This window comes from Pan paniscus, chromosome 11 (assembly GCF_029289425.2).
Source record: "Pan paniscus chromosome 11, NHGRI_mPanPan1-v2.0_pri, whole genome shotgun sequence".
NCBI lineage: Eukaryota > Metazoa > Chordata > Mammalia > Primates > Hominidae > Pan > Pan paniscus.
The window spans coordinates 11,015,842-11,291,455 of record NC_073260.2 but is presented as its reverse complement, the minus strand read 5'-3'; the positions used below and the strand labels follow the sequence as shown (position 1 = coordinate 11,291,455).

The 275,614-nt window shown below is 53.0% G+C and overlaps 11 protein-coding genes, 1 long non-coding RNA gene and 1 other non-coding gene across 81 annotated transcripts; 7 read left to right on the top strand and 6 right to left on the bottom strand.

Annotated features, from left to right (window-relative positions):
* Positions 1 to 99: 99 nt before the first annotated feature.
* On the bottom strand, positions 100 to 5,962 carry NAIF1 (nuclear apoptosis inducing factor 1). Of its 3 annotated transcripts, none has more exons than XR_010109004.1 (3): positions 5,198 to 5,962; positions 2,247 to 2,773; positions 100 to 689 (listed from the first exon to the last, which is right to left on the bottom strand). XR_010109004.1 is itself a non-coding variant. In XM_063593920.1 (2 exons), the coding sequence occupies exons 1-2, from the start codon at positions 5,706 to 5,708 to the stop codon at positions 2,301 to 2,303; spliced, it is 984 nt and encodes a 327-aa protein (XP_063449990.1). In that variant the 5' UTR covers positions 5,709 to 5,876; the 3' UTR covers positions 100 to 2,300. The 3 variants fall into 3 exon arrangements, 1 of the variants encoding a protein (XP_063449990.1); XR_010109005.1 differs by having other exon boundaries at positions 779 to 2,773; positions 5,198 to 5,876; XM_063593920.1 differs by having other exon boundaries at positions 100 to 2,773; positions 5,198 to 5,876.
* An 820-nt stretch (positions 5,963 to 6,782) lies between these two features.
* SLC25A25 (solute carrier family 25 member 25) lies at positions 6,783 to 47,657 on the top strand. 6 transcript variants are annotated; one of them, XM_008975834.3, is made up of 11 exons: positions 6,798 to 7,209; positions 39,540 to 39,666; positions 39,753 to 39,840; positions 40,524 to 40,559; positions 40,814 to 40,925; positions 42,118 to 42,276; positions 44,150 to 44,302; positions 44,572 to 44,679; positions 44,775 to 44,942; positions 45,450 to 45,600; positions 45,681 to 47,657. In XM_008975834.3, the coding sequence occupies exons 1-11, from the start codon at positions 6,949 to 6,951 to the stop codon at positions 45,863 to 45,865; spliced, it is 1,548 nt and encodes a 515-aa protein (XP_008974082.1). In that variant the 5' UTR covers positions 6,798 to 6,948; the 3' UTR covers positions 45,866 to 47,657. The 6 variants fall into 6 exon arrangements, with proteins under 6 accessions (XP_003822360.1, XP_008974082.1, XP_003822362.1 ...); XM_003822314.6 differs by lacking the exon at positions 6,798 to 7,209 and adding an exon at positions 29,785 to 30,544; XM_008975835.6 differs by lacking the exon at positions 6,798 to 7,209 and adding an exon at positions 36,281 to 37,169.
* An 11,485-nt stretch (positions 47,658 to 59,142) lies between these two features.
* PTGES2 (prostaglandin E synthase 2) lies at positions 59,143 to 66,879 on the bottom strand. Of its 3 annotated transcripts, none has more exons than XM_034929142.3 (7): positions 65,879 to 66,879; positions 63,692 to 63,889; positions 62,938 to 62,996; positions 62,147 to 62,296; positions 61,387 to 61,587; positions 60,815 to 60,932; positions 59,143 to 59,723 (listed from the first exon to the last, which is right to left on the bottom strand). In XM_034929142.3, exons 1-7 carry the CDS (start codon positions 66,155 to 66,157, stop codon positions 59,595 to 59,597), a joined length of 1,134 nt encoding a protein of 377 aa, XP_034785033.1. In that variant the 5' UTR covers positions 66,158 to 66,879; the 3' UTR covers positions 59,143 to 59,594. The 3 variants fall into 3 exon arrangements, with proteins under 3 accessions (XP_034785033.1, XP_054973184.1, XP_063450255.1); XM_055117209.2 differs by having other exon boundaries at positions 63,692 to 63,986; positions 65,879 to 66,185; XM_063594185.1 differs by lacking the exons at positions 59,143 to 59,723; positions 60,815 to 60,932 and adding an exon at positions 60,956 to 61,099 and having other exon boundaries at positions 65,879 to 66,492.
* A 10,267-nt stretch (positions 66,880 to 77,146) lies between these two features.
* Positions 77,147 to 92,383, top strand: LCN2 (lipocalin 2). Of its 4 annotated transcripts, none has more exons than XM_034929146.3 (8): positions 77,147 to 77,397; positions 88,436 to 88,616; positions 89,172 to 89,308; positions 90,568 to 90,647; positions 90,836 to 90,955; positions 91,113 to 91,214; positions 92,030 to 92,056; positions 92,241 to 92,383. In XM_034929146.3, exons 2-7 carry the CDS (start codon positions 88,479 to 88,481, stop codon positions 92,047 to 92,049), a joined length of 597 nt encoding a protein of 198 aa, XP_034785037.1. In that variant the 5' UTR covers positions 77,147 to 77,397; positions 88,436 to 88,478; the 3' UTR covers positions 92,050 to 92,056; positions 92,241 to 92,383. The 4 variants fall into 4 exon arrangements, with proteins under 4 accessions (XP_034785037.1, XP_034785035.2, XP_054973183.1 ...); XM_034929144.2 differs by lacking the exon at positions 77,147 to 77,397 and adding an exon at positions 78,246 to 78,395; XM_055117208.2 differs by lacking the exon at positions 77,147 to 77,397 and adding an exon at positions 79,460 to 80,547.
* A 6,683-nt stretch (positions 92,384 to 99,066) lies between these two features.
* On the top strand, positions 99,067 to 102,809 carry BBLN (bublin coiled coil protein). Its single transcript, XM_003822319.5, has 2 exons — positions 99,067 to 99,358; positions 102,328 to 102,809. The coding sequence occupies exons 1-2, from the start codon at positions 99,280 to 99,282 to the stop codon at positions 102,498 to 102,500; spliced, it is 252 nt and encodes an 83-aa protein (XP_003822367.1). The 5' UTR covers positions 99,067 to 99,279; the 3' UTR covers positions 102,501 to 102,809.
* CIZ1 (CDKN1A interacting zinc finger protein 1) lies at positions 100,513 to 143,235 on the bottom strand. Of its 48 annotated transcripts, none has more exons than XM_055117192.2 (19): positions 131,494 to 131,862; positions 130,730 to 131,205; positions 129,563 to 129,737; positions 129,204 to 129,319; positions 126,736 to 126,807; positions 124,404 to 124,633; positions 119,587 to 119,680; positions 119,281 to 119,389; positions 117,939 to 118,281; positions 117,575 to 117,770; positions 117,235 to 117,356; positions 116,432 to 116,629; positions 115,212 to 115,336; positions 108,898 to 108,985; positions 108,284 to 108,397; positions 107,930 to 108,079; positions 105,981 to 106,050; positions 105,645 to 105,766; positions 104,951 to 105,292 (listed from the first exon to the last, which is right to left on the bottom strand). In XM_055117192.2, exons 2-19 carry the CDS (start codon positions 130,812 to 130,814, stop codon positions 105,083 to 105,085), a joined length of 2,619 nt encoding a protein of 872 aa, XP_054973167.1. In that variant the 5' UTR covers positions 130,815 to 131,205; positions 131,494 to 131,862; the 3' UTR covers positions 104,951 to 105,082. The 48 variants fall into 48 exon arrangements, with proteins under 48 accessions (XP_054973163.1, XP_034785059.2, XP_054973167.1 ...); XM_055117196.2 differs by having other exon boundaries at positions 107,954 to 108,079; XM_055117194.2 differs by having other exon boundaries at positions 119,587 to 119,665.
* Positions 142,227 to 194,111, top strand: DNM1 (dynamin 1). 5 transcript variants are annotated; one of them, XM_034929153.3, is made up of 22 exons: positions 142,227 to 142,547; positions 157,161 to 157,234; positions 157,512 to 157,661; positions 157,978 to 158,181; positions 158,917 to 159,015; positions 159,110 to 159,270; positions 161,034 to 161,176; positions 161,304 to 161,439; positions 161,636 to 161,703; positions 164,878 to 165,016; positions 172,824 to 172,910; positions 178,257 to 178,327; positions 178,548 to 178,599; positions 178,805 to 178,816; positions 181,052 to 181,165; positions 185,217 to 185,326; positions 186,236 to 186,347; positions 186,785 to 186,796; positions 187,444 to 187,614; positions 188,983 to 189,224; positions 189,593 to 189,808; positions 193,521 to 194,111. In XM_034929153.3, the coding sequence occupies exons 1-22, from the start codon at positions 142,387 to 142,389 to the stop codon at positions 193,579 to 193,581; spliced, it is 2,595 nt and encodes an 864-aa protein (XP_034785044.1). In that variant the 5' UTR covers positions 142,227 to 142,386; the 3' UTR covers positions 193,582 to 194,111. The 5 variants fall into 5 exon arrangements, with proteins under 5 accessions (XP_034785044.1, XP_034785045.1, XP_034785043.1 ...); XM_034929154.3 differs by lacking the exon at positions 164,878 to 165,016 and adding an exon at positions 163,093 to 163,231; XM_034929152.3 differs by lacking the exon at positions 164,878 to 165,016 and adding an exon at positions 163,093 to 163,231 and having other exon boundaries at positions 192,876 to 194,111.
* On the bottom strand, positions 183,569 to 183,628 carry MIR199B (microRNA mir-199b). Its single transcript, NR_163083.1, has one exon. It is a non-coding gene; the product is annotated as a microRNA mir-199b (primary transcript).
* Positions 194,112 to 194,695: 584 nt separating the features above from the next.
* Positions 194,696 to 214,145, bottom strand: GOLGA2 (golgin A2). Of its 4 annotated transcripts, XM_008975839.4 has the most exons (27): positions 213,990 to 214,145; positions 211,950 to 212,072; positions 210,885 to 210,965; positions 206,499 to 206,603; positions 206,198 to 206,241; positions 206,015 to 206,078; positions 205,535 to 205,594; positions 205,271 to 205,351; positions 204,364 to 204,402; positions 204,047 to 204,097; positions 203,865 to 203,958; positions 203,662 to 203,768; positions 201,936 to 201,994; positions 201,467 to 201,608; positions 200,567 to 200,656; positions 200,353 to 200,460; positions 200,071 to 200,158; positions 199,364 to 199,701; positions 198,975 to 199,088; positions 198,044 to 198,289; positions 197,885 to 197,960; positions 197,339 to 197,448; positions 196,864 to 197,082; positions 196,674 to 196,776; positions 196,485 to 196,591; positions 196,253 to 196,409; positions 194,696 to 196,165 (listed from the first exon to the last, which is right to left on the bottom strand). In XM_008975839.4, the coding sequence occupies exons 1-27, from the start codon at positions 214,071 to 214,073 to the stop codon at positions 195,951 to 195,953; spliced, it is 3,105 nt and encodes a 1,034-aa protein (XP_008974087.3). In that variant the 5' UTR covers positions 214,074 to 214,145; the 3' UTR covers positions 194,696 to 195,950. The 4 variants fall into 4 exon arrangements, with proteins under 4 accessions (XP_008974087.3, XP_008974088.3, XP_003822368.3 ...); XM_008975840.4 differs by lacking the exon at positions 205,271 to 205,351; XM_003822320.6 differs by lacking the exon at positions 210,885 to 210,965.
* On the top strand, positions 213,452 to 227,053 carry SWI5 (SWI5 homologous recombination repair protein). The gene is made up of 5 exons (XM_063594182.1): positions 213,452 to 213,593; positions 214,684 to 214,852; positions 222,619 to 222,740; positions 223,994 to 224,088; positions 226,722 to 227,053. Exons 1-5 carry the CDS (start codon positions 213,505 to 213,507, stop codon positions 226,784 to 226,786), a joined length of 540 nt encoding a protein of 179 aa, XP_063450252.1. The 5' UTR covers positions 213,452 to 213,504; the 3' UTR covers positions 226,787 to 227,053.
* An 18,326-nt stretch (positions 227,054 to 245,379) lies between these two features.
* On the bottom strand, positions 245,380 to 261,401 carry TRUB2 (TruB pseudouridine synthase family member 2). Its single transcript, XM_003822323.6, has 8 exons — positions 261,254 to 261,401; positions 260,553 to 260,684; positions 256,106 to 256,180; positions 254,513 to 254,574; positions 252,752 to 252,833; positions 250,495 to 250,567; positions 249,853 to 249,989; positions 245,380 to 248,841 (listed from the first exon to the last, which is right to left on the bottom strand). Exons 1-8 carry the CDS (start codon positions 261,360 to 261,362, stop codon positions 248,516 to 248,518), a joined length of 996 nt encoding a protein of 331 aa, XP_003822371.1. The 5' UTR covers positions 261,363 to 261,401; the 3' UTR covers positions 245,380 to 248,515.
* LOC103786746 (uncharacterized) lies at positions 250,574 to 256,749 on the top strand. The gene is made up of 3 exons (XR_612480.4): positions 250,574 to 252,849; positions 254,370 to 254,516; positions 256,088 to 256,749. It is a non-coding gene; the product is annotated as an uncharacterized LOC103786746 (long non-coding RNA).
* Positions 261,402 to 261,748: 347 nt separating the features above from the next.
* On the top strand, positions 261,749 to 274,347 carry COQ4 (coenzyme Q4). 3 transcript variants are annotated; one of them, XM_003822322.5, is made up of 7 exons: positions 261,749 to 261,882; positions 261,970 to 262,101; positions 265,400 to 265,496; positions 266,038 to 266,140; positions 272,426 to 272,555; positions 273,124 to 273,217; positions 273,749 to 274,347. In XM_003822322.5, exons 1-7 carry the CDS (start codon positions 261,813 to 261,815, stop codon positions 273,918 to 273,920), a joined length of 798 nt encoding a protein of 265 aa, XP_003822370.1. In that variant the 5' UTR covers positions 261,749 to 261,812; the 3' UTR covers positions 273,921 to 274,347. The 3 variants fall into 3 exon arrangements, 2 of the variants coding, with proteins under 2 accessions (XP_003822370.1, XP_034785073.1); XR_001338501.4 differs by lacking the exons at positions 265,400 to 265,496; positions 272,426 to 272,555 and having other exon boundaries at positions 273,749 to 273,794; XM_034929182.2 differs by lacking the exons at positions 265,400 to 265,496; positions 273,124 to 273,217; positions 273,749 to 274,347 and having other exon boundaries at positions 272,426 to 272,564.
* Positions 274,348 to 275,614: the final 1,267 nt, after the last annotated feature.

The following is a 275,614-nucleotide window of genomic DNA, read 5'->3' as shown; positions in this document are numbered from 1 at the left end:
ATAAAAATAGGTGGTGAGCCCGATTTGAGTTTGTGGGCCATGGTCTGCCAGTCCCTGGTTCTCTTCTATATATAAGCAATAAAGACACAGAGATGTGTGTATAAAAAAGTGATATGTCTTTAATTTAAAACTATGACCCGGAAATAACTAGTCAGTTTAAGTGATCCAGACTTCCTCTTCATACCCAAATGGAACAGACACAATATTGGCTCAGATTTCCAACCCCAGAAAAAAACCAAACCAAGTCCTCAGGAAGTCCCTGCAGCGACCTTGCTGGGGCCATCAGACCGCACAGAGTGGAGGTGCCCAAGCTGCTGGGCTGCTCTTAATCCAGCCACACTGAGAAGAGCTTTCCTTCTACCAGCAACTCCCTCGCTGGGTCCGATATCCCCCTTCACCTCCCTTTTAGCTGGCACTGCACGAATGCCTCCACAGAGAGGCTGACAGTACAGCAGTCACCTCCCAGCTGTCTTCAGTGCATCTTCAGGGCCACCTTCCTGTGGTCACAATAGAGGAGCTGAGCATTCTAAACGTTCGTGCCCAGGAGGGCGGCATCTTCTCTTTTTAGCTGAGGTCTGGAGCCCTGAGTTGTAACCATTGGTCATATGTGGCTGAGGCACCGGCAGCAAATCGCCAAACTTGGGAAACGATCTGGGGAGATGCAAGGGCCTTGGTAATTGATGGTGAGTCTGAAAATGAAACAGACAAATGGCATCTGGGTAAAATCCTTACAGACATCTCAGAAGAGAAAGTGTAAAGATGGAACAGGGAAAAGCACCTCCTTCAGCACTCCAAGGCTCTGCCTGCTCTTCCCTGAGCATAGAATCCAAAGGGTCCCATTTGTTTTTTTGTTTTTTTCTTTGTTTTTTTTTTTTTGAGACAGAGTCTCGCTCTGTCGCCAGGCTGGAGTGCAGCGGTGCAATCTCGGCTCACTGCAACCTCCGCCTCCTGGGTTCAAGCGATTCTCCTGCCTCAGCCTCCCGGGTAGCTGGGACTACAGGTGTGCGCCACCACGCCCAGCTAATTTTTGTGTTTTTAGTAGAGACGGGGTTTCATCATGTTGGCCAGGATGGTCTTGATCTCTTGACCTCATGATCCACCCGCCTCGGCCTCCCAAAGCGCTGGGATTACAGACTTGAGCCACCTCGCCCGGCCAGGGTCCCACTTCTTAGGTCAGCTTTGCCTTTTCCTCCTCCTACATTCAGGGTCAATTATGGCTTTGGATTCACTCAGCCACTCAGAGGGAGTCTCAAGAGAACAGAAGGCACTGAGCGGTGTGGCAGGGGAAGAGTCCAGCATGTGATGCTCAGCAGGGCTTTTTTTGCACTGAATTTTGGAAATGTGGAGTCAGCAGAGAGGAAAGGAGGATGGGTGTGGCCACAGGGCAGCCCTCCTGGAGGCCTTCCTAGGAGGGGTTCACACACAGAATAAATACAACTGGCTGGATGCAAGCCTCCGCACAAAGCCAACAGGTCACTCAGACCCACTGCAGTGGGGCAGCAAGCTTCCACACTAGTTGGCTTTCTCGAAAATTTACAGCATCCAAAGCTTGACCTGAGTCAAAAGCTCTAGGGACAAACCACCAAAGGGCTGCCCAGAGATGCTGTTGAAAACCAGAGAGTGGCCAAACCGTCCCCACCATACACAGCATTCCTGAGCCAGACTGGCTGCACACTGCATGTATTACGGAGGCGTCCCAGCGCACTACCTAACAAGGGCCTGCGCTGTGCCTGGGGTGGGGTCGGGGGACAGCACAACAGTCATTGGAGTCCCCTGAGAACCGAGGCACAGTGAGGAGAAAAGGGTGGGGTTTCCTCCTCAGGCTCAGTCACACTACCTCCCAAAGGAGGAAGATATTATTGCTCAACTGCCAGCATCAGTGACATTACCCTACTCGAAAGGATGGCACCTGGGGTTGGGCAGCTCAGTAGAGACCCAGGCTGGGTGACGGCCCCCAGTGACAGCCCGTTGTGTTGTTCCTTACAGTTGTCCAAGACCAAGGCTGGGTCATGTCACAAGCCGGGGGTCATGACAACACATGTCCCATCACATGCACACATGACCCCCCTGCTAACCAATCTTCTGGATCTTAGCAAGGCAGCTCAAGTAGGGGGAGTACGAGTTTGGGTCCCAGGAGCCCAACAAATTCCTCTTCTCAAAAACAGTGCAACCCCTAAGCGTTTATTAAAGAGGGAGCTGTGCACGCGGCCGGTCTAAGGCCAAGGCCAATCACAGGACCCACTTACGAGTCCATGGAGTTTTCATCCCATCATGGCAGAAGGCTGGCCTGACCCCTGCCCTCACTGGATGATGCTGTCTGGCTGCCCATTCTGGGCCACCTGCCCAGGGTCAGAGGCGGGGGCCGGGTTAGCTGTGTTGCTCTGCAGGTAGCGGCGGAAATCTTTGATCATAGGCCGGAGGACCTGGATGAGGACGCTCAGGGCAGCCTGTGTGCCCTCCATGGCCTGGGCCTGGCGCTCCTGGGCACAGGCCTGCACTTCCTGGGAGCGGCGGATCATCTGCAGTAGGTCGTTCTGCTGTTCCAGGTGCTGTGCGATCTCCTTCACATGCAGGTTGGTGACCCGTTGCTCCTGTATCAGCTTGGCGGAGTTGAGAGCAATGCGGCTCTTGAGCGCTTGCGGCTTGACCGACGTGTCTGCATGCTGGGCCATCATGTCCACAGGGGCCTCCGGTGGCAGAGGTGGGGGCGCCTCAGCCGTGCAGTACTCCACCACGCCCTCCTCCAGCGTGTGATAGGTGGTCTCTGTGGGGACTGCAGGGTAGAAAGAACAGAGGCCAAGGGAGGTCACTTTCTGGAAGGAATAAAGCTGGCTGTATGGGGTGGGGAGGAGGCCATAAAGTCCTGTCCTGGAGGGACATAAAGGGGAATCCAGGCCTCCCCTGGCTGCATAGCTATTCACATATAAATCTAGAATCTAAGGGGTTCAGAATCTTAATCTACTTGGTAATCAAAGGGCCAGCCCTGGATCTGGCAAAAGCAAAGATGTTGATCATAATACTAGCAAAACTTTTAGAGCAACTACTACATGTCAGGCACTTTGTACTCATTAGCTCAACAAATCCTCAAAATGACACCAAGAGGTTGGTGCTGTCATCTTCATTTTTCAGAGATGAGGAAACAGACTGAGAAATGTAGAATGACTTGCTAAGGTCACAGAGCTCATTCAGCAGAGCCAAGAGGCAAACCCAGGTCTCCCCAACAGCTGAGCCCGATGTGCTCCTGACCTCCACACTGGGCTGCTCCTAGCTAAGAAAGGCACCCCCGGCCGGGCGCGGTGGCTCACGCTTGTAATCCCAGCACTTTGGGAGGCCGAGGTGGGTGGATTACCTGAGGTCAGGAGTTCGAGACCAGCCTGACCAACATGGAGAAACCCCGTCTCTATTAAAAATACAAAATTAGCCGGGCATGGTGGCGCATGCCTGTAATCCCAGCTACTTGGGAGGCTGAGGCAGGAGAATCACTTGAACCTGGGAGGCAGAGGTTGCAGTGAGCCGAGATCATGCCATTGCACTCCAGCCTGGGCAACAAGAGCAAAACTCCATCTCATAAAAGAAAGAAAGAAAGAAAAAGAAAGGCACCCCAGAGGCTGGGTCACATGCTCTCTGTGGTACCATGCAGCAGGCATCTTGGGTGGGACTCTACACACGCTCTTTGCAGCCACATTAGTCCTACCTCCTTTGATGCTTTCTGCTTTTTTTTTTTTTTTTTGAGACAGAGTTTTGCTCTTTTGCCCTGTTACCCAGGTTGGAGTTCAGTGGCACGATCTCGGCTCACTGCAACTTCTGCCTCCCAGGTTCAAGTGATTCTTGTGCCTCAGATCCCGAGTAGCTGGGACTACAGTCGCCCACCTCCAAGCCTGGGTAATTTTTGTATTTTTAGTAGAGACAGGGTTTCACCATATTGGCCAGGCTTGTCTCGAACTCCTGACCTCCAGTGATCTGCCCACCTCAGCCTCCCAAAGTGCTGGGATTACAGGAGTGAGCCACCATGCCGGCCCTTTGATGCTTTCTTGACTTGACTTCCTAGGCCCCTATGGCAAAGCAGAAAAGGAGGTGGGAATGGGGCAGCAGTAGCTAAAGTACCCAGTCAATGTCTCCCTGTCTGTCATCATCTGGGTCAATCCGATACTTAAACATCCTTCCTGTTCCAGAACAGCATCTGACTTAGACCCGTGTTTGTCCCCCTTACCCCACCCCAGTGTATTCTTGAGAAATACGCATTGTGAGGGGATGGCACTCGCACATCCACCCAACTCCCCCAACCCCCACTGAGAATCACTGAATGATCCAGCTCACAGTCATCACAAACGAGCAGAGGTAACAGGGCACAAACTCTTCTTTGAACTAAAAAATCCAACCAAAGTTAGTTCTGTTGTCATTCCTGAGAACCACGGAAAGGATCCTGGCTGGGCTGTTTGGGCCTCCGCGCATGTGGGAGAGGTCAAGCTCCTCCACCCTTCAACACCAATGTCAGCTATGTGTCCTTATGCCACCAAGAAGCCCCCTTCCTCTTCCGGGGCCTTAGGTTTTCCCAACTGATGGTGAAGCTATTCCTATATGTGTCATCTCTGTCCTACTAGAACATAACTGGCCTGTATTTTAGACAACTTGGTAATCCCAGTGCCCAGCACAGGGTTTGGTACAGAGTAAGTGCTAATGTTTGATGAATGAATGAATGAATGAATGAATGGAGTAGATTAACACCAGGAACCATGAGGCTCCTGAGCAGCACCTGATGAAAGATCCCCCACACTGAAAACAGAATCCAGAATCGTTGTCTCACTTGGGCAGTATTATTCCCATCAATTTTTTCAACAAATATGGCCTGGCTGTCTACTACAAGCCGGGCCCTGTGAAAAGTCCTGTGGGGATACAGACACGGTCTCTTGTTTTCAAGGACCACCCAGTTCGGCAAGTGGAGGTAAGTCATGGACAAACATGGTGGCAATGCTCAGTGGCGAGCTATCCAGCACGTCAGAAGTCCAGCCCACGTGCTGAGGAAGTCCCAAAGAGAGCAAGATCACTTCTGTCTGGGTGCTGCTCTTGGAAGGCCTCATGGTCTTCCAAGACCCCCATCTGACCTCTGACCCTTGGCAGCCAACCTTCCCCAGGCCACCCCAGAGCTTGCTGGCCCTTCCCACTTATGCACGCCGCCTGGGCAGGAGAGGTCACTCACTCTGTGTCAGGGTGACCGTGGCTGCGGCTGCGGTGGCCGAGGGTCCGAGGGCCACAGGGTGGATCTCTGTGGTGCTGGGCAGGCTGATGATGGTGGCCTCGCCCAGCAGGTTGCAGATACGTTGTTGCATGGGGGTCAGCAGCACTGGGGCTACAGGTGGGCCACCGCCGCCACTGCCACCGCCTGTCCCAGGCCCCCCAGCTCCGTCCTCCTCAGTGGGCCCCGGCGCCTCACCACCCTCCACGGCGGCCCGGACCTGGGCAACCTTGCGACGGACCTCGGTCTTGAGGTCAGACCACTTCTTCTTGACCTCAGGCAGCTCTCTGCGGCAGGTGGCCACGGCGTTGACCCTTCTCAGGATGCCGTGCCAGGCCGCGCTCTTGGCGGCCAGGGGGACCCCGGCGTTGAAGTGGTTCACCAGCAGGTGCTTCTTCAGCTCCAGCTCCTCCACGATGATCTCCACCTCCCGCTCCGAGAAGTTCATCTTCCTTTTCTTGGCTGGGACGGCCATGGCCTCTCCCCTCCCCTCTTTTTAAAGAAATTATAATCCCCTCAAGCGCCCCAATTCCCCTTCTCTTCTTCCTCAGCCTCGCCCCTCACCCACCCCCTACAGGGGATAGGCCAGGCTTGCTCGAGGCCAAGCACTAGGCCTTTGGTAACCCCCCTCGCTACGCAAAGTGCGTAGAGCCCAGCCCCGACCCGCCCGGCCGCTGCCAGCCAGCAGCGTAATGGCTTCCTGAATCTGCCTCTTCCGCCGAGGTGTGCGGAGATCCGCCCACTTCCCCTCTTCCCGCCTCCCAGCGCTTCTCCGGGAAAACCGGCCTTCCCGGTTGGTAGCTGCTCAAATATCACGTCGATCACTGGTTCTTTCGATCTGTCGCTCAGCTAAAGAGCACGCCTGCTTACTGTAATTCGCCTGATCATTGGTCTAAAATTGTGTCCGTCGCCCAGATCGCCCCGCCTACCTAACCTTTATTCACTTCCATTGGAAAATCGTTCTGTCGTTCAATTGTCAGTATTATGACTATTAAGCCGTTAAATTCAGCTATTTTATTGGTGGTTTAGGGAGTTAGATTACCAAAACCCTGCTTCCTGAGGATACTTAGTGCTTTCGGCCGTGAGCCATGGGTCAATTAATTTTTAATTCCTCCCACCGGCACAAACTCTGCCTCGCAACTGCAGTTCACAAATGCTCTCACACAAATCCTATTTCCCACCGGAGGCTACGATCTCTCCGTACACTACCGCTCCTCCCATCCTTAAGATCCCGCAGTCTAAACAGAGTTAGTTCATCAATGGAAACTGGACACGGGGCCTTCCGCCTGCCAATCACATTACTCATGCCCATCGCTGCGTGATTTTCTCTCTCTTGGCCCCCGGCTCAGCCAATCCCCGCCTCCCTCAGTTTGAATCGGCCCCAGGCGGAGCCGGGTGACCCCGCCCACCCCATTGATCCGGGTAGTCCGTGGCGCGTGGGCTGTCCTTAGACAGGCTCCGCCCCTCCCGGCTCCCCATCCGAGCCTGTGACTGGCCTTCGGTGCGCCCGGGGGAGTGGCCGGCGAGGCGGGGCGAGGCGGGGCGAGGCGGGGCGCGGAGGGGCGGGGCTCCCGGAAGCCGCCCCTCCCGCCAGCTTGCCGGCGTCTCCGAGCCCGCGCTCCCAGCTGCAGAGCGCCTGGCTTGCCTCCCGCGCGGTCACCGCCGGCCCGCCGCCCCCGCTCCCGCCCGCGCCCGGAGCCCCTGCCTCGCGCCCGATGGTGAGCAGTGTGTTGTGCCGCTGTGTGGCCTCCCCGCCGCCGGACGCCGCCGCCACCGCCGCCTCTTCGTCTGCCTCATCGCCGGCGTCCGTGGGGGACCCCTGCGGCGGCGCTATCTGCGGGGGCCCGGACCACCGGCTGCGCCTGTGGAGACTCTTTCAGACGCTCGACGTCAACCGGGACGGCGGCCTGTGTGTCAACGACCTGGCGGTGGGGCTGCGGCGCCTGGGACTGCACCGCACCGAGGGCGAGCTCCAGGTAGGCTGCGCGCGTCCTCAGCACTGGCGGGGAGGGAGCCCCTCGAGGGCCGGGTGACAGGTCTCGGGGGACGGCCCCTTGGGCTGGGCGGAACCCCCACTGTCCAGAGGAAGGGTGCCCCCTGACTCACTGAGGGACACCCCACTTATGCCCTGGTGGGAGCAGGGCTCCTTCCTGACTTCTTTGGGTGCTTGAACCGGGTTCTTCGTGGACACAGGTGGGCATCCTATGGGCTTTCTGATGGGCGAAAAGCCCTTTCTTGCCCAGAGTAGAACGCTAGGTCTCAGGAGTGTGCCTTTGTCACCTCCTGACCTCAAGGCCAAGCTGGACGCTCCCTTCACCCAAGGATGGGTTCATCCATCAGTCCCCAGCAGCACCCCCTACTTTCCCTCTCGTTTCCATGCCAGCCGTGGGCCCTGATCTGGTTCCTCTCAGGAACATGTGGGAGTTGAAAAAAAAAGTGGTATTGGGGTTTCAGGCTGATCCGTGTGGACGTTGGCGGCGAAGACTGACAGTTCTCATGGTTTAGGCTCATCTCCATTGCCCTGTTTATCCAGAAAATGGGATCGTGATCCCCGCGGGGTTGGAGTGTGGACGGAGTGAAAGAAGCTGGGGGAAATTTTTTTTCTAAAAGTCAAAGCGAGATTGTTACTATTGTGGGCTCTTGGCCGAGGTGTGGGCATAGGGGCGCAGAGAAATGGTCATCCCTGGGCCTGCCAGGAAGAGAAGTGCTGGCCTTTCTGTATGAGAACCTCAGAGCAGAGGCTGTTTCTTTCCCTTCTCTCTCTTCCCCCTTCAGTCTGACTTGGCAGGTGTAGCTGCCATTTTCCCAAGTATTTCATTTACTGTAGCTTAGCCTGATTTACAGCCTGGAATAGGACTCCTGAGTACTTTACCTAAGAACCTGTTTCACTGCTGAGTTAGTATGGTCCATTTGTACACATGACAATTAGAGAATCTCATAGCCAAGTATGAAAAGAATCTGGTAAACCGCCAATGAATTAAACCAATTTGTTGGGTGGGTGTACATAGGTGTTGTTAACTCATGTTCAAGATTCTTGGATCAACATCCAAGGTATTTAGCGCTAAGTATTAGGATCAGCCTAGGAGGACCAAGAGTAACACTACGCAAGATAGAATGGCTGAGTTAAGTCCAGGAGATTTAGAGACAAGTTTTTTTTGTTTGTTTGTTTTGAGACGGAGTCTGGTTCTGTCTCCCAGGCTGGAGTGCATTGGTGCAATCTTGGCTCACTGCAGCCTCCGCCTCCTGGGTTCAAGAGATTCTCCCGCCTCAGCCTCCCCAGTAGCTGGGATTACAGGCATGTGCCACCACACCCAGCTATTTTTTTTTTTTTTTTTTTGAGACAGTCTCACTCTGTCACCCAGGCTCAAGTGCAGTGGTGCGATCTTGGCTCACTGCAAGCTCCACCTCCCGGGTTCACGCCATTCTCCTGCCTCAGCCTCCCTAGTAGCTGGGACTACAGGTGCCCGCCACCATGCCCAGCTAATTTTTTTTTTTTGTTTGAATTTTTAAGAGAGATGGGGTTTCACCATGTTAGCCAGGATGGTCTTGATCTCCTGACCTTGTGATCCGCCCGCCTCAGCCTCCCAAAGTGCTGGGATCAACAGGCGTGAGCCACCGCGCCCAGCCACCCAGCTAATTTTTGTATTTTTAGTAGAGATAGGCTTCCACCATGTTGGCCAGGTTGGTCTCGGGCTCCTGACCTCAGGTGATCCACCTGCCTCGGCCTCCCAAAGTGTTGGGATTACAGGCGTGAGCCACCGCACCCGGCTAGAGACAAGTTTTTTTTGTTTTGTTTTGTTTTGTAATGTTTCCAGTCAGTTTTACACAAAATAGTGTTGTGAACTGGAGATTTTCCTGTATGTATCTGATGAATACTCACTTGAAAAGGTAGAATGGCTGGCCGGGCACAGTGGCTCACGCCTGTAATCCCAGCACTTTGGGAGGCCAAGCCGGGTGGATCACCTGAGGTCAGAAGTTTGAGACCAGCCTGACCAATTTGGAGAAAACCCGTCTCTACTAAAAATACAAAATTATCGGGGAGTGGTGGCGCATGCCTGTAATTCCAGTACTCGGGAGGCTGAGGCAGGAGAATCGCTTGAACCCGGGAGGCGGAGATTGCGGTGAGCTGAGATTGCACCATTGCACTCCAGCCTGGGCAACAAGAGTGAAACTCCATCTCAAAAAAAAAAAAAAAGAAAAAAGAAAGAAAAGAAAAAATAGGAAGGCTAAACCCAGAGGGTTTCTGTTTCTGCTTTTGTGAACCTACCCACTTGGCATTGCTGCCAGGCACATTGAGAACGTCTGGCTGCGGGAGCATGTTAAATGTCTGCCCCATGCTTTGTGCATCAACTAGAGGCACAATGTTCTCGAGATTCAAGGCACATCTGATATTGATCCTAATCTGTTTTTTTAGTGGTGAATTTCTCGGGGCAAATAAGGAGAAAGTGATCATTTTTCTTTCTGGTTTTGAAAGAAAACTTTTATTAACCAAAGAGAGCCTAGCCCCTTGGGGTCACTTTGACTCTAAAATCTTTGACTCCGTGACAGATCTAAGTTCTATGATAGGAAGCATTTCTTTATTCTTTTGGTGTGTGGGTTTAGTATAGAATGTATTTCATTTATTTATCTATTATTATTATTACTTTTCTGAGATGGAGTTTCACTTTTGTTGCCCAAGCAGGAGTGCAATGGCATGATCTCAGCTCACTGCAACCTTTGCCTCCTGGGTTCAAGTGATTCTCGTGCCTCAGCCTCCCTGGGACTACAGGCACACTGGGACTACAGGCATGCACCACCACGCCCTGCTAATTTTTTTTTTTTTTTTTTTTTGTATTTTTAGTAGAAATGGGGTTTCACCATGTTGGCCAGGCTGGTCTCAAACTCCTGACCTCAGATGATCTGCCCGCCTCGGCCCCCCAAAGCACTGGGATTACAGGCGTGAGCTACCGCGCCTGGCCTATTTATCTATTTTATTTTTTTTTTTTGAGAAGCAGTCCGCTCTGTCGCCCAGGCTGGAGTGCGATGGTGTGATTTCACTGAAACCTCTGCCTCCTGGGTTCAAGCAGTTCTCCTGCCTCAGCTTCCTGAGTAGCTGGGATTACAGGCGCCCGCCACCATGGCCCGGCTAATTTTTGTACTATTAGGAGACAAGGGATTTCACCATGTTGGCCAGGCTGGTCTCGAACTCTTGACCTCAAGTGATCTACCCACCTCGGCCTCCCAAAGTTCAGGGATTACAGGCGCGAGCAACTGCACCAGGCAGTATAGACTGTATTTCTACTACTTTTTTGGCTTTTGAACAAATTCAGTTGTTATACAGCTTTGAGATCGGAAATAATTTATTAGCTCATTACCTGTAAAGGAGCACAAGTTAGTCCTGTGGGGAACGTTTGAAGTCTTGGAGAGAAGATCTGCCTTTTTGTAAATAACTGGGCAACAGGAAGACACCCTGCCTCTTGTACCCCCATACCACTTCCTGTTGAATTAGCATTAGTATTAACTGCCTACAGAAAAAGCAGTGCTGAGGCTTTGCAGAACTAGCAGGAGCCGAAAGAGAAATGTGGGGCCCTTTGGGTCAAAATGGGTCATCTGCCATGGGAATAGATGTTGAAGAACACATCAGACTTTGGAAGGTGCTTCCTATGGCCCATATGAAACCAGTGTGAGATGCTGGGGTTTGCACGGGAATCAGCTGTGAGTGCTTATCAGGGGGTGATGGGTAAACCCAGGCCATGTGACTTCACAAAGCCTCTTCTTAGCTTATAACAGTCTGGGTCAAGTTTTCTTTAAAAGTAAACCAGCAAGTTTTGCCATCTGCCTTTGTTTGAGAAGAGATGGGACACTCATAAAAATTGCTTAAAATGGAAGTGGGCAGAGAAACCGATGGCAGCCAGCCAGGGAAATTTTCTTTGTAAAGGGCATGTAAGCGAGAAGCTTGTTCTGGGACAAAAAAAGGGAAGAGTTCATTAAAGAAGAAAGAAAAAAGATGACGACAACAGTAGTGACTTTGGGAGATGAGACTCAGCCAGAGCTAATTATAGATTGCCTATTTAAGGCATTTTCATGTGACCAAATACAATCTGTGTCTTAAAACAAATTTAAAACATAGGTTAGAACTCAGGCAGCCAGTTAGAGGAAGAAAGCAAGCTGTGTTGTGTGTAAACAGTTGTCTCTTCAGCTGAGGCTTTGGGGCTCTTGTAAGGGGCTGGTGTTTATTGCAGGTGAGGTTCTAGATGAGCTGCAGTTTGCTCATTTAGAGACTGGCATCCACACCATCTCTTTTGAGCCCCACAAAAATTTGTTAAGTAAGCAAGTCAGTAAAATGATTTTCACTCCATTTTACTAGGGAAGGAACAATGGTTCAAAAAGACAGTGGAACAACCTCAAAGATCATTTGATCGCTAGGAAATTGGACCAGAGAAGGAATTGGAACCGTCTTCTGATTCCTGCTCCTCTCCTCCTTAACACAGTTTTTTTCAGGAACATGAAGAGAATTCTCAAGTTCTTTTGGGGAAACTTGAGAAAGAGGAGGAGAGATAATTTAGAACCACATATTTTGCTCCCAAAGTATAGGTTTCAAGATTATCCAGTTTACCCTGTCAAAGAACAAGAATCCGCCCTCCCCCATTTCTCTCCCTGACCCAAGCAATGCACATGAGGCAATCCCTATTGACTTGAAATTATTGAATGGAGATCAGTAATGTCAAGTTGGTATTGCTTAATCAGACAGACTGTTGAACTCTATACTTTTGAAATGTTTGGCCATTTGTGGATGTTTATCAAAAGAGCCAGACTTAGATAAGACAGTCTACAGAAGAAAGCTCCTTTCCAAGAGATAGACGTTATTTGCTATAATATAATAGCCCTTTAGGAAAAGAAAAATGCTTTTCACAGATTGGATTAAATTCATATATTAAACTAATTGTGTTATATTGTTGCATAATCGGTCCCTGGCTCAAAGTCATAATTATCAAGTCAACTAGAATACTTTTTTTTTTTTTCGAGACAGAGTCTTCCTCTGTCACCCAGGCTGGAGTGCAGTGGCGTGATCTCAGCTCACTGAAACCTCCACCTCCCCGGTTCAAGCAATTCTTTGCCTCAGCATCTGGTGTAGCTGGGATTACAGGCCTGCACCACCATGCCCTGCTAATTTTTGTATTTTCAGTAGAGACTGGGTTGCGCCATTTTGGCCAGGCTGGTATCCAACTCCTGGCCTCAAGTGATCCACCTGCCTCAGCCTCCCAAAGTGCTGGGATTACAGGTGTGAGCCACCATGCCTGTCCTTGAGAAGATTTTTTTTTTTTTTTTGTGACGGATTCTCACTCTGTCACCCAGGCTGGAGTGCGGTGGTGCAATCTCGGCTCACTGCAACCTCCACCTCCCTGGTTTAAGCAATTCCCCTGCCTTAGCCTCCCAAGTAGTTGAGATTACTGGTGCACACCACCACGTCAGGCTAACTTTTTTGTATTTTTAGTAGAGACAGAGTTTCACCATGTTGGCCAGACTGGTCTCGAACTCCTTACCTCAGGCAATCCGCCCACCTCAGCCTCCCAAAGTGCTGAAATTACAGACGTGAGCCACCATGTCCAGCTGAGAAGATTTTTTTTTTTAATAAGTTGATATTTGGAAAGATGCAGTCCCATACCCTGATCCTAAAACCAAGTAACAAATAAGAATAGGGCTGGGTGTGGTGGCTCACCCCTGTAATCCCAGCACTTTGGGAGGTCGAGGCGGGTGGATTACCTGAGGTCAGGAGTTCAAGACCTGCCTGGCCAACATGGTGAAACCCCATCTGTATTAAAAATACAAAAATTAGCCGGGCGTGGTGGCACACGCCTGTAATCCCAGCTACTCGGAAGGCTGAGGCAGGAGAATTGCTTGAGCCCGGGAGACGGAGGTTGCAGTGAGCCGAGATCGTGCCAACACGGGCCTGGCCGACAGAGCCAGACTCTGTCTCAAAAAACAAAACAAAACAAAAAAGAACATATGAGGCTGGCCACGATGGCACTTTATGAGGCTGAGGTGGACAGATGGCTTGAACCTAGGAGTTCGAGACCAGCCTGGGCAACTTGGTGAAACCCTGTCTCTACAAAAAATACAAAAATTGGCTGGGCACAGTGGGTCACGCCTGTAATCTCAGCACTTTGGGAGGCTGAGGTGGGCAGATCACTTGAAGTCAGGAGTTCGAGACCAGCCTGGCCAACATAGTGAAACCCCGTCTCTACTAAAAATACAAAACTTAGCCAGGCATGGTGGCGTATGCCTTTCTGTAGTCCCAGCTACTTAGGAGGCTGAGGGAAAATTGCTTGAACCCGGGCAGTGGAGGTTGCAGTGAGCCAAGATCACGCCACTGCACTCCAGCCTTGGAGACAGAGTGAGATTCCATCTCAACAACAACAACAACAACAAAATTAGCTGGGCATGGTGGCCCATGCCTGTAGTCTAGCTACTCGGGAGGCTGGGGCAGGAGGATCGCTTGAGTCTGGGAGGCTGAGGTTGCAGTGAGCAGAGACTGTGCCATTGCACTTCAGCCTGGGCAACAGAACAAGACCCTGTCTCAAAATAGATATAAATAGAGAATGAGAGAGCACGAGCCTGTCTGATCTGGAGCTTCAACTAGATGAATTTTTTTGATGTTCAAAGAGTTATTACTGGCCAGATGCAGTGGTTCACACCTGTAATCCTAGTACTTTGGGAGGCCAAGATGGGTGGATCGCTTGAGCTCAGGAGTTCAAGACCAGCCTGGGCAACATAGCGAGACCCCATCTCTGTTTTTTATAAAATAAAAAAAAGAAAAGAAAAGAAAATGGGGGCCAAGTGTGGTGACTCACTCCTATAATCTCAGCACTTTGGGAGGCTGAGGCAGGCAGATTGCCTGAGGTCAGGAGTTCGAGACTAGCCTGGCCAACATGGTGAAACCTCATCTCTACTAAAAATACAAAAACACTAGCCAGGCGTTGTGGTGTGCACCAGTAATCCCAGCTACTTGGGAGGCTGAGGCAGGAGAATCACTTGAATCCAGGAGGCGGAGGTTGCAGTGAGCCGAGATCGCGCCACTGCACTCCAGCCTGGGTGACAGTGCGAGACTCTGTCTCAAAAAGAAAAAAAACAAAAAAGAGTTATTACTTGTTGAAGTCTCACATCCCCACAAGGGAATGATAGAAACAAATATTTTGCTGGTATTCATTTCTTCATTTCTATTCCAGCTGAGTCTTGAATTCCTGGGCTCAAGCGATCCTCTTATCTCGGCTTCCCAAAGTGCTGGGATTACAGACCTAAGCCACTGTACCCAGCCAACTTTTTATTTTATTTTATTTTATTTTATTATGCCTGTGACACAGCCTCAGGGGTCTTGATGACATGTGCCTGGCAGCCAACTTTTTATTATTTATTTATTATTTGAAACAGGATCTTGTTCTGTCACCCAGGCTGGCGTTCAGTGGTTCAATCACAGCTCACCGCAGCTTTGACCTCCCAGGCTCAATCTGTCCTCCCACTCAGCCTCCCAGGTAGCTGGGATTACAGGTGTGCACCACCATGCCCAGCTAATTTTTGTATTTTTTGTAGAGACGGGGTTTTCCTATGTTGCTCAGGCTGGTCTCGAACTCCTGAACGCATGTGATCCTCTCGCCTTGGCCTCCCAAAGTGTTAGGATTACAGGCATGAGCCACCACGCCCAGCCTAACTTTTTTTTAATTTTTATTTTTATTTATTTATTTTTTTGAGACAGAGTCTCTCTCTCTCGCCCAGGCTGGAGTGCAGTGGCGTGATCTCAGCTCACTACAAGCTCTGCCTCCTGGGTTCACGCCATTCTCCTACCTCAGCCTCCCCAGTAGTTGGGACTACAGGCGCCCACCACCACGCCCAGCTAATTTTTGTTGTATTTTTTAGTAGAGACAGGTTTTCACCATGTTAGCCAGGATGGTCTCGATCTCCTGACCTCGTGATCCACCCTCCTCAGCCTCCCGAAGTGCTGGGATTACAGGCGTGAGCCACCACACCCGGCCCTAACTTTTTATTTTTAACCATTAATTATACTAATGCGAATTTGGCAGAACCATAGAATTTAGTCTTGGATGGGTGACGGGCCATCATGGTCACTAGCCAGCCTTCCACCCAACATGGAGATAAGCTCTCCTGGAGCATCCTTCGCAGATGGTCATCCACCCTTTCTATTGTGAACCTAATTGGAGTCACTGTGAGTTCTCTGTCATGTTAGACTGAAATCTTGTATCTGCTGCTGCCCATTGCCCCATGTGTACCTTCAGGAGCAAGACAGAAAAGTGATCCAAGGGCCCTTTATCTGAAATCTGTGGTCTTATCTTCCTATAATCTCTGCTGCTGCTAAAAACAGGTATCATCATGCACTTCTCAGGTGACGTGCTGTCCATACCTTACAGTTCCCTTAGCTGAGACAATAACCCATGGGGTTTATAGTACAGACTTTCCTCGGAAATGTTAAGCTGATTGAAAGAAGCCAGTCGCGGCCGGGCGCGGTGGCTCACGCCTGTAATCCCAGCACTTTGGGAGGCCAAGTCGGGTGGATCACGAGGTCAGGGGATCGATACCACGGTGAAACCCCGTCTCTACTAAAAATACAAAAAAAATTAGCCGGGCGCGGTGGCGGGCGCCTGTGGTCCCAGCAACTCGGGAGGCTGAGGCAGGAGAATGGCGTGAACCGGGGAGGCGGAGCTTGCAGTGAGCCGAGATCGCGCCACTGCACTCCAGCCTGGGCGACAGAGCAAGACTCCGTCTTAAAAAAAAAAAAAAAAAAAAAAAAGAAGCCAGTCGCAAAGATCATGCACTGTATGATCCATTTAGGTGAAAGTCCAGAATGGAGAAGTCTACAGAGACAGAAAATTGAGTAGTGCTTGCCTACCTGGGAGTGGGGTACTGGCGGGTAGAGAGATAGGAAGGTGAGATGAGGTTTCTTTTTGAGGTGTTGGAAATATTCTCAAGTTGACTGGAGTGATGGTTGCACATATCCGTGAAGATACTGAGAACCACTGAACTGTATACTTTAAATGGGTGGCTCATGCCTGTAATCCCAGCGCTTTGGGAGGCTGGTCAGGAGTTCGAGACCAGCCTGGCCAACATGTAGAAACCCCAGCTCTACTAAAAATACAAAAATTAGCCGAGCATGGTGGCACACATCTGTAATCCCAGCTACTCGGGAGGCTGAGGCAGGAAAATTGCTTGAACCTGGGAGTTGGAGGTTGCAGTGAACCGAGACTGCGCCACCGCACTCCAGTCTGGGCAACAGAGTGAGACTCTGTCTCAAAAAAAAAAAAAAAAAAAGAGTGATTTGTATGGTATGAGACCTGGGTTCAAATGTTCCTTCTGCTGCTTGCTAGCTGAGTGACCTTGAACAAATGACTCACCCTCTCCAAGTCTGTTTCCTTATCAGAAACTTGTTGGCATGAGGACCTACTGCATAAGGGGGGTGTGTGGGTTAAATTAGATAAAGCATAGAAAGAGCCCAGGACTGGGTCTGGCACATATTCACCAAGTGACTTCCCCATTGGTTCTTTGAAAATAAGGTGCCCAGAATTGGTCAGAATCACCTATATTTTGCCCCTAGTTTGCTTAGGTGAAAAGCGAAAGGCAAGGGAGGGCAAAGCCTGGGGACATCAGCATTAAAGGGTGTGTGGCACCCAGGGAGACAGCCCCACCCCAGCAACCTGGAGAGGGAGAAGCTTCCGTGGTGTGGAAGGGGATGTCCGCTGTGGAAAACCTGGGCTCTGTGGACATCAAAATGAGCAAAGAAACAATAAAAAGTTGTAGTAGACTCACTCACTCTATCTACACAAAAAGACGTCTTTGGGGCCCGCATGCTTTCCCTGGACAGAAATGGGACCTCGTCATCTTGCAAGCCTGTTGCCCTCTCAGAAGCCGTGGATCGTCTTTCCTAAGTACAGAGTTGACCTTGAAGTTGTGAAAGTGGAAGCTCAAGTGGAGCTTACTTCAAAGCTTTGGAGATCATCTCACTAACCAGCATTACTTTGCAGAAGTGGGACTAAGGCTCGGAGGCTGGGTTGCTTGGAGGCCAAGCCAGTTCCAGAACCCAGGATTTTGACTCTGCCCCATTTAGCTCAATGCAGTGCCGCCTTCCTTCTTTGACTGTGGACACTTAACTTGCCTTTAAAACTTGGCCACATTTATTTTCATAGTTTATGAAATTAACAGACATTGACATACCTGTGCATAACTCTGTCTCAGCATTTTAAGGCCTTGGTGGTGCACAGGAAGCCGTGACTAAAATGATAGGTACACTGTTCCTAATACGGGATATAAAAGACTCAACACCACACCTGACAAAAGAAGCTGTTGTCTTAAAGATGCATCTTCCTTTAAAGTAAATGAATAACAAAGGTAGGCCATAAGGAGCTTCTTATCTACTTTAAGCTCTTGGCTGGCTTTTCCAGGAAGTTTGAGGAGATAAATCATGACTCATTTTCTGCAGGATCAGTGGGGAAACTGGAGAGGTGGCTGTCCCTGTTCCTGCCGGTGCCTGAAGCTTTCAGTGTTGTTCCATCACACTGTGGCTCCATACCTTTCCTCCTGTCCTCCCTCCCTGTTGGCTGGAGTCTAATGTGACACTTCTTCCAAAACACAGAACCGCCTACATTGTGTAAGAAGACTCTCAAAAACCATTGATTGAAATGCTGCTGATGCCAAAAAAAAAAAAAAAAAAAAAAAGGTGGAGAGAGGGTAGTTTAGATCACCAAGAATAAGAACCAACTGGCTGGGCGTTGTGGCTCACGCCTGTAATCCCAGCACTTTGTGAGGCCAAGGCAGGTGGATCACTTGAGGTCAGGAGTTCGAGACCAGCCTGGCCAACTGGCAAAACCTTGTCTCTACTAAAAATACAAAAAAAAAAAAAAAAAAAAATTAGCCAGGCCTGGTAGCGCATGCCTGTAATCCCAGCTACTGGGGAGGCTGAGGCAGGAGAATTGCTTAAAAAACCCAGGAGGGGCCAGGCGCGGTGGCTCATGCCTGTAATCCCAGCACTTTGGGAGGCCGAGGCGGGCGGACCACGAGGTCAAGAGATTGAGACCATCCTGGCCAACATGGTGAAACCCCGTCTCTATTAAAAATACAGAAATTAGCCGGTTATGGTGGTGCACGCCTGTAGTCCCAGCTACTCGGGAGGCTGAGGCAGGAGAATCGCTCGAACCTGGGAAACAGAGGTTGCAGGCAGCCCAGATCGTGCCACTGCTCTCCAGCCTGGTGACAGAGCGAGACTCCCTCTCAAAAAAAAAATTAGCTGGTCCTGGTGGTGCGTGCTTGTAATCCCAGCTACTGGGGAGGCTGAGGCGGGAGAATTGCTTAAAAAAACTCAGGAGGGGCCGGGCATGGTGGCTTATGCCTGTAATCCCAGCACTTTGGGAAGCTGAGGCAGGTGAATCACTTGAACCTGGGAGGTGGAGGTTGCAGTGAGCCGAGATCACGCCACTGCACTCCAGTTGGGGCAACAGAGTGATACCCCATCTAAAAAAAAAAACAAAGAAACAAAAAAAAAACCACAAAAAACCCAGGAGGTGGAGGTTGCAGTGAGCTGAGATCGTGCCACTGCACTTCTGCCTGGGTGACAGAGCAAGACTCCATCGCCCCCCCCAAAAAAAAGAACCAACTGTCTGTTAAGTCCTTATCTGTAGAGTAGATAGGACACAGTGGAATGGTCCTGTTGGTTAAAACCAGCTATGGTGCACACCTTCATCAACCTTGTTGGGCTTTTTTTTTTTGAGACGGAGTTTTGCTCTCATTGCCCAGGCTGGAGTGCGTGGAGGCATGGAGTAGCTGGGATTACAGGCATGCGCCACCATGCCCGGCTAATTTTTTTTTTGTATTTTTAATAGAGATGAGGTTTCACCATGCTGGCCAGGCTGGTCTCGAACTCCCAACCTCAGGTGATCCACCCACCTCGGCCTCCCAAAGTGCTGGGATTACAGGCGTGAGCCACCACCCCCAGCCATTGTTGGCCTTTTCTATCCCACTTGCCCAAAACCCTGTTGTTGCTTTTGGTTAAGGCCTTTAGATTGAGTTGGAATCCATATAATGTTAGAACTGGAGCGTTTTCAAGGTTGTTCAGTTCACTCCCCACATTTTACAGGCTGGAGAAGTTAAGCAATTTGTCCAGTGTCCTATAAAGGCATTGTAGGGGGATTTTAGGGAGAAAGACAAGGTTCCTCAGCACCCCTTAGTGATGCATTTATGGACACAGTTAACTTTTTTCCTTTTTTCATTCACATCTTGGGTGTGTTTTTTGTTTGCCAGAGTCTCTTCCTCTCTAACCTACAGAAGAAGGAAAAATAGGATCTAAACGTAGATAGTTCTATAGCTAAAGAATTCCTTTTCTGAATTGTTTAGGAGAGCTGGCTTGGTTTAAACCAGCTATTAGCCGGCATTCATCCAGTTGCCCTCCCACCCCGAACAGCTGTGCTGCGTGTAAGGCAGCCCAGGGAGGGTTTCACCCCCTTGACCTCTCTCCTGCCTGCAGTCCTTGTGCAAAGCAGAGCAAGCAGCTGGTGAGAGTTAAGTTTGTGTTGAGTCAGATCATCTCAGTGTGAGTGCAATCCTGAGATCTGTTTTCAGAAACTAAAAACATTTTATGTTGCTTTAGTAATAAATTTGTTGGTTTGCTTTTTCACGTGGGAGAAGGAAAGGAGAGGATAAGGACAGGGTGGGTACAACAAGTAGGCTCACATGGACGAATTGTGCGGCTCCCACTGGCCAGTGTTGGGTTGCTTCAAAATTTTTTGAACATTTTAGGTGATTGGGTTGTCACATGCTGGCCTCCATACCATATTCACCCCCTGCTCCTTACTCTTGGTGCACATGTCTAATCTAAAGGAGAATCATGCTCTTATAAGAGCAGAAAAAGAAGAGAAATTAGGCCGGGCACGGTGGCTCATGCCTGTACTCCCAGCACTTTGGGAGGCTGAGGTGGGAGGATTGCTTGAGGCCAGGAGTTCGAGACCAGTCTGGGCAACATAGGGAGACCCAGTCTCTACAAAAAATTTTAAAAAATTAGCCAGGCATGCCTGTGGTCCCAGCTACTTGGGAGGTTAAGGTGGGAAGATCCCTTGAGCCTGGGAGGTTGAGGCTGCAGTGAGCCATGATCATACCTGCACTCCAGTCTGGGCAGCAGAGCCAGACCCTGTCTCAAAAAAAATAAAATAAAGTAGAAATCCCATATTTCCACGCAGACCCTTGCTTCTGTAGAACTTGACTTGTTACATCTTAAAATCTTACACTTAAGAGTTGGGTAAATTTTGTATGCCTCTAACTTTCTTGTAGAGAAAAGAAAAAGACATCTTTAATATGCATTCACCTTGAACTTGGGACCTCGAGGGGGACTGGCTTTTCACCAGGAGTAAACAGAAGCCATCCACAAGACTGAGGGTTTTCGTGCCGGACTTCTCTTTTCCTTCCACAGTTACAGGAGTTTTCTTTAGGGAGTTTTTGTCAAAGCTAGATTTTCCAGTTCTGTTTCCTAAAATGGAAATAGATCGTGGATTTCCTTTTTTCATTATTGCAGTTCTGTCATCTGCCATACCTTAGTTTCATTTGTGCCAAATGAGGTGAGTTGTGGCTCCTCTTCATTGTCCAATTGTTGCTGAGTCACACCAGGTGGGCGTTTAAGAGTCCTGCCTTACAGCCTGAAACTCCAGCCGCCCAGCGCAGGCAGCACATAGGAGCTGAGTTTTTCTGTTGGCTGATTGGTTCATTCCAGCGGAGACTGACATTCACCTGCTACAGTCCGGCCTCTGGAATAGCCTGGCACTGCCATATATCAGTATATAAAAGAGAGTCTTCAAACTCTTGCCTCCTGTACCACCCAAAAATAATTTTGAAAACAGCATATCCCCTTGCACATTTTGTATATCTGCTTTATTATTTTTATTTTATTTTATTTTAAGACAGTCTCGCTCTTTGCCCTGGCTAGAGTGCAGTGGCGCAATCTTGGCTCACTGCAACCTCCGCCTCCCGGATTCAAGGGATTCTCCTGCCTCAACCTCCCAAGTAGCTAGAATCACCACGCCTGGCTAATTTTTGTATTTTTAGTAGAGATGGGGTTTCACCATGTTGGCCAGGCTGGTCTCAGGTGATCCACCCACCTCGGCCTCCAAAGTGCTGGGATTACAGGTGTGAGACACCACGCCCGGCCTGTACATCTGCTTTACATGTTTTTGTTTGAGGCCGGGCGCAGTGGCTCAGCCTGTAATCCCAGCATTCTGGGAGGCTGAAGCGGGCAGATCACAAGATCAGGAGTTCAAGACCAGCCTGGCCAACATGGTGAAACTCCATCTCTACTAAAAAATACAAAAATTAGCCGGGCATGGTGGCGGGCGCCTGTAGTCCCAGCTACTCAGGAGGCTGAGGCAGAAGTATTGCTTGAACCCGGGAGGTGGAGGTTGCCGTGAGCCGAGATAGTACCATTGCACTCCAGCCTAGGTGACAGAGTGAGACTCCGTCTCAAAAAAAAAAAAAAAAAAAAATTGTTTTTTTTTTTTGGTTTTGGTTTGGGTTCTGGTTTTGGCCAAAATCTTAGAGCTGCATATATGACTCATTTAATTTATGGAAAAGGCCTTTTATATGACCATATTGGCTGTGCCAGTCCTCATCAAATCAATCAGCCTAATCATTCTGACTTTCTGTCAAATAAAATCTCGCTTCATCTGTTAACTTTCTAAAAAGTGTTACTACTCTTCCCTCTCATGGCTTCTGAGTGTTAATATTTCTTTTTTTTCTTTTTTCTTTTTTTTTTTTTTTTTTGAGATGAAGTCTTGCTCTGTCGCCTAGGCTGGAGTGCAGTGGCGCGATCTCCGCTCACTGCAAGCTCCGCCTCCCGGGCTTACGTCATTCTCCTGCCTCAGCATCCCGAGTCCAGCTAATTTTTTTTTTTTTTTTTTTTTTTTTTTTTTTTAGTAAAGATGGGGTTTCACCGTGTTAGCCAGGATGGCCTCTATCTCCTGACCTTGTGATCCGCCCGCCTCGGCCTCCCAAAGTGCTGGGATTACAGGCGTGAGCCACCGCTGAGTGTTAATATTTCTAAGATAGGTACTAGGCAGTTAAGCAAGGAGGTGATGAGACCTGGAGATTGCCGTGGAGTTGGTCAGTCCTGAGAACTCGCTTTCTGCGTTGTTCTTCTAAGACTCCCTTGGGCATCTCCAATTGTCTTTGTGTGTGGTGCTCCAGGCTCCTTTATACTCTGGGCATTTTATCAGGGTAATTTGGAATAAGTCAAGTGCCCATGATTCGACTCACTACTTCCCTCTAGAGGTGTATTCCATTACTGTTCTCTGAAAAGTACCCATTCTAAGCCCCACCAACCAACTGAATGGACCTCAGGGGGCTAAGGGCATTCCAAGTAAACGCGAAAAACTAATTCAGGCCATGATGGGAAGGGAGGGACATGCCTAATTATACCCTCCTCTCTGCAATTCAGGCACAACCGACCAGCATTAACATTAAAACAGATTTTTTTTTTTTTTTTTTTTGATACAGTCTCACTCTGTTGCCCAGGCTGGAGTGCACTGGCGCGATCTCGACTTACTGCAACCTCCGCCTCCTGGGTTCAAGCGATTCTCCTGCTTCAGCCTCCCGAGTAGCTGGGTTTCCAGGCGCCCACCTCGGCCTCCCAAAGTGCTGGGATTACAGGCGTGAGCCACCGCGCCTGGCCTGACACTCCTTTTTATTGATTCCAGGTTTTTAGATAATAACCCTTTCAACCCCAATTTCCAATCAGAAAATCTTTGAACCCACCTATGATCTGGAAGCCCCCGCCTTCAAGTTGTCCCACCTTACCAGGCTGAACCAATGTACACCTTACATGTATTGACTGATGTCTTCTTGTAACTTCTGTCCCCCTAAAATGTATAAATCAACCTGTCACCCAGCCACCTTGGGCTCATGTTCTCAGGACCTCCTGGGGCTGTATCATGGGCCTTGGTCACTTATATTTGGCTCACAATAAACCTCTTTAAATATTTTACAGAATTCGATTCTTTTCATTGACACCATCAGCCTCTATTGTCTAGATTCTTAGAACAGTGGTTATTTCTGCAGGTATTAACCTCCTCTTAACCAGATTCTATTGATGTTTATAAGCTACTTTTACAAGAGGGTTACACTTGGCAGTCTATCCCTGGATATGGGTGATTCATCCTACCCAAGAAAGCTACATGTGAAAGGAAAGAAATGTACTATATTAACCTACAAGGAAATCAAAGACGCAAGAAAAATGTTTTAAAAAATATATATTGGGCTGGGCACAGTGGCTCACACCTGTAATCCCAGCACTTTGGGAGGCCAAGGTGGGAGGATCACTTGAGGTCGAGAGCTCAAGACCATCCTGGCCAACATGGTGAAACCCCCGTCTCTACTAAAAATATAAAAATTAGCTGGGTGTGGTGGCGGGCGCCTGTAGTCCCAGCTACTCGGGAGGCTGAGGCAGGAGAATCACCTGAAGCCAGGAGGCGGAGGTTGTAGTGAACCAAGATCACACCACTGCACTCCAGCCTGGGCAACAGGAGCAAAACTCCGTCTCAAAAAAAAAAAAGAATTGGAACAGGTGTGGTGGCTCACATCTGTAATCCAAGGTGAGGAGGCCAGGATGGGAGGATCACTTGAGCCCAGGAGTTCAAGACCAGCCTGGGCAACATGGCAAGACCCTATCTTTGCATATATGCAATATATATATTTAAACACATATAGGCAAGGTATTCAATTGAACACATTTCCATCGATTCCTGTCTTAGGTGCTGGTCTAGGGAAGTTTAAGATAAATAAGGCATGATCGCTAACACCTAGTTTATTATTTTTTTCTTCTGCTTGCTTTGCATTTAATTTGTTCTTTTCTGATCTCTTAGGGTGGAAACTGAAGCCACTGATTTTGAGACCTTTCCTTTCTAATATAGGTATTTCCTTCTAAGTACTGCTGCAGCTGCATCCTACAAATTTTAATACATTGTGCTTTCTCACCATTCAAAATACTTTCTAATTTCCTTTTTGATTTCTTCTTTGACATATCACGTGAATCATTTACAGTTGTATTATTTAATTTCCAAATATTTAGGTATTTTCCAAATATCTTTTTTTTCTTAAGAGACTGGATTTTGCTATGTTGCCCAGGCTGGTCTTGAACTCCTGGCCTCAAGCGATCCTCCCACCTCAGCCTCCCTAGTAGCAGGAACTACAGGTGCGTACCTGTCATTTTTTTCCAATTTAATTCCACTGTGGTCAAAGTACATACTTTGTATGAGTTGACTTGTTTTATGGGTGGAATATGTTCTGAGTGCACTTGAAAAGAATGTGTATTCTGCTGTTGTTGGGTGGAGTATTTTGTAAATGTCAGTGTGGTCAAGTTGGGTGTTTGTTTTTGTTGTTGTTTTTTTTTAGACAAGATCTCACTCTGTTGCCCAGGCTAGAATGTGTGGTGTGATCATATCTCACTGCAACCTTGAACTTGTGGGCTCAAGCAATCCTCCTGCCTTACCCTCCCGAGTACCTAGGACTACAGGTGTGAGCCACTATACTCGGCTAATTTTTTTTTTTTTTTTTTTTGAGAAGAGTTTTGCCCTTGTTGCCCAGGCTGGAGTGCAATGGCGTGATCTCAGCGCACCGCAACCTCCACCTCCCAGGTTCAAGCAATTCTTCTGCCTCAGCCTCCAAAGTAGCTGGGATTATAGGCATGTGCCACCACACCCGGCTAATTTTGTATTTTTAGTAGAGACAGGTTTTCTCCATGTTGGTGAGGCTGGTCTCGAACTCCCGACCTCATGTGATCCACCCGCCTCAGCCTCCCAAAGTGCTGGGATTACAGGCGTGAACCACTGTGCCTGGCCACTTGGCTAATTTTTGTATATTTTCTAGAGACAGGGTCTTACTTTGTTTCCCAGGCTGGTCTGAAACTCCTGACTTCAAGCAATCCTCCCGCCTCAGCCTCCCAAAGTGCTGGGATTACAGGTGAGAGCCACCATACCTGGCCTAGTTTTAGAATCTTAAACAGTATACTTTGATTTCTATCCTCCCAGCCTTTGAGCTGTGGTCCTCATGCATTTTACTGTTACACACGTTATAAACCCACAGTGTATTGTTTTATTTTTGCTTTAAATAGTCACTTATCTTTTAAAGATACTTAAATAGGCTGGGAGCAGTGGCTCATGCCTGTAATCCCAACACTTTGGGAGGCCGAGGTGGGTGGATCATCTGAGGTCAGGAGTTCAAGACCAGCCTGGCCAACATGGTGAAACCCCATCTCTACTAAAAATACAAAAATTAGCTGGGTATGGCGGCGGGTGCCTGTAATCCCAGCTACTTGGGAGTCTGAGGCAGGAGAATTGCTTGAACCCGGAAGGCGGAGGTTACAGTGAGCTGGGATCGCACCATTGCAGCCAGCCTCAGCCTCCCAAAGTGCTGGGATTACAGGCGTGAGCCACCGCGCTCGGTCCCCAGTCATTCTTTTATTTTATTGTATTTTATTTTTTGAGACGGAGTCTCACTCTGTCGCCCAGTCTGGAGTGCAGTGCAGTGAGGCAATCTCAGCTTACTGCAACCTCCGCCTTCTGGGTTCAAGCGATTCTCCTGCCTCAGCCTCCTGAGTAGCTGGAACTACAAGCATGAGCCACCACGCCTGGCCAGAACCCAGTCATTCTTATCTGTATGTAATGGGTCTTGTTTTCTCTGTCTGCTTTTAAGATTTCCTCTTTATCACTGGTGTTCCGAAATTTAGTTGTGATGTGCCAGAGTTCATTTTTTCGATGTTTCTTGTGCTTAGGGTTTGTTGAGCATCTTAGATTTGTAGATCTGTAGCTTTTAATAAATTTGGAGAAATATTTGGCCATTATTTCTTTAAATTATTTTTTCAGCCCCCTCCTTCATGGACTCCAGCTATGGGTGTTAACCTGTTTGGGTCATCCCACCGCTCACCAATGCTCTGTTTGTTTTGTTTCCTCTGTGTTTTATTTTAGGAAGTTTCTATTGCTGTGTCTTCAAGTTTATTAATATTTTCTTCTGCAGTGTCTGATCTGTTAAAATCATTTTTCATCTGAGACATTGTAGTTTTTACCTAGAGTTTGAGGTGGAGCTTTTTAATCTGCGGAGTCTCTACTTGACACACTTGATCTTTCCTTACTTTCTTGTGCATAGGAAGTACAATTATGATAATTTTGAATGTCCCTGTGTACTAAGTCTATCATACATGTCATTTCTGCTCAGTCTCTATTGATTTCTGTCCTCATTATGGGTCACCTTTTCCTGCTTCTTTGTAGTTCCTATTCATTTTTTACTGGATTTTGCCCTCTTGGGTGCTGGTTATTAGTGTCTTCCTATGAATATTCTTGAGCTTTATCTTGGAGTAGTTTGACCCTTGCAGGGCTTGCTTTGTTGGGCGGAACAAGGACAGCATTTAGCCTAGGGCTGGCTTTGCCTCACTGTAGAGGCAAAACCCTCTGAGCACTCTTTCTGAACCTCCCTGTATTCTGAGGTTTTCCACTCTGGCTGACGGGAACGGGAACTATTCCTAGCCCTGTAATCCTTTGGGATGGTTCTTTCCCCATGCTCAGGTAGGTTCCTCCCACCCATGCGCTGTGACTCCCTGGGGACCCTTGGGGGAGCTCACTCCCTGTGCAGCTCTCTCCTCTCCGGCGCTCTGTCTGGCACACTCTAGCTGCCCTGGCCTGGCCTCCCCAGCCTCCCAGCCCCATCTCTTGAACATCAGGAGGCTGCTGGGTTCCACCTGGCTTCTCTGCTCTGCACCTAGACTGGAAGCTCCAGGCAGGAAGCTGGGGCAATGGGAGGCGCTCCTGGCTTCATTTGTATACATTGTATACATTTCTCAGGAATCAGTGTCCTTAGCCTGTTGTCCAGTGGCTGGGAAAGATTGTTTTCTATGTTTTGTTTGCACTTGTAGTTATAGGCAGGAAGGTGACTTAGTCCCTGTTACTCCTATCTTTGCCGGAAGCCCTTGAACTCATAACTCAGTTCTGTGGTAGGAGGAAGTGCATTAAATTAAAAAGCGGTAATCTACTAAATAAGGGATTTCTCTTATGTGTATAGATGGGAGGCCAAAACATCACTATCTCCTCCATCTGGCCAGACTTTCTGTGCCTAAAAACAGGGCTCACATTCATTAAAGGATTTATTTATTTATTTTTGAGACAGGGTCTCACTCTGTCAACCAGGCTGCAGCCTCCACTTCCCAGGCTCAGGTGATTCTCCCACCTCAGCCTCCCGTGTAGCTGGGACTACAAGGTGCGCACCACCATGCTCGGCTAATTTTTGATTTTTTTGTAGAGACAGAGTCACATTATGTTGGCCATGCTGGTCTCAAACTCTGGGCTCAAAAGACCTGCCTTGGCCTCCCAAAAGTGCTGGGATTGCAGACGTGAACCACCACTCCTGGCCAAAGGATTTTTATTTACTTAGGGTTTTTGGCTATGGACTGGCTCTTCTTTAGTATTAAAATGATCTAGTTGCATGAATCACAATCATTTTGTAGATAATAATAATAAAATAGCTAATAGCTCCATGTACTGTCCTAAGAACTTTTATATATTCTCTAATTTAGTCTTTAACCAATTCTATGAAGTACTAACTCCATTTTGCACATAAGGCTAGTGAAGCACAGAGAGCTGAAGTATCTTAGCCAAGATTACACAGCTAATAAGTGATGGCCAGGATTGGAATTTGGGGTCTGGCTCCAGAGACTGTGCATTTAATCAACATGCAAAACTGCTTCTGGACAAGTTCTGTTTATCTAGTGAGAGGGCAACTGATAAAGGCTCCTTCAGCTTTCAGAACAAGCCTTAGGACCCCATCTCAACCATCTTACTTTCTCTCCAGATTGTCTTTTTTTTTTTTTTTTTTTGAGACAGGATCTCACTGTCACTCAGGTTGGACTGCAGTGGCACGATGATGGCTCACTGCAGCCTTGACCACCCATGCTCAAGTGATCCTCCCACCTCTCAGCCTCCTGAGTAGCTGGGACTACAGCAGGCACCACGATGCCTGGCTATTTTTTTTTTACTTTTTGAAGAGGCAGGTTTCTCCACATTGTCCAGGCTGGTCTCAGACTCGTGGGCTCAGGCAGTCGGCCCACCTCCATCTCCCAAAGTACTGGAATTACAGGTGTAAGCCACTGCGCTCGGCCTTCTTTTTCAATGATTGTTTTATTTACATGTGTATGTGTGTATGCCTGGGTCATACATGCTTATGGTTCAGTTTCGCAAGATACAAGAGGATGTTCGGTGAAAACACGTCTCTCATCTGCCTTTCTCCTCTCAAAGCCCCAAGTGTCCTCCCCGCCCCACACCCTCTCTTCAATTTGATTGTCTTTCCAGAGGCCGTCTTCACAAATAAAAGCTAGGAATAAATGGCAGCACACAATCCCCTTTCTTCTATACTTTGTCATTTAACAAGTTGTTTTTTTTTGTTTTTTGTTTTTGAGATGAAATTTCGCTCTTGTCACCCAGGCTGGAGTGCAATGGTGCGATCTTGGCTCACTGCAACCTCCGCCTCCTGGGTTCAAGTGATTCTCCTGCCTCAGCCTCCCAAGTAGCTGGGATTACAGGCGCCTGCCACCATGCCCGGCTAATTTTTCTATTTTTAGTAGAGACGGGGTTTCACCATGTTGGCCAGGCTGGTCTTGAACTCCGCCTGCCTTGGCCTCCCAAAGTGCTGGGATTATAGGCATGAGCCACCACATCCGGCCTTGTGTTTGTATTTTTAAATAATGGTTGTGGGGCCATGCACGGTGGCTCGCTCCTGTAATCCCAGCACTTTGGGAGGCCAAGGTGGGTGGATCACTTGAGGTCAGGAGTTTGAGACCAGCCTGGCCAACATGGTGAAACCCCGTCTCTACTAAAAATACAAACATTAGCTAGGCATGGTGGCAGGTGCCTGTAATCCCAGGTACTTGGGAGGCTGAGGCAGGAGAATTCGCTTGAACCTGGGAGGTGGAGGTTGCGTTGAGCCAAGAGCGACCCACTGCGCTCCAGCCTGGATGACAGAGCGAGACTCCATCTCAATCAATCAATCAGTCAATAAAGGTTGTGAACACTATCAGAGGGTCACCTCAGTGAGGAATGACAGTAGCCAGTGCATTTATCTGTTAGTAAACTAAGAAACAAATGACCAAAGATTAATTCCTTTTTATTTATGACCTTTTACTCAGTTCAGTCTACAGACTTAATCTGTGCCTGGTCCTAGGGGTAGAAAGGTCTGTGACTTGGTCCCTGCCCCCAGGCAGCTCATCTTCTGGAGGGAGACGCAGCAGAAGTAGCTGCTGTGATGTGGCATGTGCTCTGCTGGAGAAAACTGGATCTTGAAACAAGGAAAAATGTTTCTAGAATGCTCTTAGGACATGCTGCCAAGGACTCTTGATGGTGTTGCACTTGATGGTGAATGCCTGCTGGAAGCAACCCGGGTGGAGGGCAGGGAGTTACTTTTGCTACGGAGCCAGCTCAGAGTGGATTCTGTAAGCTGAGCCTCATCTGGAGCTTGAGTCCGCACCTCCCTGCAGAATTGCCGGGCTTCATGCAGGCAATCAGCTGCCTGTGATTGGAGGGCTGGTGCTGGTAGGGATAATGAACTTGGTAGTGTCGGCAGAGGTGATTGGCCAGGCTCTGCTGCAGTGAGAATGCAGACTGGATGCTCGGGTCCTCGGCTTGGGTGATGAGCGAGGACAGCTGAATAACTGGGAGCTCGAAGTTGCTTGCTGCCTCCGGGAGTGGTCTGCTTGGCTGTCGCGTTTTCCTTTTCTTTTCTTTTTTTTTTTTAAAAAAAAAGCCAAACGTTTGCTCACCATCACCTGCAGAAGTGAGTTTTTATTGAAGAAGCTCCAGCTGCTTTCTCCTTATTGCCGGCAGCCTGGCAAGCCTCCCTTAGAGTGAGCTACTTCTCAGGCCGGGCACGACAGCAGTGCTAGCACACTTGAAAAAGCAGGAAACCACCCCTGCATGCAGAGCTTCCAGCCTGAGAACCCCAGGCCAGTCCTCCCAGCAGCTGTGTAGCCAGAGAGCCTTGGTACTGTGGTCACATCCCTCAAAAGTGAACAGTCACCATCGGAGGCGTTTGGAGGAGACCGTGATGTTGCAGATGCTGTGGCATTTCCTAGCTAGCTTTTTCCCCAGGGCTGGGTGCCAAGGCTCCAGAGAGGGGGACGATCATGAAGTCAGAGGCACCCCAGCCCCTGCCCGGAGAGACCAGATGGCAAGCTTTTTGGGGAAACAGGACGGAAGGGCTGAGGCCACGGAAAAAAGACCCACCATTTTGCTGGTGGTTGGACCTGCAGAGCAGTTTCCTAAGGTAATGTTGGCCTCAAGAGGACCTCCTAGTTTAGGGCCTGGTCTGGGATCATTTTCCTGGGGAAAAAACGAGTGTGGGGAGGAAGGGAGAACTCACAACGTTAGTTCGGGGTTCAGGGAGAAGTGGTAGGCAATGAGGAAACCCACAAATTCAATCTAAAATCTTTCTGTGGCCCCTGTGAAAGCTGCATTACCCACTGCGAGCACCCCAGTGTGGCTGTTGAGGGAAGGAAGGTTGCAATAGACTTGCCTTAGGATTTGTTAGTTTGGCTGAAGAAAGCCATTTGAAAGTGGGGGCAGCCTGTGAAAGTGTGCCTTAGCTTATCCGAACAGCTCAGGAAGGGTGAAGCTAAAGGGGCGAGAGAGTGTGCCTCGACCGTGGAACCCAGTTGCTTGGAGCTGTGGGGGTGGTCTTGGCATCCTGAAGGTCACAGTCCCCTTGCCTGGGTCCGACCCATCTCTCCTTTGGGTCTGGGAGGAAGAGTGAAGGCGTGAGACTGGGTCCGAGGAGAGGCTGGAGTCATGAGGCGCAGAGGCTGGTGCCCCTCTGGAAATGACTGCGGCCGCTGCGGGTCTGCCAACTGTGGGGTCTTTCATCCCTCCTGAGCCCAGAGCGTGAGTTACCATCCTCACAAGAGCCAAGGTAAGTAGTAGTATCCCCATTTCGTAGATGAAGAAACTGAGGTGCAGAATGGTTACATTATTTGCCCAGGGTTAAACAACTAAAGAGAGGTGGAGCTGAGATTTCACCCCCAAATCCTTGTCCTGTGCTGCCTCGTTTTCCCCTTAGGAAAGCAGTTTTTAAGGAGACTAATGGAGTGCTCAGTATTAGAAAGGAAATTGCCACTTGGCTCAGATTTCTCCTCCCTGCCGTAGGAGTGACCTCGTTCACCTCCTGAGCTTTGGTTATTTTCAATCTTTTTACTTAGGAGAAAAATCAGAGAAGAAAAGGAGATTCTGCCCGTTTGGCACATTGTAGATACCACAGAGATGTTAAGATGAATTGCTACATTTAAGAAATAAAAGCTCATTTTGCCTTTGCTACTAGGGACTTTTGATGTAATAACATTTGCAGTCATGTGGGCACTGGGGAGAAGTCTTCGTCTTTGATGGGTTCCTTCTGAGCAAAGCAGTGGGTCTCTCAGAGACTGTTACGCCTGAGATGTCTGTGCTTAATATGCAAAGAGAGGGTGTCACTTTGTAGCTTTTGATTGTTTTAGACAAGATTGGAATGGCTGTGGCACTAGCTTTGTGAGGAACTTTTATCTATAGACCTGCTTGCCTTATTACTACCTCGAATGGCCGGCTCCTTTTAAAATCACCTATTTTTGTCTTTAGCAGTTAACTGCTCTATTTTTCAGCATCATACAGTACCCCCTTGCCAGCTCTCCCCCCAGGGACTGCCTAGGATAGGACTGTCTGTTCTGAACAGCTTAGTTCCTGGCCTGCAGAATCAAGAGACCCACACCTTTTACTGGCTGATCCCCAAAAGAGAGACAGTTCAGCTGGCTGCAAACTGGGGGAGCCCCAAGTGGGATATGGGGCAGCTGGTTGGACTTGAAGCCAGAGAGAAAGCAAATCTGAGAAGCATAGACTCTCAAAGCAGATAGACCAAGAACTGGAGTAACAGGAACATGGATGCAGCCCGCATCCTTTTCCAGAACAGTGCTCTGAAGGTGTTTGGGGTTTGTGATCACTGGCTGATTGGGGCTGGCCTCACCAAATCACAAAAAGGACCTCCAGAATGTTTTGGAAACATTTTTGAAAAGTTCACTTTAGGCCAGGCGCAGTGGCTCATGCCTGTAATCCCAGCACTTTGGGAGTCTGAGGTGGACAGATCACGAGGTCAGGAGTTTGAGACCAGCCTGGCCAATATGGTGAAACCCCGTCTCTACTAAAAATACAAAAATTAGCTGGGCGTGGTGGTGCGTGCCTGTACTCCCAGCTACTCAGGAGGCTGAGACAGGAGAATCGCTTGAATCCAGGAGGCGGAGGTTGCAGTGAGCCAAGATTGTGCCGCTGTACTCCAGCCTGGGTGACAGAGCAAGAGTCTGTTTAAAAGAAAAAAAGAAAAGTTCACTTTGGTTCTCAGGCTTCTCAGTGTCCCAGAAGCACTACTTTGTTTTGCTCTCACTTCCCCTGTTTAAATATGTCTGCTAGTGAGTCAGGTTCCTGCAAGCTTTTATTCTAGGAACTGTTCCAGTTTTTCCCTTTATCTTTGTCTTACAGTTAATCTTCAGTTGGAGAAGAAAGCCATTACTCTGGAGTGGGAGGTGCCCTCAGCGGCATTCAAGCTTTCAAATCCTGAGGGGCTGTCTTCTCGGAAGCACAGAGAATTTTGCTCATTGTGTGTGTAACTGCCAAGTGTAGGCAGGTTTCATTGGAAACTGGCTACACTAGGCTGTCATGGCAACCTGATCATCAAATGACACTGTGGCCACAGCCGCCAATGAGGTTTGAGAGCCTTAAGGGTGGGTGGGGCTTGAGCGGCTGGATGCTGGCAAAGCTTCCTCATATTAATATTTCTGGCTCAGTCTGAGTCATTGCAGAGGAGGGGAGAGGAACTTTCTGACCTAATGCTACACTCCCAGAGGCACTGTACCTGCCCTGTTCTTATTCATGGTATTCCGGCCTTTACCTGAAGCACCTGCTTTCTTCTGGCATGTAACATAGTGGTAGAACAAGGAAAGCTTTTGGTGGCATTGGCAGATTTGCTGTGAGAAGATGCTCAGGAGAGGAACTGCTACTTTATAGATTAATTGCAATCTGATGCCACTGAATCCTAAGGGACCTAGTGTTGCTGTCACTGTTTCCGAATACTGGTCATAGGAATGGACATCGGAGGAGCTGAAACAGATGAGGGTCTGTGCCACAAAGTCAGAATAATAAAGAGCAGCGAGGCATCGCACACAATGCGCGTTGTGCCCAGATCTTGGAGTGTCAAGAAGGCCGGTGTGAAGCATCAGGGCTGAAACCCGAGGCCTGCTTTAGTTCCTCCATAATCTAGTTCTCACAGAGGCATTCAGAAGCTGTGACACAAACACCGTTTTTGGTTGTATTTAGCTAGGGCTCAACTTGCTCAAGTTACACCTTTCCCACACACCTGCCGCCTTCCAGTATGAGGTATCACCTACTGTCTGGCTTACCGGCATCCTTTGGGAATTGAATACTAAAATCTGTTTTGGGTGCTGTTTGAAGTGGATGTTGTAACAAGAACCCTGGGTGCAAGGCCCTGCCCTGCCCTTGACAGGCTTTGGGAATTGGGCAAATCAGGTCACCTCTCCCAGGCCTGTTTGCTCAACTCGGAGATTAAGGGATGATCCCAGAGCCCCTCTGGGCCCCCACAGTCTGCAGTTCCAGGAATAGAGCAGTTGTCCTGGACACTAGCACCTAGAGATGGGCTTATTTGGGTAGAACTCTCCATTTTTATTTGAACATGGAGTCCTGAGTTACCTGTGAAACTCAGTAGGATGGATGATTTAAAAAACCAAACGCCAATTGAAGTTTATCCAATGAAGACATTCCATGAGACTCAGTCACAGCAGCAAATAAGTTAGAACCCTTTTAAAAATTAGCTGGGTGTGCTCGTGGGCACCTGTAGTCCCAGCTACTCGGGAGGCTGAGGCAGGAGAATCGCTTGAACCCAGGAGGTGGAGGTTGTAGTGAGCCAAGATCACGCCACTGCACTCCAGCCTGGGTGACAGAGCAAGACTCCATCTTAGGAAAGACAAAGAAAAAAAAAGAAGAATACAGGTTTCACTTTTATTTAGTATCATTTTCAAATCTCAGATTTCTTTTGTTAAATACATTATAAAACTCAATGGTACAGTAATATGTGCCATAATTATTTTTAAAATATACTTTAATAGAAAGTGAAATCTCCAATTGAACTTATTCAGTCAAAATATTTGCTTTTTTATATTAGAATGACTGCAGTCATCACTAAAATGAGATATTCAACAGATCTGTATAATTTAGTTTCAGAAGCAAACAATAATTTAACAAAGGAAGACCAGCATTTTTTTAAATAGGGCAACATCTCATTTTATAAAGTAGAGTGAGCATTCCTAAAGACCAGCATTTTAGGGTTCAGCTTTTATTTATAAATGTGAACCTCCTTTAAAATAAAATAATAGAGGCTAGGCGCAGTGGCTCATACCTGTAATCCTAGCACTTTGGGAGGCCGAGGCAGGCAGATCACTTGAGGCCAGGAGTTGGAGACCAGCCTGGCCAACATGGTAAAACCTAGTCTCTACTAAAAATACAAAAATCAGCCAGGCGTGGTGGTGGGCACCTATAATCTCAACTACTCGGGAGGCTGAGGCACAAGAGTCGCTTGAACCTGGGAGGCAGAGGTTGCAGTAAGCCGAGATCGTGCCACTGCACTCCAGCCTGGGTGACAAGAGTGACAGTCTGTCTCAAAAATAATAATAATAATGATACATTATCTTGTCCATTTGAGTATAATGCCCTGACAACTCTATTTGCAGATGCTCAGAAAAATAGGCCTTCATCAAGCATGGTTATAAGTTTGTTTCTTGGGGTCTTAGAGCCCCCTGAGCTAATTCACTCATTTGGAAGCTGTTCATGAAGCACCTTATTTGATCAAGGCAGGAGGTTATTTCCAGACAAGGAGGTCCAAGGGTTTGAAGTAAGAGCCTTCTACCTTCAAGGACCCTGGTGGTAGAGATAAGAGGCGTGTTAAAATAGCCCAAGGCAGAACATTCTGGATTGGGCAGCTTAAGAAATAGCTGAGTGTCATGGATTTAGCGGAGGCTGAGCAGGAATCTGCCTGGATAATCCAGTGCGACCTCATAGGATCCGTCACTAGGGTAGCCCAAGACCTGTTCTCACAGACTCGTTATCAGATCTCTGTTAGAAGGCCCAAATGTCATATCACTTGTCATAATCTCTGTTTCATAATGTTGTGTGTAAGTATCAACATCTTGTAACACCCTCTTTACGAGTTAACAACAAGCGTTTTAGTGCATTAAAAAGTCCTTTTACTTCTGTGATCCCCAAGTAATAACTATCCATTTTTATCCATCCCGGTAGTGGGAAGATATAGTCTATATTAGGAAGTGGCGCGCTGTAGAAGGAACAAGGGTGAGACTGAGCCTGTTCTCATCTTGGTGACGTGGTCTCTTCCTCCGCAGCACGAATCTGTGGGGAAGGAATGAATGGAGAATTCAGGCCGGCCTGCAGAGAGGGTCGTCCTGCCCTGAAAGGGTCGTTCTCGAGCTGTGTTGCCCAGTGAAGTTTCCGCTGTGGCAGAAATGCCTAGTGACTATGCGTGGCTATCCTGGGGAACTGAGTTTGTAATTTCATGTCATTTTAATGAATTTACTTTTTTGCATGAGACACAGTTTCACTCTGTCACCCAGGCTGGAGTGCAGTGGCACAATCCCGGCTCAGTACAACCTCCGCCTCCTGGGTTCAGGCAATTCTCGTGCCTCAGCCTCCCCAGTAGCTGGGATTACAGGTGTGCGCCACCACGCCTGGCTATGACTTTACATTTAAAAACCTTCTGTATTGAACAGCAAAGTTCTAGCTGTGACTAAGACTGGGCTCCTACGTGTTCTGAGCGGACGTGGGCGTTGAAGACTGTGGGTCTCATGTGAGGCCTCGACTGACCCCAGATTGATGCTTCTGGGGAGTCCTTCGGCATGGTGTCCTCTTACCAACCCCATCATGTCAGCTCCTGGGCACTCTGGGGCCCCTAGGTGAAGGCTGGTGCTCACATTGCAGAATGGCCTGGAAGAGGTTTCAATGCAATGTGGGCTGTGGAGGGCTGCAGGTTCCCTGGAGCAGGAGCCAGCTAGAACTGTGCCTGGGGCCATGTGTGGCCAGGGCAGCTCCCCTGTGGGATACATGGGCCCATGGGGGAGGTCCACTTTCCAGGGTGGCTAGGCACCTGGCTCTCAGCCTCCTATCCTCACAGCTGAACTGGGCCCGTTTGCAGTGGCAATCAGCTCTGTCTCTCTCCAACTACTGATTTTTCGGTTGGGAATGATTTACTAAAAGGAGAAAAACTGTTGTGTGACACGTTTGGGGACCTTGTGTGAAAGCAGCCATAGGCTGTTTGTTCATCTGGAGGGGTTGGCAGCTAGAGGGTGAAGGTTTGTTTGGGCTTTGTACCTGGTACCCAGGCAGGCAGAACGCGCCACCCGGCCTCTTCTCCAAGAGTTAAGTGCAGGGAGGGAGCGGTGACGTCAGCCCTGATCTTTGTGCCTCTCACTTGAGCAACCTGATGCCACCTTCTCCCCCGGGCTCTGTGTTCATTGGCTGTTGGCAGGACTTGCCGTGGGAGGGCTTTTTTCTTTTTTCAATTAAGTAAAAGGGCAGGGCTTAAGCAGCCAATGACAGCTGAGGCCAGGCTTGTCTTATGCAAGTTTCCCGGGACCGGCAGCATTTAGGGAACTTGCTCCCGGTGGTGAGGGCAGCGGAGCACCCAGCAGGCCGCCAACATGCTCTGTCTGTGCCTGTACGTGCCGGTCATCGGGGAAGCCCAGACCGAGTTCCAGTACTTTGAGTCGAAGGGGCTCCCTGCCGAGCTGAAGTCCATTTTCAAGCTCAGTGTCTTCATCCCCTCCCAGGAATTCTCCACCTACCGCCAGTGGAAGCAGGTCTGTGGGGTGACCGCGCGGAAGGGAGAGGCGCGTTCAACCGGTATTTGTTGAGTGAATGGCTGAGCATGCATGAACCATCCCCCACTGAGAGGAAAGAATGTCTGAAATGTAGCAGTTTTTTCCCATTGCCATGCGGCTATGGCCGGCACGTGTACGTCACAGGAGTGACCGGTTTTCATGTGACTTCCCAGGAAGGCTGGAATTCCAGCGAAGGCTGTTGTGAGAAATGGACTTTCAGAAAGGAAATTCCTTTTGCTGGAATGAGGGGGGTGTTCCTGAGAAGTACAGAGCCAGAAAGGGACCTGGGGGGCAGGCCAGTAGTGCATGGGAGGAGAAGGCAGGGAGGCCCAGGAGTTGAGGGTGCTGCGTGGTGGAGCTGCCCGTCCCTGGTGTGGGGGTGAGGGAGCCTCCCGCCTTCTCGACTCTCAGACTTGGCTGTGGAACAGGGCCTGTGTCTGCCCTGAAAGTGAGGAAGCCGAGCTGCAGAGTCTGGAGGCCCCTTGCCACCTCAGCTTCTCGGTTAATCAGTTTCCCTGCTACCCCCAGTGCCCACTGTGCACCGAGGGGGATTTGCAGATCCAAGGAAGGAGACAGAAGGAGGCCCAGGCCCTGTGAGGCAGAAGCAAGCACTTTGAGAATGCGTTGAAGCCAGCTGCGGTGAGCACACCCTCTGCTCTGGGTGTCTGCGACAGCACCCACCCCAGGGAGGCATGTGGCTCACCCTGGCAGCAGGCGGCTGGGTCCCAGAGGGCTCCATGCCTGATGTTCGCCTCCTGCCTAAATGGCTTGTCCACTCTATTTCCATTCCTGTTAGAGATTTGGAGCAGTCACCCTATAGGTGATTTATGTCACTCTTGTCTGAGAGCATAGATGTCCACAGGAAGTTAAATGTAACCTCAGCAGATAAAATATGTACCAGCATCTGTCCTACATTCCAGCCACGCCCCTCACATTAGCCTTTTGATCGCGCCAGGTCATGGGGTATCTGTTCAGGCCTCCCTGCCCCTGACACCTTTGACAGCTGAGGAATCACAAGGCGCTGTCAGTAGTGTGTCTAAGAGAGAGGCGCAGTGGTGATCTTTTGAGGACGCGAGCTAGCCAGTGGGCCATCCATTTCCAAACCCCAGCTGGCTGTCAGTTGATTTCTCCCAGTGAGAAATCCGGAGGACACAGGAAGACTATACCATCTTCCTTGGGAGATTCTCGGTTCCAGTTTTGGGTTCCGGATTCAGGGCGTTGCTGAGTTGGGGTGACTCACTTTCATCCCCCATGTTCTGGAGGTTAGCCTTGAGGGTGGCGGCAGGATGTGCAGGGAGGCGGCTTGGGAGGACCACGGCCCAACTTGCATCCCGCCCACCACTTCCCTAGCTGTCTGACCTTGTGTAAATGTTTAGGCTCTCGGAACTCCTGTTTCCTTCTCTGTAAAATGGGGGAAATGACATTTCCTACCTCCTAGAGCTGTTTGCGAGGGGTAAGTGGGTTGCTAGAAGTAAAGCATTTAGCACGCCCTGCGGCCCGTTCTAGGTGCTGGGGAAATGTGTGCTCTCGTGGAGCTGTCCCAGTTGCCAACCATTAACAGCTGCTGAACAAAGCCCACCTCCTGGGAGGCGGGGACGGTGGGGGGGTTACTTTTGGAACCTCATTGCCAAGGAACAGTCTCTCAAAGCCTTCTTGGGACACTAAAGTGCTTTTCAGTGAGTGAGCGAGAGAGCCAGGGCAGCTCTATCACCTGGCTTCCCTGAGAGCAGGGACTGGCAGTACCATCATACACATGCCCTTGGCTCCTTACACTTCCCCGGCCTCGGGTGCTGTGGCAGAGTCTGGCTCTGCCCCCGATTTTCACCTGCCCACCAAATTATTCTCGGACCAATGCCAGTTTTAGGAGAGAAAGAGCGAGCTGCAGAGTTCCTGTCAGAAACTGGACTCCATGGCCATCCCCAAGTCTCAGCAGGGAGCATGTGTGGCTGAAGCCTGGGTCCAGGGACCCAGGGACGGCGCTGCAGCGAAGCCACCCTGCTCACCCTGGCTGTACGGCACGCAGGTCTTCAGACTGAGAAAGTGCCCAGCTGTCCCTGTCGGCCTCTGTCCGGAGGGCTCTTCCCAGGCTCCTTGTTTCCTCTCTGCTTGGGAGGGAGACAAGATTGGCCCTTGCCTGGGTTCTGGCCAGCACCTGGGGTTCTAGGTGGTGGCTCTGGCATGTGAGTCGATTGCCATGGTGGCTCTGAGAGTGGAGCAGAAGCATCTTGGGTCCTTGGGGCCAGCTCTGCTCGCAATTAGTGAAGTCATTGCCTGGGGATGGGGCCCCACAAGGGACAAGGAAAGGCTGGTCCAGGAGCCAAAAGACAAAATGTTACCTTTCTTTTCTAGAAAATTGTACAAGCTGGAGATAAGGACCTTGATGGGCAGCTAGACTTTGAAGAATTTGTCCATTATCTCCAAGATCATGAGAAGAAGCTGAGGCTGGTGTTTAAGAGTTTGGACAAAAAGAATGATGGTAAGTGTTGCCTTCAGAGCTGTGGCCGGTCCAGCCTCGGGCCTCCCCGTGCGCCTGGCTCCTGCTCACGGCCTCTGTTCTTGCAGGACGCATTGATGCGCAGGAGATCATGCAGTCCCTGCGGGACTTGGGAGTCAAGATATCTGAACAGCAGGCAGAAAAAATTCTCAAGAGGTGAGTGCTCAGCCAGCCTCTGTGTTTGGTTTAAGTGTGATGAAGGGAAGGCTCTGAGACTAACCCTGCGATGCCATTCCCTGGGCTGACCCTGAACTTGGCCTTCTCGTGGTTTGAAAGGATGAATAAGTAACCCCTGTGGGAGGCCAGCCCCTCCCCAGGGTTGCAGGCCTGCTTTCATTGGAAGAATCACAGATCACCTGGAATTTTGCCCATCGGCCAGTGGCCCATGAAGGGAAAACTAATTTGGGGGTGGTTCAAATAGGTAAAAGACCAGCAAGGAGCACCTGTGCGTGTGGTGGGGGCGGGGCGGGGCGGGGGGCTCACACTGCAGCCTCGATCCCAGGTGAATTTCTTCCCCATGCTGGTAACTTGCACTTAACGCTTTAGTCAGAGGCGCTGCCCCAAAAGATAGCTCCCTGGTGCGGGGCGGCTGCCAGGAAATCTCATGGAACAGCCCTGGGAGTTGCTGTCTGTCCTGGCTGGACCTTCCGGAAACCCTGCGGTCTGAACACTGGCTGGTCCTCGGGGACAGCAGCCCTGGGCTCAGCTGCTGTGGCGGGCTCGTCTCGTGCCGTGCTGTGCCCCTGTCTCTGGGTGTGTGCTTGCTTCACTAACATGGCTCCGAGCACTTATGCGTGTTGTTTCTGCTCTCTCCTCCGCATCCTTTGTCTGTCTGTCAGAATACGAACGGGCCATTTCTGGGGCCCTGTCACCTAGTAAGTATCCATGTCGCTCATGACTGCCTCCCTTGACTTCCATGCCTGATCAGAGCGGGATTCTTGTGGGCCATTATATTGCCATTGTTGTGCTAAGTGGGGTGTGGAGCCCCCTGCTCTTTCTCCTGGGGGCAGAGGCACCTCGTGTGGTTTCTGGGCATCCGAATGCCTGCCCTTGGCTCACTGGGAGGTGGGGGGATGCAGCTGGCGGATGGGCATGTGGGCACGTGGGCAGCCTCGCCTCTGTCTTGCAGCATGGATAAAAACGGCACGATGACCATCGACTGGAACGAGTGGAGAGACTACCACCTCCTCCACCCCGTGGAAAACATCCCCGAGATCATCCTCTACTGGAAGCATTCCACGGTGAGCCCCATGTGCCCAGGGCCCTCATCTGCTCCCAGGGACCCTTAGCCCAGAGTCACCCAGTCGTCCCCATCCCAGAGTGCAGCTGGGGCTTTCCAGCCACCTCCTCTTCCACAGGAGACTGTCCCCTCTTCTGCCAGCCCAGTAGAGCTGTCCGCATGTTCCCCATGTTCTGGCACTCCAGCCAACCTGAACAGCCCCATCGTTCACACACACAGGCTTCCTCTTCCAGGAACACCCTCCATCCCCACATGCTCCCTGCTCCTCATGGGCCACTTCAAATACCCCTTCCCATGATGCTGTCTGTTCTCCCAAAGCTGGTATGAGCCTTCCCCCCGGTGGGACGGGGCTGGGGCAGAAGCTACTCTACAGAGAACACCTAGGCAGAGCTGTGAGGTGTCCCCACGGTCACACATTTGCTGCCCTTTCGCCCCCGTCCACTGTGGTTTCATGTTCAGAAATGTGAGTCTGTGCTGGTCTCTGCCCCGAGCCCTTCACGCTTGGCGTGTCCCTCTCTGAGTCCTGGTGTGCAGTCCTGTCCCTCTGGACCATCCGCTCCAGGAGGGGAGGCCAGAGGTGCTCCTCATCTGCCTCTCGCAGTGCCAGGCCAGGGCTTGTTAGGTGAAATTAAATGGACAGCTCCAGGGGTGGGAGTAGCTGGCCCAGAGCTCTGGCCTTTAGCCCTGGGATCAGAGCAGAGGTGGCTCTGATCAGCCCGGATGCCACCCGGAGAAAGGTTACGCAGGCAGCGAGCCCTCGTGTTTGCTGAGGCGTTGCATAATGTTCTGCCAGCGTGATCTGGTTACACGTGAGATCTCAGACGGCTCTCACCCCGGCCTGATCCCTTCAGTGCAGCCAGCCTGGCAATCTCACACAGGCCTGTGAGCTGTTCTTGCAGGAGCTCCCTGGCAGCATTGGAAAGGGCCGGTGAATGGTTTTCTAACCGGCACCTCCCGGCTGTGTTCAGCTGAGGTTCTATACCTGTGCCTCTCCAGGACCCCAGCAGGGATGAGAGCTCTGCTACCTTCAGAGTGAAGGGAAAGACTCCAGCCCGCTTCCCACCCAGAGTCCTTGGCCTTCTCCCTGTCCTGTGGTCCCTGGCCTGGAGCCGTGCTAGAGGGTAGACGGCGACAGGTGCCAGCAGCCTTGCCCCAAGGGTCCTGAGTCAGGCTTGTGCCATCTTTCCTCACAGATCTTTGATGTGGGTGAGAATCTGACGGTCCCGGATGAGTTCACAGTGGAGGAGAGGCAGACGGGGATGTGGTGGAGACACCTGGTGGCAGGAGGTGGGGCAGGGGCCGTATCCAGAACCTGCACGGCCCCCCTGGACAGGCTCAAGGTGCTCATGCAGGTATGTAGGGAAAAGGCCCCAGACCCCTGGGGGGCCAGTTTCCACCTGGGGGATGCTGCTTGGATAGTTTTCCCTTTCTCTGGCTGGTACCTGCTTTGGGCCCAAACTTTTCTAACCCAATAAATTAGACTGGAATTATTGCTCAGACAGGGGGTACCAAAATGTCACTGTAGGTGACATTTTGTGCAGAGCGGATCTAATTTTATCTGAGGCATCACATTACAGGGGCATAATGTGGACAGGTGAAGCTAGCGAGACTGGGGTGAGGCAGGAACCAATTTCTGTAAGTACGTTTTGTGTACGTTACCCCACACTGGGGCCAGCAGAGCCTCACCTGACCCAGATGCCAATGGGAAGCCACGCCATTACCTTGGCCAGGTACGCAAATCCATGTCCACACAGCAGAGATAAGCTGGGCTGATGTCAAGGCAGAATTGTGAAACTGACCCACACGACAACACTGGTGGACTTTGATGTCTGAATGGTGACTGGCCACCACTTGTCCCCTTGCCCGTACCTAGTACTTCTTGTGCCAGGAGCCCGGCTTGGAAGAGCTGCCTCCTTTCTCTCCCCAGTCTGCCTTGCTGGGCCTCCCTGTGTCGCACAGAGACAAAGGAAGCAGGTGGTTCAGGGCAGAATGCCTCGGGCTTGGACTCTGCCCAGGGCACCACCACAGCTGCCTCCCTCCCTCTTGTGGCCTTGAGCAAACCCCTTTCCCTCCCAGGACTTCCCCTCCTCTGTGAAAATAGGGGCTTGAACAACTGCCTCATCCTTTTGTTTTTTTAGCAGAATTATCAGGAATGTTGTAGAGATTGAAAGCAGGCCTTGGGTGAAATCAAATGCCTGGGGTGTGCCTTTAAACCAGCATGGGTGGGGCAGCAGGAGAGAGAGGTTGGCTGTGGTTTGATCATTGTCTAAGCTGAGTGGGCATTCATTCTATTTTTTAATATGTCTTAAGTTTTTTTAATAATGAAAAACTTTGATTTTTAAAAATTATTATTATTATTATTATTATTATATATTTTTTGAGACAGTCTCGCTCTGTCACCCAGGCTAGAGTACAGTGGTATGATCTCAGCTCACTGCAACCTCCCTCACTGGGTTCAAGCAATTCTACAGCCTCAGCCTCCCTAGTAGGTGGGATTATTACAGGCATGCGCTACCATCCCAGGCTAATTTTTGTATTTTTAGTAGAGACGAGGTTTCACCATGTTGGCCAGGCTGGTCTCGAACTCCTCACCTCATGTGACCTGCCCACCTCAACCTCCTAAAGTGCTGGGATTACAGATGTGAGCCAACACTCCCGGCCTTTTTTTTTTTTTTTTTTTTTTTCTAAAATAGAGTCTCGCTCTGTCGCCCAGGCTGGAGTACAGGGGCGCGATCTCGGCTCACTGCAACCTCCACCTCCCGGATTCAAGCGATTCTCCTGCCTTAGCCTCCCAAGTAGCTGGGATTACTGGTGCCTGCCACCACGCCCGGCTAACTTTTGTATTTTTAGTAGAGACGGGGTTTCACCATGTTGGCTGGGCTGGTCTCGAACTCCTGACCTCAAGTGATCCACCTGCCTCAGCCTCCCAAAGTGCTGGGATTACAGGCATGAGCCACCGCGCCCAGCCTTGATTTTTTTTTAAGTCATCTTTATGGAGATGTTCAGGACAAGGCTGGCAACCAGCAGATACCCAGTACGATGGAGCTGAGCCTCACTTAGCCGTGTTGGGTTACTTTGGGCTCATGATTCCAAGCTTGTCTTCAAAATGCACGGAAGAAAGAGCCTTCCCTTTGGCCGCAGCCGGTTGGCCAGCAGAGGCTCTTGGCCGGGTGAGGCAGCCTGTGGCCCCCCGGGTCTGTCTGACTGCTCGGTCCTCCCTCCCAGGTCCATGCCTCCCGCAGCAACAACATGGGCATCGTTGGTGGCTTCACTCAGATGATTCGAGAAGGAGGGGCCAGGTCACTCTGGCGGGGCAATGGCATCAACGTCCTCAAAATTGCCCCCGAATCAGCCATCAAATTCATGGCCTATGAGCAGGTGAGGACCCAGCTCCTCAGGGAGGGTCACCGGCCAGTGGCTACTCACTGCCTGGACTTGCTGGCTTTCCCTGGGCTGAGCTCCCTGACACTTGGAGCCAGCCGTGGTACCCCAGGGACAGCAGGGCGAGGCAGGAGGCCCTGGCTCACCACCAGTTCCTTACATTTCTGGGTAGCATAAAATGTGCCAGGGACTCCTGGAAGGGAGGGGCAGCAGCAGGTGCCCCAACCTCTGGGTATATCGGGTGGTTTGTTTGTTCCTGGTTCTAGATCAAGCGCCTTGTTGGTAGTGACCAGGAGACTCTGAGGATTCACGAGAGGCTTGTGGCAGGGTCCTTGGCAGGGGCCATCGCCCAGAGCAGCATCTACCCAATGGAGGTGAGGGGCCGCCTGGGTCCTGGGACGGGCAGTGGGCACAGGACTGAGGAGAGGCACAGGCTGTGCTCACGCGTCCCGCTGCTCCTGTTGTGCAGGTCCTGAAGACCCGGATGGCGCTGCGGAAGACAGGCCAGTACTCAGGAATGCTGGACTGTGCCAGGAGGATCCTGGCCAGAGAGGGGGTGGCCGCCTTCTACAAAGGCTATGTCCCCAACATGCTGGGCATCATCCCCTATGCCGGCATCGACCTTGCAGTCTACGAGGTGAGGCCCAAGCTTGACAGATTTAGAAACCCCTCCCAGCACACCTCCACCTGCTGTCTCCCTCCTTGACGGACGCATGGTTAGTGCAGGAAACTGCATCAAAGACTGCGTCTCCTTCCTGCTCTTCTGTTTATTGCAGCTTTCCTTCACCCTGCCTGCCCCTGGCAGACCCCAGCAGCTCCTGTGAGCCCTGCACCCAGGCTCTGCATTCCCAGGGGCTCAGCAGGCAGATCCCCAGAGCAGGGTGGCCCCCAGGAGCTCACAGGCCCCAGCACACTCTAGACAGACCCCAGAAGTCAGCCCTTCTGTGTGGGGAAGGAGGTGTTCCCTCTACCTTGTCCCGGAATTCCCAGTGACAGCAGAAACAGGGCAGCCAGGCTAGGAGCCCAGCCAGGCCCCAGGCGCGGCAGTCGGGTTCCAGTGGCCTGAGGACCCAGTAACAGCCCCGTCTCTTGCTGCCTCACTAGCCCTTCCTAGGGCTTATCCCATGCTCCCTTCCCCTTCTAGACGCTCAAGAATGCCTGGCTGCAGCGCTATGCAGTGAACAGCGCGGACCCCGGCGTGTTTGTGCTCCTGGCCTGTGGCACCATGTCCAGTACCTGTGGCCAGCTGGCCAGCTACCCCCTGGCCCTAGTCAGGACCCGGATGCAGGCGCAAGGTAAGGCTGGCCCTGGACAGTCCCCTGGGAGGTCGGGGGATGTGGACAGAAGCATCTGACTGGTGGCCTCCATCCTGCAGCCTCTATTGAGGGCGCTCCGGAGGTGACCATGAGCAGCCTCTTCAAACATATCCTGCGGACCGAGGGGGCCTTCGGGCTGTACAGGGGGCTGGCCCCCAACTTCATGAAGGTCATCCCAGCTGTGAGCATCAGCTACGTGGTCTACGAGAACCTGAAGATCACCCTGGGCGTGCAGTCGCGGTGACGGGGGGAGGGCCGCCCGGCGGTGGACTCGCTGATCCTGGGCCACAGCCCGGGGTGTGCAGCCATCTCATTCTGTGAATGTGCCAACACTAAGCTGTCTCGAGCCAAGCTGTGAAAACCTAGACGCACCCGCAGGGAGGGTGGGGAGAGCTGGCAGGCCCAGGGCTTGTCCTGCTGACCCCAGCAGACCCTCCTGTTGGTTCCAGGGAAGACCACAGGCATTCCTTAGGGTCCAGGGTCAGCAGGCTCCGGGCTCACATGTGTAGGGACAGGACATTTTCTGCAGTGCCTGCCAATAGCGAGCTTGGAGCCTGGAGGCCGGCTTAGTTCTTCCATTTCATCCTTGCAGCCAGCTGTTGGCCACGGCCCCTGCCCTCTGGTCTGCCGTGCATCTCCCTGTGCCCTCTTGCTGCCTGCCTGTCTGCTGAGGTAAGGTGGGAGGAGGGCTACAGCCCACATCCCACCCCCTCGTCCAATCCCATAATCCATGATGAAAGGTGAGGTCACGTGGCCTCCCAGGCCTGACTTCCCAACCTACAGCATCGACGCCAACTTGGCTGTGAAGGAAGAGGAAAGGATCTGGCCTTGTGGTCACTGGCATCTGAGCCCTGCTGATGGCTGGGGCTCTTGGGCATGCTTGGGAGTGCAGGGGGCTCGGGCTGCCTGGCCTGGCTGCACAGAAGGCAAGTGCTGGGGCTTATGGTGCTCTGAGCTGGCCTGGACCCTGTCAGGATGGGCCCCACCTCAGAACCAAACTCACTGTCCCCACTGTGGCATGAGGGCGGTGGAGCACCATGTTTGAGGGCGAAGGGCAGAGCGTTTGTGTGTTCTGGGGAAGGAAGGAAAAGGTGTTGGAGGCCTTAATTATGCACTGTTGGGAAAAGGGTTTTGTCCAAAAGGACAAGCCGGACAAATGAGCGACTTCTGTGCTTCCAGAGGAAGACGAGGGAGCAGGAGCTTGGCTGACTGCTCAGAGTCTGTTCTGACGCCCTGGGGGTTCCTGTCCAACCCCAGCGGGGGCGCAGCGGGACCAGCCTCACATTCCACTTGTGTCACTGCTTGGAACCTATTTATTTTGTATTTATTTGAACAGAGTTATGTCCTAACTATTTTTATAGATTTGTTTAATTAATAGCTTGTCATTTTCAAGTTCATTTTTTATTCATATTTATGTTCATGGTTGATTGTACCTTCCCAAGCCCGCCCAGTGGGATGGGAGGAGGAGGAGAAGGGGGGCCTTGGGCCGCTGCAGAGAAATTCCTTTTGGGACTGGAGGCAGAAAAGCGGCCAGAAGGCAGCAGCCCTGGCTCCTTTCCTTTGGCAGGTTAGGGAAGGGCTTGCCCCCAGCCTTAGGATTTCAGGGTTTGACTGGGGGCGTGGAGAGAGAGGGAGGAACTTCAATAACCTTGAAGGTGGAATCCAGTTATTTCCTCCGCTGCGAGGGTTTCTTTATTTCACTCTTTTCTGAATGTCAAGGCAGTGAGGTGCCTCTCACTGTGAATTTGTGGTGGGCGGGGGCTGGAGGAGAGGGTGGGGGGCTGGCTCCCTCCCTCCCAGCCTTCTGCTGCCCTTGCTTAACAATGCCGGCCAACTGGCGACCTCACGGTTGCACTTCCATTCCACCAGAATGACCTGATGAGGAAATCTTCAATAGGATGCAAAGATCAATGCAAAAATTGTTATATATGAACATATAGTTATAACTGGAGTCGTCAAAAAGCAAATTAAGAAAGAATTGGACGTTAGAAGTTGTCATTTAAAGCAGCCTTCTAATAAAGTTGTTTCAAAGCTGATCATGGAGCCAGTATTTTTCTGACGGGGGCCTGGGTGGTCTGGGGGTGCTGACATGTTAGAAAATGAGCCCTTGTTTTCCCCTCTGGAGCCTGGGTGGCGCCCCCTTTCGGCTTCTTAGAGGCACTCCCTCTTTAATGGTTGTGTGTTCGATTTGGGGTGCCCTGAGTTGCTGTGTAGGGTCGTTCCTCAGCCTGTCTCAGGCAGGGTGTGGGGGGATCTCTCCCTCCGCCGGAAGTGCCATCTTCACAGACACCGAGGACATCGCTGGGCTTCTCTCCCCTCCCCCCAGCTGCCCCTCCCAGCCTCACCCCGCTCCTGCCTCCTCACACCCTCTCAGTAACCTCATCTGACTGAGGATTACCTTCAATATCTATATTTAGATGACACTCCTTTGATACTTGAACGAATTCCAGCTTCATCAGTACAACTGTGAAATCCACATCCACTTAAACAGCACCTCGAGTTCAGCATGTCAGAAGCCAAACTCTTCATTTTCCTCCCAAAATCTGCTTCTTCATTTTCCTCATGCCAGCAAATGGCAACTCCTTTCTTCTACGAACTTAAGCCAAACACCTTGTAGTCAACCTGACTCTGTACTTCCCTCTGGTTCCAGGGCAGTCCACCAGCAAATACCGTCAGCCCCACCTGCAAAATAGATCTGCTCTCTGGCCGCTTCTCCCGACCTCCACCCCTGCCACTGATCAAAGACAATATCATGTCTCACCTGGATGATTGCAAGACCTAAACTTCTTCCCCCTGCTTCCCTTCACTCTCCACCCCAAGACCAAGGGGCCCTTTGAAAACCTAAGTGGATAGCCAGGTGTGGTGACAGGTGCCTATAATCCCAGCTACTCCGGAGGCTGAGGCAGGAGAATGGCTTGAACCCAGGAGGCAGAGGTTGTGGTGAGCCGAGATCATGCCACTGCACTCCAGCCTGGGCGACAGAGTAAGACTCTGTCTCAAAAAAAGAAAACCTAAGTTTCTCATGTCACTCAGATCCTCCAATGAATAGATAAGCTGGGCGGGCGCGGTGGCTCACGCCTGTAATCCCAGCACTTTGGGAGACCGAGGTGGGCGGATCACCTGAGGTCAGGAGTTTAAGACCAGCCTGGCCAACATGGCAAAACCCCATCTCTACTAAAAATACAAAAATTAGCTGTGCTTGGTGGCGCATGCCTGTAATCCCAGCTACTCGGGAGGCTGAGACAGGACAATCACGTGAACCCGGGAGGCAGTGGTTTCAGTGAGCTGAAATCATGCCACTGCACTCCAGCCTGGGCGATAGAGTGAGACTCCATCTCAAAAAAAAAGAAAAGAAAAAAAAGAAAAAAAAAAAACAGAAACAAAAACGAAAAAGACAAGTCACCGGCTAGGAGAAAATCTTTGCAGTACATGTAATCTCCAGCATGTATTAATTGTGTAAGGCAAAAAGAAGAGGACAAGCCAGTTAACAATTGGCACTTCCAAAAGCAAGATGACTTAATGGCCAATAAACATGAAAACGAGCTTAACTCCATTAGTTGTCAGGGAGAAGCAAAACACTGAATGAGGCCCAGAGCAGTGGCTCACACCTGTAATCCCAGCACTTCGGGAGGGTGAGGCTGGAGATCACTTGAGGCCAGGTGTACAAGACCAGACTACGCAATACAGCAAGGCCCCATCTCTACCAAAACAGTTAAAAGCATTTAACAAGATACCAGTGCATCCACACTAGAAGGCCTAGAACTAAAGATGTCAGCACTGTAGTTTGATGAGAATCTGGGAGCAGCCACACTCCTAGACTCTGCTAGTACAAGGTAAAATGCCAATCATTTTGGAGAATTGTTTCTAATAAAGTCAAATGGACATTTGCCCTGTGACCCAGCACTTCCACTCCTATTTACCCCTTTCCCTAAATGAAAACATCCACAGAAGAACTTGTATGTGGCTCACAGAGGCTTCATTTGTAACAGCCAAAAACTGGAAACAGTCCAGACACCCATCAACAGGTGAAAAGATCCCCAAATAGCTGCCTGCATGTGTTGCAGTGCTACTCAGCAACGAATGGGAGGGAATTACTGAAATTCCAGGCATCAACGTGAACCTAAAAACCATACCAGGTAAGGCCGGCCTGCAATCCCAGCACCTTGGGAGGCTGAGGCAGGTGGATCACTTGAGGTCAGGAGTTCGAGACCAGCCTGGCCAACAAGGTGAAACCCCATCTCTACTAAAAATACAAAAATTAGCCAGGTGTGGTGGTGGGCACCTGTAGTCGCAGCTACTCGAGAGGCTGAGGCAGGAGAATCGCTTGAACCTGGGAGGTGAAGGTTGCAGTGAGCTGAGATTGTGCCACACTGCACTCCAGCCTGGGCTACAGAGCGAGACTATGTCTCAAAAAAAGAAAAAAAAAAAAAAGTGAGAGTGAAGCCAGGCACAGCAGTAACTAACTATACCTGGGTGCTGGGGCCAGCGGGACACGTGAGGCATACATCCAGGTATTGGGATATTTTTCCAGTCTTTGGTGAGAGAAATCAGAATGGTGGTTAGGGGAAGAGATGGTGGAGCCTGGGAAGAAGCAGGACACATTCATCAAAACTCATAGAACTGGCCGGGCACAGTGGCTCACGTCTGTAATCCCAGCACTTTGGGAGTCCAAGGCAGGCGGATCACCTGAGGTCAGGAGTTCCAGACCAGCCTGGCCAACATGGTGAAACCCCATCTCAGCCTGGCGCGGTGGCTCACGCCTGTAATCCCATCACTTTGGGAGACCAAAACGGGCAGATCACGAGGTCAAGAGATTGAGATCATCCTGGCTAACACGGTGAAACCCCATCTCTACTAAAAATACAAAAAATTAACTGAGTGTGGTGGCACGTGCCTATAGTCCCAGCTACCAGCTACTCAGGAGGCTGAGGCAGAAGAATTGCTTGAACCCGAGAGGCAGAGGTTGCAGTGAGCCAAGATTGTGACACTGCACTCCAGCCTGGGTGACAGAGTGAGACCCTGTCTCAAAAAAAAAAAAAAAAGAAAAAAAACCCCATCTCTATTAAAAATACAAAAATTAGTCAGGCATGGTGGCGTGCACTTGTAGTCCCAGCTACTTGGGAGGCTGAGGCAGAATTGCTTGAACCTGGAAGACAGAGGTTGCAGTGAGCCAAGATCGCGCCACTGAACTCCAGCCTGGGCGACAGAGCAAGAGTCCATCTTAAAAAAAAACAAAAACAAAAACAAAAAAAACACTGAACTGTGTACTTGAGTCACCATATATTTCACTGTATGTAATTATACCTGATTTTTTTTGTTGTTTGTTTTTTGTGATGGAGGTTCACTCTTGTTGCCCAGGCTGGAGTGCAATGATATGATCTCGGCTCACTGCAACCTCTGCCTCCCAGGTTCAAGCAATTCTCCTGCCTCAGCCTCCTGAGTAGCTGGGATTACAGGTGTCTGCCACCACGCCCAGCTAATTTTTGTATTTTTAGTACAGATGGGGTTTCACCATGTTGGCCAGGCTGGTCTTGAACTCTTCACCGCAGGTGATCAGCCTACCTTGGCCTCCCAAAGTGCTGGGATTACAGGTGTGAGCCACCGTGCCCGGCCATACCCGAATTTTTTAAAAAGGGAAGCAAAAACCTTCCAGTGTTTCCTTTCTCACCATTAGACAAACGTCCCCATTATGGCCTTCAAGCCCTGCGTCGCCGGCCTACTGCCTGGCCAGAGGTGGATTTGCCAGAAAGCAGTAAAGGAATCTGGGTCACCTTAGAAATAGAGAAGGGGGGCTGGGCACAGTGGCTCATACCTGTAATCCTAGCACTTTGGGAGGCCGATGCAGGTGGATCACCTGAGGTCACGAGTTTGAGACCAGCCTGGCCAACATGGTGAAACCCCGTCTCTACTAAAAAAAAAAAAAAAAAAAAAAAAAAAAAATGAGCTGGGCGTGCATGCCTGTAATCCAAGCTACTCGGGAGGCTGAGGCAGCAGAATCACTTGAAGCTGGGAGGCAGAGGTCGCAGTGAGCTGAGATTGCGCCATTGCACTCCAGCCTGGGCAACAAGAGTGAAACTAATAAAGAAATAGAGAAGGGGCCAGGTGTCATTCTCCATCCGTCTTCTCTTTCTCCCCGGCACTTTTCAAGTCAATTATGCTACTTACTTTCATTGCCGGGTTTCTCATCTGTTCCCTCGCCCATGAACGTGAACTCCTTGAGGGTGGCGGTGTCTGTTGGCTTTGTTCACTGCTGCTCCCAGCACCTGGAGCCTGAACAGTGTTCGGTGAATCCTTAACATCCAAGTGTTTCTTGGTGTCGTCGACAGAATTATGCCCCCGCCACAAGATGTCCATGTCCTAATCCCCAGAAGCTGTGAATCCCATTACATGGCCAGGGGGAATGAAGGAGGCAGATGGAATGAAGGTTGCTAATCAGCCGACCTTCAAACAGGGAGATGGATTATCCTGGGTCATCCGGTGGGGGGGCCAGTGTGATCACAGGGGTCCTTCAGTGTGGAGGAGGAGGCAGGAGAGAGAACAGAGAGACGGCATGAGAAGGACTCAGGCCTCCGCTGCTGGCTTGAAGGTGGAGGAAGGGGCCACGAGCCAAGGAACGCAGGCAGCCTCTAGAAGCTGGAAAGGCACAGAAGTGGATCCTCCCCTTCCTGCCCTGGAGCCTCCAGAAGGAACACAGCCCTGCAGCCACCTTGGTTTTAGCCCCATGAGGCCCATTTCAGACTCTTGACCTCCAGAACTGTGAGATTATAAACCTGCATTGTTTAAGCTACTTCCCAGCTACTGGCCCCCTGGTGGAGATAAAATCCCCTTAATCAGGGTTTGCAACCAGAGTCCTGGGCAGGGGAGGGCACAGTGGGGGCAGGGGGCACATCTCAAGGTCTGATTGGAGGCACGGTGCTCCTCCAGACCCACCTGAGTCCGGCTGGCATGGAAGCTCCAGGGGAGCCCTGGGGCGGGGGTGGTGGGGGTGGCTGGCAGACCCCTCCTTGTCCTCCAGGAAGCCCAAGCTCTGTGTGGCCCCCTCAGCCACTCAGGTCTTTGGGGACACAGTCACAGGTGCCTGCCCTCAGGAAGGGCCCAAGAGCCTGGAGCTGTGCCACCCTGGTCCAGGGAACGAGGGATCAGGGCAAGAGAAACAGCGGTGGGGCATGTGGTGGGTCAGGACAGTTGCAGAGCGGCTTCCCATAAACAGACTGGGACAGTGGACGTCCCTGTTCCACAGCATCCAAGCTGAGTGACCTTGGGCAAGTCACACCACCTCTCTGAGCCTGTTTGTTCGTCCATTAGAGGAGAGCAAGACGAGCCAGGGAGGTCTGTTGGAAAGTTGAACTGAAACAAGGCAGGAAATGGGATGCGGCCCGTCCTGACAGCTTCATCTCCCAGCTGCCCTTCTTCCTCCAGCATTCAGACACGCTCCAGGTAATCCTGCCTTCATCCTCTCGGGCCTGGGATCTCAGGTGTCTGCAAGGAAATCCGGAGCCACTTGAGCCGTGTGGTCCGGTGGGCCCCCCTCGCAGGGGCACTGCTCACGCACGACTTCACTTAGCAGGTGTAGGAGGTGCCACCACCGCCACGTCCCCATTTCACAGGGGAGGAAACTAAGGTTTCAGGAGGGGAGGGGACTTGCCCAGGACCTAGGATGCAGCGGACCCCCGACTGCCAGGTGGCACGCAGGGGAGTGAAGCTGCGGCGGGCTCTGCTGGGGCCGCCCACCAGGAACTTGGGGCAAGGCAGAGAGCTGCTGCCCACATCAGACCCGGCAAGCTGGAACCATGCCACAACCCACCCGTGGGACCTTCACCAAGTTAGATGTGCCCAAGGGACAGGCATTCCTTGCCTCACCTCAGAAGGGTGGCACCTGGTCCCTGGCTGCCTCCTCGCAGCCAGGAGGCCACAGAGAGCCTGGGCAGGCCTGTGCTTGAATCCTGGGTCCCGGTGGTGTGATCTTGGGCAAGTCTTCTGCCTCTCTGAGCCTCAGTTTCCCCACTAGCAAGACAGGCACGACGCCTTCTGACAGCTCACTGGGGAAGCGGCTGTTCTGGTTCACATAAAGGGTCACTGTGAAACAGATTCAAAGCAGCTCTGTTGACACGGAAGCCCTGTTCTCACCTGGGCCTCACCCTGTGCCGCCCTAGTCCAGATTTCACCGGTCTGAGTGCGTTGGAAAGTAGGGGAAGGGTGGGAACAGGTGGGGCGGGTGTGCTGGGCCCGGCCGCCCAGGTGTGGACCTTGCTCTCTGCAGCAGCAGCAGCAGCAGGCCACGTGACCTGGGCTGGCCAGGAGCGGGCAGCAGGGAGGGCATGGTATGATAGCACCTCCATCCTGCAGATGGGTAAACTGAGGCCAGGGAGGGCCCCAGGCCTGCCCCAGTTCCCCGAGGGGCAAGATAAACCTAGGCCTCCTGCTCTCAGCTCCTCTGAATGCACAGGCTGGCCAGGGAACAGCCGCAGGACATGGTTCTCTTGGTCATTTGCTATCACCCACCAGCACAGCCCCGTGGCCCAGGAGGAGCCGTTATCTCCCATGGCAGTTGTTGAGGCCAATGAGAGACGGAGCTGGCCCCACCCATGCTAGTCAGTACGGGGCACCCCTGGCTGAACTGAAGAGCCCAGCCTCCCATCCCCTCATCTTACAGATGAGGAACCTGGCACAGGCTGGAAACCCTGGGACTTCCCCAGGTCACCACATGCCCCATCGCTGTTTCTCTTCCCTGACTACACCGGGCTTAAATCTGTGTATGAGTGTCCTGGGGCAGCTGCGACCAATAACCACACACTTGGTGACTTCCAACACCACAAATGGCTGGGAGCCGTGGCTCACGCCTGTAATCCCAGCACTTTGGGAGGCTAAGGCAGGCAGATCGCTTGAACCCGGGAGTTGGAGACCAGCTTGGGCAACACAGTGAGACCCTATCTCTACAAAAAATACAAAAGTTAGCCAGGTGTGGTGGCACACACCTGTGGTCCTAGCTACTTGGGAGGCTGAGGCCGGAGGATCACTTGAGCCCATCAGTTGGAGACCAGCCTGGGCAACATAGTGAGACCCTATATCTACAAAACATTACAAAAAATTATCCAGGCATGGTGGCACGTGCCCATGGTCCCAGTTATTCAGGAGGCTGAGATGGGTGGACCACTTGAGCCTAGGAGTTCAAGGCTGCAGTGAGCCATGATCGTGCCCCTATACTCTAGCCTGGACAACAGAGCAAGACCCTGTCTCAAAAAAAAAAAAAAAATGAACAGACACACAAAAGCAAACCAGCACCCTCCCCATGAGCTCACTCTCCTCAGGGAGGACGGAGCTTGCTGTTCTCAGGACTCTTTCCATTCTTACTTCCTGGAGTCCTTGACCTGGAGCTCTTTCAGCCAGTGGGGAACACAGCAGGGCATGTGTTCTGAGAACAGACAGCAGACCCTACCAGCTTCATAAATACACCCCTCGAATATTGACTCTGTGTATCATCATCCAAAACACCTTCCCAGCCCTGGCCTTACCCGCCCACGGAGGTTTACTAATGCCATTTCCCAGTCAGTTAGGGGCTTGCCCAAGGGCACAGTGGGCAGTGGCCGGGTCCTGAACTCAGGCCTTCTGAAGCCATCAAGACCAGAGGGGACCGTGAATGGTGGCTCACACCTGCAATCCTAGCACTTTGGGAGGCCACGGCGGAAGGATTGCTTGAGGCCAGGAATTTCAGACCAACCTGGCCAACATAGCAAGAACCTGTCTCTATGTTTTATTATTTATTTGTTTAGAGATGAAGTCTCCCTCTGTCGCCCAGGCTGGAGTACAGTGGCACAATCTTGGCTCACTGCAGCCTCCATCTCCCAGATTCAAGCGATTCTCCTGCCTCATCCTCCTGAGTAGCTGGGATTACAGGCATCCACCACCAGACCCGGCTAATTTTTGTATTTTTAGTAGAAACAGGGTTTCGCCATGTTGGCAGGCTGCTCTCTCAAACTCCTGACCTCAAGTGATCCACCCGCCTCACCCTCCCAAAGTGCTGGGATTATAGGTGTGAGCCACTGCTCCTGGCCTCTTCTTTTTTTTTTGAGACGCAGTCTTGCTCTGTTGCCCAGGCTGGAGGGCAGTGGCGCAATCTCGGCTCGCTGCAACCTCCCCGGCCTCTATTTTTTAAACAAACAAAGAAAAAAAGACCACAGGGGCCATGCCGTGACCTGAGGATGGCACTAATGGGCCATGGAATCCTGGCTTGGGGCCCGTTCCTAAGAAGAGACATTTCTTCTTCTTTTTTTTTTTTTTTTTTTTGAGAGGGTCTCACTTTGTTACTCAGGCTGGGGTGCAGTGGGACAATCATAACCTCACTGCAGCCTCAAACTCCCGGGCTCAGGTGACCCTCCCACCTCAGCCTCCTGAAGTGCCGGGCTTACAGGGATGAGCCACTGTGCCCAACCTCAAGAGACATGTTTTCTCCTAGCCACTCATCTTTGGACCCTTACAGCTAAGCCCATTTTACTTATAGATGGGCAGAGTCGCTGGGTAATGAGCGTGCCGAGATTCATTCCTGGAATTGGCCGCTAGGTGGCAGCAGCAGGCCCTGTTGCCATCTCCTACGAGGCTTGGCGGGCTCTGGCGCCCTCTGGTGGCTGCGGGAAAACACGCCAAGAAGTCTGACGGAGAAACATTGGGGAAACTGAGGTAGAGTTGTTACCTCTTGGGAGAGAGATACTCACGGGGAGAAGCTGGGCCTAGGTGGTGTCCCGCGGTGGCCTCAGGCTGACTGGCCATTCTCCAGCCTGTCAGGTCTGGTTAGCACAGTCCTTTCATCAAGGTGAGCACTCGGGAGGCGGGTGTAGGCTCCTCCCCATCTGCAGCAGCCCCGGGGAAAGAGCCCCAGTCCAGGACTCAGGCCCCTGTTCCCAGCGCGGTTTAGCTGCCAACCGGATCTCCTTCTGCAAGAGGGGAAACAGAAGGAAACTTTATTCCCGAGTCTGTGAAGCCCGGAAAAGGGGCAATGCCTGGTGGGTGGGGCGGGATCTACACCCGGGGCCTCCTAAGGAAGACCAGGACCTCGAGGGGAGGCTGAAGGAGGAGCCACAGCCCGCAGTCACTGGGCTGAGCAGGAGGAACATTCAAAAGGCCTGGGAGCACAGGGTGGGGTGCTGGGCAGTGAGACCTTCCCCTGGCCTCCGTGTCATGGACAGAAGGTGGACGCCTTGTCACAAGCTGGCCACATCAGATGCTCTCTTTCGGGACTTTGGGACTGAGAAAGAGAGAGGTGAGTCAGTCCCCGTGTGCAGCTGGAAAGGCATCAGGTAACCCTGGGTGGGGTCTGAGGATGGCAGGAAAAGCCTGTCTGTGAAGGGAAGGGAAGTGAGAGTGGGGAGCAGGGATGGAGGGATGCTGGGATGGAGGATGGAGGGTACAGGGATACAGGAATGGAGGGATGGAAAAATAGAGGGATGCAGGAATGGAGGGATGAAGAGGTGCAGGGATACTGGGGTGGAGGGATGCAGAGAACGGAGGCATGCAGGGATGCTGCGATGGAGGAATGCAGGGATGGAGGATGTAAGGGTACAGGGATGGAGGATGGAGGGGTGCAGGGATGCAGAGATGGAGGATGGAGGGGTACAACGAAGGAGGGGTGCAGGGATGGAGGGATGGAGGGGTGCAGGGATGGAGGGATGCAGGGACAGAGGGATGCAGGGATGGAGTGATGGAAGGGTACAGGGATGGAGGGGTGCAGGGATAGAGGAATGGAGGGTACAGGGATGGAGGGGTGCAGGGATAGAGGGATGGAGGGTGCAGGGATGGAAGGATGGAGGGGTACAGGGATGGAGGGGTGCTGGGATGGGGGACGGAGGGGTACAGGGATGGGGTACAGGGATGGAGGGGTGCAGGGATGGAGAGATAGAAGGGCACAGGGACGGAGGGGTGCAGGGATGGAGGGATGGAGAGGTACAGGGATGGAGGGTTACAGGGATAGAGGGAGGGTCCTCCTTCAGTGCCCCATGGTATTCCTGGCCTAGTTCCTGCCCTGCTGAGGGAGGCACCCCGGGTCCCTGGAGCAAAGGCCCCTCAGGACTTTAGACCTGGCCAGTGAAGTGGAAATGCCGTTCTGGACACAGTGGTGGCTCTGGGTGCCCTGATACCTGTTGGCCTCTCAGAGGCGGCTGCTGTGACTCCTAAGGCCACAGAGGGGCACAGCCTCAGGCCTGGCTGCCTCCTCTACCCTGCAGCCCAAGTACCTGGAGTTAACACCCACAGAGGGCACACAGTGGGGGCTGGCTGAAGGACTGTGGTGAATCCAGGCGGCAGGGCACTATGCGCCATGAGAACAAGCCAATGTGACATACGCCGACAGGCAGACGCCCAGGATGGGGACGAGAACACAGCCGGTGGCAGACCAGCCCCGTGGGAAAAACGGAGGTCACCAACTGCACGGCCACCTGCTTCCAAACGTCACACTCCCTACCTCAAGCGCTCACTTCTACCTTACTCAAATGGTAGCTATTACAGGAACATGAGTTATTTTGTTTTAAAAATACTAATAAAGAAAATAAAACTTTAAAAGTTTCCTGGCTGGGCGTCGGGGCTCACTCCTGTAATCCCAGCACTTCGGGAGGCTGAGGCGGGCAGTTCCCTTGAGCCCTAGAGTGCGAGACCAGCCTGGGTAACACAGCAAAACCCAGGATCTACAAAATATAAAAAACAAAAAATTAGCTGGGCATGTTGGTGCGCACCTGTAGTTCCAGCTACTTGGAGGCTGAGGTGGGAGGATCACTTGAACCTGGGAGGTCGAGGTTGCAGTGAGCTATGATTGCACCACTGCATCCCAGCCTGGGTGACAGAGCGAAACCCTGTCTCAAAAAATAAAAAACAACAACAAAAAAGTTTCTCAAGAGGGTATGGGGGCGTTGCCCAGTCCCCCCCGTCGGAAGGGCCAGTGGGTGGAGTTGGGCTCACTGGCCTCTGGAGGGCCCCTAGCAGGCCACCCCACCTCAGTTAAGTCGGGACTGGGGAGCCCCATCCTGGGTACTCTGTGCAGGAAAGGGGGTCCCACCCACAACCCACACTCACCCTGGAAGGCAGAGCCTCTTCTCCCATAAAGCCTGGCCCAGCCTGGAGCTGAAGCCCGGGGCCGCCACCTGAGAGGGCTTGGTCCCGTCTGTAGAGCAGGGGTCTGAATAGCCTGGTGCCCTGGACCAGGTGACCCGGCTCTCTGCACTGCACCTGCTCCTATCACTGAACTCTCCCACAAGGTGGGGACAGACGAAGAAACTGAGGCTTGATGAGTGACCCCACTGCAGAGCCCCACCGTGGGTAGGGTGCCCCGACCTGCACTCTGGCTGCTGGGCTCCACGGCCCAGCTGTGTGCCCTGAGTGGTATCCTGGGGACGATGCCACACAAAGCCTGCGGAGCCGTACCGTGCCTGCCACCTGGGAAGCCCCAGGCCAGCGGTTAGTTACCACAAGGGCTGGCACAGCCCAAGCCTGATGCCTCCCTTGACCGCCAGCCCCACGCAGCACTCAGCCACACGGAGCTCCATGAGATGCCTGCCATGACAGGCGCCACAAACCTTTCCTTTATTGCAAACATGTCCCAGTCCCGGGAGGCTTGGGAAGAGTGGGAACCAGGGGAACCCAGGGATGGGATTCCACTGAAAACAAACCGTCCTGCTGTCCTGTCAAGGGCCCCCACCCACAGGATGTAGCCATGGGACAGCCACTGAGGGTCCAGGAAGAGGGGTGGCAGAGCAGGGAGGCAGGGAGAGGGAGGGGTCGCCCCAGGGCAGTGGCAGGGCTGGAACTCGTCCCTAACATCCCTGAGCCCCAGCAGGTGCCCTGTGTTAGAAGCGAGAGGGCTGGTGGGGGTGCGTGGACAAGGGGCAGAATGATCCTGCCCCCAACCAGTATCGCCAGGCGCTGGCCCAGTGGCCCCAGGCCCTGGCAGCTGGCGTCTTCCGCTGCCTTCCCTCTGCTCTGCGCGGGGACATTCAGTGCGCTGGGGAGGCCTCGGTGATGGCCCTCTCCACCCGCAGGTACCAGGGCTGGATGTGCGTGTGCTGCATCAGGTCATCGAATGCGTCCAGCCCCTCCATCACACGCAGCACGCCATACACCGCCTGGGGCATGAACAGAAACCTGTCACCATAGCTGGTTTGACAGGCATCCAGACCTCCTTCGTTCCCTGCCAGCTGTGTGGCCAGGTCCCGTCCCCTCCCCGCTGGGAGCTCGTGACCCACTCAAGGGCCAACAGCACAGGTGAGGGTTTGAACAAAGCGTGTGGGGTGGCTGCAGGTCTCGCCTGCTTCACATCTGTACCCCCTTTTCTGGGCCACAGACCCTGCCCCCCAGCAAGTTTCCTTGGGAGAAATGCCCTCCCCCCCATCTCCGGTCCTGAGATCGGGGAGAAGAGACCTCACCACCCAGTTTCAAGACCCAGGTCACCCAGGGGCAGGACAGTTTTAAAAATGAGCAGTGGGCCAGGCACGCTGGCTCACGCCTGTAGTCCCAGCACTTTGGGAGGCCGAAGTGGATGGATCACCTGAGGTCAGGAGTTCGAGACCAGCCTGACCAACATACTGAAACTCTGTCTCTACTAAAAATACAAAAATTAGCCAGGCATGGTGGCACAGGCCTGTAATCCCAGCTACTCAGGAGGCTGAGGCAGAAGAATTGCTTGAACCTGGGAGGCGGAGGTTGCAGCGAGCCGAGATTGCACCACTGCACTCCCGCCTGGGTGACAGCGTGAGACTTGGTCTCAAAAAAAAAAAAACAAAAACAACAACAAAAAAAAAAACAAAAGGAAAAAGGGCAGTGAAGCCAGGCCAGTGAGACGCCCTCCCAGGGGTTTTCTGGGAGAAGCCTGGAGCACCGGACCCAGCCCGCCTGAGGCTGAAGCCAACTCCAGGGAGGGCAGTGTTGATGGCGACAGGTAGAGCTTGGGCTCTGGTAACACCACCCGGGCCTCTGGATCCAGCAGGGCCCGAAGCCAACCCTTTCCCTGAACTTGTCAGTTATGTGAACCAAGGCGGTTCCTGGTCATCCATTTCTCTCCTGGAGCCACTTCGAGGCGAGTTTCTGTCCGTGATGGCAGAGAGAGGCAGGTTCCTCTGGCAAGATGCAAGCACCGTCCAGGCTTTCCCTTGCAAACCTCCCCCACTCTGAGGACAGAACCCTCGGTCCAGGCACCACCTGCCACCACCACACTCACCAAATCAGCGAGATTCGGCTTCTGGCCCCCCATGAAGGGCCGGTCCTTGCCCACAGCAGCCACCCACTTGTCGGCAGCCTCATAGAGGTCCTCGCGCACATTGTCCTGGAGGCGGTGCCTGGGCGGGGAAGGGAAAAGCCCCTCAGGGGAGCCCCCACTCCCAGCCCAGCAGGGAAGAGGGTCTCCTCTGGGGAGAGGGGGGAGGTGTGGAAGCCAGGACGGCACCCCAGGTGAGAGCATCACATCTGCAGACGCCTCAGGGAGCATCCGTCCCAGACGGGGAGGCTGTGGTAAGGGCAAGAGACCAGGCCAGGGAGAAAGCCACAGAGGAGGCGCCAGTCAGGGCCCAGGCTTCCGGCTTCAAGGCCAGCCCTGCTGTCCCCTGGGGAGGTGAGCATGAGCTCTGGGTCCAAGTCCCATCTTGGCCAAGGGACCCATAATCCATAATGCGTTTCCCATCTGCCCCAGGCCTTGGCCTCCCGCTGGTCTCCTGAGGGGTGTGATGGGATCACCACTGCTTGTGGCACCGGAGGCTCGGGGACAGCAGGCCCCGGATGTGCACACACACTTGCCTGCTCTTGAGTCGCTTGCTGATGAGGTACATGGCCGCTGCACCCATGTACTTGGCCACGGCACCCTCCACAGCTCCGAACTTGCCCTCGCGGACAATGTAGTCAAAGGACGCCAGAGCCTCGGTGGGCGTGCGGTACACATTGGGGGAGATCAGGTGCACCAGCCAGTCGTCCGCCCACTGCCGCCACTTCATCTCCTCCCTGCGGGCACGGGAGGGACTTCCTAAGCCAGGACCCGGGCTGTGTTGGGAGCAGGCTGCATTCTCTAGAACATACCCACTGCACGGGTGGGAAGCTGAAGCCTGAGCAGGAAGGTCTTTTTTTTTTTTTGAGACAAAGTCTCGCTCTGTCACCCAGGCTGGAGTGCAATGGCACCATCTCAGCTCACTCCGCCTCCTGGGTTCAAGCGATTCTCCTGCTTCAGCCTCCCTAGTAGCTGGGATTATAGGTGTGTGCCTCCACACCTAGCTAATTTTTGTATTTTTATAGAGATGGGGTTTTGCCATGTTGGCCAGGCTGGTCTTGAACTCCTGACCTCAGGTGATCTGCCTGCCTCGGCCTCCCAACAGGCTGGGATTACAGGAGTGAGCCACCACGCCCGGCTGCAGGAAGGTCTCTACTGAAATCCGGTATGGCCCGGCCCCAGCCCCGCTGGTTTCCCATGCTGCTCCCTGCTCACGCCATCTTGCTCAGCTTGGTCCTACTCTACAGAAGACCCCTGCCGTCACCACCTTCCCCCGCCAGCCCCAGCCCCACTCACGTCCTGGCCTCCTTCCCGCCATACACTTGCTGGGCCTCCTTCTCGTTGAGCATGAGCCAGTACTTATTGCCGAACTCGGTCACCTCCTTGCCCTGCTCGTTCACAGCCTTCATGGCTGGGTAGTAGGTGATGATCTCTTCCAGGGGCTGCCTTCGGAGAGAGCCACAATCTCACCCCAACTCCTTCCCCCTCCGTCCCCTGTGGCCGACCAACCCCGCTGCCCCAGCCTCAGAGTGGAGCCAGGACCAACAAAGGCTCTCCGGACTCTTGCAGTAAGAGGGATTTGGAGTAGATGCCAGGGCTACTTCCCCAAGAGAGGGAGGTGTCGGGAGGACAGAGTGGGGGGCTTGGAGGAGGACGGCCACGGGCTACTCTGGAAAATCATTTTTTTTTTTTTGAGACGGAGTCTCGCTCTGTCACCCAGGCTGGAGTGCAGTGGCACGATCTTGGCTCACTGCAACCCTCTGCCTCCCGGGTTCAAGCGATTCTCCTGCCTCAGCCTCCTGAGTAGCTGGGACTACAGGCACTCGCCACTATGCCTGGCTAATTTTTGTATTTTTAGTAGAGATGGAGCTTCGCCATGTTGGCCAGGCTGGTCTGGAACTCCTGACCTCAGGTGATCTGCCTGCCTCGGCCTCCCAAAGTGCTGGGATTACAGGTGCGAGCCACTCTGTACTCTGGAAATCTAAGCAGCAGCTCCACGTGCTCCCAGGAGGGAACTCAGGGGAGGCCTCCCTGGAGGAAGAAGCCACCAAAAGCAATGGCCACCTGGTCTCCGAGGGGCTCCTTACCCCGACACCAGGTAGGTCTTGAGGGCGCTGATGATGACAGAGGAGTCATTTAGTTGTTGCTGGAAGAGAAAAGGGTGGTTTAATCAGAGGTTGCAACCCAGCCGCTGGGAGTCACCAGGGGCTCTCTGACAACAAGACGCTCTGGGCATTGTTTCTCCATTCCTGGGGACATGCCCGGAGTCCTCCCGCCCTGCCCTCAGGGCACCCATCCTAAGTAGGGAGACGTGGTTGTGGCCAATGGGGAGGAAGGTGTGGGAAAGCCGTGGGGTCTAAGCCCCAGCCCACTCACCCATTTGGCCTCCCAGGTAGAGGGGCAGGGTGGGTTTTGGAAGCTACATACTAGACCCCAAGCACTGTGCCGGGCATTTCATATCTGCCGTCCCTGCAAGCCAGAATATGGCCCCTTGTTGACTCATGAAGCAAGCAAGCACAGAGAGGCTAAGTGACTTGCCCCAAGTCACACAGCTAGTGAGTGGGTGAATCACACCTCAAACCCAGATCGCTGATTTCAGAATCTATGTTGTTAAGCTGTGGTGTTCTGCCTCCCTGAGACCCAGCAGGTGTTTGGTTTTGGTACGAAAGGAGAGAGCCTACATTTATTGAGCATCTACCGTATGCAGCTACTTCCCCCGTAGTCCTTACAGGCACAAGGATCACAAGTTCCTTCCCAGGCTGCAGAGCCAGGCCAGGCTAGGGGGCGCTCCAGGACAACCCAGGAAAGGAGGAAGGATGCAGGGGGTTCCCTGGGGCTCACCGAGCTTTCTCCTTCCTGGGCCACCAGGATGGGCACCTTTCTGTAGGAGGAGAACTTGATCTCAGCCCTGCGCACAGGGTTCACCTCCACCACCTGGTAGGGCAGGGCGTGGAAGTCGAGGAAGGCTCGGACCTTGCTGCAGAAGGGACACGTCTTGTACTGGTACAGGGTCAGCTGCAGGCGGCTGGACAGGGAGAGCTGCGGGCAGCAGACGGAAAGGGCTTCTAGACCTGGCACCCCCAGGCCCAGGCCCGGCCGCCAAGCGTGTTTTCCAGAGGAGTCTTCTGAGATGACGCTAGAACATCGGGAAGAGGAACTAGAGATGGAAGGGGGTGGTAGGGGAAAGGGAGGCACTGGACAGCAGCCCAGGTTTAAGCCCCTGGCCAGCATGGTCCCCAAGCAGGAGTCCCACCCTTTGCTGTGAGGTTGTGTAGGAGGAATCTTCTAGTCTCTGTCCCATACTGGACAGACCCCTCTTTTCTCACTCCAGTCCCAAGGGGACACCAGACAGCCCCAGGGTATACACCCCACTCCCACAGACATGGAACAACTGTTTCAACTTGGCTTGTTCACTCCCACTCCTCTAACCCCAGGGACCTCTGGGGGCAGAGCTGGGCTACCACCCAGGCTCATGTTCACCAGTGGGGTCTACCTCCAATCTCTTTCTTGTTTTTTTCTCTGGAGACAGGGTCTCACTCTGCCATCCAAGCTGGAGTGCAGTAGCTTGATCACAGCTCACTGCAGCCTTGAACTCCGGGGTTCATGCGATCCTCCAGCCAAAGTCTATCTCAAATATCCGAGGGGGAGGGTGGTATCTGAGCCATGGCCTGCGTGTGGCAAGCTCCGCAGGAAAGCCCCCAGGGGAGCCTGCTGCACGTTCATGCCGGAAAGCCACAACTGTAGACCATCCCCCTGTGTTCAGAGGGGAAGCTGGACCGTGGAGGCAGGAAGGGAGACACAGGGTACTCCATGCTCTTTTTACCCACCTCTGTTCCCTCCAGTCCAGCAAATAAGCATCTGTGGGCGGGTGGTGGGAAGTCAAGTAATGAAGAGTTGCAAGGTGTGGGGTAGGTATAAAGTGTCTCAAGGCAGCTGGGCCACCACTTGGGGGGGTCACCACTTGGGGGGGTGGCACCTTTCTACCTCTTCCTGTTTCAGCCTGGAGTCTAAGTCATCAGTTCCATAAAGGTACCACCACTACTACTAAATAAATACACAGCCTTAGGATTTGGGGGCAGTGGGGAGAGAGGATGATGAACGTTTGGAAAGTGAAAAAGGCTTTCCCTTTCCTGTGATCTCCCATCTCTTAATCAAAAAAGTCTTAAAACATGGTAGAGGCTGGGCTCCGTGGCTCACGCCTGTAATCCCAGCACTTTGGGAGGCCGAGGCGGGTGGCTCATTTGAGGTCAGGAGTTCGAGACCAGCTTGGCCAACATGGTGAGACCCCCGTCTCTAGTAAAAATACAAAAATTAGCCGGGCTGGGTGGCAGGCGCCTGTAATCCCAGCTACTGGGGAGGCTGAGGCAGGAGAATTGCTTGAACCCAGGAGGCGGAGGTTGCAGTGAACCGAGATCGCGCCACTGCACTCCAGCCTGGGCAACAGAGCAAAGAAAACTCCGTCTCAAAAAAAAAAAAAGTCTCCTTAAAACATGGTAGAGGCTGGGCGCAGTGGCTCACGCCTGTGATCCCAGCACTTTCAGAGGCCAAGGTGGGCGGATCACTTGAGGCCAGGAGTTCGAGACCAGCCTGGGCGACATGGTGAAATCCTATCTCTACAAAAAATACAAAAATTAGCAGGGCGCAGTGGGGTGAGCCTATAGTCCCAGCTACTCGGGAGGCTGAGGCAGGAGGATCCCTTCAACCTGGGAGGCAGAGGCTGCAGTGAGCCGCGATCGCACTCCAGCCTGGGCGATAATGCGAGACCCTGTCTCGAAAACATAAACAAACCAAAAAAAAAAAAAACCACGGTAGAAGAACGATTTTATGAGAACTCGAACAATTCCAGGTAGTAGGCATCAGGAGTGCCCCTATTTTACACAAGAGAATACAGAGGGTTCGGAGACTTCAGACCAAGTCACTCGCCCAAGGTCACAAGCGGGCAGAGGCAACTCCTGACCCTGCGGGTTCCCAGGAGTCCCGAGTTCGGCGCTGATCAGCATCCCCATCCCCGGCCGGGCCAGGCCTTACCTGCGCGGCTGAGCGCTCTGCGTGGAGGTCCTGGGCGCGCAGGTGCCACCGCGCCGTGTGGTACAGCCCCAGGGCTCCCCCCAGGGCCAGCGCCGCTGCTCCCAGCAGCCGCGGGCTCCCCTTACGAGCTGCAGCCACGGGGCTCGGGCCGCCCGCCGCCCCCGCGAAGCCAGCCCGGCTCTGCGTGGGTAGCAGCGGCTGGGGGCGGCCTCCCAGCCTCCAGGCCAAGGCGCACCCACCAGGCCACAGCGCCCGCACCACCCGCGCAGCCGGGTCCATGTTCGCTCCGCCGGCGCCGCGGGCGGGCGCGCGAAACGAAGACGCCGAGGCACGCGCGGCGTTTAAAGGGCCAGGACTCTGGCGCCCCGCGGGTTGGCCGGGGTGACGGCGACGCTAAGGGAACCCTCAGCGCTCTCGGGACTGGGTGTGTGCCCGGCGCCCAAGTTCGAAACGCCCGCCAGAGCCGCAGAGGCCCGCTCGGGAACGTTTGCAGACCGTTCCATGCTTCCGCCTCCAAAGGCTCCTGGGTAGTGACCCGGCCGACTGCAGGGGGGCGAACGTCTGCTCGCCCCACCTTGACCGCCTAAAGGGCGGCGTGGCCGTCTGTAACACGTACTTGCCCACCTCTCTTACGAGCGCCCATTCAAAACAACTCCAGCCCTTCCTAGCGTCAGTACAGGCGCCGCGATTTCCGGCCACTGAAAGCCCCGGAAACGACCCGACCCGGCACCAGGTGCGCGGCGGTGTTGATGTTCTCTCTGCCCTCCCGCCTCGTTGTCCGCTTCCTACTGTGACCCGAACCATAAAATTTTCCCGAACCCGAAGGGGCCTTGGAAACCACGTGTCTCTGATTTCGCCCACGCGAAGCGGCCGGCCCGCCGACCCCGAGATTTCCAGGGAGAGGATGGCAAAGTGGGTTGCCAGGCTGCTCGGTCCTTCTGCTGGGCTCCCCCGCCCTAGCTGAAGCCCGGAGCCTCCACCGCATAGGCGTCTCCGCGGACAGCCCCGGGATGGCCCCGCCCGGCGCCCGAGAGCGGGCGGGACTCGTGGAGTGGGCGGGGCCCTGGGCGGGACTCGCAGAGTGGGCGGGGAGAGGGGCGGGGCGGGGGAGGAGCTCCGAGTCCCGGCTCTGCTGCTCCGCCGTGTCCCACTCTTCTCGCTCCGCTTTCGCCCCGCATCTTCCACCTTCCTTCCAGTCCTTGCGGCGACCGAACCCCCAGTGTCAGTCCCCAGCGGGGACCTGAGTATGCCGGTGAGGACGAGAGCGGAAGGCGAGGACGACGGCTTCGGGGAAGCGGGTGACCCGAGGAGACTGCTGGAGCGACCTTTGCGTTTCCGGGGGTGCCTTCCTGGGAAGGGGAATCGGGATGTTGGCTTCGAAGGGACCGAAGGGCCCACCTCGACCCGCCCCGAGTGGGTTTGGAGTTGTAGGTGCTGTCTCGGATGCAGGGCGAGCACCCGCGAGCGGGTAGCCAGTCCCGTGAGAGCTGCAGGTCCCCAGCCCCGTTTTACAGATAGGGAAACTGAGGCAGCTGCTGGGACACTCGCCCATATGGGTTTTGCTCCACCCACTTCCTTCAGCCACTTTACAGACCAGGAGTTGAGGGACTGCTCGAGCTTAGAGTGTTTAGGGGTGGTTGAGGGTGACCCCCATGTTCTGTGCTCTACTCTATCCATATCCAGGCCTTCTCCCAGCGCCACTCTCACGCTCCTGCTTGCTAGACGGGACCCAGCTTCATCCTCCTCCTGTTTACATTAATTGCTCCTGATCTTCCACACTCTTGATTTTCCGGATTCTAACTCCATCAAAATGTAACTTGATGTGTTCAGGCCCCGGGGACACCTAGGCACTTGAGGGGGGCGGGTCCGTGTTTGGCCTGCTGGGCTTAGCAGGAGGGGCTGGCCCGGGGCGGGGAGCGCGATGCTCTGCTGGGTCAGCATCTCCAGCCACCTGGCTTTGCTGGTGTGGCCTCGCAGCCTTGCCAAATGTGAGCAGCTTACAGAGCAACCAGTTGCACGTGCTGAAGCTGCCGAGGTGACACAGGGCGCTGTAGGGTCCAGCCCCACAGGGTCTGTAGGTCTCTCCCTGTGTGCGGCGACGAGAGAGTGTAGAAATAAAGACACAAGACAAAGAGACAAGAGAAAAGGCAGCTGGGCCCGGGGGACCACTACCACCAATGCGCGGAGACCGGTAGTGGCCCCGAATGTCTGGCTGCACTGTTATTTATTGGATACAAGGCAGAAGGGGCAGGGTAAAGAATGTGAGTCACCTCCAATGATAGGTAAGGTCACGTGGGTCACGTGTCCACTGGACAGGGGGCCCTTCCCTGCCTGGCAGCCAAGGCAGAGAGGGAGAGGAGACAAAGAGAAAGACAGCTTACGCCATTATTTCTGCATATCAGGGACTATTAGTATTTTCACTAATTGACTACTGCTATCTGGAAGGCAGAGCCAGGTGTACAGGACGGAACATGAAGGCAGACTAGGAGGTGACCACTGAAGCACAGCATCACAGGGAGACAGTTAGGCCTCCAGATAACTGCGGGCGAGCCTGACTGATGTCAGGCCCTCCACAAGAGGTGGAGGAGCAGAGTCTTCTCTAAACTCCCCCGGGGAAAGGGAGACCCCCCCCACCCTCCCTTTCCCGGTCTGCTAAGTAGTGGGTGTTGTTCCTTGACACCTTTTGCTACCTCTGGACCCTGATCCGCCTGGTAACGGGCGTCTTCCCAGATGCTGGCGTCACCGCTAGACCAAGGAGCCCTCTGGTGGCCCTGTGTGGGCATAACAGAAGGCTCGCACTCTTGTCTTCTGGTCACACCTCACTATGTCCCCTCAGCTCCTATCTCTGTATGGCCTGGTTTTTCCTAGGCTATGATTATAGAGCGAGGATTATCATAATATTGGAATAAAAAGTAATTGCTACAAACTAATGATTAATGATAGTCATATATAATCATATCTAAGATCTATATCTGGTATAACTATTCTTGTTTTATATTTTATTATACTGGAAGAGCTCGTGTCCTCTGTCTCTTGCCTCGGTGCCTGGGTGGCTTGCCGCCCACACACAAAAAAGATAAATGTTTGAGGTGATGAAGATCTTAATTTCCTTGATTTGATCACTACATGTTTCATACAGGTATCAAAGTATCACATGTACCCCCAAAGTATGTACAACTATGATATATCATAAATAAATGAATAAATAAATAATAAAAGACAGAAGCCTGACCATGCTATGTTCAATCCACAGCCACGCCCCTCACTGTGCACCTGATCTCCCCATCTCACACCAGTTCCTGAGAGACAGGACAGAGAACAGGGGCAGGGCTGCCCTGCCCTAACCACTGGTCTTCAGTTAGTTATCCTGGCAATACTTCCCAGGTGCCCTGCCCTGGTGCCCCCCACACTTGAGATAGCCCCGTCCTATCCCCCCACCCTGCAGGTGGGTCTGTGCAGAGGTGAGGTCACTGCTCCAAACCTCAATGGAGGGCACTGGGGCAGGTGTGCGCCATCCGTCACTACATCCAAGGCCGTACACCATGCAAGCAGTCCTTCTCCCTTTTCCACGTGGAGGCTTGTGCATCTGGGGACAGATTTCAAAATTTAGGATACCCTAGTCCCCTCTTCAGGGCTTTGTCACCCACCTTTCATGTCCATAAAGCAGCAGAGCTTCTGTGGCCATGTCTCAGTACGTTTGATCCAGCATCAGCAAAGAAAGCCCAGTCTTTGGAAAGCCAGTGGTTGCAGTAGGCACATCCTCTCCAAGCCTATGCTCCCCAAGGTAGAGGTTAGCTATTTCTTGCCAAGTATGAATGCTGATTTCCAATGGCCATTAGGGAAGAGAACCCCCCACCCCAGGGAAGCAAAGCCACCCTCTTCCTCCTCCCCCTCACTCAGCTCCCATTACTGGCCTGCCTAAGGAGCACCTCTGGGCTCTCGTAAAAAAAGAAAAGCCACTGTGACCTTGCAAGTCGCACTTTTGTCCCTTAGTTCCATGAAAAGCTGCTACATGCCTACAGCGTGCCAAGCACTGGGGCTCCCCCTGTGGCACCTCGTTACACGCTAGAAGGCAGGTGCTGTTCAGAAATTTCTGATGCTGTTGGTGTCCTGCACTCAAGATGCTTCCCAAAGCCAGATTCCACTCACCGGCAGCCTCGCTGGGAGCACAGAGGGTTTCCTGATGCTCACACTCCACAGAGAAACAGGTGGAGACGTGTCCATCAGGGCGAGAAGGTGGCCATTGGGAATAGGAAGGACATTCCCCCTGAGCCATGGCACAAGGGGAGGCAGCCATGGGGAGAGGACAGAGCAGGGAGAGCAAGAAGGAACCTGGGAAGGAAGGTCTCTTGGGTCCCTGGAAGCTCCAGGCTGGGCCACAGGGATCAAGGGGCACTCACTGGCCAGAGCTGAGAAACATCTGCTCCCGTCTCTGGATGCCTGCCTGTCCACCACCAGCTGCTGGTGAGATGTTCTTGTTTGAGGGTGGATTTTATCTGCATAAGCTCCCCAGTGGTGAGGGTCCCAGGAAATGAGTGCTACACAGACATTCATAAGGCAAAAAGCCTATCCCCACCCCCACCCCACGTTATAGATGCTCAGAGGAGACTGGTGTGACCAAGTTACCAGGTCCCAGGTGGGGTGGGACTGGCCCTAACAACCCCGGCATTCCAATATCCTGTCCAGTGTGTGCTCCGAGGTTGGAAGACCCCAGAGCACGGTCTGCTATCTTCTCAGCAGCTGCAGAGGTCATTGGAATCGTAACATTTCTCCAGGATGGGAAAGGAGGAAGCAGCAGTCGCCTACATCTCCCGGAAACCCTGCCAGGGACCAGATGTCGCACAGGCTTCCCGGCACGCTTTGTGGAATCATCCAATCTGAAATCAGGCCTCCCCAGGATGCAAATCCTGGCTTCTGCCTTGGAGAATTATTAACTCTGGGTTTTTAAAGGCAGCCGCTTACATTCAGCTCTCAAAAGCATCAAAGGCATGAAGCACATAGGGTGCAGACTGCTATCATGCCAGGTCACATGATAGACGAGAAAGCAATCCCTGAGGTCAGAGTTGCTCCCACCAGGCCCACAAAAGAGGTTAATAAAGCATAAGGAAGCCTCTCAGAGAGGCCAGGTGGTGGAAGTTCTGCTGAACCTGGGGTGTCCGGGAAATGGATCGTTTGGGGTTGTTTATGGATTGATGTCGCTCTGGTGAGTGGGCAGTAAGTAAATCCACCTCATATGGCTTTTTGTCAACCTTGAAGCTCACTAGTATAAACAGACCAGGCCAGATGTCCAGGTCCCCGGGAATAGTCAGGGGCATGACCCTTCTGCCCCTGGGCTGGCTGCCCTATTTGCTTCCAGCACCTCTTGATAACCCACTTCCTTTCCCCAGACCAATAGTTCCCAAACTGGGGTGCCTAGACCAGCAGCATCAGCATCGCCTGGGAGCTTGTCAGAATCGTGCATTCCCAGGTCCTCCCTACAACCACTGAATGCAAGTCCCTGGGGCACCTATACCTGCGTCTAACAAGCTCCCCAGCCATCCTGGTGCATCTGAATGTTTGAGAACCACTGACCTCTAGGCTAACTCCTGACTGGGCTCCCTGCTCCCACGGGTTTCTTCCTCCAAGTAATGTTTTCTACACACGCAGAATTGCCATTTCAAATCCCCTACTGCCATGTCACACTCTCCCTTATGTCTGGAGACCCCTCCATTGCCTTTTGAATAAATTCTCACCATTTTCAAGGCTCTTCACTTTTTAAAAATTGTGGTAAAATACACATAACATGAAATTTACCATTTTATTTATTCTCAATATAGAGGTCAGTGGCATAAGCACACTCACGTTGTGGCACAACCATAACTACTTTCCATCTCCAGAACTCTTTTTATCTTGTAAAACTGAAACTCTGTCCCCTTTACACACTAACTCCCCATTTCCCTTTTCCCCAGCCCCTAGCAACCACCATCCTGAGCTCTGTTTCTGTGAATTTGACTACTGAAGAGATCTTATGTAAGTGGAATCACAAAAAGCTATTCGTCCTTTTGTGACTGGCGTATTTCACTTAACAGAATACCTTTAAGGTTCACCTACGTTGTAGCATCTCAGAATTTCCTTCCTTTCTAAAGCTGAATAATATTTCGTAAAATGTATATGCCACCTTCTGTTCATTCATTTATCAGTGGGCACTTGGGTAACTTTTTAAAATTGTGGTAAAATATACATAACACTAAATTCATCATCTTACCCATTCTCAATATAGAGTTCATTGGCCTCAGTACATTCACATTGTTGTGCAACCATAACTACCTTCCATCTCCAGAATTCTTTTTATGTTGTAAAACTGAAACTCTGTCCCCATTACACACTAACTCCCCATTTCCACCACCTAACTGGTGGAAATAGCCTTTTGGCTATTTATTGTAAAAAAAAAAAAAAAAAATGCTGCTGCGAACTTAGGTGTACAAATATCTCTTCTCAACGCCCTGCTTTCAATTCTCTCATGGAATTCTCATCCAGGAGTGAAACTGCTGGATCACATGCTAATTTTATTTTTAATTGTTGAGGAACTACCATACCGTTTTCCAAAAGGAGTGCCATAGAAACTATCCTTGCATTCCAGGAACAAATCCTACCTGGTCATGGTCTATGATCATTTTAATGTGCTGTTGAATTGTTTGCTAGTATTTTGTTGAGGATTTTCGCATCAATATTCATTAGGGACATCGGTCTGCAGTTTTCTTTTGTTGTAGTGTCTTTGTCTGGCATGGGTATCAGGGTAATTCTGGCCTCATAGAATGAGTTTTAAAGTGGTCCTTCCTCTTCAGTGTCTTGGAAAAGTTTGAGAAGGATTAGTATTATATTTTCTTTAAATATTTGGTAGAATTCACCAGTAAAACCATTAGGTCCTAGGCTTTTCTTTCTTGGGAGATTTTTGATTACTACTCCAATCTCCTTTTGATTACTGATTTAATCTTCTTATTGGTCTGTTCAAATTTTGTATTTCTTCGTAATTCAGTCTTGGTAGGTTGTATGTTTCTAGAAATTTATCCATTTCTTCTATATTATTCAATTCATTGGCATATCATTGTTTATAATGTTCACTTATCATACTTTGCATTTATATGGTATCAGTTGTAATGTCCCCTCTTTCATTTCTGATTTTATTTATTTGAGACTTCTAACATAGTTAGTCTAGCTAAAGGTGTTTCAATTTTGTTTATCTTTTCAAAAACCCAACTCTCAGTTTCTTTAATCTTTTGTATTATTTTCTAGTCTTTATTCCATTTATTTCTGCTCTGATCTTTGTTTTTGTCTTTCTTCTGCTAACCTTGGACCTAGTTTGTTCTTTTTCTAGTTCCTTTGGAGGTAAAGTCAAGTTGTTTATTTCTGACCTTTCTTTATTCTTAATGTAGACATTTATCAATATAAACTTTCCTCTTAGAAATGGTTTCACTGCATCCCATAAACTTTGATGTGTGATATTTCCATTTTTATTTGTTTCCAGATATTTTTTGAATTCCCTTTTGATTTCTTTGACCCACTGATTATTCAGGAGCTTCTTGCTTCATTTCCACTTTTGTGAATTTTTCAGTTTCCTCCTTTGATTGATTTCTAGTTTCATAACATTGTGGCTGGAAAAGATCCTTGATGTGATATCAATCTTCTTGAATTTGTTAAGACTAGTTTTATGGCCTAACATATGATCTGTCCTGGAAAACATTCCCTGTGAGCCCTTGAGAAGAATGCCCCATCTGCTGCTGTTGGATGCTATGTTCTGTATATGACTGTTAGGTCCATTTAGTGGAAAGTATAGTTCAAGCCCAGTGTTTCCTCTTGATTTTCTGTCTGGACGATCAGTCCATTATTGAGAGTGGGGTACTGAAGTTCCCTACTGCTGTTGTACTCCTGTCAATTTTTCCCTTCAGGGTTGCTAACATTCACTTTATATATTTAGGTGCTCAATGGTGGGCATACATTTTTATATGCTGTATATCTGGGAATGTTTGAATTTCTCCCTCATTTTTGCATCTGTTGAAAGCCTTCAACTTTCTGCTTTATTTCTTCCCCTGATCCTTGTCCTGGTACCCCCTGCAGCTCTGACATATGGCAGCAGTCAGTACTGCCCCCAGGGTCTCCATCCTGATATCCCAAGCAGGCTGCCCTTCCCATCAACACTCCAAGATGCGTGGGGCAGAAACCAGTTCCACAGGCAGCCCGCAGACAAGCCAGAACCCTGTAAACATGTTTCGGTCTTTCCCTTGTGTCCCAAGGGAGGTACCAGGAGTAGGGTGGCCTCCTCCTGACTGTGCTGGGAAGGAGGTGGGGCAGAGGTGAGCCAAATGCCACAACATTTCCTGCTGCTTTGAGTGTGGTTTTGTCCTCATTGGGAGTTGGCGTGATTGCTGCAGATCCTTAACCAGTTCCTGGAGTTCCCACAAGGCGACCTGGAGCCATGCATTGCCCCTCGCCTGGTGCTTCCACAGAGGAGCAAGGGTCTACAGCATCCTAGGCCACTGTCCTGCTGACATCACTCCTGCACAGACTTTCCCTTTCACTAAATCACATCAATACCGCCTTTCCTCTGATGAGGCCTCCCAACCTCCATCTGGCCTCTAGGGCCCTGTGCACAGGTCTTTTTTATAACATGTGCCCTATTCCATTCCAGCAGAATTGCTCTCCTTCTCCAAGCATGAGAACCCCTGGGGACTTGCTGGAGCCAGAGTCCCAGGATCATCTCCATGTGAATCCAGGCAGAACATCTGGGCTAGAACCCAGAAATCCATGTCTCTAGCAAGTGCCCCTGGTGATTCTTAACAAGGAGACTGTGGAACAATAGAGTCTTATTGAGCAATGTCATCTCCCAAACTCAGTGAAATTCTACCAGATAAAAGGGTGATCGCCAACATCTTTGCCCACTTACTGCATGCAGACACTGCTCTGCACACTAGATGCATATTAGCTCAGTTAATCTTTCAGTAACCTGTGCAATCAGTCCTATTATCATCCCATTTTACAGATGAGAAAACTGAGGCATAAAATGCTTAAGCAATTTCCCCAGGTGACCTAGCTGGTAAGTAGAGGATTTCAGCTTGAGCCCAGGCCTTTATCTCCTTGCTCATAGTCTTCATAGCTCTGCTATCCATGTTTAATTATTCAAGGCTGTCTCCTCAGAGACGTCATGATACTGTAGCATGCCAACAGGCCGCAGCCACTTGCACACCATAAAGGCCTCATCTCTGGCTATGCCCACAGCAAAAAAAAAAAAAAAAGTAAAAATTAAATAATGACTACTCCCACTAGGATATCCCTTCATGTAGACCAAGGGCCCTTTTTAAGCTCCTCACTCATCCTGCCCAGGCAGCATTTGGTACTGTTGACTACAGGCTTCTGGAAGAGCTCTTTTGCCTGTGTTCTGATGAGTTCTCCAGCTCCTCTCACTGAGCTGTTTTTGTGGGTGCTCTCCTCTGCCCTTCCATGAAGTGCTGGTGTGCATGGGGGCTTGTATCTAAACCCTCTTCTCCTGGACAACCTCACCATCCACATACCAGCAAGTCCCACCCCTGGGTGTTCTTCCCAGACCTGTCTTCTGCATCCCAGACCCAGACCACTGCTCGCTGCTTCTCTGTGGACAGGACTTTAACCTAACCAGCTCAGCATGTGCAACGCTAAGCCGAGGGCCCACCTCCCAGGTATGCCTTCTTTCCAGCTCCCTGCCCATTACCCAGGCAGCTGTCCAACCAGACATGTTTGGGTTCTTACGGCTCTGAGGTGTGGTCTTGGACACATCGATCCTCATAAATGTTCCATATGTATTGTAATCCACCAGGCTGAGCTCACTTTTCCACTAAATCATGCCTAACTGACAGTGGCTGAACACAATCAGAGTTCATTTCGTCTTCACACAACATGACGAGGTGGCTGCTTCTCGTGACTGGGCAGTGACTCAACAAAGCACCAGTGGTCCCAGCCCTACCTCTTACAGCCCTTCCCTCTACCCTGCCCTGGATCTTCTGGGTCACTTCTCATCACGCTCCAAAGCTCTGCTCAGACCTTCCCTCATCCAGAGACTGCTGCATGGTCCCTGCATCAAAATGGTGAGCTGTGGGACGGGACCACAGGGCCCCTTATGCAGAGCTGGTAGGAAGTTGAAGGAGCGCCTGGCTACACACCCCTCTCAGGATGCTGGTGGGTGGTAGAGGCTCAGAAATGGGCCTCTCCTGTTTCTCTGCACCACCGGTACCACTGCTCCCCATTCACAGCCCTTTCCACACAGGGACAGCCCATGTGTTCCCTGCTCTCCCAAACACTGTGGGGCTGTGAGGACAGGGACTTTGTCTCCTGCCTATGTCTCCCTGCAGCCCAGCACAGAGCCGCTCTCATGGTGGACATCAATAAATATGCACCCAAGGATTAACTGTAGAGAAAGGGATGACAATAAGAGAAGCAGTTCTAGGTAAGTGGTTCCCGAGCTTTAGTGTGCATCACAATGCCCTGGGCTGTTTGCTTAAATGCAGATTTCTGATGCTGTAGGTCCAGGTGGGGCCAGAGGCTACCACTGCTGGCCCTGCCACCCTTCCCTGGGAGCCCCTGTGTGATAGATGCTGAAATGGAGAGTATAAGACGTTGAGAAACCTTCCCCAAACCGCTGAGGCTGACCCTTCAGGTGCCAAAAGTCACTTTCTGCCAGTTCACCTCCAACTTCAGCCACAGCTGCTGTGGACACTCTGGACAGCTCAGAGCCTCCTGGTGCAACACGGCCCCGCCCAAGCTCAGTGCACCTGTCAGCATCCTGTCTCTAGGGAACTCTGATGCCAGGGAAGCCTTCCAGATCCTACAAGCACAGCCCAGAGGGCAGAGGGATAACAGCCAGTGGAGCAGCAGAAAAACCTCCATTCCCACCCCTCAGGAGAGCGAGACCACCAGGCATGGGGCATTGGAAAGAATCTTCCAGGGGCTGCTATGGTCCCTCCTTGATAATATGCCTCTCCTGCATAAAATGATAATATGCCTCCCCCCACTGCGATGGGGGTCCCAAGAGACGGGGGGGAAGAGGGGCTTGCTCTCAGTCCCCGCCTCTCGGGGGGTGACTCCCCCGCCTGCGATGGGGGTCCCAAGAGCCAGGGGGAGAAGAGGGGCTGGCTCTCAGTCCCCGCCTAGCGGGAGGTGACTGCCCCCCCTGCGATGGGGGTCTTAAGAGCCGGGGGGGAAGAGGGGCTGGCTCTCAGGCACCGCCTCGCGGGGGTTGCCTCCCCCAACTGCGATGGGCGTGCTAAGAGCAAGGAGGGGAAGAAGGGCTGGCTCTCAGTCTGTGACTCGCAGCGGATGCCTCCCCCCCTGAGATGAGGGTCCTAAGAGCCGAGGGGGAAGAGGGGCTGACTCTCAGTCCCCGCCTCGCTGGGGGTGCCTCCGCCCTCTCCGATGGGGGTCCGAAGAGTCGGGGGAAGAGGGGCTGGCTCTCATTCCCTGCTTCGCGAGGGGTGCCTCCCCCAACTGCCATGGGGGTTCTAAGTGCCAGCGGGGTAAGTGGGGCTGGCTCTCAGTCCCCGCCTCGCGGGGGGTGCCTCCCCGACTGCGATGGGGGTCCCTAGAGCCAGGGGGGGAAGAGGGGCTGGTTCTCAGTCCTCGCCTCGCTGGGTGTGCCTCCCCCCACCGGCGATGGGGGTCCTAAGAGCCAGGGGGGGAAGAGGGGCTGGTTGTCAGTCCCCGACTCGCGGGGGGTGATTCCCCCCCCTGCGATGCGGGTCCTAAGAGCCAGGGTGAGAAGAGGGGCTGGCTCACAATCCCTGCCTCGCTGGGGGTGCCTCCCCCTCCTCCGATGGAGGTCCTAAGGGTTCAGGGGGGAAGAGGGTTGGCTGTCAGTCCCCGCCTCGCGGGGGGTGATTCCCCCCCTGCGATGGGCGTCCTAAAAGCCAGGGGGAGAAGAGGGGCTGGCTCACAGTCCCCGCCTTGCCGTGGGTGCCTTCCCCCCTGCGATGGGGGTCCTTAGTGCCAGGGGGGTAAGAGGGGCTGGCTGTCAGTTCCCGCCTAGCGGGGGGTGCCTCCCCACCCTGCGATGGGAGTCCTAAGAGCCCGGTGGGGTAGAGGGGCTGGCTCTCAGTCCACGCCTCGCGGGGGTTGCCTCCCACCAATGCGATGGGGGTCCTAAAAGCCAAGGGGGGAAGAGGGGCTGGCTCTCAGTACCTGCCTCGCGAGGTGCGCCTCCGGCCCCTGCGATGGGGGTCCTTAGAGTCAGGGGCAGAAGAGGGGCTGGCTCTCACTCCACGCCTCGGGGCTGGTGCCTCCCCCCACTGCGATGGGGGTCCTAAGAGCCAAGGGGGGAAGAGGGGCTGGCTCTCAGTCCCCGCCTCGCAGAGGGTTCCTCTCCCACTGCGATGGAGGTCCCAAGAGCTGGGGGGGGAAGAGGGGCTGGCTCTCAGTCCCGGCCTCGCGGGAGGTGCCTCCCCCACCCCCGCCCCCGGCGATGTGGGTCCGAAGAGCCAGGGGGTGAAGAGGGGCTGGCTCTCAGTCCCCGTCTGGCGTGAGTGCCTCCCCCCTTGCGATGGGGGTCGTAAGATCCAGTGGGGGATGAGGGGCTGGCTCTCAGTCCCCGCCTCATGGGGGGTGCCTCCCCCCGCGCGATGGGGGTCCAAAGAGCCAGGGGGGGAAGAGGGGCTGGCTCTCAGTCCCCGCCTCGCGGGGGGTGCCTCAACCCCCGGCTATGGGGTTCCATAGAGCCAGCGGGGGAAGAGGGGCTGGCTCCCAGTCCCCAACTCTCGGGGGTTGCCTCCCCCCCCCTGCGATGGGGGTCCTAAGAGCCAGGGGGGGAAGAGGGGCTGCCTCTCAATCCCTGCCTCCCGGGGGGTGCCTCCCCCCCGCGATGGGAGTCCTAAGAGCCAGGCAGTAAGAGGGGCTGGCTCTCAGTCCCTGCGTCGCGGTGGGTGCCTCCCCACCCTGCGATGGCGGTCCTAAGGGCCAGGGGGGGAAGAGGCCGAGAGGGTGATAATAATTCCAGCATCGCAGGCTGTTCACCCAGCATGTGAAATTGTCCTTGATATCCTGAAAGGGAGAGGATGCTCTTATTCCCCATAATAGACAGATATGACTCCCCATAATAGAGCACGATGTGTACACCCACCCTGTGATATTCTTCCTAATATTCAGAGGCCGAGAGGTTGGTATTACTCCCAATATCGCAGGAAGTATACACCCCCGTGTGAGATGGTCCTTAATAATATTCCAAGGCGGAGGGGGTGATATGACTACATATATGGCAGAAAGTGGAAACCCCCCAGGGATATTGTTCCCACGATGCTGGAGGGAAGAAGATGATATGACTTTCAATATGACAGAAGGTGGACATGCCCCCCACTCATATTGTTTCTAATTGCAACGTGGGAGAGGAGGATATGACACGCGATATCGCAGGGAGTAGAAACACCCCTGTGATACTGTTCTTAATATTCAGGGAGGAAGAGGATGATATTACTCCCAATACTCTGTGAAACAGTTCATAATCTCCAGAGGGGGAGATGATCTTACTCACAATATGGTAAACAGGCTGTGAGTCCACCGCGGATCCTAAGAGCCAGCGGGGGAAGAGGGGCTGGCTCTCAGTCACCACAGCCTGGGAGGCCTTTATGTTCAGGTTTTGCCCAAGAGTCAGCTTATTTACTTCTTGTACTAGCAGGGCAGTTCCGCCAAGGCCCTCAAACAGGGGGGCCATCCTTTAGAAACCCTGTCTAGTTGTTTAGAGACTTAGGCCACCGGCCTCAGCCAGGGCCCCACAGTTTGGGTTAAAAGTCCAGCTGCCATCTTTTCTCTCTCTGACGCATACAATGGAAAAGGCTTTGTCAGATCGGGTAGCCCCAGGGCTGGGGCTGCCAGAAGTCAGATGTTTTTTTTCTTCTTGAATCTCTTTTGTAAGTTATAGTTTTCTGGGAAATTTCCCATTTCCTTATTTATTGCATTCTTTCGTTATCTTTTTAATAGCTCTAGAACTCTATAGTTCTGCTCCCTTTTTATTTCTTTTTTTTTCTTTTTTTTTATTTCTTTTTATTATTTTATTTTTTTTGAGATGGAGTCTGGCCCTGTCGCCCAGGCTGGAGTGCAGTGTCGCGATCTCAGCTTACTGCAAGTTCCGCCTCCCGGGTTCACGCCATTCTTCTGCCTCAGCCTCCCCAGTAGCTGGGACTACAGGCGCCCGCGACCACGCCCAGCTGATTTTTTGTATTTTTAGTAGAGACAGGGTTTCACCGTGTTAGCCAGGATGGTCTCGATCTCCTGACCTTGTGATCCACCCACCTCGGCCTCCCAAAGTGCTGGGATTACAGGAGTCAGCCATGGTGTCCGGCCTCCTTTTTTATTTCTATGGTTGTTTATTTGTGTCTTATATCTTTTTGTCATGAGAAATTTTTCCAAATTTCTATTCGATTAGTCTTTTCCAAGAGTCAACTTTTGGCTTCGATAGTCCCATAAAATAGGAAGATCTTTCTCTCTTCTTGATTTCTTCTCCTGATTGTTTTCTTTCTTTCCTTCTTTTTAAACATATTTTATTTTATGATTTTTGAGACAGGGTCTTGCTGTGTCACCCAGGCTGGAGTGCAGTGGCACGATCTTGGCTCACGGCAACCTCCGCCTCCCGAGTTCAAGTGATTCTCTTGCCTCAGCCTCCTGAGTAGCTAGGATTACAGGTGCGCACCATGACACCCAGCCAATTTTTGTATTTTTAGTAGAGATGGGGTTTCACCATGTTGGCCATGCTGGTCTTGGAACTTCTGACCTCAGGTGATCTGCCTGCCTCAGCCTACCAAAGTGTTGGGATTACAAGCATGAGCCACCATGCCCGGCCTCAGAGTCTGTTTCTTACTGGATCCTGTTGTCTGGTAGAAGGAGGTCTTCAAAGTTTCCAGACTCCTGTTCAGCCAGGATTGCTTTTGAATGGATCTTCCCCAAGGTTCGCTCGGGCCACAGGAAGACCAGACACCCCTGCCTACCCTTGGGGAGTGGTAGACCTTGGGCAGCCTCCTCTCCACTGACCAGCAAGAGCAGATCCAGCCCATCCCTCGCCTTTAGACTTTTCTTGGCAATAGTTGGACCCCAGTCCACAAGCTCCAAGGCTGGCAGTCAGCTCCTCCTCTACTGTGGTTCTCTGAAATGGCCCTCTTTGGGCAGGAGGCAGAGAAGCGGCTCTCTCCTAGTGCCTGCTCCTAGTGAGGAGCAGGATTAGTTAGAAGGAGAGAGACTCAGGTCAGGAAGGAAGGACCTTTGAGGCCTTTGCATAGGAGGCAAGGCCCTCTGGGTGGCTTGTAATGCTCACAGCACATTTAGTAGGGGGGGACACATTGGATGTGCACTTCGGTGCCTGTATGTACCCTGAGCTACACAGGAAGGGGATGAGGCAGGGTAGGGGGAGGCAGGAAGAGGAGGAGACAGGCTGGGCACGGTGGCTCATGCCTATAATCCCAGCACTTTGGGAGGTGGAGGAAGGAGGATCACTTGAGGTCAGGAGTTGGAGACCAGCCTGGCCAACATGGTACAATGCCCAGCTCTTCCAAAAACACAAAAATTAGCCGGGCGTGGTGGAATGCACCTGTAATCCCAGCTACTCAGGAAGGCTGAGGCACGAGAATTGCTTGAATCTGGGCGGAAGTTGCAGTGAGCTGAGATCACGCCATTGCACTCCAGCCTGGGCGACACAGCTAGACTCAGTCTCAAAAAAAAAAAAAAAGAAGAGAAGGAGACAGTGGGAGGGAGAAGGGCCAGGCTCCCACCCCCCAGCCCCAGCACCTGCCTGGGACACAGCTGAGCCCTGAAGCTCTTCAGCCCTGGGCTGGGGGCTCTCTGAGCAGCCCAGCTGCAGCTATCTACACAGGCGGGGCTGCCCACGACCCGGGTCCCCTCCTGAGAAGAGTCCAAGTCCCTTTGTGAAGAGGTCTGTAGTGCAGGTGGCCCAGGACAAGAGGAATCTGGGGTGTGGGGAGAAGGGGTCTATGGGGTCAAGGAGACTATGCTGGCTGGAAAATGGCCCCCAAAATATATCCATGTAAATGAATAATGTAAATGTAACTTTATGTAGAAAAAGATTTCAAAGGCTGGGCGTGGTGGCTCATACCTGTAATCTCAGCACTTTGTTTGGGAGGCTGAGGTGGGCAGATCACTTGAGGCCAGGAGTTCGAGACCAGCCTGGCCAACATGGTGAAAGTGCATCTCTACTAAAAATACAAAAATTAGCCAAGCATGGTGGCACACACCTGTAGTCCCAGCTACTCGGGAGGCTGAGGTGGGAGAATCGCTTGAACCAGGAAGCGGAGATTGCAGTGAGGCAAGATCGCGCCATTGCAGCCTAGCTAACAGCGAGACTCCGTCTCAAAAACAAAACAAAAAAAAAAGTATTTGCAAATGATTAAGGATCTTATTCTTTATTATTTTTTTTAATTTCATAATGGTTAACATCCTAATGCCTGTTCTTTTCTTGGTGCACATTTGTTACAGTACCTAATGCCTGATTTTTAAGGTGAATGAATGACGTATGTATATTACTCAAAGGCAAATGACACATAAGCTATTTTTTGTTGTTGGTGGTGGTGGTGTGGCCCAGATGTTTTTCCTTTCCTGAAGGGCAAGAATGTTCTCATTCCTTTTGGATGTTGTTTGTTTGTTTGTTTGTTTGAGATAGGGTCTCGCTCTGTCACTGAGGCTGGAGTGCAGTGGTGTGATAACAGCTCACTACAACTTTGTGGTAATTTGCTGTAGTAATTTGATGATTTGGGAAATTCTCAACTTCTCTAGATTGCAGAAGATGCTAACAATAGGAAATTCACTGTTAAGAAAGCGAACTCTTGAGAGAAAGCCAAGGGTGTGGCCTGCGGATGTGGGGAAGAGGTGGCCAAGCCAGGGGCCCCGGAGGTATGGGAAGGAAGGGACCTGAATCAAGGGAACCCAGCAGTGTGGGAGGAGGTAGTTCAGGACAGGGGACCCAAGAGTGTCAGGAAGAGGTGGGACCCAGTGGTGTGGGGAGGTGGCCCAGGACAGGGGGACCTCGGATTGTAGGCAGAACCTGGAGAACCACGAGACGCTTCAGTTGGGGCAGACCCAGGCTGAGCTCCCAGGGAGGGGCGCTTGGGACTGCAGTGACCTGGGAGAGGCCAGTGCCCACCCAAGGCCTGAGGGAGTCTGGGCCCAGGGAGAGGCACCCAGACCTGTGCCCTGCAGCCTTGGGCCTGCCCGTCATGGCAACGCAGAGGGCTCCCCCTCCTGACAGGTGATTCTGAGAGTCACGGGACGGGGCAGGGAGTGGTCCTCCCTCCGGCCCAAGGTCTGGGCCACCAAACTTTGTACCCAGAAACTCACACTTCCCCCTCAGACCTCTGACCTGGGCCCTCTGAGAATCGGGCTGAGAAAGATAGTGGCCAGGTGAAGGCCAAGGTCTCTGGGTGTTCTCGGCATCTCCTGCTACTCTGCCGCTGGCACTGCCCTCCCTTCCCCTCACCCAACTCTGCACTGGTCCAAGTTGTCCCCTCCTTTTGAAGGTGGACACGCTTTCCCTTTGGAGCGAGATCTGGTCCTCGCTGCCTGTCACAGCCTTGTTCATGTCCCCCTCCCCCAAAGAGGGAGGCTCAGCCATGGAACCCACCCCCTCAGCTGAAATAAACACGTGCTGCCAAGGAGGAGTGGGGGCCGGGTCTGCGATGTCCATCCACCACTGGGATGAAGTGGAGGGCGTAGAGGCTGCAGCCTGCTCCATCCTCAGCCCCCGCAGGGCACCAGAGGGGCTCCAGGCAGGAGGCTGTGTGTTGTGGTTCTGGAGCCAGGGATGTCTTCAGGGACATTTGGTCTCATTTGACCCTTCCGGAACCTATTACCCTGCCCCCTGGGCTGGGCACGCTCCTGGACTGTCTTGGGCTCTCGGGAGAACCAGCTTTCAGGAGAGCCAGACCGGTCCTCTCACCCAGCCACCTCTGATGGTGCCAGCGGAGGCCCAGCCAAGGACCTGGAGAGCAGGGAGCACGGGAGCATGTGGGGTAACGCAGGGGTGGCCGCAGTGGAGATGCCCCTTTCCTGGGGTGCTGGGGGCTGCAGTCCGGGCAGGAGGGGTGCAGAGCTGGGAGGAGCATTGGTCTTGAGCAGCACCAGGACCATGTGGGACAGAGGCCTATGACAGAGGGACTGCGGCCCAGCTCCATGGGAGCCTGGCATCCACCACTGCCTGCCGCTGCCTGTGTCCACCCTAGACCCTGCTCAGAGCCTTGACGTCCACTCCGCTGCCACCTATGATCATTGTGGGCCCTCTTGCCCGCATGGCAGTCCAGGCTCTGGAGTAAAAGGCAGAGCACCCATCTAAGCAGCATGCCTGGGCCAGGCACCAAGGGATGGAACCAGCAAGGGCCCTGGGCCTAGACCTCAAGGAGCAGGGCCCGCTTCCCCCTGTCTGGTGGACCCCAGGGGTTCACCAGAGGGAGGAATCCAATGGGTGTACTTGGGGGAGGGTTGGGAGAGGATTTTCACAGGCGGGCAGGGTCCCTGTCAGGTAGAAGGGGCAGGAGGACCTCAAGGCCCCTTGGCGAGCCTTGGCATGAGAGAGGATGGGGGTTGGAAAACTGTTTCTGGAAACAGGAGACTCAGCCCAAGGCCCTGGCAGGGCAAGCTCCTCACACTAAATAGCCCCTCCCGTTCCTGGGTGTTTGAGAGTCGGGTGCCCAGCCTGGACCTGCCGTGACCAAGGAGGGCTGATCTGCAGGCACCAAGACTTCCTGCATCTGTGACTGGGCCTCCTGGGGGCATCTTGACTGTAGACTCCTTCCAGGTGTGGTACCTGGCTCCTAGAAGCCTAGCCAGTCACCTCCTGCCCAGCCTTCAAACACGTCAGAGGGTTAACCATTCATGGCCACGCTGAACACTACTCACAAGATCCGGAAACCAGAATGGGGAGTCAGACTGGATTCCTGAGATGTAAGGACCGCCAGGAAGCATCTTGCTGCCTTCATGCATGGATGAGACCTGGGCCTCTCCATGGGAGGACAGGCTGCTGCAGTCTCCAGGGAGCACCCACTCTTGGGCATGGAGAGTGGGGACAGCTGCCTGCCAGAGACTGCGAAGGGAGGTCGGGAGCAGCCGGAGTACTTCTGGTCTCTGGCCACGGAAAACCCAGGCAGGGACCTGTCTTTAAGCTCCTGCTGTTGCTAAGCCGACCTGCACAGCAGGACTTGGGAGCCCAGCCCAGCTCCTCTCAGGAGGGGCTTGGCCCCAGTGCTTCTGTGTGGCTCGTTGAGGGCTCACTAGAGGGACCTGCAGCTCCTTGAGAGAAAGCAGGCCCAGTCCAGGGGCCACAGTGGAAACCATAGGAGGGGCCGAGGGGAGGCAGGTGGGTGCCTGTCATGCCATGCACAGTGCCACACGTGTCATGGAGATTGTCCCAAGAGCCCCGGGGTCCAGGGACTCCCCCAAGCGCTGAGCAGTGTGAACCCTTGTGTACCCTCATTGGCTAGGGCCCAATGAATGGGGCCCAGTGGGAAGGGGGTGTGTGAGGAATGGGGCCCCAGTGTCCTGTTGACCCTGGAGCCCTTGGAGTCGGTCAAGTCTGAATGGGAGGTCTACACCACAGTCCTTACCCAACCTTCCTAGTGCTGAGTCCTGAAGCTTGTGTGGTGGGTGTATGTAGAGCTGACCCCCTCCCTGCAGCCCTGCTAGACTCTGAAGAGAGCCAAGGCCAGTGGGTAGGAGACAGGCCTGGAGCTGGTGCAGAGAGAGGAATGAGCCCTGCATGGGTTTGATCAGAAACTCAGCCTTGTGTAGGGACACCCTGGGGCCCGGTGCTGTCCATGCATGACCTCACAGAAGCGCAGAGCTGCTCTCTCTACAGAGGAGCGCCTGATTTGTGTGGGAGCTAGGCAGAGATCTGCATGCATGCAGAGGAGCCAGGCATCAAGCCGGCCTGGGGGACCCCCAAGCGGGACCATCTCCCCTTCTGCACCTGGCTCTGGTGTCTTCCCACTGTGGACCCAGTGCCCTGCTCACCCACCACATTCATACCCTGGAGTCCTGGGTCCTCAGAGATCCATGACACTGCCCCACCCCCAACTTCAAATTCTCTGGGGCTCCACCCGCTGGTCTCAGCTACGTGAAGCAGTCACCATAGACTAGAGGGTACTTTTTAGATTTAGGTCACTATCATCCAGGCTGGAGTGCAGTGGCACAATCATAGCTCACTGCAGCCTCGGCTTCCTGGGCCCAAGTGATCCTCCCACCTCAGCCTCCCCGAGGATACGTGGTTTTTTTTTTCTTTTTTCAGACAGGGTCTCACTCTGTCTCCCAGGCTGGAGTGCAGTGGTGCGATCTTGGCTCACTGCAGCCTCTGCCTCCTGGGTTCAAGCCATTCTCCTGCCTCAGCCTCCTAAGTAGTTGGGATCATAGGCATGCATCACCCCACCTGGCTAATTTTTGTATTTTTAGTAGAGACGGGGTTTTGCCATATTGGCCAGGCTAGTCCCTGAGGATACATTTTTTTTTTTCCCCGAGATGGAGTCTCCCTCTGTCGCCCAGGCTGGAGTGCAATGGCGCAACCTTGGCTCATTGCAACCTCCGCCTCCCAGGTTCAAGCAATTCTTCTGCCTCAGCTTCCCGAGTAGTTGGGATTACAGGCATGTGCCACCATGCCCAACTAATCTTTGTATTTTTACTAGAGACAGGGTTTCACCATGTTGGTCAGGCTGGTCTTGAACACCTGACCTCAGGTTATCCACCCGCCTCAGTCTCCCAAAGTGCTGGAGTTACAGGCGAGAGCCACTGCGCCCAGCCAAGGATACTTTTTTTTTTTTTTTTTTTTAGACAGAATCTCGCTCTGTTCCAGGCTAAAGTGCAAAGGCGTGATCTCGGCTCACTGCAACCTCCGCCTCCCAGGTTCAAGCTGTTCTTCTGCCTCAGCCTCCCGAGTAGCTGGGATTACAGGCGCCTGCCACCATGCCCTGCTAATTTTTGTATTTTTAGTAGAGATGGGGTTTCACCGTGTTGGCCAGACTGGTCTCGAACTCCTGACCTCGTGATCCACCCGCCTCGGCCTCCCAAATGCTGGGATTACAGGTGTGAGCCACCGCACCCGGCCTGGCAGAGGATACTTTTTAAGGTCAAAGACAGTAGCAGAGGTGGAGTTCCTGGGAACAGGGTCATGAGGGGAAGAGGGGGTTCGGAGGGAGCGAGTAGCCACTGGCTACCTCTAGAGAGGGAAGGCTTTGGTGCAACATCGTTCCCCTGCAGTTTTATTCATCTTTGCTTCCTGCCCTTTCATCATCCAATCGGGCAGGCAGGACAGGGCCTGAGGGGGCAGGGATCCAGTGGGGGCCTCTCTAGACTAACCCCAGCTCAGGACTCCCAGAGCCCCTTCCCTGAGGCCCTGCTGCCCCCAAGCCCAGATTGGGGATCCCAAGCAGCACGTAGGCAGAGCCAGTGAGGTCCCCATTAGTCCCATTGAAAGCTCTGAAACCAGCGAACCCTCAGTCCAGCCTCAGGTCAGGCATCCAGGACGGCCTCAGCCCTCATGGGTGAGCCATCTCTGCGGACACTGCACGGGGCCTACGATCCATCACTGCCTCCCGAGGATGCCAGCCAGGCCCCCGTTGAGATAACTGCTTCCCTGCTGGACAAGGCTGGGACCAGCCATCTCGGTGACAGTTCCAGAACCCCCGGCCTGGGCTGCTGGGTTCAATGGAAAAAGGCTGTGACTAGAGTCAGGGGGATGGTCTCAGTGACCTCAAGGATAAGGCCAGATCCTTGCACTGTCAGTGACCCAAAGCAACAGGTGTCCAGAGCAGCAGTGTGGCGCCTTCACGCCCCCACACATCAGCCCAACTCACCCAGGACAGGGACTGTAGCCTCAGCACTCAACCCATGTGCCCTGCGTGGGGTCTCTTCCCACTGCACTCACAGGAGAGGAAGGGTCCCTCAGGGGTCCACTGGGGTCCCCTCCTGCAAATGGGGCAAGGAGAGGGGCAAGGAGCTGTCTCAAGGCCCCTGGAGCACATGCAGGTCCTGGACTGGGGCTCCTGGGAGGGCCATGATTCTGGGCTCCATGAGTTCAGAGCAGACGCCTTGTTTTTCCTTGTCCACTGTCAGCCACCCCACCCTTCCCTGGCCCTTAAAAGAACCAGGAAACAGCACATGATCTGTTGGAAGGAGGCATTCATTCTTTCCTTTCTGTGGGTGTGGGGAGGGGACCACAGGGCACATACCCCACCCTGGGATCCAGCTGAGCAGGGGGGTCAGAGATGACAGCTCTTCCGGCTCACAGGCCACCGGCCCACATACAGGGCAATCAGAAGAAAGAAACAGCACAAGGAAGGCACAGAGGGAGTCGTTGTCCCTGCCAGAGGTGCAGCACTCCGGGAATGTCCCTCACTCTCCCCGTCCCTCTGTCTTGCCCAATCCTGACCAGGTGCAGAAATCTTGCCAAGTGTTTCCGCAGGAGTTGCTGGCAATTGCCTCACATTCCTGGCCTTGGCAAAGAATGAACCAACCCACCCTAGATCCCATAAATAGGGCCACCCAGGTGAGCCTCTCACTTGCCACCTCCTCTTCCACCCCTGCCAGGCCCAGCAGCCACCACAGCGCCTGCTTCCTCGGCCCTGAAATCATGCCCCTAGGTCTCCTGTGGCTGGGCCTAGCCCTGTTGGGGGCTCTGCATGCCCAGGCCCAGGACTCCACCTCAGACCTGATCCCAGCCCCACCTCTGAGCAAGGTCCCTCTGCAGCAGAACTTCCAGGACAACCAGGTAAGGGGCCAAGAGGGGCACCTGCAGGCAGGGCCTGGGGAAGAGTGGGAGCAGAGGGGAGGAGAGGTGAAGAGACTCAGGAATAGCGTTGGGCAGGACTCTAGGAGTCCAGGGTCCAGGTTTCAGCTCACTCTGTGCCACCAGGGTCCCCTGGTGGAAACCATGCCCCTTTCCCCCATCCCCACCCCATCTCAGCCTGAACAGACTCCCCCAGGTCCACATCCCCTCTCCCATAACCCCCATTGTCCAAGGAAGGTGGGAACACTTTTAGTCCCCCTGCACAGATGAGGAAACTGAGGCTCAGGAAGGCCCACCAGCCACATGCCTCCTCCTCCCTGCCAGACTCAGAACCGCCTCTTCCCCCAGGACTCCCTTCTAGACTGATGGCCTCCTGCTCCTGCCCCTTCACCAGTGCAGGCCCAGCCTGGGCCCTGCTGCCCAGCTAGAGGGGCTCATGGTTCCAAGCTGGGCGGCCCAGAGGTGCCACAGGGACAGAGCTGGAGGGGTGGCTCCTAAGGCCATTCCTGGGTTGTGCCTCTTATCAGTCCCTTGCAGTTCCAGGGAAAGTGGTATGTGGTAGGCCTGGCAGGGAATGCAATTCTCAGAGAAGACAAAGACCCGCAAAAGATGTATGCCACCATCTATGAGCTGAAAGAAGACAAGAGCTACAATGTCACCTCCGTCCTGTTTAGGTGAGGGCCGACATCTCCTGGGGGTGTGAGAGTCAGACTGACGTCACAGGCAAGGGATGGCCAAAGCTGAGGGATCCTGTCGTTCACCTCACTGTTCTGCCCGGAATTCATCTGTGTTCATCCTTCCTCTGTTCCTTAGAGCAACGTTTATAGCACATTTCCATGCAGACACACAGACAGTGGTGGGGATGGACATGCACAGTCGTTAGAAAACAAGACGGAGAGAGGAGGGGTGCCTGGGAGCGGGAGGAGGGGACACTGGATCCAGCCTGGAACCCCACCCAGTGCCTTCATGGAAGGCTTCCAGGGAGGTGGCCTTAAAAGAGCCAACCTGCTTCAAAAGGAAATGTGGGGTGTTCCCGGCAGGGGCTGGAGTCAGAGAGAGCCCCCCCTTCAGGAAGGAGCAAGCCATCGCAGGGTCACCCTGAGCAGAGCTGCTGAGCAGCCTGGAGGGGCAGGTGGCCACGCTAGCACCTAGCACAGTCCTCAGGCCCCGCCCCAGCGGATCTGCTGCGGAGTGGCTTAGAGCAGGGCTCTTGGGCCGTAGGGTGGGGAGACTTGGTGGGGTGCAGCCTAGGGGGTCCGGAGACCAGCGAAAGTGAAGCGGGGCCATCACAGGTGTGAGAGAACAGGTGCAGGGTGAAGAGGCAGGGAGCCAGGGATCAGCCGCCCCCGGTGGGTTTCTGACTCTGGCAGCTGAGTGGATTGGGATTGGGGCATTTGTGGAGCAAGGAGCAGAATACAGACAGGTTGGGGAGCTCAGCCCTGGGGTGCCAGGGGATGGGAAGTGGGAGGACTCAAGGATGGGGTCAGGTTTGACCCGAGAGCTAGGGGAACGGCTGGCATGGAGCAGACTGGAAGTACCGAGGTGGATCCCCGGGAGAGGGTATAGGAAGGGAAGCAGCAAGCTGAGTGCAGGGGAGAAATGCAGGGTTTCTGTGTGTTGGGGCGGGGGGTGAAAGCCACCCAGGGAGGCAGCCAAAGGAAAGAAGGACATCGGGTGCTGGAGGGTCTGAGTGGGGTCCAGGGGCCCCAGGCAGGCCAGGAGGGACAGCCTGGTGTCAGCTCAGGGAGAAGGCCCAGGCCCATCTCGGCTGGGTGGGGTAGGGCCCCTCCAGGTAGTGGGGGATGAGCTGTCACGGGTTGGGCCGGACTGAGAGCAACAGAACCCTGCTGCTGCCCTGGCCCCACCTTGTCCAGCACAGGAAGCCCAAGCCTGGGTTGTCTCCCCTCTCACCCACCCATCTCTCCCTCCCAAGGAAAAAGAAGTGTGACTACTGGATCAGGACTTTTGTTCCAGGTCGCCAGCCCGGCGAGTTCACGCTGGGCAACATTAAGAGTGAGTCCTGAGTGAGGTGGGGCACTGAGTTGGGGCTCCGGGGAGCTGGGTAGGGGCACAGACCTTCCTGCCCCTCCACACAGATGTGTTGTATGGGGAGAAGCCCATGTTGATGGGCTGGAGAGGGAGGGGACAGCTCCCTCCTCCCATCCAGGGCAGGGCTGACCCCTCACCGTCCATGCCTGCAGGTTACCCTGGATTAACGAGTTACCTCGTCCGAGTGGTGAGCACCAACTACAACCAGCATGCTATGGTGTTCTTCAAGAAAGTTTCTCAAAACAGGGAGTACTTCAAGATCACCCTCTACGGTGGGTCCTCTCCCATCCCCTCAGGGACTGGCTCCTGATCACACTTGGCGGGAGGGGAGGCCGGTGCCCCATGAGGAAGGGATCTGAGGCCTCATCTACTCATTCAATGATATTTATGTGGTATCTGCCGGCCACTCACTAGCCATCTTGGTCACAGGGAGAACCAAGGAGCTGACTTCGGAACTAAAGGAGAACTTCATCCGCTTCTCCAAATCTCTGGGCCTCCCTGAAAACCACATCGTCTTCCCTGTCCCAATCGGTAATGGCCAGTCTGGATGAGGGGACGGGGACATGGGGACTGTTCAGGCAGGATGCTTCCCTACCAGGAATCAGGGAGAGGAGGGACTCCGTCCTCAGCTTCAGTCACTGGAGCAGTGGATGGTCCAGGAGCTCCTTGGAAGCCACTCTGGGCCCAGGAAGACTGTGCCCCACCCCAGGGTCTATGGGACTCCCAGGGACCCAGGCCGCAAGTGCTGTTTCCTGGCAGTTTAGCCGGGGTCTGCCCAGACAAGGATTTCAGGCCCAGGCCTGAGTATCCATTTCTCAGTCTCACTGGCCTGACACCTCTGGCCACCCTCCCAGGCCCCCTTGTTCTGGGCCATCTCCCCCGACCCTCCCAGGCCTCGTCACCCTGGGTTTTGCTGTCCTGGCTGTCCTCTCTCCCCTGGGGACTTGCTCACCACTGACTTGGGAGCTGTCCTTGACTCCAGGGAGCCTGGCTTGGGCAGGAGGCTCCAGCCAGGCCATTCAGAGAGCCACTGGCCTCCCCCAGGCTGAGAGACTGCCTGGACTGGTAAACAGGCAGGAGACCTGGGTGCCCGAGGAGCCTGGGAGCTGGGCCTCACTCAGGGCAGCCCCTCCCCAGGCCTTTCTCCCACATCCCCTGCCCTGCCATCCGTGCCTCTGTTGCCCCATCTCTGAAAGGAACCCCCATATCTTCTGCAGCTGGGCCAGGTGGGGCAGGGGCTGCCCAGGGGCAGTGCAGAGGACCTGGCAGTCAGGGATCACACACACACACTCATACACGCACACACACACACAGCTGCCTGTTCTGACGGACTTTCTCCCTAACAGACCAGTGTATCGACGGCTGAGTGCACAGTGAGTGTGGCTGGGCGGCTGCGAGGGGGCTTGTGGGAGGCCAGGGTGCAGTGGGCTGGGGGTCTTGGGCCTGCCTTTGCTCTTCCCCCTGCCCCCCAGCACTGCTGCTGTCTTTATTCTGCTGTCCCCATCTCGGGTGCCTCCCATTTCCCCACCCATCACCCTCATATCCACCTCTGTCCAGGGTGCCGCCAGCTGCCGCACCAGCCCAAACACCATTGAGGGAGCTGGGAGACCCCCCCCACAGTGCCACCCACGCAGCTGCTCCCCAGGCCACCCCGCTGATAGAGCCCCACCTTGTCTGCTAAATAAACATGTGCCCTCAGGCCTCTGAGTCTACACTGTTTGACCCCTGGGCCTTCGAGGAAGGGGAGGGGCGGGAGGCTTCCACTGGCATCACTCTCAGGGTCTGCACCCCCAGGATGGAGCCTAGCGAACCCAGCCTGGGTGTTAGGGCTGCAGAGTGAAGACACAAGCCCCCGGTCATCACCAGCAGCTTTGTGGCTGACCGCCCTGAGTCCTTCCCACGTGGTGTAACACCGTCCTCCCTCCTGCTGTGACATGGCGCCCAGCCCTAGAGCAGCGGCAGTTCTCACATTCCCCTGCCTAGGAGGGTGCCCAGTCCATCACAGACACGGTGGGCCACACCCCATCAGAGTGCGACAGGGGCATGCACAGCTGGAGGCTGTTCCAGGCAGAGGGTCGGCTCGGCGGGGATGGTCCCCTGCCCCTCTGCCAGCCCACTGTGGGCCCCGTGGGTGAGGGGCCATGTCCATGCTAACCCCGTTTCAGAGCGTGCTGCCCCTTACCCCACACCTCCCCGCCTGATGACATCCAGGCCACCTTGGGGGTGCATTCTGAAGCCAGGGGCAGGGCCAGGGGGGAGTGAGGAGGGGCTGTGCCGCCAAGAATCCAATTCCCCAGGACTCAGAGGGCTCCAGGCCTGCACTTATCACTTGGCTGCCTGTGTCAGGCCTGACAAGCCCCTGGTCCCCCACTGGCCGCAGAGGCAACCTCTCCAGGTCCGCATCATGCACAGGCACTCCCTCCCCAGCCCCTTCTCCCCGTGCAAGGTCAGAGGCCAGAGTGGGTGGGGTTCTGAGGAAACCCCATGGACAGACACACCACCCCGTTCACCCTCGGCTGGGCTAAGGAGAGATGCTGGCACTGTGAACCAGCCCCAGCCTCGGACCCCAAGGAGCAGGACAGGCCTGAGACCCAGGCCCACCAAATGCTGCCAAAGCCTCGGAAGTCTGGTCCAGACTCCCGGAAGAGGCCAGCTTGGTGCAGCCCCGGCTTTGAGAAAGGGATAGGACTGTTCACAAGCCCAGAGAGGCTCTAGGCTGAGAAAGTCACCCAGGGACTGCTAGCTGGCCAAGGGGATGGAAAGTGCACCCAGCACGCCTGGCCCTTGGGCTCCAAGTGGGGCAGCAGATCCAGTTTCCTAGCTTGGCCCAAGCAAGGCAGCTTCCTGTCACCCCCTGGGCCTGCTGAGCCTTTGAGGATCAAACCCTTAGGGCCTAGAAGGGCTTTGTGTTTCCTTCCAGGTCGCCATAGGTTTGAGTTTCCTATTGCCACTATTGAAAGAGGCAGGATGGCCAGCCGCAGTGGTTCACACCTGTAATCCCAGCACTTTGGGAAGCCGAGGCGGGCGGATCACCAGGTCAGGATATCGAGACCAGCCTGGCCAACATGGTGAAACCCTGTCTCTACTAAAAATACAAAAAAAATTGCTGAGCGTCGCAGCGTGCGCCTGTAGTCCCAGCTGCTCAGGAGGCTGAGGCAGGAGAATCACTTGAACCCTGGAGGCAGAGGTTGCAGTGAGCTGAGACTGCGCCACTGCACTCCAGCCTGGGCAACAGAGCGAGCGAGACTCCGTCTCAAAAAAATAAAAAATAAAAATAAAAAAAATAAGTGGCAGGAGGAGACAGACAAATATCTTGGCAGATAGGGGCAAGTCCCCAGTGAAACCCCACCTCCAAGCCAAAGACAGTTTAAAGCCTGAAAGCAACGCTACAACTCAAATCCACGGACCAGATTAAGACCCTGTCATCCATTTGGCACGCTTTCCTCTGATTGATCCCCACCCTTCTCCTATTTTTCATATACCTCCCCATCCCTAATTGTGCTTTTGTTTGTTTGTTTGTTTTATTTTGACATGGAGTCTTGCACTGTCAGCCGGGCTGGAGTGAAGTAGCACGATCTTGGCTCACTGCAACCTCCACTTCCCAGGTTCAAGAGATTCTCCTGCCTCAGCCGCCCAAGTAGCTGTAATTACAGGTGCCCATCACCATGCCTAGCTAATTTTTTTGTGTGTTTTTAGTAGAGACGGGGTTTCACCATGTTGGCCAGGCTGGTCTCGAACTCCTGACCTTGTGATCTGCCCGCCTTGGCCTCCCAAAGTGCCTAATTGGTTTTTTACACTGTCATGCCCACCTTTGAGTGGTGCCTTTGTTTTAGCCTTTGTTTTGCATACTCACAAGCCAATCAGCATGCACTCCCCATTCTGAGTCCAGAAAAGCCCTAGACCCAGCCACACTGAGGGAGAGACTGCCCAACTTGGGGTGCGGGACCACCCTCACATCCCCACTTTGCTGAGAGCTGTTCCATCACTCAACAAAATTATTCTCTGTCCTCCTCACCCTTTGATTGTCAGCGTATCCTCATTCTTCTTGGACTCCGGACAAGAGCTTGAGACCCACCAAGTGAGGGTACAAAGAAAGCTGTAACAGTGCTAGGGTTGAGCCAGCTCTGGAGCCACAGGCCAGAGCAGGTAACAGGGCTGACATCTTCCTGGACAGGGGTGTCACTGGCTGGGGGTCTCCGGCCGGCAGAATGACCAAGAAAAATCCTGTGTCACTATCATAAATCACCACAAACTGTGGGTTTAAAACAACACCTATATATTCTGGAGGTCAGAAGTTTGAAATCAGTTTCACTGGGCAGAAATGAGTGTCCACAGAGCTGTGCTTCCTCCAGAGGCTCTCAGGGAAGCTGCTCCCTGCCTTTCCCAGCTTCTCATGCTATCTTCCTTGCACCCCTTAGCCTGTGGCTCCTTCCTCCTTCAAAGGCAGTGGAGCATCAGCAAATCTCTTTCTCTGCTGAGGGCCTCACTCTCAGCCAAGGAGGGCAGGCTAGGCTGGGCACCGTGGCTCACATCTGTAATCTGAGCATGTGGGGAGGCTGAGGTGGGAAGATCACTTGAGTCCAGGAGTTTGAGACCAGCCTGGGCAAGATGGTGAAACTCTGTCTCTACAAAATTGAAAATATTAGCCAGGCGTGGTGGTAGTATGCCTGTAATCTCAGCTAATCTGGAGGCTGAGGTGGGAGGATCACTTGAGCCCAGGAGTTTGAGACCAGCCTGGGCAAGATGGTGAAACCCTCTCTCTACAAAAATAAAAATATTAGCTGGGTGTGGTGGTGGTGCACCTGTAGTCTCAGCTAATCCAGAGGCTGAGGTGGGGAGTTTGAGGCTGCAGTGAACTATGATTGTGCCACTGCACTACAGCCTGGGCCACACAGTAAGACTCTGTCTCTAAAAAAAATTAATTAATTAATTAAATTTTAAAAAGGAGGTGAGCCTGACCTGGATGAGAGGCCGTTCCCCAAAATTCTTTGGGTGCTGGTTCAATGTTCTTCTTGCTCTCGCTCAATCTAGTTCAGGGAGGAGAAGGCAGGGCTGACCATGTGCAAGTCGCTGGAGACCCTCACAGCAGGCTTCAGACTCCACCATGCCCCTGCCTTCCTCAGGTAGAACAGTGAGGGTGGCTTCTGGGACAAGAGAGGATTCCACCCCATTGTCATTGTCTGGGATACATGCTTGGGCCTGACCTGGCATTGAGGATGGCCTGCCCACAGGGACAGCCAGTGTGAGACCAGGTCCAGGCTGCTGCAGCCATGATGCCTCCATGCACTACAGCTACTGGAGTCTCAGTAGGTGAGCCCCTCTGCCTAGAACGTGGGCCTGATTCTCAGCTGGACCCCTGGGCAGGATCATAGCTCTGGGTCCAACCCAGGGGTGACACTTGCCGGCTGGGTGACTGTGGGCAAGCCGCCTTCTCCTAGCTGGAAGTAGAATGTGGGATGACAGCAGCTGGGCCGATTGTCATGAAGCCTTTCTTGATGAGCAGTCCATGAAGCACTCTGCCCACGGCCCTCCACCCTCCACTGCAGCACTCACAGGCGGGGGCAGCAAACCTTTCCTTTATTGGAGAATGTGACACACAGTCCTGGGTGGGTTTGAGGTGAGCTTGAACTAAGGGAAGCCTCACCCCTGTCCTGCCCCTGTCCCAGTTAAGGGGCTCTCCCTAAAATGAACTATTCCTACTTCTCTTTATTTTTTAAAAAATTAAATCTAGCCAGGAATGGTGGTTTACACTTGTAACCCCAGCACTCTGGGGGGCCAAGGCGGGTGGATCACCTGAGGTCAGGAGTTCAAGACGAGCCTGGCCAATATGGTGAAACTAAAAATACAAAAATTAGCCGGGCATGGTGGCATACACCTGTAATCCCAGCTACTCGGGAGGCTGAGGCAGGAGAATTGCTTGAACCCGGGAGGCAGAGGTTGCAGTGGGCCAAGGTCGCACCACTGCACTCCAGCCTGGGTGACAGAGTGAGACTCTGTCTCAAAAAAAAAAAAAAAAAAATTAAATTTGTATTTAATTTTTTTTCCTCTTTGGCTTCTCAAAGTTCAACTTAAAAAGGTAGCTCCAGGGGCCAGGCGCGGTGGCTTATGCCTATAATCCCAGTACTTTGGGAGGCCGAGGTGGGCGGATCACGAGGTCAAGAGATCGAGACCATTCTGACAAACATTGTGAAATCCCGTCTCTACTAAAAATACAAAAATTAGTTGGGCGTGGTGGCGTGTGCCTGTAGTCCCAGCTACTCAGGAGGCTGAGGCAGGAGAATCGCTTGAACCCAGGATGTGGAGGTTGCAGTGAGCCAAGATCGCGCCATTGCACTCCAGCCTGGCGACAGGGCAAGACTCCGTCTCAAAAAAAAAAAAAGAGGTAGGTTCAGGCCGGGCATGGTGGCTCACACCTGTAATCCCAGCATTTTGGGAAGCCAAGGCAGGTGGATCACCTGAAGTCAGGAGTTTGAGACCAGCCAGGGCAACATGGTGAAACCCCGTCTCTACTAAAAATAAAAAAAATTAGCTGGGTGTGGTGGCAGGCACATGTAATCCCAGCTACTCAGGAGGCCGAGGCACAAGAATTGCTTGAACCCGGGAAGGAGAGGTTGCAGTGAGCTGAGATCATGCCACTGCACTCCAGCCTGGGCAACAGAGCGAGACTCTGTCTCAAAACAAACAAACAAACAAAGGTAGGTCTGCTCCAGGCCAAACTTTTTATTTATTTATTTTTTGAGACGGATTTTCGCTCTGTTGTCCAGGCTGGAGTGCAGTGGTGCAGTCTCAGCTCACTGCAACCTCTGCCTCGTGGGTTCAAGTGATTCTCCCGCCTCAGCCTCCTGAGTAGCTGGGATTACAGGCGCACGCCACCACGCCCAGCTTATTTTTGTATTTTTAGTAGAGACGGGTTTTCACCATGTTGGTCAGGCTGGTCTCAAACTCCTGACCTCGTGATCCGCCCGCCTCGGCCTCCCAAAGTGCTGGGATTACAGGCGTGAGCCACCAGGCCTGGCCTTTTTTTTTTTTTTTTTTTTTTTTGAGACAGGGTCTTGCTCTGTTGCTTAGGCTGGAGTGCAAGGGCACGATCTCTGCTCACTGCAACTTCTGCCTCCCAGTTCAAGCGATTCTCCTGCCTCAGCCTCCTGAGTAGCTGGGACTACAGGCGTGTACCACCACACCTGGCTAATTAAACATTTTATTTTTAATTAATTAATTTATTTATTATTATTATTTTTTAAAGACAGGGTCTCACTCTGTTGCCCAGGCTGTAGTGCAGTGGTGCAGTCATAGCTCACTATAGCCTCGAACTCCTGGGCCCAAGTGATCCTCCTGCCTTAGCCTCCCAAACAGCTGCAACTAAGGTGCATGCCACCAGGTCTGGCTAATTTTTTTTGTGCTTTCTGTAGAGACGGGGGTGGGGGGGGCTGAGTGGGCGGGGGTGGGAGTAGGGTGTCTCACTATGTTTCCCAGGCTGGTCTCCAACTCCTAGGCTCAAGCAATCCTCCCACCTCGGCCTCCCGTAGCGCTGGGATTACAGGTGGGAGCCACCCCGCCTAGCTAATGTTCCTGTTTCTCTTGTCCAGAGCTGGAGTCCAGCCTGATTCCCACCCACAGGTTGTAACCAATGAGCCCTAAGAGAAGCGCTGAAAACCAGGAAGGCCCAGATCCAGGGGTAGGGGTGTTGGGTCCTCTCCACTGGGGTGCAGGCAGAGAGGCAAAGAGGAAGGAGACCCTTCGTGACTCTCAGCGAGGCTGTGAAGAGGAATATCCGGAAGCCACAAGAGGTATATCTGGAAGCCACAAGAGGTGTGGAAACCCCGTTTCCAAGGCTGGGCCCAGTAGCTCGTGCCTGTAATCCCAGCATTTTGGGAGGCTGAGGCGGGTGGATGGCTCGAGCTCGGGAGTTCGAGAGCAGCCTGGGCAACATGGCGAAACCCGCCCCCCCCCCACCCGTCTCCAAAAAATACAATAGCCAGAGTGGTGCAGCCGCCTGTAGTCCCAGCTACTCTGGAGGCTCAGGTGGGAGGATCGCTTCAGGCTGGGAGGCAGAGATCACCCCACTGCATTCCAGCCTGGAAGACAGGGCCAGGCCCTATCTCAAAAAATAGCAAGGAAACCCCGTTTTCGATTTCGCCAACGCGGAGGGGCCGAAGCAGCAGATGGGCTTGGACGGTCTCCCGCCGCTCCTCCCGGACCTCCCTACTCCTGGGCTTTTCCAGGGGCAGCCCCGTGGTGGCCCCGCCCAGCGCCCGGGAGAGGGGCGAGGCCGGGGACGGAATGGGCGGAGTTCGACTGTGAGGGAGGTGGAGGCGGGAGTCCGGTGGTGGGGGTGGAGTCTGGAGGTAGGGCGGGGCCAGAACAGCGGCGGGGGCGGAGTTCCGGCTGGGGGCGGGGCGGGGCGGGGCGGAGCGGGAGCTGCGGGATTCCGGCTTCAGGGGCGGGGCACCGGCCTCTGGGCGGAGATCTGCTGCCGCGTTCTACCCTTCCGGCCCGTGTTCTATCCGCCGCCTCCACCTTCCATCTGGCGCCGGCTTTCGGCGCGACGGTCGCCGCGTTCCATCGTCGCGCGGCCCTTCGGGCGCCCGAGCCCGCAATGTCGGGCCCCAACGGAGACCTGGGGATGCCGGTGGAGGCGGGAGCGGAAGGCGAGGAGGACGGCTTCGGGGAAGCAGGTGACCCGAGGGGGCTGCTGGAGCAACCTTGCATTTTCAGGGCTGCCCTCCCTGGAAGGGGAATCGAGATGGGGTCTCGGAAGGGAACAAAGAGCCCACCCATTCCGCCCCGAGTGGGTCCGGAGTTGTAGGTGCTGTCTCGGATGCAGGGCGAGCACCCGCGAGCTGGTCGCCAGCCCCGTGAGAGCTGCAGGTCACCAGTCCCGTTTTACAGATGGGGAAACTAAGGCAGCTTCGGGGACACTCGCCCTTGTGGGCCTTGCTCCACCACTTCCTTCAGTCCTGGGGGAGACCGAGGCACCTGAGGGAGGCAGGGTTGAGCTTAGCGGAGGGGCCGGGCCGGGACCTGGAGTGGGGGGCGCGGGGGCGTCGCTCTGCCGATTCAGCATCCCCAGCCACCCGGCTTTGCTGGTGTAGCCTCACAGCCTTGCCAAATGTCAGCAGCTTACAGAGCAGCCTTTTGCGTGCTTACGAGTGCAGGGGTGGGGTGTGAAGAGAACCATCGGCTCCCTTCTCACCTTCTTCAGCCTCAGTTTCCCCCTCTATAAAATAGGAATAACGATTAGTGTCTGCTGCACTGGGATGTGTCAGAATTAAATGCAAAAAAAAAAAAAAAAAAGGAAAATCCTTAGCAGGTTCTAGCATGCAAGAGTTCAGTAAATGGTTATCGTCATTATTCTCTTTGGTATAGTAAAGATTGGCATGTTAACATACACTGAGGATTTAGTAAATGTGGTGTAAGTATGGTGCATGCTCTTTGTTTTGTTTGGGGTAACAGCTTTATTGAGCTATACAACTTACCCATTTAAACTGTACAGTTCAGTAGGCTTTTGTGGATTCCCAGGGTTGTACATCCATCACAATAGTTTCAGGTAGTTCTGCATTGGGCAATGCTGTTGGGAGCATCAGGAAGAGCTTCCCAGGAGGTCACATTAAGTGGATGTTGGCAGACAGGACTTAGAACAGTGGGGAGGAGGGTGGTGTCCCAGGCAGAAGCAAAGGCCTGGAACTGGTAAGTACCCTTGACACAGATAAAGCCTGGCCTGGAGGGGTGTGGGGCACCTGCCTCCCCAGTTCCTCCTCCTAGCCTGTATCCCAGGACACAGAGTTCCAAATATTGATAATAATGACCATCCACTAAGTACTTGCTGTGGCCAGATCCTGTCTGAACTTTTTTTTTTTTTTTGAGTCGGAGTCTTGCTCTGTTGCCCAGGCTGGAGTACAGTGGCGTGATCTTGGCTCACTGCAACCTCCGCCTTCCGGGTTCAAGCGATTCTCATGCCTCAGCCTCCCGAGTAGCTGGGACTACAGGCGCCTGCCACCACGCCTGGCTAATTTTTATACATTTTTAGTAGAGACAATGTTTCACCATGTCGGCTAGGCTGGTCTTGAACTCCTGACCTCAGGTGATCCACCCGCCTTGGCTTCCCAAAGTACTGGGATTACAGGCGTGAGCCCCCACACCGGCCACTGTCTGAACTCTTGATATGTTTGAATCCTCACAACCTTTTTTATTTTCCCTTTTTTCCAGAAAGGTACAACTTGCTGGGGTAAAGCAGAGCTGAAATTCAAACCCAAGTGCCCCTGACCCCCAAGTCCAATCCTGAGTTTCGGCTGTTACCAACCTGGAGGACCCTGGGCAGATTCCTTCCTTCTGAGGCCTCGGTTTCCCTAGCTATATACCATGAGGGGTTTGGACTTTAAGATGCAGCCGATTTCCCAGGACGCTGTCGTCTGTGAGGGTGGCTGGCTTTAGGCAACGGGTGCCCTTTCCCAGAACACAGGCACATATGCACCCATAACCCAGATACGCTCCTCCAGCTCCTCCACCGGCTGCTTCCCCCTTGGTCTCAAGCTGGCAGCTGAGTGTATGTGAGTCATGGGCTGGCTCAGAACTGGGTCCCGCAGTGGGCACAGGCCCAGACCTTGAGTCCTCAGGGACACTGTGTTGCTGAGCAGGGCAGCTCTGGAGTGGCCGTGGAGGGGAGGGAGTGATGGTTTCTAGTGGAGACCAGGGAAGGCTTCTTGGAGGAGGCATTTTGAGCTGGTCCTTGAAGGGCTGTTGTGGTTGAGGCATTCTAGGTTGCAGGGATAGTTGAGCAATGGCGGAGAGGCTGGAAAGTCAGAGGCTTCATTCATTCACTCACTCAGTCATTCAACAAATGCTTATCGCAAAACTGTGAGGGCACCAGGGAGCCAGCAGCGAACACAGGACCGTTCATCTTTCGTGGGGAAACAGAACAGCACTCAGATAAGCACAGCAGTCAATCCTGGAGAGAAGGTCGTGGAGGGCTGAGGAGGGCTAGGGGCTCAGCATAGAGGCCTGATCCAGTCTGGGGCATTGGGTGGGCTCCCGGTGGTGACATCCATACTGAGACTTGAAGGATGAGTGGGACTCATCCAGGAGGAGAGAAGGGAAGGAAGATGGGAGGACCCAGCACATTCCAGGCAGAGACAGCAGCATGTTCAAAGGGCCTGAGGTAGGTAAAGGCAGGTGTGAGAGAGGAAAGGAAGAGGCAGGGAGGCAGGGCTAGCTAGGAGGCAGGGGCTGGAGACTCCGCTGGGTGTTTTATCCTGAGGGAGCCACAGAAGGGCTGGCGAACAGGGCCCATCTGGGGACAGAGGCCTTGAATGCCCAACTCAGGAATGTGGGCTCTGGCCACTAAGCAGCTGCTGCAGGAAGTGCAGAGACTTGGCATCTGGCAGGACTTCCCATATAGGACACTGGCTCGCCACCCTATGACCACCCTAACCCTAGAAAAAAGGATGCAATACTAAAGTGTCATTCATTCAAAGCCACTCCTCTTTTGGTATCCACCCATTTTCCAGACGGTGACACTGAGGCTCAGGAAGCAGTAGGGACTTGCACAAAGCCCTTTGGGAAGCAGGCTGGGAAACAGTGGAGGGAGGGTGTCCATTAGCCCCAAGGAGACACAGGATCTGGGCTCTGTCTTTCGCCTTCCTCCCAGAATACGCTGCCATCAACTCCATGCTGGACCAGATCAACTCCTGTCTGGACCACCTAGAGGAGAAGAATGACCACCTCCACGCCCGCCTCCAGGAGCTGCTGGAGTCCAACCGGCAGACACGCCTGGAGTTCCAGCAGCAGCTCGGGGAGGCCCCCAGTGATGCCAGCCCCTAGGCTCCAAGAGCCCCCAACCGGGACCCAACCCTGCCTCCCTGGGCCAGGCTCTGGCCTGGGCACTCACCCCCTGGCTTAGACACCTTCTCAAGGGCTGGCCTTCAGGGACCCCTGGTGGGTCTGCCTGCCTGGGCCACCCTTCCTGCCTGGGCCTCCCCTTGGCCTACCTGGGCCAGCCCCCACCGCCTGGCATGCCCTCCTGGGGCCAAGAGTGGGCCTGCAACCCACCCACTTGCCTGCCCACCCAACTCCTGGGCGCTCCCCACTCTGCCCAGGCCTTGAGTGTCCACATTAAATGGGTCTCCCACACCGCTGTGCCTCTCTCCTCTGTATCCCAGGACGAGAACCCCAGCAGCTGCTGGAGGCGAACAGGACCGTCTAGGTGTTCAGGTGTTGATCCTATACTGGCGGCTCAGAGGCCAGGTGGTAGGGCTGGGGTTCTTGGTCACCTGTACTTCTGGACACAGAAGGTGCAGGTGAGGGCAGGGCTTCCTCCCTACCTGATACATTCCTGGCCAGCAGCTGCTTCCTAGCCCAGAAGCCCAGTTGAGACTGTTGGACATGCTGTGTGACCTTGTGTGATGCTCTCAGCCTCTCTGGGTACTAGGGCCTTTCACCAAGACAGCCAACATGCTAAGACATGCTATGCAGCCTCAGCATTGCCCTCCCACTCTTGGCCTGTCTCCCCAGTAATAGGGTTGGTCTGGTCGTTTATCTCTATGGGTCTTTCTAATGAGGAAATAGCAGAAGTAAAGGGCCAACTCAGCCCAGGCCCCATCCATCCATGATTCATCTTAGGGTCGCCTGACCAGGAGGGTGGGGTGCCTGCTAGTGAACCAAGAAGAGAACCAGAGGGCCTGAGCAGCAAGGACCCCACTCCTGGACTCCAAAGGGTGCAGCTGGAGAGACAGGCCAGCATGGGTCGGAGAGCTCAGGCCCGGGTCAAATCCCAGCCACTTACCAACTGCATGGTCTTCAGCAAGTCACTTGACCTTGCTAGGCCTCCAGCCAAAGGAACTTCCCCAGCTCTGATACGTTATTAAGAGGGAAACTTGGCCACGCACAGTGGCTCACACCTATAATCCCAGCAGTTTGGAATGCCACAGTGGGCGGATTGCTCGAGCCCAGGAATTTGAGACCAGCCTGGGGAACATGGCAAAACACCATCTCTACCAAGAACATACGAAAAATTACCCAGGCGTGATGGCGCACGCCTGTGGTCCCAGCTACTCGGGAAGTTGAGGTGGGAGGATGGCTTAAGCCTGGGAGGCAGAGGTTGCAGTGAGCCAAGATTGGCACCACTGTACTCCAGTTTGAGCAACAGAGCCAGACCCCACCTCAAAAAAATAAAAATTAGCCATGTGCGGTGGCTCACGCCTGTAATCTCAGCACTTTGGGAGGCCAAGGCAGGCAGATCATTTAAGGTCAGGAGTTCAAGACCAGCCTCGCCAACATGGCGAAACCCTGTCTATACTAAAAATACAAAAAGTTGGGCGTGGTGGTGTGCACCTGTAATCCCAGCTCCTCAGGAGGCTGAGGTAGGAGAATCACTTGAACCTGGGAGGTGGAGGTTTCAGTGAGCTGAGATCGGGTCATTGCACTCCATCCTGAGAGACAGTGAGACTCCATCTCAAAAAATAAATAAAAATTAAAATTAAAAAATTTTTTTTGAGATGGAGTCACCTAGGCTGGAGTGCAATGGCACGATCTCGGCTCACTGCAACCTCTGCCTCCCAGGTTGAAGCGATTCTCCTGCCTCACTGTCTCAGCCTCCCGAGTAGCTGGGATTACAGGTGCGCGCCACCATGCCTGGCTAATTGTATTTTCAGTAGAGACGGGATTTCTCCATGTTAGCCAAGCTGATCTCAAACTCCTGACTTCAGGTGACCCGCCCACCTCAGCATCCCAAAGTACTGGGATTATAGGCATGAGCCACCCCGCCTGGCTCAAAAATTAAATTTTTTTTTTTTTGAGATGGAGTCTCACTCTTTTGCTCAAGCTGGAGTGCACAGGCACGATCTCGGCTCACTGCAACCTCCACCTCCCGGGTTCAAGCAATTCTCCCTGCCTCAGCCTCCCGAGTAGCTGGGATTACAGGCGCCCGCCACAACACCCAGCTAATTTTTGTATTTTTTAGTGGAGACGGTTTTGCCATGTTGGCCAGGCTGGTTTTGAACTCCTGACCTCAGGTGATCCACCCGTCTCAGCCTCCCAAAGTGCTGGGATTACAGGTGTGAGCCACCGCGCCCCGCCTAAAAATTTTTTTAAAAGAGGGAAACCGAAGTTCAGACAGGTGAAGTGCCTCATGATCCAGAGTCCCTGGTTCCCAGGGAGCCTGTCTGGCCTTCTGGTTCTGCCACCACATGGCCCAGAGAGGCTGGGTGCTCGCTGAGAGTTGGCTGGGGTGCCCCCCTTCCCCTATCCACCCAGACAGAAGTACTGGTGGGAACTGCACAGCCAAACTACCTTGTTTTATTGGATTTTGAGTAAAAACATGAACCATGTCAAAGTTTCCAGGCAGACTCCTAAAAAGCATTAGCAGATCTGGACCCAGGCAGGCCAGGGACAGGGAGGTCCCTCTATCAGGTTTTGAGGCGGGTTGAGCGCCGAGGTAGTGGGGGCTGGGAGGGTCGAGCCGTCACCTTGCTGGGTGTTTTGTCCTGGGTGTTGGGCTGGGAGGGTGGGCGGCCGCTGGAGGTGAACAGGGCTGTCAAAGCGTTCCGGGCGTTGATTGCGCACCGGCGGCTCACAGGTCGGGTGGTGGGGCTGGGGTTCTTGGCCGCCTTGTATTTCTGGATACAGAAGGTGCAGGTAAGGTCAGGGTCTCCTCCCTACATGGTATGCTCCTGGCCAGCAGCTACTTCCCCAGCTCTGGCTGAGACAGTATTAGTGTGTTCTGTGACCCTGCGTGATACACTCGGCCTCTCTGGGCCGTCTCTGGAGCTAACAGCCTGGCACTCAGCATCCCCTTGAACAATAAGAGCCCAACCCCACCCCAGCTCTAATTCTCTCCCTGTTGGTGCAGGGGTGGTGCCTGGGGGTTGAGGCCCTGCACAAGAGGGAGTGGCCACTAGCCACCCGGATCAGCTTGGATTAAGACTAAGTCTGTGGCCAGGGGAGGACAGGGCAGGATGTCCGGCTCACCTGCAGGTTCTCAAAGTGGCCCAGGGACTTGCAGTGGGAGAGCTGTGCCCCTGAGTTGCTGTGATAGAACTTGTGGCAGATGCGGCAGATATAGCCCATCACGGGCACCAGGAAGTCCACACCTGTAGGATGGGATGGCAGGGTCTGCACTCACATCCCTGTACCAGCGAGGTGTCTCTCCCTCTCTAGGGGCCCATGTGCTCCCCAACCCTCTAGGCAGGGGCAGAAGAGAAGGCTTCCCAGCCAGAATGCCATGGCTGGGATATGGGAGGGTCATGTGGAGGCTGGGCCCAAGGGCTGAAGCTCCTGCAGGTGGGCTCAGAGCTGGGGCCTTACCATATGCAGTATTGGGGCTGTAGGTCTCCGAGCCCTTCCACTCCTCTCTGGATATATCTCTGGACCTCACCTGAAAACATGCAAGTGTGGGCCTCGGATCTGGCTTCCCCTTGACGCCTCCCAGACACAGGTCGGGGGCCTAGAGACCACCAATGCCCTCGGACACACAGAATCCCCTTGATTTCCAGGAGGTAGTGGGTGGCATTCTCTGAGCCTTTGCACATGGTGATCCTGCCTCCCAGAGTGCTCTTCCCAATCTATACTTTCTAGACTCTGTTCAACTAGCCCCCTCCTCCAGGAAGCCCTCCTGCTCCTACAGGCGCCATAATCCACGCCAGGTGTGCCCAAGACATCATGTGTCATTTGACTGAATCCTCATAACAGCCCTCTATGGCTACACACATTTTGCTAAGAAGAAACTGAGGCCCAGGGACATTAACTCACTTGTCTAGGGTTGCACAGCTGGTTTGTGGAGGAGCTGGGCAGGGAACCCTGTAGGTCTAAGCCGTAGTTCACACTCTTAACCATGAGCCCCCTGCTAACTCCCTGAGGTCCTATCCAATACTGCAGTGACCTTGGTCCTAGGGGGTGGGTTTCAAGGGATCAAAGACTGCATTTCACCTGCTGGATGTGAGATGAGGTCATCTGACTCTGGCCGTGTCAGCCCTAGCAGGCCTAGCAGTGCCCTCCACCACTCACCAGGCAAACAAATGTGGCTTCCAAGAAGGACAACCACCCCCGTTTGCTAAGCCCTTCCTAGGACCAAGCTGTGGGCCCTGGGCTTCCCTGATAGTCCAAGTTCAGGTTGTTACTTCTGAGCAGAGGCAACTGAGGCTCAGAGAGGCCAAGTGGCTTGCCTGAGATGATGTGACTACTGAGCAATGAAGCTGGGCCTCATACTACCCTGCCTAGGACTGCAGGCCCCCCCCCACAACGCTTCCTCCCCAGCCCCTCAATACCCCACTTTGGCTGCCAGAGGCTATGAGCAGCCCCAGCTGGCCCCTCACCACCCTGGACTATAACTGGGTCAGCCTTTGAGGGCAAGGACCAGGCCTTGGCCCTCATGGGTCCCTGCGTCCAGCACCAGGGCCTGACCTAGAACACACTCTGGAAACGTGTTAAACTGCAAAGAATCTGGCTGGGCATGGTGGCTCACGCCTGTAATCCCAGCACTTTGGTAGGCCGAGGTGGGTGGATCACCTGAGGTCAGGAGTTTGAGACCAGCCTGGCCAACACGGTGAAACCCCGTCTCTACTAAAAATACAAAAATTAGCCGGGCGTGGTGGCGGGCACCTGTGATCCCAGCTACTTGGGAGGCTGAGGCATGAGAATCGCATGAACCCAGGAGGTGGAGGTTTCAGTGAGCCGAGATCGCACCATTGCACTCTAGCCTGGGCGACAGAGCGAGATTCCGTCTCGAAAAAAAAAAGAAAAAAAAAAACTGCAACGAATCCAAGCTCCTCCAGCTCCTCATTCATGAGAGACAGGGTAGCTGCGGCATTGGAAACGTGGACTCTGAAGTTTTACTTCCTGCCATCCAATCTGATGAGATTCAGCCAGGATAGTGCTTGGTACACACGCCTGGAACACACTAAGTGCTCAAAAAGATGTCTGCTGCTGTCAGTCTCACCATTATCATCACCATCATCTGACTTTTCCTTTGCACACTACACAGTTTCCCACCTCCGTGCCTTTACTGATGCTGTTCCCTTTCCCTTCCTCCACACAGGTCCAAATTTCAGTCAGGCTTTGCATATTTTAACTGCCACCCTCTAGTCATCATGCATAATTACATAGTCATGCAGAAGGCAGTTGACAGTAATCAGTTGTGGCATGCATTAGTGCCCACAGATGCCAGCCCAGTGTCTGGCCTCCGGGAGGTGGGATGAGGTCTGTCCTAGGCTGGGAATCCAGCACCAAGCCCGCCTCCCACACCCTCCCCCCAGCACCTGCTTGCAGAGTTCCTCCTCAACCTCGATCTCTTCTTCATCCTCATCATCCTCTTCCTCTTCTTCATCACCCTCGAAGCAACCCACAGCGTCCACTGTAATGAAGTGGTCCTCATCTTGGCCAGCAATCTCTTTCTCAAGCGACTTCAGCTGCCCAGGGAGTAGGCAAGGGGCTCAGGTCAGCTCTGAACAGCCAGGGGGCCATGCCCTACCCACCCCACCCCTCCCCTGAGAGTCCCAATCCCTGCAGACCCGCTGTGAGTTTGGGCTGGCATAAACCTCAACTTGCTACACAGCCTTGGCCAAGGCTCTGTACCTCTCTGGGCCCATGTCCTCTGAGGGAGCTCAGGTTACCTCCTTGGCTTTGTCCTTATGCCCCTGGGACTTCACGTGCTCCACAAACTTGCGAGGGGTTTTGAAGTAGCGGTTGCAAACGGTGCAGAAGGGTCGCAAGGATTGTTTGGCAATCTGGAAAAAGGCAGGCCAACCAAGCAGTGTCCCCAGCTGCAAGCCCCCTGACTAGCACCCAGGCAGGGCCCGGCAAGAGCTCACCTCCCCCGGGCAGGCCCACCATATCTGTAACAAGCCGGGCTGTGCTCCACCCCTGCACTGGAACGTGGGCAAACACATCTCTTCGTGGTGTGGGTGGCTGAGAGATGGGATGGCAGATGGCAACACAGAGACAGGACAGACACAGAGAGAAGACGAGAGAGAGGGCAGCTGCCCAAATAACCCCTGTGAGCCCCGTGGCTGAATGGCAGGTGAGATGGGGCCTGGCCTACACTGGACAGATGGGGAACCTGAAGCCCGAAGAAGAAACAAGACTGACTCCTCCAGAAACTGCATTGTGGGTTATGGGTGTGCAGGGGCAAAGAGGAACGTTTACTTTCCAACTGGGGCTCTGTGTTGTCTGGACTCCACTTGCAGACGGCAGTGCGGGTGCCTCTGCAGCGTGCAGGCCCTCCTACCTTGTGGTCCTGTGTCCTGCGGTGTTGGATCAGGTCCCCCATGTAGTAGAGCTGGCAGGTGTTGCACCAGCGCCTTGGTGGAGGCTCCCTGAATGACAACAGTCAAAGCAAGTACAATGTGACGCCAGAAAGACAGCAGCTGTCTGAGAGCGCTCCATAAATGTAATCCATTCCAATAGCAACTCCCACAGGATCTCTTAGGGAGGCTTAACAAAATGGTTCTGAGGTTCATCTGGATGAGTACTTAAGCAGAAATAACTCAGGAAACTTTAGGGGGAAGGGGAATGAAGCACTGGGGATACCAACCTTTAAAATGAAAACCACAAGCTACAATAGATAAAACTGTGTAGTGTGATGTACATCCTGACAGTGTATCAGTGGGAAAGAATGGAAAGTCCTAAACAGGTTCAAATATCGGTAAGAATTCAGCTTCACCAGCCTGGGCAACATGGGGAAACCCCATCTCTAGCAAAAATACAAAAAATTAGCCAGGCATGGTGGCTCATGCACCTGTGGTCCCAGGTACTCAGGAGGCTGGGGTGGGAGGATGGCTTGAGCCTGGGAGGCAGAAGTTGCAGTGAACCAAGATAGCGCCACTGCACTCCAACCTGGGTGACAGAGTGAGACCCCCCATCTCAAAAAAAAGAATTCCGCTTCTGATAAATTGGTATTGAAAAGCATAGATTATACAACAAGTTATGTCAGAACAATTTGTTGTCTACTTGGAGAAGAAACGCCTTCTGCTTCCACCTTCTACCTTACTTGAAAATGAATTCTAGCTGAACTACCAGAGATTCAGGCATAAAAATAAAAACCATATACTTTAAAAAGGGAGGCCGGGCATAGTGGCTCACACCTGTAATCCCAGTCCTCAAGGCAGAAGGACTGCTTGAGCCCAGGAGTTTGAGACCAACCTGAGTAACATAGCAAGACCCCATCTCTACAAAACATAAAAAACATTAGCTGGGTTTGGTGGCACATGCCTGTAGTCCTAGCTGCTCAGAAGCTGAGGTGGGAGGATTGCTTGAGCCCAGGAGGTCGAGGCTGCAGTGAACCATGACTGCCACTGCACTCCAGCTGGGGCAACACAAGACGCTGTCTCAAAAATAAATAATAAATAAATAAAAAGGGGGCCAGTCGCAGTGGCTCATGCCTATAATCCCAGCACTTTGGGAGGCTGAGGCAGGAGGATCGCTTGAGCCTAGAAGTCCAAGACCAGCCTAGGCAACATAGTAAGATCTTGTCTCTATATAAAATAAAATTAGTCAGGCATGGTGGTGTGCACCTATAGTCCTAGTTACTTGGAAAGTTGAGGTGGGAGAATTCCTTGAGCCCAGGAGGTTAAGGTTGCAGTGAGCCGAGATCACCATTGCCCTCCAGCCTGGGTGACAGAGAGAGACCCGGTCTCAAAAAATAAAATAAAATAGGGCCGGGCACGGTGGCTCACGCCTGTAATCCCAGCACTTTGGGAGGCCAAGGCAGGCACATCATAAGGTCAAGAGTTCAAGACCAGCCTGACCAACATGGTGAAACCCCTCTCACTAAGAATACAAAAAAAAAAAAAAATTAGCCGGGTGTGGTGGCACGCGCCTGTAATCCCAGCTACTCGGGAGGCTGAGGCAGGAGAATTGCTTGAACCCAGGAGGCGGAGGTTGCAGTGAGCCAAGATCGCGCCACTGCACTCTAGCCTGGGCAAAAGAGCAAGACTCCGTCTCAGAAAATAAATAAATAAATAAATAAAATAATATTTATTTTACAAGGGGAGAGCAACTATTTAATCTTGGGTTGGGAAAGATCATTGCAACATATAACATCAAAGCCAGAAATCATAAAGGAAAAAACTGATAGATCCGATTGCATAAAAATTTAAAACTTCTACATGTTGAAAGATATAAGAAAATTAAAAAGCAAACAAATGTCAATGACAAGGGCTGTGCTATCACTGGCCAGAGTGTATCCTTTATGTAGGCAGCTTCTTAAACCAAGGCTGGGCATACCGCTGGTTCACACCTGTAATCCCAGCACTTTGGGAGGAGGGTTCCTTGAGCTCAGGAGTTCTGAGGCTGCATTGAGCTGTGATCACACCACTACGCTCCAGCCTGGGTGACAGAGTGAGACACTGTCTCAAAAAAAAAAAAAAAAAAAAGAAAAAGAAAAAAGAAAAGCCAAATACATGTAAAACCCTGGCCGGGCATGGTGGCTCATGCCTGTAATCCCAGCACTTTGGGAGGCCAAGGCAGGCGGATCACTGAGGTCAGGAGTTCAAGACCAGTCTGGCCAACATGGTGAAACCCTGTCTCTACTAAAAATACAAAAAAAATTATCCAGGCGTTGTGGCAGGCACCTGTAATCCCAGCTACTTAGGAGGCTGAGGCGGGAGAATTGCTTGAACTGGGAGACGGAGGTTGCGGTGAGCCAAGATTGCGCTCCACTGCACTCCAGCCTGGGTAACGGAGCGAGACTCCCTCTCAAAAAAAAACCAAAAAAAGTGTCTCACTCAGCGAAAATAAGGACTGTCTATAAAATATGCAAATACACAATTTTTCATAAATTTTAGGGGACACATGTCCACTGATAAAGCCCTGTAAGAGCTCTGCTGGGGAGGGCTGCTTAGAGACAGAAAGTGTTCGTGTTGTCATGTAGCATGATTCCGATTTTTATTTTTAAAGATTGTATAAATCCAGAAAGGATCACAAGAAGAACTAGGTCAAAATGTAAACAGTGTTTATCTCTGGGTAATGGGATTATGGGTGATTTTTATCTTCTCATGTGTCTGTGTCCTTGTATTTTCAAAACGTTATATAATGAGCGAATTATTTTTAAAATCAGAAAAAAAAATTTTTTTGTAGTCAAAAAAGGCACATCAGCCACACAGTGAGAGTACCAGGTTTTAGATTTTAGGATTTAGGGACATTTACTGTCCTCAGTAAAATCTTCTTAATACTGCTGCAAGCAACAAAATCAGACTTTAAAGCAGCTTGCTCCAGGCTGGAGTGCAGTGGCATGATCAAGGCTTACTGCAGCCTCCACCTCCTGGGCTCGAGCAATCCTCCCACCTCAGCCTCCTAAGTAGCCAGGGCTACAAGTGCATGCCACCAGGCCTGGCTAATTTTTTTTTTTTTTTTTTGAGACGGAGTCTCGCTCTGTCGCCCAGGCTGGAGTGCAGTGGCGCGATCTTGGCTTACTGCAAGCTCCGCCTCCTGGGTTCAGGCCATTCTCCTGCCTCAGCCTCCCAAGTAGCTGGGACTACAGGCGCCTGCCACCACGCCCGGCTAATTTTTTGTATTTTTTAGTAGAGACGGGGTTTCACCGTGTTAGCCATGATGGTCTCGATCTCCTGACCTCATGATCCACCCGCCTCAGCCTCCCAAAGTGCTGGGATTACAGGCGTGAGCTACCGCGCCCGGCCAGCTAATTTTTTTATAGTTTACAGAGACACGGGTCTCATGACGGGCTGGTCTTGAACTCCTAAACTCAAGCAATCCCCCCACCTCAGCCTCCCAAAGTGCTGGGATTATAGGTGTGAGCCACCATGCCAGCCTGGCTCTATTTTTCAATGTGCATTTTGATCTCTGTGAGAGGAAAACACAACAAATGAAGAAAGGGGGTGGGGAGAGAACATGGTCATCAAACAGGCAGACACCTTGTGCCAGTGTCACATCTGAGGCTGCCCAGAAACGGCCAACGCAGGCCGGGCATGGTGGCTTGCACCTGTAATCCCAGCACTTTGGGAGGCCAAGGCGGGCGGATCACAAGGTCAGGAGATCAAGACCATCCTGGCTAACACAGAGAAACCCTGTCTCTACTAAAAATACAAAAAATTAGCCGGGCCTAGTGGTAGGCGCCTGTAGTCCCAGCTACTCGGGAGGCGGAGGCAGGAGAATGGCGTGAACCCAGGAGGCGGAGCTTGCAGTGAGCCAAGATCGCGCCACTGCACTCCAGCCTGGGTGACAGAGCGAGACTCCATCTCAAAAAAACAAACAAACAAACAAACAAAAAACAAAGAAATAGCTAAGGTAGGCAAGGGCTTAGTTCACAGCACCTGCCCTGTGGGCTTTGAGGAGGGAGGAGAGGGGCACCCCCACCAGCTAAGGTATTGGGATCCAGCCTTCAGCCCCATTCCTGGGAACACCCCCCTGCCTTCCATGGGGAAATGTATTTCCATGTGGTTTGGGTAGAGCTGGCCTGCCTAGGCCTAGCCAGTCAGAACGCCTCATCCCTGGCCAGGGGATTGCTTCAGAAACGTGCACGTGACCACAATCAGATTAACCAGCATTTCCCCTAGAAACTGTTCTGCTACCGCAGACACAGGTGACTGCCCTTCCTTGGAGGTCACTGTGCAGGGAGGCTGGGGCTATGGGTACCTGGTGCCCACTGTAGTGAGAGATGGAGCCTCTCTAAGAAATGGTATCCCCTGGGTCCAGCTGTATCTCTTATATTCCCACTAACCTAAGCCAGAAACATTGTTCCTTTTTGCTCAAGCTAATTTCTGTCTTATAGAAATTAGAATTTTTTTCACTTACAACTGTGAAGAACCCCCACTGATGCAGGAAGACAGTATTGATGTCTTTGTGTTGGGGACCAAGGTGAGGGGGTCGTAGGTAGGGACTGGAGGGACTTTTTAAATTTTTGTTGTTGTTTTTGAGACAGAATCTCTCTGTCACCCAGGCTGAAGTGCAGTGGCGCGATCTCGGCTCACTGCAACCTCCGCCCCCAGGTTCAAGCAATTCTCCTGCCTCAGCCTCCCGAGTAGCTGGGATCACAGGCATGCACCACCATGCCCAGCTAATTTTGTATTTTTAGTAGAGAGGGGGTTTCACCATGTTGGCCGGGCTGGTCTTGAACTCCTGACCTCAGGTGATCCGCCCATCTCAGCTTCCCAGAGTGCTAGGATTACAGGCCTGAGCCACTGCGCCTGACCATAATGTTCTTGATGGCCTCAGGGCCAAGTAGGATTCAAGAGAAGACTTCATGGAGAGATAACATTGGGAGAGGGTTTGATGAATCCCCGACACCTCAAGTTTGTTAACTGCTTGTGCTACGTATGTCCTTTTAGTTTTCTTCTGTGTCACAAGATCTATTTTTACACAAACAGGCTCATTCTGCAGATGCAATTTTGAATCCTGTTTTACTTTGACATTGCATCACCTTTCCACATTATTATAAATTCTCCAGTTATTCTATTTATTCATTGTTCCACGAGCTGGATGGGCTTTTTCATCATCTAACCAGTCCCCTACTTTCGAGTATTTTAGATCATTTCCCGTTAGATTTTTTCATCATGATACTAATAGCAAATAATGTCTTGGTGAGTCATCATTCTCCTGTGTTTATGATTATTTCAACCAAGTAGAAAACCACTCAAGGATGCTCTTCTCAAAGTGAGAAACAGCTAACAGAGACACAGCCTGCCCTTGCAGAGAGAGAGCTCCCTGTCACACAAGGCAGGCAAGCGGAGGCCAACCAAGAGCCCTTCCTGTCCCCTCAGCCCCACCTGGAAGCTTCAAATTGTGACCTCTGTAAAATTAGGACAGAGCCCATGACCACTGACTCAAGGGACCGTCCAGCCTATGAAAGTGTTTGATTTGCTCTCCGTAGGGTTTGTTTTGTTTCAATTCTGAACTAGCTGTTAACATTTTGAAATTGGGAGATTTCACATACAAACCTGGATTTCTGGATTCTTCTTAAAACTAAGAGATCCGGAGATGAGAAGCAGCTGTCTCCTGAGACAGAGCCTGTGTCCCCGCTGTGGCCCTAGCTAACATGGTCCTGCTGCTGAGATGACACATCCCAGCCCTTGCACACCTCTATGACTGCCCACAGAGTCCTGAAAGCACCTCTGGCTGCCTGCCAGGCCCTCCCACCCCAGTATAGTTCCAGACCCCAGGAGGGCTGAAGTTTCTGATTAAACAGGCTCCCATGACAATGAAAGGGGGAGACACAGGGAAACCCTAACCTCCAACCACAAAAGAACCTGATCCTCAGCCTTGTCACCCCACAGCGGGGTTAGCACACATGCCACAGGGGGCAAGAGTCTGTGCCACAACCTGTCCTCTCCCACAGGGATGGTCATACTGTTCCTGTCTAGAGGGAACCTTAAGAGAATGTCATGAATTCCTGTACTATATCCGTCACCAAGCCATGTTACAGGCAGGGAAAACTGAGGTTCAAGGTCACACAGTTAACAGTGTGAGGAGGCCTGGCTGGGGGTGCAATGCTTAACCCAAAGGTAAACCCTGCAGATGGTAGATTCAGGCCCTGGCCGATGAGACCGCCTACCCCCCAACACAGAGCTTCCACGATCCCCCACTCACTCATCCTCTGTCTCCAGGACGTCCCGGGGCACGGGCAGCAGGGACAGGAGGCAGGCTTGGCTCATGTGCTGGATCTCCCCTAGCCGCTGCTGGTGCTGAGGCTCCGACATGTGGTCCTGGAACTCCTGCAGCAGGAGGGAAAGAGGGATGGGCCTGGGGCGTGAGCCCAGAACAGTGGGCAAGGCTGGGGCCTGGGGAGGCAGACCCCAGCCTCATCACTGTGCGCCCATTTCTCTCACCACACATTTCTCTCTTGTGTAGGCTAGAGCAGGCATGATAAACTGAGACACAGGGTACATGCCAGCCCGAGCTTCTGCCCCTCCCAGAGAATGTGTGAGTGCCTCAAAGACAAGGAGCGGCCTGGTTAGCATCCAGGTCTCCAAGGCTGTGCCAGGTGAGGCACAGAGTAACACAGCTCACAGCACAAGAGTAGTAATAATACAAGTACAATGCGATCATGATTACTGCTACACTCACTTTGGGCCAGGCCTACGCTCAGGACTCCAATGTCACATTGCTGAATCCCCAGAACCACCCAGTGAGGTGGATTCTAAACGTTTCTTTTTTTTGTTTCGTTTTGAGAGAGTCTCGCTCTGTTACCCAGGCTGGAGCACAGTGGCATGATCTTGGCTCACTGCAACCTCTGCCTCCTGGGTTCAAGCAATTCTTCTGCCTCAGCCTCCTGAGTAGCTGGGATTACAGAAGCATGCCAACACATATTTTTAGTAGAGACGGGGTTTCACCATGTTGTTCAGGCTGGTCTCAAACTCCTGACCTTGTGATCCACCCACCTCAGCCTCCCAAAGTGCTGGGATTACAGGTGTGAGCCACTGTGCCCGACCCTAAACTTTCCTTTGTCTGATGCAAGAGGAAACAGGCACGGGGTGGAATTCGCTTTCCAAGGTCTCCCGGCTACTCAGAGCCGATATGAACCAGGTCTGACTGACTCTAAAAACCTGCTTGAGCCCAAGAGGTAGAGGCTGCAGTGAGCTGAGATCATGCCACTGCACTCCAACCTGGGAGGCAGAGTAAGACCCTGTCTCAAAACAAAAAACAAAACCACCAAAACCTGCCTTCTTGGCTGGTCAGGAAATGTTTCCCAAGCAAATGCATGGCTGCTTGGGGCAGGGCCCATTGCAGCCTGAGGCATCCTTGGGAGGGCAGGCTGGGCATTCCACGCAGGCCCCACCCCTCCCCACCCTTATCTCCTGTATCAGTACCTGCTGGCTGGAGCAGCTGGCCTTGCAGATGTAGCAGAAGAACTGGAGGGCCTGCTTAGAGGGAGTGCTGGTAGCCGCAGGGGTGGAGGAGACGGAGTCACTGGGGCGGGGGACAGGTGTCAGGGGTACAGTGCTAAAGGCCCGGCTGTCACTGCTCTGCAGAATGGTGACCTTCAGGGAGCCCCCGGCGCCCCATACCTGCATGGGGAGTAGGAACTGAACTTCCATCAACTGTGTACTTATAGTGGGCCAGCCCAGCATTCAACATCTGCCAACATTGTCTCATCAGATCTTCCTGATGATAGGGAAACCGAGGCTCTGAGCTGTTAGGTGACTACCCCAGCTTGCACAGCTAGAAAGCACTGCAGTCAGGATGCGAACCCAGGTCGGCCTAAAGTACCACTCATCCCACCCCTTGTATGACAGATGGGGAAACAGACTCAGGAGGGAAAGGGTTTGCCCACAGTTATGCAGAGCTGGGACCCAAATCCCACAGGGAGGCTTCCACTCTGTGCTCTCTCCACGAGAGCAACATTACCCATGCGAGGAGACTGGGGCTCTGGCTTGGGGATGGGCAGGCTGGAAGTGACGGATGTGAAGACAGCACAACAGCAAGAGGGTCCCATGCACACCACTGTCAAGCCCAGCCTGGTCTGTCCACTCATCCTAGGCAGAGGGCTGTCATCCCATTTCACGGTGGGGGAAACACAAGGAGGCCCTGAGGTGGCCTGGGGCAGAAAGAGGCCATCCCACCCTGCTGGGCTCTGTGGCCCTCACACTGCCACATCAGGGCCTCTACCCACCCCTGGCATCTCTCTCGCTCTGTTTTCACATTCTCCCACATCTAGGCCACAGGCCGACTCATTCTGAATCTCTTCCATGCTGACTTGGGTGCCCACAGGCTCCGGCAAGGTCTTTTCCATGCCTGAAATGACAGATGTGCTGTATTTCCCAGAGTCCCCAGGCCCAAGAGCTGCCTTCTCCGTCCGCAGCCAGAACCTTGAGGTCCCGAGCATGGATGGCCCTGGACCTGGGTTCCAGGCCTAGCCCTCAGTCCCAGGCAGCACCCAGTCAGGGGAGGAATGAAGGGTCTGGGCAGAGCTGTCCCATCACCAGACCAGCTGGGAGCCAGTGCTCACTTACCTCCACCAGCTTCTACTGCATCAGGTGGCATCTCCAGCCCGCAGACAGGAACCACAACTGGTGTTTGCTCTGGAGCCAACAACGACACCTGTGGCTGGGTGTGAGGCTGCTCATGGGTCTGCTCTGGTGGCTGTACTGACACCTGCGCTGGAGGATGCTCCTGTGGCTGGACGCTTGGCTGTGCCTGTGTGTGGACCTGTGGATATGTCTGTGTCTGGACCTGCTTCTGCAGCTGCAGCTGCACCTGCCTTGGGGGCTGTGAATGTGCCTGGGGCTGCACCTGTGGCTGCACCTGCTTCAGCGGCTCTGCCTCCTGCTGCAGCTGCACCTGCCTTGGGCCCTGTGAATGTGCCTGTGGCTGTACCTGTGGCTGCACCTGCTTCTGTGGCTCTGCCTCCTGCTGCAGCTGTGGCTGCACCTGCTTCTGTTGCAGCACTAAGTGCTCTGGAGAGGTCTGTGTTTGCGCCTGCTTCTGCAGCTTTGGCTGCACCTGGGTGTCTGTGGGTGGTATCCGCGGCTGAGCCTGTGACTGCACCTGGGCCTGGACCTGCAGGACCCGTGGCTGGAATCGTGGCAGCACTTGGGCTTCCAGGGCCTCAGGCAGCAGGTCTGGTGTCTGTGTCTGTTTCGGTACTGTCATCCGGGCCTGCGGCTGGGCCTTCACCTGTAACTGCCCTGGAGGTTCCTTCTCTGTGGGCTCTTCTGAGCTAGGAAGGATCAAAAAAAAATCCCAGTCATGTCTTCAAAGAGGCCTCAGGGGCTCCCAAGTAAGGCCAAAACTAGGCCGAGCATGGTGGCTCGCATCTGTAAACCCAGCACTTTGGGAGGCTGAGGCAGGTGGATCATTTGAGGTCAGGAGTTCCAGATCAGCCTAACCAACATGGTGAAACCTGGGATTACAGGTGTGAGCCACCGCGCCCAGCCCAAGACTGATTCTTTTTGTTTGTTTTTGGTTTTTTGTTGTTGTTTGTTTGTTTTTTTGAGATGGAGTTTCGCTCTTGTTGCCCAGGCTGGAGTGCAATGGCGCGATCTCGGCTTACCACAACCTCCGGCTCCCAGGTTCAAGCGATTCTCCTGCCTCAGCCTCCGGAGCAGCTGGGATTACAGACATGTGCCACCACGCCTAGCTAATTTTGTACTTTTGGTAGAGACGGGGTTTCTCCATGTTGGTCAGGCTGGTCTCAAACTCCCAACCTCAGGTGATCCGCCCGCCTCAGCCTCCCAAAGTGCTGGGATTACAGGTGTGAGCCACCACGTACAGCCCAAGACTTGGTTTCTAATGCTGGCTCTACCACTTACAGGCTGGGGATTTGGGCAAACTCCTTTGGCTGTCTAGGCCTCAGATTCACCTAAATAAACCGGGGAGGATCGTTCTCACCTCCCACAACTTGCTGACATGTATCCAATTGGCTTTGTAAATGGCCCGCCCACTACAGTCCCAGATGAACGTCTTCACCCCTCCCACGCAGCCATCCAGCTTGGCCCCCAGGTGGCTCAGTCTCAAGGAAGACACCAGAGTCTGGCTGGGAGCTTCCCCAGGTCAGGTGCGGAAATAAGTAAGGCCTTCCTCCAAGTCAGAGGCCAAGGCCCTTTCCTTGCTCCAGCTCCACTGAAGGGTGCACCCCCTCTGCCATTGCCACCCCTGCCTTTGCAGGAATGAGAGCACAGGGCACCCGGGCCCAGGTCAGGTTTTCAGCATCAGTTACCTCCTCAATCTCTTTGCTGGCAGCTCGGACGCCTCACAAGGCTCAGGCTCAGGTGCTGGAGTGCGTTTTTCCTTGGTGATGTCCTCTGGGCAGGGCGGTAAATCTTGGTCTGGAATGGAGGCATGAGCGAGGGAACTCATGTTGGGAAGAGCAAGCATCTCTGACCTCCAAGAGATGGGGCCTGGGCTCCCCGCCTTCCCACCAAGAACCCCTGCCTCCCACACCTGCCTCTATCACCTGCTGACCCGCGCACTGGCCCCACCCCATTCATGTCCCTCTGAAGGGCCAGCAGCCTCCCTCCCTCACCTTCTGGTGTGTCCATCCGGGGCTCTGCGGCTTCCTCAGACCCCTCTGGGGGGTCTGACTTGTCTTCCACAGGCATTGTCTGAGAAGAAGAATCCTGCTTCCTTTCAGAAACTATGTTGACATCCAATACCCACCCCTATCAATACCCCCTTGCCCAAGGGCAGCTGCCCCCCATCCTCCAGGGGATGACAGGGCCCTGAGGACCTCTGGTGGGCCTGGCCCCAGAGCTGCCGAGTGGATGATCTTAGTAAAAATGTCCCAACCATGGTGTCTAGGGGATTCTACCTAGTTGTCTGTTAAATAAACCCAGGTTTGGAGGACACAAAGCCTTCTCCTGGCCACAGTGCTACCTCCTGACCTGACTTCCCACCCAGTTTTACATGAAGTAGCCAGTGGGGTCCTTTTTTATTTTTGAGACAGAATTTCAGTCTTGTGGCCTAGGCTGGAGTGCAATAGCACAATCCCGGCTCACTGCAACCTCTGCCTCCTGGGTTCAAGCAATTCTCCTGCCTCAGCCTCCCAAATAGCTGGGATTACAGGCACACGCCACCACGCCTGGCTAATTTTTGTATTTTTAGTAGAGTTGGGGTTTCACTATGTTGGCCACGCTGGTCTCTGTGGGTGGCAAGCCACCCAGGCACCGAGGCAAGAGACAGAGGACACGAGCTGTTCCAGTATAATAAAATATAAAACAAGAATTGTTATACCAGATATAGATCTTAGATATGATTATATATGAATATCATTAATCATTAGTTGGTAGCAATTACTTTTTATTCCAATATTATGATAATCCTCACTCAATAATCATAGCCTAGGAAAAACCAGGCCATACAGAGATAGGAGCTGAGGGGACATAGTGAGGTGTGACCAGAAGACAAGAGCGTGAGCCTTCTGTTATGCCTGGGCAGGGCCACCAGAGGGCTCCTTGGTCTAGCGGTGACGCCAGCGTCTGGGAAGACGCCCGTCACCAAGCGGATCATGGTCCAGCGGTAGCAAAAGGTGTCAAGGAACAACACCCGCTACTTAGCAGACCAGGAAAGGGGGGGGTCTCCCTTTCCCCGAGGGAGTTTAGAGAAGACTCTGCTCCTCCACCTCTTGTGGAGGGCCTGACATCAGTCAGCCTCGCCCGCAGTTATCAGGAGGCCTAACCGTCTCCCTGTGATGCTGTGCTTCAGTGGTCACGCTCCTAGTCCACCTTCATGTTCCATCCTGTACACCTGGCTCTGCCTTCCAGATAGCAGTAGTCAATTAGTGAAAATACTAATAGTCCCTGATATGCAGAAATAATGGCGTAAGCTGTCTTTCTCTTTGTCTCCTCTCCCTCTCTGCCTCGGCTGCCAGGCAGGGAAGGGCCCCCTGTCCAGTGGACACGTGACCCACGTGACCTTACCTATCATTGGAGGTGACTCACATTCTTTACCCTGCCCCTTCTGCCTTGTATCCAATAAATAACAGCGCAGCCCGACATTCGGGGCCACTACCGGTCTCTGTGCATTGGTGGTAGTGGTCCCCCGGGCCCAGCTGCCTTTTCTCTTATCTCTGTCTTGTGTCTTTATTTCTACACTCTCTCGTCACCGCACACAGGGAGAGACCCACCGACCCTGTGGGGCTGGTCCCTACAGGTCTCAAACTCCTGACCTCAGATGATCTGCCCGCCTCGGCCTCCCAAAGTGCTGGGATTACAGGCGTGAGCCACCACACCTGGCCCAGTGGGGTCCTTCTAAAATGCAAAGCTGATCATGTCTCTTCTTCCAGGCTTAAAGCCCTCCCATGGCTTCCTGCAGCCCTGGTGCACGCCTTACGCCAAGCCTGAAAACACTCTGCACACCCACCCCTTCCCTGCACAAACTGGCCTCTGCACACTACCTGCCCCGGCCATGCCTCCACAACCAGCCCTCTCTGCTTATCTACCTTGGCCTTCTCTCTGGTCAAGCCCCAGGCCCGTCCCTGCCCCTAGGCCTTCACTTAGAGCCTCAGAAGCACTTCTTGCAGGAAGCCCTCCAGACTCCAGAATGGGTCCAGAACCTACTTCCTTTTCGTGGCATTTCTGTATTCTTTTTTTTTTTCTTCCATAGAGCCAGGGTCTCACTGTGTTTCCTAGGCTAGTCTCGAACTCCTGGGCTCAACTGATCCTCCTGCCTTGGCCTTCCATAGTGCTGGGATTACAGGCATGAGTCATTGCACCCGGCCTCCACAGTCTTAATTAATTGGTTGGAGCATTATTTGCATTAATATCTCTCACCACCCTCCCCATTCCTGTCCAAGACCTCAGGGAGGGCCAGGCCAGATGTATCATCTGCACCAGGGAGTCCCCTGCAGGGACTTCCAGATGTCTGCTAAATGAACACACAGCTCTCTCTGGCCAGTCCAAGGCACCCCAGGAGGCCACCAGAAGCCTGCAGCCTCCCTCCCTCCCTCCTGCTAAGCCCAAGGAATGAGCACTGAGCAGGGAATGGTAATCTGGACACATCCATTCTCTGCCCTTCAGAAACTACCTAGCTGTCACCCTGCACGAAACAGGCACCAGCCTGAGAGTCAGGAGGCCTGGGCTCTGGGTCCACCTAGACAGCTGTGGGGCGCAGGACCAACCCCACCCCAATCTCTGAGCCTGGGTTTTTCCATACGTAAAAAAATGAGGGCAGGGCAGGTTAGACGGTAGACCAGATCTGTGATGACAGGCCCGTTGGAAGGCTGGAGGCGGGGCCCCTCGCTGAAGGAAAATGCCTTACCTCCAGAAGTGGCCCGCCCTGGAGTGGCCAGCAAAGGGGGCATTGCCCCTGCGCTGGAATACACCCAGAAGCAGGGTGTGAGCAAGAGCTGCGGAGACCTTCAGGGACAGGACAGTCTAGGGAGGGGGTGAGCCCTTTGCAGATCTCCTGCTTATGCCAGGAGAAAGGTAAACACCTCTCAAACACACAAGGAGCCAGGGGGCTGTGGGCTGGGACCTATAGCCGGCAACAGCGTATAGCTTAGGATTTTATAGCATTGTTCTACCCCAGTTATGTTTCCTATACTTTTGTTTGTTTGTTTGTTTGTTTGTTTGAAATGGAGTCTCACTCTGTCGCCCAGGCTGGAGTGCAATGGCACGATCTTGGCTCACTGCAGCCTCTGTCTTCCAGGTTCAAGTGATTCTCCTACTTCAGCCTTCCTGAGTAGCTGGAATTACAGGCACCCGCCACTAGGGCCCAGCTAATTTTTGTATTTTTAGTAGAGACGGGGTTTCACCATGTTGGCCAGGCTGGTCTTGGACTCCTGACCTCAAATGATCTGCCCTCCTCAGCCTCCCAAAGTGTTGGGATTACAGGCGTGAGCCACTGCACCCAGCAATTTCTTATACTTCTATGAATGGCAATTAACTTAGATAGTTTTTAGAATGTCAGGTTATGATATGATGTTTCCTTTCAAAATAAATGTAACAGAAAGGAAGCTCACTCATTCAAAGCCATGCTCTCCCACACAGTCACCCCACAGCCTCAGGAGAGCACCTGAAACTGGCGGGGCTGAATTGAGAGGTCAGTATCAGATACACACCAGATTGTGAAGATTTTGTAGTTTTTAAAAAAGGAATGTAAAATGCCTCATTTTTTATATTGATGACAGGTCGAAATGATAATAGTTTCATATGGGATTGGGTTAAATAAGTTAGTAATATTAATTTAGCCCATTTCTTTTTACTTTATAATGTGGTTACCAGAAAATTTTAAATTACATATATGGCTTGTATTTTATTTCTACTGGGCAGTGCTGATTTTTTTTTTTTTTTTTTTTTTTTTTTTTGAGACAGGGTCTCACTTTGTCACCCAGGCTGGAGTGCAGTAGTGTGATCATAATTCACTGCAGCCTCTAACTCCTGGCCTCAAGCAATCCTCCCACCTCAGCCTCCCAAGTCCCTGGGATTACAGGCATGCACTATCATGCCCTGATAATTTTATTTTTATTTATTTATTTTTTGAGACAGAGTTTTGCTCTTGTTCCCCAGGCTGGAGTGCAATGGTGCAATCTTGGCTCACTGCAACCTCTGCCTCCTGGGTTCAAGCGATTCTCCTGCCTCAGCCTCCTGAGTAGCCAGGATTACAACAGGCATGCACCACCATGCCCGGCTACTTTTTTGTATTTTTAGTAGAGAAGGGTTTTGCCATATTGGCCAGGCTGGTTTCGAACCTCTGACCTCAGGTGATCCACCCACCATGGCCTCCTAAAGTACTGGGATTACAGGTGTGAGCCCCCACGCTTGGCCACACCAATAATTTAAAAAGAAATATTAAGCTGGGCGCAGTGGCTCACGCCTGTAATCCCAGCACTTTGGGAGGCTGAGGCGGGCGGATCACCTGAGGTCAGGAGTTTGAGACCAGCCTGACCAACATGGAGAAACCCCAACTTTACTAAAAATACAAAATTAGCTGGGCGTGGTGGCGCATGCCTGTAATCCCAGCTACTCCGGAGGCTGAGGCAGGAGAATCGCTTGAACCTGGGAGACGGAGGTTGCAGTGAGCTGAGATCGCGCCATTGTACTTCAGCCTGGGCAATAAGAGCGAAACTTCATCTCAAAAAACAAACAAAAAAGAAACATTAAGTAAATGATAGTACTGGTAGTGTTTGGGCATGGCAAAAATCCCTTCGTTGATAAAAGGATATTTGAAGTTTGGGAAACGCTAAACAAGTCCATTCCCGCCCCCCTCATTTTACAGATGAGGAAACTGAGGCATAAAGGGAGTGTGACCTGTCCGAAGGCCCAGACTGAGCCAGAGCAGGTGGCACTGGGGCTGACACCCAGGGTCCCCTCCCGCCCACTCCCATCCCCACCTACCACTCACCTTTCGATTGGGGGTGGTAGAGGAGGAGGTCCGGGCCTGTTTCTGGGGGTTCCGTCCTGAAAGGTTGAACTGGGAAGGGTTCATGGGGACCCCAACAGGAGGAGGTCCCAGCAAGGACTGGCGAGTGGCCTGGGGAAAGAACTGTTGCAAATTTGGAGTGGCCAGTTGTGGGGGTGTGAGGCTGGGGGCTGCGAGGCCTGGGGATGCCATGCCGTAGCCTCGGAGGTTACCTGCAGGCAAGAAGACAGGAGAAGAGGGGTCACAATGTGGTCGGGTGGCAGAAGGTAGGGTCAGGCATCAGTGCCCCAGAGCATCATGGGAACATCCCAGATAATTGAAAGGGACCTTCCCACCTAAGGGCAGCCAAAGGGAAGAGACAGAGCTGAGGCTCAGCCCCATCTTGGGCACTGGTGGTGAAGGAAGCTTTAGGGCTCTTTTCTGCCCCAGCTAGGGGTGGGGGTGTTGCCTTTAGCATTCCCCAAAACCCTGCTCACCCTCAGGCATGCTTTAGAGTCTGCCATAGAGTAGGTGAGAGACTTAGCACAGCCCATAGGGAGAACCAGCAGGAGGGCTGGTCCCTGGGATAACAAGACACCCACCCCCACCCCTACCAGCTACCCTTTATCAGCAGCAACTATGAGTCAGGCACTGTGCTAAGCCCATTCCTCACACTGCCTCAGTCCCTCGGCCCAGCAGGTTTCAGGGTGGGTGTTATCTCTACCGATGACAAAACGGAGACAGAGTGGAGGTGTAGCTTGCCCAGGGTCGCTATGAGGGACACTGCCATCCACCTACCGCCCCAGCCAGGATTCTGGGGTATTCCTCATTCCTCCCTCTCTTTGCCCTATTCCATGCAAGCCATCCCCAAATACTATCAACTCTGTCTCCTATGCCTCTTCCCAATCTGACTTTCCCGCTCCATCCCCACTCCCACTCCCCGCCTCCTCCCAAAACCACTTGATCCTTTGCCTGAATTCCAGCCACAGCTTTTGCACAAGATGGCAGCAAACAGCGATCTTTCGCAAACCATATTCTGAGTTCATCTCTCCCTTCTGCCCAAACACTTCCATAGCTCCCTGCTGTTGGGTAGCAAAGGCCATTCCTCACTGCATGGTCTGGCCCTTCCCACCTTTCCAGCCTCCTTTCTTGCCATTCTCCCCACATGTCCCCACTATATTCCAGTCACATGTCCCTGTGCCGTCCTTCAGACATCCTGCCTCAGGGCCTTTGAATATGCTGTTCCCTCTGCCTGGGCTGTTCTACCCACTGACTCCCAGTCACTCTTCAGACCTCCCTATAGGTATCTCTCCTCCAAGAAACCTTTGCAGACTGTGTCCCCAAAGGCCCCAGCTTCCAATTATTCTAGGACGAGCTACATACTTCATACTTTCCTTGTCTGCTTTTTTTTTTTTTTTTTTTTTGAGAGGGAGTCTTGCTCTGTTGCCCAGTCTGGAGTGCAGTGGTGCGATCTTGGCTCACTGCAACCTCTGCCTCCTGGGTTCAAGTGATTCTCCTGCCTCAGCCTCCCGACTAGCTGGGACTACAGACGCCCGCCACCACACCTGGCTAATTTTTGTATTTTTAATAGAGACAGGGTTTCACCATGTTGGCCAGGCTGGTCTCAAACTCCTGACCTCAGGGTGATCCGCCCACCTTGGCCTACCAAAGTGCTGGGATTACAGGCGTGAGCCACCACATCCAGCTCCTTATCTGCTTTCTGCTTCACATCATCTAACTCAGCTCTGCACCTCAGGGGAGGCCCAGAGCTTGGGAAGTATTTAAGGGATGAAAGGCAGTTGGAACTCTTGCCCCGGTGCTGGGATGGGAAGCACAGGGGTTAAAGGTTAAAGCATGGGTCAGCTGTGCTGTGAGCGCTGGGTTCAAATCCAGACTCTACAGTGCAAGCTCTGTGACCTTGAACAAATCACTTCCCCCTGCTTAGCCTGATTTCCTGATCTGTAAAAAGGGGATAATAATAGCACTTGCCTCACAATGTTTCATGAGTATTCAATGAGATATACAAATGTGCCTGGTACATAGTAAATGTTCAGTTAACATTAACTTGAAACAAATACATATACACATATGTGCAGAGAGCCAACCAGCTCTTAAAAACAATAAGACAAAAGATGAAACAACCTAAAAGAAAAATGAACAAAGGACATGGACAAGTCACAAAAAGAAATAAAATGTTCAACAGACAAATATAAAATGTTCAATTGCACTAGCACTCTAAGAAATGTAAAACATTCATGACATAGCTTCTTTTTGCCAACCAACTTAATTATATGTATATATACATTTATATATATATATAAAAAGCATATAATACCCAGTGTTGCTGTGGGCATGGTGAGACCGGCAGTGTCATACGTGGCTGGTGGCATTGCAAACTGGTCCAGTCCTTTAGGAAAGCAATTCGGCAATACTTATCAAGAGCCATAAAACATCCATCCCCCCTGACTCAGTGAGAAAACAATTTCAAACAACATATTCATCTCAGGGTTACTTAAAACAGCAAAAAAAAAAAACCAAACAAAACAAAAAAAAAAACCCAAAACAAAACAAAACAAAAAATAAAAAAAAGCAAAAGAAAGAAAAAAGCAAAAAAAAAAAAAAAAAAGGAAAGAGCCAAACAGCTAAGAAGGTTTAGATAAACAAAGGCATAGCCCTCTGGTGCAATATTAGACAGCTATTAAAAATAATCTTAACACAGATGATCAAATCCTATGGTAAACGATCATGCCATTCTATTCAGTGAAAAAGAAACAAGGTACAGCCTGGGACTTATATCAATCACAATCATCAGATACAAATCCCCAAGTCTGTGCCTAGAAAAAAAATGGGATGAAAGAGACAAAAATGCTGACTGGTGGTTTTCTTCAGGTGGTGAGTGAGTCAACAGATGACACTGTGGGTTTTCCTATCCCCATTTTTAACCTTTTTTTCCACTTTAAAGAGTGTGACTTTTATTCTTTTGTTTGTTTTTGAGAAAGGGTCTTGCTAAGTTGCCCAGGCTGATCTTGAACTCCTGGCCTCAAGCAAATCTCCTGTCTTGGCCTCCCAAAGAGTTGGGATTACAGGCATGAGCCACTGCACCTGGCCAAGAGTGTGAGTTATTTTCCTTTTTTTTTTCTTTTTTTGAGAAAAGGTCTCGCTCTGTCACCTAGGCTGGAATGCAGTGATACAATTTTGGCTCACCGCAACCCCCGCCTCCTGGGTTCAGCAATTCTCATGCCTCAGCCTCCTGAGTAGCTGGGATTACAGGCGCACGCCACCACGCCCAGCTAATTTTTTTTTTTTCTTTTTTTGAGACAGGGTCTCACTCTGTTGCTGGGCTGGAGTACAGTGGCGCGATCTCAGCTCACTGCAACCTCCACCTCCCAGGTTCAAGTGATTCTCCTGCCTCAGCCTCCTGGGTAGCTGGGACTACAGGTGCACACCATCACACCCAGCTAATTTTTGTATTTTTAGTAGAGACGGGGTTTCACTATGTTGGCCAGGATGGTCTCGATCTCCTGACCTCGTGATCCGCCCACCTCGGTCGGCCTCCCAAAGTGCTGGGATTACAGGTGTGAGCCACCACACCCAGCCTAATTTTTGTATTTTTAATAGAGACAGAGTTTCACCATGTTGCCCAAGCTGTTCTCGAACTCCTGGACTCATGTGATCCTCCTGCCTTGGCCTCCCAAAGTGCTGGGATTACAGGCGTGAGCCACAACCCATGGCTGAAGGCTGTAATGTTTTAAATGGGAAAGAAAAAAAGGAAGATGTATATGTATATGTGGCAGGTCCCTGTGTATGGTTCTCTCTCTCTACCTACCTGCTTATCATTTTTAAGTCAGTTCCCAGGACCACATCCATGTGGCCCTGACAGGTCCACAGAGTGACAACCATCTAATCAATACCGGCTTGTTATGTAATCTTGGGCACATGACCCCTCTCTGGGCCTCAGTTTCTTCATTTGTAAAATGGGATCATGGTTGTACCTCTCCTTAGGGGGTTATCAGTAGAATCAGGAGCAGCATCTTGGCTGGGCGCAGTGGCTCACGCCTGTAATCCCAGCACTTTGGGAGGCCAAGGCGGGTGGATCACCTGAGGTCAGGAGTTCAAGACCAGCCTGGCCAACATGGGGAAACCCCGTCTCTACTAAAAATACAAAAATTAGCTGGGCATGGTGGCGGGCACCTGTAATCCCAGCTACTCGGGAAGCTAAGGCAGGAGAATTGCTTGGACCCGGGAACCGGAGGTTGCAGTGAGCCAAGATCGCACCATTGCACTCCACTCCAGCCTGGGCGACAGAGCAAAACTCTGTCTCAAAAAAAAAAAGGAGCAGCATCTTGGAAGGAAGAGCTGAGACTGCTCTCCATACTGGGAAATTGAGACAAGGCCACAGACTTAATGCACAGGGCTAGAGACAACCACTCAGACATCTGGACGGTCAAGAGGCCCAGGCATCGGCCCAGCTTAGCCACTGCTGATGCAGGGCAAATGATTTCCCTTCTTAGTTTCTTCACCTGTCAGATGGCATCTAATCTGAATGTGAGTGAAGTGTGCTGAGTATTGCCCAAAGAGCCAGCACCATGGCCAAGGACACACCTCTGCAATCAGACAGATCTGCATTCAAATTAGCAGCTTAGGGACTTTCACCTCCTGGAGCCTTAGTGTCCTCATGAGTGAACTAGGATGCCAAGAATAGCTCCCTCTCAGGGTGGCTGTGTGGAGTTGAGATTTAGAGCAATGGGCTGCTAGGGAGCTACCACTAAAAGAGACTGAGAAGAGGCCTGGGGCCATCCATACCTTGCAACTGCTGTAAAAGCAAAGCTCTCTGCAGCATGGAGCCGTTGAGGAGGGAGGCTGAGTTGGTGCCCTGGAGATTCAGAAGCGGCTGCTGTGGCTGCTGCGCGGGGAGCCCCCTGTGTGTTGGGAGGGGGTGTCAGAGGGTTATTTGGAAAGTCAGACCTTCCTTCTTCCCCAAGGCTTCTCACCTCCATTCTCTGCCCCACTCTGTGGTAGACAGAGGACCCCTTGGGGCTGGAATTGGTGATCTCCAGGACTCAAACGGGGATGGCACTGGGAAAAAGGATGGGGATCGGGAGCTCCGAGACATGGGTCTGAGTAGCAAGGCTGAAGCCATCGCGCCCGAGGGGGGAACTCACCGGCTGACAGCCATGGGCAACGGGGCCTGTGGTGGGGATTGCTGGAGCAGCTGCTGGAGCTGCAGTAACTGCTGCTGCTGCAATTGCTGCTGCTGGAGCTGCTGCTGCTGTAACTGCTGGAGCTGCTGCTGCTGTTGCTGGAGCTGCTGCTGCTGCTGCTGGCTGAACATGGTGGCTAGGGGCAGAAAGCAGAGTGAGGCCAGGGGTCCCCACCATAGGTCAGGCCTGCTCCCCTCCCATCCACCGCCACTCCCCGCAGCCACAGCCCGCAGAGACTGCTGAGGAGCTTTCACAGCTGCATTCCCAGTCCTGCCAAGAGCCTGCCACACTCGCTTGGCCCATCCTTCCAAGTTACCTCCAGTCCTGCTAGGGGCAAGATTCAACCACCCTCCTGCCAATGCCCCCCAGACACTGCCAACAGCCCCTCCTTCAAGTCCCTCCATCTCTCCATTTCTGGCGGCTCCATCCTCCCACCCTCAGCCTCAGCCTCTCTCTGCGCCCATCACTTCCTCACTCACACCCCCTTTTCAATACCGCAACCCTCTCTGGGCCCCCGGGTGTCAATAACATCGGCACCCGTCCAACCCGGTCACCGTGGTCCTGAGCTCCGTGGGACGGCTTCTCTCCACCACCGCCACCTCCTCGCGCCCCACTCCGCCCGCTCCCACCCCGCCAGCCGCCTCCTCCGCAGACACAGCCAGCTCGCAGGCGGAGCCCCACGACCCAGCCGCCCCCGGCCCCGCACCTCGCCTCCCCGCGCGCCCTCAACGCTCAAGTCGGCCCCACGGATGGGCCGGCCCCGCAGCCCCCACGCTCCGGCCGGGCGGCTCCGGCCCGCGGGCTCCCGGCCTCCCCGCTGCTACTCCGGGGCCTGTGGGCTCGTAAGGCCCAAATGCGGGCGGGGCCGGCCGGGGCAGCGCCCTCTGGGGGACGGGAGGTCCAGGCGCCTCCGGCCGCGCCACCCGAGCCCGCCCAGTGCACAAGTCACGCTGGGGGGCGGCTGCGGGGCGCTAGCAGGTGCGAGGGGGTCCTGGGCGGCTCATACCCTCTGTCCCGCGTCCTCCGCATCGCGAAGGGGAGGCTCGGAGACAAGGTCCGTCTGCCGCCCGGAAGGGTCAGCCATCCCGCGGGGCATCGAGGGGGACTTCCTTCCTGTTCCCAACCCACCTCCCTGCGGCCGCCGCGGTCCTGCGATCCTGGGGCCCCGCGCGGGGCTGCGGTGGGAGGGGGCGCGCAGTTGGCGGATGTACATTCATTCGAGGGACCCAGGCCAGGCGAGAGGGCGGCCAAGGTCTTACAGTCCGTCAGGAGTTTGCCCACGGAGGGGTGGAGGGGGAGTCCCCCTCCAAGTCTTTTCTCAGTAGATTTGGCTAAGGAAGGAGTAGGTGAGGAGGGTCGAGGCCAATTATCAAAAAATAGCCCTAGGGGCCGGGCGCTTCCGCCTGTAATCTCAGTACTCTGGGAGGCCGAGGCTGGAGGATCGAGACCAGCCTGGGCAACATGGCGAAATCCCTCTCTACAAAAAATACAAACATTAGCCGGGGTGGTGGCGGGCGTCTGTAGTCCCAGCTACTCGGGAGGCTAAGGCAAGAGGATCACTTGAGCCCGGGAGGCACAGGCTGCAGTGAGCTGAGATCGTGCCACTGCACTCCAGCCTGAGCGACAGAGCAAGAGCTGTCAAAAAAAAAAAAAGTAAAAATTTTAAAAAGAAAAGGAGAGGAAAACAGAGCCCTGCTCCCTTATCCTGCACCTAAAATGGTCCTGCCCCCAAGGACCCCCTTAACAACCGCTGTATCCCCCATCCCCGCGCCGTAACAATCCTTGGCTACTAAGTAGTATTTCTTTTATTTATTTTTTATTTATTTATATTTTTGAGACGGAGTCTCACTCTGTCGCCCAGGCTGAAGTGCAGTGGCACGATCTGGGCTCACCGCAACCTCCGCCTCCTGGGTTCAAGTGGTCCTCCCGCCTCAGCTTCCAGAATACCTGGGACTACAGGCGCGGGCCACCACGCCCGGCTAATTTTTGTATTTTTAATAGAGACGGGGCTTCACCATGTTGGTCAGGCTAGTCTCGAACTCCTGACCTCAAGTGATTCGCCTGCCTTGGCCTCCCAAAGTGCTGGGATTACAGGGGTGAGCCACCTCTCCTGGACTAAGTAGCAATTCAGGCTCCCTTTTCTGTGGCTCCCTGCCTTGTGCGTGTCACAGCCTGGGCGACTCCTCGCCCTGCCTTCCGCGCCGACGTTGGGCGGGCAGGGCGCGCGGGGGCGCGGGCGGCGCGCAGACCCGGGCAGGCGGAGCGCGTTGACGGAGGGCGCTCGGGCAGCAGAACTCGCGTGTCCATAAATCACTGCAGTCATGTGACGAGCGCCGCTCCAAAGCTCTGGACTGGCTCTGCGGCAGATGGGCGGCGGCTGAGGAGCCTAACTCGACCTGGACTAGTCGTGGAAGAGCTAGGACTTAGAGGCGCGAAAGTGACTCAGCGAGGCCGGAGCGCAGGGTGGCGTCCAGGGCCCCGGGGACGTCGGCGCCTATGGGTGAACAGGCAGCCTGGAGGGTGGGGACTTCGAATGCTGGGCTGAGAAGTAGGCTTTATCCTCTAAGAGTAGGGAGCACTGGAGAAGGGTGTGAACCTCATGAGTGACAGCATCAAATCTGCCAATTAGAAAACCCGCTCCCGTGAAAACCAAGACAGAAGCAGTGAGGAGAGAGGGGCGAGTCAAGACTACCCAGGCTCTACTGGGCACAGCGGCTCACCCCTGTAATCCCAGCACTTTGGGGGGGTCCAGGCAAGTGGATCACTTAAGGTCAGGAGTTCGACACCAGCCTGGCCAACATGGTAAAACTCCGTCTCTACTAAAAATACCAAAAAAATTAGCCGGATGTGGTGGCGGGCTCCTGTAATCTCAGCTACTCGGGAGGCTGAGGCAGAAGAATCGCTTGAACCCGGGAGGCAGAGGTTGCAGCCGAGATCACATCACTGCATTCCAGCCTGGGCGACAGAGTGAGACTCCATTTTAAAAAATAAAAATCAAAGACTGCCCAGGCTGCCAAGCAAGCATGTTAACACCTTGATCTGGGTGCTAGCGTTGGAGAAGTCCAGGATTGAATCGTGACTCCCCTGCCTTGTGGCTAGGTGACACTGGCTGGGGGAGAGGCCTCTTAGCTGGTTTCCTCCTTGGTGAAATGTGTGCCCCCTCCCGGGGTGGTAAGGATGACATTACATAATGCTTAGCACTGGCACCTGGCACAGAAGGAGCTTAGCAAATTGCCAAAGTGAAAAAACTAAAAATAATGCTTGTGCTGGTGAAGGTGGAAAGCCAGCACTAACTTCCTGTGTTGGTTCATCTTTCTGGGAAGCAATTTGCAAATTTTATATCAAGAATCTTGGGCCGATGCAGTGGCTCATGTCTGTAATCCCAGCACTTTGGGAGGCTGAAGCAGGCGGATCACCTGAGGTCAAGAGTTCAAGACCAGCCTGGCCAACATGGTGAAACCTCATCTCTACTAAAAATACAAAAATTAGCCGGGCATGGTGGCAGACGCCTGTCATCCCAGCTACTCGGGAGGATGAGGCAGGAGAATTGCTTGAACCTGGGAGCCGGAGGTTGCAGTGAGCCAAGATCGTACCATTGCACTCCAGCCTGGGTGACAAGAACAAAACTCCATCTCAAAAAAAAAAAAAAAAAAAAGAATCTTGCACATGTTTTGCCCTTTGACCCAATAACACCATTTGTAGGAGTCTAGCCTAAGAAAATAATCAGAAATGAGACTTTTACAAGATAGTAGGTTGTTCATGGAAATATTTATATATTTTTTCTTTTTTCTTTTTTTTTTTTAAAGACAGCCTCAGCTGGGCATGGTGGCTCACGCCTACAATCCCAGCACTTTGGGAGGCTGAGGTGGGTGGATCGCCTGAGGTCAGGAGTTCGAGACCAGCCTGGCCAACATAGTGAAACCCCGTCTCTACTAAAAATACAAAAAATTAGCTGGGCCTGGTTGTGGGCACCTGTAATCCCAGCTACTCAGGAGACTGAGGCAGGAGAATCGCTTGAACCTGGTAGGCAGAGGTTGCAGTGAGCCAAGATCCTGTCGTTGCACTCCAGCCTGGGCAACAAGAGCAAAACTGTCTCAAAACAAAACAAAAAAAAAGAGACAGGGTCTTGCTCTGTCTCCCAGTCTGGAGCGCAGTGGCACGATCATAGCTCACTGCAGCCTTTCCCTCCCTGGCTCAATGGAGCCTCCTACCTCAGCCTCCTGAGCAGCTGGGACTACAGGCCCATGCCACCACGCCCAGCAAATTTTTGTATTTTTTTTTTAAAGACAGGGGTCTCACTATGCTGCCCGGGCTGGTCTTGAACTCATAGGTTCAAGTGATTCTCCTACCATGGTCTCCTGAAGTGCTGAGATTACAGGTGTGAGCCACCACATTCAGCCAAAACATTATTTATAATAGCTGTCTGGAAAATAATAAACTTTAGGGGAATAGCTAAATAAGTCATGGTGTCACCTTTTAAGGAACAGTGCCCAGCCATCAGAAATTATGTTTTCAAAGGATAAACACCCACAATATGATGTGAAGTGAGCTCACTGGCTTATAAAATGCATGCACATTACCATCCCAGGTGTTTTTGTTTTGTTTTGTTTTGTTGAGACAGAATTTTGTTCTGTCATCCACGCTGGAGTGCAGTGGTGTGATCTCAGCTCACTGCAGTCTCTGCCTCCTGGGTTTAAGTGATTCTCGTGCCTCAGCATCCTGAGTAGCTGAGACTACAAGCATGCGCCACCACACCCGGCTAATTTTTGTATTTTCAGTAGAGATGGGGTTCCACCATGTTGACTAGGCTGGTCTCGAACTCCTGATCTCAAGTGATCTACCCATCTTGGCCTCCCAAAGTGCGAGGATTACAAGCGTGAGCCTCCATGCCAGGCCTTCCAGACCTATTCTGCTCCAGGACTTTATCTATCTATCCCTTCTCATGGACTCTATCTATCCCTTCTCATGATGATGCCACATACTTTGATTATTATAGCTTTAGAATATGTTTACCCCCTCATAGTGCAAGCCCCTGACATTGTTATTCTTTAAAAAATTTTTGCTAATTCCCAATTATATATTTTTTTCAGATACTTCATAGAATTTTGTCAAACCTTCCCCAGCCTCTGAAATCCCATCAGAATTTTTGTTTGTTTGTTTTTGAGGCAGAGTCTCGCTCTGTCGCCCAAGCTGGAGTGCAGTGGTGCAATCTTGGTTCACTGCACCCGCTGCCTCCTGGGTTTGAGTGATTCTTGTGTCTCAGCCTCCCAAGTAGCTGGGATTACAGGCATGCGCCACCACACCCAGCTAATTTTTTGTATTTTTAGTAGAGATGGGGTTTTACCATGTTGTCCAGGCTGGTCTCGAACTCCTGACTTCAGATGATCCACCCGCCTTGGCCTCCTAAAGTGCTGGGACTACAGGCATGAGCCACTAAACCTGGACCTCATTAGAATTTTGGTTGGTGTTGCACTAAATATGTTTAAATTAGAGAAAAACTGACGTCTTTACCCCCCGTTTTTCAGTTTAAGAAGGAGGTAAATGGGCCAGGTGTTGTGACTCACACCTATAATCCCAATAGTTTGAGAGGCCAAGGTGGGAGGATTCCTTGAGCCCAGAAATTCGAGACCAGGCTGGACAATATAGGGAGATCACCGTCTCTACAAATAACTAAAAATTAGCTGGGCATGGTGGTGTGTGCCTGTAGTCTCAGCTACTTGGGAGGTTGAGGTGAGAGGATCACTTGGGCCAGAGAGGTCAAGTCTACAGTGAGCCATGATCGTGCCACTGCACTTCAGCCTTGGCAACAGAGTGAGACCCTGTCTCAAAAAAAAAGAAAGAAAGAAAGAAAGAAAGAGAAAAGAAAAGAATGAGGTGAATGTCTCTATTATTTATTTATTTATTTGAGACAGAGTCTCGCTCTGTCTTCAGGCTGGAGTGCAGTGGCATGATCTCTGCTCAATGCAACCTCCACCTCCCGGGTTCAAGCAATTCTCCTGCCACAGCCTCCTGAGTGGCTGGGACTACAGGCACCCGCCACCACGCCCGGCTAATTTTTGTATTTTTAGTAGAGACAAGGTTTCACCATGTTGGCCAGAATGGTCTCGACCTCTTGACCTGTGATACCCCCGCCTCAGCCTCTCAAAGTGCTGAGATTACAGGCATGAGCCACTGCACCTGGCCGCGAATGTCTCTATTTATTCAAGCCTTGCAATAAGTTAGTTTCACAGGCCTCTTCACCTAGTACTTGCACAGTTTCTATGGTAGCTATTATTGCTATTTTCCCAGTACTCTTTCTAACTGGCAATTGACTATAGCTTCTTTATCTTGTAACCTGCCACCTCCCCACCTTGCACTATTTCTGTCCTCAGCAATGTCGTGTGCCCTTGATGGTAGAAAGTACCTGCCAAGTTGTCCTCATGTCCTTGGGACCCAGCTCAGAACCCTGCACATCGCAGGTTTGTGTGGTGAAGGCTGATTAAATTAGTGAATGATGAATGAATGAATGGATTGCTTCAGGATGCAATTTCTTCCCTCTGTCCTCAGGTTAGTGTTCATAATAGCAGCCCTTCGCGCCTTTGATATCTGTGTCCATCACCCTACAGAGGCAAGTTCCAGTGAGGCACCCAGCATAGGCCATAAGGTGGGCACCCCCAGCAGATGCCCCAGCTCAGAATCCCTGGGAATAGGCTGTATTCAACAACAGCTCCAAGTCAGACAAGAGGCAGAGAAATATATAAGACCATATGCTTATCACCTGGCCTCCCCAGTGGCTGTCGCTCACCTGTGCCTTTTCCTAAAAATAAATGGAGTGTGAAAGGCAGAGGACAGAGGCAGGGAATAGCCGAATGGGCACGACCTTGTTGCTGCCCCTACCTTCCGGGGGACCCAGGGTAGGTCCTGACTTAGGGCTCTAGTTTGGCCAACTGTGCCAGACAGGACAGACTTGTGGATAACAGATTCTCTCTCCTCCCTTACCGCATCCAGTCACACCCTCTGCTACCTTCGCAACACCGGAGAAGTTTCTTTGGACAGTGCAATGGTGATGATGGTTATAATGACACTATTTGTAGCTCTCATGATTCACAGTTCCAGGCACTGTTGGATGCTTTACCTAAATTATTATTACATCACTGAACCGTCACACAATCCTATGAGTTAGGGGTTATTATAATCCCCCTTTTACAGATGAAGAAATCGAAGCTTTGGGAGGTAAAATGATTTGCCCAAGGTCATCAGGTTAGAAAGTGACAGAAGTGGGATTTGAACACCAGGCGGTCTGGCTTCAGACCTAACCATGGCACAATCAGCACACATGGGCACCTGCCCTGTTCCAGGCTGATGGGGAGCCCTTCAACAGGAGATAAGGTGGTGCAGGCACAGACGCCTGGACTGCCAGAGCCCCAAAGCCCATAGGAAATATTGGTGCCCAGCCTGCAACCATGTAGAGAAGGCCCAGCCTGACCCAGCCTGACCCAGCTGTTTCCTCAGGGGCGACTCTGCCCCAGGCTGTGCCAGGTGCCCTTGTCCCATGTACCTGGTCCCCTTAGCCCCTCCCCTGTGACTTCCATTCCAGCAGGATGATCCCTTCGTCTTATTAACCTCTTCATCCTCCTCTGTCTTGCTGAGATCTGGCACATAGTAGCCACTGATCCATACCTGTGGAAAAAATGAATGAATGAATGACTCCAAAGAGCCAGACCCTGCACAGACTTAGTGACTAAATATAATGACTTGACCCTGGAGCTGTGTAATAAGGCCACTGCTCAATTCAACTGGCATTTATTGAGCACCTAATGTGTATGTATACAACACAAACACTGTCAAAAAGGGCTCATGTTTTGGCCAGGCACGGTGGCTCATGCCTGTAATCCCAGCACTTTGGGAGGCCGAGGCGGGCAGATCACGAGGTCAGGAGATCGACACCATCCTGACCAGCATGATGAAACCCCGTCTCTACTAAAATACAAAAAATTAGTCAGGTGTGGTGGTGAGTGCCTGTCGTTCCAGCTACTTGGGAGGCTGAGGCAGGGGAATCACTTGAACCCAGGAGGCGGAGGTTGCAGTGAGCTGAGATCGTGCCACTGCACTCCAGCCTGGTGACAGAGCAAGACTCCATCTCAAAAAAAAAAAAAAGGGTTTTATTTTTTGTGCACTAAAAATATGTATTCACCACACAGCATCTCTGGGAGAAAACCATCGATTATCAGAGCTGGCATAGTGTAGGATGTAAATATGGAAGCTCTGAGTCACACTGACAACCGTCTACATCTTGACTCCATCATTTCTTGGCTATGTGACCTCAGACATGTTCTTTACTAACCTCTCTGTGCCTCAGTTTTCTCCTCTGTCAAAGGAGGCTAATAAAACTTCTTTCTCGGCTGGGCACGGTGGCTCACGCCTGTAATCCCAGCACTTTGGGAGGCCGAGGTGGGTGGATCACCTGAGGTCAGGAGTTCAAGACCAGCCTGGCCAACATGGTGAAACCCTGTCTGTACTAAAAATACAAAAATTAGCTGGGCATAATGGTGGGCACCTGTAATCCCAGCTACTCAGGAGGCTGAAGCAGGAGAATTGCTTGAGCCCAGGAGGCAGAGGTTGCAGTAAGCAGAGATCACGCCACTGCACTCCAGCTTGGAGCTGGAACAAGACTCTGTCTCAAAAAAAAAAAAAAATTCTGCCCAGCACAGTTGGTGGTCAAAACTTTGGGAGCTCAGCCATGTATGGTGGCTCACACCTATAGTGCCAGCACTTTGGGAGGCCAAAACAGTAGGATCACTTGAAACCAGGAGTTCAAAACCAACCTGGGCAACAAAGCAAGATCCCGTCTGTACAAAAAAAAATTGTTTTAATTAACTGGGCATGGTGGTGTGCACTTGTAGTTTCAGCTATTTGGGTGGCTGAGGCAGGAAGCCTACTTGAGCCCAGGAGTTTGAGGCTACAGGGAGCTGCGATTGTGCTACTGCACTCCAGTCTGGGCAGCTGAGCAAGGTTTATCTTATCTCTAAAAACAAACAAAAAAACAAAAACAAAAAAGCTTTGGGAGCTCAAGAGAGAGTAAAGAAGCCATTTCTTTCTTTTTTTTTTTTTTTTTTTTTTTTTTTTGAGATGGAGTCTTGCTCTGTCACCCAGGCTGGAGTGCATGGTGTGATCTCGGCTCGATGCAACCACCACCCCTGCCTCCCAGGTTCAAGCAATTCTCCCACCTCAGCCTCTCGAGTACCTGGGATTACAGGTGCGGGCTACCATGCCCAGCTAATTTTTGTATATTTAGTAGAGATGGCGTTTCGCCATGTTGGACAGGCTGGTCTCGAACTCCTGGCCTCAAGTGATCCACCCGCCTTGGCCTCCCAAAGTGCTGGGATTACAGGTGTGGGCCACTGCACCTGGCCCTGAGATTCTTCTTTTCAACCAACTCCATGTGATGCCAGGCTGCTGGCCTGGCATCAGTGATACAGCAGTATAGGATACTTAGTATAATCCCATTTCTGTAAAAACAAAATGGAACAAAATGAATATGTGCATATATGAAAAACAAAGCCAGAGAATAATCCCTAAGCTATAGTGGTTATCTCTAGGTGGGAGGATGACCAGAGGTTTTCAAATACTTGTGTAAAGTCTGGTTTTACAATAAGTTTCAATATTGTAATTGGGGGGAAAAAGTAAAAATAATAAAAGCTGGCTGGGCATGGTGGCTCACAGCTATAATCCCAGCATTTTGGGAGGCTGAGGCGGACAGATCATGAGGTCAGGAGTTTGAGACCAGCCTGGCCAAGATGATGAAACCCCGTCTCTACTAAAAATACAAAAATTAGCTGGGCACAGTGGCGAGCACCTGTAATCCCAGCTACTCAGGAGGCTGAGGCAGGAGAATTCCTTGAACCAGGGAGGGAGAGGTTGCAGTGAGCTGAGATCACACCACTGCACTCTAGCCTGAGCGACAGAGCAAGACTCTGTCTCAAAAAAAAAAAGAAAGAAATACAAAAAATTAGCTGGGCGTGGTGGTGCATGCCTGTAGTCCCAGCTACTTTGGAGGCTGAGGCAGGAGAATCACCTGAACTTGGGAGGCGGAGGTTGCAGTGAGCTGAGATCGCGACACTGCACTCCAGCCTGGGAGACAGAGCGAGACTACGTCTCAAATAAATAAATAAATAAATAAATAAATAGGCTGGGCACAGTGGCTCCTTCCCGTAATCCCAACACTTTGGGAGGCTGAGGCAGGAGGATCACAAGGTCAAGAGATCGAGACCATCCCGGCCGACATGGTGAAACCCTATCTCTACTAAAAATACAAAAATTGGCCGGGCGCAGTGGCTCACACCTGTAATCCCAGCACTTTGGGAGGCAGAGGCAGGCAGATCACAAGGTCAGGAGATGGAGACCATCCTGGCTAACACGGTGAAACCCTATCTCTACTAAAAATACAAAACATTAGCCGGGCGTGGTGGCACGAGCCTGTAGTCCCAGCTACTTGGGAGGCTGAGGCAGGAGAATTGCTTGAACCCAGGAGGTGGAGGTTGCAGTGAACCAAGATCGCACCACTGCACTCTAGCCTGGGTAACAGAGCGAGATTCCGTCTCAAAAAACAAACAAACAAACAAAAAATACAAAAATTAGCTAGGAGTGGTGGCACGTGCCTGTAGTCCCAGCTACTCGGGAGGCTGAGGCAGGAGAATCGCTTGAACCCAGGAGGCAGAGGTTGCAGTGAGCTGAGATCATGCCACTGCACTCCAGCCTGGCGACAGAGTGAGACTCCGTCTCAAAAATAAATAAAATAAATAAGTAAATAAATAATATTAAAAGCCCAGCCATGATGCCCTCTAGGCAAACATCTATAAACTGCACCCCCTCCTGGTGCCAGTCATCCAGGCTTCCATCTCTGCCTTCTCTTGTCCTCAGAGCATAATAACAGGTTGGCATGGAACTGCTGCCAGGTTCCATGCAAGTTGTGTGGCACTGATGCTCCAGCTGTCTGGTGAGCTGTTATCATTGGCATCCTCACAGCTGCAGCTTAATAAGGGCCCCCTGAGCACTAGGCCTGGGCTGTGCCCTACACAGGCATTTGATCTATTATTATCCCCATTATCCAGATTAGTTAACTGAGGTTCAGAGACGTGGAGGGACCTGGGTCACGCAGCTTGTTTAAGGCCCAGATTAGACTCCTAATCCACTCTCTGGTGCTACCAGGGAGAGGGCCTGCTTGTTCCCCATGCCTGCCTCGAAGATTCCTCCCCACAAGGGTCACTCTCTGATCACCATCTTCACAATAGCAACACCACCCTACCCCACCCCTGCTTTCTTGCTCTGCAGGGCACGCCATCTAACAGGGCCATCGTTATTGCCCTATTTGCATATTGTCTGTCTTTTTCCACTGAATTGTCAGCCACATGTGGGTAAGGACTTTGTCCGTTTTGCTCACTGCTTTATCTCTGGAGTCTAGCATAGTACCTGGCTCAACAAATACGCATTAAATGGATGAGTAAGTGAACAGTCTCCAATTCACAGACCACTTTGTCAGCAGTGCCCCCACACTGTTCACAGCGCAGGGAAATGACTCACCGACTCCCCATGAGCACAGTGTAGGCTAGCCTTCCCTTCCTAGCCTCCACCGTGAATACTAATTAGGTTTCTTAAATGCAGAGATGGACGGCTGGGCTCAGGGCCCCATGGTCTGTCTGTGTGAAAGGGTACGCAGGGTAGGATTGTAGGAGCCCTGGATTTGAATCCCACTGTTTTACGCTGTTTTACCACTATCCTGATGGGTTGGAGCAAAGACTTCCACTCTCTAGGACAAGAGCTTCCAACTCTCCCAAGAAGGGCCCTCCAGGTGTCAGGGCCTCTGCACTTGCTGGTCATTCAGCCTGGCATGCTCTTCCCCTGATCTGCTTGCTGCTGGCTCCTTCTCATCATTTTGGTCTCTTCTCAAATGTCACTTCTGCAGAGAACACCCCCGACTCCTGCCAAGCCAATGTGAACTTTCCACACCCACAAAGATACCTTTTTTCACCCTGTTTATTTCCTCCATCCCTCTTACTATGAATTATTTTCATTTTTACTATTTCATTTATCTGCTTACTTATTTACTGTCTGTCTCCCCAGCTTGATGCAAGATCTATGAGGGCAGAGGCCTTGGCTGTCTTATTCGTTGCTGAATCTTCAGTGCCTAGGACAGGGCCTGGCTTCTAGCAGGTACCTAGTAAATATTTGTTGAATTCATGTTCCAACTTTCTCCTTCTAGAAACAAGGAAACTGAGGACCAAAGGCAGAAAAGGACATGTTGGAGATCAGAGTCAGGATCTAGGGATAGAAGGCAGCGAGATGAAGGGGAACTCATCTCGGAGTTCTGACCTCTGAGGTCACAGCCTTTCCTGACCTCAGAGGAAGCCCATCTGCTCTCCAGGCCTGTTTCCTCATCGGTAAGATGGAGTGAAACATCCAGACCACTCTCCAAGAGGCCTGGTACTAGGAGTGAGACCCAACCCATTGACAAATATATTCTGCGCAGCATCCGCGCACCCCAGACACTGCTAAAGCACCCCAAAAGCCGCAGAAGGTGAAAAGTACGACACCCATGGTGCCCCGGACGGCGCCTGCGCACGGCGGCCGGCCCGCAGCGCCGCGGGCTCCCCCTAGCGGCGTCCGGGAGCGGTGCTCGCTCCGATCCCCGAGGGGCGGGGGCCCCGCGGCGCAGGCAGTCTGGGCGCGCGGCTGCAGCGGCGGAGCCGGAGTCGGAGCCGGGAGCGCTAGCGGCAGCCGGATCGCAGCCTGCGGGGCCCGCCGCAGCCATGGGCAACCGCGGCATGGAAGATCTCATCCCGCTGGTCAACCGGCTGCAAGACGCCTTCTCTGCCATCGGCCAGAACGCGGACCTCGACCTGCCGCAGATCGCTGTGGTGGGCGGCCAGAGCGCCGGCAAGAGCTCGGTGCTCGAGAATTTCGTAGGCAGGTAGGCGCGGCGCGCCCCCAGGCGCCGACCCCCGACCCCCGGGATCCCTGGAGTCCCCGCCCGGGGCACTGACGGCGCGGCGACCTCGCAGCCCCCGACGCTGCACCCGCGGCCGGCGCGCCCCCCACCCCCAGCCGGAGCGAGGAGGCCCTCCCCCCACCGCGAGAGCCCCTCGGGGCAGCAGTGTCCCCCGCTAGTCTGCAAACGTCGTCAAGCCTCCGGCTACCGAATCACGCCCCCTCCTCCGTCCCATCCTTTAGGGCAGACAACGCTCTGCCAGAAGCCCCGGGCAACGAGCTGCCCCCCGCCCCCAACATGGGCATGGAGAGAGCCCGCATTACTCAGCGCCTCCGTTGGGCTCCGGGAGTCCCTTGGAGCGGGCAGCACCCGGGGGCAGCGTCCCCCACACCGGGCTCAATGGGGGACATGCCCCTACCCCCATGGGAATTCCTGGGCCGTGGCAGAGGTCAGCCCCCGCATCCCAGTCCCTAGAAGAGGACGTGGTCCCGCGAGCATCGAGGACCCGGCACGGCCTCCCGCCAGCACACACACACCTCTGCGGCTCCCGCCGCCATCCGTGCGCAGCGCGGCGGAGGGGGGAGGCGCGGGCTGCAGGATGAGGAAGGGAAGAGGGGAGGAGAAACCACTGCTTATCCTTTTCTGAGCAGCCGGCCCCTTGCTTCGCCACGGCCCCTGGGTGGGGGGCGCCTGTCAGTGTCGCCCTCCCCTTGGCCTGGCCAGAGGAATCGTGTTGGAGGGAGAGGCGGCAGAGGGCAGAGATGACTAAGACAGGGATGGCGGGAGGGGGGAGCCATTTGCAGAACCTAATCCCCCTCCCGCCTCTGATCCCACAAGGCGCTGAGAGGCCTAGGTGGCGGAGAGAGGAACAACCGCAAAGACAAAGGGTCCTGGGTTTAGCGGGGCAGGCAGGGTCGTGACCCGCAGGCTCTCCACAAACCCCCAAAGGGAGGCAGAAATAGTTTTTCTGGTGCTGAGGAGAGAGAAGAAAGATAGGAGCTCTCCAGGTACTGGAGGTGGGTTGGGGGGGCTGGGCAGACTGGGGGATGAAGTGAGAGAGTTTACACTGACCCCGTCTTTCATCTCCCCCCCATCTTCTTCAGAAACTCTTGCTTTCTTCCAATGACCTTCAGGGCCAAAAAAGTGACTGGCACATGGGAGAGGGAGGCAGGGGCCCTTGTCCGCAGAGGTACAGCAGTTCTGTCCAAGCCAGGTTCTGCTGCAAAACCTCAGGCAAGTCACTTGCCCTCTCTGAGCCTCAGTGTCCCCATCTCTAACATGAACAGTGGGACTGGGTGGTTGTTCCTGCCCCTCCAATGTCCTGGGAAACCCATGCCAGCCCTAGAGGTGAGAGGGAGAGGGCCTGACTGGAGCCATGTGTGTGTGGGATGTTGGAAGGCCACCGTGGGGGCGGCCGTGCCCATCTGGTCAGCAGAGGGGAAGGCATCTGTCTCTCCAATGGCTCCTGCAGAGCCCCCCTTCTGATCACATGACCCCCGGAGCTGCAGGGACACAGGCAAGAGACACACCACGGGCCCCTTCCCCAAGGGCCAGCAGTCAGGGATATCCAGCAGTTTAGAATGGAGAAACCATATTCCTACCTCTCGTCCTTTGAATGTTGGCTGAACTCCTGCCCCATGCCAGGCTGCGTGCTTCAGGCTTGGGGTAGGGAGGGGACCAACTGGTGATTTCAGCCCCCATCTACTGAGCCCATCCCATGCACCCCCCTATGCTGAGTCCTTCATAGGCTCACAGGAGCTCCCAAGAGGCAGGTACCATGATGCCCATCCTACAGATGAGGAAACTGAGACCCTGGAGGTTAGATGCCTTGCCCAAGGTCACACATTCAGAAAGGGCAGCAGCTGTTAGACTCCAAAGCTCAATTCCTAATCTCGACGCTGCACATCCTCTGACAGCCGGGTCCTGCACCAGGCACAGGGACGTGTGGGTGGGTGGGCCTCCATTTCCCCATCTGCGGAATGGAAACGCTGACAGCCGCTGCCCTGCCTTCCTGAGAAGGTGACTGTGGGCTCCACCGAGTTCATGGGTGGAAAGGTGCTTTTTGTAAACATGCGGGAGGGGGCGCTGATAGCCAATTAGGCTTGGGGACCTGCATGCCCAGCCCCTGCCTTCCTGGAGCCCATGACGCAGGGGCCATCCCTGACCACAGCAGATTTCATCGAGTACTTGCTTGTTGAGTGGTGGAGCAAGGTGCGGACCGTGCCCCAGGAGGCCTGGGCCCTCTGGCTGCCCTCTCCACCCCAATGCCCTTGGCCGTTGTCCCCACAGGAGGATGTGCAGGGTGTCCAGATGCAGGCCCAGGGCAGGGGAGGGGGCTTAGGTTGATGTGAAGGAGTAGGCAGAAAAGCATTCATGATCCTCTGAAAGCTAGTGAGAAGGCCAGGGAAACTGAGGCTCAGTGGGTTCCACTGTCTCAGCCTGCCAGCTCCCTCAAGGGCTCCTGACCTCTCCAACAGGGCTCAGTCCCCAGACTGGTGAGCATAGTAACAGCCATTCTGTCTTCTGGGGCTTCCCAGGAGCCAATCCCCGACAGAAAATGCTTCACAGGAAAATGCATCAGGGCTGCCCCAGGCCCACCCGGGCTTCTGGGTGCTCAGGAGAATCCTGCTGTCAACTCTGCAATGGAGGTAGCCTTGCAGCTGCCTGGGATGCTGCTAGAACTTGTCTGGGTCTATACTATTTCTTCACCCCCTTCCCTTTTACAGAAGGGAAAACTGAGGCCAATTCATTCAGTCATTTAGCAAACATTTGTGGAGGGTGCACCATGTCTCAGCACTGGGGATTCTATGGTGGAAAAGACCAAGACTCTGCACTGCAGAGGGAGAAACTCAGAAGACAACTGGAAAATGTGGTGAACATCAGGGAGGGGAGTGGGGCTGCTCTCCCCAGGGAGGTCAGAGGTCTCCAGGAGGAGGTGGCATCTGAGATGAGAACCAAGGGATGAGAAGCTGTGTAACTTGCCAGGGGCGGGAGAGTTCCAGGCCAAGGGAAAGGTGCAAAGGCCCCGGGGTAGCAAAGAATTTGGTGCCTTTGAAGAACAGAAAGGAGACCCTGTAGCTGGTATTCGGCTAGCAAGGGGGAGACAGGACCTGAGAGATAGGCAGGGGCTAGATCTACAAAGCCCTTAGGCCATGAGGAGTGAGGAGTTTGGGTTTATTTTCTCTCTTGTGGGAAGCTTTTTAGTAGTGGAGTGATGAGCTAATTCTAGCAAGGGTGTGACTTGGGGAGCGGGTGAGGGAAAAGGCAGGAGACTGGTGGGGAGGCTGCTGCAGTGGGCAGGGGGTAGTGGGGGGCCTGGACAAGGGCTTCAGCTGCAACCAGAAGGAGAATGGTGGGTGGGTTTCAGGATATATTTTAGAGGAAGTCCTGCTGGAGGATGAATGTGGAGGGTGAGGAGAGAGGAATCAATGATGACTTCTGGGACTTTGACCTGAGCTCCTGGGTGGGTGTTGGTGCCATTAACAGAGTCGGGAAGAGTAAGGAGGAGCAGACTCGGGGGACGGGGGAAGACCAGGGTTTGGTTCTGAACATATTGAGCCTGAGATGCCTGTTAGACTTCTAAGCGGAAGATGTCAGCTGGCAGTTTGGTGATGCAAGTTGAGAGCTCAGGGGGAAGACGGGCTGGAAATAAAAATTTGGAAGTCGTTGGTGTAGAGATGGGATTTAAACCCGAGAGTAGATGAGCTCATCCTGGGGGTAAGTGTAGACGGGGGAGTGTTTGTGGACCCAGCACACACCAGCCTTTCATGAACAGATGCCTGGTGCCCTAGGCCAAAGGGGCCTCCTCGCTGTCCCTCCAGCTCCTCTTTGTCACCCCCGCCCTGCTACACCCCCCACCCCAGTGCTCCTCTAGGGCCAAGAGTGGGTTGTCCTAGGGCAGGCCAAGTCTGGTGGGAATGTGGCAGAGGGGCCGAGAGCATGGTGTGGAGTCAGACCTGCCGAGTATGAAGCTCAACTCTGCCACTTACAAGCAGAGAAACCCTGGGCATGTTCCCCAAACCCTGCCCAGCTGCTATTTCCTCATCTGTAAAATGGGGATAATAATAGCACATCCCTTGTGAGATTATGGTGAGTGTTGAAACAATCCCTAGGAAGCACTCGGGGCAGGGCCTGGCATGGAGGACGCGCTGCTTCTATCCCTGCCTGGGCGTAGACAGGCAAGCCCTCTGGGATGGCGTGGGCTGGGAGGTGCACCAGGATGGGGGCACGGGTTGGGGATCTTCTCCATCCAGGGTAGGGTAGGGGTCCTGAGGAGCGACCCTCTGCCCAGAGCCGAAGGAGCAGCCTGGGAGGAAGGGTTTTAGGTTTCCCCGTAACTCTGCCTACCCCCCACCCCCAGGCTTTCTGTCTCCCCCAATGCCCTTGTCCCTTCCTCCCCATTCTTTTTTTTCTTTTTTTTCTTTTTTTTTTCTTTTTTTGAGATGGAGTCTCGCTCTGTCACCCAGACTTGGAATGCAATGGCGCGATCTCAGCTCACTGCAACCTCCACCTCCCAAGTTCAAGTGATTCTCCTGCCCTAGCCTCCCAAGTAGCTGGGATTACAGGCATGTACCACCACGCCCGGCTAATTTTTGTATTTTTAATAGAGATGGAGTTTCATCATGTTGTCCAGGCTGGTCTCAACTCCTGACCCCCAGTGATCCACCCACCTCAGCCTCCTAAAGTGCTGGGATTACAGGTGTGAGCCGTAGCACTCAGCTCTCTCCTCTGCATTCTATCCCAGCATGGACGTGATGCTGGTCTCTGGACTCTTGAGAGCCCTTCTCTTTGTCAAACCTAGCCTTTCCCAGGGGAGACAGCCCTCTCCCCACTATTAAGCTCTGTCTCTTCCTCTGAACACACCAGGATGCGTCATAGTGGTCCCATTTCTCAGATTTGGAGATGGAGGCCAAAGACTATTAGGGGATAAATGAGACATCCTAGGCAGAGTATCGATGACCTGGATGGGGCAGAGGGAACTAATATTTCCTTGGCACTTGCTGTGTGCCAGGCCCTGAGGATACAGCTGTGAGTCAGCCAGACCCATCCTGCTTGGGGAGGCTTGCGGCTGATCGGGGCAGACAGACATGAAATCCACAAAGAGCACGTTTGTCGTGTATTTTGAAGGAGGCTACTCCTGCGTTGCAAGGAGCCTGACATTGAGGGGAGGGGGGCTTTCTGGGCCATCAGAAGGCCTCCTGAGGAGGTAGCATTTAAGATTGGACCTGAGCAAGACTAGGACGTGGTCAAGCCAAGGTGTGGACTTCCGCAGGTGCAGGGACTGTCCTGAGCAAAGAGTTAGGGGGAAAAGAGCCCAATGGGTTTGAGAACCCGGATGAAGGATGAAGGGCAGTGTGGCTGAGTGAGGAGCAGAGACCAGAGGTGAGACTAGGAGGGTTGGGGAGGCGGGGCTTGAGGGGCCTGTTAGGGGCCCTTTGACACCCCCCCACCCACCTGGAGAGCTGCCACACTCTGCTCCAGCCTCTGCATGCTCAGAGCACGTAGCTGCCACATGCTAAGCACACACTGCCTGTGGGCCACATGTGGAGCACACCCCTGGGGCTGGAAACATGGAAATGCACCCATCCACAGCCAGAGGACATCCTCTCCAAACCCACACCCCACCGTGGCCCAGAGGAGCTGGGAGTGAAAGGTGACCCTGGCAGACAGTATCTGATCTCGGCGCCAGGAGAATTGAGTTTCCCAGGCCCTGGCTGGGTCAGAGGGTCGGACCCAGGGAAGGGGGTGCAGGTGGGAGAGTGGAGAGGGTGGGCAGGGCAGGAGTGGAGGAAGCGGGTCATGGACACAGTGCTGTCAGGCGTGGAGAAACGGACGCCCACATGCCATATGTCTATGTATTCCAGTTATAAATCAAGCTGAGGAATTGCTAAATGCAATACATTCTGCCCTCCCACCATAACAAACGCACCTTCATCACAACCTGACCAGCTGGGTTTGAATTCAGAATTTCAGACTCCTTGGAGTTCCGTGGTGGATGTGGAGGCGTGGGGACAGGTGTCCCCTCTCTGCGGGCTGCCCCGTCATTTCCCTCTTTATCCCTCCAGGGTTCACTTGTGAACACCCCAGCCCTCATATCCCAGCTCCAGAAAGGACTCACCTTGGGCCTGGGCTGGTCCCCACTTGGGCCTGGGCAGTGGGCTTGGAACTGCTTGAGAGGGAATTCTGGGGCATCTGAGCGTAGCCTACGAGGGGAGCACAGGCTTCAGCTGGGCACCTCCCCTGGCCCCTGGGGAACTATTTGCCCCATGGGGAGGGTGAGGCCAGAGGAGGTCCAGAGAGGGACCCCTAAGTGTAAGTCTCAGACTAAGGGGTCCATTCCCCAGGCCTAAGGGCAGTACTGATGTCTTCTATCATTCCAAGTTTTTGTTTTGTTTTGTTTTGTCTGTTTTGTTTTGTTTTGTTTTGTTTGTTTTGTTTTGTTTTGTTTTGTTTTGTTTTGTTTTGTTTAAGACAGGATCTCACTCTGTCACCCAGGCTGGAGTGCAGTGGGGCGATCTTGGCTCACTGCAGCCTTGACCTCCCGGGCTCAAGCCATCCATCCTCCCACCTCAGCCTTCCGAGAAGCTGGGATGACAGGCATGCGTCGCCACACCCAGCTAAGTTTTTTATTTTATTTTTTGTGGAGATGGGGTCTCACCATGTTGCCCAGGGTGGCCTCAAACTCCTGGACTCAAGTGATCCTCCCACTTTGGCCTTCCAACCAGGTTTTTATTTTATTTGTATTTATTTGGCATTATTATTATTATTATTATTATTATTATTATTATTATTATTATTAGAAACAGGGTCTTGCTCGGTCACCCAGGTTGGAGTGCAGTGGCACAATCTCAGCTCACTGCAACCTCCACCTCCCAGGTTCAAGCAATTCTCCTACCTCAGCCTCCCAAGTAGCTGAGACTAACAGGCACCCGCCATCATGCCTGGCTAATTTTTGTATTTTTAGTAGAGATGGGGTTTCACCATATTGGCCAAGCTGGTCTCGAATTCCTGACCTCAGGTGATCTGCCCGCCTTGGCCTTGCAAAGTGCTGGGAATACAGGTGTGAGCCACCAGGTTTTTAGATGGCAAAAATGACACAGAGAGCGTAGGGAACCTGCCTAATGTCACACAGCAATTGAATCAGAGGCAGGCCAGGAACAGGCATGGGTCTCCTGCCTCCAGTCCACACTTTTCCATGTTTCTGTCTACCCTATTCCCCACCCCAGTCCCACCCATGTGTGCACACACCTACACACCTCAGTGTCTCCTCCTCTCCTCTTCCTGGGCGACTCTCTGGCACTCTTACCCATTCCCTGGAATGAAATCTGGCTAAGAAACAAGAATCATTTGGAGAAGTTAGCCCTGGCAACTTAGAATTACTATAAGCAACAGAAAAAAAAAGTAATATTGAGCTTGGAAGGTGTTCAAAATATTCTCCTGAATGGCATCTTCCCAGTGCCCTGGCCAGAGGCCCCAAGATCAACTGCCTGCCGGCTCCCCCATCCTCCCCATCTGACTTGGTCCCCATGCCCTGTGGATTCTGCCCAGTTCACTCCTGTCTACCTCAAACTCCAGCCCCTTTGTCTTAGCAGCAGAGTAGTTTCCTCCCTTGCCCCCTAACCCATTCCCCGCCCAACAGCATGAAACTCTCTCCAGCCTCCCAATCTATCTTCCTAGCTTGAAGCCCTCTTTGGATTCCCTGCCCTCAAAACGGAACCCCACACCTGAGTTGGGCCCCTGAGGGCTGATTACCCAGTCCTGCTTCCTTTCAGCCGCTCCCTCCTGGTCTACCTGAATATATTACTGTTCGTGGGAAAAATAGGGCCGTGCCCTCTCTCTCACTCTCCTGGGGTGCTATTGCATATGCTGTTCTCTCACCTGGAAGCCTCTTTTTTTTTTTTTTTTCTGTACAGACAGGGTCTTGTTATGTTACCCAGGCTGGTCTCAAACTTCTGGCCTCAAGCCAGGTCTCAAACTCCTGGCCTCAAGCTGGGGCTTGAACTCCTGGCCCCAAGCGATCCTCCCACCTCAGCCTCCCAAAGTATTGGGATTCCAGGATTCCAGGTGGCTGGCCCCTGGAAAGCTCTTCACCCTGCCGTTGTCTTCCTCTTTCACTGGGTCTTTCCTCCAAGTGTCACATCAGCCAACACCTCCTCTGGGATGCCTTCTCTGATGACCCTCTCCTGCCATGACCTGGCCCTCCCTGTGTGGGGTAGGGCTTTGTTTTCTCCCAGATGGGAAGCTGTAGAGGAAGAAAGAAACCCGTTGCCTTGGGCTCAGAGCTCCTGGCAGAGGGCGGCTCCAACCATGGTTAATATTAACAACGTATCTAGTCATGACTGTGTTATTCTTTAATCACTCTGTCTCATGTGCCTCTCTTCTTAGGTCAGGGAAAGGAGGCCACTAGCCAGGGTGGGGAGAAAAATCTCAGCGGGTGAATGCATCCTCACCCCCAACCTGGGTCCCCATTTCAAAGGAATGCAATGCTGTAGCACATAAAGCACCCAGCACATGGCACGTGCTCAGGAACTGGGACCTGCCAATGGGCACCCCCTGTTAGGTCCTTCCACAGCCAGGATCTCAGGGCATTCCCTCAGCAGCCCTAGGAGGCAGCTGCTGGCCTGTGTCCTATTTCACTGATGGGCAAACTGAGGTTCAGAACAAGGAAATAATTTAGTGGCTGAGCTGGGGTTCCTTCTCATCAAGATGCTGGTGATAAGAAATAAGGATCCATAGCTGGGCATGGTGGTGCACACATGTAGTCCCAGCTACTTCGGAGATTGAGGTGGGAGGACTGCTTGAGCTCAGGAATTTGAGGCTGCAATGAGCTATGATCGTACCACTGCACTCCAGCCTGGCAACACGGCAAGACCCGGCTGGAAGGAAGGAAGGAAGGAAAGAAGGAGGGAAACAGAAAGAGGATCCAGATGTAGCTGCATAGTGAATAACTTTGGAAATGTCTATGATATGTTAGGTGAATAGAGAAGCTATCAAAGGGCTGATAACCCAGTGTGCATGTGAGCGCCTGAGAGGCATGTGATTTCACCTTTCCGAGTCTCAGTTTCTTCCCTGTAACATGGAGAAACTGATCACTCTGATTTCACACAGCCATGCAAGAATCGATCCAAAGGCTGTAGATTTTCTTAAACAGCTTTATTGAGGTATAATTTACATGCCATACCATTCACCCATTTTAAAGGCACAATTCAATGATCTTTGGTATATTCACAAAGTGGTGCAACCATCATCACTATCTAATTTTAGGATATTTCCGTCACCCTAAAAAGAAATCTTGTGCTGATGTAGATTTTCAAGTCCCTGGCAGAGTCCCTGGCTGACAGTCAGCAATTCCTCAGTGTTTAGCCATGATGATGATGATGAATGATAAAATGTTGACAGTGGCTCCCATCAGGTGTTGGGATGACGATTGGTTTTTATTTTTTAAATATTTCACGTATTTTCTGGATCTTTTTGTTTGTTTGTTTGTTTGAGATAGAGTCTCACTCTGTCATCCAGGCTGGAGTACAGCGGCAGGATCTCGGCTCACTGCAACCTCCACCTCCCGGGTTCAAGCGATTCTCCTGCCTCAGTCTCCCGAGTAGCTGGGACTACAGCCGCACGCCACCACACCCTGCTAATTTTTGTATCTTTAGTAGAGATGGGGTTTCACCATGTTGGCCAGGCTGGTCTCAAACTCCTGACCTCAGGCGATCCGCCCACCTCGGCCTCCCAAAGTGTTGGGATTACAGGAGTGAGCCACCGCACCTTGTCATTTTCTGAATCTTTTAAAATGGAGAACACATGATTTTAAAAATTAGAGGCAAAAGAGATCTATTTCCCTTTTGAAAATACAAAGTCATCAACCCTTGGATTAATGGAAGGGAGGGAGGGAGGGTGGGAAAGAAAGTAGGAAGGATGAGAAGATAAGAAATAAGGGAAAGTAATAGGCTCTGCTTAATAGGGAGAAAGATTGCTGTGGAGAGAGCACCTACCCGGACTCAGGAGCCCTACCTTGTCACCAACTTGCACCATGATCTTGGGCAAGACTCTTCCCTTTTGTGCCTCAGTTTCTACCCTACACAATGAAGCCGATGGTAGAGCTCATCTTCCATTCCCTCTTTTGGTCAGTGCGGGTGTCCTGAGAGTCTGCTACATGCCAGACCCAGGGCTGGGTGCTGGGATATTGTGACGAACAAGTCTAGCCTAGTCCCTGCTCCCGGGGCCATCAGAACATCAAGGAAAGCCAAGGCCAGAACTGCCCTGCAGTGTTCAGACCTCAGCTTGAAATTCATGAGCTGTGACAGGGCTGCCTAGGGTCCCCTGGGGCAGCAGGAACAGAGAGCGACTTGTTGCCTGGGGGTAGCCTCACCTCCTCCCAACTGTATTTCTTGGCCTACCCACTCCCTTGCAGGCACCCCAGCTCCCTGCTTCAGAGCACGCCCCTGCCCACCCCCCTTGCCTTCCACCTCCAGGGTCAAGATCTGGCTGGAAATATCCTGCCCTCACCCCCACGCTCACTGCCATCCTCCAGGAAACCCACCGTCCAACTCTCTCCCCGCTGCCTCTTCTGGTGGCGAGGCTGTGGGAGTCCAGCCTGTGGTCTCAGCATGCCCAGCAAGCTATCGTTATTTATAATCATAGTGGCCACGATTGGTTCAGCCATCAGTTGGTATAAGCCTCACAGCAACCCATTTTACTGATGTGGAAACTGAGGCTCAGAGAGGTATGGTCATTTGTGCACAGCCACACAGCTCCTACATGACAGCTCAGACATTCAATGTGGGGTCCATCTGACATCAGAGCCCAAAAAAGAGGAGGCATAGAAGAATGACCAGCACTGGGTGCACGCCCAGTTAAGCACGTTACTTCCTGGGGTCATTTGCATTCAGCAGGGCCTGGGAACCAGGATCCCAGAGCTCTGGTCCCAAGTCTCAGGTCCTAGAGTAGGGGTAGGGGTAGGGGTCACGTCAGCCCTTGGGTTCAGTTTCTCCAGACCCCTCTCACGGTGACAACTCCAGTTCAGACAGGGAGTGTGGCATTTGGGGTTCCTGAGAGGTGTTTGTTTCGTCCCCTCATGTTTCACGTTTGAAGGTGCCTCTGCAGATGGCCAGGCACAGCCTCCCTGGGAACCCACCATCTGCTCCAAATGAGTGGGGAGAACTGGCATGCCAGCAGCCGCCCCTCCCACGCTGGGCACAGCACGCGGCCTCCGAGGCTGGTGGGCCTGATACTTTTCTCTGGGCACCTGTTCTGTCCTCCCTTAGCCTAACCAGGAGCTGGAGGCTGGATCTAGTCTGGATCCCCACTGGGGAGAAGGAGGGCCACCTAGGGGACCCTTAAACAGAGGGCTAAAGTGGGACAGTGTGTCCAGGTGAAAGGGAAGAGCTAGGGAGCTGCTGAGTCATGCACATTCCTTCCCGTGTTGCCTGCACGCCTACTACGTGCGGGGCCTGTGCCAGGCAGGAACCCGGAAGTGAGTGAGGAGCTCATTGTCCGGACCTGGGGACCTGCTGGTCCTCCCCACTGTCAGTCCAGACGTGAGACTGGGAAGCAGACCTCTCGGGTCCTGGCACCAGGCACCAGGCCAAGGAAAGGCCAATGTAGGATTCGATGAAGGAGCCAGCCTGGCACTGGCTCCTCAGCATGGGGCAGATGGTCCTTAAACTTAACACGGAGTGTGGAAACCACCTGAGGATCCATTTAAAACCCAGATTCTGCCTCCCCGTGAAGCCCTCTTGAGATTCTAGCCCAGCATGCCTGAGGAGCATGCGTCTGGACAAACTACCCAAGGCATTCTGATGCAGGCCGCGTGAGGGCCTCACTTTGAGAACCTGGGCCATGACAGAGATGGGCCACCTCCCCATCTGGGCACCAGGAGATCTTGGCTCTGGGAGGGGTTGACCCCCAGACATGGCCCTGCCTCTAGTCTCTGCTTCCCAGAAGCTACTTGCCCTTTAAGTAGCCCTGGGGAGGCAGCAGGCAGCTGGCCCAGACCCTGACCACCCAGCATTCTTGCCAGCTGGGCCCTGGGCTCCCCACACCCGCTATGTGGCACCTTGGAGACCTCCACCCCTCAGGCTCACCAGGGCTGCGTGGGCCCGTCTGCTCAAGGAGAGGCCTCTCAGGGAAGAACTCCAGGGAAAGTCCATGTCTCTGTGTGGGGGACTCTTTGAGGGGAGTCCCATCCTTTCCAGCCCCTCCTGCAGTTTCCATGGCAACTACTGTTGCCATGGTGTTGCTGGTGAGGAGCTGGTGGAGAAGAGGGTGGACCCCCGGCCCCCACACCCACCCCAGCTTCTATGAGAACAGCTGTTCTATCTCCACAGCCCTGGGGAACTCCCAAAACTGGAAGTCACGCCCCCAAAGGAGTCTTTGAGTAAAGGATGGGAGCGATTGAGACCGGAAGTCCTCCCACCCCCCAGCAAACCCCCTCCCTCTGTGCCGCCTGGCACACCTCTGTTCTAGCGCATACCACGCTGCATTGCATTATCTGTTTACTTGTCTGTCTCTCCCACCACACTGTGAGTTCCTCAGGGTGGGAACTGTCTGACTCATCATCTCCCATCCCCAGGGCCCGGCACAGACTGAATTTAATTGAATTACATAAAAAGCCAAGTCTGGCTTCTTGGGTTTGAGACAGCACCATTGAATGAGGAAGTTTCCAGGCTGAGGGTCCAACAGACACTCAGCTTTGAATCCCCGCTCTGCTGTGTGACCTTGGGTGAGTCACTTCACCTCTCTGAGCCTCAGCTGCTTCCTCTGTAAAATGATAATCTCTATATCAGAGCACAGATTCGAGGACTTGGGGATTCAATCAGAATTTATTGAGTGCCCCTTGTGTGCTAAGCCCTGTCCTGGGCACTGGGATACAGTGGCAGACAGAAAGAGGCTGCCCTGCTCACTGTCTGGCAAGAATGAAAAGCATTTGCCTGGTGCGCAGAAATGATGAATATACACAGGGCTTACCATCCTTCTCCTTCTCCAGTATAATTCCTGACTCCTCCCCAGCAGCGTCCACTTCCCCAGACGTGAGGCAGTGGAGAGGCTTCAAGAGGGGGCTTTGAACCTAGGAGCTCTGGGTCTAGTCTGTTGTACCTAAGACCCTTAGCTCCTGACCCTGGGGTGCAAGAAGACTTGTGAGTCTGGGTCAGGCTCTGGGCTGGGAGCAAGAGACCTGGGTTCCACCTCTGGCTCTGTAGAGCTTGAATGTATCTTTTTCCCTCCCTGGGCCTCTCCGTGAATAAGGCGCTAGCTGTGTCTCAATGGTCCCTCGGGCTTCGACCTGTTCCCCCCTTTCCTGGGCCCTGGAGATCCCATGACTGGCAATTCTGACATCCTGATTCCTGGAGAGGCCTTCACCCTTGTGCTTGCGCCAGCTGGAGGGTGGTGCAGAGGGAGGTGGATGAAAAGAGCTGACTGGACAGAGAACCGGCACCCACAAGAGTCAGCCAAAAGGACAGCTGAGGTTGACATTGGCACGAGCAGATGTCTAAGCTATAGACTGTCAGGTCTGGGGATGGGGGATGACTTTGGGACCTCTCAGTCCAGTCCTTCAAAGGCGGCTCGGTTCACGGGGGGCTGAAGGGCAGGGGAGTGTCACTGCAGAGTCAAATATATCCGAGACCAGGGTTGCTGTGCAACCTGAATGTCTCTAAGGTGCAGCTCCCTCATCTGCAAAATGGGGGTAATAACAGCACCTGCCTCATGGGGCTACAGTATGGAGCCCCACTAAGCGCCTGGCATGCAGTAGGCACTAAGAAGCATGAGTTTTTTTGTTTTTTTGTGGGTTTTTTTGAGGTGGAGTTTTGCTCTTGTTGCCTAGGCTGGAGTGCAATGGCGCCATCTTGGCTCACCGTAACCTCCGCCTCCCGGGTTCAAACAATTCTCCTGCCTCAGCCTCCCAAATAGCTGAGATTACAGGTGCCTGACACCCCGCCAGCTAATTTTTTTGTATTTTTAGTAGAGACAGGGTTTCACCATGTTGGCCAGGCTGGTCTCAAACTCCTGACCTCAGGTGATCCGCCTGCCTTAGCCTCCCAAAGTGCTGGGATTACAGGCGTGAGCCACTGCACCCGGCCCATGAGTCCTTTCCCTTGCCGCCTCCTTCCCCACTCCTCTTCAACCCTAGCCATATGGAGCCTGGAGAAGGGGAAGTGAGATGCTGCCCTGCCCCACAGCGGAAGGGAGGGGAGAAGTTACAGCTCTGTTTCCTGGGATCCACTCTGTGGGCATTGGACACATAGGCATGTGGGAGACCCCATGCCTCCGTTTTCTGGGGCTGAATGGCCGTGGCTGAGTTGGGGCAGGGACTTCCTATTAGTTCAAAACCAACACAGGACGTATCTAGGAGTTGATCCAGTCTCTTGGCAGCTCAGATGCATAAATTCTGTGACCCAGGCGACTTGAGGAAAAGTATTTTCCACCTTTCTGGGCTGCCATTTGCTGCTCTTAGTTACCTGAAGCCCCTGGGCTAAGGAGCGGTGGAGCCAGCACTTTGGAGGGAACTTTGGCTTTCCCAGGGGCCGGACAGGTACCCCTGGGACAGAGGGCGCCCCCTCATATCTTGACCCTCCTTTGACCTCCAACTCATTGCAGGGACTTCCTGCCTCGAGGATCTGGCATTGTCACCCGACGTCCCCTGGTCTTGCAGCTGGTCAATGCAACCACAGGTACGTGCCCTCCTTCACCAGCAGCCAGGCCTGCCCACTCCAGCCTCTCCCCCGTCCCCAAGCTGAGGGCCAGCCTGGCCACGAATTTGCTTGCTGTGTGACTGTGGGCCTCGTTCCCCTTAGGGATAGCGGGGATCAAAATACATAATGGAGACGTGGGTGGTGGTTCTGCTTGGGTGTGTCTAGAGGGCTCTATTACCGGTGGGAGATGAAAACCCCCAGGTGGGGTTCCAGACCTTGATGCCTACTGCCCTTCCCCTGCCCGCTTCTGGAGCAGAATATGCCGAGTTCCTGCACTGCAAGGGAAAGAAATTCACCGACTTCGAGGAGGTGCGCCTTGAGATCGAGGCCGAGACCGACAGGGTCACCGGCACCAACAAGGGCATCTCGCCGGTGCCTATCAACCTCCGCGTCTACTCGCCGCACGGTGAGGACCCTGGCCCCGCCCTAACCTCTAAGAATCATTTTCTTGGCGACGCACCTCTGCGTGCCTCGCTCCTCCTGCAGACTCCGCCCCTAGAGCGACCCCGCCTCTGCATCATCCTATTCCAAGCTCCACCCAGCCGTGTTCCGCCCACTTCCGGCCACGCCTCCAACAGGCTGCCACTTTCGCCCTGAGATTTCCTAGTCCCACCCACCTGCCTCCCTGCTCCCAAGCAGCTTCTCTAACCCCGCCCTATTCTTTAACCTCGCCCGCGGCCACGCCCCTCGCCTTGAGCCCGCCCTCTCGCCGCCCTGTCCAGTGCTGAACCTGACCCTGGTGGACCTGCCCGGAATGACCAAGGTCCCGGTGGGGGACCAACCTCCCGACATCGAGTTCCAGATCCGAGACATGCTTATGCAGTTTGTCACCAAGGAGAACTGCCTCATCCTGGCCGTGTCCCCCGCCAACTCTGACCTGGCCAATTCTGACGCCCTCAAGGTCGCCAAGGAGGTGGACCCCCAGGGTAGGTTCCCACCCGGTGGCCAATGCACAAAACCCCAGGCTTGCAGGCTGTCTATTCTTAGTGTAAAGGGGAGCCTCTGAACGGTCTAAGAATAGCGGTGGGATCAGATTTGTACCTTTAAAAATTACTTTGGGGGTCAGGCATGGTAGCTCATGCCTGTAATCCCAGCACTTTGGGAGGCCAAGCCGGGAGGATTGCTTGAGCCCAGGAGTTCGAGACAAGGCTGGGCAACCTAGTGAGACCCCATTTCTACAAAAAATTTAAAAATTAGCCGGGCACCGTGGTGCACGCTTGTGGTCCCAGCTACTCGTGAGGCTGAGGCCGGAGAATCACTTGAGCCCAGGAGGTTGAGGCTGCAGTGAGCCCTACTCGCACCACTGCAGTCCAGCATGGGCAAGAGTGAGACCCTGTCTCAAAAAAGAAAAAAAGGCCGGGTGCAGTGGCTCACGCCTGTAATCCCAGCACTTTGGGAAGCCAACTTGGGAGGATCGCTTGAAGCCAGGAGTTGGAAAGCAGCCTGGCAACAAAGCGAGATCCCATCTCTAACAAATAAAAAAACAAGAAGAATAAATAAAAATCATTTTGGCTACTCTGTGGAAAATGAATAAGGGGAAAAGAGAGGAGGCAGTGAGTGGGCAGGGGGCCAAGGAGAACAGGGGGATGGGAGTGGGAGTGCATGGATTTGTGTGTGAGAGCGGGTGCAGCTGTAGACGGCCCTCCTGCTGGTGCACCCAGGCCAGCGCACCATCGGGGTCATCACCAAGCTGGACCTGATGGACGAGGGCACAGATGCCCGTGACGTGCTGGAGAACAAGCTGCTCCCCCTGCGCAGAGGTAAGCAGGCCATGCCCCTCAACCACTCCCCAGCCCTTCCCCACCCTTCTCCTCCCCTTGAGGCTGGTTGCCCTGACCTTGATACTGTTCACAGGCTACATTGGGGTGGTGAACCGGAGCCAGAAGGACATTGATGGCAAGAAGGACATTACCGCCGCCTTGGCTGCTGAACGAAAGTTCTTCCTCTCCCATCCATCTTATCGCCACCTGGCTGACCGTATGGGCACGCCCTACCTGCAGAAGGTCCTCAATCAGGTAGGCAACCAAGCCAGGATGGGGCCTGGGGAAACAAGCATGAAAACAGGATAATTTAAGTGTGTTCTGAGAGTGAACAGCAGAGGTTAGCCTCTCCGTAGTGCAGATAGACAAACTAAGCCTCAGAAAAGCAAAGCAACTTGCCCACAGCCCCACAGCCAGGTAGCAGCAAAGCTTCACTGACCTTTCCCTGTCTGGGACCTGCCAGGGAAGCCCTGGAAGTCCCCAACATAGAGAAGGCCAAGACCTATGTGGAGGGTGTCATGGGGAAGAGCTTGGGTTTGGGGGCCAGGATTCAAGTATACTCGGCTGAAGACCTTGACAGGGAATCCCAGGAGCTTCCCCAGGACTTTTCTCCATCTGGAATGGGGCATCCAGAACTGAAGCGTGTGTGTGTGTGTGTGTGTGTGTGTGTGTGTGTGTCTGTCTGTCTGTCTGTCTGACTGTCTGTCTGTGTAGGCAAGACCTGGTTTCCAATCCCAGTTTTGTCACTCCCCCTCTGAGACACTCTCTCTGGCTCTCTGAGCCTCTATTTCTTTTTTATTTGTTTTCTTTCTTTCTTTCTTTTCTTTCTTTCTTTCCTTTCTTTCCTTTCTTCTTTCTTTCTTTCTCTTTCTTTCTTTCTTTCCCTTCCTTCCTTCCTTCCTTCCTTCCTTTCTTTCTTTCTCTCTTAGATGGAGTTTTGCTCTTGTCACCCAGGCTGGAGTGCAATGGTGCGATCTCAGCTCACTGCAACCTCTGCCTCCTGGATTCAAGGGATTCTCCTACCTCAGCCTCCCAGGTAGCTGGGATTACAGGCACACACCACCACGCCTGGCTAATTTTTGTATTTTTAGTAGAGACGGGGTTTCACCATGTTAGCCAGGCTGGTCTCGTACTCCTGACCTCAGGTGATCTGCCCGCCTTGGCCTCCCAAAGTGCTGGGATAACAGGCATGAGCCATAATCGTGCCTGGCCTCTGAGCCTCTATTTCTGCATCTGTAAAATGGAGACAATGGTGATCAGACCTGTTTCATAGGATTGTTGTAAATGTTTAGGGAGATACTGTGTGGGGGCACCTAGTGAGAATGAGTGCTAGAACTTGAGAATGACCTTAAAGGAGGCTTTAAACCCAGAGGGTCCAAGGGGCAGCCCTCTGGCCACCCCTGCCTCAGACGCACGTCTAAAAATATTAAATTGGGATGGTATGGTGGTTCATGCCTGTAATCCCACCACTTTGGGAGGCTGAGGCGGGTGGATCACTTGAGGCCAAAAGTTCGACACCAGCCTGGCCAACAAGGCGAAAACCTGTCTCTACTAAAAATACAAAAAATTAGCTGGGCATGGTGGTGCACGCCTGTAGTCCCAGTTACTCGGGAGGCTGAGGCAGGAGAATTGCTTGAACCTGGGAGGCAGAGATCGCAGGTTGCAGTGAGCTGAGATCACACCATTGCACTCCAGCCTGGGTGACGAGTGAAACTCCGTCTCAAAAAAAATAATAATAAATAAAAATAAAAATATTAAATTGGCCAAAAATCAGGAAATTCCAAATACAAATCCAGATTTCTGGCTTTATTGAAAATTATGCACTCATTAATTCAACTAATACATCTCTGCAAGCTCCTTCTATGAACCAGTTTTCTTGCTAGTGGCCCGGGCAGCAGTGGCAGGGCTGCCCTCCATAGCTCTCCACCTCACCACGTTCACACAGTCCCCTGGCATCCAAGTCCCTTCCTGGCCCTGTGACCATCTGTCCTCAACCCTTTCCTCACCCTTACCCCCAGCAACTGACGAACCACATCCGGGACACACTGCCGGGGCTGCGGAACAAGCTGCAGAGCCAGCTGCTGTCCATCGAGAAGGAGGTGGAGGAATACAAGAACTTCCGCCCTGATGACCCAGCTCGCAAGACCAAGGCCCTGCTGCAGTGAGGCTCCCCCAGCTCCTGCTCCTATCACTGAATCCCCGCCCCCAGCCTCTCAGCGTGGGGCTCTCCCAGGGTTCCCTTTGCTGGGCTGCTCCTGCCCCCTCAGGCCACACCACTCTCCCCCCAGGATGGTCCAGCAGTTCGCAGTAGACTTTGAGAAGCGCATTGAGGGCTCAGGAGATCAGATCGACACCTACGAACTGTCGGGGGGAGCCCGCATTAACCGAATCTTCCACGAGCGCTTCCCTTTCGAGCTGGTCAAGGTAGGTCAGGCAGCCCTGGGGACAGGATGGCTCAGGACTCCCCCCACCCTCACTCAGGACTCTCTCTGCGTGTGTTTTTGCTGACCCCCACCCCACAGGCCCTGATGCCCAGCCCTAGGTGTGGGGTGGGCCCTGTCTTGACCTCCCAGGTAGTAGGACAGGCCCTGACCAGGCTTTTCTCTGCTTTTCTACACAGATGGAGTTTGATGAGAAGGAACTCCGAAGGGAGATCAGCTATGCTATCAAGAATATCCATGGCATTAGGCACGTATTGGGGCCTGGGAGGGTGGCTGAACCCCAGAAGTAGGGGGTCTGGGACAGAGGCGCAGGGAGTGATGAAGTGGGCCTCCCTCAGGAAGGACTGAAAGCTCTGTTCCCCAGTCCTCTCGACCCCAACTTTCTGGCTCCCTGCATGACAGGCTCCAGCTTGGGGAGGTGGACCCGGGCCACCCCGCCTACTGCAACTTGCTGGGCCAACTGGGCACAGCCCAGGGCGCAGGTGGCCGGGGAAACACCCTCTGGGGCTGGGCCCATCCCCAGGGTGAGATAGCTCCCCCAGTGCCACCCAGGTAACCGGACAAAGATGTCCAAACCACTACGAGGGCCTGGGGTGGAGCATCTAAGTATGAGGCTGTGTCCTTTTATGACGGCCGGGGACTTTGCAATCCTCCAGACCCTCCTGTATTCACAGTAGCCCAGAGTCAGTCCCATTCCACCCCACCGCCCTCCTTCTAGGCAACCCGTGGAGTAGGAAACAGGATTGGGAGGTGGAATCTGTTCCTTAAAAGCTTAGATCCCCTTCAGGGACCCGGATCTATGCTGTGTTCATCCAGCAAATCCACTGGGCAGGAAAATTTAAAGCACCTACCCTATGCCAAGCAGTGAACAAGACCCAGTGTCCCCTGCTCTCATGCAGGTTCATTTCCAAGATTTGGCATGGAATTTACTTCCTGATAACTGCACTGGCCAATTCACAGAAAAAAGATCTCTTTCCTAGTCTTAAAACAAAACACTCTATTCCTGGAAAGGCTCTTATGGAGAACCACGTTTGGCAATTTTCAAGCCATTTCTGGCCATAGAATCTTCTATATGCACAGACCCTTACGAGGAAGCAGGACTTACATATCAGATACTCAACCACCTTGTCTTGCCCCAAAGAGCCTCATTAGGGCCGGGCGCGGTGGCTCACGCCTGTAATCCCAGCACTTTGGGAGGCCGAGGCAGGCGGATCATGAGGTCAGGAGATTGAGACCATCCTGGCTAACACGGTGAAACCCTGTCTCTACTAAAAATACGAAAAAATTAGCCGGGCGTGGTGGCAGGCGCCTGTAGTCCCAGCTACTTGGGAGGCTGAGGCAGGAGAATGGCGTGAACCCAGGAGGCGGAGGTTGCAGTGAGCCAAGATTGCGCCACTGCACTCCAGCCTGGGCGACAGAGCAAGACTCCGTCTCAAAAAAAATAACAACAACAACAAAAAACCCTTCATTAGAACCCCTCCCTCCCATTTTACAACTGGGGACACTGAGGCCCAGAGAGGGGTAGTGGAAGGGCCCCTCAGGCAGAGTTCATGGGCTTGGGGAGGAGCCTCGGCCTGGCCCTCCTGGCCGGCACTGGCCTGTGACACTCTGCCCTTCTCCCGCTCCGGGCGTTCAGAACGGGGCTGTTTACCCCAGACATGGCCTTTGAGACCATTGTGAAAAAGCAGGTGAAGAAGATCCGAGAACCGTGTCTCAAGTGTGTGGACATGGTTATCTCGGAGCTAATCAGCACCGTTAGACAGTGCACCAAGAAGGTAACCCGGAGGCCCGGGCCAGCCCCCACCGCCTCTGCCCCGCCCTGCACTGCTGCCAGGCGCTCCTTCCCCATGTCCCCCCCTGCCTCCTCGGTAGCATGTACAGACCTCAGCGGGGTGGGGAGGCAGGCCACCACTGAATAGGAGACAATGTGCCTCTGAGAGGGCCTCACCCACCCCTGGCCCCCAGGTCTGGGGACCCAGGGATTGGACATGGGTGAGACGGGGATGATGGCTGGCTGTTTACCCCAAGAGCCCACCAAGAGCTCCCCCAGCTCAGAGAATAGGGCTTGAGGGGACCCTGAGCCCCCTCCCTGTCCTCAGAGGTGTCATCTTTGGGAGCTCCAGGGAGGGGTCTGGGGAAACCTTAGCCTTGGAGACAGGTGAAATGCAGGGCCTTCTCGGGCACTGCTCGGTGGGCCTGGGTGGCCAGAGGGGGTGCAGAGGACCCCGGACTAGCAGGTGCCCTGGCTCCCCGCTGTCCTTCATCCTCCCCATACTCATCTCCCCCTCACTCAGGACCCTCACACAGGATGCTCACATAAGACCCTCACGCAGGGCCTCTCCCTCCCTTCCATCCACATCTGGCTTTCCAGGGATAGAGCCCTTCTCCCATCTGCCCCACCATCCAAGCCTCACAGAAGCACGCAGGGAGGCAGGACAGGGAGGACGGTGCCCATTTCACAGCACGAACACTGAAGCTCCAGGAGATCAAGTGGCTTGCCCAAGTCACAGTAGTCAGGAAGTGGCAGAGCTGTTACTTGAAGCCACGGCTCTGGACTCCAAGTCCAGTGCTCCTCGATTCCACCCTCCAGCCTCCCTTCCTTTCCTCTCCCCACTGCTGTCCCGGCCCCTCTCTATCACCACCTCTACTCTTTCTGTCTTTCCTCTTCTCTTTCTGTCTTTTGGTTCCACCAAACCCCTGTGGAGGAGAGGCAAGGAATGCCCCTTGAAGAGAAAGGGAGGGGCGGGACTAGAGCAGGGAGCTGGAGAGTGGAGGTCAGGCTGCTATACTGCAACCCTAGGAGGCAGCCTCTGCGCCACGGTTTATGGGAATGGACCCCCCTGGAGTTGTGCAGTGCATGGCCTGGGCAGCTGGATGCGGCAACCCTAGAGATAGGGAATGGTACTGAGGTTTGGAGTCAGGATGAAGCAAATTCTGGGACACTGGGAAACGTAGAATTGAACAGGATGGGTGGATGAGGTCCTGGCCTTGTCCTGGCCTGGGTCAGCTCCTTAGGAGAACCCAAGGCTGTGGACAAAGACGGCACTGGGAGAGAGCAGGCAGCCTCAGTGAGGCCGAGGAGCAGGGGAGCATCCCTGGGAAGAGGATCTGAACTCAATAGGGGTCTTGTACGGAGCAGGGGCTTGGTCCCTCGTACCTCTGGCCATACCTATGGAGCCCAGGGGATGCTTGGCAGCACCTGGGAGGTGCCAACCCCGGGTGGCAAGGGAGGGCCGGTCCCACACTCACATTGTCTTCTGTTCTCTCTCTCTCTTTATCTGTGTCGATGTCTCTCTCTCTTCCCCCGTGCCCGTGCCATCCTCTCCACCCCTGGATTCCTGTCTCTGCTTGGCTTTCACCCACTTCTCCTCCCCACCCACGGCTGCTCCTCCTCCTGTCCCCACCTCCTCCCTGGGTGCAGGACGGGCCTCTTCACACCTGACCTCGCTTTTGAAGCCACAGTGAAAAAGCAGGTGCAGAAGCTCAAAGAGCCCAGTATCAAGTGTGTGGATATGGTAGTCAGTGAGCTCACAGCCACCATCAGAAAGTGTAGCGAAAAGGTATGACGGCCGCCTGGGCGGGGCTGGGCCTGGCCGTCCATTCCTTGTGGCCACAGCCTCCCGTGGGCAGAAGGATCTGCTGAGCCGGCCTCACGGCTACCCGCAGGGACCCAGCCCTAGTGTTTCCTGCCAGTTTCTAACCCTGGGTACTTGCACTCATGACCCCTCCAGGCCCCCATCCCAGAAGACTTGACTCCAACCCAAGCCTCCTTGGTGGCACCTATGCTAGTGATGAAGATGATGTTAAGGAGATGGCAGCTGTTTACTGAGCACCTACTATGTGCCAAGCACACGCTAAGTGCTTGCCCTTACTATCTGACTCAGTCCTCTCAACCACCCTAAGACGTGGGTAGTGTTGTTATTCCCATTTTGCAGATGGCAAAACAGAGTCTCAGAAAAGAGAAGCAGAGTGTGATTCAGTTTTAGGAAGGACAGAGGAAGGGGTCTGAGGTCAGGGCCTCCTGGGCAGGGGGAGCTGTCCTAGTTCCTCAAAACCAATTTGCCTGCAAGCATATTGGATTACTCACTTTACAGTAATCCGTGCGTGAGAGACAGGGGCGGTCTCTTTTGAGTTGTCTGTGACTTTTTAGATGCCTTTTTCCTATTTGTCTGCTTTTGGGCATTTTGAGGATTTTTAGCCAGGTTGTCTAAAGCAGTTCTTCCCAGGGGAGTGCGAGAGAATCAGTTGCCTGCAGGAGCTTCCCCAGCAGGCTAAATCTGAGGTGCCAGGGGTGAGCCTAGCCTCACCTATATCTGAAGGACTTCCCTATGCTGGTGGGTGGAGGCACATCCACCTTAGCATTGAGTTTCAAATAAGCATCAATCATCTCCATTCCTTTTTTTTTTTTTTTTTGAGATGGAATCTTGCTCTGTCGCCCAGGCTGGAGTGCAGTGGCACCATCTTGGCTCACTGCAACCTCTGCCTCCTGGGTTCAAGTATTCTCCTGCCTCAGCCTCCCGGGTGGCTGGGATTACTAGCATGTACCACCACACCTGGCTAATTTTTGTATTTTTAGTAGAGATGGGGTTTTGCCACGTGGGCCAGGCTGGTCTTGAACCCATGACTGGAGGTGATCCACCTGCCTCGGCCTCCCAAAGTGCTAGGATTACAAACATGAGCCACCGGGCATTCTTTTTTACTGAGCAGTGTGTTGTGTAATCCTTGTATGTTGCTACATAAAGATTGGTCTCATGCCTTTTTTTTTTTTTTTTTTTTGCGACAGTCTCACTCTGTTGCCTAGGCTGGAGTGCAGTGGCACGATCTCGGCTCACTGCAACCTCCACTTCCTGGGTTCAAGCGGTACTTCCACCTCAGCCTCCCAAGTGGCTGGGACTACAGGTGAGCACCACCATGCCTGGCTAATTTTTGTATTTTTAGTAGAGACGGGGTTTCACCATGTTAGCCAGGCTGGTCTTGAACTCCTGACCTCAGGTGATCTGCCCACCTTGGCCTCTCAAAGTGCTGGGATTACAGGTGTGAGCCACCACGCTCAGCCAGTCTCATGCTCTTTAACTATAGAGTTGTATTCCACTGTAGAAATGTGGCATGATTTATATGTTCAATGTCCTCTTGACGGACATTTAAGTTTCAATTTTTTTTTTTGCCTTCACAAACGATGTTACAATGAACATCCTTATAGATGTATTTGTAGTATTTATCCCATTGTTTTTTCTTTCTTTTTTAGAGACAGGGTTTTGCTGTATCTCCCAGCATGGAGTACAGTGGCACAATCATAGCTCACTGTAGGCTCAAACTGGGCTCAAGCGATCCTCCCGCCTCAGCCTCCCAAGTAGTGGGACTTCAAGCACTTACCACCACACCCCACCCAGCTAATATTTTTGTTTGTTTGTTTGTTTGTTTTTGGTTTTTTTTGAGACAGAGTTTCACGCTTGTTGCCCAGGCTGGAGTGCAGTGGTGCCATCTCGGCTCACTGCAACCTCCACCTCTCAGGTTCAAGCGATTCTCCTGCCTCAGCCTCCGGAGTAGCTGGGATTACAGGCTCCTCCCACCACACCCAGCTAATTTTTCATATTTTTAGTAGAGATGGGGTTTCATAATGTTGGCCAGGCTGGTCTTGAACTCCTGACCTCAAGAGATCCTCCCACCTCAGCCTCCCAAAGTGCTGGGATTACAGGCATGAGCCACCCCTCCTGGCCTAATAATTTTTTTGTTAAGACAGGATCTTACTATGTTGCCCAGGCTGCTCTTGAACTCCAGGCCTCAAGCAGTCCTCCTGCTTCAGCCTCCCAAAATGTTGGGATTATAGGCATGAGCCACCGTCTGGCAACAGTGGCTTCTTGATGGACATTTGGGTTGTTTCCAAATTTTACCATAATCACTGCTTTCCTTTTGGAATGAGAGTCAAAGTGTTTCATGGTTTTTAAATGTTTATATCTAGTAATCAATCTTCTAGGAATCTATCCTAAGGAAACAATTACAGAGAAAGAAAAGCAAAACTCTATCCACAGAGATATTCATTGTCAGGTTATTTAGAATATTGAAAAACTGGAAACTATCTGGCCAGGCACGGTGGCTCACGCCTGTAATCCCAGAACTTTGGAAGGCTGAGGTGGGTGGATCACAAGGTCAGGAATTCAAGACCAGCCTGACCAATATGGTGAAACCCTGTCTCTACTAAAAATGCAAAAATTAGACGGGCATGGTGGCACGTGCCTGTAGTCCCAGCTACTCAGGAGGCTGAGGGAGGAGAATCGCTTGAACCTGGGAGGTGGAGGTTGCAGTGAACCAAGATCACACCACTGCACTCCAGCCTGGGTGACAGAGCCAGACTCCATCTCAAAAAAAAAAGAAAGAAAGAAAAAGAAAAAGAAAAACTGGAGACTATCTAAATATTCACCAATAGGAAAATGGTTAAGTAAACTGTGATAAATCTATTCAATAGAATATTATGCACCCATTAAAATGTTTATATAGGCTGGGCTCACACCTGTAATCCCAGAACTTTGGGAAGCTGAAGCGGGAGGATTGCTTGAGGCCAGAAGTTTAATACCAGCTTGGGCAACATAGCAAAACCCTGTCTCTACAAAATTTTTTTTTTAATTAGCCAGGCGTGGCAGTGTGCACCTGCAGTCGTTGCTACTTGGGAGGCTGAGGCAGAAGGATGGCTTGAACCAAGGAGTTCAGTTGCACCACTGCACTCCTGGGTTATTTTAGAGACCCTGTCTCTAAAATAAATAAAAAAGAAGTTAGAGACCAGCCTGGGCAACATAGTAAGACCCTGTCTCTACAAAAAATAAAAAGATTAGCTGGGCATGATGGCACACGCCTGTAGTCCCAGCTACTTAGGTGGCTGACGTGGGAGGACTGCTTGAGCCTGGAAGGTCGAGGCTGCAGTGAGCTCTGATTGTGATCACACCACCATATTCCAGACTGGAAGACAGAGCAAAACCTTATCAGAAAAAAAAAAAGCTTGGCCAGGTGCAGCGGCTCATGCCTGTAATCCCAGTCCAGTACTTTGGGAGGCCGAGGCAGGTGGATCACCTGAGATCAGGAGTTTGAGACCAGTCTCGCCAAATAGTGAAACCCGTCTCTACTAAAAATAGAAAAATTAGCCAGGTGTGGTGGTGGGCACCTGTAATCTCAGCCACTCGGGAGGCTGAGGCAGGAGAATCACTTGAACCTGGAAGGCAGAGGTTGCAGTGAGCCAAGATCACGCCACTGCACTCCAGCCTGGGTGACAGAGCGAGACTCCATCTCAAAGGAAAAAAAAGGGAGGGTGGGTGGCCAGGCGTGGTGGCTCACACCTGTAATCCCAGCACTTTGGGAGGCTGAGGCGAGTGGATCACGAGGTCAGGAGTTCAAGACCAGCCTGGCCAACATGGTGAAACTCTGTCTCTACTAAAAACACAAAAATTAGCTGGGTGTGGTGGCGGGTGCTTGTAATCCCAGCTACTCGGGAGGCTGAAGCAGAGAATTGCTTGAACCCAGGAGGCGGAGGTTGCAGTTAGCCAAGATTGAGCCATTGCACTCCAGCCTGGGCGACAGATCGAGACTCCGTCTCAAAAAAAAAAAAGAAAATTAAAAATTAAAAAAAAAGATGGGATTCACTTGTCCCTCCACAGCATATTGTTGGGGAAAAAAAAAAGCAGGTTTCAGAAAAGAATGTATGGTATTTTGGAGAAAAAATAATATATGTGAATGATAAAATCTCAAAGGCGTATTCACCATAGGAATCTTTTTATTTTCTCTTCACAAATTTTATTTATTTATTTATTTATTTTTATTATTACTTTTTTTTTTTTTGAGATGGAGTTTCGCTCTTGTTGCCCAGGCTGGAGTGCAATGGCGCAATCTCGGCTCACTGCAACCTCCGCCATCCAGGTTCAAGCAATTCTGCCTCAGCCTCCCAAGTAACTGGGATTACAGGTGCCCGCCATCACACCCAGCTAATTTTTTGTATTTTTAGTAGAGACGAGGTTTTACCATGTTGGCCACGCTAGTCTCGAACTCCTGACCTCAGGTGATCCACCCGCCTTGGCCTCCCAAAGTGCTGGGATTACAAGCATGAGCCACCGTGCCCAGCCCACTTCATAAATTTTAGTCATGCTCTAATCTTTTACAGTGAGTCTGTGTGATTTCTTTTTCTTTTTTTTGAGACAAAGTCTTGCTCTGTTGCCCAGGCTGGAGTGCAGTGGCACGATCTCGGCTCACTGCAACCTCTGCCTCCTGGATTCAAACGATTCTTATGCCTCAGCCTCCTGAGTAGCTGTGATTAAAGGCATGTGCCACCAGGCCCAGCTAATTTTTGTATTTTTGGTAGAGATGGGATTTCACCATGTTAGCCAGGCTGGTCTCAAACTCCTGACCTCAAGTGATCTGCCTGCCTCGACCTCCCAAAGTGCTGGGATTACAGGCATGCGCCACCATGCCCTGCCGTCTGTGTGATTTTTGTGAGCAGAAAAAACTGATCAACAAATATTTGGAAAGGAAAGCTTTGGTCTAAAAGGAGGAAACTGATACTTTTGCCTTTTTTTTTTTTTTTTTTTTGGAGACAGAATTTTGCTCTTGTTGCCCAGGCTAGAGTGCAACGGCATGATCTCAGCTCACTGCAACCTCCACCTCCTGGGTTCAAGTGATTCTCCTGCCTCAGCCTCCAAGTAGCTGGGATTACAGGCACACGCCACCACGCCCGGCTACTTTTGTATTTTTAATAGAGACGGGGTTTCTCCATGTTCGTCAGGCTGGTCTCGAACTCCCGACCTCAGGTGATCTGCCCACCTCGGCCTCCCAATGTACGGGGATTACAGGTGCAAGCCACCGCAACCGGCCACTTTTGCCTTTTGATTGGTTTAGTGGATCATAATTATTTTTTTCCTTATAGGCAAAACTCACCTTTGCCTATCTTTGTATATATATTTTTTCCTCCCCTCGAGTTTTCTAAGGTTATCAAGTCACTCCTGCCAGAAGTTTAATGAGTGTTAATAAGTGAACTCTCATTACTGCCAGCCCTGCTGGGATTAGACTTGCCATCTCTGAGTGAAATCAAGAGTTTAATGTTGGGCATGGGGTGTGCTGCTCAGTTCTCTCAACAACTCTAGGAGGGAAGGTGTCATTACTACCCCATTTTCCACATGGAGAAATTGAGGCCCAGAGAGGTCTGGTCACTTTTCTAAGGAGAGTCAGCGGACAGCGGCTGGCTTTGAACCCAGGGCTGAATGGCTCCAGGGGCTGTGTCCCTGACTGCTAACCCGGTGGGCTCCAGGCTGATCTCCCCCTCAGCCAAGGGCTGAGAGGGGAAAGTTCCTTTTGAAAAGCTGGCGGAACATCCTGGAAATGTTCAGAGGCAGCCAGAATGGAAAAAGATGCTCAAAGGGAACAGAACTTCTCAAAGGGGTGGAGGCTGCCCTACCATGGGTGACACGTGGAAAACTTGAGACATGTGACATCCAGGCGGTTAGTGGGAGAATTGGTCATGCTCTTTGGCAAATTGCTCCCTCCTCCTCCCTCCTTCTTCCTGCTCCTCCAAACTCTACCCTGGGAGGGAGCACTTGGGACCACCTCAGAGGAGGCCTGGTGGCTGTGACCCAGTCCCAAATGTCTGCCCAGACTTGGAGACTGCAAAGAGCGGGAGCCCTTCCTTGAGCCTCAGGAGCAGTGGGGTTCACAGGGCCCCTCTAGTCACGTTTTTAAGCCCCTGGTCTCAGACTGCCCCTCCCCCAGGTCTCCTGAGCTTAGCCACATCATCCACGCCCTTGGCACAGCCACGGGATGATGGGTGTGATGCGGGCATCCCTCGTGTTGGCATCCTGGACCGATATCCAGGGCCCTGCTTTCTCCCCATCCTCCTGCCTCTCCCATGCCCCTCCTCAAAACTCCTTGGCCTCCATCCTGCCCTCAGAATCACCACCTGTGACTCAGGCACACCAATCCCTGGGCCTCTTCCTCCACTGGGAGACCCACCTGAAGGGCCTGACCCAGCCACGGGAAGAAGGACGAGGAGCGCTCCCAGCTTTGCCCCATCATGCTGCCTGGGCCCCAGGTGGCCACCGCGTGGAGAGGGTGGGCCCACAGGACTGGAGCCCCTGGGGGTGGGCTCCCACCATCAGAAATGCACTGAGTCTCCTCCCCGGAAGAGCTGATCATGGGCCAGAGGGCTGAGGACCCTGTGCCACTCACCCTGGCATCCATCCTTCATTCATTCCCTCATTCTCCAACACGCCCTCTTCCAGCACTGGCCATGGGCCTGGCCCTGCCCCAGCCCTGCTTCGGGGACAGTTGCCACCCAGTTGATTGGAGGAGGTGGAGTGGGAGAGGAGTGGAGAGAGGCCCCTAACTCAGCTCTCAAGCAGTCGGGGCAGGCTTTCTGGAGGAGCTGAAGTCCGGCAGAACCTTGTAGTCAAGTGAATCACCTGGGCTGTGCCCAGAGCCCGACTGAGCTGAGGGCACGATTCGCAGGCAGAGGGGGACGGGCTTGGAGCAACTTCCCCTTCAGCCTCCCTTCATAAGAACTGGGGGGAAAGAGGTGCTGCTGAGCTCCTACCCCAAAGGAGTGGGGTCGAGACAGTGTGGCTGGCCAGAGCCGGGCAGATGTGGATGGGGATGGTGGTGCTGGGCAGGGGCATGCAAGGGAGACAGAGCTGAATGGATTCCACCAAGAGGGCCAGGGCCCAGCCAGGCCCCGCGGGGTACTGCTCATGCTGCTGGCCCCCGCCTTGCATGTCCCCCAGCCCTCGCATGCTTTTGCTTGTGTTTCCTGCATGTCCTCTGGTGTGACTGCTGGTTTTCCCCTGAACCCCCTCCCCAGCTCTGACAAGGAGCATTGCCTGTCCCAGCCTGACTCAGGAGGCCAACTGGCACCTTGGGCCCTGTCCTCCCCCGATTCCTCCTGGATAGGAGTCCAGAGGCTGTCCCCTGCCTGATTCCCCATCTAGCTGTCCCTCCACGCCTTTAGGAAGGCACGGGGTAGCCCTGAGTATGAGGGAACACCTTGGGAGCTAACGGTCCCCAGAGGCCTCAACCTAACCAGTCTGCGGGGCAGGCTCATTCCCATGGCCTTTCTCCCACGGGAACCACCCCTCTGCCCTGAAGTTGCCCAGGTAGGCCAGTGAAGAGGGCCCGGAACCAGGAAGACCCTTGAATCGCCATTTGGAACCCACACTTGGGGGAAAGGGGTGGCCGTGGCTTGGTGCCATCAGCGTCCTGGGACCCCAGGTCTCTCTTCCCCGCGTTGTGGGCATTCTGTGTGTCTCCCACCCTGCGCCGCGGATCCCTGGACTCGTGGGGTGTGGGTGCTCCCTGCCCGTGCCCTCTGTGTACGTGGCTTTCTGCCCTCCTGCCCTTCCCCAGCTCCAGCAGTACCCGCGGCTGCGGGAGGAGATGGAGCGCATCGTGACCACCCACATCCGGGAGCGCGAGGGCCGCACTAAGGAGCAGGTGAGCCCCGCAGCACCCGGCCTGGCTGCGCCTTCCTTCCACTCCTGGCCGCCTGCGCCTTCCACTCCTGGCCCTGGGGTTGCTTCCTTCTTGTTTTGTCTCTTCTGTCTCAGTCTTCCTCTGTCTCATACTGACTCTCTGCTTCTCTCTCTTTTTTATTGCAGTAAAATACACATAACATACCACTTTAGCCATGTTTAAGCTCACAGTTCAGTGGCACTAAGTACATTTGCACTGTTGCACAGCAACATCCATCCACAGAACTGTTTTTTTGAGACAGAGTCTTGCTCTATCGTCCAGGCTGGAGTTCAGTGGTGTGATCTCTCAGCTCACTGCAACCTCCGCCTCTTGGGTTCAAGTGATTCTCTTGCCTCAGCCTCCCGAGTAGCTGGGAGGCTACTGGGAGGTGGCGTGAGCCACCATGCCCGGGTAATTTTTGTATTTTTAGTACAGACAGGGTTTCACCACGTTGGCCAGGCTGGTCTCAAACTCCTGACCTCAAGTGATCTGCCCACCTCAGCCTCCCAAAGTGCTGGGATTACAGGCGTGAGCCACCGCGCCCGGCCCACAGAACTCTTTTCATCTTGCAAAACGGAAACTCTCCCATTAAACACTAACATCCCATTCCCTGCTCCCCCAGCTCCCGGCAGCTGGCAGCCACCATTCAACTTTCTGTCTCTATGAATTTGTTGTTTGTTTGTTTGTTTGTTTGTTTGTTTGTTTGTTTGAAGACGGAGCCTCGCTGTTGCCCAGGCTGGAGTACAGTGGCATGAAATCGGTTCACTGCAACCTCCGCTTCCTGAGTTCAAGCGATTCTCCTGCCTCAGCTTCCCGAGTAGCTGGAATTACAGGCACGCACCACACACCCGGCTAATTTTTTATATTTTTGGTAGAGATGGGATTTCACCATGTTGAACAGGCTGTTCTCAAACTCCTGACCTCAAGTGATCCACCCGCCTCGGCCTCCCAAAGTACTGGGATTACAGGTGTGAGCCACCGTGCCTGGCCTGTCTCTATGAATTTGACTTTTCTAGGGACCTCACGTAAGTGGAGTCATACAGTATCTGTCACTTAGCATAATGTCTTCCAGGACCATCCGTATTGTAGCATGTGTCAAAAGCTGCTTCCTGGCCGGGCGTGGTGGCTCATGCCTGTAATCCAAGCACTTTGGGAGGCCGAGGTGGGCAGATCACGAGGTCAGGAGTTTAAGACCAGCCTGGCCAACATGGTGAAACCCCATCTCTACTAAAAATACAAAATTTAGCCGGACTTGGTGGTGGGCGCCTGTAATCCCAGCTATTCAGGAAGCTGAGGCAGGAGAACCACTTGAACCCGGGAGGCAGAGGTTGCAGTGAGCTGAGATCATGCCATTGCACTCCAGCCTGGGCAACAGAGTGAGACTCCGTCTCAAAAAAAAAACAAGCTGCTTCCTTTTTAAGGCTTGAATAATATTCCATTGTATGGATGGACCACACTTTGTTTATTCATGTGGGTTTTTCCTACCTTTTGGCCATTGTGAATCACACTGCTTTGAAGATGAGTGTACAAATCCCTATCTGAGTCCCCACTTTCTACCCTTTTGAGTATATACCTAAAAGTGGAAATGCTGGGCCATAGGCTGGTTCTATGCTTATTTTTTTGGAGACAGAGTCCTGCTCTGTCGCCCCTGCTAGGCAGGAGTGCAGTAGCATGATCATGGTTCACTGAAGACTCGACCTCCCAGGCTCAAGCGATCCTCCGACTTTAGCCTCCCGAGTAGCTGGGGCTACAGGTACATGCCACTACGCCTGGCTAATTTTAAAATTTTTTGTAGAGACGGGGGTCTCACTATGGTGCCCAGGATGGTCTCAAACTTCTGGGCTCAAGCGATCTGCCTCAGCCTCCCAAAATGCTGAGATTACGAGCATAAGCCACCGTGCCCAGGCTGGTCAGGCTTTCTTCACTTTCTGGCAGTCTATCCTTGTGGTCCTCTCTTTGGGCCTCTCTTTGTCTATTTGCTGTTTCTCTGGGTCACATTATACCCCTCATAGCCACCCCCACCTTTTATGTCATCGTTCATCAAATATTCATTCATTTCTTCCTTCAATCACAAACATAGCCACTGAACGCTACCTCTGAGCTGCACGGAGCAGAGGTGAGCAGGGCCCATCGTGGCCCTCATGGAGCTCGGAGGCTAGTCCTCCTTCCTGATCCCTGTCTGCCATGCCCCTACATGTCTGTTGTAGCCCCCTCTGGCTCCCATTTCCCATTTCCTGTTTTCACACATCTCTCCATGATGCTGCCATCTCCATTCATTCATGTTTTTGTTGTTGATGTCATATTTTTAAATCCTTATTGATTGCTTTTTAATTACAAACATCATAAATACTCAATAAAACATTCAATCAGTATCGAAGTGGTTAAATTACAAGGAGATAGCCCTCCATTCACTCTTCCCCACCCCTAGTTCTTCCTGAAAAATAACCATTACTAACAGTTTGGGGCTTCACACAGTGGCTTATACCTGTAACCCCAGCACTTTGGGAGGCCTAGGTGGGGGAGGATTATATGAGCCCAGGAGTTTGAGACCAGCCAGGGCAACATGGCAAGACCCCGTCTCTACAAAAAATTTAAAAAACTAGCTAGGCGAGGCGGCATGCACCTGAATTCCTAGCTACATGGGAGGCTGAGGTGGGAGGGTCGCTTGAGCCCAGGAAGTGGAGGCTGCAGTGACCCATGATCATGCCACTGCATTCCAGCATGGGCAACACAGTGAGACTCTGCCTCAGTGATACCCCAAAAAGCAAAACAGTTTAGTGTGTCACCTTGCAGGCATTTTCTTATGCGTGTGCACTCACACACAAACACACACAATCCAGATTCCATCTTTATCCTAAACCACAAGCCTGCTGTGTGCCTTGCCTTTTTCCTCTGAAGATAATTGTAATATCTAACATCTGTTGAGTATCTCATCTCCTGTGTCTTCACCAGTTCTAAGAGGCAGAAACGCTACATTTGTGGACTTTGAGGCTAAGTGAGGACAGACCCCAAGCTCACAGGAAGCAGTGGGGCTTGGGTCTGAACCTGGCAGTCTTTGTCCCATCTGGAAAGTCATTCTCATAACTACTCAATTCCAAATATGTTCACATTTAATCGTTTGCAAGGGTCTTCCCAGGCCGGAACCTGGACATTATCCTTGTTCTTTTTTTTTTTTTTTTTTTTGAGACGGAGTCTCTCTCAGTTGCCCAGGCTGGAGTGCAGTGGCTCAATCTCGGCTCACTGCAATCTCTGCCTCCCAGGTTCAAGCCATTCTCCTGCCGCAACCTCCCAAGTAGCTGGGACCACAGGTGCATGCCACCATGCCCGGCTAATTTTTGTATTTTTGTAGAGACAGGGTTTCACCATGTTGGCCAGGCTGGTCTCGAACTTGTGAACTTGTGACCTCAAGCGATCTACCTGCCTCGGCCTCCCAAAGTGCTGGGATTACAGGCGTGAGCCACCCCGCCCGGCCTGTCCTTGTTCTTTTGAACAGCTGCAGGGTGCTTTCTTGTCTAGAGAGTATCATAATCTATTTCACCCTCAGATGGCCACTGGCTTGCTCCCAATTTTTCTCTATTACAAACTGTACTGCTTTGAATACTCTGGCTCATGTATCTTTGCTCACTTGATGAGTGTATCTGTGAGATACAATTCTGGAAGTGAATATGTGCATTGTTTGTTTGTTTGTTTTGAGACAGGGTCTCGCTGTGACGCCCAGGCTGGAGTGTAGTGGTGCCATTATGGCTCACTGCAACCTCTGCATCCCTGGGCTCAAACGATCCTCCCACCTCAGCTTCCCAAGTAGCTGGGACCACAGGCGTACACCACCACACCTGGCTAATTTTTCTATTTTTTGTAGAGACAGGGTTTCTCCATGTTTCCCAGGTTGGTCTTGAATTCCTAGGTTCAAGCAATCCTCCTGCCTAGGCCTCCCAAAATGCTGGGATTACAGGCATGAGCCACCACACCCGGCCCTGTGCATTTTAATGTTGTTAAATATTGCCAAATTGCCCTCAGAGAAGGTGATGCTGATTTACACTTCCATCAACAATATATGAGAGAGCTCATTTCCCAACACTTGTGTCATGCTGATCATTTAAAAAGCCTCTGTTTGTTTGTTTGTTTGTTTGTTTGTGACAGAGTTTCGCTCTTGTTGCCCAGGCTGGAGTGCAATGGCACAATCTCGGCTCACTGCAATCTCCGCCTCCTGAGTTCAAGTGATTCCCCTGCCTTAGCCTCCCAAGTAGCTGGGATTACAGGCATGTGCCACCATGCCCATCTAATTTTGTATTTTTAGTAGAGACGGGATTTCTCCATGTTGGTCAGGCTGGTCTCGAACTCCTGACCTCAGGTGATCCGCCCACTTCGGCCTCCCAAAGCACTGGGATTACAGGCATGAGCCACTGCGCCTGGCTAAAAGCCTCATTTTTAACCTATATTTCTTTATTAATGAGAGTAAGGATTTTTTACATATCCTTAGTGGATGTATGCATTTCTTCTATGAATTATTCATCATGTTCTTGACTATTTTGATTTGTGATTTTCTTTTTTTTTTTTTTTTTCTTTTGAGGTGGAGTCTCACTCTGTCATCCAGGCTGGAGTGCAGTGGTGCCATCTCAGCTCACTGCAAGCTCCACCTCCTGGGCTCACACCATTCTCCTGCCTCAGCCTCCCAAGTAGCTGGGACTACAGGAGCCCGCCACCACGCCCGGCTAATTTTTTGTATTTTTAGTAGAGACGGGGTTTCACCGTGTTAGGCAGGATGGTCTCGATCTCCTGACCTTGTGATCCACCCACCTCAGCCTCCCAAAGTGCTGGGATTACAGGCGTGAGCCACCGCACCTGGCCAATTTGTGATTTTCTTTCTTTCTTTCATCCTCTCCTCTCCTCTCTTCTTTTCTCTCAGGGTTTTGCTCTGTCTTCTAGGCTGGAGTGCAGTGGTGCAATCTTGGCTCACTGCAGCCTCAACTTCCTGGGCTCAATCAATCCTCCCGCCTCAGCCTCCCAAGTAGCTGGGACTACAGGCACATGCCACCATGCCTAGCTAACATTTGTATTTTTTGGTAGAGACAGGTCTCCCTATGTTGCCCAGGCTGGTCTTGAACTCCTAGGCTCAAGCAATCCTCCCACTTCCACCTCCCAAAGTGCTGGGATTACAGGTGTGAGCCACCACGCTCAGCTTTTGTCTTTCACTGATGGTAGGGACTATATTTATTATGGATACTAACCTCCTATATGTGCTGCAAGTACTTTTCTCCCAGCTTGCCCTGCGTTTTAAAACTTTGTGGTGTCTTTTCCGCTTGCCCACCAACCTATGTATCCTTGAAGGTCATGCTTCTCATCGATATCGAGCTGGCTTACATGAACACCAACCATGAGGACTTCATAGGCTTTGCCAAGTGAGTGCTCCCCCAGGCAAAAAGTGAGTGCTCCCTGGGCAGAGAAGGTAACGTGTGTGTGTGTGTGTGTGTGTGTGCGTGTGTGTGTGTGTGTGTGTGTGTGTGTGTAGAGCCCAGGTCTGCTAGGTTAACCCTCTGGGTCCTGTGCCCACTAAGCAGTGGGCAGTAGAGCTGGGCCTCTTGAGAGAAGTTCTGAGACTCCTCCCCTCCCTCCCATTAGTGCTCAGCAGAGGAGCAACCAGATGAACAAGAAGAAGACTTCAGGGAACCAGGTGAGTGGGGCCCAGCACCCCAGCCCGAGGGATGGAGGGTGCCGGACGGACACCAGACTCTGAGAGCCCCCTTCCCTGAGGGGAAGGGTCCCACGGGGGCCAGGGACCTGTCAGCTGCCAGCCACAAGCCTCCCACTCTGCCTCAGTAACCCTCTCTCCTCTCTCCCCGATGCCTCTCGTGGTTGCTATGGTTACCTCTTTGCAGGATGAGATTCTGGTGAGTACCAGGACTGGGGCTCTCGGCTTGTGTAGTGAGGGGGCGGAGGGTCCATCGGCAGTGGGGATCTGCAACGGGTAGGAGGGCACCCTTTGGCTGAAGCTGCTTGTACACACCAGCCCCTGGCATTTCACACCTGCCCTCAGGCCAGAGGCAGGCCCAGCCGCATCCACCCGTCCATCTGTGTGCACGAGCCAAGCACCTACTTCAGGCAGAGCTAGACCGTGTGGGGCTGGGTGGGTGAGAAGGCTGGGCCTGGCACGGAGTAGGTGCTCCTTAAACATCTGTTGGATGGATGGATGCATGTGAGCAAGACACATTTTTAAGAAGCTGACAGCCATCGCCTCCGGACTTGAATGAAGAGACGAACGAGAAGTCAAGAGAAGTCAAGAAGTCACTGCTCACCTGGCGTCCTGCTCTCTGTCCTTAGATGTCTGCGGAAGCATCCCTCGTCAGAAGCGCTTGCTCAGTTGTACACATGAGCCCGAGGGTCCTCAGCTTTTCTTTCCATAGGTTCCAGAGGCCGTAGTTTCTTTGTAAGACTCTAGGTGTTTATGTGATTATTGGCTTAATGTCTATTTCCTTCCCAGGCCCCATAAGGGGAGGGCTGAGTCTGTCCCGTTTATCATTAAATCCTCAGCTCAAGCCCCTAGCCTGGCACGCAGTAGGTGCTCAACAGAATGAAGGGAGGAATGAATGTAGTATCAGGACAATTCAATTCAGCCAACACTAGCTGGTGCCTACACGGTGCTGGCCCCTGGACAGGACGTGGAGACCTGGGCCTGCTGGTAGGGCCCAGCTAAGGCCCCTGAGAGCTCCATGCAGGGTGGGAGTTGGGAGAGCAGGAGGTCCCTGGTGCGGGGCTGCAGAGAGGGCTTAGGATGAGCAGAGAGGAGTTCAGGGCTGGGTGTGGCCAAGCGGGAGGACAAAGACTACAAGTTAGGGTGGGGAACAGGTGGCAAGATCTGCTGGTCACATCCTGGGACACAGTGGACTCAATTCCAAAGACAGTGACAAGACCCTGTGGGGATCCTCGCCTGATCAGGAAGGGGTGAGAGAGGCAGCTGGTTGTCTCCCCTCAGCTCACCTGCTGCTGGGCTGTGCAGCTTGGGTTCTCAGCGAGGTTCTCAGGGAACCAGAGAGGCATAAGGAGGGCTCCAGAAGCAAGCCTGGCCCCAGAGGGCTTTGCCGCCAGCCCCAGGCCTCCTTGGGTCTTCTCTGGATGCTCAGAGAAGAAGCTGGGGAGGTCAGCGTCCAGGAGGGAGCAGAAGCAGCTGCCTCATCCTCTCGGTCTGACCCATGGCCAGTACCTGGCCAGTGACCCTACCCCTGAAGTAGAATCCACAGGCCCTGGACTGTGGCCATGGCTCTGGACAGTCCTGGGGACAGCTGCTTCCTGCCATGAAAAGGGACCTTAGCTTGTTACTCTAGGCACTTTGTGGCTCAGCCCTTGCCCCTGGGGACCTGGAGCCAAAGACCCTTAGAACCATACTATCATAGCTTTTATTTATTCATACTACAAATATGTATTGATCACTTACTATCTGCCAGGCCCTCTGCAAGGTGCTGGGATGTACTAGTGACCAACAGTTCATGATTTAGCAGGGGAGGCTGCATCGACAGATAATCACACACACGCACGCAGAGAAGTTAATTAAAAATCGAAGCCCTTGTTACAGAAGTCGACTTCAGGGAGTGATCAAAGATCATTATGGGAATCCTGATTTATACTGGGGGCCAGGAAGGGGCTGCCTGAGAATGTGAATCCTGAGCTGATACTCAAAGGCTGAGTAGGAATTCGCCAGGCAAAAAGGAAAAAGTGCTTTCTAGGCAGAGGCGGCAGCAGCATGTGTAAAGTCAGAAACACATCTCAGAACAGATGAGACCTTAAGCTTCCAAGACTCGCAGTTGGCTTCCCCAGTCGGCCCCATAAACTCTGCTTGCATACTTTTAGTGACAGGGAGCTCATCCCCTACCCAGGCCTCCAGTCCCTTAACTCGGCCAGGTCTGCCTGTCAAAGGCTCTTTATCCTGAGCTGATCTCTGCCTTCCTCTGTCTTCCACTCTGTTCACTTGTGGTTCAAACCAAGGCAGGTCTGGCCCCCACCCTCCCTGACTGCCAGGCCTCCGAGAGCTGGGAGAGGGGTGGGGTTTCGAATGCCTCTCTTTGCCTACCCCATCCCCCATGGGGAGGCTCAGGCCCTGTCCACTGACCTCCTGCCCCATCACCCTCCAGGTCATCCGCAAGGGCTGGCTGACTATCAATAATATTGGCATCATGAAAGGGGGCTCCAAGGAGTACTGGTTTGTGCTGACTGCTGAGAATCTGTCCTGGTACAAGGATGATGAGGTGAGTCAAGGGCCAGTGGTCATCAAGGGGCTGGGCTGGTGGACAGAGTCAGGCTCAGACCCTCCCATGGGCTTGGAGTGGGCTAGACCATGGAATAGGGTTTTAAAATGTCTCGTCAAAGATCCGTGGGCAGGCTGGGCGTGGTGGCTCACACCTATAATCCCAGCACTTTGGGAGGCCGAGGCAGGTGGATCACCTGCGGTCAGGAGTCCGAGACCAGCCCGGCCAAAATGGTGAAACCCCATCTCTACTAAAAATACAAAAATCAACCAGGTGTGTTGGCGGGCGCCTGTAATCCCAGCTACTAGGGAGGCTGAGACACAAGAATGCCTTGAACCCGGGAGGCGGAGGTTGCAGTGAGCCGAGATCGCACCATTGCACTCCAGCCTGGGCAACAGAGTGAGACTCCATCTCAAAAAAAAAGGATCCACGGGTGGAGTTGGGATGCAAGGGTCCAAGGCAGGTGACCCTGGGGGTTCAGGGGGAGGCACCCTCTCACCCAGGTTGGAAGGAGAAGGTAGCTTGGCAGGACTGAGGAGCCTGGGGCTAAGCGCCCTGGGGAGGGTGGGCAGGGGCCTTGGGTGCCCCTCCCTGACCCTGCGGCCCAGCAGCCTTCCTGTTTTCCCGCTGCAGGGCGTGCCGCCTCCTCCGTGGCCCCCACAGGCCCATGACACACACAAGTCCAGCTGCCAGACACCCGGTTAACCCCTGCACCCCAGTCCCCTAGACCCCTGCAGTCCAAGGGAAATGACCAGGGTGCCCTCAGGCTGAGGGGCAAGGAGTGTGGGGGCTCTGCCGAGGTGCCACAAAAAACCCCTCCCCGCCCACTAGGGTGCACAGAAGCCCCTGCCACCTCCTTCCCCCGTTGCTGGTCTCCTTTAAGAATGAGTCTATTTGGCTTTCACATCTGGATTCCAGAGGTGACCAGAGAGAATGGGGAGGGCTGGGGGTGGGCTTGTGGTAATGAACTCCAGCTGGCCAAGGAGTGGGGGAAGGGACCCTCTTCTTCCTGAGGGGGCTGTTGGAGGCTACAGCATCCTCAACGGGGGAGCGGGGCTCTGGGTGGGGCCTGTGATTTTGGCCTCCAAGCCCCCTCCCAGGTCCCTGTCTCCTCCAAGTTTGTCCTGGGCAGGGGCCCCAACTCTCCACCTTGGGAGGGGCCCTCTGTCGTCACTGGCGGGGGCGCCAAGCCATCTGGACCTCATTACCCCAACCCTGGCCTCCCCCACCATGGGGGCCCCTGGAAGGGATGGAGTGTGCAGTGGCATGGGGTGCGGGTGGGGGGTGGTTTCCTGCCGGTCTCTCTGCAGGCTCCCTAGATGCCCCCATGGGTTTGGGGTCTCCCATGTTGAGGTTCCTTACTCAGGGCCAGGGAGACCGTGTGACCTGGGGCTGAGGGCCTGAGACCGGGTGACACTGTGGGGGAGGGGCACGTGCCACTGAGGGGGTCCCCTGATCTCATGCCTGAGCCTGCAGGCCTTTCTGGAGCTTTTGTGTACATCTGAGTTAAGTCGTGTACGAAAACAGCTCTGAGAATCATATGTGGGGAGATGGGAGTGAGCTGTGGGCTGTGGGTGCTGGGAGGCGGGGTGTGTTTGTGTGTGTGTGTGTGTGTGTGTGTGTGTGGCTTGTGGGTCTGGTGTGTGGGTGTTTTTTAGGAGTGTGATTGGGGTATAAGCATCTAGGTGTGTTTGGAATATGTGGTCTGCATTTGCATCTGGGGGTGAAATCTGTGTGCCTGGGGAGTGACTCTGGGCACCTGCCTGTGCTTGGGGTGTAAAAGCAGGTGTGTGTGGGGAGGGGGCTCTAGGAGGGAGGGTGTGAGTATGGGGTGTTTGAGAATCTATGTATGTCTTTGGGATGTGAGGATGGCGGGAGTGTTCCAGTTGTGAGGGTGTGTATGGGTGTGTGTGCATGCACTTGTGTGTGTCCGTGTGGGACATGGGTGTGAGATTGAAAGTGTGGGGGTGCTCATGTGTGTGAGTTCTGGGGCTGTGAGTGTCAAGGTGCGTGTGTGTTGAATGTGAGTGGATTCTTGCACTAGGACCACTGGGGATGTGGAGGTGGTCCAGGCTGGTGGGAGAGTGGTCTGTACTTCTCTACTCAACCACCAGCCCTCAGGTTTTGGGGTGAGGGAGGCTCTTTGGGCAGACCGGCGGCTGCCCACATCCCCAGTCCCCATTGACCCCCCCATCCTCTCAGTCTTCCTCGGCCACCCTTCCCCCATCACCGCTACCCCCAACCAGTCCCACAGCAGGGTGGCACCCCCATCCATCTGTGCCTCCTCCCAGCCCGCCCTGTGCCCCAACCCCCTGGCTCCAGGCTCCGGTTCTGGGATGGCAGGCAGGGGTCGGTCCAGCTCTCCAGTGGCGGCGGTGCCGAGGGTCTAACCCAGCCCAGCCTAACCAATGTGCAGACTACTGTACAATTTGGGAGTCCTGAACAGATAGTCTAAACACTGGGTAGACGGAGTGGAGGTGTCCTCTGGTCCATCCAGGCAGCAGTGTCTGTCCATCCGGTGGGCGCTTCAGCCCCATCCCCTGGAGATCCGAGAACCCCCCAACCCCAGCCCGTGTCCCCCTAGCCCCAGACCAGCCAGCCCGTGGTCCCCTCTCTGCTCCCAACTCCCCTTCTGCCTCCTTTGACGTGGCAGGGGTGAGCGGGAGCTGGGGCTGAGAAGGAGGGGCCTGAGGAGGGGGCCGGCCGGCAGGAAGGGAGGGGTGGGGGGAGGAGGCCGCTCCTACCTAGTGTCCAACCCCGGAGCACAGGGCGGGTGGTGGCGGGGCCTCTCTCGAACGGTTCCAGATGTTCCCTGGCCGTGTGTGCAACTTCCTCCTCTCCTCCCCCAGCCACCCTCTGGGGCTCCCGGCCACCCGCCTGGCATAAAGAGGGCTTTATGTGGCTGCATGGGCCAGGGGGGCGTTGGGGGCAGAAAGGGGTGGGCGGGATGACGCCAGGACGGGGGAGCAAGGTCCCCCTAAACCCAGCCCCCCACCTGAGATCCTAGGCAAGGCTCATGCCCAACCTCTTTGAGTCCCCGAGGCCCACACAGACGACCCCCGTGAACAAGTAGGGCATGGGTGACAAAAACCCCTCCCCTCTCCCAGAGCCCCATCCTGGGGTACCTCCTCCCCAGATCCCTGAACCCCTCCCCTGGGACACAGCAGCCTACATACACATGTGCCCACACTGAGCACACATATGGGCCTAGCACCCCACACGCCTGTGCACAGATACACATAACTCCTCCCAGACAGCTCTAGATAAATCAAACACACAGCCCATTGTACCACGGTGTGCAGGTAAGATGTGTACCCCAGTATAAGTCCACAGGCATGGCTCTGCAAACATGTAGGCTCGCACAATTGCCACACACATCCACAAAGTGTGCACACATCCACACTGAGATGCAGACACGCTGACACTGACACATGGTTCATGCTGGGCACCTCCCCAGATACACATGTGCACACACACACAATAGCTGATAGGATATGTACTTGGGCTTGCATGTGTTGGCACAAACACACAACTACACACATGTTGCACACACAGGCACACCATCTCCAGGCTGGTGCTGGCTGCCTTATTGCTAACACATGGGGAGCTCGGGGGAGTGGGCTGAGCCGGCCCTTTGAAGCCGCCGGGTCTGGTGGCCCCCCTTCCTGGTCTCTGCAGTCAGGAAATGAAGTCAGAGGCGGCCAGGCCGGGGGCGAGAGAGGCCTGAGTGTGCGGTCCCTGCCTGAGGCTGGCCTGGCTTGTATCCAGGACTTGCCTGGGGAGGGATTGTGGGAGCCACTCTCAGCCTCCCCACCCCTCACCAGCCCCCTGGCCTCCGGCATATATGCAGAGCTGGTGGGACTGGCTCTGTGGGGGTCGGCGGTGCCCAGGAGGCCTACGGTCCGTGGCCAGGCTTTTATCTAGCTGCACCTTCGCAGTGGGAGGGGGCTGATGCTTAGAAGCCCTGGGCCAGTCAGGCGGACTCTTAGAGAGTGAGGTGTGGCAGAGAACAGTGCCAACCTCACCCCATTGCTCCTACCTGCACCCACAGGAGAAAGAGAAGAAATACATGCTGTCTGTGGACAACCTCAAGCTGCGGGACGTGGAGAAGGGCTTTATGTCGAGCAAGCATATCTTTGCCCTCTTTAACACGGAGCAGAGGTGCCTGCCTGCCCCTGGCTGTGGCTGCTGCAGCCCCAAAACCACCCTCACTGAGTAGAAGCTGGGTACAGGGATCCAGGGAGGAGAGGAACCTCCCCTAGGCCCCACAGCAAGCCATCCACTGACAGATGCTTATTGAGTTCCTGCTTTGAGCTAGACATCATGTCAAGATCTCCCATCCCCTCCCCTTCCCTCCTCCTTCCCTCCCTCTTTTCCTTCCTCCCTTCCTTCCTTCCATCCTCCCTCCTTTCCTCCCTCCCTCCCTCCCTCCCTTTTTTCTTCCCTCCTTCCTCCCTCCCTCCCTTCCTCCCTTCCTTCCATTCTCCCCTTCCCTCCCTCCCTCCGTCCCTTCCTCCCTTCCATAGTCACTGGTATAGTGCATGCTCTTCATGAGACACTCTGCCAGGCACTGGAGCCAAAGGGCCCTAGTCAGGCCTGGTCCTCTTCTCCTGCTGTCTTTCCTATAGGGTGGTGGCAGTACTAGTCCTCTTCCTTCCTGACCCAAGGCTGACTCTAGTGGGCCCTCTGCTACTCGGAGATGAGGGTTCAGTCCAGCTGCCATCAGAGGGGTCCTTAGAGAGCCACGGAGAAAGCTGGTGGGATCTGGGCCCCAAGCTAGAGACTTCACTGACTATGGTTGTCCTCTTGTCAAAGGTCCAGTCCCCTTCTAAGCATTTTACCACTCACTTCACTGAATCCTCAGTGACCCAAGGAGGCAGGAATTATTATTAACCCATCTTCCCAGTGAGGAAACTGAGGCTGAGAGAGAGGAAGGGACTTGCACAGGGTCACACAGCTGGGAAATGAGCTGGCCTCAGGCATGTTGACCCCAAAGTCTGGGCATGCCCTTAACCCCCAGGGAGGGTCAGACTTTGCCCATCTGCCCTCACTGCCTGCCCTGTCTTGCAGGAATGTCTACAAGGATTATCGGCAGCTGGAGCTGGCCTGTGAGACACAGGAGGAGGTGGACAGCTGGAAGGCCTCCTTCCTGAGGGCTGGCGTGTACCCTGAGCGTGTTGGGGTGAGTGGCAGGGCAAGGAGAGGAGGGGCAAGCATGATCCTAGGGCCCCTGGGGCACCATCCTCAGTGATGCCAAGTCATGCCATGTTTCCGAGCCCTTATTTGGCTCAGAAATAATAGGAATCCTCCCCCCTACCCACTCTGGGGGTGGGAACAGAGATAAGTCTCCTGGTCTTCCCATCCTTCTCCAGTGGCAGTTTTGTGTCTCTGTCTCTGTTGCAGATGGCATTTCCTGCATCCCCTTTCTATGATGGTAGTTTCTTGTGACTGCCTTCTCTTTTCTCCCCTATTTCACTGTGGCGATGTCTAGAGTAGCCTGAGAGTTGGGGTGCAGTATCCCAGGTTCACTCAATCTCTCCCCTTTTCCTCTCTGTGTTTCCTTCGGCTGTGCTCCCTGGTGGTGGCGGCGGTGGCAATGTTGGTGTGTGGGCCTCCCAGGACAAAGAGAAAGTGAGTGTGCCCTTCTCTTGCCTCCTGCCAGGCATCTGCAGCCTGGCACCAGCTCCAGCCAGGTTTTCAAGCAAGGGACCTGGAGATGTTCTTTTCTAATTTCTGGATTGGGGCCAGGCGCAGTGGCTCACACCTGTAAACCCAACACTTTGGGAGGCCGAGGTGGGCGGATCACAAGGTCAGGAGTTTGAGACCAGCCTGGCCAACACGGTGAAACCCCATCTCTACTAAAAATACAAAAATTAGCCAGGCATGGTGGTGCGCGCCTGTAGTCCCAGCTACTCAGGAGGCTGAGGCAGGAGAATCGCTTGAGCCCAGGAGGAGGTTGCAATGAGCCAATACAGCACCACTGCACTCCAGCCTGGGTGACAAAGCAAGACTTTCTTAAAATAATAATAATAATAATTTCTGGATTGGGAAATTGAGGCAAATTCTAGGCACTAGAGTCAGAACCAAGACAAGGGTGAATCAGGGGAGTCTAGGGCCCTGAGAGGCACAGGGATGCGGAGCCGGGTATGTATTCAGGCCAGTCGCTTCTCTCTGTGCCTCAATATTCTGGGTACCCTTGGAGGGGCTGAGATCCTGGGGATGCCTGGAGCCTGGCTGCATGGCCTGGCCACCTGAGGCCCTTGTGTTCTCCATGGCAGGCCAGCGAGACCGAGGAGAATGGCTCCGACAGCTTCATGCATTCCATGGATCCACAGCTGGAGCGGCAAGTGGAGACCATCCGGAATCTTGTGGACTCATACATGGCCATTGTCAACAAGACCGTGAGGGACCTCATGCCCAAGACCATCATGCACCTCATGATTAACAATGTGCGTGCTCCACTGCATGGGGGCAGGGAAATCCTGTGGCACTGGGGATGCAGGCGGCCATGTTGGCCTGGGGGAGATGCCAACCAGCCCTATGGGACCACGTCCAGGGAGGGAGGCACGGTCCAGACCAGAGCTGTCCAATAGAAATATAATGAGGGGCTGGGCGCGGTGGCTCACACCTGTAATCCCAGCACTTTGGGAGGCCAAGGCAGGTGGATCACGTGAGGTCAGGAGTTTAAGACCAGCCTGGCCAACATGGTGAAACCCCATCTCTACTAAAAATAGAAAAATTAGCCAGGTGTGGTAGCGTGAGCCTGTAATTGCAGCTACTCGGGAGGCTGAGGCAGGAGAATCACTTGAATCCAGGAGGCGGAGGTTGCAGTGAACCGAGATCCTGCCACTGCACTCCAGCCTGGCCGACAGAGCGAGACTCCATCTCAAAAAAAAAAAAAAGAAGAAGAAATATAATGAGGGGCTGTGCACGGTGGCTCATGCCTGTAATCCCAGCACTTTGGGAGGACAAGGCAGGAGGATCACTTGAGCCCAGGAGTTCAAGACCAGCTTGGGCAACACAGTGAGACCTTGTCTCTACACAAAAATTTTAAAGAATAGCGGGGGTTGGCCGGGCGCGGTAGTTCATGCCTGTAATCCCAGCACTTTGGTAGGCCGAGGTGCGCAGATCACCTGAAGTTGGGAGTTTGAGACCAGCCTGACCAACATGGAGAAACCGCATCTCTATTAAAAATACAAAATTAGCCGGGCGTGGTGGCACATGCCTGTAATCCCAGCTACTCAGGAGGCTGAGGCAGGAGAATTGCTTGAACCCGGGAGGCGGAGGTTGTGGTGAGCTGAGATTGTGCCATTACACTCCAGCGTGGGTAACAAGAGTGAAACTCCGTCTCAAAAAAAAAAAAAAGAATAGCTGGGGTTGGTGGCAGCACGTGCCTGTAGTCCTAGCTACTGGAGAGGCTGACATTGGAAGATAACTTTGAGCCCAGGAGGTTGAGGCTACAGTGAGTGGTAATCTCCCTACTGTACTCCAGCCTGGTGAAAGAGCGAGACCCTATCTCCAGGAAAAAAACAAAAAACAAAAACTGAGTAGACAAGAGTTCTGGTGGCATGATAGGTCCTAAGTCCCTCCCGGTTCTGTGACCTTGGTCAGATGACTTTTCCTGTGGACCTCAGTGTCCTCATCTGAGTGAGAAAAGCGCGGTGGGGAGGCGAATCTTCCAGTCTACGCAGTGTAGGAGCCGCGTCTGAAAAGCCACACCAGCTCACAGTCCCAGCAGGGCCCGGTGGGGCGGCCAGGGCAGCCAGGGCGGCACAGGCATCAGGTCCCCACCTCCTTCCCTCTTTGCCTACTCGCAGACCAAGGAGTTCATCTTCTCGGAGCTGCTGGCCAACCTGTACTCGTGTGGGGACCAGAACACGCTGATGGAGGAGTCGGCGGAGCAGGCACAGCGGCGCGACGAGATGCTGCGCATGTACCACGCACTGAAGGAGGCGCTCAGCATCATCGGCGACATCAACACGACCACCGTCAGCACGCCCATGCCCCCGCCCGTGGACGACTCCTGGCTGCAGGTGCAGAGCGTACCGGCCGGACGCAGGTACCAGGGCCGGCCCCCACGGCCCCAAAGCCCCCCAGCCCGGGGCCCGCGGGAGGAATGCCGGGACCGGGCAGTGGCGCGCCCGCGTCACCGGGGTGGCTCCCACCTGGAGCGAGGGGCGGAGCTTAGAGAGGGCGGGGCTTGTCGCGGGGCGGGGCTTGCCGTGGAGAGCTGGCTGCAAGGCTGGGTGGAGCTGGGGCGTTGGCGCCGCTGGGGGCGGGGCTTAAGCTCCGGCGACCGCCTTAGGGGTGCGGCAGGGAGGGGCTTGCGTGCATGGGCGTGGCCAGCACTGGGCTGGGGCGGGGCCTCTGGGTGGGCGGAGCTGCTCATCTCGCCTCTACTTGTTCCTCGCTCCCTGTCGCCCTCAGGTCGCCCACGTCCAGCCCCACGCCGCAGCGCCGAGCCCCCGCCGTGCCCCCAGCCCGGCCCGGGTCCCGGGGCCCTGCTCCTGGGCCTCCGCCTGCTGGGTCCGCCCTGGGGGGGGCGCCCCCCGTGCCCTCCAGGCCGGGGGCTTCCCCTGACCCTTTCGGCCCTCCCCCTCAGGTGCCCTCGCGCCCCAACCGCGCCCCGCCCGGGGTCCCCAGGTGAGTAGGGGCTGAATGCGGCTGGAGAGGCTGCCGGACGGGCGTGGCCGGGAGGGAAATGGGGCTGGATTCCAGAGCATCGGACCTGGCCGCCAGAACCGGCCGTTTCTATCCCAGGCAATCGGACTCTGGGTGCCGGAGCCACGCCACGTGTGGCCGAGGGCTGGCGGAGCCTGCCCCCGAGGGAGCGCTGAGTCCCGGAGGTGGTCGTTTCTGGGGAGGGGGCTGTGGGGCTCGTCCCACCTGCCCCCTTCTTTCCAGCACTTGCATGGCGCTTCCCTCTATTTTCACTCTTGGCGGCCGCCCACACGTTGCATTCCTCCTCGTTTCTTCTTGCTGTCCTCCATCCTCCATTCCGTCCAATTCCTCTCCCAGCCCCTGGGGAGCCTACCTTAGGTCTGAGTCTGAACCCCGATCTGCTCTGAGTGTGTGGATTTCCTTCAGCTACCCTGATGTCCCCACTTCCCAGCCCTGACTCCTTTGAGCCATCCCAGGGGGTGTCCAGCCACTGGCCCACAGGAGCAGAGGCCAGGCTGTGACTGTGTGACTAGAAAGGTGTGTGATGTGTGTGTGGGCGTGCACACGAGTGTGAGAGTGTAAGCATGGCACCCAGGCCCGGGCTAGGACAGGAGCAGCTGGGGAAGCAGCCTGGGGCCGTGGGCAATCTGATGGCTTTTTTCCTCCCCCCCCACCACGCCCCCCCCCCGACTTCTGGCCCTACCCAGTCTAAACCAATGTGGTAGGGGTGGCGGCAGGGGCAGGGATGGGAGTGCTTGAAGCCTGCTTCATTCCCAAAGATTTCTAGGGAAAAGCTTTCTACTACATCCTTTGGCTTGACCTTCTTGACCCATGACTCTCTTTCAAGGAAGTTCACTCCAATTCCCAGTCTGCCCTGTTTCCACTGGCCACATTCTCCAAGGAAGAACACAGCAGAACAATAGCATCTGTTTTGTTTCTGCATGGCTGGAGGGTAGGGCTGTCGGTCTAGCACCCATAAACCAAAATGAGGCAGGGATTGGGGCTTGCCCTATGATGCTCTGATGACCGAAGCAGATGCGTAGAGGCAAGCAGCATGGTATTGGGCAAGAGGACTGGACTGGGAGTCCAGAGATGCTGCTTCACCCTGGGCCTTTAGACACGTCTCTTCCCCTCCCAGAGCCTCAGCATCCCTTCTATCAAATGATGACATTCTGCCTTTTTCCCAGGGTGGTTGTGGGGATCGAGGGAGACAGTGGCTATAGGGATGCTGTGTTAACTGCAGATGCAGCCATAGGAGCACTTTGCTAACCGCCAACGTGAGTTCAGATTCTTCAGGGTATTTGGCACCCAGGTCTATGGTGCGGTGTGAAATCTGTGATGTAAGGTTTGATGCCTGCCCCAACTCCAGTCTTGCTAACACACATGAAACATTTGGCGAATCATGACCCTACCTTGGGGAAAAGAGCAGTCTGGGAGAGCTTCTTCAAGGCAACCTGACTTCAGTGCAGTCTGAGGCATGGCTGAGATAGGCTTACGTGGCAAGGAATCAGGAGGGTATCTGGGCCAAGAGCTGCAGTGTGGGCAGAGGTGTAGTGTGGGCTGCAACGAGGACAGCCACTGGACAAAGCAGAGAACAGAGACAGAATGAGGAAGAGCTCTGTAGGCAGGGTGGGGCATAAGGTGGAGAACCTTCAAAGTCTGAAAAGTTTGACTTGTTGGGGCTCAATGCTGTGGGCAGTAGGGAACCACAGAAGGCTGTTAGGTGGAGAAATGACAGCTGGACATTAGTGAGCAAGCCCTATCTCCATGAGCAGCACGGGTGGTCCCCTAAGCACACCAGGCACGAGTGTGCAGGGAGCTGGTGCAAATGCCTCTGTGTGCGGGTGAGCTTCTGTGTTGTGACTCTGCCCACACGTGTGCTTCAGTGTGCTGAGTGGCTGCATGCCCCAGATCCATGCTGCACGCGCCGCCGGCCAGTGAGGGTGCTGGGCACTGGGAGGTGGCGGGGAAGGAGGCGTATGCGTGTTGTTTGTGGGCATGTGTGTTAGCGTGTGCATGTGGGCCATGGGGCCTCACAGCATGTGTGTGCACGCCCGGGCGTGTGCGTGTGTGTGTCCCCCACCCCCAGGCCTGCCCCACCCGTGCGTGTGAACTGCCATGTTGATTTCGTGCTGTCTTTCAGAATCACTATCAGTGACCCCTGAGGAGCGTCAGCCATGGTAGGTACATGCCTCACCGCCTGCTGCATGAACGGTGTGTCTGCCCCGCTGCACTAGCTCCACACGGGGCGCGCACCTGGGACCTCAGAGCCAGGCTCCCCGCCCCTCCCTTCTGCAGCTGCAGACTTGCTCTTTCCTCTTTCTGTCCTTGTGCCGCTGGCTCTCTCACCTCCCTTCCCTGCGAGCCTCGGGACTCAGTGCCACTGCCCAAGGCCTCCATGGCTGAGCCTGGAGGCTCTTGGAACAGGCTCCGCGCCCAAGCTGGCAGACATGGGTGCTCTCTGGAGCCGTCAGAGAGGGCAGAGAGCTCGTGGTTTATGGTGTAAAGGCTGGGAGCTTGGAGGGGTCATGTGTGGGGCTGGACTCTGAGGCGGCCAGAGGCCTAGGAACGTCATCCTGGGCACACCGTGCCTGGTGTGCAGTCTGAGTCATGCTCCCTGGGTAGGGCATCCAGCTCCCAGCCTGGGAGTGCTGAGAGCCAAATCCACCGTAGAGCAGGGGTGATAGTCAGGGTCCCACCTCCTCTATCTGCCAGCAATCCAGTGGTGACCTAGGGTAAAACTTGAGAGTCCCATACACACGGTCATCCCACGACATACCTCACAGGCCAGGCAGGGACACACAGCCCCCTTCCCTCCCTCCCAGGTACCGTCATAGCTGCTAGTGTGACTGAAGGCAGTGTCCCTGGCCCCAGCTGAAGCACCGTAGCCAGCCAGCGGGCTCACGCACCTTGGCCTGTTGCTCCTAGGGTCACTTGTGCCATTCAGCCAAGGGGACGACCGTGCCTGCTGGCCCAGCTGGGCTCCGCCCAGTGAGCCCACCCCCCATTCTCCTGCCACTGACTCTCGCTCTTCTGCTTTTCCCAGCAGGAAGGGCCCAGCCTCACCTACGCGACCTGCAGCCCCCCGACCAGCTGAGGCTCCCCTCTTAGACTTATAAGTCTATGGCCACTGGCATCTGGCTGCCTGCCCTCCCTGCCTCCCCCAGGGTCCCTTCAGAGGGTCCTGGGTTTTCTGAACACCCAGAGGGGCCTCCGGCGCTCCCTCCAGCCATCCCTTTTAGTTTCACCCTCCTGGTTCAAGCAGTGTTCTTTCTCTATCAGGCCTGGTGGCTGTTGCATGGGGCTCCCCAAGGCAAGGGGTGGCCCCAGGCCAGTGGGTTGGAAGACAGGGTGACCAGAGAAGAGGGAAGCCCGAGGGGGCCGAGCATCAGCCTGAACTGCGGGTGCCCTGCCTGGGTGCCATGTGAGAGGCCAGCATGTGTGGGGTGGGGAGGGCCGCCACAGCCCCCAGGCGCTATCTGTGAAGCTACGGCTCCTCCCTCCATCTTCCTCCCCTTTCCCTTCCAGCCCCTTTTCCAGGAACCTTGCCACACGCACACCTGCACCCTCCCCTCCCCGGCCCTCCCACCAGTGCTGCGGCGCGGCCGGCCCCGGCCGTGTGCTGCGCTTGCCTTACCAGCTCTCTCCTCGCTTTTCTCTCCCGTTTTCTCTCTGCTTTCTCTCCAACTGCCAGCCGATCGGGTCAGGCAAGTCCATCCCGTCCTGAGAGCCCCAGGCCCCCCTTCGACCTCTAAACAGATCCCTCCTCTTCTCGGAGACCTCCCTTTCCAAGCCTGCCTGGACGGCTGTCCTGTGACTTGACAGTGGCTCCCCCAGCCCCAAAGCCAGCCCCCTTCATCTGTGACTTAATCTGTTGTAGTGGTGAGCTGATACATTCAGGCGTGACCGTTGGTGAAAACTTGTGCCCCTTCTGTGGTATGCCCTTGCCCTGTTCTATAAATATCTATAAATACTCATATATATACACACCTACACATGGCCAACCGCCTCGCCTCTAGCGCTGGGAATCAGTCACTGTGCTATCCTTGTGGAGTCTTGTGGCCCAACTACAAGAGAACGCTGTCCCCCGACATCCCACTCCAAAGTGTGCCACCTCCAGTGAGCCTCCTTGTCATGCCCGGCCTGTGGACAGCCAGCCCCCACCATCCCTCCCACCCCCTACCAAGCATGGGGGTGCTGTGCAGGCAGCCGTGTGGCCTGACAGTCTCTACCAGTCCTGCTGTCCCTCGGCTGAGAATAAAACCCATTTCTGGATGATGGGGAATGTCTCCTCTGCTGGTTGTGTTCTCTCTGGAGCTCAGGGGAGGGGAAGGGCTAAGCCATTACTAGGGTGCTGCTGGGGGTGGTGAAAAGACCACATCTTTTCCAAGGGACATTTTTCCTGGAAAGCCCCTGGAGCTTAGGGGGCTCTCATCCTGTGAAGCGGGCTCTGGCCACTAGGGGGCAGGGCCATTAACTCAGCCTGGAGGGCGCCGGCAGGGCGGCCGGCATTCTGGAGGGACCGACAGAACAGGCCACCAGGCTCAGGCAGGCGAGGGAGGCAGGGGGACAGAATGGAAGACACTTGGGCTGGATGGAAGTCAGTGCCCTTGGGTGCTGGCATCCTGTCTTCCTGGCCACCGCTAGATCAGGCTTCTGAGCCTGTTGGCCATCGGGGCCAAACTGTCCCCATAGGTACCATGGTAGTCCCCGTGTAATCCCCGAGATGTCACCAGGCAGCATACAGGTAACAGGCCTGGAAGGTCCCAACAGCCCAGCTGCACATGCTCAGACACTCTGGGGCTCCCTGTTCAGTGGCACAAACTCCAGGACCCAGTGAGAGAAACAGGAACACATCAGGCAGAGCAGTATGGCTAAATCCATTTATTCCGAAATAAAAAGCAAAATAAACAGGAGTCGCATCACCAGGGCGCCACGACCCCATCCCCGCCTCCTTCCTCTGTCCTATGCTATCAATAAATAAGTTTCCCAGCCCCAAATAATTATTAGAACCTCCTCCCCATGTGCCAGCTCCAACCTCTGCTAGGTATGATACAGGGGGCGGCCCTACCCCTGGAATATACAAAATGTTACACAGATACAATATGTACACTGGGGAAGCGGGGCCACCCCAGCAGCCCGTGCCCTCGCCTGGTCTACAGTTAGCCCCACTGTCCTGCCTCAGCTGCCTCTCTGTGTAAGAAGATGGGAGCCCCCCTGAGGGAAAAATTGCTTTGGTGAGAGTAAGGAGGCCATGAGGCCTCTTCCAAACAAGCCAATTATATGAGCCTCTGGCTATTAAATAACAATCATCATCATCCAGAAATTTAAGGAGTCAGCCCTGGCCAAGGTGGCTAAGGGTCTACACATTTGTCTCCCCCCATTAGACAGGGGTCTTATTTGCTACTGTAAGAGTAAAGGGGTGACTGGGAAGGGGTGGCAGGGACATGATGGGGGCGGAGCCTCCGGCCCCACTTCTCCAGGCTTTGCTGACAGTGGCCTGCTTTTTAAAATTTTTATCCTGACTTTCTTTAATCCCATAACTTTTTTCATAATTTTTTTTTTTTTGAGACAGAGTCTCACTCTGTCGCCCAGGCTGGAGTGCAATGGCGTGATCTCAGCCCACTGCAACCTCCACCTCCCAGGTTCAAGTGATTCTCCTGCCTCAGCCTCCCGAGTAGCTGGGATTACAGGCACGTGCCACCATGCCTGGCTAATTTTTGTATTTTTAGTAGAGACACAGTTTCACCATGTTGACCAGGCTGGTCTAGAACTCCCAACCTCAGGTGATCCACCCACCTCAGCCTCCCAAAAGTGCTGGGATTACAGGCGTGAGCCACTGCACCTGGCCTTTTTTCATAACTTTTATACCATAAGTTACCCATAACCTTTTTTATCCCATAACTTTTTTTAATCCCATAACTTTTAATTTTTTTTTAATTTAGTGGCCAGCTTTTAGATGACAGTGATCTTCACCTCATCTGCACCTGTCTACCCCCGTTAGACAGGGGTCTATGCTTGCTACTGTAAGGGTAAAGGGGTGACTGAGAAGGGATGGTAGGGATATGGTGGGGGCAGGGTATCCAGCTCCACTTCTTCAGGCTTTGCTGACAGTAGCCGGCTTTTAGATGACAGTGATCTTCACCTCATCATTCTCGTCAGCCCGGTAAAAAAAAGGAATGCAGGGGTTGCTGCCCAAGCCTGGGCGCTCCCGGGGGTTCTGCATCTCACGAAGCAGCTGCATGATCTGCTGTGCAGTGGGGTTGTCACGGGGAGAACCCTCCCTGGCCTCTCCTTGGGCAGGCTCCACACTGCCGGCGAGGCTCACCTCGCAAAGATCTTTGGAGAGAGAGAGGCAGGGCTCTGAGTGCCACGCGAGCCCTCCCTTACTCCTGCCTGCCCACCCCTCCCGAGGGCTCTACTCACCACCCTGCTGGTTGGCAGCCCCAAGTTCCTGGGGGGCTGGGGCCCCTGAAGCGGGCTCATCAGCAGGGTCCTGGGCAGCTGCCAGGAATCTGCCATGCCACTCGTTGCGGTCGCCCACAAGCCGTAAGACCAGCTCCTGCAGCTCCAGCAGCTTCACCTGGAGGGAGGGGTGCTAAGCTGCCATGCCCATGCCCGTGCCCACCTCCACCCCCAGAGATGTTCCACACCCTACCTTCATCTCCTCCTTGTCTTGGGCCAGCCTGCTGATGTACTCCTCCTTCTCCCGGTGCCGCTCCTTCAGCACTGCCCTCTGGCTCTGGTACAGTGCAATGTACTCTCCTGCGGGAGGACAGGGCTCAGATGCTGGGTTCCCTCTGACCACTATGCAGCTCCTCCTGCCGTGCCCTGGCCTCCCACTCACCAATGGTGTCTGTCTCTCCAGAAAGCTGGATGCAGCGATGTTCCAGTTCCTCTACCCTCTCCTTCAGGTCTGCCTTCTCCTGCATGAGCTCCATAAAGCGGCTCTGGAACCAAAATAATGGAGTCATATATCGGCAGCGACCTGCCCCGCCCCCACCCTTCTTGACCCATGCCAGGAGGGACTCATTCACCTGCAGCTTCTCCATGGCCCCCTGCAGGGCCCGGTGGGTCTCCCCACACACAGAATCATCCCCGGTCCCTGGGGCTGGGGCTGCTGCCTCAGGCTCCTTCTGGGCCGAGGCCAGCAGGTGAGCCAGGCGCCGGCAGCGCACCCTTTGCTCCTTCAGCTGCCCACGTAGCCTTGCCTGCTCCTCCTCGGCACTGGCTACAGCTGAGTTGAAAAATGCCACCTGCAGGCAAGAGGGGTGCATTCTTGTAGGAGGATATATAGGATGAACAGGGCAGGGAGGTAGAGAGCAGCCCTTCCCTTGGGGCCTCAGAGGGTGCACTTGTTGGTCCCAAGTGAAATGGTGTCTCACCACTGGCTCCCAGGAAAGGGGTGAGGGTCCGAAGAAATCAGAAGGCCGGGAAACCAAGAGCAGAAGGGGGTCTGGGAGGGACCAGAGAGGGAGGCAGCAAAGGTTGGGGACGGGGAGTCAGCCTCACCATGGCTTCCCGGCTCTCCAGGTCCTCCGGGATGCTTGGCATAGGCTGAGGCACTGCCACCGCCTCCTCCTCCTCCTCATCCTCCTCCTCCTCCCGGTCCAGTCCATCTCCTATGGGGGTGGCCAGAGGGGTCATCAGACAACCCAACAAGGGTACAGTGGGCCCACCTCTGCCCCCACCCTCACTGTGTAACCCTGGGCCAGCCCCTCCCCAGAGGGAAATAAGCATCTGTTCTTTATTTTTATTTTATTCTTTTTTAAGAGCCAAGGGCTCGCTATGCTGCCTAGGTGCAGTCCCACTACCGATCAGCATGGGAGTTCTGACCTGCTTCATTTCTGACCTGGGCCAGTTCACCCATCCTTAGGTAAGCTGGTAGTGCCCTGCTCCCAGGAAGTCACCATATTGATGCCGAACTTAGTGTGGACACCCAGTTGGCATAATGACCAGCTGTCCTAAAGGTCTCTTCCAACTCCTCAATTCTACGCTGCTAACAGTCCCCCCTTCTTCCTGGGGCTCTCTCCTCTTCCTGTGAGCAGGTTCCCGTACCTTCCCCAGGGTGAGCCATGAGGCTCAACTGGGCCCGTAGCTGCTGATTCTGCTGGGTGACAGCTTCCAGGCGCTCCTAAGGGGCCAGGAAAGAGAGTGAGAAGGCGTGGAGGTTGCCAGGTTGTCCCCTCGGGGCCCTGCCCTCACCAACTCCCTCACCTGGGTTTCCTGCAACTCTTGGCGGGCCATCTCGGCCACCGCTTTGCCCTGAGCTTCCTGCTGCTGCAGCTGGTCCACGAGCTGGGTCTGCAGCAGTAGCTGATTATGCAGCACCTCCTTCTCAGAGGTCAGCTGCTGATAGGTGGCCACCTGCTGCTGATAGGCGGCCACATACTGCTGCAGGTGTCCCAGGTACTGGTCTCGCTGCTGCTGCAGACTTTGAGCCTCTTGGCTCTTCAGCTCCACCTGTAGGAAGACCCTGGGCGTGAGGGCAGGTGGTGGCCTGCTTCCAGATTCAGGGCCCATAAATAGGGTAGCGAGGGCTCTGTCACCTGCCCAGACCTCTGGCCCCTTGCTCCAGGCCTAAGTGACTGCCTCCCTTGCCTAGAGCCTCATGCCTCCTTCCCCAGCCTCAAATTTCACATCCTTCTTCCCACCATTTAAACCGTAGGCCACAGACTGGTGGAAACGCAGAGGGAGCCAACCACCATCTGCTAAGTGTGCTACATGCCTAATGCTTTCCACGTATTATCTCATTGAATCCTCAGCACCTCTGCAAGGAAGATGCTAACTTCCTTTTTAAGTTAAAGAAACTGGGGCTTAGAGATGCAAAGTAGTTGAATGATGACCAGTGGAGCAAAGGCCAGAATCCAGTTTGAATCTAAGGAGCCTCTTATGCCGCTGTCTCTTCCTCTGTGATTGGGAGAAATCCATGCCTCTAGCTGGGACGATGATGTCCAGACCTGAGAGGAGCCCAAAGCTATCCACCTCTAAAAGTCAGAGGGCAGGGAGCAAGAAACAGTCACAGGGCTGCCCTGGAGGGTGCTGGGGTCACCTGTTCCCCAGGCTGGAGCTGCCTCTGGCCTCACACCACCCCCTCCCCAGAGGCTGGTGCCCGCCTCCCAGCCCTTCTTGGATGGGGCGGGGTTACCGTTTCCTTCAGCTCGCTCAGCTTCTCCTGCAGCTCGCCCAGCTTCTTTCCCAGCTCCCTCTTGACGTGCTGCTCCGACTGCAGTGCGCTAGTGATCTCCATGTTCTCATTAGTCTGGACAGAGAGAAGCAATCAGCGGCCACCCACTGCAGCTGGAGACCCCAGAACTTGCTGCCTTGGTGTCTGCCTCCCATGGCACCGGGAAGGGTGGGGGCAGGTTAGAAAAATCATCCCCTCTCCCCCACAGCCATCGGAGCAGGGCTCTGGCTCACAGATGCCTCCAGAAGTACCATTTCAAGTGAGGGCTACACTGCCCCACTTTACAGGTGGGAAAACAAAGGTCTGGAGGGCTAGGGAGGAGGGCGGGCTCTCCAGGTGGGGCAGCGCACCAGCTTTACGAATCCGCTCTGCAGCTCAGCCAGCTGCTCCTTGAGCTCCCGGTTCTGGGAGAGTGCGCGGCTGATGGTAGTGCGGTCGTTCTGCATGGTCTCCAGGATTTGCCTGCGCGCCTCCGCCTGCTCCCCCCAGAGCTCGGCCGCCCGCTCCAGCTCCAGCAGCCTCTCCTCCTGCTCCCGGTTCAGGCGACTCAGGCCCTCATTGTCTTGCACCTGGGCTTGAAGCTGTCCTGCCAGACCCTCCAGCTCCTTCCGCAGGTGCTCAGCCTCCGCTTGTAGCTGCTGCTCCACCTCGGAGGGCCCTGCTGGGGGCTCTGGGGGCGGGGGTTCAGCTGAGAAAGGACGCAGACAATAAGGGCCTCTGGATTCTCAAAAAAACCCTCCTCTTGGTCCATACCTCCTCTCAAGCTCCCCAAACTTGGCCTCCCTGCTGATGATTCCTCGCACCCGGATGTTAGCCAATCTTCCAAACCACTTTCCGATAGCGACAACTGTGGGTGGCTGACAACGGGCACTCCTTCGTCTTTGCTGATGGGGCACTGAGGCTCATGGAGATGACAAGACTTGCCATCTCCTGGCACAGACCTCTTTCCCTCTGCCTCAAAGCCATTCCATCCACCCAACTCCCTGGGGCATTCTAAACCACCCCCACAGCCCTCTGACACCATTCCTGCTCCCAGGTCACCCCAGCCCCAGCTTACCCATCTGGTTCCTCAGTTCAGCCAAGCTCGTCTCCAGCTCCTGTACCCGACTCATGCTACATTCCTTCTCCTCTCTCAATGTGTGCACCTGCCCAAAGCACAGCAGGAAAGGGCCCTGGAGAGGGGCTGGTGGCTGGACAGGCTACCATCTCCCTCTGCCCCCACCGCCACAAAGCCCAGACCCATGACCACCTCTGGCTGTGCTCCTCCCATTTCACAGATGCCCAGAAAGATCAAGTGACCTATCTAAGGTTGAGGGGGAGCTGAAGGGTCAGGTCTCACCTGCTCTGACATCTGCTGCATCCTCTGCCGCCACATGGCGCTCTCTCCTTTGAGATTCTCCGCATATTTATCTCTCTCCATTTGTAGTTGTCTAACCGACTCCATTACCTGCAAGAATGGCCACAGAAATTAGGAAGGATTGTCACTGGTTGTCACCTACTCCTGGCCATCTGGGGTCATCTTCCTTCTACATCCCTCCCCTGCAAAGCCTCACCTGCCCCAGGTGTGCTTCCAGCTGTGCCCGCTCCTCCATGGCCTGCTGTAACTGCTGGTTAGCATCAGGGGCTTCACACCGGCTTGAAAACTGGATGGTGAAGAGCGAGAAGTTTAGATCTGGGGAGCCCAGGCCGTTCCAAATAGTGCCCCTTAAAAGGGCTAGGGCTAGGCTCAATGTGCAACTCAGTCAATACAACTCTGCTGTCAAGTTTCTTTGCTTTAGAAATAAAAAATAATTTTAAAAAGATCTCAGGCCAGGCATGGTGGTTGATGCCTGTAATCTCAACACTTTGGGAGGCTGAGGTGGGTGGACTGCTTGAGCTCAGGAGTTCAGGACCAACCTCGGCAACATGGCAAAGCCCCGTATCTACAAATACAAAAATTAGCCAGGCATGGTGGTGTGCGCCTGTAGTCCCAACTACTTGAGAAGCTGAGGCAGGAGGATGGCTTGAGCCTGGGAGGTAGAGGTTGCAGTAAGTATCACTCCAGCCTGGGTGATAGAGCGAGACCCCGTCTAAAAAAAAAAAAAAAAAAAAAAAAAAAGATCTCTACTCTCTATCATTAGTGAAAGTGTTGGCTTGAACCTCAGAAGGAAATAAACAGACTCATGAGCTAGCCATATAAATGTAATCTCTAAAATAATGGTTTTCACCCATGATGCTTTAAAACAAAACAAAACAAAACAAAAATTGTCTTAAGCCCTAACCCTAAGATTCTGATTCCCCAGGTCCCCAATTTGTAGATTTTTAGCACTCTCTAGAGGATTTTATGCCAGGACCGGAACAAGGACCCAAATTTTCCAGCTCTTGGCTGGAGTCTCCCCATGCCCTGCATGATCCCTAGACCATGGCCCCAGCTGGATGGCGCTCCCACCACCCATGGGGCTGCAGCCTCTTGCCTGTTGAAGCAGGAGTTCCGTCATCTCTAACTTCTTTTGCAATTCTTCCAAGTTAAGCTGCATGCCAGCCTTCTCAGTCACTAGGACCCGAAGCTTCTCTTCCAATTCTGATTTCTCTTGCTTCAGGTCCTCATTGCTTTGGCTATGGCCAGAGGCAGTAGAGAAAGGAATGAACGAAGAACAGAAAGGACTGCTTTGGTGATCCACCCTCTACCCTTGCCCCACAACCACAGAACTGTGGCACTGGAAGGAACCCCAGGAATCAAAAGTCACATGTACAGGCCAGAGAAAAGACGAGTTACCCAAGGCTACACCATGAGTCAGTGGCACAGCTGGCACTAGAGCTTTGCTGGGCACACATGCACACCTCTATGACTACCTCATCATGCTTACCTGTACCCCCCACCTCCCAGCACACCACCCATGCTGAGGGCCCCCAGACCTCCCATCCCACCATCCCCCATCCTACGTGTTCTTGTATAACTCCAGCCTGAGGGCGTCTCTCTCTTTGGTTAACTCCTTGTTGTACTGTAAATACAGAAAGGTTAAGTCAGGATATAGCAGGCAGAGGAGCAGCTGGCCAACCAGTAACAACAGCTACAGTAAGTACTCCACAGTAACACTTCCTCACTCTCAATCACACTTGACATGTTTTCAAGGCATTTCCAAGCCCATGGTCTCATTTTGTTGTTGCTGTTGTTGTTGCTGTTGTTGTTTTCCCTCTGTCACCCAGGCTGAAGTGCAGTGGTGAGATCTCAGCTCACAACCTCTGCCTCTGGTCCAAGTGACTCTCCTGCCTCAGCCTCCTGAGTAGCTGGGACTACAGGCGTGCACCACCACGTCCGGCTAATTTGTTTTGTTTTGTTTTGTTTTTTCTGAGATGGAGTCTCTGTTGCCCAGGCTGGAGTGCAGTGGCGCAATCTCGGCTCACTGCAACCTCTGCCTCCCGGGTTCATGTGATTCTCCTGCCTCAGGCTCCTGAGTACCTAGGATTACAGGCATGCGCCATCATGCCTGGCTAATTTTTGTTATTATTTATTTATTTATTTATTTATTTTCAGACAGTCTCCCTCTGTCACCCAGGCTGGAGGGCAGTGGCACGATCTCAGCTCACCGCAACTTCCGCCCCCAGGTTCAACCAATTCTCCTGCCTCAGCCTCCCAAGTAGCTGCAATTACAGGGGCACGCCACCACACCTGGCTAATTTTTTGCATTTTTAGTAGACACAGGGTTTTGCTATGTTGGTCAGGCTGGTCTCGAACTCCTGACCTCAGTTGACCCACCTGCCTCGGCCTCCCAAAGTGCTGGGATTACAGGTGTAAGCCACCACACCTGGCCAAGATCGAATTTACGGCTGGCTAACAGAGGCCCAGAGAGATCAGATAATATTGCTATTGTTATTATCATTATTACTACCACTGTTTGAACCTTTATTGAATGCTTCACCAGGTACCATGCTAACAATCCCATTTAATCCTCATAACCACCACATGAGACAGTTACTATTATTACCTCTATTTTGTAGATGGACAACACAGAATATTAGAGGTTAAGTGCTTGCCTAAGATCACTTAGACAGAGCTCGGATTTGAACACCCAGGTATATCTGACTCTCTAAGCTCATTTGTTCCCCGAGGGTGGGGGCACAAATAGGAAGGGGGAAATTATCTTTTGTTCAATTTTTGAAAGGATGATATATTCAGATAGTCTAAAACTCCAAAAGTGCAGAAGGGAAATATCTTCCAGCCGTGCTGTTCCTCTCTCCTGAGTTTTTTATGAATCCATGCAGACACGTTTTATGTATATTGTCATAGTACATAGGTACACACACACACACACGTTCCCTCTCTCTACACAAATGGTAACATACTAAAGATACTCTTCTGTACCTTCACAGTACAAGTACCATATTCCCCCACCTAGGACTTGACCAAGGCCACAGCCAGGTAACGGCACAGCGGGCACTTGGCCTCCGAGCTCTGCGTCCAGTGTTCACTCCCCACAGTGCCCCCAAACTCACCCACAGCAGCTGACTCAGCCCCAGGATGCCTCTAGCAACCACACACAAAAGCAGTGACAAATGGCCCATGCTGCCTTCTAGGCAGGACAGTCAACCCTGCAGAAGGGACCTTTAGGCTAACTCCTCCATCTGGGAAGCCAGTATGCCAGGGGACGGGGCAGGCAGTTGGACTCACCCTGTCTGCCTTCTTCTGCTGCGTGGAGACAGCAGAGAGAGCCCGCTCCAACTCTCCCACACGCCGCCGGGAATACTGCAGGCGGCTGGCCAGATCTTCGGACTCTCCTGGAATGAGAGAGGTTGAGATGGGGCCCAAAGGACTCCCCCTAAAGGCCTGTCAAAGTGCCAGGTTGAAGGATGATGGGGTGCCCAGATTCCCACCTTCTTTCTGCCTGGCAGCATGCTGAGTGTGAGCCAGGGCTGTCTGTAACTCAGCTTTCTCTGATACGAGGATCCCTATGGTCTGAATGTGAACCTTTGGGAGGAAACCCAAGCAAGTGCTGAAAAAGAAGGAAAGAAACATTCTCCAGAGGACAGGACGGAACTTCACACCCTCCACTCACCTGTAACTGCTCCCTTAGGGCTCCCTGCTTTTGGTGGCATTCTTTCTTTTCCTATAGGAAGAGGAAGACAGAGCTCTTACGAGGGGGAGGCAGAGACGGCACAGCAAGGGACATGCCCCCAGAATGCCACCAATGTCCCAGGACAGGCCCACCCATGGGACCAGGTTATCAGGGACCCTGTGGGGATGGGGTGGAATCTGGGGGGGTGAGCCTTCTTCCCCAGGCTGGGAGTGGGTGAGACGAGACTGAGGCCTCTACATTTGAGTGCCCCCCAAACCCAGCAGTCATGTTGTGAGCAAACAAAGAAATCACGTTACTTCTTCCAACTGATCCGTAATTTCTTGGTTCTGTTGTTTCTGTGGGGAAGAGTCAAAGGAAGGTGACTGAGGGTGGCCCCCTCAACTCTATTCCCCAGACCAGGAACGGGTAGGCAGGGGCCAGGAATGGATTTTAAAGGCAAAGTTCTCAGACCCAACGGGAACACGAACTGGTAAACTCTCCTCAGGCTCTCAAGGAAAGGGGATTTGTGTCTTTGTTGGTTTTTGCCCACAGCCACAGAACTGAAAGCCTGAATCTCGATTCTCTTGAAAGGACAGTAACATAAACCTCTAGAGATGGAGTGTGAGAAAAGCCCACCCTCTGCCAGTTTGTGATTTAGAAAGGTGTAATCATTCAACAAACATTTGCTGAGCACACACAGGCCAGGTACGGTTCTTAATAGCAGGGATACCAGACAGAAAAAGACAGACAGGAGCCCTTGGCCCTGAGGTTTACGTTCTAATGGGCCTTTAAATCTTGGACTCTCAGAGCTAAGAGACCTTTGATACTCTCTAACTCTACCTCCTCAGGAAATGCAAGCCCAAGGAGGAGAGGTGGCTTGTCCCAAATCAAAGAGCAAATTAAGGACTGAGTCAGGGCAGAAATACAGGGCTCCTGACAACCAGTCAGGCTAGCGCTTCCCCAAGAGGCAACAACCCCAGGGCGTGTGTGGCAAGGACTCGAGCAGGGGTGTCTAGAGAAGAGAGAGTAGGCAAAGAGGGCAGCAACAGAAGAGCCATGCTGCATGCTCCGTGCTCTGGGGTCCCTCCAGCTGAGGCCTGGGCCCCCCAGCTCCCCATTCGCCCTTGGCACCAGGGGCCCCCTGCCCCTTTCTTCAGGGTCCCAAGGGGAAACTGGAGCCCAGGATTAGCAGCATGGAATCAGGGGACCCCACTGGACTCTTACCAATTTCTCTATCGTGATATTGAGTTGTTTGTTTGTTACATAGCTGGAGTCCAGGGCTACCGCTAGCTGTTGGTACCGGCTCTGAGGCGCATGCAGAGAGGAGGAGTTGGAGGAGGATTGGGGGGAGAGGTAGAGAGAGCAATCATTAGGGTTGGGGGGTGTGTGGGCTGTCTCAGCTGGCAGAGGGGCACCCAGCCCCCGCTGTGGGAGGAGGTTGGAGGGCTGGCCTGCAGGGTCACTGGGCCACGGCCCAGGGCCTCTTACCTCCAGATCCTTCAGGTTAGCAGACGATGCAGGGCCCTCCCCATTGACACATGTCGCAGACTATAAGAGACGAGAGTGCACATGGAGATGTTCTGTCCCCTCAGTGTCTAAGCCCTCTGACTTCGTTTCTTCCCCAGCAATTGGCAACATTTTCTTTTCTAACTTGGACCCTCTGTCCCATAACCCCTTTGTGCCAACTTCTCTCATGGTTCTTATTTCCCCACCGTCCTTCCCTCCCGAGCAGCTCTCATCCAGTGCTTCTGCAGCAGGATACAATGATGCAACCAGTCATGGGGTCCAACTCCTTCACGTGCACAACTTCAAGGGAGAAGGCTCAGGGAAAAGGTGACTTCCTTAACATTGCCCAGCACATTGGCTGGTCCCAGGATCTTCCCTCTCTCTTGTGAATCCCTGCCTCAGTTTCTTTCTATCATAGTTCCCTTCCCCCCACCCCGCTCTCGGCCTCAGTTCCTGAGGTACCTCACAAACAAGACCATTGAGCTGTTGGGAGAGTTGTCGCAGGCTCTCGGTTGATGAGAAAGTCCTAGGGATGGAGACACAGGGGTCAGGGGTGCAGGTGGCTCAATGGGAAAGAAGGTCATGGGCAGTGGCCTCCCTGACTCTCTCAGCCTAGAGACTGCTGCCCCAACAGGAGACACTCACTTGGTTTCATCCATGAGATTAGGGACATTGTCAGCATCATGATTCTGTTTGGGAAGAAACGTGTGAGATGGTCATTCAATTTCTGGTAAGCATCACCCAGGATGGGGTGAGTCAAGCTCCCAAACTCATTCCAACAATCTTCCATCTCCCCAGGCCTCAAGGAAAAGCCCAGTCTGAGCCTTCCCCCAGCCCGGTCCCCAGGAAGGGCCCTTGACCCTAGGGAACAAGCTGCCTGTGAAAGGAGAAGATAATGCATAATAGGTACAGGAGGGCAGTGGGCAGAGGGGGAGGAGGCACAAACCTGAGATGCCGCCATGCTAGTGAGACTGGCACCAGGGGAAGGGACACCGCCAGGTAACACGGTGTCATCAGATGGTTGTAGAGTAGCAGCATTGTCCTTGGGTGTCTGTCACAGAACAGAGCAGGGGGTTAGGGGGCCATGCGGGAGAGAAGGTGCCTCAGTGCTATGAACACAAGGGTGTGGAACAGGTAGGACAGGTGTTGCTGCAGTCAGAGTGACAGTCACACATGCTAAGAGCCACTCAGGGGTGTGGATTGGTTGCCCAGGCCTTGGGCTGCTAGGCAGCATTTCAGATGGCCAAAGCTCAAAGCAGGGGCTGCATGGCTCCTTCATGAACACGAGGACCTCGCTCTCCCTGGAGCTCAGCAAAAGACAGCAGCAGGCTCTGACCTGTGGCAGCCACAGCAGGCAGGAGGAAGGTGTGCCAAAGTCAGGGAGGAGAAAGGCACTGTTCTTCCAGAAGGCCAGTCTGTGCTGCAGAGTGACCCTCACTGGGCCCCTACTGGGCAGAGGATGGTGATGAGGAAGTAGTTGTCTGGGCAATGCACAATGTAGCTATCTGCCTGTCTCCTCCTTTCCTCCCTTCCCTTCTCCCCTGCAGTGGCACAATCATAGTTCACTGCAGCTTCCACCTCCTGGGCTCAAGCAATGCTCCCACCTCAGCCTCCCTAGTAGCTGAGATTATAGGTGCACACTACCATGCTCAGCTAATTTCTATAGAGACGTGGTCTCGCCATCTTGCCCAGGCTGGTCTCAAAGTCCTGGGCTCAAGTGATCCTCCCACCTTGGTCTCCCAAAATGTTGAGATTACAGGTGTGAGCCATTGCACTTGGCCTACTGGCCATGTTTCTGATTCAGGCCTTTTCAGGGGAAAAAAAAAAAAGCTGCCCAACTAGAAGCCTCTCCCCAACTCTCTGGAGGTAAAAAGAGGATAAACCATGGCCAACACCCCCACCCCGACCTCTTACCTCTAAAAACATCTACCCAGCCAAGAAACCACCCAAGAAAACAGAGGTAAGACATCTTCCCTGTGGCTCTTGGCAACTTGGAAGTTGTAGGGCCTCTTTCCTGGGAATAGTACCTGAGGACAATCCTGGGATTCAGAACTTGGGGTCATGTGGAGCCTCTCCCTTGCCCCCAACTGGACCTCCCTGCTTGATCAGAGCCCCACCCAGCCTCTCTCCAGGCTCTGACCTTACTCTTGGCCCAAGCCTCTGGTTCTAGAGATCTTCTAATATCTGACAAGCCAGATGGGCAGACAATGGAAAAAGCTGGCTGACCAGCTAAGCTGGACAAGAGAAAAACACCAGGGAGCCAGGGCCTGGCCACGGAAGCTGGGTCTGGGAGAAGTGGCTACACCTCTCTCCAGGGAAAGGACTGCGCGCTCACTGGACCCTTCAGCCCTGGCTTCTGAAAACCCAAATCTGCTTCCCTCCTTAGAGCAAGTGCTGCAGAGGCTGGTGGAACTGAAGATGAGCCAAGCTGCCTTTGCATCTTTGCAACTTTACTGTGACCATGGAACCTGGTGTTGCCTTGACAATGCCTACAACTGAATCTAATAGGTCAGAGCAAGGGTTCAGTTGCTGGCCAGGCATTAGCCTTGAGGGAAGGCTGGCACTCCTAGCAATGGACACTGCTAGGCTTTAGGGCCCTCCTGGCATCTTCGGTTCCCACTGATCTCTAGGATTAGACACAAGAATGCTCAGAGGAAGGGAATTTTTTTTTCTTTTTTTTTTTTTTTTTTGTTTGAGATGGAGTCTCACTCTGTCGCCCAGGCTGGAGTGTAGTGGCGAGATCTCCACTCACTGCAACCTCCGCCTCCTGAGTTCGAGATTCTCCTGCTTCAGCCTCCCAAGCAGCTGGGATTATAGGTGCACGCTACCACGCCCAGCTAATTTTTGTATTTTTAGTAGAGATGGGGTTTCACCATGTTGGCCAGGCTGCTCTTGAACTCCTGACCTCAGGTGATCCACCCTCCTCAGTCTCCCAAAGTGCTGGGATTACAGGCATGAGCTACTGCACTTGGCTGAAAAAGCATTTTTCTGAGGACTTTCTGACACACATAGCATGATTATTTTGTGAGCAACCAAGTTATTTCATAATTTTAAGTCTTGTAGCCAAGATGGAGTTTTTTAAAAAGCCTACTCTCCTCAAAATGTCCCATCCCATTAAGATATTTTTTCTCTCTCCATTATTCCCTACTTCTGGAAATGTTATCAGCTCCGCTCAGGATACTACGATCACAGGCCTGCATTCCTGGAGTAGAAAACTTACATGGTAATAAAAATGAGAAATTAAAAAAAAACAAAACCTACATTGGAAACAGTTACGGATATAGAGAAGGTATAAAAACAGCAAGGGGCTGGGCATGGTGGCTCACACATGTAATCTCAGCACTTTGGGAGGCCAAGGCAGGTGAATCACTTGAGGCCAGGAGTTCGAAACCAGCCTGAGCAACATGGCAAGACCCCAACTCTATTAAAAATACAAAAAAAATGGCCGGGCGTGATGGTGCAACATCTGTAATCCCAGCTACTTGGGAGGCTGAGGCATGAAAATCACTTGAACCCGGAAGGGGGAGGTTGCAGTGAGCCAAGATCACACCACTGCACTCCAGGAGAAAGAGCAAGACTCTTTCTCAAAAACAAAAACAAAACAGCAAGAAGGAAATACGGGGATCTAGGCCTTTGTTTCCAGAATAGAGGGACCTGGGCTGGCACAGAATCTCAGAGCATTAGGAAACAGGCTGAAGACCCCCTAATCCACTGGACCATTGGCAGAGCAAAAGCCAAATGCTTTTGGCTGCAGGTCACCTCTAAGCCTGTGCTCCCCAGCCGTACCACTCAGCGTCTCCTCTGAGCTGGCAAGGTGAGTCACAGCACCTGGACAGACCTGATCAACTGGAGGGTAACAGGTATGAGACTGGACAACTCTCTAACAGCAGCCAAGGCTGCTCTGTCTCAGTCCCTCTCCCCATACCCATCTCCAACAGGATCAGGCTCTATTCGTGCCCTGCTCCTCTGGCTTGGCAGGAAGGAGTCCCCCAGGTGAGTTAGAGATGGAAGAAATGCCAAATCACAGCCAGAGGAGGTTGTCTCCCAGCCCTGTGTACCTCCATGCCCTGCCCCCCACCAGGCTCCCTGTGTTCCTGAAAGGTGCTCTGTGAGTTCACACTCTGGCCACGGCCTCACCGCTCCCCCTGCCTCCCCCACTCCCCATATGGATTAATGTTACCCACCTTTAATCTTCAAGCCAGCTTCAAATGCCACCTTCTCCAGCCTGGAGTCCATTTGGAACCAACCTCCCCCCGAGCTGAGCATTTGGAATGTTCCAAAATTCTCTCTTGCCTCCTTCAGAGGAGTCTGCCTCCCTCGGTGTGCAGCCTACCTTGTTCATCTATTTTCTCCACTGTTTATTTATCAAAGTGCCTTTGTTGTCAAGAGCCCAATGAATATGGCTAAATGTCCATTTGGAGAGATTAGGGGCAGAACGTCTTGGTCACTCATCTGTTTGGTTAACCTCACAACTTTTACAGTTAGTTCCTCTGAAAAAATAGCTTCAATCCTTCCAACTATAATGTGAACTCATTTTCTTTTAACCCTTTGTTCCCTACTCTTAAACCAAAGTGAATTAATTTAAAAAAAAAAAAAAAACACTAACTTCTAGGTGGTTTACTGATCTTTGCCTTTAGGGCAAAACCTAAAGGTCTGTTGGTTTTTTTGTGTTTTTTTTTTTTTTTCATCTCTCCTAGTCTGAGAGTACCCACACTGGGCATTCAAAAGCCCAAATCCCAGAATCCCAGGCTGGGAGCAGTGGCTCACGCCTGTAATCCCAGCACTTTGGGAGGCCAAGGTGGGTGGACCACTTGAGGTCAGGAGTTCAAGACCAGCCTGGTCAACATGGTGAAACCCCATCTCTACTAAAAATACAAAAATGAGCCAGACATGGTGGCAGGCACCTGAAATCCCAGCTACTCAGGAGGCTGAGGCAGGAGAATCACTTGAACCCAGGAGGCAGAGGTTGCAGTGAGCCAAGATTGTGCCACTGCACTCCAGCCTGGGCAGTGAGACTCCGTCTCTGAAAAAAAAAAGAAGAAAAAAAAAAAGCCCCAAATCCCACACACCTGCTCTGAAAGTTATTCCCAAATTACCTTTAAACTTTTAAACTTTAAGATATGTCTCACCTTCTCCAAGATGATAAAAGATTTGGGGGAAGAATAAAAACCCAATCAATCAAGCAGGTGAAGAAGCGGACATAAACAGGCGGAAGGTTAATGGCAGCAACATAAAATAAGCCAGAGGCAAAGTATCCCCCAAACCAGAGAAGCCTCAGGGGCATGCACAGCTGGAGAGAGCAAGCCAGAGAGGGGTCTCGGCACTGCCTCACCTTCCACTTGTCCAATGGGGGGAGCGCTACCCCATTGGAACGGTTAAGGTCGGACACCAGCACCTTCAGAATGTCCTGAATCTACAGGAGGCGAAAAGGGAAAAACAAGGGCAGGGGGAGAAAGGTAGAAGTGGCTTAGAGAGAGGCAAGAAAGTCAGGGAAGGAGGAAGATGTGGGTTCAGGGAAATGAAATAAGAAGAGTGGAGGAGATCAATACCATGGCCTGTGCCATCCTTCCAAATGGCCACCTGCTGCCTTGCCAGGGGCAGAAACAAATAGATGGAAAAGTCCCCTGAACGATGCAGTCACACAGAGTAGAGTCACCTGACCAATGCAGCTCTTAATATCCTGTTTGGACCCTTCTCCTTAGGCCCAGGATGTGGGCAATGAATCTAGTAGAACTACAAACCTCCACCTCCATTTTAAAAACCAGACTTCTGAGTAAGGGTTCACTTGAACAAAGGGGGCTCCAGCTAAAAAACAAGTTTGAAAGACACTGATCTTATCCAATGTCACCTCACAGAGGAGGAAACTGAGGCCCAGGGGAAGAAGTGGTTTTTCTGTGGTCACGCAGCAAGCTGGTGGCAAAGATGAACTCAAAAGTTAGATCTTCCCCTAATCCTAGCACCTGGGACTCTCCTCACCACACCCTGGGGCCCTTTCAGTGACTCCTAAAGGGATAGCCTGATGGCAAGTAGCTGTTCTCATTGGCCTGGCTTCCCTTTGAGACTGGAGATGAGGAAAATGAAGCAGCAACTACCATTTCCTGGGTGTCCTGGGTGTTTAGGACAGCAGGCCCTGTACTAGGGATTAACATAAAAACAACAATAACAAATCTCATTTAAACTTCACAAGTGTAAGTAAAACAATACTTTATAGTTGTGAAAAGAGAGGCCCAAAAAGCTCAAGCAATTTGCCCTAAATCACATCCCTAGCAGATGGACAGGTAGGATACAAACCCAGAACTCTTCATCAGTACCCGACAGTTCTTCCACAATCATAACAATTACCCTCTACTGCCCCTTGGGCCCCCTGTCCCCAGGAGCCTGGCCATCCAAGACTCACATCCTCAGGTGAGTGGCAACCACCAGAAGTGGCTGTCTCAGGGTTACTGCCATTTTTTATTTTCTTCTTCTTTTTCGCTCCTGTAGGAACACCAGGGCTATTCCTCTGCTGATATTCTCTCAACTGTGGAAAAGAAGAGCAATAATACTCATGAGATCTACAAGCCCCCACAGTTACATCCTACTTTACAATTTTTCCAAAATACTCTTATATACCATCTGATTTAATGCCACTAACAACTCCACAAGTTCTTGTCACAATCACTTAGTGACTGAGAGGGATTGATACCATGGCTTAAAAAAGGCAAGAATTGAACTTAAACTCAGTCTTCTGACTCCAAGCTCTGGGGTTTTGCCACAAATCAGCAGCTGCCAGGGGCCAAAACCAGAGGCAGAGGTACTTTTCTACCTCTCATCCCAGAAACGGGATGAGAACACTTAGGGGATTGGGTCCTAAGATCAAAAGCTGGTTTCACGCACTAATTACGGTTCCGAGGGGGACTGCGACATCACTACATTCCACTCCACCAAGGAGAATTCAAATATGAGGTGGAGAAGTCAAGCCTGGAGTCCCAGCTACCTGGGAGGCTAAGGCAGGAGGATTACTTAAGGCCAGGAGTTCAAGGTCAGCCTGGGCAACACAGTGACACCCCCTCTCTAAAAATAAATATGTATCTTAAAATGTGGGCCGGAACATTAAGTCGGCAGGAACTGTACACCGTGTGGTTTAGAGTCATACATCCTCACACGTTAATATTAAGAAATGCACCAATGCCTCTCAAACTTTTACATCAATGTATCCTCATGGCAGAAGGCAGCCTTTCTGTTGAACCTGGGAATTTAACAGAAAGAGGACAACCCAAGCCTCATTTCAGAGAAAAGTCTGGTATATTCTTAGAAATTTATGTGACTGTCATCCCTAAGTACATTAATGTTTTTTCTCTCTCAAGAGAATAAAGGGAAACTGATGCTTCAGAAAGATGCCCCGTATTTATCCTGTGGCACTCCAAGTACCCCAGGTTGAGATGATATGAGGAAGATTCAAGCTGTCAAGTTCAGTTTCCCAAGACCTGTTCCACAGAAGATAAGCAGATCTCATTCCAGAGACCACTGAAGGGCACTCTGGTCCCAGAACCATGGAGAATTCGAATATGAGGTGGAGAAGTCAGAAAAAAATGTTAAAGTCTCTCTGGAGAGTAGAAGCCTGGGGGAAAACCAAACCAATCCCGTTCTCACATTGCCACCCAGAGATACTGCCAATGTTTTGAGTTCACGGGTGAAGTGTAGGCTTTTCACACTGTCAATGTCTATGTTAAGGGTGTAAGGCAGCCTGAAACCTCTCCCTCCTAGGTCCCATAGTCCCCAATCCCCTTCCAGCTGGAAATTTATGCTGTGACCAGAGGAACCAGAAGCGGGATGAGAACACTTAGGGGACTGGGTCCTAAGATCAAAGACTGGTCTCGCGCAACTAATTACGGTTCCGAGGGGGATTGTGACGTCACTACATTCCACTCCTAGGGGGAACATCAGCGCGACGTCCAAGTCGCCGCTCCGCGATGGGGGAGGGGACCGCAGGGCCAGGACCCAGGTCCTTGGAGACGCGAGACCAAAGAACCCCGGGAGGTCCGGTTTGGGGCGGTAGGAGGTGAAGGTCGAGTCTAGAGCGGGGGGGCCCCGGGAATCACGGGCCCAAAGTCACTGGCGAGGGCAGGGGCTGAATTGCTGGGATCCTAGGTCCTTGGAGACGCCAGCCCAAAGAGCCCAGGGAGGTCGGACTTCGGGGGGCAGGAGGTGAGGGCCGAGTCTGGAGCGGGGAGCCCCGGGAGCACCAGCCCAAAGTCACCCGGGGGCGACTGGCGAGGGCGAGGGCTGGGCGGCTGAGGGGGCGGGGCTGACTGACAAGACTTTGGTGGGGGAGCCCGGACGCGCCGTGGGGAGCCCAGCCCGGTGTGCCTCAGGAGTGGCAGGGACTCTGGCCATGGTCCTGCCATCGGAGTGGGGCTGGGGCTGGGTCGGGGGGCCGCGACCCGGTGCACTTTACCTTTTTCTTCGCTGCGGCCAATTTGCTCTGTCGGGTTTCTTCCGACATCGCGGGGCGGGGAGGGAGGCGGGGTTGGGGCCACATCAGCGCGATCCCGGCAACCACTGCGGAAGTCAGTCAGCCACCGCGCAGCTGTGCTACGGAGCCAGAGGAGGCGTAACCAGGGCGATACTAGAGCGCAGAATGGGGGCGTGGCCTCAAAGATCAAAGCCCATTGGTCAATGAGAAATATGAAGCGGAAGGGGGCGTGGCTAGGCAGCGGCGTGGCCAGAGGGACCTGTGGCGTCACAACAAAAGCTGCGCACGCAACCGCTGTCCCCGCCCACCTCGGGAGAGGGGCGGGGCCGGCTTTCCTTGGGTGCGCGCGCAGCTTTCTGTGCGCCAGTTCACGCTCCGGGTCAGAGTTCCTTGTCCGGTGCACCTGAGAGGTCGCTCTCCGACTCCCGCGCTGGACCCTCTTGCGCCAGTGAACCCCCTGATCCGGGGGCCTCGGACCCCAGGGCTCAGGAGGTGGGCGAGGAAGGGACTCCACAGTTTCTTTCCTGACTCCTCACAGCCCTGCCCCAGACTCTCCCTTCCCAGAAATCACCTCCAAAGACTCCCATCCAGTGCTCCAGACAACCCCCGTCTCAGAACGCCCCCTTCCTAGAGGGTCTCTACCCTGATCCTGAGAGCGTGTCTGCCCCCTTTCCAGATGGATCCAGTCCCTGGCGCTCCTACTTCCCAACTGCTCCTCCTCCCGCATCCCCACAGTACCCCGTCCTCACAGCGGGCTGTGGGTCCAATCAGACTTTCCCCTCGGATTCCTCTCTAGGACTGAACCAAGACTTACCCGAAGTTGCCGCGGGGCCTTCCGATCCCCTGTGAGTATTTCTTCCCCCACACCCCCTTTCCCATCCTCGACCTTCCCTCGTGCGCTCCCAGCCCCCCTCCCCATCCCAACAGCAGCCAATCCCCGCTTGGCCCTCTTCCATATCTTCTCCCAGTCGACTGAGAACCTCCAGGTCATTCCCGAATCCCTCCCCTTCCTTTCCTCATGCCCGCCAGTCTTCAAAGAAGTGTTATCCTGTCCTGTCCTCGGCTAACTCCTCTCCCTCCCCATCCTGTCTCCTGGCTCCTCAGATGCCTTTCACTCCAGTCCAGCACCAGCCATCTCTCCTCCTCGCTCTTTTCACCCCTCACCCAGCCCTGCCTTTAAACAAACCCATAGCTCCCCAGTCAGGAAAATGCTTGGCGTTCACCCTGGCCACTCCTTTCGTTGCTAATAGTCTCTCCTCTTCGCTGGCAAGCCACCCCCAAAACGCAGCCTCCTCCTCCTCTCATCCCCCAGATGGAGTTGCCACTACAACTACCACCACTCTTAAGGTAGATCGTGAGGGCCGGGTGCAGTGGCTCACACCTGTAATCCCAGCACTTTGGGAGGCCGAGGCGGGCAGATCAGTTGAGGTCAGGAGTTCAAGACCAGCCTGCCCAACATGGTGAAACCCTGTCTCTACTAAAAATACAAAAAAATCAGCCGAGCGTGGTGGTGCAGGCCTGTAATCCCAACTACTCAGGAGGCTGAGGCAGGAGAATTGCTTGAACCCGGAAGGTGGAGGTTGCAGTAAGCCGAGATTGCACCACTGCACTCCAGCCTGGACAACAGAGCTAGACAAGTCTCAAAAACAAAAAAGAAGTTAGATCGAGAAAGACTTGGTATTTGTTCATTGATTTAGCAACTGCTGCAATGCAGGTGTATGCCAGATAGCCCCCTGCCCTCCAGGAGCCACAGGCAAAAAAATAATTCCAGGACAAGTATGCACATGGTTCTGAGATGGGGAGCCCAGGCTTGGGCTTGCAAAGAGGGCTCTCCAGAGATGGCAGGGTCAGAGGCAAGGCCTGAAGGGCAACTCACAGTGAGCTCAGATGACGATGACGGGGTGGCAGCCATAGTTTGCCAAAAGCACTGGGCTGATTGAGCTTCTCTCTGCAAGTGGGTTGGTATCCACTGTCTTTGACCATGCGGTAACTCACTACAGATCATGCCTTTCTCATTCATGCTAATTCATTCCTTCTTTTTTTTTTTTTTTTTTTTTTTTTGAGACACAGTCTCACTCTGTCGCCCGGGCTGGAGTGCAATGGCGTGATCTGGGCTCACTGTAACCTCTGCCTCCCGGGCCCAACCCATCCTCTTGCCTCAGCGTCCCAAATAGCTGGAACCACAGTTGTGTGCCATGACGCCTGGCTAATTTTTTTGTATTTTCAGTAGAGACAAATTTTCGCCATGTTGCCCAGGCTGGTCTCAAACTCGTGAGCTCAAAGCAACCTGCCCGCCTCGGCCTCCCGAAGTGCTGGGATTACAGGCATGAGCCACCATGCCCAGCTTCCATTCCTTCCATTTTTAAAAACAACGCTCGACCAGGCACAGTGACTCACGCCTATAATCCCAGCACTTTGGGAGGCTAAGGTGAGTGGATCACCTGAGGTCAGGAGTTTGACCAGTCTGCCCAACATGGTGAAGCCCCGTCTCTACTAAAAATACAAAAATTAGCCGAGCATAGTGGTACATGCCTGTAATCCCAGCTACTTGGGAGACTGAGGCAGGAGAATCGCTTGAACCCAGGGGGTGGAGGTTGCAGTGAGCCGAGATCACCCTGCACTCCAGCCTGGGCAACAGAGCGAAACTCCATCTCAAAAAAAAAAAAAAGGAGGCTCTATTGAGCACTGTCCCATCAGCTTACTTTACATGCATCATCTTTCCAGTTCCTTCCAGCAACCTTTGAGAAGACGCTTTACTGTCCCCATGTTGAGGTGAGGCCTGTGAGTTCCAGAGAGATGAATATAGCCAGGACGTGGCAGAGCTGGGGGCTTTAAACTGAGAAACTGAGTTGTTTTTTTGTTTTTTGTTTTTATTTTTATTTGAGACGGAATCTTGCTCTGTCGCCCAGGCTGGAATGCAATGACACGATCTTGGCTCACTGCAACCTCTGCCTCCCAGGTTCAAGTGATTCTCCTGCCTCAGCCTCCCTAGTAGCTGGGATTACAGGTGCCCGCCACCATGCCCGGCTAATTTTTATATTTTTAGTAGAGACAGGGTTTTGCCATGTTGGCCAGGCTGGTCTCAAACTCCTGACCTCAGTGATCCACCCGCCTCAGCCTCCCAAAGTGCTGGGATTACAGGCATGAGCCACCGCGCCTGGGCTTGAACTGAACTCTTAAGCGGTACCTTGGGCTTGCTCCTCTCTGGGCCTATTTGCAGGAGCACCCTCCTGACCTCTCCTGCCTCTTTTTCTGTGCCCGCTCGGCTGGCTCCTTTGCTTCCTGCCACTCCTGAGGTAAATGTGGGCATTTCTGTAGGATCCAGCCCTACGGGGCTTGGTGGGTGTTCTCCCCGTGTGCGGAGACGAGAGATTGTAAGAAATAAAGACACAAGACAAAGAGATAAAGAGAAAACCGCTGGGCCCAGGGGACCACTACCACCAAGACGTGGAGACCGGTAGTGGCCCAGAATGGCTGGGCGCGCTGATATTTACTGCATACAAAACAAGGGGGGCAGGGTAAGGAAGGTGAGTCGTCCAAGTGATTGATAAGATCAAGCAAGTCACGTGATCATGGGCCAGTGGGCCCTTCCCTTCTAGGTAGCCAAAGAAGAGAGGGAAGGCAGCATACGTCAGCATTTTCTTCTATGCACTTATCAGAAAGATCAAAGACTTTAAGACTTTCACTATTTCTTCTACCACTATCTACTATGAACTTCAAAGAGAAACCAGGAGTATGGGAGGAACATGAAAGTGGACAAGGAGCGTGACCATTGAAGCACAGCCCCACAGGGAGAGGTTTAGGCCTCCGGATGACTGCGGGCCGGCCTGGATAATATCCAGCCTCCCACAAGAAGCTGGTGGAGCAGAGTGTTTCCTGACTCCTCCAAGGAAAGGAGACTCCCTTTCACGGTCTGCTAAGTAACGGGTGCCTTCCCAGACACTGGCATTACCGCTTGACCAAGGAGCCCTCAAGCGGCCCTTATGCAGGTGTGACAGAGGGCTCACCTCTTGCCTTCTAGGTCACTTCTCACAATGTTCCTTCAGCACCTGACCCTATACTTGCCGGTTATTCTTAGGTTATATTAGTAGTGCAACAAGGAGTAATATTAAAAGCTAATGATTAATAGTGTTTATACTAATGATTGATAATTGTCCATGATCATCTCTATATCTAATTTGTGTTGCGACTATTCTTATTCTAACTATTTTCTTTATTATACTGAAACAGTTTGTGCCTTCAGTCTCTTGCCTCAGCACCTGGGTAATCCTTCGCCCACACATTTCCGGGTGGCTCTGCTCTTCCTCTTGCCATTCTCTTTCTACACACCTGCTCCAAGGTCTGACTCCCACTCCCTCAGCCCACCCCAGTGCCCACAACCCTCCTATCTCTCTCCAGCCCTGACCTTTCTTGGGACACCCAGAGCTGCCTGCAGAATCTTTGCCTTCCCACTTGCCAAGTCTGAAATCACACTCAGCCTCCTAACCAGGACCACAAACCAACTCCTCCAACTGCCCTTGCATCATCAAAGGAACCCCAAGCTCTTGAAGTGGGCTCTGCCTCTTCTCCTTTCTAATAGCACTACTCATGGTTGCATCTGTTCTTTTTTAAAAAAAAAAAAAACAAAACAAAACAGAGTCTCGCTCTGCCACCCAGGCTGGAATGCTGGAGTGCAGTGGTGCGATCTCGGCTCACTGCAACCGCTGCCTCCAGGGTTCAAGCGATTCGCCTACCTCAGCCTCCCGACTAGCTGGGACTACAGGCGCCCGCCACCACGCCCAGCTAATTTTTTGTATTTTTAGTAGAGACGGGGTTTCACCATGTTACCCAGGATGGTCTTGATCTCCTGACCTCGTGATCCTCTCGCCTCCGCCTCCCAAAGTGCTGGGATTACAGGCGTGAGCCACCATGCCCGGTCGCATTTGTTCTTTTTCACACCACTATCCCCTCACTCACCCATTCACACACGTGGAAACCACTTTCATTCCCCCGAACACATGTGCTGTCTCCTGCCTTAAGGCATTCAGATACACATTCACCCCTGGGTATCCATGGAGATTGCTGCCAGGATCCCCATGGAGTAATGACCAGAAAAAAAAAGGCTACATGTTCAATACAGATTCAACCATGCTTTTTTTTTTTTTTTTTTTTTGAGACAGAGTCTCGCTCTGTCACCCAGGCTGGCGTGCAATGGTGTGATGTTGGCTCACCACAACCTCCACCTCCCAGGTTCAAGGGATTCTCCTGCCTCAGCCCCCCAAGTAGCTGGGACTATAGGTGCGCACCACCATGCCTGGCTAATTTTTGTATTTTCAGTAGAGACAGGGTTTCACTATGTTGGCCAGGCTGGTCTCGAACTACTGACCTCGTTATCTGCCTGCCTTGGCCTCCCAAAGTGCTGGGATTACAGGTGTGAGTCACTGCACCTGGCCAACCATGCTTTTTTTCATCAGATATTTTCATTGTGAAACCCACTGATACAGAGGGCCAACTCTTTTGTCCCCTTTGTCTGCAATACTTTCTTCCACCTTTCTGCCAAGCTAAAGCCTGCTCATCCTTTAAAATTTAGCTTCCTCAGAGAAGCCTTATCCCCACTTCTGGGTCAGTCCAGTTGCCCTGTTAGACTCTCCCATAGCACACTGTACTTCAACTTCAAAGCATTTTTCAGACTTATAATTCGTTTATTGGTTACTTCATTCATTGATAAATATTAATATTGAGTGTCTACTATGTGCCATGTACTGTTGTAGACACTACGCAATCAGCAGTAAACAAAAGTCCCTTCCCTCATGGAGCTTACACTTCAGTGATGTAAAGCAATGTAAGGCAATGAAAATAATGAAATGCATAACTTGTCGGGTGACGAAAAATGCTATAAAACATCAGGAGGCCAGGTGCGGTGGCTCATGTTTGCAGTCCTAACACTGGGAGGCCAAGGTGTGAGGATTGCTCCAGCCCAGGGTTTGAGAACAAACTGGGTGACATAGCAAGACCCCATCTCTACAAAAAAATTAAATTTTTCAAAAAAATTCGCTGAGTGTGATGGCACATGCCTGTTGTGCTACTCAGGAGGCTAGAGTGGGAGGATTGCTTAAGCCCAGAAAGTTGAGGCTACAGTGAGGTGTGATTGTGCTACCGCACTCCAGCATGGATGACAGAGCGAGACAGACCCCATCTTAAAAGAAAAATTAAATTTAAAAAAGGCCGGGCGCGGTGGCTCACGCCTGTAATCCCAGCACTTTGGGAGGCTGAGGTGGGCGGATCACGATGTCAGGAGCTTGAGACCAGCCTGACCAACATGGTGAAACCTTGTCTCTACTAAAAATGGAAAAATTAGCCGAGTGTGGTGACATGCGCCTGTAATCCCAGCTACTCAGGAGGCTGAGGCAGGAAAATCGCTTGAATCCGGGAGGCGGAGGTTGCAGTGAGCTGAGATTGTGCCACAGCACTCCAGCCTGGGCGACAACATGAGAACTGTCTCAAAAAAAAAAAGAAAAATTAAATTTCAAAAAATATTAAAAATCAGGAAAAAGGGATAGTGAGTGATTGAGATGTTACTGTTGTAGACAGGGCTGTCAGAGAGGGCCTTTCTGATGGGGCGATATGTAAGTAGAGCTTTAACTGGAAGCATCTGGAGGAAGAACTTCATCGTTGGGCGCTTTCTCTTTGGGGCTAGGCTATGCCTTCTATGAGAGCAGTGGGCTGGGCTTGATGTCTCATTCATTGCTGCGCTCCTGGACCCTTTGTCAGTTCCTGGCAGAGAGTGCTCACTCATTCCTCTGAGTGACTGGTTACAAGCCACTAACCTAAAACCAGGAAGACCGTCTTCCTCGGTCTCTTCTTGTATCATGTGTAGACAGCTCATCCAACATACATTTCCTGAAGATTGGCTGTGTACTAGGCACTGGCCTTCACAGCTTCTACAGGCAGAAAGGGCAAAGATGAAAGCCCCAAGGAAGGGTTTTATCCAATGAGATTATAAACCCAGTGACAGATGGGCACGGTGGCTCACGCCTGTAATCCCAGCACCTGGGGAGGCCGAGGCGGGCAGATCACTTGAGGTCAGGAGTTTGAGACCAGCCTGGTCAACATGGCAAAAACCCTGTCTCTACTAAAAATACAAAAATTAGGCCGGGAGCAGTGGCTCACACCTGTAATCCCAGCACTTTGGGAGGCCGAGGTGGGTGGATCACCTGAGGTCAGGAGTTCGAGACCAGCCTGGCCAACATGGTGAAACCCTGTCTCTACTAAAAATACAAAAAAAAAAAAAAAAAATTAGCCAGGCGTGGTGGTGGGCGTCTGTAATCCCAGCTACTCAGGAGGCTGAGGCAGGAGAATTGCTTGAACCTGGGAGGCAGAGGTTGCAGTGAGCTGAGATTGCGCCATTGCACTCCAGCCTGGACAACAAGAGTGAAACTCTGTTTTAAAAAAAAAATACAAAAATTAGCTGGGCATGGTGGTGTGCACCTGTAATCCCAGCTATTCAGGAAGCTGAGGCAGGAGAATTACTTGAACCCGGGAGGCGGAGGTTGCAGTGAGCCAGAATCATGCCACTGCGCTCCAGCCTGGGCGACAGAGTGAGACTCCGTCTCAAAAAACAACAACAACAACAACAACCAGTGACATTGTAAATGGGAAGAGAGCCCAAGACAGACCTGGAGCAGATTCTCTGGGGTCAGACTGGGGACAAGGGCAGGCCCATTAGTTAGGATTGGGTTTGACTAGGAGTGAAAGAAAACCTCAAATAACAGTGGTTTAAACAGTTCATTGGCACCCAGGCCTCCATCTGGTTCCACCACATCTTCAGTGTATGACTTGTACCTTATCATCCAAGATAGCTGCTCAGCTCCAGCACTGCATCCACATTCCAGCCAGCGGGAAGGGAGACGGCCAGAGAAAGGCATGCCCTCTTCCTGGGAGGACAATTCCCAGTCATTGGCTGGGAACAGTGGCTCATGCCTGTAATCCAAACATTGTTGGAGACTGAGGCTAGAGGATGGATCACCTAAGCCCAGGAGTTCGAGGTTGCAGTGACCTATAATCACGCCACTGCAATCCAGCCTGGGTGACAGAACAAGACCCTATTTAAAAAAAAAAAAATGTTGTGGGGTGGGGCTAGGCACAGTGGCTCACGCCTGTAATCCCAGCACTTTGGGAGACCGTGGTGGGCAGATCACGAGGTCAGGACTTCGAGACCAGCCTGGCCAATATGGTGAAACCCCATCTCTACTAAAAAATTAGCCGGGCGTGGTGGCGCATGCCTGTAGTCCCAGCTACTCGGGAGGCTGAGGCAGGAGAATCACTTGAACCTGGGAGACGGAGGTTGCAGTGAGCCAAGATCAGGTTACTGCACTCCAGTCTGGGCAACAGAGCGAGACTCCGTCTCAAAAAAAAAAAAAAAAAAAAAAAATCCCAGATGATTAAGTTCTACTTGCTGGAACTTAGTCATAGGGCCACATCTAATTCCAAGGAAGGCTTGGAAATGCAGTCTTATTGAGGGGGTTAGGGTGCCTATTAGCAAGCAGAAGCAGGGAGTGACTACTGGGGGACATGTAGGCTGTGAATTGTGGGTAACTGGTCAGTCTGGCTGATGACTTTTTCTGCCTCTCAGAGGCCATTGCCCAAGTCTGGCCAGGCTGATGGGACAAGCGAGGAGTCTCTGCACCTTGACATTCAGAAACTGAAGGAGAAGAGGCACATGCTGGACAAAGAGACCTCCCAGCTCGTATCTGAGTAAGTTTCACTGGGTTCCCCATCATGGTTAAGATAACTTTGGGCCGGGCACGGTGGTTCACGCCTGTAATCCCAGCACTTTGGGAGGCTGAGGTGGGTGGATCACTTGAGGTCAGGAGTTTGAGACCAGCCTGGCCAACATGGCAAAAACCTGTCTCTACTAAAAATACAAAAAATAGCTGGGCACGGTGGTACGCGCATGTAGTCCCAGCTACTTGGGAGGCTGAGGCAGAAGAATCGCTTAAACCTGGGAGATGGAGGTTGCAGTCAGCTGAGATCACGCCACTGCACTCCAGCCTGGGCGATGGAGTGAGAATCTGTCTTTAAAAAAAAAAAAAGATTTAACTCTCTAACTGCCCAGTAACTGAAAAACCCAGTCGCACTGGCCTAGCATAGAAATACGACTGTGCGCTACTCAGGAGGCTGAGGCAGGAGAATCGCTTGAACCTGGCAGGCAGAGGTTGCAGTGAGGCGAGATCGCGCCACTGCACTCCAGCCTGGCTACAGAGCGAGACTTGGTAAAGAAAGAGAAAGAGGGCGAGAGGGAGAGGGAGAGGAGAGGAAAGAAGAAGGAAGGAAAGAAAGGAAGGGAAAGAAGGAAAGGAGGGAAGGAAAGGGAAGGAAGGAAGGAAAGGAAGGACTGTGCTTCTGGATTCAGGACATAGCAGCAGCCTCTCAGGTAGGGAGATGCTCAGGCTGTGGGAGGGCCTGAACTAGGACTGGAAAGCTATCTGGGATGGAAGCTGTTGCTCTCCCAGTCTCCGGAGCCATGTTCTCCACCTCTGCTTCCCTCTGCACAGACTCCATTCTCTCTCTGCAGGTGGAGTTTTCAGTGTGTAGGGAAAGCTGGCTCTTGAACGCCTCCTGGAGTTCCCCACACCTCTTGTTCCAGCCACATGGCAGAGACTGAGCTGCCTTTGAATGTGCATTTCACACTTGAGGGAATCCACCTGGCTGTTTGGATCATGCGCCCATCTGCGAGTCCCTCAGCTGTGGCCAGGGTCACATGGTACCACTGTGGCTGGCGACCCCACCCTAAGGAGACAGGGCACATTTGCCAGGAGTGAGGACCTGGGAAGATCCCTGCCCTGCTGTAAGCTTCATGAGGGCAGGGCCTATCTTGCTGTCACCATATCCCTAGTACCTATCACCGAGTAGGCCATTACAGATGCCTTATTACTGTCTGAGCCTGGGGCCATCATCTGCTTTCTTAACTGGGCTGTCTTTCCCCCTCTCTCCATCGCTCATCCCAGAGGCTACAGTGTGGATGAACTGGAGGACTACATTACCCAGCTTCACGAGTATAATGACATCAAGGATGTGGGGCAGATGCTGATGGGCAAACTAGGTGAGTAGTTGGGACTCCAGAGCCACAAGCAGGCATCATAGGGTGTCGTCTCGCCTAGGGGTGTTGGGTTTTGCTCCTGGGCCTCCTAACTTGCCAACTGTCACACCTTCAGCAGTTGGCCTGCTCCTAGGCTGCCCCAGCCCCTCTCCTGACCAGCCTCTGGTCTCCCTGGCCACCTAGGTTTGTTCCTCAAGTACAGAACCTGCTTTGGAGCTACAGCCAGGTTTGAGTGGGGCTTGCCCATCTGCCAGACTGAGAACTCAGGGTCTCCCCAGTCTTCTGGGACCTACTCAGAGTGATCAAGATACCGTCCATGCCTCAAGTGGCTAGCTTGCTAAAGAGGCTGCAAGTGCAAGGGTGACCCTTTGTGTCTTAAGGAAGTATTTTGTTTCCTCCCTGAACAAAATCTTGCTATCTAGAGGGCTTTAGCCGAGGCACCAACACCTGCGTGTCATGCTGGCTAGGACAGCCTACCTTGGAGGTGAGGAAATGTGCAGGCGGCCCCTACAAACCCTTCAGTTCCATCCCCTGGCTTGGAGTGCTGGGCACTCTGATGTTCAGCAGCCAGTGACTGCTGGGGTAGTGTTCAGAGCTGGGCTGTCTGCCCAGTTGCTGCGTGAGTTTTGGCACTTGTTGCAGAAATGCCTTCAGCATCCAGGATTCCACGGCAGGGAGGGCTTCTCTGTGTTTCATTGGACAATGGGCCCCAGAGGAGGAGAGGAAAAAACTGGAGGTGGGAACTATAGATGGATGAAAAGAGCGGGGTGATCAGGGCCCAAGAAGATGGGGGTGTGAGGGGAGTGTAGCCTAGTGGTTAAGAACACAAGCTCAGCCGGGCGCAGTGGCTCACACCTGTAATCCCAGCACCGTGGGAGGCCGAGGTAAGTGGATCACCTGAGGTTGGGATTTCGAGACCAGCCTGACCAACATGGAGAAACTGTCTCTACTAAAAATATAAAATTAGCCAGGCATGGTGGCACATGTGTAATCCCAGCTATTTGGGTGGCTGAGGCAGGAGACTCGCTTGAACCCGGGAGGCAGAGGTTGTGGTGAGCTGGGATCATGCCATTGCACTCCAGCCTGGGCAACAGGAGCGAAACTCCATCTCAAAAAAAAAAAAAAAAAAGGCCGGGCTCGCTGGCTCGCACTTGTATCCCAGCAGCACTTTGGGAGGCCGAGGCGGGTGAATGACAAGGTCAGGAGTTCAAGACCAGCCTGGCCAACACAGTGAAACCCTGTCTCTACTGAAAATACAAAAATTAGCTAGGTGTGGTGGCACATGCCTGTAATCCCAGCTACTCAGGAGGCTGAGGCAGGAGAATCGCTTGAACCCAGGAAACCAGGAAGCGGAGGTTACGGTGAGCCGAGATCACACCACTATACTCCAGCCTGGGCGACAGAGCCAGACTCCATCTCAAAAAACAAAAAAAAGAAAGAAAAAGAACACAAGCTCTTAGTAGCGAGAATCAGCATGAGGCCTGTCACTTCCAGGTCATATGACCTGGAGCCAGTGGCCTATCCCTTTTTTTTTTTTTTTTTTTTTTTTTCGTTAGACTGGGTCTCACTGTGTCACCCAGGTTGGAGTGCAGTGGCGTGATCTCGGCTCCCTGCAACCTCCGCCTCCCAGGTTCAAGTGATTCTATTCAAGTGATTCTAGTGCCTCAGCCTCCTGAGTAGCTGGGACTGCAGGCATCCGCCACCACGCCCGGCTAATTTTTGTATTTTTAGTAGAGACAGGGTTTCGCCATGTTGGCCAGGCTGGTCTTGAACTCCTGACCCCAAGTGATCCACCCACCTTGGCCTCCCAAAGTGCTGAGATTATAGGCTGAGCCACCGCACCTGGCATCCTTTTTGTTTATTCAGTGAACATTTACTGAGCAGCTGCTCTATGCCCAGCACTCTACAGAGTGCTGAGGACACTTGGGTGAACCAGACTTAAAGTCTCTTGCTCTCATGTGGTTTGTTTTCCTGTTAGGGGTGGAGGAATGCCCAGGAAGTCAGTGGACTCAGCAGTTAATTACAAAATGTGTTAGGTGCTATGAAGGTGACAAAGGGCAGAGATGGGGAGAATATTGAGGTATGAACAGGGGGGCGGTGGGGGTAAGATAGGTGTTCAGGGGAGGCCTCTGAGGAGAACCCTTCCTCAGGAGAAAGGACCAGTCTTTGTGGAGAACAGAGGAGGAATAGCATCATGGAGGCTGCAGAGGGGCAAACTCGAGCAGTGGGCCATACTGAGGAGTCTGGAATGTTCAGCAGGCACAGCATACAATCAGCTTACATTTGAAGCAGATGAATCCAGCAGCTCTGTGTGGAGAATGGAATCGAGGAAGCTCTGTTTCATTCCTCTGCAAAATGGGGTGAGGGTCCAAGGAGTCCTTGTAGGTCCATTGTTGAATACAGTGGCTGGCACATGGCAGAGCTCCAGCGTGGCCAGGCGGGGCCCGTGGGGGACAGCCTGGAAGGAGTAGCAGGGAGCTTACCTCGGCCAGTTAGGCAAGGCACAAGTGTGGGGACTGGCTTGAAGCCAGAGGTGGTCCTGGGTGGGTCAGGGCAGTGACACTGGCTCGGGGCATTGGCTGTACTCCCTCCCACCTCTCCCCACTGCACATTCAGCCTGCCTTCCTTCCTTTCAGCTGTGATCCGAGGTGTCACCACCAAAGAGTTGTATCCAGAGTTTGGGCTGGACATGAATGACTGAGCAGGCTCATCGCCCCTTGTCCACAGCTCCCAGGGACAGAAGGGTGTGGACATGATAAACACTTGAGAGCCCAACCAGCACACCTACAGAGTTTCCAACGAGAAAATGCCAGAAGCACTTTTCTAGAGAGCCCAAGCCCAATCAGGAGGAGGCTAGAGAAGAGGCGGGCAGGGAGGAAGGGGCGTTCCCAGGTTCCTGAAATGTCGCAGTGATACTTGTATAGGGGTACATGTACTTTATTTGTCAATAAACGTAACTGTACACTGATTCCCTCTTCTCCAATAGCCCCCGATAGTACCTGGGATAAAGAGAGCGTGCCTTTGATTAGAACAGGCTTACATGAGCCAGGCATTGTGCTAAGTGCTTTATATCCGTTGTCTCTGATGCTTAAAATCATCCTGTGAGGAATTAGCATAATTATCCCCATCTTACAGATGAAGACGTTGAGGCTCAGAGAGGAGACAAAGTGACTTGCCCAAGGTCACACAGCTAGTAAGTGGCAGAAAAGGGATTTGAGCTCAGGTCAGACTCAAGCTCGTGCTTTGCAATACTGCCTTTCTGGGCTGGGAAGAAGCAGGCAACAGCTTAGAGTGGGCCAGGTGTGGTGGCTCATGCCTGTAATCCCAGCACTTTGGGAGGCTAAGGCAGGAGTTCACTTGAGGCCAGGAGTTCAAGACCAGCCTAGGCAATGAAGAGAGACCCCCCCCCACCCCCACCCCACTTTCTTTTTTTTTTTTTGAGATGGAGTCTCACTCTGTCACCCAAGCTGGAGTGCAGTGGCACGATCTCAGCTCACTGCAACCTCTGCCTCCCAGGTTCAAGCAATTCTCTTGCCTCAGCCTCCCGAGTAGCTGGGACTACAGGAGCGTGCCACCACGCCTGTGTTGGCCATGATGGTCTCAATCTCTTGACCTCGTGATCCACCTACCCCGGCCTCCCAAAGTGCTGGGATTACAGGCATGAGCCACCGTGCCCAGCCGAGAGACCCCCTTTTTGTTTAAAAATTATGTTCTGTGTTCCCAGAGGTAAATTTTTTTTTCTTGTTAAAAATAAATTTTGGCCGGGCGCGGTGGCTCACGCCTGTAATCCCAGCACTTTGGGAGGCTGAGGCAGGGGGATCACGAGGTCAGGCGATCGAGACCATCCTGGCTGACACTGTGAAACCCCGTCTCTACTAAAAATACAAAAAATTAGCCAGGTATGGTGGCGGGTGCCTGTAGTCCCAGCTACTCGGGAGGCCGAGGCAAGAGAATCGCTTGAACTCAGGGGGCGGAAGTTGCAGTGAGCTGAAATTGCACCACCACACTCCAGCCTGGGCGGCGGAGCGAGACTCCGTCTCAAAAAAATAAATAAATAAAATAAAATAAATTTTGCCAGGCACGGTGGCTCACACCTGTAATCCCAGCACTTTGGAAGGCTAAGGAGGGTGGATCACCTGAGGTCGGGAGTTCGAGACCAGCCTGACCAACATGGAGAAACCCCATCTCCACTAAAAATACAAAAAAAAGTGACCCGAGATCACACCACTGGACTCCAGCCTGGGCGACAAGAGTGAAACTCCATCTCAAAAAAATAAAAAGGTAGCCGGGCGCGGTGGCTCAAGCCTGTAATCCCAGCACTTTAGGAGGCCAAGGCGGGCAGATCATGAGGTCAGGAGATCGAGACCATCCTGGCTAACACAGTGGAACCCGTCTCTACTAAAAAAAATACAAAAAAATTAGCCGGGCGTGGTGGTGGGCGCCTGTAGTCCCAGCTACTCGGGAGGCTGAGGCAGGAGAATGGCATGAACCCAGGAGGCGGAGCTTGCAGTGAACCTAGATCACGCCACTGCACTCCAGCCTGGGCAACAGAGCAAGACTCCGTCTCAAAAAAATAAAATAAAATAAAATAAAAAATAAAAAAGTAGGCCAGTGCGGTGGCTCACGCCTGTAATCCCAGCACTTTGGGAGGCCAACGAGGTCAGAGACGAGGTCATGAGATCGAGACCATCCTGGCCAACATTGTGAAATCCCATCTCTACTAAAAATACAAAACTTAACTGGGCGTGGTGGCATGTGCCTGTAGTCCCAGCTACTCTGGAGGCTGAGGCAGGAGAAACACTTGAACCCAGGAGGCAGAGGTTGCAGTGAGTTGAGATCACGCCACTGCACTCCACCCTGGCGACAGAGTGAGACTCCCTCTCAAAAAATAAATAAATTTATGTATTAGGGTCTGGGTGCAGTGGCTCACGCCTGTAATCCCAGCACTTTGGGAGGCTGAGGCAGGTGGGTCATTTGAGGTCAGGAGTTCGAGACCAGCTTGGCCAACATGGTGAGACCCCATCTCTACTAAAAATACAAAAAATTAGCTGGGTGTAGTGGCACGCACCTGTAATCCCAGCTACTCAGGAGACTGTGGTAGGAGAATCGCTTGAACCTGGGAGGCTGAGCTTGCAGTGAGCCAAGATCATGCCACTGCACTCCAGCCTGGGCAACAAAGTAAGATTCCTTCTCAAAAAATAAAAATAGGCTGGGCTGTAATCCCAGCACTTTTGGGAGGCTGAGGCAGGAGGATCATGAGGTCAGGAGTTTGAGACCAGCCTAACCAACATAGTGAAACCTCGTCTGTACTCGAAATATAAAAAATTAGCTACGCATGGTGATGCACACCTGTAATCCCAGCTACTCAGGAGGCTGAGGCAGGAGAATCTCTTGAAACTGGGAGGCAGAGGTCGCAGTGAGCCGAGATCACGCCATTGCACTCCAGCCTGGTCAACAGAGCGAGACTCCATCTCAAAAATAAATAAATAATAAAAATAAAAATAAATAAATAAATTTTAGGCCAGGCGTGGTGGTTCATACCTGTAGTGCCAGCACTTTGGGCAGCTGAGGCAGGCAGCTCACTTGAGGTCAAGAGTTTGAGACCAGCCTGGCCAACCTGGTTAAACTTGGTTTCTAAAAACCAGCCATGGCCGGGCGCGATGGCTCACGCCTGTAATCCCAGCACTTTGGGAGGCCGAGGCGGGCGGATCACGAGGTCAGGAGATCGAGACCATCCTGGCTAACATGGTGAAACCCCGTCTCTACTAAAAATACAAAAAAATAAAAAATTTGCCTGGCGTGGTGGCGGGCACCTGTAATCCCAGCTATTCGGGAGGCTAAGGCAGGAGAATGGCGTGAACCCAGGAGGCGGAGCTTGCAGTGAGCCAAGATCGCGCCACTGCACTCCAGCCTGGGCAACAGAGCTAGACTCCATCTCAAAAAAAAAAAAGCCATGCAAGTCAGGCCTGGATTTGAGTCTCAGCTCTGCCCACTTATGAGCTGTGTGACTATGGGCAACTGACGTGGCCCCAATAAAGCGGAGATAATAGTAGTGCTGTATTCACCAAGGTAATTAGCATTAGCCGACTCAGCAAACCACCACAAAACCTCTGTGGCTGAACACAATAAAGGTATGTTTGTCTCAGAGTCTAATGAGGGTCTGGTAGCCCTCCTCTATTTTGAGCTATACCATCAGAACATGTGGCCACCAGAGTGACCACAGCAGGGGAAGAGAGAGATGAAGACACATCAACTCCAAACCAACTCCCCCATATTTGGGAGACATAACTTCTACTCACAGCTCCTTGTCTATAACTAGTCACTTGGCCCAAACTAACCAAGAGGGAGGCTGGGAAATAAGAATGAGCACACAGATCTTTCACAGGGAGTCAGCCACGAGGACCCATCTCCAAAGGGTGCTTTGAGTATTTGGTGGGCAACTGCCCACAACCGGGCTCCTAGGGTTGTGCTAGACAGCGACTCATTAGCCCCACACCCTGCCATCAAGTGTCCCCTGCTTGTACTCTGGTCCTGGTCCAGACTTCAGACACTCTTCTGCATCTATCAGCTCTTCTAGATGAAACACACAGCCAGGTATGGTGGCTCACGCCTGTAATCCCAGCACTTTGGGAGGCCGAGGCAGGCAGATCACATGAGGCTAGGAATGCAAGATCAACCTGGCCAACATGGCAAAACCCCATCTCTACTAAAAATACAAAAAAAAAAAAAAAAAAATGAGCCAGGCATGGGGGCACATGCCTGTAGTCCCAGCTACTCAGGAAGCTGAGGCAGAGAATCGCTTGAACCTGGGGGGTGGAGGTTGCAGTGAGCCGAGGTCACACCATTGCACTGCAGCCTGGGCAACACAGCGAGATTCTGTCTCAAAAAGAAACACACACACAAAAAGCACAAGCCTCAGTGACAGTGGCCCCAGGCAGCAGGCATTCTCATTTCTGGGATTTCCTTGTCATTTCTTTCTCATTTCTGGGATTTCCTTGTCATTTCTTACACTTCCTACTTTCTCCTCATGTCAACAGGTTTTCACAACCACCTTTGAGCTAAGTCCCATAATTGTTCCCATTTGGATGAGGAAACAGGTTCCGAGAGCGGAAACAACCTATCAAAGTCCCACAGTGAGTCAGGGGCAGCTGGAACCAGCACCCAGGTCTGTCTAACCCCATTCCACACACAAAGCCTCACAACAGACTCTTACCAAACCAGATGCCCCCTGGGAACAAGATTTTGTCAGATTCACATCAGACGACATCCTTTCCACCTGCATCTCACACACGCTCAGCATTTGCCTTGATGAACGTGGCTCTGCTCCTGTTCCCTTAGGTCTTGGGTGAGCGCTAGTGACCTCACTGGAGATAGATAGAACCAGGACTGTGAGGGGCTTCTGAGGCTCTCATGTATCTTAGGTCCCACCTAGCTTTTTTTAATTTAATTTTTTTTTTTGAGATGGAGTTTTGCTCTTCTCCCCCAGGCTGGAGTGCAGTGGCGCAATCTCAGCTCACTGCAACCTCCACCTCCCGGGTTCAAGTGATTCTCCTGCCTCAGCCTCCCATGTAGCTGGGATTACAGACATGCGCCACCACGCCTGGCTAATTTTTGTATTTGTAGTAGAGACTGGGTTTCACCTTGTTGGTCAGGCTGGTCTCAAACTCCTGACCTCAGGTGATCCACCTGCCTCAGCCTCCCAAAGTGCTGGGATTACAGGCAAGAGCCACCGCACCCTACCCAGTGCCGCCCAGCTTTTGCCTTGCCTGAGACAGTGAGTGCCTGAGTGCCTTACCTGCTCTCCTCCCTTAATGTTCTGGGCCACATGGGTTTGTCTTTTGTGTTTTTGTTTGTTTGTTTTTTAAGACAGGGTCTCACTCTCTTGCCACAGGCTGGAGTGCAGTGGCGCAACCCTGGCTCACCGCAACCTCCACCTCCTGGGTTCAAGCGATTCTCCTGCCTCAGCCTCTCAAGTATTTGGGATTACAGGCACCCGCCCCCATGCCTGGCTAATTTTTGTATTTTTAGTAGAAACAGGGTTTCACTATGTTGGCCAGGCTGGTCTCAAACTCCTGACCTCAAGTGATCCATCCATCTCAGTCTCCCAAAGTGCTGGGATTATAGGCATGAGCCACCACGTCTGGCCGGCCACCTGGTTTTATGGTGAAGGAGGAGGAGGAGAGGGAAGTGGCCAGGTTCTGAGTGGGTGGGAGCCCCTTGAGAGGTGAGCCCTTCCTTGAGGTTTTCTCACCTTACACCATGTTCTCTATGTGGAGAGCTGGCTGGTCTTGCCTCTTCCTACACAAAAAAACTGTCAGGGCCAGGTGCTGGGGAGCCCCAGTCTCTGGGTCCCTGCCACACAGTGCTCACCTGCCAGCGGGAGGTCAGAGACTCAAGCAGCCATGACAATACAGATAAAACGCTGCCACAGGGTTATGGAAGCATGTTGGAGCTGCATCCAACCATTATGGGACACTGGGAAACTTCCCAGGGGAAGAGACATCCATGTCTGTCCAGTAGGAGGCAGCCAGGTAAGAATGTGGGAGAGGGCTGCCCGCCTGTAATCCCAGCACTTTGGGAGGCTGAGGCGGGCGGATCACCTGAGGTCAGGAGTTCGAGACCAGCCTGGGCAACATGGCAAAACCCCGTCTCTACTAAAAATACAAAAATTAGCCGGGCATGGTGGCACACATCTGTAATCCCAGCTTCTCAGGAGGCTGAGGCAAGAGAATTACTTGAACCTGGGTGGCAGAGGTTGCAGTGAGCCAAGATGGCACCACTGCACTCCAGCCTAAGCAACAGAGTGAGCCTCTGTCTCAAAAAAAAAAAAATGTGGGAGAGTATTCCAGAGGCAGAAAACTTAGTTGGCCCAGGACACAAAGGGATTTGGTCTCGTTGAAAGGTGATCAGGGATGGTGATTTGCAGGTTGTGTCCACTTGGATTCTTGGTGCATGATGAAAGTCTCCCCCAAACACAATCGTAACCCAGCTCTGCATTTTGGTTCAATCTTGAGGCACCCAGGGAGGACACTTGGAAGGAAAGCATCCACCTTGGTCTGTTTCTCTTGTGTGAGCTCAGCTCTCCCAGGTGTCATAGTGGGCACGGCCTCGAGGGGGCAGTGTCCACTCAGAGATGTGCCCAACTGCCCTGGGAAGCAAGCCCTGGGAGGGCCTTGTTGGAAAGGTTCCAGCCTGCCAGGCCAGATTCACGAAGGCTGAATCCTCAGAACACATAGAAGAGGGGGTTCTCTGGCAGCACCCCTCTCAGGAGTTTGAAGCAACCAGGGGCAGTAAGGAGCAAGCAGTTGAGAGATGTGGATTCCTCAGGGCGTGCCCCCATGTGCTGGAAAACAGGTGGCAGAGGTTACTCTGCCTGGTGTGTACACATACATGGTTTGTTTGATCATATCCGGTATAAACCGTACTCGAAAATATTTGTCATCCGGCACCTACGGAGTTCAAAATACTAACACAGTACAGCCTGCACTGTTGTCCCTGGGGACTGAAAGGGGTCATTTTTGGGTGGCCTGACAGAAATGTGTCACAGAGCAGTGTCGCCAAATAGTGCCCCACTCTAGTTTTGCTCAGAAGGGGCCACATCAGCTGGGCAGGGTGTGGTGGCTCATGCCTATAATCCTAGCACTTTGGGAGGCCAAAGCAGGACAATCAATTGAGCCCAGGAGTTTGAGACCACCTTGGCAACATAGTGAGACCTATCCTCCACAAAAAATTTTAAAAATAGCCAAGCATGGGCCGGGCGCGGTGGCTCACGCCTGTAATCCCAGTACTTTGGGAGGCCGAGGTGGGCGGATCATGAGGTCAGGAGATCGACACCATCCTGGCTAACACGGTGAAACCCCGTCTCTACTAAAAGTACAAAAAATTAGCCGGGCGTGGTGGCGGGCGCCTGTAGTCCCAGCTACTAGGCAGGCTGAGGCAGGAGAATGGCGTGAACCCGGGAGGCGGGGCTTGCAGTGAGCCGAATTGCGCCACTGCACTCCAGCCTGTGCGATAGTGCAAGACTCCGTCTCAAAAAAAAGAAAAAAAAAAACAAAGCCAAGCATGGTGGTACCCAGCTACTCAGGAGGTTGAAGTGGGAGGATCGATCCAGCTCAGGAGGTCAAGGCTACCATGAACCATGATCACACATTGCACTCTAGCATGGGTGATAGAGTGAGGCCCTGTCTCGAAAAAAAGGAGGGGCCGCTTGGGGAGAGAGGGAAGGGAGGAAGCCCAGGCCAAGGGCCCAGTGCCTCTGTGGTTGGGGCTAAGGGATGTTGGGGCCCCCAACCCTGATTCTTCGGAGGAATTGGGAGGAAAGCTCCAAGTTCCACATCATGTGGATGGGCCTGAGAATGAGGTGAAAGGTAACAATCACACACCCAAACCAGTTATGAGCCAAAGGTTTCACCAGATAAGGGATCGATGGCCACAATCACCAGCACATATGCAATTCTGTGGGTCAGACAGGGAGCTGAGTCTCCATGCCCCGCAGTATCTCATTGACTGCCCCCAACAACAGAGAGTGGTTGAGAGTCCCCATTTCCAAATGGAGCAAACTGAGGCTCGGGGGATGCAGATAAGTAGCGAAGCTATCTGATTCCAGAACCTGGCTGAGTAGCCACAGTGTGCTGCCTGCCTCCCCAGTGGAGCCTCTTGAGTCTCTTATCTGAGGTCGGGCATTACTAAAACAGGAATCGGAACTTGAACCCAGCACTCTCCAAGCCCTTAAGCCTCAGGTCTTAACCACAGAGCCCTGCTATGTTTGTTGTATGTTGTATCTGCCCAGGGCCCTGACCTAGCGGCCAGGTCAGTGGCCAGAAATGATCAGCCTCTGCCTTGGACTTGGCCTGGGCCCCTCCTTCCTGGTTCCTGTAGGTAGCCTGCTCGGCTTCCTTCCCAGTGAGCCTCTCATTCCTAACATCAGCAATTCTGGACAGGAGTAAAGTCCCTCTTGACCTTTGACTCCTTCAGCTTCTCATGTTCATCCCACAATCCCAAAAGGTCTTGGCGGAATAATCATTATAGCAGCTAATGAGCACATTCTAACTTGGAGAACATTCTCTGTGCCAGACCCTGAGCCTAATGCTCTGCCTATCACATGTGTTCCTCATGGCCACCCTGAGAGGTAGGTAGAGTTGTCCCCATTCTCCAAATGAGGTAAATGAGGCTCAGAGAGGTTAAGTCACTTTCCCAAGGAAGCACAGAGAAGGAGCAGACTCAGAGTTTGAAGGGGTTTCAAACACTTGCTCTTTAAAGGCCAGGTACTAATTCCCAAACTTCTGAGTATCACAATTATCTGAGGGGGATGTTTTGTTTTGTTTTGTTTTGTTTTTGAGACAAGGTCTTGTCTTGTCTCCGTTACCCAGCTGGAGTGCAGTGGTGTGATCAGGGCTTACTACAGCCTCAACCTCTCAGACTCAAGCCATCTTGCCAGCTCAGCCTCCTGAGTAGCTGGGGCTACAGGCACATGCCACCATGTCCAACTCATTTTTGTATTTTTTGTAGAGATTGTGTCACCCTATGTTGCCCAAGCTGGTCTTGAACTCCTGGGTTCAACCAATCCACCCACCTCAGTTTCCCAAACTGCTGGGATTGAGAGGGATTTTTTAAATAAAGATTTGGGGCTGGGTGCCTATAATCCCAGCATTTTGGGAGGCTGAGGTGGGAGGATCACTGGAAGCCAGAAGTTTGACACCAGCTTGGGCAACATAGCAAAACCCCATCTCTACAAAAAATACAAAAATTAGCCAGGTGTGGTGCCATATCCCTGTGGTTCCAGCTACTTAGAAGACTGAGGCAGGAGGATCCAGGTCGAGGCTGCAGTGAGCCGAGATCATGCCACTGCACTCCAGCCTGGGTGACAGAAAGAGACCCTGTCTCTAATAAATAAATAAAGATGTGGGTGTCCAACCTCTAGGAATCCTGACTTTGCAGGCCCAAAAATATATTTTAATAAACTCCTTGGGTGTTGTTTTGTTTTGTTTTGTTTTGTTTTCTGTTTGAGACAGAGTTTCACTCTTGTTGCCCAGGCTGGAGTGCAATGGCACAATCTCAGCTCACTGCAACCTCCACCTCCCGGGTTCAAGCGATTCTCCTGTCTCAGCCTCCCAAGTAGCTGGGATTACAGGCATGTGCCCCCATGCCCAGCTAATTTTGTATTTTTAGTAGAGACAGGGTTTCACCATGTTGGTCAGGCTGCTCTCGAACTCCTGACCTCAAGCGATCCACCCGCCTCAGCCTCCCAAAGTGCTGGGATTATAAGCATAAGCCACCGCGCCTGGCCCCTTGGGTGTTCTTGCTACATTGCTCTGTGCGCGTACCTTGATGGTTGATGAAATTGCTTCTTCTGACTACCAGTAATCACATCCTCTGAAATCCTGCCTCAAAACCAGCCCATCTTCAAACACATCTACACAGCCACCTGACCCTAAATGTTTGCTGTGGTCCGTGCTAGATCAAACCCAGGCATGATTTTTATCTGGATTCGCCCCAGAGCTGTCTCCCAGACCCTGGCATTTGCTGGCTCCATTCATTCCCTGGAGTTTCCTCGCTCCTCCACCCTCCACAATTGCACCAGCAAACCTGCGCAGCTGGTTTGCCAGGGAGGAGCAAGACCTGTTTTCCCATCTTAGGGCTCTTCTCGCTTCTGATTTCATAGGTGGTCAGAAAGTACATGTAGGGTTTGAGGTGGGGACTGCTGGAAGAAGAGTGCGGGCAGGAGGTCATTTTGACTGCAGCCTGCTTTGCAGACCCCATAGCTGCTGGAAGGTCCTGGGACAGCACCCCCACCCCCACCACTAACCACACCCTGGCCGCCTACCTGCGATGCTTGTCTCCTAATCAGCCTCCACCACCCACAGCAGCATCCGGATACAGAGTCACCGAGATAGGAGCTCCTTTGGTGTGACTAATGTTAGTCCCTTCTGTTACCCAGCCTATCTCTGGTATAAGTTTCCAGGCTCCTGCTAAAGTGCTTGGAGGGGCTGGGCACGGTGGCTCACATCTGTAATCCCAACACTTTGGGAGGCCAAGGTGGGTGGATCACCTGAAGTCAGGAGTTCAAGACCAGCCTGGCCAACATGGTGAAACCCCGTCTCTACTAAAAATACAAAAATTAGCTGGGCATGGTGGTGTGGGCCTGTAATCCCAGCTATTCGGGAGGCTGAGGCAGGAGAACCACTTGAACCCTGGAGGGAGTGATTGCAGTGAACCGAAATCACCCCATTGCACTCCAGCCTGGGCAACAAGAGTGAAACTCCGTCTCAAAAAAAAAAAAAAAAAAATTGGCCGGGCACGGTGGCTCACGGCTGTAATCCCAGCACCTCGGGAGGCAGAGGTGGGCTGATCACGAAGTCAGGAGATCAAGACCATCCTGGCTAACACGGTGAAACCCTGTCTCTACTAAAAATACAAAAAATTAGCCGGGTGTAGTGGCGGGCGCCTGTAGTCCCAGCTACTTAGGAGGCTGAGGCAGGAGAATGGTGTGAACCCGGGAGGCGGAGCTTGCAGTGAGCCGAATTGCACCACTGCATTCCAGCCTGGGTGACACAGCAAGACTCCGTCTCAAAAAAAAAAAAAAAAAAAAAAAATTAAATTAAATAAAAAAAAAATAAAGTGCTCAGAGGATAGGGTTAGTCAGGGACTAACAGAATGTTTCAGAGGAAATCAAGATATTGATGATATGGTGGCAGGGATGGTTTTTTTATTTGTTTTTTAAACTATGGCCAAACAGAAAGCTCAGCAGGCCATGTCATGGAGATAGACCATGTAGACATAGGCCAGGCTGGTAGCTTCACCTTATCTGGCCTTAGTTTCTTCACCCATAAAATAGGTCATATCACGCCTGCTATAGTCACGTCTGAAGGGTTCATCTGTATGGAGACTGATTTAATGACTGTAAAGTTGTAGGTAAAATGTCAGCTCATTAGTACGACTGACACTTTGTGTGTCCCAAGCATATTCCTGGCCCTGGGGGAATGCAAGGTTGTTATAGCTTAAAGTAGGACTTCAACGAGCTGACATTCCAGGTGCCTGGGAGGGCTGCTGCAGTGGGGTCTGAGGAGGGCTGGGGATGAGTAGAGAGGGGGCACTTAAGAGAGGGAAGTGGGCTGGGGAGAGTAGAAGGGAAAGCTGACCTTGAAAGCTGCAGTTAGGTAGGCATTGGCATTCCTTCCACAGTATTTTTTCAGGCACTGCTCTAAACTCTGGGGATGCAAAAGTGAGCAAAGCAGACATCTCTGCCCTCCTAGAATTTACATTCTAGGGGGAAAGGAGATGTATAATAAACCAGCTAAAAAATAAATCTTTGTTCAGATGGTGATAAGGGCTAGAGAGAAAAATAAATCAGGAAAGACGGATGGGACCTGAAGCTCACCAAATTTGAGTCTCCCTGCCTCTCCCAAATGTATATTGAATGAATTCAAATTTAAGTCCAGGGCCTAGGAAGGGGAGCATTCAGGAACACTTTTTTTTTTTTTGAGATGAAGTCTTCTTCTGTGTCACCTAGGCTGGAGTGTAGTGACATGATCTCGGCTCACTGCAACCTCTGCCTCCCGGGTTCAAGCGATCCTCCTGCCTCAGCCTCCCAAGTAGCTGGAATTACAGGCGTGAGGCACTGCATGGCCTCTGGGGCAGTTTTAAATAAAGTGAGAAGGCGTCAGTGCAGTGGAGACTTAGAGGTGAGAGAGGGAGCCGTGGCTCCCTGGGGGAAGTCCCCTGGGGGAAGAGTGTTCCAGGCAGGGGAACAGCAAGCAGAAAAGGTCCTGGGGCAGGTGTGATCGGGAACAGCGAAGAAGCCAGCACGGGCCGGGCACAGTGGAGCGCACCTGTAATCCCAGCTACTCAGGAGGCCAAGGCGGGAGGATTGCTTGAGCCTAGGAGTTTGATATCAGCCTGGGCAACATATCAAAACCTCATCTCTATTAACAAATTAAAAGAAAAAAGAGGCTAGGCGTCGTGGCTCACGCCTGTAATCCCAGCACTTTGGGAGGCCTAGGCAAGTGGATCACCTGAGGTCGGGAGTTCGAGATCAGCCTGGCCAACATGGTGAAACCCCGTCTCTACTAAAAATACAAAAATTAGCTGGGCATGGTGGTGGGACATCTGTAATCCCAGCTACTTGGGAGACTGAGGCACGAGAATGGCTTGAACCCCAGAGGCGGAGGTTGCAGTGAGCCGAGATCATGCTACTGCATGCCAGTCTGGGTGACAAAGTGAGACTCCGTCTCAAAAAAAAAAGAAAAAAGAAGCTAGGGCTGGGTGCGGTGGCTCATGCCTGTAATCCCAGCGCTTTGGGAGGCCGAGGCGGGCAGATCACAAGGTCAGGAGTTCAAGACCAGCCTGGCCAACATGGTGAAAACCCATCTCTACTAAAAATACAAAAATTAGCTGGGCGTGGTGGTGGGAAGCCTGTCATCCCAGCTACTTGGGAGGCTGAGGCATAAGAATCGCCTGAACCCGGGAGGCAGAGGTTGCAGTGAGCTGAGATCACGCCACTGCCCTCCAGCCTGGGCGACAGAATGAGACTCCTCCAGCCTGGGCGACAGAATGAGACTCCATCTCAAAAAAAAAAAAAAAGAAGCCAGTGTGGACTCAGCAAGGGCATAAATGGGGAGAGCAGAGGAGAAGTTAAGAGGGAATGGAGTGGGGGGTGTAGATCATGAGGGCTTCAGGCCGCTTAAGGACTTGAGCTTCTGTTTGTTTGTTTGTTTATTTAGAGATGACAGGGTCTCACTCTGTTGCCTAGGCTGGAGTACAGTGGTGTGATCACTGCTCACTGTAGCATCAACATCCGGGGGTAAGCGTTCCTCACACTTTAGTCCCCCAAATAGCTAAGGACTGCAGGCGTGTGCCACCACACCTGGCTAATTTTTTATTTTTTGTAGACATGGTTCTTACTTTGTTGCCCAGGCTGGTGTCCAACTTCTGCCCTCAAGCAATCCTCCTGCCTCAACCTCCCAAAGGGATGGGATTAAAGGCACCCAGCCTTGGGTTTCTATTCTAAGTGAGATGGGAAGGGCACAAATGTGATAAGATCCAAATGCACTTTTTTTTTTTTTTTTTTTTTTTTTTTTTTTGAGATGGAGTTTCACTCTTGTTGCCCAGGCTGGAGTGCAATGGCGTGATCTCGGCTCACCACAACCCCCACCTCCTGAGTTCAGGTTATTCTCCTGCCTCAGCCTCCCGAGTAGCTGGGATTACAGGCGTGCGCCACCATGCCCAGCTAATTTTGTATTTTTAGTAGAGACGGGGTTTCTCCATGTTGGTCAGGCTGGTCTCAAACCCCCAACCTCAGATAATCCGCCTGCCTCGGCCTCCCAAAGTGCTGAGATAACAGGCATGAGCCACCGCGTATGGCCCAACTGCGCTTTTAGAAGAGGCTTCTGTCCACGGAGTGGAGGACCAAGAGCAGCAGGTGAATGGTGAGAAGTGGTCAGATTCTGGAAACACTCGTATTTTGAAGTTAGAGCCTGATGATTTAAATATGGGGTATTATAGCCAGGCGCAGTGGCTCACGCCTGTAATCCCAGCTACTCGGGAGGCTGAGGTGGGAGAATCACTTGAACCCAGGAGGTGGAGGTTCCAGTGAGCTGAGATCGTGCCATTGGGCGCCCAGCCTGGGCAGCAAAGCGAGACTCCGTCTCAAAAAATAAAATGGGGTATAAGCCAGATGCAGTGGCTAACACCTGTAATCTCAGCACTTTGGGAGGCCAAGGTGGATCACTTGAGGTCATGAGTTCGAGACCAGCCTGGCCAACATGGTGAAACCCTGTCTCTATTAAAAATACAAAAATTAGCCAGGCATGGTGGTGTGTGCTTGTAGTCCCAGCTACTCGGGAGGCTGAGCCAGGAGAATGGCTTGAACTGGGAAGCAGAGGTTACGGTGAGCTGAGATCACACCACTGCACTTCAGCCTCGGCGACAGAGTGACATTCTGTCTCAAAAAAAAAAAAAAAAAAAATGCGGTGTGCACAGTGGTTTACACCTATAATCCCAGCACTTTGGGAGACAGAGGTGGGCAGTTCACAAGGTCAGGAGTTCGAGACCAGACTGGCCCAACATGGTGAAACCCCGTCTCTACTAAAAATTCAAAAATTAGCCTGGCATGGTAGCATGCACCTGTAATCCCAGCTACTTGGGAGGCTGACACAGGAGAATTGCTTGAACCCAGGAGGCAGAGGCTGCAGTGAGCCGAGATCGTGCCACTGCACTCCCACCTGGGCGACAGAGTGACATTCCGTCTCAAAAAATAAACAAATAAATATGGGGTCTGAGGAAAGGGAACGTTGCTAGGGTTTTGACCTGAGCAGCTAGAAAGGTGAGGCTGTGATGCGCTGGAGTGAGGAAGTCCCTGGGAAGAGCCGGTCTTGGGGGAAGATGACGAGTTAGGATTCAGAAGTGTTCAGTTTGAGATGCAAACACAGCTCTTAAGTGGAAATGCTTAACAGTATAATGGAGTTCATGGGAGAAGTCAGGCTAAAGGTGTAAAAATGGGCACCATCAGTATAATGCTATTAAAAACCATGGTGGCCAGGTACAGTGGCTCATGCCTGTAATCCCACTACTTTGGGAGGCCGAGGTGAGCAGTTCACTTGAGTCTAGGGTTTGAGACTAGCCTGGGCAACATGGCAAAACCCTGTCTCTACAAAAAATACAAAAATTACCCAGGCATGGTGGCTCGTACCTGTGGTCCCAGCTCCTCGGGAGGCTGAGGCATGAGAATCACTTCAACCCAGGAGGTGGAGGTTGCAGTGAGCTGAGATCACGCCACTACACAACAAAAGAGCAAGACTGGGCAACAGGGCGAGACTCTATCTCAAAACAACAATAAGAAAAACCATGGCAATATTGAGTTGATGTCACCAAGGGACTGGGTGTGGGCAGAGGAAGAACCAGGACCAGAGGAGAGCTCAGGAGAGGAGGAGCCCCACAAAGGAGACTGAGAAGGAACCAGGGAGGGAGACGGGGAGACCAGGAGGAGCCTCCTGAAGGCAATGTTTTTTGGGAGGAGGCAGTGACCAGCTGTGTGAGATGCTGCTGAGAAGGAGCTGCTGGATTTAACCAGGAGGAGGTCATTGTTGACCTTGACAAGTCATTTCAGGAGCGTTTTGGCGAAGGAGAGTCTGACTGGCATGGATTCAGGGCAGTGTGGGAAGAGAGGAACTGGGGACAGTGACTACAGACAACCTTTCCAGGAGTTTTGCTCTAAAGGAGGCAAAGGAATGCAGTAATTGTAGAGTTATGAGGTCAAGAAAGAGCTTTTGTTTTGTTTTTATGGTTTTTATGTGGGTGTGATAAAATGTGCATAATGTAAAATTTATCATTTTAGCCTTTTTTTTTTTTTTTTTCTTTTTTATTGATCATTCTTGGGTGTTTCTCGCAGAGCGGGATTTGGCAGGGTCACAGGACAATAGTGGAGGGAAGGTCAGCAGATAAACAAGTGAACAAAGTTCTCTGGTTTTCCTAGGCAGAGGACCCTGCGGCCTTCCGCAGTGTTTGTGTCCCTGGGTACTTGAGATTAGGGAGTGGTGATGACTCTTAACGAACATGCTGCCTTCAAGCATCTGTTTAACAAAGCACATCTTGCACCGCCCTTAATCCATTCAACCCTGAGTGGATACAGCACATGTTTCAGAGAGCACAGGGTTGGGGGTAAGGTCACAGATCAACAGGATCCCAAGGCAGAAGAATTTTTCTTAGTACAGAACAAAATGAAAAGTCTCCCATGTCTACCTCTTTCTACACAGACACAGCAACCATCCGATTTCTCAATCTTTTCCCCACCTTTCCCCCCTTTCTATTCCACAAAACCGCCATTGTCTTCATGGCCCGTTCTCAATGAGCTGTTGAGTACACCTCCCAGATGGGGTGGTGGCCGGGCAGAGGGGCTCCTCACTTCCCAGTAGGGGCGGCCGGGCAGAGGCGCCCCTCACTTCCCCAACGGGGCGGCTGGCCCGGCGGGGGGCTGACCCCCCCACCTCCCTCCTGGACGGGGCAGCTGGCCGGGTAGAGGGGCTCCTCACTTCCCGGTAGGGGCGGCCGGGCAGAGGCGCCCCTCACCTCCCGGACAGGGCGGCTGGCCGGGCGGTGGGGCTGACCCCCCCACCTCCCTCCCAGACGGGGCGGCTGGCCGGGCGGGGGGCTGACCCCCCCACCTCCCTCCCGGACGGGGCGGCTGGCCGGGCGGGGGGCTGACCCCCCCACCTCCCTCCCGGACGGGGTGGCTGGCCGGGTGGGGGGCTGACCCCCCCACCTCCCTCCCAGACAGAGCAGCTGGCCGGGCAGAGGGGCTCCTCACTTCCCAGTAGGGGTGGCCGGGCAGAGGCGCCCCCCACCTCCTGGACAGGGCAGCTGGCCGGGCGGGGGGCTGATCCCCCCACCTCCCTCCCGGACGGGGCGGCTGGCCAGGCGGGGGGCTGATCCCCCCACCTCCCTCCCGGACGGGGCGGCTGGCCGGGCGGGGGGCTGACCCCCTCACCTCCCTCCCGGACGGGGCGGCTGGCCGGGCAGAGGGGCTCCTCACTTCCCAGTAGGGGCGGCCGGGCAGAGGCACCCCTCGCCTCCCGGACGGGGCGGCTTAGCCTTTTTTTTTTTTTTTTTTTAAGAGTTGAGGGTCTTAATTAGCCAGGTGTCACGGTGTGCATCTGTAGTCTCAGCTACTCAGGAGGCTGAGGTGGGAGAATCACTTGAGCCTGGGAGGCAGAGGTTGCAGTGAGCTAAGATTGCGCCACTACACTCCAGCCTAGGTGACAAAGTGAGACTCTGTCTCAAAAAAAAAAAAAAATTACGTACATACTTATATATAAAATGAATCAGCTCCCAAGCCTCTGCTTCACTGACCAGCCAGATCTCCTCCCTGTGCTCATCACTCCATTATTTTCTTGCCTGATCCCCCTACGTCATAATCTCTGTGAGACCTAGAGCCTCATCTGTCCTTGAGTACCAAGTCCCAGCACCCAGAGCAGTGGCTGGCCTACAGGAGCACACGATTAACACACGTGGGTGGGATGAAAGAGAATAAGCAAGTGAGTGTCGTTTTAATCCCCATTTTATAGATAGGTGACAGCTTCAGAGGCCACATTACCCAGTCAGTAAACACAGTAAGCTGAGGTTCCACCCAGGCCCTTCGGCTGCGAAAGCCAAGATGAGTAGCCTGGGGGCCACGCCCCTCCCCCAGGTGCCCAGTTCATACAGGCAGGCAATTGGCAGATGTGGGGGCCTGTGGATTTGTCAGCAAGGTTGCTGGTGGGGTTTTTGTTTGTTTGTTTTGAGATAGGGTCTCACCCTGTCACCCAGGCTAGAGTACAGTCGTGTGATTTCAGCTCACTGCAACCTCCACCTCCTGGGTTCAAATGATTCTCCCACCTCAGCCCAGATCTGGAGTAGCTGTAGCTGGACTACAGACAAGCGCCACCATGCCCAGCTAATTTTTGTATTTTTGGTAGAGACAGGGTTTCACCATGTTGGCCAGGCTGGTCTCGAACTCCTGACCTCAAGTGATCCACCTGCTTTGGCTTCCCAAAGTGCAGGGATTACAGGCGTGAGCCACCACGCTCAGCCTGCTGGGTGGCTTTTTCTTTTTTTCTGACATAGGGTCTCACTCTGTTGCCCAGGCTGGAGTACAGATCTCCATTTACTGCCGCCTTGACTTGCTAGGTTCAAGTGATCCTCCCATCTCAGCCTCCCTAGTAGCTGGGACTACAGGCACACACCAACACCCTCGGCTTTTTGTTTGTTTGTTTTTTGTAGAGACAGGGTCTCCTTGTGTTGCCCAGGCTGGTCTCAAACTTCTGGGCTCAAGCAATCCTCCTGTGTGGGGATCGCAAAGTGCTGGGATTACAGGCATGAGCCGCCACGCCCAGCAGAATTTTAATTTAAAAGCTCAGCTTAAACACCTCATGATGCTTACACATTTGGTACATTTTTAACAATCGTTGATTGTTCAACTCCATCCTTCTCAGAGTTAAAGACACAGGATAAGGAAAACATCTCCTTATCCAAGTGATTTGGGGTGGTATTCCCAGCTGTCTGAGGCTGTGCATTGACCAAATATTTTGGCCATGACTCAGAGTTCCCCTATCCTGCTATCCTGAGATCATGAGAGGCCATCACAGAGTCCACTTTTATCATCTCTATGCCAATAAGGACTCTAAATGGGGTGGTGTGACAGCCCATGTGCCCTACGTTCAAGTTACCTAATTTTTCCAAAGAACTGAGTTTTGCTGATACCCTCCACTCCCACCCAGCTTTCCTCACCATTTCGTTGGATTCTGCTTGTCTAAATATTGCTGATTTTGTTCTGTTCTTTTTTTTTTTTTTTTTTTTTTTTTTAGACAGAGTCTCATTCTGTCACCCAGGCTGGAGTGCAGTGGCGCAATCTCCACTCACTGCAAACTCCGCCTCCCGAGTTCCAGTTATTCTGCATCAGCCTCCCGGGTAGCCAGGACTACAGGCACGTGCAAGCACGCCCGGCTAATTTTGTATTTTTAGTAGAGACAGGTTTCACCATGTTGGTCAGGCTGGTCTTGAACTCCTGACCTCGTGATCCGCCGACCCTGGCCTCCCAAAGTGCTGGGATTACAGGTGTGAGCCACCGTGCCCAGCCTTTTTTTTTTTTCTTTTCTGAGACAGAGTCTCACTCTCTCGTCCAGACTGGAGTGCAGGGGCACAATCTCAGCTAATGGCAATCTCCACCTCCTGGGCTTCAGCGATTCTTGTGCCTCAGCCTCCCAAGTAGCTGGGATTACAGAAGTGCGTCACCATAGCTGGCTAATTTTTGTATTTTTAGTAGAGACAGGGTTTCACTATGTTGGCCAGGCTGGTCTTGAACTCCTGATCTCAGGTGGGCCAGGTATGGTGGCTCACCCCTGTAATCCCAGCACTTTGGGAGGCTGAAGCGGGCAGATCACCTGAGGTCAGGACTTTGAGACCAGCATGTCCAACATGGTGAAACCCCGTCTCTACTAAAAATACAAAAATTAGCTGGGCGTGGTGGTGAACGCCTATAATCCCAGCTACTTGGGTGGCTGAGGCAGGAGAATCACTTGACCCTGGGAGGCGGAGGTTGCAGTGAGCCAAGATTGTGCCATTGCACTCCAGCCTGGGTGACAGAGCAAGACTCCATCTCAAAAAAATAATAATAAAATTAGCTGGAAAAAAAAAATTTAGCCAGGCATCGTGGTGCACGCCTGTAGTCCCAGCTATTCTGGAGGGTGAGGTGGGAAGATGGTTGAGCCTGGGAGGATGACGTTGCAGTGAGTCATGTTTGCACCACTGCACTCCAGCCTGGGTGACAGAGCAAGACTCTGTCTAAAAAAAACAGGCCAGGCACAGTGGCTCATGCCTATATTCCCAGTACTTTGGAAGGCCGAGGTAGGCGGATCACCTCAGGTCAGGAGTTCGAGACCAGCCTGGCCAACATGGTGAAACCCTGTCTCTACTAAAAATGCAAAAATTAGCCAGGCTTGGTGGTGCACACCGGTAATCCCAGCAACTCCGGAGACTAAGGCAGGAAGAATCGCTTGACCCAGGAGGTCGAGGCTGCAATGAGTCAAAACCGCGCCACTGCACTCCAGCCTGGGCGACAGTGCGAGGCCCTGTCTCAAAAATAAAATAAAATAAATAAATAAATTAGCCAGATACTGTGTGCGCGCCTGCAGTCCCAGCTATTCTGGGAGCTGAGGTGGGAAGATGGTTAAGCCTGAGAGGACAAAGCTGCAGTGAGTCATGTTGGCATCACTGCACTCCAGCCTGGGTGACAGAGCAAGACCCTGTCTAAAAAACAAAAACAGGCCGGGTGTGGTGGCTCATGCCTGTCATCCCAGCGCTTTGGGAGGCCGAGGTTGGCGTAATCCCAGCGCTTTGGGAGGCTGAGGTGGGCGGATCACCTGAGGTCAGGAGTTCCAGACCAGCCTGGCCAACATGGTGAAACCCTGTCTCTACTAAAAATACAAAAATTAGCCAGGCATGGTGGTACACACCTGTAATCCCAGCTACTTGAGAAGCTGAGGCAGGAGAATCGCTTGAACCTGGGAGGCAGAGGTTGCAGTGAGCTGAGATTGTGCCACTGCACTCCAACCTGGATGACGGAGTGAGACTCCGTCTCAGAAAAAAAAAAACCAAAACAGGCCGGGTGTGGTGGCTCACAGCTGTAATCCCAGTACTTTGGGAGTCCAAGCCAGGTGGATCACGAGGTCAGGAGATTGAGACCATCCTGGCTAACACGGTGCAACACCATCTCTACTAAAAATACAAAAAAATTAGCTGGGCGTGGTGGTGGGCACCTGTAGTCCCAGCTACTCGGGAGGCTGAGGCAGGAGAATGGCGTGAACCTGGGAAGCGGAGGTTGCAGTGAGCCTAGATCGCACCACTGCACTCCAGCCTGGGCCACAAAGCAAGTCTCAAAAAAAAAAACAAAAACAAAAAAACAATTAACATTTCAATCAGTCAATGGGTAGACTTTGAGTCACGCTGATTATCCACCACAATTGTGGGCGGAGCTCATTCAATAAACTGAAGACCTTTAAAAGACTGAGGTCCCGGCCAGGTGCAGTGGCTCACGCCTGTAATCCCAGCACTTTGGGAGGCTGAGCCAGGCCAACATGGTGAAACCTCATCTCGGATACAAAAAATTAGCCAGGTGTGGTGGCGGGCGCCTGTGACCCCAGCTACTTGGGAAGCTGAGGCAGGAGAATCACTTGAACCTGGGAGGCGGAGGCTGCAGTGAGCAAAGATCGCGCCACTGCACTCCAGCCTGGGCAACAACAGAAAAACAACAAAAATCATCTCATTTTCATCTATGTCTTCCAGTATTAAGGAGGTTGAGTGTCATTTCTGGCTTACTAGCCATTTGGATTTCTTCTGATACACACTTCATCTCATTTGCCTAATTTTGTCGTTGTCTTATTGCTTTCTAAGGGCTCTCTGTATACTGTGGATATTAGTCCTTGGTTAATGACACTGCAAATACTTATAATGTTTTTAATTTTTAATTTTCGTGGGCACATAGTTTATTGGGAATTTTTTTTTTTTTTTTTTTTTTTTTTGAGATGGCAGGGGTCTCATATGTTCCCCAGACTAGAGTGCAGTGGCTATTCACAGGCGCCGTCTAGCGCACTACAACCTTAAACTCCTGGGCTCAAGCAATTCTCCTGCCTCAGCCTTGGGAGTAGCTGGGATTACACGTGCCCGCCACCACGCCTGGTCTTCCAATACTTTCTATCAGTCTGTCATGTTTACTGTCTTTTCCTCCATACAGAAGTTTTTCCTTCTCAGTTGGGTCAAGTCCATTGATCTTTCTGTTACAGCTTGAGTTTTGTGTCACACGTAGAAAAGGTGCCCCTGCTCTCACTTTCTGCACAGCTATCAGGTCCAGCTCATAGCAGTTCTTCTATTTATCCATCCACTGCCCCAGGAGCTGCCTGGGCATTCACTGCCCCGCACCCCTCTCCAGCCCCAAGGTAGAACTCGGGCCCTGGGAGTCCCAGGACCATCCCGGACTGGGGAGCTGCTTGGTGTCCAGCCCCGGGCTCAAGCTCTTCTCCAGCTCTGCAGCTACCTGAGGGGCAGCAGCCCGGATAGCATCCTGGATGTTGGTTAGGTCCCACTGGGTCCTCAGGAGGGCACTGTCTAGCGTGAAGAAGCCGTCGCGCGTGCGCCGCACTTGGGAGCAGACAGCAGTGGTCTTTAGCTCCAGGCCAATTTCATGAACCAACTTCCGCAGCTCTTTCTGCGTCTCATGCATGCACTGCACCTCTGCCAGGGACACACAATGACAGACATGGTGGTGAGAGCACAGCCTCTAGTGTGTGGTTGTGAACCCACACCCCTTGGATACCTCCTAGGTGTGTAACAATCTTAGCAAGACCCCTAAGCTCTCCAGGTTGTGCTATTCAGAGGACCTGCCCTGTGGGTGCCACCTGAAATGTGTTAAGACTTGCAGAACCTCAGGCCCCACCGGGACCTGCTAAGTCAGAATCTGCCCTTTTTTGGCAACAGGGTCTCATTCCATCACCCAGGCTGGAGTGCAGTGGTGTGATAACAGATCACTGCAGCCTTGACCTCCTAGGCTCACATGATCCACCTGCCTCAGCCTCCGGAGTAGCTGGGACGTTCTGAGCCATCGCAACTGGCTAATTTTTTATTTTTTGTAGAGACAGGGTCTCGCCATCTTGCCCAGGTTAGAACCTGCCTTTTACTAAGACTCGGTTTCCCTATCTGTAAAATGGGAGTTATGAGGAGTAAAAGAAATCATTTATAGAAAGATAAATGATTATCTTTAAAATGTTATTAAGATGTTATCTTAATAACAGAGTTCTGTGCTCAAGCAGAGGAGCAGGCATTAACATGACCAACAGAAAAAAGGGGCGGGCGCAGGCAGAGACAAAAGGAACACAGATAAGAGGGGCCTGAGCTGGGTGGGACTGGGGACGTAAGAGTTGTGTCTGATGGAGCCCTCACAGCTTCAAACATGGGCAGCTCTGGAAATGAGCCACTAAATATAACCTTTGCTTGGTAAGGTCTGGCTTCCAAGGGTGACTTGGCAAGAGATAGGAGAGCTTTTGTTCTGCGAGCTCTGTCATCAGCCAAGTCCAGGCCAGGGCTGGGAAGGAAGTCGGCGCCTGATGCCTTGGCCCGCAGAGATCAGGGCCGGCGTGTGCTGGCCTCAGCTGAGCCAGACAACAGTGACCTCTGCAAGAGCGTTCCTGAGTGACTCCCAAACCTAGGGGCCCCATCTCACTGCTCCAACTTCCTTGGCCAACCTACCTAAGAGGAATTCCGGAGGTGCAAAGTAGAGGCATCGGATGCCAGTTATCAGCATCGGGGACTTGTTCATGGGCCGGATCAGGCCTCTCACGGCCATCTCATAGGCCTCCTGGGTCTTCAGGTCGAGGTTGGAGTACCTGCAGATCAGGAAGGGGGCTGCAGCTGGGTGGCCCACCTACCCTTTCCCCCACATGAGGTGCCTCTCTGGAAGCTCCTCACTTGCTTTGTGTGCCCTGCCACCGTGGCTCCTCCAGCCACCTTTCCTGCCCTCCTTCATCACCAGGTGCCTGGTAGAGTCAGGAAACCCAGGCAAGCTGGCTCCAGAGCCCAAGCTCTTAACTCCTTGGCTGCTCTTGCCCTTGGGCTCTGTGCTCCGATGATGTGGTCCCTGGTTTCCTTGCCATTAGATCATATACTCTCAGCAGGACAGCTTGGTTCTCTTGCTCTTCTTGGCCTCCCGTTGGCCAACCCAAGACCTGGCACACAGAACCATTTCTTAACGCCAAGAAAGAAACAGGTAGCTCCCGTCTGGTTCTGGGCTCTAAAAACAAGATCCATGGAATCTGCCCCAGGTTTGGGGGAGCCTACGGGAGCCAAGGGCACTTACTGCTCTCCCAGTACCTCCCTGAGGGCCCTACTCACATCACCAGGGCCTTCTGATGGGAGCCTTGGATAACGGCCAGAATGCGGTCCAGCTTCTCTCTGGTCACGTGGTCTGGAAAAGGCAGGGGGTTGTCAGTGTACAGGTACCTGCTGAGTATTGGCCACAGCAAACTCCTTCCCCCCAGGCCAGCCCCATCCCTGGAACATGGAGAGAGGATGTTTTGGAGGGATCCCCATGGCGGGGTGGTTGGGAGTCCTTTGAGATTCTCATGAAAGCACTGGACCTTCTTCTCAGAAAGATACACGTGACTCAGCAGCAAGGGCACTCTATTTTTTTTTTTTTTTTTTTGAGACGGAGTCTCGCTCTGTCACCCAGACTGGAGTGCAGTGGCGCAATCTTGGCTCACTGCAAACTCCGCCTCCCGGGTTCACGCCATTCTCCTGCCTCAGCCTCTCAAGTAGCTGGGACTACAGGCGCCCACCACCACGCCCGGCTAATTTTTTAAATTTTTAGTAGCAAGGGGGTTTCACCATGTTAGCCAGGATGGTCTCGATCTCCTGACCTCGTGATCCGCCCGCCTCAGCCTCCCAAAGTGCTGAGATTACAGGTGTGAGCCACTGCACCCGGACTTTTTTTTTTTTTTTTTTGAGACGGAGTCTTGTTCTGTTGCCCAGGCTGGAGTGCAAATGGCACAATCTCAGCTCACTACAAGCTCTGCCTCCTGGGGTCAAGCAATTCTCCTGCCTCAGCCTCCTGAAAAGCTAGGATTAAAGGTACACGCCAAGACACCCGGCTAGTTTTTGTATTTTTAGTAGAGACGGGGTTTCACCATGTTGGCCAGGCTGGTCTCGAACTCCTGACATCAGGCAATCCACCTGCCTTGGCCTCCCAAAGTGCTGGGATTACAGGCGTGAGCCACCGAACCTGGCCTTTTTTTTTTTTGAGATGGAATCTCGCTCTGTTGCCCAGGCTGGAGTGCAGTGGTGAGATCTCAGCAAACTGCAACCTTCACCTCCTAGGTTCAAACGATTCTCCTGCCTCAGCCTCCCGAGTACCTGGGATTATAGGCATGCACTACCATGCCCGGCTAATTTTTTGTATTATTATTTTATTTATTTTTTTTTTTGAGACAGAGTCTCGCTTTGTTGCCAGGCTAGAGTGCAGTGGTGCAATCTCAGCTCACTGCAACCTCCGCCTCCCAGGTTCAAGCGATTCTCCTGCCTCAGCCTCCTGAGTAGCTGGGACTACAGGTGCCTGCCACCACGCCCGGCTAATTTTTGTATTTTTACTAGAGACGGGTTTTACCATATCAGCCAGGCTAGTCTCAAACTCCTGACCTTGTGATCCACCCACCTCGACCTCCCAAAGTGCTGGGATTACAGGCGTGAGCCACTGCGCCCGGCCTCTTTTTAAAATTTAGAACAGTAGCCAGGCGTGGTGACTCACGCCTGTAATCCCAGCACTTTGGGAGGCCGAGGTGGGCAGAATACCTGAGGTCAGGAGTTCCAGACCAGACTGGCCAACAGGGTGAAACCCAATTTCTACTAAAAATACAAAAAATTAGCTGGGTGTGGTGGTGTGCACCTGTAATCTCAGCTACTCCGAAGGCTGAGGCAGGAGAATTGCTTGAACCTGGGAGGTGGAGGTTGCAGTAAGCCGAGATCGCGCCACTGCACTCCAGCCTGGGCGACAGAGCGAGACATCGTTTCAAAAAAAAAAAGAAAAGAAAAGAAAAGGAAAGGCCGGGCGCGGTGGCTCATGCCTGTAATCCCAGCACTTTGGGAGGCCAAGGAGGGCGGATCATGAGGTCAGGAGATCCAGACCATCTTGGCTAACATGGTGAAACCCCGTCTCCCGTCTCTACTAAAAATACAAAAAAAAAAAAAAGCCGGGCGTGGTGGCGGGCGCCTGTAGTCCCAGCTACTCGGGAGGCTGAGGCAGGAGAATGGCGTGAACCCGGGAGGTGGTGCTTGCAGCGAGCTGAGATCGTGCCACTGCACTCCAGCCTGGGCGACAGAGCGAGACTCCGTCTCAAAAAAAAAGAAAAGAAAAGGAAAAGGTAAAAGACTGACGAGATGGAGAGAAACTAGAGTCTTTGGAAGTGACGTTACATTTGAGCTAGGCAAGCAGGGGAGTAGAGGATGCTCCTGGAGCACAGATCCCGTGGCCAAAGCCTCAGCCCAAGCCTAGTGTGTGCAGTGGAACTGAGAAGGGGCCAGCGTGGCCTAGGGCGGGGAGAGGACTCAGGGAAAGCAAACGCGGAGGGAGGCAGCGGCAGCCACTTCCGGTTCTCACCATAGGTTGTCTTCTCTACCAGCCTCCCGTCCTCACGGAAGTCATCTGTAGCTTTGCCCAGGAGGCCACGCACTGTGTAATCCTTCAAGGACAGGGAGGTAAAGATCCATCAGTGACCCCACTCTAAACCCTAGTAGCCCCTGCCCCAGAAGCTGGGGGTGGGGGGTCCTCAGGTCTCCCTCAGGAAGCTCATGTGCCCAGCCCCTGCCCAGCTGCTCCACAGCCCCATGAGGAAGGGCACCAGCTCTGTCATGTGGCCTTCAGCAGCTCTTGCGCTCTTTGTATTCAAGCTCTCCTGTCACCTGGGGATAGTAACAGGGCCAGTCTCACAGTACTGCTGCCTGGATTCAGCAGGACATGGTACCTGGCTCCCAGTCAGCAGGCTTCCTACAAGACTGCTGGCTGGTTTCCATGACAACCAGCACTGGCAGCCTCCAAAGGTACTGACCGCTGACAGCCACCCTGTGGCCACCCCAGGCCTCCATGTTTCTCCTCTCCAACCTAACTCGGCAATTTATCACCCCGAGCCCCTTCTAGCATGCCCTGTAGGCTTCTCTCCACGCCTCTAAATAGAATGAGATTCCATGGCCCAGATCAGGCCCTTGCTCATCCCTGCTTGTAAAAACTCCCCCTCCTCTGAATCTGTGCAGCTAACCCCCCATCTGCCACAGATAAGTAATGATTGGCTGGATACAGTGACTCACACGTATAATCCCAGCACTTTGGGAGACAGAAGCAGGTGGATCGCCGAGTAGCTGGGAGGACAGGCATGCGCCACCAGCCTGGCTAATTTTTTTGTATTTTTAGTAGAGACAGGTTTTCACCATGTTGTCCAGGCTGGTCTTGAACTCCTGGCCTCAAGTGACCCACCCACCTCAGCCTCCCAAAGTGGCAGGAGCCACTGAGCCCGGCCACAATTTTTAAAATTTTTATAATTTAAAAAAATTTTGTAAATAGAGATGGAGTCTTGCTATGTTGCCCAGACTGGTCTCAAATTCCTGGGCTCAAGCAATCCTCCTGCCTCAGCCTCCCAAAGTACTGGGATTACAGGTATGAGTCACCACACCTGGCCCTCATTCCCATTTTACAGATGAGGAAACTGAGGCACACAGATATTAATTAGGTAATCTACCCAAGGACACACAGCTGTCAGAGTGGTAGAAGCTGGGGTTCAAACTGAAGCCATTTGGCTCCAGAATTTGTGCCCTTAACCACTAAAAACATGGGCCCCATAACGTGGCACCTGCATACATACTTTGTGGTATCAGACTCCATAGCCCCGACCCCACCTCTGGATGGTAAGCTCCCTGTGGGTAGGATGCTGACATCTACCGCTCAGTCTTGGGACAGAATAGGGAATGGCATCATGATCAAGCTCTGGTGTTGGAGAGACCTAGGTTCAAATCCCAGCTCTTAAAGCCCTAACAACTACATGACCTAGGTAAGTAACATCTCCTCTCTGAGCCTCAGTTCTCTCATCTGTGAAATGTGGCTAACAACAGATTCCACTTAACAGGGAGGCTGTGAGGCTTCCCTAAAGGAATCCACGTACAGTGCTCAGCACAGAGTAGTCAGCATACACTAACACTGGTAGTTATTATTGTTATTATTATTACAGCCCCTGCACAGCACACGATCATCAAAAAAATGCTTGCTTATGGCTTGGGTGTTCCCCCACGGAATCATCTAAGCTTCAGAATCCTGCTGGTGACCCCCAGGAAAGGACCAAGGGAGAAGCAGGCTGTCCCCAGACCCTCGTACCTTGGTAAGATGAGCATTGTACATATCGGTGAGGAGCCTGCATCCATGTCCCACGCCAAGCACTGAAAAGCAGCCAGCGTCATTTCACACCTGGGATCCCCTTCCCATTCCCCTAAGTATCCCCACCCCTACCCCCACCATCAGAATACTCCCTTTTCTGATGCTGCCAAAGGCAACAAGAAGGCAAAAAGATCTTCTACAGGGGGCAGGTGCGCCCCTCTGGGTATATATCACATGCAGATTGCTGGGCCTTACCCATATGCACTGAATCTGACTCATGGTTGGAGGGGGCCTAGGATCCCTGCCAAGCTCCCCACAGGATTCTGACACCTGAGAGGAAGAGATCCCTGGCCTAGTCACACAAACCTGCACTCAAATCAGGGACAGCTCTGAGTATAATCTTTAGCCTCTTTGAGCGTCAAGTTCCCCATCAGTAAAATGGGGGTAAAAATACTGTCTGAAGGCCAGGCGCAGTGGCTCATGCCTGTAATCCCAGAACTTTGGGAGGCCGAGGCAGGTGGATCACCTGAGGTCAGGAGTTTGAGACCAGCTTGGCCAACATGGTGAAACCCCATCTCTACCAAAAAATACAAAATTAGCCAGGTGTGGTGCTACACTACACTCCAGCTTGGGCAACAAGAGTGAGACTCCGTCTCACAAAAAAAAAAAAAAAAAAAAAAAAATTAGCCAGGCATGGTGGCAGGCACCTGTAATCCCACCTACTCGGGAGGCTAAGGCAGGGAGAATTGCTTGAACCCGGGAGGCGGAGGTTCCAGTGAGCCGAGATCGTGCCATTGCACTCCAGCCTGGGAGACAGAGCAAGACTCTGTCTCAGTAAAAAAAAAAAAATACTGATTCCTGTGGGTGCTGTGCAGTCGGCACAGAGGAAGGGCCCAATAAACGGTGGCCACTGTGGTCACTTCCTGCCTTTCTCCCGGTCTGTTTCTCCCTCTGGCTGAGGGACAGAATAACCCTGCATTCACTCGTGGGGAGACAGAACAGGGAGAGGGGGCATGAGATCATGTCTGCCTGCCTGTGCCTCAGGAAGCAAGACAAGGGGACTGTGACTGTCGCGGCTGGAGGATGTGGGCACCACCTGACCCTGGGGACACAGATGGCTCATGACTAGGGCTTTGTGTGTCCAGACCCAGCCACATGCAGGCCCTGGCCATTAGGTCCAGAGTCACGCGCCTGGCTGCCCCATGATGCAATGATGGTTTTCCTTCTCCGGACCAGGGGTATTCACTGGCCACGGGACCCAGAACAAGTCACCTAAATCCTACTTTCTTCTTCCATAAAATCATATGATATCTACCTAATAAAGTTGTTGTGGTAAATAAATGTGCATAAAGGGCCTCGAACTATGTCATGTGTGGGAATCACTGAATAAAGGTGGGTGACTATGGTATTAACCTGTGATTACCTCCGTCCCACCTATCCACTCCCCAGCTGATCAGCCTTGGGGCAGGAATCAGGGCAGGAGAGGAGTGGTGGGACGTGGGTGCCAGGTAAGAAGTGGGCTGGGCTCCTGGTAGCTTCGGGATCTTTTCTCAAGCCTTATCACTGTACCCCCAGGCTTCTCACATCACCTACCAAGTACTCCAGAAGACTGGGCATCCAACCGATGTCCCACGCCAACCTTGAGATGGGTGAATGCTGGTCCACATACTGGAAAGAAACAAACAAGGTCCATTTTCTCAACTAAATGCCACCCCAGGATGGCTTTGGGCTGCATGTTGACCTCGTTCTCAGAATGGGCCTCATGGAGCCCAAACTAGCATCAGGCCAGACTCTCAGGCTTCCCCGTCATGGAATCTGGGACCCTGAACTGTATCCTCAGTGCCCTGGGATCCAAAGGGCAGCCCAAGATGCCTCTTACTCTGCCTATCATCAGTCTCCCAGTGAGAGGCTCTAAGAAGACTGGCGTAACACTGAAGGTCAAGAGTGCGGGGTTCCCTGCCCAGCTCTACTGAAGAAGAGTCCCTGGAGGAAAATGGAGGCTGTGAGCTCCTTAAGGCAGAACCTGGGTGTGTCAACTCACTAGCTGCTCAGGAAAGAACTACTGAAAGAATAAATGCAGGAATGAGCCAGAAGTGCTTACACTTCTACAGATTAAGAGGAATCTAGGGGAAGAGTCCAGGGTACTTAAGGGCCTACTGAATCCAGGCCATGTTACTAAATGTCAACACTGAGCCTCAGTTTTCTCCCTTGTGAAATAAAATAGGACCCATCTCACAGGACTGTGGTGATATCAATGAGGATTGTACTTGGGGGAAGCTTAACACAATGCCTAGTACAGAGTGGCGACTCAATACATTATACTTCTTATTGTTACCATGTAATAGAGTCATTGAATATCACAAGTCCAAGGGGTTTTTGAGGTTTCTGGTCAAATCTCTAGATTCCCTGACACATGCCTTAATCACATCTAGTGATGGGGACACATTACCAGAACCAGTTCCATTGTTGGGCAACTTTATTCAGTAAAAAAAATCACTCTTTCGGCTGGGCGCGGTGGCTCACACCTGTAATCCCAGCACTTTGGGAGGCCAAGGTGGGCGGATCACCTGAGGTCAGGAGTTCAAGACCAGCCTGGCCAACATGGTGAAACCCCATCTCTACTAAAAATACAAAAATTAGCTGGGTGTGGTGGCACACACCTGTAATCCCAGCTACTTGGGAGGCTGAGGCAAGAGAATAGCCTGAACCTGGGAGATGGAGGTTGCAGTGAGCTGAGATCACACCACTGCACTCCAGACTCCAGCCTGGGCAACAGAGCAAGACTCTGTCAAATAAATAAATAAATAAAATTATTCTTTCCCAGAAACCCAAAACCCCTACCTTAGGACTTCTACCTAGGGTCTCATTTCTCACCTGGAGTCCCAGAATAGAAAAAGGGTCAGCAAACTACAGTCCACAAGTCAAATCCTGAAGACTGTTTTTTTTTTTTTTTTTTGGTGTTTGCTTGTTTTGTTTTGTTTTGTTTTGAGACGGAGTCTCACTTTGTCACCCAGGCTGGAGTGCAGTGGCGCCATCTCAACTCACTGCAACCTCCACCTCCCAGATTCAAGCGATTCTCATGCCTCAGCCTCCCGAGTAGCTAGGATTACAGGCACCTGCCTCCATACCTAGCTAATTTTTTGTATTTTTAGTAGAGACGGAGTTTCACCATGTTGGCCAGGCTGGTCTTGAACTCTTGACCTCAAGTGATCCGCCTGCCTCGGCCTCCCAAAGTGCTGGGATTACATGAATGAGCCACCGCATCTGGCTTGTTTTTTGTGGCCTATGAGTTAAGAATGGTTTTTGCATTTTTCAGTGGTTCAAAATAAATCAAGAGACCAGTTGCAAGGGCTCACGCTTATAATCCCAGCACTTTGAGACGCCGAGGCAGGCAGATCACTTGAGCCCAGGAGTTCAATACTAGCATGGGCAACGTGACAAAACCCCATCTCTACAAAAAATACAAAAATTAGCCAGGCATGGCCGGGCGTGGTGGCTCACACCTGTAATCCCAGCACTTTGGGAGGCCGAGGCGGGTGGATCACGAGGTCAGGAGATCGAGACTATCCTGCCTAACACGGTGAAACCCCGTCTCTACTAAAAATACAAAAAATTAGCTGGGCGTGGTGGCGGGCGCCTGTAGTCCCAGCTACTCGGGAGGCTGAGGCAGGAGAATGGCGTGAACCCAGGAGGAGAAGCTTGCAGTGAGCCGAGATCGCGCCACTGCACTCCAGCCTGGGCAACAGAGCATGACTCCGTCTCAAAAAAAAAAAAAAAAAAATTAGCCAGGCATAGTGGCCTGTGCCTGTAGTCCCAGCTACTCGGGAGGCTTAGGTGGGAAGACTGCTTGAACTCAGGAGGCAGAGGTTTCAGTGAACCGAGATCTCACCACTGCCCTCCAGCCTGGGTGACAGAGTGAGACCCTGTCTCTAAATAAATAGGATACTACAGTTGTCCCTTGGTATCCAGGGGGATTGGTTCCAGGATCCCTTGCAGATACCAAAATTTGTAGATGTTCAAGTCCCTGATATAAAATGGCATAGTATTTGCATATAACCTAGGCATGTCGTCCCATATACCTTTTTTTTTTTTTCTGAGGCAGAGTCTCACTCTTTCACCTAGGCTGGAGTGCAGTGGCACGATCATGGCTCACCACAACCTCCGCCTCCCAGGTTCATGCGACTTCTCGTAACTCAGCCTCCTGAGTAGCTGGGATTACAGGTACGTGCTAACATGCCCAGCTAATTTTTACTAGAGACGGGGCTTTGCCATGTCTTGAACTCCTGACCTCAAGTGATCCGCCCACCTTGGCCTCCCAAAGTGCAGGGATTACAGGCGTGAGCCACCACACCTGGCCACTTTTTTTTTTTTTGAGACGGAGTCTCACTCTGTCGCCCAGGCTGGAGTGCAGTGGCGCGATCTCCGCTCACTGCAAGCTCCGCCTCCTGGGTTCACGCCATTCTCCTGCCTCAGCCTCTGGAGTAGCTGGGACTACAGGCGCCCACCACCACGCCCGGCTAATTTTTTTGTATTTTTAGTAGAGACAGGGTTTCACCGTATTAGCCAGGATGGTCTCAATTTCCTGACCTCGTGATCCACCCACCTCGGCCTCTTTTATTTTTTTTGGAGACAGAGTCTCACTCTGTCACCCAGGCTGGAGTGCACTGGCACAATCTTGGCTCACTGCAGCCTCTGAACTCCTGGGCTCAAGTGATTCTCCCACCTCAACCTCCTGAGTAGCTGGAACTATAGGCATGTGCCACCCCACCTGGCTAATTTTTTTTTTTTTGAGACAGTTTCACTCTTACTGCCCAGGCTAGAGTGTAATGGCGCAACCTAAGCTCACTGCAACCTCCGACTCCCGGGTTCAAGCAATTCTCCTGCCTCAGCCTCCTGAGAACCTGGGATTATAGGCATGTGCCACCACACCTGTCTAATTTTGTATTTTTAGTAGAGACGGGGTTTCTCCATGTTGGCCAGGCTGGTCTCGAACTCCTGACCTCAGGTGATCTGCTCGCCTCAGCCTCCCAAAGTGCTGGGATTACAGGTGTGAGCCACTGCACCCGGCCTTTTGTATTCTCTTGTAGAAGTAGGGTTTCCCCATGTTGCCCAGGCTGATGTTAAACTCCTAGGCTCAAGTAATCCACCGCCTCAGCTTCCCAAAGTGCTGGGATTACAAGCATGAGCCACCAGGCCTGGCCTTCCCATATATTTTAAATCATCTCTAGATTACCTTTTTTTTTTTGAGATGGAGTCTCGCTCTGTTGCCAGGCTGGCGTGCAGTGGCACAATCTCGGCTCACTGCAACCTCTGCCTCCCGGGTTCAAGTGATTCTCCTGCCTCAGCCTCCTGAGCAACTGGGACTACAGGCGCCTGCCACCATGCCCGGCTAATTTTTGTATTTTTAGTAGAGACGGGGTTTCACCATGTTGGCCAGGATGGTCTCGATCTCTTGACCTCATGATCCACCCTCTTCGGCCTCCCAAAATGCTGGGATTACAGGCGTGAGCCACCACGCCTAGCTAGATTACTTATAATGCCTAATATAATGCCTATGCATCACCTTGAGTGGATTCAACACAGTACTAGGTGCACAGCAAATTCAAGTTTTGCTTTTTGGAACTTTGTGTTTCTTTTTCTTCCCAAATACTGCCAATCTGAAGCTGGATCATGGGATGTGGAACTCATGGACTCAGAGGCAACTGTACTTAGTGACACATGAAAATTACCTGAAGTTCAAATATGAATATTCATAAAGTTCTATTGGAATACAGCTAGGCTCATTCCTTTAGATACTGTCTATAGCTGTTTGGCACTACATTGGCAGAGTTGAGCAGTTCCAACGGAAATCACATGGCCTGAAAACTAAAACATTCAGTATCTGGCCCTTTCCAAGGAAATCTGCCAATTCCTGGTCTAATACCTCACTCCTCTGTGGACCTTCAAGGGCCTGGCACAGGAATCTGAGCACTGGGACACTGACTCTGCTCAGGGATTTCCTGGGAAGTGACACACAGGATCCTGCTTAAATCTGCCTTACCCAGTGGATGGTTGATGAAAGAGGGTACGCTGGTGGCTGTGAGGGTCAGCTCCTTCTCTTCGCTGCCTTCCATGGGGCCCAGCAAGAAGCGAACACGCTGTTTAGGAGCGGGAGGCTTCCTGGCATTGAGACCTGAACACACAGAGATAATATATACACACATACATACAAATATATGTACATATAAAATATTTTTTAAGAGACGGGGCCTCGTTCTGTCGCCCAGGCTGAAGTGCAATGGCGCCATCATAGCTCACTGTAACATCAAACTCTTGGGCTCAAGCGATCCTCCTGCCTCAGCCTCCAGAGTAGCTGGGATTACAGGCGTGCACCACGATGCTGGCCAGGAATATCTTGTTCTGTCCAAACACTTGGGGGATTAGACAACAGGGAAGTATGATGTAGAAGACAAAGCAGAAGCCCATGGTGCAGAGGGCAGAATAGCAGTAGTTAAGAAACAGGCGGATTCAAATAGACTCTACAACGTAGTAACCGTGTGACAAGGAACAATACTGAGTCAGTTTCCCCCTCGGAAAACAGAGGAAAGTGAGGAGTAAGAAAGCACAGAGAACAGGCGTTTGGGAAAGCGCTCTGCCCAGGTGAATAGGTCACGTGATTTTGTTTTGGGGTAAGGACCAGAAGCGGAGATGGACTTCCAAGAGAACGAGAGCGGGAACGTGGGTCTGGTTCGAGGCACTCACCCTTCAGAAGTTGTAGCTCCACTGTATCCCGCAGGTGCTTCCATTTTAGCCCCGGGGGCTTATAGACCGCGAAAAGCCCATGCAGCCGCGACAAGCCAGCAGACCCCATACTTGAAGATCACAGCACCCGCTGGACCTGGACGGAAGTACCGCAAGGCCCCGCCCCCAAATGTGGTCCTTACCACGGGCGCCGCCATGTTCCACAGCCGGAAGAGGTTCGCATTTTATAGTCTTCGGGGAAAACCGGCTGTGGAGAAGGAAATAGGGCCCGGCGCTGAGTGAGCGTGGTTGCGTGTCCTTTGCAGACACTTTCTGGGGCGAGGTGACATGGCGAGAGTCTTGGATCAGTGGACGTAGACGGTAGACAGTTCGCGTGCGTTTCCTTCGCCTACTTGGCCTACATGCCTTCTGCCCGTGAAGCGATGTTTCCCCTCGAAAGGCCGTAGGCTACGCCGTCAGAATCGGTTTTTCAGTGAGTTTTGACCCCTCCGACGCTCCGTCGCCTGACAGAATCGCGGCGTTCTTTGTACCCGCCCATCCTCCGCGGACGCCCGCTGCCATGGCGAATTTGCTGCGCCCTGTCCTCCGTCGGCTCTGCGGGCTCCCGGGCCTACAGCGGCCTGCGGCAGGCAAGTGGCGCCGGGTTCTGGGCGCAGGCTGGAAGGAGCCTGAGGGCGCCCGGCTCCTCTGACCTCGGCCTTTTTCTTGCCCCGCAGAAATGCCCCTCCGGGCTAGGAGCGACGGCGCCGGCCCGCTATACTCGCACCACATCCCCACCTCCCCGCTGCAGAAAGCGCTGTTGGCCGCCGGCTCCGCGGCGATGGCGCTCTATAACCCCTACCGCCACGGTAAGGCCGCCCGCGCCTCGCCCCCCGCCCCCGTGGGGGCGGCTTGGAGCCGTTTCCTGTGGGTAACTGGAAGATAGCCTAGGTCGGGGTACCCAAACCTGGTTGCAGCTCGTAACCACTCGGAACGTTTATGAAAATGCAGATTCCTGGATCCCACCTAAACGCCCTGAATCTGAATCTGAATCTGCAGTGGAGGGAGAAATGGGCGTGAAACCGAAAGTCTGTCTTTAAACTACTTGGGAGAATCTGTCATGCAGCCATATTGAGAACATCTAGACTAAATAGATGATTCATAAGTACCGATCAGTTTATAATATCCTACTAGAAAGTCAACTCCGAGGTCGAGGACCATGTCTACCTCGTTCCACTGCATCTGCAGCCTTCTGGATAGTGCCTGGCACATAGTAAATGCTCAATAAATGTTTGCTGGATGTGTGACTAGAACATTCTAGGGTTCTACAGTGTTTTTCTTATGCCTCCTAGATTTTTGAGTTCTGGGAAGTACTGTTATTCCTACTAACAAAAACAGGCTAGGCACTATTATAGTGGCTCACGCCTATAATCCCTATCGGGGGGCCGAAACGGGCAGATGGCTTGAGCTGAGGAGTTTGAAACCAGCCTGGGCAACACGGTGAATCCCCATCTCTACAAAAAAAAAAATACAAGAATTAATTGGGGCTGGTTGCATGCGGCTGTATTCCCAGGCTGAGGTGGAAGGACCATTTGAGCCGGGGAGTTTGAGACTGCAGTAAGCTGTGATTGCGCTATTGCACTCCAACCTGGGCAACAGAGCGAGACCCTGTCTTAAACAAAAAATACACTATATCTCCATGTCCCCAGTGGTTTTTTGTTTGTTTTGTTTTGAGACACAGTATTGCTCTGTGGCCCACGCTGGAGTGCAGTGGCGCAATCTCAGCTCTATGCAACTTCCACCTCCCAGATTCAAGCGATTCTCGTGCCTCAGCCTCCTGATTAGCTGGGATTACTGGCCTGTGCGGCCTGGCTAATTGTTGTATTTTTAGTAGAGACGGGATTTTGCTATGTTGCCCAGGCTGGTCTCAAACTCCTGACTTCAGGTGATCCTCCCACCTCGGCCTCCCAAAGTGTTGGGATTACAGGCATGAGCCACCACGCCCGGCCAAGACCAGCGAATTTTTTTTTTTTTTAATTTATTTATTTATTTTTATTGATCATTCTTGGGTGTTTCTCACAGAGGGGGATTTGGCAGGGTCATAGGACAATAGTGTAGGGAGGGTCAGCAGATAAACAAGTGAACAGAGGTCTCTGGTTTTCCTATGCAGAGGACCCTGCGGCCTTCCGTAGTGTTTGTGTCCCTGGGTATTTGAGATTAGGGAGTGGTGATGACTCTTAAAGAGCATGCTGCCTTCAAGCATCTGTATAACAAAGCACATCTTGCACCACCCTTAATCCATTTAACCCTGAGTGGACACAGCACATGTTTCAGAGAGCACAGAGTTGGGGGTAAGGTCACCGATCAACAGGATCACAAGGCAGAAGAATTTTTCCTAGTACAGAACAAAATGAAAAGTCTCCCGTGTCTACCTCCCTCTACACAGACATGGCAACCATCCGATCTCTCAATCCCTTCCCCGCCTTTCCCCCGCTTCTATTCCACAAAACCGCCATTGTCATCATGGCCCATTCCCAATGAGCTGCTGGGTACACCTCCCAGACGGGGCGGTGGCCGGGCAGAGGGGCTCCTCACTTCCCAGTAGGGGCGGCCGGGCAGAGGAGCCCCTCACCTCCCGGACGGGGCGGCTGGCCGGGCGGGGGGCTGACCCCCCCACCTCCCTCCCGGATGGGGCGGCTGGCCTGGTGGGGGGCTGACCCCCCCACCTCCTTCCCGGACCGGGCGGCTGGCCGGGCAGAGGGGCTCCTCACTTCCCAGTAGGGACGGCCGGGCAGAGGCGCCCCTCACCTCCCGGACGGGGCGGCTGGCCGGGCAGGGGGGCTGACCCCCCCACCTCCCTCCCGGACGGGGCGGCTGGCCGGGCAGAGGGGCTCCTCACTTCCCAGTAGGGGCGGCCAGGCAGAGGCGCCCCTCACCTCCCGGACGGGGCGGCTGGCCGGGCAGGGGGCTGACCCCCCCACCTCCCTCCCGGTCGGGGCGGTTGGCCTGGCGGGGGGCTGACGCCCCCACCTCCCTCCCAGACGGGGCGGCTGGCCGGGCAGAGGGGCTCCTCACTTCCCAGTAGGGGCGGCCGGGCAGAGGCGCCCCTCACCTCCCGGACGGGGCGGCCGGCCGGGCGGGGGGCTGACCCCCCCACCTCCCTCCTGGATGGGGCGGCTGGCCGGGCGGGGGGCTGACCCCCCCACCTCCTTCCCGGACGGGGTGGCTGGCCGGGCAGAGGGGCTCCTCACTTCCCAGTAGGGGCGGCCGGGCAGAGGCGCCCCTCACCTCCCGGACGGGGCGGACCAGCGAATTTTTTAATTTTTTTGTAGAGACGGCGTCTTGCCACGTTGCCCAGGCTGCTCTGGAACTCTTGGCCTCAAGTGATCCTCCTGCCTCAGCCCCCCAGTGTTGAGATTACAGGTGTCAGCCGCTACACTTGGCCACTAAGTGTTTTATATATATATGATTTTCATGGTTTCTCACATTAACCAGCTAAGAAAGGTGTTGTCTGCACTTCACAAATTAAGACACTGAGGCTGAAAAATGTGAAGCAGGCCAGGCATGGTGGCTCACACCTGTAATCCCAGCAATTTGGGAATGCAAGGTGGGAGGATCACTTGGGGCCAAAGTTCAAGACCAGCCTGGGCAACATAGCAAGACCTCATCTCTACAGAAAATTTAAAAAACTAGCTGCATGCCTGTAGTCCTAGCAGTGAGCTATGATCACACCACTTCACTCCAGCCTGGGCAACAGAGCAAGACCCTGTCTCAAAAAAACAAAACAAAACAGAAATGTGAAGCAATTTGTACTAGGTCACCTAGATAGTGAACACACCTGGACTGTAGCCCAGCATCTCTGATGCCTAAGCCTCTACCAATCAGTGGAGACATGATATTGTATTGTGAAAAGCGATTCATAAAATCTTTACAACATTGTGCTAACCAGAGCTGTCCCGCCGCAGTAGATTAAGAATAAGAACTATAGATATGTATACTGATCCCTTGTTGTGTGCTGGGTAATTTGCTAAGTGTTTAACCTGAATCCTTATAACAAAGAGCTAGACATCATCCCTAATTTATCCTGTAGGAAACAAAGGCTCAGACCAGGTCAGGTAACTTACCTAAGATGACATCCCCCATTTGTGCCCGTTTCTGTCCTTTCAGACATGGTCGCAGTTCTAGGGGAGACCACAGGACACCGCACCCTGAAGGTCCTCAGGGACCAGATGAGGAGGGATCCAGAGGGTGCCCAGATCCTGCAGTAGGTCCCAGCTCTGCCTGGGGGTCTGGGGGCATTCTCTAGGTATTCTGACCTCTCTAGAATAACATTGTGTTTGTTCTGTTCCGCTAGGGAGCTTTTGATACCCTGCTTACATATGGTTGCACAGGCTGGGCACTGCCCAATTCCAGGGGTGTCATTCACATACATGTGTATACACTGTGATGACTTCCGAGTTGTGCAGTGTGATAGCCTTGGCCCAGTTTCAGCCACAGGACTCTGTGCCTTCATTAAGTTCCCATAACATGTGCTGGCTTTACCCCTCCCTTGCAGTACCTTTTGCAAGTACTCTGGTCACATTCGAGGACTGTCTTCCTGCCGAGATTGTACCCCTGCCCATGTCCTTGGTTTGGGGTAGTATCCTAAGTCCCTGACACTAGCCTGGCCAGTTGTAGGTGCTCCATTAAGGCTTGTGGTGGCCACATTGCTCCTCTGTACATTCTCCCGCCCCTCAGCTCGCTGTAGTTGGATCGTTCACCTACCTTTGCCCACACCCTCCCAATGCCCAAGTCTTGCCTTTCAGGGAGCGTCCCCGGATTTCGACGTCCACCCTCGACCTGGGCAAGCTCCAGAGCCTGCCGGAAGGCTCCCTCGGTCGCGAGTATCTCCGTTTCCTGGATGTGAACGTGAGTTTTCAGCTCCTGTGTATCTGGCAGTCACCAGACAGGACAGAGGAATAGCACAGGCATGACACCCTGAGGAAAGAGGAGCCCTGAGCTGCCACCATCGGCAGGAGTGCTCTTCAGGCTCATGCCAAGGCTTTGTCATTTTCTATGGGATAGGCAAATGGGTGGGAACATGCCTGCAATTGATAATACTGGCCAGTGTTCATTAACCTCCCACTGCATGCCTGATGCCAGCCTCATCCGTGATCTTGCTGAATCCCCCCACAACTCTGTCAAGTATGTTCTATTATTATCCTCTTAGTAGATAAGGAAACAGAGGCTCAGAGCAGTGAAGCAAACTTGCTAATTCCACATAACTGGTATTAATGGAGATAGTAATCAACCCCAGATCGTGCTCTTCACTGCTGTACTGTGTCCCCTTATTCCAGGGACATTGCTTTCCCTACGGTATGGCAGGTGTGGCACTCTCCAGCCCCTCCAGCCCCAGGCAGGGAGGACAAGGAGAGGGGGGAAGGGGGTGTCCCGACTATTGGCAAACTCATTCACTAACTGAGGCTCTGCTATGTGCCATCCTTTTTTTTTTTTTTTGAGTCGCTCTGTCACCCAGGCTAGAGTGCAGTGGCGCGATCTCTGCTCACTGCAAGCTCCGCCTCCCAGGTTCACGCCATTCTCCTGCCTCAGCCTCCCGAGTAGCTGGGACTACAGGCGCCCGCCACGATGCCCGGCTAATTTTTTGTATTTTTTAGTAGAGACGGGGTTTCACCGTGCTAGCCAGGATGGTCTCAATCTCCTGACCACATGATCCGCCCACATCAGCCTCCCAAAGTGCTGGGATTACAGGCGTGAGCCACCGTGCCCAGCCCAACCATTGGCCCATCCTTTTTGTTTTGTTTTGTTTTGAGACAGGGTCCCGCTCTGCCACCCAGGCTGGAGTGCAGTGGCGCCGTCTCGGCTCACTGCAACTCAGCTTCCTGGGTTCAAACGATTCTCCTGCCTCAACCCCCCACGTAGCTGGGACTACAGGTGCACACCACAACGCCCAGCTAATTTTTGTACTTTTAGTAGAGAGGGGTTTTACCATATTAACCAGGCTGGTCTTGAACTCCTGACCTCAAGTGATCCACCTGCCTCAGCCTCCCAAAATGCTGGGACTACAGGTGTGAGCCACCGTGCCCAGCCCAACCATTGTTTTGTGTACTGGGGATATAATGGTGAACTAGACAGCCAAGTTCCCTGCCCTCATTTCTATTCTACTTCGAGAGGTAGACAATAAAATAGTTTTAAAAAATTTTCAGGGAGGGCACAGTGGCTCACATCTGTAATCCCAGCACTTTGGGAGGCTGGCGGGAGGATCACCTAAGGTCAGGAGTTTGAGACCAGTCTGACCAACATGGTGGAAACCTGTCTCTACTAAAAATACAAAAATTAGCTAGGTGTGATGGTGTGTGCCTGTAATCCCAGCTACTCGGGAGGCTGAGGCAGGAGAATTGATTGAACCCGGGAGGCACAGGTTGCAGTGAGCTGAGATCGCACCACTGCACTCCAGCCTGGGCGACAGAGTGAGACTCTGTCTCCAACAAAACAAAACAAAAAAATTCATATAAAAATAGAGGTAAAATGTTTCAAGTAATTAGAATATTCTGGCACGGGTCCGTGCATGTTGGCTCATGCCTGTAATCCTAATACTTTGGGGGGCTGAAGTGGGCGGATCACTTGAGCCCAGGAGTTTGAGACCAGCCTGGACAACATGGTGAAACCCTGTCTCTGCAAAAAATGCAAAAATTAGCCAAGTGTGGTGGTGTATACCCATAGTCCCAGCTACCTGGGAGGGAGTTTGAGGTAGGAGGATCAGTTGAGCCCAGGAGGTCGAGGGCGGTGAGCCGTAATCACGCCACTACACTCCAGCTTGGACAACAGAGCAAGACTCTGTCTCAAAAATAAAAAAAAGTATACCAGCACTATTGTCAGCAGTTGGGATACAGTGGACAAAACCAGCAAAAAGCCTGCCTTTGTGGAACTTACATTCTAGCAGCTATGAAGAGAACAAGTTAGTGTGATAGAAGACAGCTTTGGTATTGGGAAGGGTACAGCCACTTCTGACTGGGTGGTCAGGGCCGGCTCCTCTGAGGAGACTTGGAAGGTAAGGAGGAGCCAACCCTGTGGAGAGCTGAGGAGGAGCATTCTGAGTAGAGGGAATGGCAAGGGCAAAGGCCCCTTGTGTTTAGGAAAAGGAAGGTTGACCAGTGTGGCCGCAGAGGAGGGAGTAGCAGGGAGACAGTGAGTGGGCTGGAAGGGGAGCCAGGGCTGCGCCCTGTAGGCCACCAGAAGGAGGAGTCTGTATTTTGTAATAGGAGCAGTAGGAAACTTGTGGAAGGTTTTGAGCAGGATAGTAAAGTGACCTGATGTGTAAAGGACCTTAGGATCCAGTTGGCCCATCTTCCCTGTCCCTGTCCCATCTTCCCTCCCTCCTGCAACACAGATACATCCCATCAAGGCACCCCTGCCAAATGGCGAGCCAGTCTGGCTGATGGAGGTGAGGGGTCTCCAAAGGTTGCCCTAGAACAGTTTCTCAAGCCGGGCATGTTAATGTTTAGGCTGGATCACTCTTTGTTGTGGGGGCGGTCCTGAGCCTGGTAGGATGTTTAGTGGCATCCCTGGCTTCTACCCACTGGATGCCAGGAGCACCCCCCCGTTAAGTTGTGACAACCACAGATGTCTCCAGAGATTACAGATGTTCCCTGGTGGGCAGTTGAGAACCACTGCTCTGAATGGTTATTGTCCCCGAGACGATGTTCTGTTCCTCACAGTCTCCTGCACAGCTACCTTGACGGGGCGATCACCTGCCCTATTTTAAACCATCTCTCTCAGATTTCACCAGGATGCAAGTCATTTCATCAGTGGGAAACTCACCAGGGTGACCTGCCTCAAGTGCTACACAGGGAGGGACAGTCTGAATTTCCCCCAGTCTTTAGCCCTGTTGCTGTGGATGGGAGGGGGTAGCAGGGACAGGACTGCTAGGACACCTTGCTCAGCCACAGCCCCACTTGTAACCGCGCTGGCAATTGTGACACTTGTAGAGCAAGGAAATCAGCAGCTCGTGGAATGTGAAGGAGCACCTTTGTCCCCAGAGAGATTTAGATAAAGGTTCAAGGTGAGGCTACCCTCCCCTCCCTGAGGCTGATTTTGGTGAGAGGTGTGGTCATCTTGTAGTATCAAGACTACAGGCATGGGCTTGAGAATTAGGAGGAGCCTGAGTGAGAATCCTGGCTCTCTTCCCAGCTTTACAAGCCTGGACGAATCCTTTGACCTCGCTGAGTCTCAGGTTCCTCATCAGAAGTAAGAGGACCTCCCATATATCTTCCAGGGCACTTATCGGCCTTGGTAATGGATATTAAGGCCACTGGCTTTGGAATCCAGCAGACTTTGTTTCAAATGCTGACTCGGCCACTTTACTAGCTGTGTGATCTTGGGCAAATTACTTTATCTCTCTGAGCCTTGTTTTCCTTATTTTTATTTATTTATTTTTTTTTTTTTGAGTCTCGCTGTGTCACCCAGGCTGGAGGGCAGTGGCACAATCTTGGCTCACTGCAACCTCCACCTCCTGGCAATTCTCCTGCCTCAGCCTCCTGAGTAGCTGGGACTACAGGCGCACGCCACCACGCCTGGCTAATTTTTGTATTTTTAGTATAGGCGGGATTTCGTCATATTGGCCAGGCTGGTCTCAAACTCCTGACCTCAAGTGATCCGCTGGCCTTGGCCTCCCAAAGTGTTGGGTTTACAGGCATGAGCCACCATGCCCGGCCCTTGTTTTCCTTATCTATATCTGCAGTAATAACAATATTTACCTCCAAGATTGCAAGGATGAAAGGATAATATATGTAAAAGACACCCTAGGTGCCGGCACCTGGTGGATACTCTATGATCACCTTCAGCTTCACACAGCAGGCTAAGGCCATTCTTTGGGAACAGGAAGACCAGGCTGTTCCCACTGTGTATGGGTGCTGCTGAGTACTCAGAGGCAGTGGGCAGTTAAGAGGAGAAGAGTTCTGGGATCAGAAAAGTGCCCAGGACTGGCCTTTTATTCATATGTTCAAGAGGTGTTCATTCATCCAGGCCCTGGATCAGGCTACCGGAGGTAAAAGAATAAGTGAAACAGAGCCAGTCCTGCCCTTGTGTAGCAGACAGGCTGTCTGGATACTGTCCATAAAAATAAAATGTGAGCGGCTGGGCACGGTGGCTCACAACTGTAATCCCAGCTCTCTGGGAGGCCCAGGCGTGGATCACAAAGTCAGGAGTTTGAGACCAGCCTGACCAACATGGTGAAACCCTGTCTCTACTAAAAAAAAAAAAAAAAATTAGCCGGGCGTAGTGGTACGTGCCTGTAATCCTAGCTACTCAGGAAGCTGAGGCAGAAGAATTGCTTGAATCCGGGAGGAGGAGATTGCAGTAAGCCGAGATTGCACCACGGCACTCCAACCTGGGCGACAGAGCAAGACTCCATCTCAAAAAAAATAAAAATAAATAAATAAATAAAATGTGAGCACGTAGGTAATTTTTAATTGTCTGCCAGCTACTTTAATAGCAAAAAGAAATTAATTTTTTTGCTATTAAAATTAAGGTGGAATTTTTTTGTTTGTTTTTTTGAGATAGAGTCTCACTCTGTTGCCCAGGCTGGAGTGCAATGGTGCCATCTCAGCTCACTGCAACCTCTGCCTTATGGGATCAAGCAATTCTCTTGTCTCAGCCTCCCAAGTAGCTGGGATTACAGGCACCTGCCACCATGCCTGGCTAATTTTTGACCATATTGGTCAGGCTGGCCTTGAACTCCTCAGGTGATCCGCCCTCCTCAGCCTCCCAAAGTGCTGGGATTGTAACCATGAGTCATCGTGCCTGGCTAGAATTGATTTTAAATATGCATCTTGTTTAGCCCAATATATCCAAAGTATTATTTCAACAAGTAATCAATTTTCTTTTTTTTTTTTTTTTTTGAGACGAAGTCTCACTCTGTCGCCCAGGCTGGAGTGCAGTGGCGCGATCTCGGCTCGCTGCAAGCTCCGCCTCCCGGGCTTATGCCATTCTCCTGCCTCAGCCTCCCGAGTAGCTGGGACTACAGGCGCCCACCGCCACGCCCGGAGAATTTTTTGTATTTTTAGTAGAGACGGAGTTTCACCGTGTTAGCCAGGATGGTCTTGATCTCCTGACCTCATGATCCACCTGCCTCAGCCTCCCAAAGTGCTGGGATTACAGGCGTGAGCCACCGCGCCCGGCCAGTATTTTTAAATCATTGAGAGTTTTACATTTTTTTCATACTAAGCATTTGAAGTCTCGTGTGTATTTTATATGATCAGCACATCTCGCTTGGACACCTTTCTTGGCCACATGTGGCAAGCGGCTGCCATACTGGACAGTGCAGGTCTAGGAGACATTAATACTCACATCCACTAAACATCAAGGTACAGTTATTTTGAGTGCCACTAAGAGGTGAATGATGTTTCCAGAGACCATAACATGAACCCACTTGGTCTGTAGGTTAGGGGTGGCCTCTCTGTGGTGGGGGGAAGGGATGGGGGACAGGGGACACTTAACCCAGGTCATGAAGGATAAGTAGGAGTTACCACAGTGAAGATGGAGGTAGTGGGAGAGAGCACCCCAAGCTGGGAGCAAGTTGTGCTAGGATCAGGGTCTTTGGGGCTTCATTATTTATTTTTAGAGACAATGTCTTGCTTGAGTGCAGTGGTATAGTCATAGCTCCCTGTAACCTCAAACTCCTGGGCTCAAGCATCCTCCTGTCCCAGCCTCCTGAGTAGCTGGGACTATAGGCACACACCACCACACCTGACTAATTTTTGTATTTTTTTTGTTCTGGGTTTTTTTTTTCTTTGAAACAGAGTCTCTGTCACCGAGGCAGGAGTGCAGTGGTGCAATCTCGGCTCACTGCAAACCTCCGCCTCCTGGGTTCAAGTGATTCTCCTGTCTCAGCCTCCCGAGTAGCTGGGACTACAGGTGTGCACCACCACACCCGGCTAATTTTTGTATTTTTTAGTAGAGACAGGGTTTCACCGTATTGGTCAGGCTGGTGTTGAACTCCTGATCTCAGGTGATCCGCCCACCTTAGCCTCCCAAAGTGCTGGGATTTACAGGCATGAGCCTCGGCCCCCGGCCAGTTGCCAGAGTTTTCTAGTAGGTATGAGTTAGGTGAGAGTTGTGACGGTGTCAGAGACAGACTGGCAAATCGGGCCCTGGGAACCATCAGGAAGGGTTCTAGGGGAGGCTCATGGTTGTCAGAGGGTCTCCCCAGACACCCGAGCACCCACCCGCTTCGTGGATGATGAGGAGCTAGCGTATGTGATTCAGCGGTACCGGGAGGTGCACGACATGCTTCACACCCTGCTGGGGATGCCCACCAACATCCTGGGTGAGTGCCCCCAACCCTGATGGCCTGTCTCCCTGGGGTGGCTTCAGGGCCAGGGCACGGCTTGCCTATCTCCACCACCCTCTGCATCACCTGGCTTGGTGCCTCAATTTCTGCTTTACCTGAACATCTTAGTAGCATCTTTGCCACATGTCCCCCTTCTCCCTCCCACTGCCCCTCAGGGCTCCTGCACTAATGGAGCAGCAGAGCCCATCTTCAAGGCTCCTGGTGTCTTTTTAGGCTTTAGCTGCCTCCCTGCTCTGAAACCTCAGTAGCTCCCTAAGGCCTGCAGGAACCATCCTGGAGTGTTTAGCCTGGCTTATGGGGTCATGGGGTCCTCTGCGCCCTGACCCCAGGCTTCCTTTCCATCCCCTACTCCCTTCTGTTCACTCTTGGGCTCTCTCCCGTACTCCAAGCCAAGTGCCCCAGGGCCCAGCACAGGCCAGGACTGGGCACAGCTGACCCCGTAGAGATTAGGGAGGAACAGTTGCCTCTCTTTACCCTGCTGTGAGCACCACTAGCCTTTCCTTCAGATAGCCTGTTCACCTCCCAACCCATCCCTCACCCACAGGGGAGATCGTGGTGAAATGGTTTGAGGCTGTCCAGACTGGCCTGCCCATGTGCATCCTGGGTGCATTCTTTGGACCGATCCGACTTGGCACTCAGTAAGTTTTCAAGTGGTAGCTGGGTCGGGGTTGAGGGTGGTATCAGGACAGAACTCAGAGGGACCAGGGCTCTTAGAAGTAGGAAGAGCACACGGGCCCCTGCGCAGCCCGTTCCAGTTCTCCAGGAAGTAAGGGTAGAAAGAATGGAGCAGAGATGTGAAACTGGCCTGGGGCAAGGGTCTTCAAGTGAGCAAATAAAGCCTGTACATTTCACAGGACTCTGGGGTCTCTTGGGCCAGGCCTAAGTGCATGGTCAGAATGACGAGCGTCAGTGGGAAGGCAGGTTGGTGTTAGATTCTGGAGTGAGGGAGCCATGATTTAAATCTGAGCTTCGACATGTTCAAGATGTGTGGCTTTGGGCTTGAGATTCCACCTCACTGAGCTCTGTTGCCTCATCTAAAAAGCAGGGATAATAACTACCTCCTTCCGAGGCCTTTGTGAGGATGAACTGAGAAAATGCACAAGTGCTGAGCAGTCGAGTGCCTGGCCCCCAGGGACTTGATGTTTTCTTTTTCCTCTGCTGCCCCACAGGAGCCTGCAAGTGCTGGTCTCAGAGTTGATCCCATGGGCCATTCAGAACGGGCGCAGAGCCCCATGTGTCCTCAACCTGTACTATGAGCGGCGCTGGGAGCAGTCCCTGAGGGCTCTGCGGGAGGAGCTGGGCATTACAGCACCACCCATGCACGTCCAGGGCTTGGCCTGAGCTCCTGAGCCAGCGGGGCGTGGCCTACCTCCCCCATCCCCTGCTTCCCTTGGAGGCAGAGGGCTCCCTTGACTACCTTTGTTCCTCTTCTTTGAACACTGACCCTTGGACAACATTTATCATAATTTGTCATAACCACTGCTGAGTGGCCTTGAGGACGAACCCCGCAGGGAGCAAGCAGTACAGTGGCATTCCCAGGGGGACCAGCAGCTGCCCAAGGAGAACCATGCATGAACAGTATCAGTCGTCTGGGCTCATGCTGGGATGTCGCAGTGCTCCTGTTGCAACTCCTCCCAGCCAGCCAGGTTTGCTGGGGGCCAGGCTGGGTGTCCTCACAGGAGTGAGGGCTACACCCAATTCCAAAAGCCTGAGAAGAGAGAAGTGGAGGGGGAGGCGAGTGTGTGAATAAAGGCTCCCATCAGGTCAAGTGTCTGCTTGTCCTCCTTTCCCCCAGGGATGCCCCTGACTTTGGCACTCTTGCGCCTTCCACGCACCCTAGTGCTTGGAAGTAGAAGTTTCCCTCCCAGCCTGGGCTCTAGCTGCTTGTCCCCTCTCCTCTGGCCGAAGTTGGGTGGACATGGATTCAAATTCCCAGCTCCTCCCTGTTTGTTTGTTTGTTTGTTTTTTTGTTTTTTGTTTTTTGTTTTGAGATGGAGTCTCGCTCTGTCGCCAGGCTGGAGTGCAATGGCGAGATCTCGGCTCATTGCAACCTCCACCTCCCAGGTTCAAATGATTCTCCTGCTTCAGCCTCCCGAATAGCTGGGACTACAAGTGCGTGCCACCACACTCAGCTAATTTTTGTATTTTTAGAGACGGGGTTTCACCATGTTGGCCAGGATGGTCTCGATCTCTTGACCTCGTGGTCCACCCATCTCGGCCTCCCAAAGTGCTGGGATTATAGGCATAAGCCACCGCACCCAGCCAACTCCTCCCTGTTTTCCAGCAGAGGACTTAGGGCAAGTCCCTTCCCCTCTCTGAGTCCCCATTTCATCATCAGGAAAAGTGGAATCCTAAGGCACTCATCCCCTAGGACTATTGTGGGGGTTTCTGAGGGGACATTCAGAAGGCGGACTTCAGAAAAAGGGCCCAAGGAGCAGGAGGTGGGGTTTTTTATTGTTGTTGTTGTTTGAGACAAGCTCTTGCCCTGTCATGTAGGCTGGAGTGCATGGCATAATCTTGGCTCACTGCACCCTCAACTTCCTGGGCCCAAGCAGTCTTCATCTCAACCTCCCCAGTAGCTGAGGCCACAGGTACACACCACCATGCCCAACTAATTTTTTTTAAATTTATATTTATTTATTTTTGAGACAGGGTCTCACTCTTTTTGCCCAGGCTGGAGTGCAGTGGCACGATCTCGGCTCACTGCAACCTCTGCCCAAGTTCAAGCAAGTCTCCCATCTCAGCCTCCCCAGGAGCTGGGACTACAGGCGCATGCCATCATGCCCAGCTAATTTTTGTATTTTTTGGTAGAGATGAAGTTTCACCATGTTGGCCAGGCTGGTCTTGAACACCTGACCTCAGGCGATCCAGCCACCTCGGCCTCCCAAAGTGCTGGGATTACAGGCGTGAGCCACCAGGACTGGCCGCCCAACTAATTTTAATTTTTTGTAGAGATGAGGTCTCTATGTTGCACAGGCTGCTTGAACTCCTGGGCTCAAGTGATCCTCCCACCCTTGGCCTTCCAAATAATCCAG

What these genes read in the sequence shown, in the direction of transcription:
- LCN2 (XM_034929144.2), top strand. Translation starts at nt 78,250, where the DNA reads ATGGAGGTCCCAAGAGCTGGGGGGGGAAGAGGGGCTGGCTCTCAGTCC. An exon ending in GTCACCTCCGTCCTGTTTAG is followed by an intron (nt 89,309 to 90,567) that starts GTGAGGGCCGAC and finishes CTCCCTCCCAAG; the next exon opens with GAAAAAGAAGTGTGACTACT. An exon ending in CGTCTTCCCTGTCCCAATCG is followed by an intron (nt 91,215 to 92,029) that starts GTAATGGCCAGT and finishes TCTCCCTAACAG; the next exon opens with ACCAGTGTATCGACGGCTGA.
- DNM1 (XM_034929152.3), top strand. Translation starts at nt 142,387, where the DNA reads ATGGGCAACCGCGGCATGGAAGATCTCATCCCGCTGGTCAACCGGCTG. An exon ending in CTCGAGAATTTCGTAGGCAG is followed by an intron (nt 142,548 to 157,160) that starts GTAGGCGCGGCG and finishes AACTCATTGCAG; the next exon opens with GGACTTCCTGCCTCGAGGAT. An exon ending in CCGCGTCTACTCGCCGCACG is followed by an intron (nt 157,662 to 157,977) that starts GTGAGGACCCTG and finishes CGCCCTGTCCAG; the next exon opens with TGCTGAACCTGACCCTGGTG.
- BBLN (XM_003822319.5), top strand. Translation starts at nt 99,280, where the DNA reads ATGTCGGGCCCCAACGGAGACCTGGGGATGCCGGTGGAGGCGGGAGCG. An exon ending in GGACGGCTTCGGGGAAGCAG is followed by an intron (nt 99,359 to 102,327) that starts GTGACCCGAGGG and finishes CCTTCCTCCCAG; the next exon opens with AATACGCTGCCATCAACTCC.
- CIZ1 (XM_034929178.3), bottom strand. Translation starts at nt 130,814, where the DNA reads ATGTACATCCGCCAACTGCGCGCCCCCTCCCACCGCAGCCCCGCGCGG. An exon ending in GAGCGAGAGAGATGCCAGGG is followed by an intron (nt 116,630 to 117,234) that starts GTGGGTAGAGGC and finishes CTCCCCATGCAG; the next exon opens with GTATGGGGCGCCGGGGGCTC. An exon ending in GTCCTGGAGACAGAGGATGA is followed by an intron (nt 108,986 to 115,211) that starts GTGAGTGGGGGA and finishes GTTGTCATTCAG; the next exon opens with GGAGCCTCCACCAAGGCGCT.
- SWI5 (XM_063594182.1), top strand. Translation starts at nt 213,505, where the DNA reads ATGGGGGAGGGGACCGCAGGGCCAGGACCCAGGTCCTTGGAGACGCGA. An exon ending in ACCTCCCAGCTCGTATCTGA is followed by an intron (nt 222,741 to 223,993) that starts GTAAGTTTCACT and finishes CGCTCATCCCAG; the next exon opens with AGGCTACAGTGTGGATGAAC. An exon ending in GATGCTGATGGGCAAACTAG is followed by an intron (nt 224,089 to 226,721) that starts GTGAGTAGTTGG and finishes CCTTCCTTTCAG; the next exon opens with CTGTGATCCGAGGTGTCACC.
- COQ4 (XM_003822322.5), top strand. Translation starts at nt 261,813, where the DNA reads ATGGCGAATTTGCTGCGCCCTGTCCTCCGTCGGCTCTGCGGGCTCCCG. An exon ending in CCTACAGCGGCCTGCGGCAG is followed by an intron (nt 261,883 to 261,969) that starts GCAAGTGGCGCC and finishes CTTGCCCCGCAG; the next exon opens with AAATGCCCCTCCGGGCTAGG. An exon ending in TCCGTTTCCTGGATGTGAAC is followed by an intron (nt 266,141 to 272,425) that starts GTGAGTTTTCAG and finishes CATGGTTGTCAG; the next exon opens with AGGGTCTCCCCAGACACCCG.
- NAIF1 (XM_063593920.1), bottom strand. Translation starts at nt 5,708, where the DNA reads ATGGCCGTCCCAGCCAAGAAAAGGAAGATGAACTTCTCGGAGCGGGAG. An exon ending in CACGGTCACCCTGACACAGA is followed by an intron (nt 2,774 to 5,197) that starts GTGAGTGACCTC and finishes TCTACCCTGCAG; the next exon opens with TCCCCACAGAGACCACCTAT.
- SLC25A25 (XM_008975834.3), top strand. Translation starts at nt 6,949, where the DNA reads ATGGTGAGCAGTGTGTTGTGCCGCTGTGTGGCCTCCCCGCCGCCGGAC. An exon ending in TTTGGACAAAAAGAATGATG is followed by an intron (nt 39,667 to 39,752) that starts GTAAGTGTTGCC and finishes CTGTTCTTGCAG; the next exon opens with GACGCATTGATGCGCAGGAG. An exon ending in TCTACTGGAAGCATTCCACG is followed by an intron (nt 40,926 to 42,117) that starts GTGAGCCCCATG and finishes CTTTCCTCACAG; the next exon opens with ATCTTTGATGTGGGTGAGAA.
- GOLGA2 (XM_008975839.4), bottom strand. Translation starts at nt 214,073, where the DNA reads ATGTGGCCCCAACCCCGCCTCCCTCCCCGCCCCGCGATGTCGGAAGAA. An exon ending in TTACGGATCAGTTGGAAGAA is followed by an intron (nt 204,098 to 204,363) that starts GTAACGTGATTT and finishes CTCTTCCTATAG; the next exon opens with GAAAAGAAAGAATGCCACCA. An exon ending in TGAACTGAGGAACCAGATGG is followed by an intron (nt 199,702 to 200,070) that starts GTAAGCTGGGGC and finishes GTCCTTTCTCAG; the next exon opens with CTGAACCCCCGCCCCCAGAG.
- TRUB2 (XM_003822323.6), bottom strand. Translation starts at nt 261,362, where the DNA reads ATGGGGTCTGCTGGCTTGTCGCGGCTGCATGGGCTTTTCGCGGTCTAT. An exon ending in CATCAGAAGGCCCTGGTGAT is followed by an intron (nt 249,990 to 250,494) that starts GTGAGTAGGGCC and finishes CCTGATCTGCAG; the next exon opens with GTACTCCAACCTCGACCTGA. An exon ending in ACCTCCGGAATTCCTCTTAG is followed by an intron (nt 248,842 to 249,852) that starts GTAGGTTGGCCA and finishes TGTCCCTGGCAG; the next exon opens with AGGTGCAGTGCATGCATGAG.
- PTGES2 (XM_034929142.3), bottom strand. Translation starts at nt 66,157, where the DNA reads ATGGACCCGGCTGCGCGGGTGGTGCGGGCGCTGTGGCCTGGTGGGTGC. An exon ending in GGCGGGAAGGAGGCCAGGAC is followed by an intron (nt 61,588 to 62,146) that starts GTGAGTGGGGCT and finishes CCGTGCCCGCAG; the next exon opens with GGAGGAGATGAAGTGGCGGC. An exon ending in AGCCGAATCTCGCTGATTTG is followed by an intron (nt 59,724 to 60,814) that starts GTGAGTGTGGTG and finishes TTCATGCCCCAG; the next exon opens with GCGGTGTATGGCGTGCTGCG.